The following is a 288,358-nucleotide window of genomic DNA, read 5'->3' as shown; positions in this document are numbered from 1 at the left end:
GTGGTTTCCAACAAATAACATAGCTCCCACAATCTCTCGTAAATAGACACCTTTTTTTTCCCTGTGCTTCGGTCTGCCCGAGGAGCACGTGTAGTGCAGTAGCTTAAGCATTACATTGATAGCGCAGGTCCACAGTTAGAACCCACCCGCTGCTTGCAGGAGAAGTTTGAGGCATCTGATTCCATGAAAATTACAGCCTTAGGAACCCGATGGGTCCTGCAGAGTTACTATCAGATGGAATTAATGGCAGTGGGTTGGGTTGGGTTGGGTAGTCCTTATCACTGATATCACATCCAATAAAGTTTTGCTGAAGGTAACAGTTGACAGGGAGCTGCCAGAACTTCAGGCTAGATGTGGAAGATGTCATGAAACAAGGGATATAATTGCTGGTGTCTGGAAGCAGAGAATAGCAGAGAGATGGTTGCTTATATTTTATTGACTATTCAAAGGCATTTGATTGTGTAGACCATAACCACCTATGTATAGCCTTAAGAAGAATGGGAATTTCATGATGCTTGTGCAGAAACTGTACATGGATCAAGAGTCAGCGTGCGAACAGAACAAGGGGATACTGAATGATTTTAAATCAGAAAAGGCATTGTGTTGGTTACATAATCTGGTGTCAATTTGAGGATTAAGAGTGTAGGGATGCAGTCTAGTCTGTCAGTCAGGATTCAGCCAATGAGGCCTCAGTGTGGACATAGTCTTCTCCTGAGGATTCTGGGAACTCATGTACTTCCTCCTTGGAGGTGGGAGACACACTCTCTCTCTATGTTAACTCCCTGGGTGATGCTCTGCTGACAAGACACATGTAACTATGCTAGAGCCTTGCAGCCAGAGAAGCCACGTGGATAGTCCTGCCAGCGCTGAGATGCTTACACCACTGAATCCACAGGACTTCCGACCCACTGGCCTGTGACCTTCCTGCATTTGGCATCATTGCATGTGTTTTGTGATTCTGAAGAAGACTTTATAGATTGATATCAAACATATGGGCTAATATTCAACTTATGGATTTGATCTAGACTGGGCTCAGATGTTTTCTCAATATTCAACTGCTCTTGTACATAAAGCTCTTTCTTAGATATACATGGGTGTCTATGAATTTGTTTCTCTAGTCTAACCGTATAAATACAGGTATGTCCCAGGGTTGTATCTTTTCACCATTCTTATTCAAATAATCATAGAAGACAGACTATGTGATGAAGAATGTGGCATCAGGATTGGAAGAAGGCTTATTAACAACCTGTGATCTGCAGCTGGCAGCATCTTGCCTACTGAAAGTGAGGAGGACTTGAAGCACTTGCTGATGAAGATCAAAGATTGCTGTCTTCAGTGTGGATCACAACTCAATGAAAAGAAAACAAACATCCTGACAATTGTCCAGCATTTCACCTTGCTTGGCCCCTCAATCAACTTCCATGGAATCAGTAATCAGGAAACCAAGTGAGGTGTTTCATGGGGCAAATCTGCTGCACAAGATCCATTGAAATGTTTAAAAGTGCGAATGTTGCTTTAAGGACTAAGGAGCACCTGACCCAAGCCATTGTATCTTCAATCACTTCATGTTCATATGAGAGTCACACATTGAATACAGGACAAATAAGAATCAATGTGTTTAAACTGTGGTTGTATTGAATAATATTCAAAGATCCAAGGACTACCAAAGGAACAAACCTTTCTTAGAAGAGGTGCAACCAGAAGGCTCCTTAGAAGCAAGGAGAATGAGACTTCATGTCATGCACTTTGGGCATGTTGTCAGGAGAGGCCAGTCTCTGGAAAGGACATCATGCTTGGTAAAGTAGAGAAGCAGCAAAAAAGAGGAAGACCTTCAAAAAGACAGATTGACCCAGTGGCTGCAAAGATGGGCATGGACTTAGCAAATAGAGGAGGGTGCCCGACCAGGCAATATTTCTCTCTGTTGGACTATGGATCACAAGGACGTGGTACCTGTCCGACTGCACCTAGCACAACACCTCTTGCTATAAAACTACTTATGCCTGCAAGCCAACTGCCATGCATGTTTGAACTGGGTGATCAAGTTCCACCTATGTGTAAGCTATTTTTCATCGTAACCATTATGCTCCTCCAACAAATCCTTGACTGTCACCATCCACCCTTGGTTTCAGTCACCTACATATCCAGGTGAAGAGATAGTGCTGTCCTCCCACATGTTTTTTTCATGGAGTTCAGCTACTGCTGGTTCCTTTCATCCATTTTTCCTCTGGATTCCACAGTTTCTTCAGGGTTGATTTGGGACAGGAGCCAACAGCCTGTCTCATTCTTTAAAATTCATAGTAAGCAGAAATATTGGTTTTTGTTTAGTATTTGTTTAGCATTTGTTGGCATATTTGTTTGGTATGAAGACCTACGCTCGTGGATAAAGCTACAATCTGTACTCCATTCTCAATTCATGGTCAGAGTTTATGTAATTAAATTCCAAGTCAGCTGAGGCCATGTGATGAGAAGGATATCCACCATGAAGCTTTTGATAAGTTTGTGAAACAAACGTGGTTCGTTTCCATAGTGTCCTACCTGGGCGCAGAGTGCAATTGAAAATAACATGAAGAGGAACACACTTAAAATTTCATATCAATTGTTTGAGTCATTCATAGGACATATTTATAATTTCTTTTAAGAATTTCATTTTAAGTTCTGGTCTATAAACTTTTAAAGAAAAGCATCATATAATTAGTGGGTTGAACATCGAGCCTCTACTCAGGAAGTCAGTAGTTCAAAACCACCAGCTACTCAAAGGAAGAAAGCTGAGTGTTTCTACTCCCCTAAAGATTTACAACCATGGAAGCCCACAAAGGTGGCTACTCTGTCCTATAGGATCGCTATGAGTCAAGATTGATTCAATGGCAGTGAGTTTGGTTGATGTGAGAATGTTTTTAAAGTCCTGCATAGACAGAGGTGGGAACCTTTTTTTTTTCTGACAAAGGCATTTGCATATTTATAACATCATTCAAGGGTCATGGTGGCCAAACATTTAATTAACTCACCCGTGTTGTAATGGATAGGACTGCTTCTCTTTGATGAAGTGTGTAATGCTAGCTGGTGCTTGTGATTCCTCGGACTTCTAGGGACCACAGGGAGCCCTGGTGGCACAGTGGTCTCTAACCACAAGGTCGGCTTCTACCCATGAAATCAGCAGTTTGAAACCACCAGCCCTCCGAGAGAAGGACAGATTCTCATAAAGAGTCACAACCTTGGGGCCTCGCCCGAGAGGTTCTATTCTGTCCTAAAGTGGCACTGGGTGGGCATACCACCCGGGCAGGGAGTAGAGATGCAGTTAGACAGCAGTCATCTTCTGAGATCCCATTTAAAAAACATACTGTACAAGATGGCGCCTGCCATGTTCAAGATTAAGTTGTGGCATCAGACATAATGAGACCTGGACGTTCCTGTGGTGAGTTTAACAAGCCCTTCCTGCATCTTACTGAGGTATGCAGTGCTTGTCTCCATAATACTTGTTGAATCCCACTTAGTTCCCCTATAAAGCTTACTGTGAGGGTCTCATCCAGCGAGACCCTCACGCAGTGACCCGGAGGGGCAACGAACCTGGATGGGAAAAAGAAAGAGAGACATGGGGCAAGACAAGTGCTGATTAAGCCCCTTTATTTTGCCAAAACTCTGGGTATATATTCACAACAGAGAAGGAAGTGGGAAGTACATATTCCAATGAAGCACACTGTGTAACAACCAATCAGCCACATGTTCCCAATAAGGCGCAAAGGGTGCGCAACAGTACTCAAAGACGTCTGTGGTGACGTACGGGTGAACTTATCATTATGTAGCTTGGAATGTGGGGGCGAAGTTGGGCAGGAAACAAAGCCTTGCTGTTACAAAGCGGCCAAGTTTCTGCTATGTGTCTGAGGCCAGGGTCTTAATGGCTATCGGCTCCCAACAGCTTACAACTCTCAGTTTTATGAACATCTTGCTTTTGATTAAAGCAGCCAATGACAGAAAAGTTAAAATAAAGCGAAGAAATGATTAAATAAAGAGCTGAACAAAAGGTTCTGAAGGGCAGCTCTAGAAGGCAAGGGAAAGTATGAAAATGAAAGGCACTAAGAACTGGAGCTATTGAACTACAAGGGAAGAGCGTCTTCAGTGTCTCTGAATTGAAAGAACCGAAAAACAACTTCAAACCTTGGCTGCAGTACTAGAAGTTTCTCTGAGTAGAAAATTGAATGGCACCGGACGTATCTAAAAGAAGATGGAAGGAATAACGAGGCCGTAGTACTTCAACCTTTTTAGGAGCTAGGAGCTGATCAAGAGCCAGTGGCACTAAAGAAAGATGTGCGGGCTGCAAAGCAGCAAAGAAAAGAAACAACAAGGCCCCGGAAATTGGCAATCTACCAACAGAAATGCTGCAACCTACCGATGCAGCCCTGAAAGCACCCATTAGTCTGTACTGAGAAATTTAGAAGACATCTGCCTGGCCAAGCAACTTGAAAAGATCCATTCAACATAAAGGTGACCCAAGAAAATACATAAATTGCTTAACAGTATCACTATAATCACATGCACGTAAAATTTTGCTAAATAGAACTCAACAATGGCTGCAGGCATGCATTAACAGGGACCTTCTAGAAATTCAAGACTGATTCAGAGGAGGAGATGACGTGAGAGAATTATAATTTCTAATAGTAGATGTGATTTGGCTGAAATCGGAGAACATCATAAATATGTTTATCTGTGTTTTGTTGACTATACAAAAGCCTTTTGTGTGACATTAAAACAAATTATTCAAAACATTTCAAATTGTAGTAATCGAAGAACACTTCATTGTGTTCATGTGGAACGTGTACATACACCACGGGGCAGTTACTCCGATAGGACCAGGTGATACCAAGTGGCTTAAAATGAGGAAAGCTGGGTGTCGATGCTGTATCCTTTCACTACCTTTCTTTAGCCTGTGTGCAGAGCAAGTAATCCGAGAAGCTGGACTATGTGAGGAATGTGACATCAGGGTTGGAGGAAGACTCATTAATAACCAGCAATATGCAAATAACATGGCCTTGCTTGCTGAAAGCAGAAATTCCTTAAAGCACTTACTGATGAAGGGAAAGACCACAACCTCCATAGGGATTACACCTTTTCATAAAGAGAACAAAAATGCTTATAGCCGGACCAAAATCAACATCATTGTAAAGAGCAAAGACACTAACCTTGTCAAGAATCTTACTCTTCTTGGACCCACATTCGAAGCCCCTGCAAGTAGCAGCCAAGAAGTCATTGTGCCAATCTATTGCAAAAGACACCTTCAAAGTGCTAAAAAGCAAACATTTGCTAACTGGGGTGTGCCTGACCCAAGCATACCTCATTTGCATGTGAGCCATAGACAATGAAAAAGTAAAGCCAACAAAGAATGGACACCTTTGAATTTGGGTGCTAAGGAAACTCATGGCTAGGTGACAGATGGCCTGAAGAGCAAGCAAGCTTGATGTTGAGAAACATTGACTGCTTCTTATGAGTAAGCTGGCTGAGACTGTATCTCCCTTACTTTGGACATGTTATTAGGAGGGACCAGTCCCTGAAGGAGGACAGCATGCTTGGTAAAGTAAAAAGGCAGCAAAAAAGAGAAAAGGCCCAAAGACAGTCTGACACCGTGGCTGCCACAATGGCTCAGGCAGGGGGGCGACTGCGAGAATGGCACAGGCCTGACTGGTCACAGTTTCATTCTAATGTACGCAGGGTCACTAGGAATAAGATCGGCCTGAGGGCACCCAAAAACAACCACCAGGTAAAATGGAGATAGCAGTGTGGGAGGCCGAATAATAACCCCTTCCCTATCCCCCAAAATGATCATGTCCTAATCCCTGGAACCTATAAATAAGTGGCACAGCAAGGCAGAGTTGCAGATAAACTTAAGGCAGCTAATAAGTTGACAGGAAGGCTGTCTTAAATTATTAAGGTAGGCCCTAAGGATTCACAGGGTCCCTAACAGGAGGAGTACTGTAAGGCTCACAGAGAGAGGGAGACTAAGAAAGCTAGATCAGAGGGAGCTTTGTTGCTGACTTTACAGATAGAAGATGTACAAGAAGCCAAGGAGTGGGAGCAGCTTCTAGAAACCGGAAACAGCAAGGCAATCAATGATCTCCTTGAAGCTTCAAGAAGCAACACAGCTCTGTCGATACCTTGATTTCAGCCCTCAGACCTATGTCAGACTTCTGACCTCCAAACAGTAAGAAAAGTAATTTTTGATGTTGTAAACCATTAAGTGGTTTGTGGTCATTTATTACAGTAGCCATGGAAAATGAATACAAGAGAATATGATTCCTGTTTACAAATAAGACAGTAAAGCAGAGCCATCAAGGGTTCTGGCTAGCACCAGCTGGTAACGAAACTCAGACTGAAATAAGTGCCGTTGTTGTTGGTGTTGATCTTAAGACTGAAAATTAATTTTTTTGTCTTAGAAAAGTGTTTTGCAATAAAATGACATAGTAAACGTTTCTTTAAATTTACAAATGCAATCCTATGAAAACTACTGGAAACTATACTTATAGGTATCTATGAAATATAATTTTAAATATTAAAATATATGTGTAGTTATGTTTATCCAGTAGTTTCCTTAATATTGTATTTGTAAATTAAAACATTTACCTCTACCTGGGAACATATTATCAACTTGATTATATTAACAGATATTTTTTAAAATCATTTTATTAGGGGTTCATACAACTCATCACAATCCATACATACATCAATTTTGTAAAACATATTTGTACATTCATTGCCCTCATCATTCACAAAGCATTTGCTCTCCACTTAAGTCCCTGGCATCAGGTCCTCATTTTTTCTTCTCCCTCCCCGCTCCTCACTCCCTCATGAGCCCTTGAGAATTTATCAATTATTATTTTGTCATACCTTGCCCTACCCAAAGTCTCCCTTCACCCACTTTTATGTTGTCCGTCCCCCAGGGAGAAGGTCACATGTAGATCCTTGTAATCGGTTCCCCCTTTCAAACCCACTCTCCCTCTACCTTCCCAGTATCGCCACTCACACCATGGGTCCTGAAGGGATCACCCTCCCTGAATTCTCTGTGTTTCCAGTTCCTATCTGTACCAGTTTATATCCTCTGGTCTAGCCAGATTTGCAAGGTAAAATTTGGATCATGATAGTGGGAGGGGGAGGAAGCGTTTAGGAACTAGAGGAAAGTTGTAATTTTTATCATTGCTACATCGCACCCTGCCTGGCTCATCTGCTCCCTGAGGTCCTTCTATAAGGGGATGTCCACGGCCGACAAATGGACTTTAGGTCTCCACTCTGCACTACCCCCTTATTCACTATGGTTAGATTTTTGGTTCTAATGATGCCTGATACCTGATCCCTTCAGCACCACATGATCACACAGGCTGATGTGCTTCTTCCATGTGGGCTTTGTTGTTTCTTAGCTAGATGACCACTTGTTTACCTTCCAGCCTTTATGATCCCAGACACTATATCTTTTGATAGCCAGGCACCATCAACTTTCTTCGCCACATTTGCTTACATACCCATTTGTCTTCAGCGATCATGTCATGGAGGTGAGCACACAATGATACGATTTTTTGTTCTTTGATGCCTGATAACTGATCCCTTCAGCACCTCGTGATCGCACCTCATGATCACACAGGCTGGTGTGCTTCTTCCCTGTGGGCTTTGTTGCTTCTGAACTAGATGGCTGCTTGTTTACCTTCAAGCTTTTAAGACCCCAGATGCTATCTCTTTTGATAGCCGGCACCATCAGCTTTTTCACCACATTTGCTTATTCACCTGCTTTGTCTTCAGCGGTTGTATCAGGAAGGTTAGCATCATAGAATGCCAGTTTAATAGAACAAAATATTCTTGCATTGAGGGAGTACTTAAGTGGAGGCCCAATGTCCTTCTGCTACCTTAATACTAAACCTATAAATATATGCACATAGATCTATTTCCCCATCCTCATATATAAATATATTTGCAATATGTACATGTCTTTATCTAGACCTCTATAAATGCCCTTTGCCTCACAGCTCTTTCCTCTCTTTCCCTTGACTTTCCTCCTGTCCCACTGTCATGCTCAGTCCCCACCAGGGTTTCAGCAATTCCTCTTGGTTACATTACCATTGATCATGCCCTACCAGGCCTCCTACACCCTCCTCACCACAGATTTGGGTCGCTTGTTGTTCCCTTGTCCCTGGGTTTGTTAACACCACTAACATTCCCCCACCTCCCCAGCTCCCATGCCCCCCAGGAACTGTCGGTCCCATTGTTTTCTCCTCCAGATTGTTCATCCAGCCTATTTTATTTACAGACCTGCAGTGATAATAACATGCACAAAAACAAGACAGAACAAAGCCAAGCAATAATATACAACAACAAACCAATGAAAAAAGCAAAACAAAACACAAGAAAGAAAAGCTTATAGTTAGTTCAAGGATTGTTTGTTGGCCTTTAGGAGTGTTTTCCTGTCCAGTCTGTTGGGGCACCACGCCCTGGCCCCAAAGTACACCTTCAACATTCCCTGGGGACCTTGCCGCTCTATTCCCTTGTTGTTCTGTTGCAACCCCTTAGTGTTTTGCCTTGGTGTGGCGGGATCAGATCAAGTGCAATTCCCACACTGTGTCTCCGTTGTTGTCCCCCGTAGGGTTATGGGTCAGTGAAGGGCATCATGTATCATAGTGCAGCCAGCCATGTGGTCCACTCTGTGGACTCGCTGCTCTAATTGGGAACATCATCCTCACGGTCAGGTGGGCCAGGATGTGCTCCACTCTCCTCCTCCCCCTTCATCTGCTCCTGTGTGCTCCAATCAGAAATGTCCCTCTCCCGGAGCTGCAGATTCAATGCCGTCTTTTGAAATAAATTCTTCTGGGGAGAAGGGCAGGTGTCCACTTAGTAGTTGGGATTGGGGCTGGCTCCCCAGACCTCTCCACTGGTTCCCTACTCCACGCCAGCATGTTGCATTCACATCTTGGAGCACTGGGTTGAAGTCTGGTCTTTCTTTTCCTGTGGAGAGAGAAACAATATCCTCCCCTTGGGTGGGTCAGTGCGTTGTGCACCCACTACCCTTTTCCTTTTTATTGCTTTTTTTCCTTTCCCCACCTCACTTTTAGTTGTCTACCATGTGTATACCTGTATTTGGTCTGGTCCCTGCCACATTACCTGGTCCTCACCCCAGGAATGTTTGTATACAGTAGCTTTTTCCCTATGCCCCTTTTGCATTTTTTTTTTAAAGCTTACCTCAGCGGACTCAGGTTGTACTTGTCCTTTGGGGATATTCTTCCATTTGTTGAGGTCACTCTTCGTTTCTTGTAATAGTGCTCTGTAGTTTTCCCCATATAGATCTTTTCTTCTTTTAGTCAGGTAAATCCTTAGATATTTCAATTTGTGTTTGGCTATTGTGAAGGGTACCACCTTTTTGATCTCCTCCTCCGTGGTCCTGTCCGATGTGTATAACAGTCCAATGGACTTCTGTTTGTTGATCTTGTATCCTGCCATTCTTCCAAGCTCCTCTATTGTTTCCTGTACTCCCCTTATGGAACTTTTAGGATTTTCCATATATAAAATCACATCATCTGCAAATAACAATAGTTTCACTTCTTCCTTCCTGACATGGATACATTTGATGTCATTTCTTTGTTTTATGCTGTCAGCTAAAACCTCCAGCACTATATTAAATAAGGGTGTGGGCAAGGGGTATCGTTGTCTGGTCCCCTTTTTCAGTGGAAATGTTAGTTTTTTTCTCCATTGACTACCATGTTGGCTGTTGGTTTTTCACATATAGCTTGTATTGTCTTGAGGAATTTTCCTTCCATTCTTACCTTCTCAAGTGTCTTAAACAGGAATTGGTGTTGGATGTTACCGAATGCGTTTTCTGCATCTATCAATCTTATCATGTGGTTCTCGTAGTTTTTCATGTCAATGTGATGAATAATATTAATGTTCTTTCATATGTTGAACTACCCCTGCATCCCTGGTATGAATCCCACTTAGTCATAGTGAATTATTTGTTTTATATACTTTTGTATTCTGTTAGCTAGTATTTTGTTAAGGATTTTTTTATCGATCTTCATTAGGGATATTGGTCTATAGTTCCCGATTCTTGTGGGATCCTTGCCCAGTTTTGGTATCAGCGTTATACTAGCTTCGTAGAAGGAGTTCAGGAATTTGCCATCTTTTTCTATGTTCTGGAAGAGTTTGTGTAGAATTGGTGTTAGCTCTTCCCTAAATACTTGGTAGAATACTCCATTGAAGCCATCTGGTCCAGGGGATTTTTTTGTTGGTAATCCTTTGATAGCCTTGTCTATTTCTTCTATTGCTATGGGTCTGTTGAGATGCTTGACATCCATCGAGGATAGTCTAGGGGAGGATTGTTTCTCCAAGAATTTTTCCATGTCTTCCAAGTTGTTGAATTCACTGGAGTACAACCCGTAATAGTACTTATCCTTTTACTTGTAATTATCCTTTTGATTTCATTAGGGTCTGTTATAATGTCCCCTCTTTCATCCCTTATTCTTTCTGTTAAAAATGTATTCCCTTCTTTCTTTGGTTAGGTTTGACAGTGGTCTGTCGATTCTGTTTATCCTTTCAAAGAACCAATTTTTAGCAGCATTAATTTATTCCACAATTTTCTTATTTTCCCTCACCTGAATCTCAGCCCTGATTTTTATAATTTATTTTATTTTGTTTTTAGGAGGATTGCACCTTTGCTTGCCTCTTGGCCTCTGCCATTTCCCTGAGACCATTCCAGGGCTAGTGTACTAGAGGATAAAAGACACATGGTATAGCCAATTTACCCAATGTGACAAAACTATTGTGGCAATTCTAGAACCTCCCGTCAACTTGAGCAAAGGGGTGGAGTCTAGCCTGTCAATCAGGTCATAGCCAACTATGCCTCTGTGTGGGCATGGCCTTCTCCTGAGGATTCTGGGAACTCCTGTCTTCCTCCCTGGAGGTGGGACACACACTATCTCTGCTTTGTCTTCCTGCTGATAAGCCACATGGTGCTATGCTGATGGAGCCAGAGCCTAGGAACTGGAGGAGGAACAAGGAGACTCATGCCAGCACTGAGATGCTTCCACCACCACTGGATCCACAAGTCTTTCCACCAATGGCCTGTAATTTTCCTGCATTCAGCATCATTGCATGTGTTGCATTAGTCCGAAGAGGAAGTTATAGACTGGTTTCGGACATGGAGGCTAATATCAGGCATATAGACTTGATCTGGACTGGGCTGAGATGTTTTCTTAATATATTATTGCTCTCTGATATACAGTTCTCTCTTACACATATATGAGTGTCGATGAATTTGTTCCTGTAGTCTACCCAGATTAACACAACTATCTAGATCAACCAGCAGACTGCTGATTTCCAGTCGCAGAATCCAGCTCAGCTAGAACAATGGAGCTGCCTAGCTAGCCTGTGTAGCTTGCCGTCATAGTTAACTCAAGATTCTTAAACCATATTCTAAGCATATCCTGTTGCCTCCCACACACCGCATCTCTGTTACCCCTGATTTCTATGTTAATATATTTAAGACTGCTCTCTCAACTCCCAACTCATTTCCGTCGAGTCACTGCTGACACATAGCAACCTCATGTGGGTTTCTGAGATTGTAAGCATTTACCGGGGGGCTAGAAAGCCCAGTCGTTCTCCCTTGGACCTCAGTGTGATTGCTTATGAAACTCATACCCGCTGAGATTATACTGACTGCTAATTTGGGGCAATTGTATCTTATTGGCTGAGGGCTTAAAATCAAAGATAGAAGGATAGATATCAGTAATAAATAGTTGGAGGCTTCAAATGCCTTTCTGACATCCTGTACTAGTATAGGCCTGCCAAAGCCAGCATCCTAGGCAAAAAGCCTGCATCAACTGGAGCAGGGAAACTGTATCGCTGCCGAGGCCATGTGGGTATTCATAACATTACCCACAGCCATACTGGTCCATCTGAGGTGTGGAATTGCTTCTCTTTGGTGAGGTGAGTGATATTAATGGTATAGACCGGTGGTTCTCTACCTTCCTAAGGTCGTAACCCTTTAATATAGTTCTTCATGTTGTGGTGACCCCCCCCAACCATAAAATTATTTTCATTGCTACTTCATAACTATAATTTTGCTACTGTTATCTATTGGGTAACCCCTGTGAAGGGGTTGTTTGACCCCCGGTGGGGTCATGACCCACAGGTTGAGAACCGCTGGTCTAGACGACTTTGCTGGTTTTCTATAGTTCAAGGGCCAGACAGTCGCCACCTGGGACTTAGAAGAATCTTAAATTTGGTCTAATGCCCTGCTACTTCCATCTTGATATTTTAAATCAGTTTAACATAAAGAGTACTATATTTTCACTTTCAGCAGCACCCTGCAAATAATGTAACCAGCTCTGGAGACAAAAGGGAGTTCTCCTTATCAGAGATGTCCTGCCTTCTACACAGAAACAAGTTTCAGCCACGGAACTCATTTTGCCTAGGAAGTCTTCTAGGTGCTACTGACTGATGAAGCTGATGGTGTTTTAAATTTAACATACCAACATCTGGCATTTAAATCTCAGGGATTTTGTTTGTTTGGTTTTTTGTTTGTTTGTTTGTTTTTCCTTCTCATAATAATCCACTTACCAATGCATATACCCATTTAGAAAAGAAAATGTTAAAACGGGATTTGGGCAAATATCTGAAAATGATCTGTGGAAGGACTGCTTTGTGGTTTGATTTCCCTGAAAACAACATATTTACCATGAGCACTCCAACACTAGCTTAAAGGAACGGCTGGGACGACCAAATAGACCCTTATCTCTCTTGCCTAGGTTTGCATTTTATTCCATGGCAGGGAAAATGAAGATCTAAAATTCAATTTTCCCCTAGAGGTAACGTTTTATGACTATTTATTAAACTTACATTGTGTGTCAGGTACCTAGAAGAACACATAAAAATGTCCTCTTTCTAAAATAACCTTTTCAATTACCTCTCAGTGTACTACTTTTGTAACGTTTCCAACTGCCATTTTTGCTGCCAGGAAACTCTGAGCCTATTCACTGGGCTTTGCCATAGTCTTTCCTTGCTGTACTGTAGTTTAAGTCATTCTTTTGTGAAGTATCCCCACTGCCCACAATCTATGTGTTAAGTTTCTGGATGGGGGTTCCTAGGCTCTTGCTTCACAAAGCTGAAAGAATTCACACTGCAGAAGCACTTTTGTAATCCAAGTGACTTTTATGAGGGACGGTAGTTACATAATCTGGTGTCAACTTGAGACTATTAAGAGCAAAGGGGTGTCTAGCCTGCCAACCAGGTCACAGCTTGATGACTTCATTTGGAGGCACAAAGGACACAAATAACTCACTGGAGGCCAGACCCACTCTCTCTGCTACACCTTCCTGTTGACAAGTCACATGGAGCTACAATAATGGAACCAAAGCCCTGCAACTGGAGAAGCCACAGACCTATGCCAGCACTGAGAAGCTTCTACTACCACTGAATCCACAAGACTTTCGACTCACTGACCTGTGATCTTCCTGCATTCAGCAGCATTGCATGGCTGCATGAGTCTAAACAGGAATTTACACATTGATATCAGACATATGGGCAAATATCAGACTTATGGACTTGAGCTAGAACGGACTGGGATGTTTTCTTACTTTACAATTGCCCTTTGACATAAAGTTCTATCTTACAAGTCAATCCAGACTAACACATGAGGTAAAGGAAAGTTTCAGGTATTCAAGTTTCAGGTATAAAGTTTCAGGCACATGCTGTCTCTGGAAAGCACACAAGGATGTGTGGGAACCAAACAGGAACTCGTGACTGAATGTAAAAACCACGTGAAAGAATACAGGAACAGAACAAAAACCATGCTTGCGGAACAGGAAATCCTTAGGGCCAAAAGAATGTGCCCACATGCCTACCCTTATACAAGAGTTATCTCCATTTCTGTTTGCAGCGTGCTCCCAAGCAAGAGCAGAGGGGAAAACGTACCAGATGGTCTGCCCACTACATACGTTTATCTCCTCTGGCTGGGGAGGTGCGGTTGAGGGGATAGGAAAACAGTATTGGCTGAGTTTGAGCGCACCTGGGTGATGTCATATTGCTGATGCCTTGTCTGTGCTCCCAGGTGGACATTCCACCTGGGCCTAGGAGACTTGGGTCTGAGCATGCTCAGTTTGGATTTTCCCCTAGGTGTCTAATGGATGCCTGCGTCCCCTGAAGCCCCTTTGTTGTGGCCCCATGCAGGCATTCATGGAGACAACTCCCTGTAGTCCCGATTCTGGCTACCTAGCATTCCCCACTGAAGGAGTATGGACCCAAATCTTTAAGGGGTTCTGGGTGATAACCATCTCTGACTGCTTCCTGTATTAATGGACACAAAGTGGGGCTTTAGGTCCACATCCTTCCTGCTCTATTGGGAGGGGTTGTCATCCACTAGGGGTCCATGGTGGATAAGGTTAGGGTGCTCCAGGCCCTGGTGATCCTAGGGTTGGTGAGCTTAGCTCAGTGGCCTTAGTAATCTGATGACCTCTGGAAGAAACGAAACAGGTGAACAGTTTGGCAAGGCCCATGAAAGTATGGGTTAGTTTTACGGTGGAAGATTCCAAAGGAAATCTCAGGAGGTGTTGTTAACACTAGATTGACAGGCACAGCCTGCAAGCTTACTTTAAACACGGGGATCGTGTCATAGTATTTACTAGCTTAAAAACTGTTGTGGGTTTGCCGTAAGGTTTTCTGTAGAGCATTTATGAGTCTCAGGGTGCCGGTGATGGTTCACAGGTTTCCTTACCTTGCTCCATTTAATCTGTGTCTGAGGGAGTTGACTCCTTCTAGGCTGGCTGGAGCTGAGAACTAGGGGACCCATACTTCCAAGTTTTTATTATAACTGGGTTTCTAGAAAGGCACAAGGGGGTTACTTTTTCCTCCCCTTGGGCCTGAATAAGCCCATACTGATGGAATGCCTCCTGGTATTGGGCGACTCTGATGATATATTGCTGTATTAAGGACCCTTCAGAATATTTGGCTAGCTCTGTTACAAGGAAAGGTCAACCATCTAAAATGTCATAGGGGCTTAAACATGAAGGGTGCCATGGGGCAATTCTGAGACATAACAGAGCTATTGGCAGCGCATCCTTCCAGTTCATCTGAGTTGGTTGTGTCAAGTTCCTAAGGGTTAGCGTTAAGTGTTGGTTAATTCTCTCTACCTGTCCTGAGGATCATGGTCTCCAGGCACAGTGGAGATGATAAGCTGTGCTCAAGTGTCAAGCTTCTGCTTCGAGTCTGAGGAAGGAGATTAGGAGAGAGGAGACAGCACCAAGTAGAAAACACAGTACTAGCCTACCTGCCAACATCCATGTACAACCAGGGTTCCAGACAAGTGGCAGAAGCCCTTTGCCACTAGGCTGCACAGCTGGGCTGCTTCAGTCAAGGTAGCAGTTGCAGACTCGCCGGCAGACCACTCTCCTCTTGGGTTTTCCCCATAGGACAGAGCGCTGCCAGTGGCCTGTTTGTTTACAGTGAGAGCAATGCCCTGGGGAGGCCTATTTGTGTTAGGGCAGTCCCTTGTCCAGGGACCACATGCTGAAACACATGGCACTTGATAACTTGCGCAGGGGTCTTTGGAACCTGGGAGGTGGTAGATGGGCTCTGATTACCTCTGATGGCCAATACCTTGCATTCCGAGCATCTTCACTTCTTTCCTCTTGAGTCTGAGCCTGCTTGCTTTCGGTCCCTATTGTAAAAAGATGGGTTGGCACCTAGTGACTATCTCTTCTAGGGCAGCTCCTCCAGGCTCTTGCACTAACTTCTGGAGCTTCACCTTAATGGCTGGTGTAGCCTATGTGAGAAAGTTGTCTTTTAATATGGCTTGTCCTCGTATGAGTCTAACTCTACCATGGTGTGCCTATTCGGGGCTTCTCTCAGCATCTCCACGAAGCTTACAGGACTTTCAATGGGCTCCTGGTTAATGGCTGTCACTTCAGTGTAGTTGATGGCCTTTTGCCGCCCTGACTGTAGTCAATTTTTGATACACACCAGAAAATGTTCCCGTACCCGCCTGTCAGTGGGATCATTACAATCCCAGGTGGGATCAGCTGGAGGCACAGCTGCCTCTCCTATTGAATACCTATCATTCATCACATGTACAGTCTCTGCAAATTTCTTAGCTCCCTTTAGTACTCACTCTTTCTAAAAGTCTGTCATAGTCTGTTCCAGAATTATCATTGCATCCTTCCAAGCCAAGTTATAGGCCAGGGTGAGGTGCTGAAAGGTAGCTATGTATTCTGGTTTATCTGAGTAACTACCTACATAGGTTATTCTTAATCTGTTTGAGTTCAATCAGGGTGAAAGTCTTATGAATTGTCCAAGGACCAAATTCCCCAGCTGCCTCTATCCAGGGTAGAATTTTGATGGAGCCACCTTCCCCGTCAGCTTTTATAAGTTCCGTGGCAGAGGGCGGTGTAACTGGGCTAGGGTCTGAGAGCCCCTCCATCTCAAGGCCCCTGATAGGATCCCTGGAACATTTGGAACAAAGGTCTTTGCTGTATCTCAAGAGGAAAAATGCCTGAACATAAGGGATTTCCACCCACTTTCCCATTCCCTTACAGAATGTCTCTAGCTTAATCAGAGTAGGAAGGGAAGGTGTGCCCTTTCTTGGCCAGGATTCCCCATCACCTAGAATATACTGAGGCCAGATGATGTTGCAGAAGGACAATGGTTTCCATTTTTTAGCATCTGCAGGTCAAATCTGAACCAATAGGCAGGATACAGTACAGAGGCGTTGTCCAAGGGACAGACTCCTGATTTCCCATCTACAAAACACACAGTGAATGATTAGAATCCTGGCACCCTGGGTCTTTAACCAGAGGTTCCAGTCTTCTGGAACCTGAGAGCCTCCGACAGAGGTCCCTGTCCTTGGTGGTGTCAGGACCCAGCCTTCGCCAGCTGGCAAGGCCCTAACTGTTCTTTAGACAGCAAGCCAGACATTGGGGTACCACCGGCTAGGGTAGCATTTCAGGACCTTCTGAAGTGCCTGGGTGATCCATCAGGATCTCTGAATTGGGGGGGGGGGGGAGGGCTCTCTAATGGCTCTATCTGAATGCAGCCAAATCTAGGGAAATTGAAATCCTTGGCTGAGTGTAAATTAAACCAGAGGAATTGTACCAGGGATGTGAATAGCCTGGGCTATGGGCCATCCATTGTGGAGGCAGGAGGCACAGCTGTGTTTGAAAAGTCTCTTGACTGATCATGTAAACAACAAGACTAGCAATTGTTTAGCGACTTGAAGTCCTAAATGCCTTTTGCCAAAGCTTGGCAAAGGGAAAAACAAACAGGCAGGAAAACAAAGCACAAGAAAACAAGGCATTCCCTTTCACCCAGCTGTCTGTAAGCTGGGGGGAAGGTGCCTGGAGGAGCTGAAAGGGTCAGGGGACAAACTGGAAAAGACCAGAGAGCGGGTTTGGAAGGACCCGGGAAAGACAAACTGGAAGGGACCGGAAGGAAACCCAAACTGGGGGCATCAGAGTCCATCCCAGAAAACCAGAAGAGAATGGGGGAAGACACCCTGGGGGACAAGAGAGGCTGGCTAACCAGTAAGTCCCGGCCCCAGTAACACCCATTAGACCAGGGGGTCAGGCGAGACACCATCTGAGACCCCATCTTGGCCAGGCCGGCGGAGGACCCTGTGTTCAGTTCTCCTGCAATAACCTTGCGGGGTTGGGGACTGCGGAGGGACGGGTGGGGGGCGGGTATCCTGCGGAGAGCCTACCAGATGTGCACTGCAGGGACAAACATCCGTTGAGGGTGACAAGAGAACAAGGTGCAGGAAAGCAAAGGAAGGGAGAAGGGCTCACTGGGCCACACCTGCAAGCAGCAGTCGTCCGGCAGCATGATAGGAAAAGGAGGCCTTAGGAAGCATAGACAGTGGGACATGGAAGCAGGAATCGCACGGAAGGCAGACGCGGGGGGCGGGTGGGGGGAGCGCGGAGTAAAAGCTTCCCCTCATCACCCAAGCTCATTGGGAAACAGAAACCTCACTGCAGTTTGATCAGGAAAAGTTTAATAAAGGGAATTATTAACTATAACAGTGGTTGGAGTACAAAAGGAATGACTAGTAAGAAGTAAATGAAATAGAAATCGCAGCTATAAAGAGCAGCCAGTGTATCCCTAAGGCTGAAATGACAAGAGACATTTCCACTCTCTCGCCCTGCAAGAGGGCTAAAATCTTAACCTCTTTGAAAAGGAAATGTTGGTTATCAGAGAAGTCAGGCAGATGCAACATTAAAGAAGTCAAAAATCCACCCACTGGGGAAGCCATGTACAAGAAAGTGTTATACCTCACCACAAAACTGCCCAACAGAGCACCAAGGGAGCTTGTTCCAAAGAAGCCAACACATTCCATTGAGAAGCCACCCAAAAGAAGCCAGCCAGAGAAGCATTTAATGACTGGGTGCTGACCGGGTCCAGCATTTGTTGCAGGAACCAAGCACGGAAGAAATCACGCATTATATGAACTAAACACTGAAAAATACACTGCCGTGTAGGCACTGACTGCTCACGTAGCAGGATCTGAGCACTGGAGAAGCCGGGGACAGCAGGATGCCCACGCTACTGAAGACAGCTACTGGCGAAGCTTCGTGTAACAGAAGCGAGATTCTGGAGAGGCTGACCACACTGCAGGAGCATGGCACTTGAGAGCCTGCCAAGGTTGAATGATAGGTGCTTGAGAACTCCTAGGTGCTGAAGGAGCTGGTGCTGGAGAAGCTGTATGTTTGCAGTTGGTAAAAGCTAGGTGCTGCCAAATCCGTTTGCCCAGTAGAAGCCTGCCAAGAGGAGCGTCCTGGAACCAGGAGGAGGAACAAGCTTCTCTTCCAGTTACGCTCCAGCACCCTCTACTAGCAAAGTCGCCATCAGGATGGTACCCGCTCACCACTGCGACGTACTTACAGGCTTCAGCTCCAGTATCACAAAGGAGGAAATGAACGTGAATGTGGAAAGGAAACAAACTGATGGCAGGCACTGTTTAAAACTAATGAAGAAAGAATCCTTTGAACAGGTAAGGGAAGCGGTCAAGTAATCTATAAGGAAGCACAGCAAGCTTGCCTCGTACTCCTCCAAAGTAAAAGTTAATGCCAAATGACCCTGGGGCAAGATGCAAATTTTGTCTAGAAATAGTAGGTCCTGCAGAGTCATAGGAATCCAGAATTAAGAAGGATTTCATTAGTCAATGAAAAATTTAAGTCATCTAGATGGTCTCACACAAGCACAGATAGAAAAAATTTTATATATACTTAGTACCACAATCATTTTATGGGGTACTGGGGGTTCTTACAGCTCCACACTTGATCTTAGCCAAAATGCCAAGAAGCGGTTCTTCCAGCTCTTATAACCATCCATACATCAATTATATCAAGCACATCCATACATATGTTGTCATCATCCTTTTCCAAACATTTTCTTTCTACTTGAGCCCTTGGTATCAGTTCCTCTTGTTTCCTTCCCTCCCACATCCTCCCACCTTCATAAACACTCAATAAATTATAAATTATTATTGTTATTTTCATATATACCATCTGCTGTCTCCCTTCACCCACACTACTGTTGTTCATCTCCCTGGATTCCCTGTGTTGAGAGCTCTTGTCCATGCCAGTGTATATGCGCCAGTCTAACTAGATTTGTCAGCTAGAACTAGGGTCATAATCGGGGGGGGGGATGCATTAAAGAACTGGAAGAATATTGTGTGCTTTTGTCAGCACTATACTTCACTCTGGCTGTCATCCCATCCTTGTGATCCTTCTGTGAGGGGATGTCCAATTGTCTACAGATGGGCTTTGGGTCTCCACTCTGACCTCCCTCATTTGCATCAATATGATTATGTTGGGTCTTCTGATGCCTGATACCTAATCTCATCAATACCTGTGATCACACCAGCTGGTGTGCTTCTTTCATATGGGCTTTGTTGCTTCCTTGCAAGATGGCCATTTGGTTAACTGCAAGCCTTTAAGACCACAGACCCTATATCTTCTAATAGCTGGACACTATCAGCTTTCTATCAGCTTTCTTTGCCATCTGCTTAAGCACCCATTTTGTCTTCAGTGATTGTGTCAGGAAGTTGAGCATCACAGAGTGCCAGGTTATTAGAAAAAAAGTGTTCTTGTGTTGAGGGAGGGCTTGAGTAGAGGCTCAATGTCCATAAACACATGTACATAGACTTCTATCCCTATCATTATATATTAATATTTACATATATACTTGCCTATATTTATACCTCCATAAATAAACCAAAAATAACAAATATTGAAGATACTGTGGAGAGATTAAAACCTTCTTACACTAAGGGTGGTGTTGCAAACTTTTACAACCACTATGGAAAGTAGTATGGAACTTCCTTAAACTAATACAAAGAGAAATACTATATGACCCAGCAGTCTCTCATTTCAGTATATACCCCCAAAGAAATAAAGAATAAAACATGAACAACATGCACACCTATGTGTATCAAAACGCGATCTATAATAGTAAACAGACGGAAACATGCCTGTCTGTGAGGAGCAGCTAAATACACTTTGATGCATTCATACAGTGGAATATTATGTATTTTTCCTTTAGAACAATGATGAACCTGCCAAACACCTCATGACATGGCTACATTTGGGAGACATTAGCCTCCACAAAGTCAGTCAATACCGTTATTAAGATGACTGCTGTATGATGCTACTATCCTATAAGAATCGAGAGAGACGGTTTTCATACCCAAAGAACCAGAGGCTTTGATGGTGTGGGAAGAGAGTACACACAGAGATATATAGATAATAACATGCACACATAAGTAGCTAGCTAAAACATAGATGGGTAGTAGGCATGCAGAAAAGTGAGATAAGAACCCACACTGGAAAAGAAACTGAAATCTAGGTGGCATTTTAATCCGCTCAGCCTTTGACAGAGATTTGGACATTTGAATTAGGAACTTTGTCAAATAAACTGAAAAGGTTGCCTAACTGAATAGTCGCTTATAATTTCCATTCATGACTAATAATCCCCACATCAATTCTCAGAGCTAAAAATAACAGTTACCGCTACTGAGCTTTAAAATGTGTTAAAAAGACCAACAGCCAACATCATAGTCAATGGAGAAAAGACAAGAACAATACCACTGAAAAAGGGTACAAGACAAGGATGCCCCCTGTCCCCTCTTCTATTCAATATCATTTTGGAGGTCCTGGCTAACAACATAAGACAGCGGAAGGACATCAAAGGGATCCAGTTGGGAGAGGAGGAGGTGAAACTATCGTTATTTGCAGATGACATGATCTTATACATTGAAGACCCCCAAAACTCCACAGTTGGAATACTTACAGCAATAGAGGAATACGGAAGGGTAGCAGGATACAAGATCAATAAACAGAAGTCAGTAGGGTTTCTATACACATCGGACAGGGCCATGGAAGAGGCGATTAAGAGGGAAGTACCCTTCACAGTAGCCAAGAACAAACTGAAATACCTAGGAATATACTTAACAAAAAATACTAAAGACCTATATAAGCATAATTATAAAACCCTATTACAGGAAACCAAAAGTGACCTTCACAAATGGATGAAGCTCCCCTGCTCATGGTTAGGTAGGCTGAACATAGTAAAGATGACAGTTCTTCCTAAAGCACTCTACAAGTTCAATGCTATACCAATCCAATTACCATCAACCTTCTTCAAAGAATTGGAAAAACTGACCACCAACTTCATATGGAGAGGGAAGAAACCCAGAATTAGCAGAGAACTCCTCAAGAAGAAGGACACAATTGGAGGACTCGCCCTGCCTGATTTTAATGCCTACTACACAGCTACAGTGGTCAAAACAGCATGGTACTGGCACAATGATAGACACTCAGACCAGTGGAAAAGAATAGAAAGCCCAAGAGTAAAATCATCAGCATATAGACAACTGATCTTCGACAAGGGTCCCAAAAACGTCAAGTGGGAAGCAGATGCCCTCTTTAATAAGTGGTGCTGGAAACAATGGATATCCACATGTAGAAAGTTGAAACAAGACGCCTACCTCACCCCATGCACAAGAATACACTCAAGGTGGATCACAGATCTAGAAGTCAAACCCCAAACCATCAGGACCATTAAGGAGGGAATCGGGACTAATCTCAGAGCACTGGCCCAGGGAGCACATAGGCTCACTGCAACAGGGAAGGGGACACACACAGGTGATCTGGAAATCGACAAATGGGATCTAATAAGAATAAAACACCTGTGCACCTCGAAAGACTTTGCCAAGAGGGTGACAAGGCAACCCACAGACTGGGAGAAGATTTTTAGTAATGACACGTCAGACAAAGGGCTCATTACTAAAATCTACAACACCATCATGACCTGCAAAAAGAGGAAAACAGTTAACCCCCTAAGGAAGTGGGCAAAAGAAATGAGAAGAACTTTCACTAGAGAGGAGATCAATATGGCCAATAAATATATGAGAAAGTGCTCGAAGTCCCTTGCCATAAGAGAAATGCAAATCAAAACAACCATGAGATACCACCTAACACCCCTGAGGCTAGCCCAGATCAGTAAATCAGAGAGCCACAAGTGTTGGAGGGGCTGTGGTGAAATAGGAACCCTCCTCCACTGCTGGTGGTCGTGCAGATTTGTACAGACACTGTGGAAAGCAATCTGGCGATACCTAAAGAAAATGGAAATTGATCTACCTTACGACCCAGCCATCCCTCTACTGGGCATATACCCGGTTGAAGCAGCAAATAAAACACGACCAGTCATATGCGCTCCAATGTTTATTGCGGCACAATTCACAATAGCAAAGACTTGGAAACAGCCTAAGTTTCCATCGATAGACGAGTGGATTAGCAAACTTTGGCACATACACACAATGGAGTATTATGCAGCACTAAAAAGCACCGATGAGCACATGAAACACGTTATTTCATGGGAAGAGCTGGAAGGAATTATGCTAAGCGAGGTAAGTCAGTCCCAAAGGGACAGGTACAACATGAGTCCTCTGAGGTAAGTACAATCAGCATGACAGAAATGGGGCATTAATCCACCCAAGGGGAGGGTATGGCTTATATCTCCACAGGGAAAGTGGGACCAGACTTCAACCCAGTGTCGCAAGGTGGGAATGCAATATCCCGGCGTGGAGGACGGAACCGGTGGAGAGGTCTGGGAGGCAGGCCCCAGCACCATAAATTAAGTGGATTCCTGCCCCTCCCCCGAAAAGAACTTGTTCCAAAGGACGACATTGACCCTGCAGCTATGGGAGATGGACATATTTGATCAGAGCACACGGGAGCAGATGAAGGGGCAGGAGGAGAGAGTGGAGCACAGCCTGGCCCACCAGGCCGTGATGATGATGTTCCTGAGTAGAGCAGCCAGTCCACAGAGAGAACAACATGGCTGGCCCTACTATGAGACATGATGCCCCTCAGTGACTAAGGGCGATACAGGGGACAGCACCGGAGACACAGTGTGGGAATTGCACCTGACCTGATCCCACCACACCGAGGCAATGCACTGGGGGAATGCAGCGGAACAGCAAGGGAATGGAGTGGCAAGGTCCCCAGGGAATGCTGAAAGTGGACTTTGGGGCCAGGGCGTGGTGCCCCAACAGACTGGACTGGAATACGCTCCTAAGGGCCAGCAAAGATCCCTGAACTAACTACAAGCTTTTCTCTTGTGAACTGTTTTGTTCTGTTCTTTTTCAGTGGTTTGTTTTGGTTGTTTTGTTGTCTGGTTGTATACTGTTGCTTTGTGTTCCTCTGTCTAGTTTTCGTGCATGTTAGTGACTCCACAGGTCTGTCTGAATAGGACAGGCTGGATGAACTATCTGGATGAAAAACAACGGGACCGACAGTTCCGGGGGGACTTGGGGTGGGGGGTAGGGGGGGGGTAAGGAAGTGGTGTTAACAAACCCAGGGACAAGGGAAAAACATGGGACCCCAAAGGGTAGAGAAGGGGGAGTGGCAGGCCTGGTGGGAAATGATCAAGGGTAAGGTTGCTTAGAGAAGAGGTATACTCTAGCCCAGGTGGCAATGAAGCATGGTAGTAGGGCAGGAGGAAGGTCAAGGGAGATGGAGGAAAGAGCTAGGAGTCAAAGGGCATTCATGGAGGTCTAGACAAAGACATGTACATGCAAATATATATAGGAGGTTGGGGAAATAGATCTTTGTGTCTATATTTATAGGTCAAGTATTAAGGTGGCGGAAGGACCTTGGGCCTCTACTCAAACACTCCCTCTATGCATGAATACCTTCTTTTATTAAATTGGAACTCTATGATGCTCACTCTCCCGACACAACAGCTGGAGCCAAAATGGGTGAACAAGTAAATGTGGTGAAGAAAGCTGATGGTGCCCGGCTATCAAAAGAGATAGTGACTGGGGTCTTAAAGGCTTGAAGATAAACAAGCGGCCATCTAGCTCAGAAGCAACAAAGTCCACATGGAAGAACACACCAGCCTGTGGGATCGAGTGGTCCCAAAGGGATCAGTTACCAGGCATCAAAGAACAAAAAATAATATCATTGACTGCACACCTCCATGATAGGATCGCTGAAGACAAATGGGTGCACAAGCAAATGTGGTGAAGAAAGCTGATGGTGCCCGGCTATCAAAAGAGATAGTGTTTGGGGTCTTAAAGGCTTGAAGGTGAACAAGCGGCCATCTCGCTCAGAAACAAATAAGCCCACATGGAAGAAGCACACCGGCCAGTGCGATCACGAGGTGCCCAAGGGACCAGATATAAGGCATCATGCAAAAAAAAAAAAAAAAAAAGATATAAGTGTGTGTATGTATGTGTATATGTATATATGTATGCGTATATATATATTATATTAAATGAAGGGGGAAGTGCAGAGTGGAGACCCAAGGCCCAAGTGTCGGCCAATGGAGATCCCCTCATAGAGGGGCTTAGGAAAGGAGATGGGTTAATTAGGGTGTGAGGTAGTATCGATGAAGAACACAGCTTTCCCCCAGATCCTGGATGCTTCCTCCCCCCAACTACCATGATCCGAATTCTACCTTGCAGGGCTGGATAGGACAGAGGCTGTGCACTGGTACATATGAGGTTTGGAGATACAGGGAATCCAGGGTGGATGATACCTCCAGGACCAAGGGCGTGAGGGACGATGCTGGGAGAGTGGAGGGTGAGTGGGTTGGAAAGGGGGAACTGATTACAAGGAGCCACATGTGACCTCTTCCCTGGGAGAGGGACAGCAGAGAAGGGGGGAAGGGAGACCCCGAATAGGGCAAGGTATGACAAAATAACGAGGTATAAATTACCAAGGGCATATGAGGGAGGGGGGAAAAGGGAGGGAGGGGGGGAAAAAAAAGAGGACCTGATGCAAGGGGCTTAAGTGAAGAGCAAATGCCTTGAGAATGATTGGGACAGGGAATGTATGGGTGTGCTTTATACAACTGATGTATGTATATGTATGGATTGTGGTAAGAGTTGTTGGAGTCCCTAATAAAATGTAAATGAAGAAAAGAGGAGAAAAAAATGATTAGGGCAAAGACTGTACAGATGTGCTTTATACAATTGATGTATGTATATGTATGAACTGTGAAAAGAATTGTATCAGCCCCAATAATTTGTTAAAAAATAAAAAATAATTAAAAAAAAAATGAAAAAAAAAAAAAAGAAAAAAAAATAAATAAAATGTGTTAAAAAGAAATGATAGATGGAGGCACAGGGAATCCAGGGTGGACGATACCTTCAGGACCAGGGGTGTGAGGGGCGATGCTGGGAGAGTGGAGGGCGAGTGGGTTGGAAAGGGGGAACTGATTACAAGGATCCACATGTAGCCTCCTCCCTGGGAGAGGGACGGCGGAGAAGGGGGGGAAGGGAGACTCCGGATAGGGCAAGATATGACAAAATAACAATTTGTGGATTATCAAGGGCTCATGAGGGAGGGGGGAGCGGGGAGGGAGGGGGAAAAAAAAGAGGACCTGATGCAGAGGGCTTAAGTAGAGAGCAAATGCTTTGAGAGTGATTAGGGCAAAGAATGTACGGATGTGCTTTATACAACTGATGTATGTATATGTGTGGATTGAGATAAAAGTTGTATGAGTCCCTAATAAAATGTAAAAAAAGAAAAGGAAAAAAAAGAAAGAAAATGATTAGGGCAAAGAATGTACAGATATGTTTTATACAATTGATGTACGTATATGTATGGATTGTGATAAGAGTTGTATGATCCCCTAATAAAAGGTTTAAAAAGAAAAAGAAAACAAATGGTAGGAGGAGGGACTAGGCGTCCTCTACTGCCATAAAAAGTGGGTGGAAAATGGGCTCACTTTATAGATGTTTCAGGATATGTGGAGGGAAACTTTCAATAGAAATTAAATATTTAGTCTTTCCTCAGCATTACATTCTGCCTGATTCTCAAATTGTCTGTATCCCTGTAATGCCTAAAGTCAAGTAACGAACACTTAAAGTTAAGATAACACAAGACATAGTACAGATGCATTTTACTCTCAGCTGCTTCCCCCGAAGATCCTACTACCACGGAGTCCATTCTAAATCATAGTGACCTAATAAAGAGGACAACCACTCCCTAGAGTTTGTGAGGCTGTAAGTTTTTATGGAAGCAGACAGCCTCATCTTTCACCTACAGAGAGGCTAGTGGGTCCAACCACCCACATTTCCAGTTAGCAGCCCAGGGCTAAAGTCCTGCTCCACCAGGGCTCACCTAGAGAGATGGGCATTATGTACTTATCCACTGCCGTTTAGTCAATTCCAACTTAGGAAACCCTGGGGAGAGAGGATTTCTGAGACTATAAATCTTCTCTGAGCAGATAGCCTCATCTTTCTACATCAAAGCAGCTCCTGGGGTTGTGGCTCGCCCAACGCCGAAGCTACAGCACCACCAGCGCCCCTTACTAGGTACTTCAAGCCCACTGCCATCACGTTGAGTCTAACTCATAGTGACCTTCATGGGGTTTCTGAGGGTGTGATTTTTTTTAACATTTTATTAGGGACTCATAACTCTTATCACAATCCATACATATATCAATTGTGTAAAGCACATCTGTACATTGTTTGCCCTCACCATTTTCAAAGTATTTGCTCCCCACTTAAGCCCTTTGCATCAAGTCCTTTTTCCCCCTTCCTCCCTGCTCCCCCCTCCCTCATGAGCCCTTGATAATTTATAAATTATTATTTTGTCATATCTTGCCCTATCCGGTGTCTCCCTTCAACCCCTTTTCTGTTGTCCATCCCCCAGGGAGGAGGTCACATGTAGATCCTTGTAATCAGTTCCCCCTTTCCAACCCACTCACCCTCTACCCTCCCAGTATCGCCCTCACACCCCTGGTCCTGAAAGTATCATCCACCCTGGATTCCCTGTGCCTCCAGCTCCTATCTGCACCAGTGTACAAACTCCCAGGGAGTACTGGGGGTGGGCTTTGGGGCCAGGGCATGGAAAACACTCCTAAGGGCCAAGGAACGATCCCTTGAACTGACTATAAGCTTTTCTCTCTTGATGTGTTTTGTTTTGTTCTTTGTCAGTGGTTTGTTGTTGTTTTGTTGTATACTGTTGCTTTGTTTTCCTCTGTCTTGTTTTTGTGCATGTTATTATCTCCACAGGCCTGTCTAAATAAGATAGGCTGGATGAACTATCTGGAGGAAAAACAACGGGTGTGAATTTTTATGGTAGTCAATTGTCCCAAAGAACAACTGTGTTAGTCTGGGTAGACTAGAGAAATAAATCTATGGACACACATATGTGTATAAGGAAGAAGTGTATATACAAGAGCAATTGTACATTAAGAAAACATCCCAACCCAGTCCAGTCCACGGCCATAAGTCTGATACCCATATGTCTGACACCAAGCTATAAAGTCCTCTTCAGACTCACGAAACACATACAATGAAGCCAAATGCAGGACAAATACAAGCCCGTGGGTAGAAGTCTTTGGGTCCAGTGGCGTTGTAAGCATCTCAGCGCTGGCAGGGTTCTCTCTGTGGCTTCTCCAGCTTCAGGGGTCTGGTTGCGTCCATAAGGCTTGTCTGGCTCAGGGCACTAGGGTGGTTTCATGTGTCTTGTCAGCTGCAATGTCTCCCAGGGAGTGGCAGAGAGAAAGAAGTGTTTCCCACCTCCAAGGAGGCAGTACCAGATTTCCCAGAATTCTCAGGAGAAGGCCATGCCCACACAGAGGCCTCATTGGCTATGATCTGATTGACAAGCAAGACTCCACCCCTACACTCTTAATCCTCAAATTGACAAATGATTATATATCAACTAGTGGCTTTGACCCTTGAGGCTAGCAGTACACTACTTACTAGGGGTATTAAACAGTAGCATAAGATTAAGTAATAAAGCCCTAGTAAATTCTCCAGAATACATGGGAATCACTTTATTTATGTATTAGTTTTGTTTTGCTCATTGTGAAAAATTACAGATGAGTATAATATATTTGGAAGGTTTTTTTCTGCCTAGGGTCAATTCACTTTAGTATTTGGCTATGTATGCACTTTTGACATTTCTGTTAGATGGTAATTACGGTACTTGCTTTTAAAAAGGCAAAACAAAACAAAAATAATAAAAAGGCAAAATATCCTTTAATCAAAGTTAAAATTAATAGCTACAGCTATAAATCATCCACCCGGTAGAAATACACTTGAAAGGATAGTCAGTAATTACTCAGATTAGTTCAGAAAAGAAACTGATTTGTTCTAGTTTTCCATCTGCAACTCTATAACTACAATCACGATTAAAGAAAGCTCTCTTATATAATACTTAAGCATGCATAATCTCTACTTACCCTTATCTGAGTATCTGAAGTCTACATTAGCAATGTAAGTACAGTGGGAAAGAAAGCACCCACACTCATGTATGTACCCCGTAACTAGGCGAGAGTAAGACCTCTGTGTGTCCCCCCCCCCCCCCCCCGGTGCAGAAGCACAGGTGTTAAAGCTAGAGGTCTTCATCAGGTCGTCATCTCTAAGCCTCAGGGTCACAGTGCTGCATAGAGTTACTACTCAGTGAATGTGAACTCCCAAGCACATCTCACGGTGATAGAGACCATATAAAGACTACAAGCTAAAGGTACAGATAAGTCGTTACATATTGAGAAACATGGAGTAAGTGAACACATTGAAAGCATTTACATATGATATGATACATGTCTTCTCTCCCTTGCTAGAGGAAATGCATGTGGAAAGATCCTAGTTGGCTGAAGGGTCAGAACAGCGTCAAGCTGTTGCCACCGAGCAAAGCAGGACTCAGAGCAAAAGCAGGAAGGGTAAAAAAAAAGTTAGGGTATCTTTTCCTTTTATTAAGATATCAGTTTTAATTTTAAAACTACCTGTCATGAATTGAATTGTGCCCCCTCCCCAGAAAAAAATGTGCATGTGTGTGTGAACTTGGCTAGGCCATGGTTCTCAATGGCTTGGCAGTTACAGAATGATGTAATTTGGCAGTTATGTACTGCTACAATCATCCCCCATGAGCTAGTCTGCTCTGATTAACCAGTAAGTTTTAAGGAAATTAGAGTGGTATGTAACACCCTACTCAGGTTACAGCCCTGGTCCTAAGTCTCACTGAATCACCTTTCACAAGAAACAAACGCTTAAAGAAGCACACAGAGAAAGGGCACCTCAGTACCACCATTCAGAAAATAGAGATGGGGGCAGTGTAGTCTTTGGATCCAGGCTCGCTGCACTAAGAACCTCCTAGACCCAGGATAAGATTCATCCCACGGCCCATGATATCTTCAAGAAATGCCTGGCCCACAGACGTTGGTTTCTATATATGACTCACCAGAGGTGATCCTAGTGTGAAAGAAACTCTTGTGTTTGCTTAGTTTGTCCTTAAGGATGCGCAGGAGACTTGAATCCCACGGAGAAGATCTAATAACTTTGAGAAGGTCCCTCTGAGCTTCCGTGAGGCGGAGCACAAGTTTAGTCTGACAACCAGTTGTTATTTCTGAAACCGGCTCTGGATGATTTTTCAATCAGTAGCTTTAAAGAATAGTCGTGGCCCTTCCTCTTATCACAGGAGATCCTAATAGCTACATTGCTTAAATTGCTTAAAAGGAAACATTTCAGGAAAGAAGCAGTTTAGCATTTAGCAGCAAAACCTGTTTCACTAAGTTTGCTAATTAGAGGCTCATGGTCTCTGGTCCTAGTCAGAATCTATCAGCCAGCTCTGAAACAAAAAGAAATAACTATGACTAATGGAATCAAAGTGCTCACCAAAAAAGAAAGAAAGAAGGAATTCTGGTTTTTACACTAACGATATATGGGGCTGATAATCTGTCCAACTCGTTGACATCCAGAGAGCTGCCAACTGCTCCTTTTTGCTGATTGCTAATCCCAGAGGGGACACCAAGGGACTTTACTCTGATAGGGAGTGTCAGCAACTTGCTTAGTGTTAATCACTTCTGATAGCTAGTTAGAATACTAATACATTGGCATAGTTACAGATATTCATGACAATAATTTATAGTTACCAATTGTCTTGTTGGTAGATAAACTTTTGTTCTGTCCGTCTAAAAAGACAATGTGTTCTATCTGGAGGTAATGCGAAGCCTTCCAAAGTAGACGTGTGACTTTGTGAAGCTGAACGCGTCCTCGCCCTCTTTGACCCCGTGTCAGTCACCTCCTAAGCTTTAACCCTGATTACCTCCTTTTACAAGCTCACCTCTTCCAAACCAAGCTTTTAAACATATCTCGTTGTCCTACAAGTTTGTCTCCTCTCTAGCAGAAATACCGGCTGTTCTTAACCTGCATGTACAAATTTAATAGAGCCTTCGAGTTCCCATGAAGCAAGTCCTCTACAAAAATCTCCCCCTGCAACACTGCGCCAGCTCCCAGTGTGCTCTCTGTCCCGTGAACGCTAGCACGACAGCCGTGCCTTTCGTACTGAATGCACAACCTTTACCTTGTGCACACGTCTTCCTTCCCCTTGGGGGCCAGAAGCAATTTCAGGGCAGGGCTCATCGTTTGGCACCAGGCCCTGCACATATTAGCCACTCAACCCTGATTTGTTGAATCGAAAATGAATCCTCCTAAGGAATCTTTAGGTAACGAACAGTTTCTTGCCTTGAAGAATACAGAGGTCAATCTCCCATATGAATCCTGTAGGAAGGAAAATAAAGGCACAATTCAAAAGGCTGAGCCAAGCTACACTGAAGCCGAAGGCAACAGGGAAAATCAGTAATACTGGTCCTACTTTTATTTAATATATTTTATACTTTGTACATTTTTATGTAATTAAATTTTATAAATATTGCTTTAAAGTGTTATTCATCTTTTTTAATCATTTTATTGGAGGCTCTTACATCTCTTATAAAATCCCATACATCAATTGTATCAAGCATATTTGTACATATGTTGCCATCATCATTTTCTAAACCTCTGCTTTCCCTTTGAGTCCTTGGTATCAGCTTTTCTTTTTTCCCTCCCTCTCCCCTCCCACCCTTGTGACCCCTTGATAAATTATAAATTATTATTGTCTTCATATCTTACATCAACTGCTGTCTCCCTTCACCCACGTTTCTGTTTTTTCTCCCCCTGTTGAGGGGGAGGGTATGATTATTGTGAGCATTTCCCCCTTCCTCCCCACTTCCCCACACCTTGCCACTACCCTCCTGGTATCGCTACTCCCATTTCTGTTCCTGAGGGGTTTCTGACCTGGATTCCGTGTGTCACGAGTTCTTACCAGTGTACATGCTCCGGTCTAGCCAGACCGGAAAGGCAGGACTGGCATCATGATAGTGGGCGGTGAGGAAGCTTCAAGGAACCAGAGGAAAATAGTGTGTTTCATCAGTGCTATACTGCACCCTGGTTGACTCATCCCTTCCTTATGACCCTTCTGTGAGGGGATGTCCTGTTGTCTACAGTTGGGTTTTAGGTCTCTGCTCTGCTCTGGCCCCCCCTTATTCTCAATAATATATTGCTGATGTGGTGGTGGTGGTAGTGGTGGTTTGGGGTCTTCTGTTACCTATTGATTCTGGTGATTCCATGGTATTCATCTTGAATTAAATTGTTTCATCTTAAATGAAATTGTTATGCTCATTAAAATTTTATGTCTGGGGTGAATGCCTCACTCACTCCCAGTCAGGTGGATGGTAGCTTGGAATTTCTCAGAAATTTGCCTCTTCTCAGCACAAAATTAGTGTTTAAAACATTTGATGGGAAATAAATCCACAACCAGTAAGATGTTCAGAAGAATAAGACAAACTTCTACACAAGAACCCTGAAAGAAATTAAACAGATATCAAATTTCCAGACAAGGGTTGTACTCAAATGAAGAAATGTAGCTTAAAATAAGGAAGTAGAAATAAGAGCCCAGTCCTACAAGGCCCCCATCAACAGGGAAGAAAGACACAAACGGTTTGGGAATGTCTAACTCCGAGTCTACACAGGTAGCCAGAATCATCCTTCTGGAACCTAAAGCTTGTTCATCACCTCAAAGATTTTCCTACCAGATGGCATCAGATGAAAACTAAGACTAGGCTTACATCTTCTGACCTGGTCAGGACTGGCCCACAAACTGAGACAACTCTAGATCGATACATGGCATTCATCAGTAATCATAACAAAGGGCACAGGAGGAAATACAAGCAGCAACACTGATTTTATGGATGGAATTGTATCCCCCGAAATTACATGTTGAAGTCCTAACCTATTGTAGCTTCAAATGTGGCCTTGTTTGAAAACAGGGTCCCTAAAGGTCCTGTCCATTTACATGAGGTCACAGGAGAATGGGTTGCATTCCAATCCGATATGAGTGGTATTCTTTTACAAAGAGACATAGAGACACAGACAGAGCAAGCACGGCCATGTCAAGACAGGGGCAGAGGTTGAAGGGAGCCACAAGCCAAGGGATGTCAAGGATCTCCGGCCATCACCAGAAGCTGGGAGGAAAGCATGGGCTGGATTGCCCCTCAGAAGTCTCAGGAAGAATCAGTCAATCGGGTTGACATCCTGACTTCAGATTCCTAGTCTCCAGAAGTGCGCGGCAACAAATGTGTTCTTAGAAGCCATGCATTTGTGATACTCTGTGACAACAAACTTACACAGAGAAAATTATCTTTTCTGTGTTTGTTCGTATTTCTTTTTAGTATCTCCAAGGAAGGTAACATTAGCCTTTGTGATGAATGGAGATACACTCACCAAAAAGAAATATTCAAGTCCTAACTAGGGATGCCTATGAATGTGACTGTATGGAGAAATAGCATCGTTGCAACTACAATTAGTTACCCTGAAGTCACGCTGGAGTTCTTGTGAGAGGACACAGAGGAGAGGGGCACGTGAAGACTAAAGCAGAACTGGCATTGTGTTGCCCAAAACCAAGGAATCCATGCTGCTACCAGAATTGGAGCTAAACAAAGAAGGCACCTCCTTAGCACCTTCAGAAAGAGCGTAGTCCTAAAAACACCCTGAATTTGGACTTCTCGCCTCCAGAACTGTGAGTAAATAAATTTATATTGTTTTAAGCCACCCGGTTTGTGGTATTTAATACACAAGTCCTAGGAAATTAATATACCTATTCATATATGGGAAGGACATCCAAGTTCTTGGCAAACTTCCCAATCTGCAATGACCATGTAGTTTACAATAAAACCAAACACCACACTCACTGCCATCAAGTGCATGCTTATTCCTGGTGACCCCCGGGGGTGTCCAAGACTGTAACTGTTTGCGGGAGTAGAAAGCCCAGTCTTTCTCCCGAGAAGCTGCTAGTGGTTTTGAACTGTCAACTATGCAGATCACAGCCCAGCAGGTAACCATTACACCACCAGGGCTCCTTTGTAGTTTATAATATCCCCCAAAAAAATGCAGGTTAGTAAACTGAAGCACTTATGTTATTCCAGACTTCCAGACCTTAGTGATTTTTAAAACCATAATAATAAACAAATTTACAAGGTTATCTTAACTCCCAGTGATCATTGTCTCAGACTTCTTGACCTCTATCACCAGACTTAACAAGTGGTTTTTCATCTCGTGATTTTTCAAAAAATGTTTGCTTGTATTAGTCATGGGCGATGCTCAAATGACAAGAGAGCAACAACGCTTCTTCTGATTTTGATTTGTGGTTTGCTTTTTAGAAATAACAAAATTTTATTCATGAATTCTTCTTAAGTTACCCCTCAGCCTTGATTTCAAACTGGTAAACTGCTGTAGTAAAAGTGCTTCCAGATTCTCCAATCCTCCTGGGTCAGCTTTTCCTTAATGTCCAGGTTGATCTCACACCTCTATGTTTGTTTACATACAAGCCTCCTTGCCAATATTTCTAAGGATGATCAAGTTCATAATTTACTGTCTTTCACTCAAACTTTGGTATGGGAACTTTAGCTTCACCAATCTGCTCGACAACAATGCTGCTGAACTGACATATGGGTCACTGGCAAATGCCTGAGCACGCTGGGTACGGTGACCACATGGAATACAATGCATCTGTGAGAATGAACAGCTGCAGCCTCCCGCAACAGCATAATGTTGATTCTTGAAAATACCAGGTCAGGTAAAAGAAGCTAGATGTTATGGGCACATGTGTGTGATTCATTTATTTTTTTTAATAATATAAAAAGTTGCAAAAATAATCTAAAATCAGGATGAGAGTTACCCATGAGGGAGAGAAAATTGCTGGATGGGGACCAGAGGGGCCTTCTAGGTCATGATAAGGTTCTGTTTCTGCATAAAGGAAAAGTCATCCAATAGCACACTGGCAATTTTATGGGTGTGGATTAGAACCCATCACTGTCAAGCCAATTCTAACATATGGAAACATTCGTTCTCATAAAGGACAGAGCAGAAGCGCCCCACTGGGTTTCCAAACCTGTCATTGTCTACAGAAGCTGATTGTTACCTTTCTGCCTCTGCATGGCTGGTAAGCTGCAACTGTTAGCAGCTAGAGTATGCTTTATGTACAGGAAAGGCTATGTGGAAATAATAGTGTTGCCAATCTGCCCCTTCTCTGAGAGGAGGAGCAAGACAGAAATGTAGGTGAGAGGACTGCACCAGTGTGAGAAACCGGAGGTAACCCTGTCCCCTCACAGAACGGCTGTGGCCTCGATTCAATAATTACTCTCAATCGTTTATAAATGTCGAGGGATTAGAGGTGGTAACAGAGGGAGGTCCAAGGTAGAACAAGAAGCAAGTTTAAATTTTAACAACAACAGTGCTTCCACAGCCCACCAGGGCGGCGTCATCTGCTGCTCCATCCTTTTAACCTCAGCCTGCCTGCCACCTGTGGGGACCTAGTCCTCCGCGGATTCAAGGACCTCTCCCAAGAGGCTTCCTCCCCAGGTTCTAAGCCTTAATACCCTGGTTCCATCTGCGAATGTCCACCCCAAAATGAAACTCAAATACAGATAACATCGCAGCCATCTCTGCGCCCAGATCAAACCACCCTTCTGCTTTATTATGCCAAGTCCCAATCCCTCCTGCCCCACTCGATTCTAACTCTTTACAGCAGCCGACGGCCTCGTCTTCTCCTTCAGAGTGGCCGGGGGTTTGAAACACCGACTTTGCAGTTAGCAGCTCAGGGCAGACGCAATGGTAGAATTCAGCCAGCTCACACTGACCAGGTCAGCGGAACTAAAACCTAACTTTTTGGTTCAGTTCCAAGAATCAGCTGTTAAAATGTCACTTAAAATCAGGGTTCTCTCTAAAGCAGGTGGCTGGGCAGCCGCCCCATGTGGAAATCACAAATGTTCGTTCCTACTCCCCGCCCTCCTTCCCTTCCCCCACCCCAAGGGAACGAAGAGGATAGCTTCTACTCTCCCGAAGAGTTTCAATCTCGGAAAACCACAGGGCCAGTTGTAGGTTCGCCAAGAGTTGGAATCAACTCAATTCAAAATAGTGAGTCTGGAGTTCTCTTTTCAACATGTACCCTTTTATTGTATTTTTTAAGTATTAACTATATGAAATTATAAACTAATAATAAAATAAAATAATAAAAACCCTTCACTATATATATTTTTAAATATTTAAAATGGTCATTGGGGTTGTGACCCAGTTGTTAAATTATCGGAACCCCACCATGACGCCAGGACCACTTTTGCATAATCAAAGGTCAATCGATGACGTTTCCAAAGAAGCTTCTCACTACCAAGATGAATGGCATTGGTTTGCTTCTTAAATATCGACACTTTGCTGTCAGCAGCAGTTATCCAAAGGAGACCTGGTGGTGCAGCGCTCAAGCACTCTGCCGCTAACAGAAAGGCTGGCAGGCAAGCACACCCAGCAGCTTCATGGAGGGAAACCCGGTGACCGGCTCCCAGAAAGGCTTTTAAAACCAAATCCATTGCTCAGTCCTCCTCACAGAGACACTGCCGGGGAGGGGAACTGCCCCACTGGGCTGCCCAGGCTTCAGTCCTCCCCAAAGCCTACTGCTGTGTCTTCTTTGCTTACAGAGAAGCTGTGGGTGAAAACTGCTGAGTCCACGTGGAGCGGCGGAGCACTTCACTCTCCGGGTCATGAGCGCTCCCCAGAGCACAGCCTGGAAAAAGCCTGGGACGGGTCTACTCGGTCTCATGGGGGTCGCTATGAGTCAAAAATCAATTTAGCAGTCAGGAAGCATTGAACTGCTAACCACAAGGTTAAAAATTAAAATCCACCAGGCACTCCGTGGCCATCTATTCCCTCCAGTAAAGACGACAGCGTTAGAAATCCTAGAAAGGATCACTGGGAGTCAGAATCCGGCAGTGGGTGTGGCTGGGTTAGTCACAACATTCTTTATCCAAACACTGTCCACTTATTCAAGATGAACGAACTAGGTAAAACCAAACTCACCGCCATTGAGTCCACTCCGTAGAGAATTTCTCATTGGACTACTAACCAAAAGGTCAGCAATTCAAACCCATCAGTATCTTTTCAGGAGAAAGATGAGGCTTTCCACTCCCCACAATATCATGACTCAAGTTCTCACAAATCCGGCTAGAGCAGAATATAAACATTGGTACATATAGAAGATTTCTACACATGGAATCCAGGACATCTAAACCCCTCAGAAACAGTAGCAGGAGCAGTGATACCATGAGGGTATGGGGAGGGTGGGTGGGGAAGGAGAGGAAGGAGAAATGTACAACAATGATGTATATATAACAACCCCTCCAAGGGGGACGAATAAAAGAAAAGTGGGTGAAGGAACACAGCAGATGAAAAAGTAATAATAAGAATATATAATTTATTAAGGGTTTATGAGGCTGGGACAGTGGGAGATGGAGGGGAAAAAGAGAAGCTGATATCAAAGGGCTCAAGTAGAAAGATCATGACAAGTTTGCTGGATAGAATTGATTTATGGATTGTTATAATATCTGTATGAGTACCCAACAAAATGTTTTTTAAATCTGCTGTGAGCAGCCACAAACTTGTGGGACTCCCTTAATCAGGTCACAACCCTGATGCAGTTGAAAAGACATTTCATCAAGGGTGCATCCTACGCCTATACTCCTAGTTCTCAACTGACTGGTCCAGATCTTGCTTCTGGTTCACGATGCTGGGGGCTGTCAGCAGCCTGCCAGATTGTCTGTCTTGCATTCATTAGACTTGCCATCTACAAGCTTGACTTGTTACCTGCTTTGTCTTCCTCCTTCCGGGTTCATGAGCCCCGGCAGCCATGTTAGTCAGGAAAGCCTCCAGCTTAACATGTGACCCACAGACTTGAACCAGCCTGGACTTATCTGCTTCTTGAACCATGTGATCCTTTTTTATATAAATAAAGATTTTAAATATATAAATTTATATATTTATATGTAGACATCACTGGTTTTGCTAACACAAAACTTTTGCTTCTCTAGAGAAAACAGTCTAACACACACCCTAAAAAGGCCTAGTTTGTGCTGGGTCTGTGTAAAGAGAATGAGACGATTTTTTTCCCCCTAATGTACAAGGGGAAGTCAAAAAGTTTGCTACAAAATTATAGGAACACTTTTTAAACACAAATATAAAAATGTGAGCTATTGTTCCACAATCTATCACCATCTAGGTCTGCACAGTTCTGAAGGCAGTGTGACCGGTTTTCTTACCCTTCCCTGAAGAATTCTTCATTCATTCATTTACATCACATCAAAATGACCCCTTTGGGGCATCCTTACCTGTGTCCTTCAGGGGGACAAAGTGGATTCCTTTGAAATGCACTTTGACTGTGGGGAACAAAGGTCAGGCTGTAGGGTGGAAGGAATAATGTTTCCCGGTGGGATTCTCAAATGCAGCCCTGGCTGGCTTCAAAGAAGGAGCAGGTCCATTGTTGAGATGGAAATTATATCTTCAGTCCAACTATCCTGGCCTTTTTCTCACCAATGCAGTTTTAATTTTCTTAAAACTTCTTAATAATAAGTCCCTGGGATTTTATTGTGCCCTTTGAGAAAATCTATCAAGATTACCCCTTTGGAATCCCAGAACATGGTCACCATAACCTTCTAAGCTGAATTCTCTGCCTTGAATTTAGCTGGGCCAGCAGATTCCCATAGAGAAGAAGCTACTGTGTGGGTTTTACCTTTACTTCTGAAAACACCCTGAGGAGGTTAAGACAAATACATTACTGAGAAAGTTTATACACAACCATCCACTTACTACCACTTACTACCGAGACATGTTTACACATGTTATTTACATAAAGGGAGATTATTTATACAAAGTTCTATATTTGTACATATAAAGGTGATTATAAGATATATATTGCACAGTAAATAAATACTTGGCTGCTAACCAAATTTTCAGTGGTTCAAACCCACCACCCACTCCATGGGAGGAAAACTATGGCAATCTGCTTCTGTAAAGATTAAATTTTAGGTCTCACTGCCTTTGTTTGTATACTGAGCTTGTAGTGAGTCTAGGATCCAAACACAGACTGATTTCACTCAAATTCTTAGTTGCTTTTACTCCAGCAGGTAGGTTGAAACCTTTACATGAGCACAGTGGCCAGATCAAAATAGAAGGTGCCAAGTTAAATTTGAATTTCAGTGACTATTTGTTGTATAGGCATGCCTGTGTGTTCTGTTCTTTTTTAATGCAAAAGACACACCTGACTTCTGACTCCAAGTCCATCCCTCATTTTTTTTTCTTAAGTGACATTCATGTAAATATACAATAAACTGCCTGTAAAAAAAAGATTAAATTTTAGGAGCCTACTTGGCAGTTCTACTTTATGAGTCAGGGTTAATGCAACAACAAAGTAACATAGATATAGTATAGGTATTAGTATTGGTATAGTTATAGCTAAATAAACTCACTACCTACAAATGGGCTTTGGGTCTTGTGGCAGTTTCATAATCTCCTGTCAACTAGCGAAGGGGTGGAGTCTAGCCTGTCAATCAGGTCTCAGCTTGATGACCTCATTTGGAGACACAAAGGACATAAATAGCTCACTGGACGCCAGATACACTCTCTGCTTCTTATTCCTGATGACAAGCCACGTGGAGCTACGCTGAAGGAGTCAGAGTCTCTGCTTCTTATTCCTGATGACAAGCCACGTGGAGCTACGCTGAAGGAGTCAGAGTCCTGGAACTGGAAATGCCATGTGGAGACCCATGCCAGCACTACGAGGCTCCCACCACCACTGAATCCACAAGACTTTCCACCCATTGACCTGTGACCTTCCTGTATTCAGCATCATTGCATGGCTTCATGAATCCAAAGAGGAATTTATGGACTAGTATTGGCAGATGAGGTAATATCAGACTTATGAACTTGATCTGGGCTGGGATGAACTTAAGATTAGAAGGATGTTAACTGCAAGCATGGATGAATCCAAGGTCATTGGGTCAAGTGGCAGGCCACTGACAACACCTAGGATCAGTATGCAACAGGGCAGGCTGTTGGCTACGTTCCAAAAAACTGAAGGTCAATGAGCCAGTAGAATCTAGATCCAGTAAAGAGTAAACAAACTTTCCCACAGTCTCCACTTATATAGGAAGTATATCACAGGCCTGAGAAAATTTCGTTTCAATTGCATCAGGGCTCTGACCTGAGTATAGGAGTTTCAGTGCATTTTATTCAGAAGATCCCATTGTGGGATCCCATTGTGAAATTGATTACATAGGTCACATCATGAGGCATTATTAGGCCTTACTGGCCAAACCACTGAGAATCCTGGCCCAGTCAAGTTGACACAAAATTGAATGATCACAAATAGCTACATTATATTAGGGAAAGTTTCTTTAGGATTATCTCTCCGACATCAGGATTTAGATGTGCAATAGACACTTGTGTGTGCACACACACACACAAACTATGAGGAAAGACGGTACATTGCTAGTTCATGAGCTAACTGTGCATGATCCCATTGATTTAACATTCTCAAAGTGACGCAGATATAAAAATGATTAACAGATTTGTGGTTACCAGGGATTAAAAATTGTGTCAGGAAAGGTAGATGTGGCTGTCCAGAGGTAGTATGAGAAAGATCTCTGTGGTGACGGGTTAGTTCCATATTGTGCTGAATACGGTTCTTCTCTCCATAGTCTTTGTAACTCCCCTAAATGACTGGATGGAAGCATGCAAGTAAAGTATAGAAGACTCTAACTCAGAGATTGGTCAGTTTTGCCATTCCACTGGGCGTAAGAGTGAGCCCTCTCAGAAGCAGGAATAGACATGCTTAGAAATAGAAAATGACAGCAGAGTGCTGTCGCTATCACTGTCTGAAGTGGCAGTCAGCAGAGGCACCAGAGCTGAAGCACTAAGACCATTAGACAGAGCAGAGGTTCAGCACCAAGACCATAAAGCAGGTAGGTGGGCTTCTCAGCCCATGGAAGGAGCAAAGCTGAGTGCCTTTGGCAGGAGGGTGCTTGCAGCATGGGGTGCCCTTTGAACATTTGCCAGCACTAAAGGAACTTTGGAATATTTGCCCAAGCAGAACAGAGGCCAAAGGACCATGGTTGAAAGGCTGAGAACTAGAGAGAGATGCTTGCAAGTAAGGCTGAGAAGAGACACTGGACAAAAGGACTGTACCTTAATGTTTTCTGATCCTGACTTGTAACCTGTTAACTTTCCTAATAAGCTCCCATAATTGTGAATATTGCATGGAAGTTCTGTGTGCCCACTGCAACTAATTATCAAACCCCACAGAGAAGGAGAGTGTGCTGGGAGGGATAGTTGGTGTCAGGATCGGGTAAAGGGAACTGGAAAGTGGGGGCATGTCTGACCTCTGCCTCATAGGAATCATTTGTGGGCAGATGAGAAGTCCAATCAGCCTTCACGTTTTTGTGGCCAGAGGACGTGTCCCCATATACCTTAATTGTAGTGGTAGTTATATGAATCTATACGTGTGAAACATGGGACTCACATTGGATCAATGCCAATTTCCTTGTTTGGATATGAATCTTGTATAAAATCTAACCATTGAGGAGAACCGAGTAAAGGGTACCCAAGCCCCTCTGTGACATTTTGTTTTGGTCTGTCATTTGCCACTTCCTGAGAATCTATAATTACTTTAAAATAGAAAGTTTCTCAAAACTATCATCTTTTTAAAATAAAGAGCACTTAGAAAAAGAAAGCATTCCAAACATTCTTACCTCTCTGTTACCTTTGCATTAAAAGCTATCCTTAGAAATAAGAAACACATATCAGTCTAATGCTGAGTCTCTAATTCTGGTAGGAATGTTTTCCTTAGCTACAAGTTTACCTGTCTTATTTCATCTACCTGAAATTAATGTTCTTCAGGAATCTACAACCAGCAGGTCAACGACTAAGCTTGTGATCTCCCTCAAACTGTATCCCCCCACTCTTGACCTCTTAAGCTAAGCAAATAGCACCGCCGTCCACTTACAAACATGCCACTGGCTTACTTTCAACATCGCTCTCACTCCCCAAACCAATAACACCTCTTTCTCCCATTTTGCCTTCCTGATACACTTATTTCCGTCCCCTCCTCTCCATTGCACATACCTTTGTTTTATTTCAGGTCTCATTTTTGTTACGGGCAGTTGTGGCTCATGCCCTCCTGCCACTCCTCTCACCCCTCCCCAATCTACTGAGTCCCCCGGCTTCAGAACTTTGTCCTAGCCACACAGAGATATCCGTCTTTTAGCTATATAACCACATTTAAACAGGCAATCTTTCCCGCCCCTCCCCAACCTGATCACCCATATTCTAAACAATTGACTTTCATCTACTCTACCTTAAAATTTTTGTAATCTTTTTTCCCAACAGAAGTAAAGATTTTCCAGTTCCAGTGTTATGACAACAATGTATGGCACACAATTTCTCAAAAGTTAAGGTTTCTGTGGAGGCAAATGTGTGGCCATGAAATGCCATATGTATCATAATACTAAGATAATTACCTTCATTTCCTCATGGGCATGTTTCAATCTGCTGCCTGACCCATATTTTTCTCTTAAGAACTTCTTTCCACTCATGGAAATGAATGGATGTTGCAGTCAAATTCATACGAGTTAATTTTTTATGGTAATTTTCTTCAAGGGAACAACAGCCATTGTTTGGAACGGCACTGTTGGTTCAACCTTATTGCTCAAAACCTCAAACTCACTGCTGACTCATAGTGACCCTATAGGACAGGCTAGAACTGCACCTGTGGGTTTCTAAGACTGGTACTCTCATCCCCAAACCTCATCTAGGGCAGGCCAATTAGCTTCTCTCCTGGTAACTAGAACTTGACCCTGGAAGACGGTTGTCAAGCTCTGCTAGATTCTTAAACTAGGATTTATGGAAAGGATAAATAAATAAGATCGATGCACAGAGAAATGCAAAGACCAAGGAAATCATGTCTGAAAAAGCTGAAGGCAAATCTCATTGATCCCCTTCCCAGTGCCTGGATCCCAGTACTTTCTTCCTTTGGACCGAAAACAAAGCTGATTTCTTTAAAGGGGTCCCTAGGTTAAGTACTCAGAGAGTTAATCACTAGACTACCAACCCAAATGTACCTCAGAAGTAAGGCCTGGCAATCTGCTCTGAAAGACCACAGTCGTGAAAATCCTCTAGATTGCGATTGTACTCTGCATACTTGGGGCCATTCTCCGCGAGTCTGAAGGAATCAGTGGCAACTAACAACAACAACAACAACAACCGGAGGCAAATTTCTACCAGCGATGGACAAAAGAGAATAGGGTAAAGTGACGTTAAATTCACCACCCAGCCCCCAATCCATTTAATACTATCCTCTTTTCCGTGAACAATCTGTGTTCTCTTCATTTTCAATAATGTTTCCGGGAAGAATATCTCCTCTATCCTACAAAGAGAGCTGGAGAGTCTAACGTGGCAGCTCCTAAAATGGAAAATGCCGCATTGGTCATGGCAATGCTGCCAACCTTTGCCGTGCCAAACACTATGCACAAAAGAGTGGCTAGGCCTCCAATGGCACACTGCAGTAAAGGGACAGGCTGCTACAGGCTATGGCCTAGCCCCAGCCCAGCTGCCCAGGGGCGGAGAAGACCAATGTTCAGCACATCCTGTTCATTTGCAGCGCACCAATGTTTCTCAGTACCCTGGTTAGGGAGCTCTGACAGACACACCTCGCATAAATGGAAACTGAACTCTGAAGGCTTTAAGATGAAACTGCATACACATATCAAACTATTTAACCATGAAGGAATTTGAAAGTAGAAAAAGAAACTTTCTGGGTAAGGCCACTCAAAAAAGAGGCGATAGCCAACGAATGGCAGCAACTTTGGCTCTAACAAGTGATCATGAAAGGGGGAAACTTCAGAGTCAATTGCTAATTGATCAGGCTAGAGCCACCACGCAGGTTTCTTCCCTGCCTCCTGGGATACTGCCCAAAAGAAGACAAAGGAAGGAAAAGGGCAGCCATCACAAGGACAAGGAGAAGCGCAGCAGATTAATCCATGGGTGAGATTTCAACATAGAGAGTATTCGATGCGGACAGCACATGGACCTAAAAGGGAAGAAGTGGCTACAATCTAAACTCTCTGCAGAAAGGTGGTACAGAGGTAAGGTGAAAGGTGGTCAGTGAGTTTGTCCTCTTTCTCCCACCAGGCTTAGCCAGAAAAGAACCCCAGCACCACTGCCACCTGTAATGACCATGGCAGGAAATCAGAGGTTCACTCTGTGGAAATATGAACCCAAAGACTCCAGATTTGGGAAATAGTCACAGTAGAAAGCCAAGGTGACAGCTTCCTCTTTGTCTTTTCCTGTCTGTCTCCCAGAATGTTGGTGGGCAGGCTATTGTCTCACAAGCATCAGATTAGAAGGTCTTTCTCTGAATAAACTGAACAACTCAAAGCCAAGACCTACAGTACTGACACTTCAGAGATCTGACCATGAAAAAACAACCCAAACCCCCTCCATATCATCCCAATCACCCATCCACACCCACTCGCACGTTATGCCTGCTCTCACCTTTGTGCCAAACTGCAACACAGAGAGCAAAGGATCACTGCCCATACTAGAACAGCCTATGCGATAAAGGAGACATCAAAAAGACAGAAATAAAAAAACCTTATAGGATCACGACTGGTGTTGCTATTGGGTACAATCGAGCTGGTCGACCTTGGCTGTGTAACAGCAGACTGCCTAGTTCCGAGCCAACCCTCACATCCGTTCGTATCCTTCAGTCCATTGTGGCAGCCACCGTTTCTCTCTATTTCATCAAGACTCGCACTCTTTTCCTTGACACTCGACTTTACGAAGCATGATGGCTTCATCCAGCGACTGGTTCCTCTTGATAAGACGTACAAAGTGCATGAAACCGAAGTCTTGCCATCTGCACTTCTAAGGAACTGGCTGGTTGTGCCTCTTCCAAGCAGATTTGTTCATGGCATATTCGATCATCTTTGGCAACACCGTAATTCAATGGCATCTGCCTCCTGTTCTCCCTGTTCATTACCCAGCTTCCACGTGCATATTAGGCAATTGAAAAGACTGTGGTTTGAGTCAGACACACCAGAGTACGTGAAGTGCTATCATGGCTCTTTAGCACTTTAAATAGGTCTTACGTAGCAGATTTGCCCGATTCAATTTGTCCTTTAACTTCCTGAGTGCTGCTTCATGAGCATTGATGTGAACCCAAGTAAAATGAAATCTAATAACCTCGATATTCTTTCCCATTTTTGTAGTGTTGTTTATTAGACCAGTTATGTGGATTTTGGTTTCTTTATGTTGAGGTATAACATATTTTTTATCAACTATAGATCTTCAACAGTAGGATCTTCAAGTTAGCTTTGCTTCCAGCAAGCAAAGTTGTGTCACCTTCATGTCATAGGCTGTTAATGAATCTCCTCCTATTCTGGACACCACCTTCTTAAAGCCCAGCTTCTCAGACTGCTTGCTCACCACACAGATTGAATGAGCATGATGAAAGAACACAACTCAGATGCACATTTTTTCCTTATTTTAAACCACAAAGTACGTCCTTGTTCTATTTGAATGACTGCCTCTTAGTCTATGTATCTAGGTTCCACATGAACACAATTGAGTGTTCTAAATTCTTATTTTTTTCACATTGGCCGCAACTTCTTGTGATTGACACAGTTGAAAGCCTGTGCAGAGTCAAGTAAACATCTTGAAGACACAAGTAAACAGCCTGTTATTCTCCTGTGCTTTCGGCCAGGATCAATCTGACTTCAGCAGTGACGTCTCCAATTCAATGTCCTCTTTTAAATCAAGCTTTAATTTCTGGCTGCAGCCATTTAATTTCTGGTAGCAACTATTCTTTAATTATATTCAGCAAAATTTTACATGCATGTGAGAACGGATCCATACTTGGGGTGGGGGGGTGAGGGGATGGCCTTGGGGATAGAAACCCCACCGCAGATTTCTTTGATGGCATTTTGCAAGACAAATGACTTCTTCATGAAAAATACGATCTTTCAACAACATAAACAGCAACTACACAAGTGGATCTTGCCAGATAGAGCACAGAGGCATCAAACTGATTACATTGGTGGGAGGAGATGATAGGGAAATGAGGATCATCATCCGCCTAAACAAGTCTCAAAGTCAACTACAAAACCCACCATCCATTGCTAACATGCAAGTTCAGTTTGCAGCTGAGGGGAGTGAAGACAAAGCCACAATGGCCAAAGTGTAATCTTGAGTACATGCCACCCGAATATGGGGACTCTTTTTCAAGAACGGATTTGAACACACACAGTGGACATCAAGATGAGTTCCTGAATAACGTCAAGAATACCATACATGAAGACTGTAAAAGATCATTAAAAGGACCTGAAATCAGACTCACCACATGAATGCCGAAAGAGATTCTGAAAGCTTGCTTTTACATCGAGAGTAGCGAAAACAGAGACAAAAAGTAGTCAAGAGCTGAACAGAAAATGTCAAAAGGCACCTTGAGGAGGCAAAGTAAATGTGCAAATGAGATGTGCTAAGACCTGGAGTTAGAAAACCGAAAGGAAAAACCATGCTCAGTATTTTTTAAGCTGAAATAACTGAAGAAAAATTTAAGCCTTGAATTAAAGGGTCCCATAGGCAAAATATTGAATCACTCCGAAACATCAAAAGAAATTGGAAGAAATACACAGAATCACCCTATCAAAAACAATCGGTGACATTCAACCAGGTGAAGAGCTATCCTATCATCCACCCCTCCCCACATCAGGGCTCACAGCAGCGTGGCTCACCGCACCCAGGGCCTGCCGCGCTTTAATGCTTTGGCGCCTGCTTTGCTTGCTCCCAGTGCTGGTGATTTCAAGTATTTGGGGTTGAATTTGTAAAACAGACAGTTGGATGGCGAATTATCAAGAACGTTGAAAGAGAAGCTTCAAATTGGAGAATATTGAGGTTCCACCCTAGTCCAGCCACTGTGTTGCTCTCCTAGGTACAGATGAATGAAGATCCCATGCGGAAGGACACCGGCCAGCGGTCCAGAGCTGATGCAGGATGGACTGGTGGGTCTGAAGCATGATAAACAAAAGTACTTCCCACAAGGGATTGAAATCTCAAAATACGGAGCCCAGCTCTATGGCTGGCTATAGAATTGGGTGATGGCCATTGTACCCAATGTCACAGTCATGGTTGGCGTATCGGTTGGAGCACCACTATTGCTCATGCAGGCTCTCTTCTGAATTTGGCCAAGCATTTGGCTTCTACAGTTCAGATTCTTGGAGCAGAAAAGAAACCCTTCAGGGTCTTCAAGTCTAGAAGAGCTTCACTCATGGGCCAGACAAGTGCCAAACCCAAAGGAAAGCTTCCTGGCATGCTGACAGCCCAAACCGCCTTGGCTCTGGGTGACGATGCTTTTGGTGAAGAGAGCGCTGCAATGGGGGCGGAGCAGAGCTCCCTCTTAGAGGCTGAGGTCCTGAGAAGATGGAGGGATAAGGAAAATAAGCGAAACAGGAAAAGCAGTAGCAAAAGCAGAAAAATGGGAACGTAAAAGTGAAGACATAGGAGCCTTCTGGTTGTATCCTTTCACTATAATTATTCAATCAATATGCTGAGCAGGTAATCTGAGAAAATGGGCTACAGGAAAAATGAGGCATCAAGTAAGACTCAATAACCTTTGATATGTAGATGACACAATATTGTTCAAGGAAAGGAAAGATGGCTTGAAGCGCTTACTGATGACGATTAAGAACTACAGACTTCACTATAGATTACAACTCCATCTAAAGAAAACAAAATTCCCACAACTGTACCTGTAAACAGCGTGGTGATAAATGGGGAAATGATTAAAGTTGTCCAGGATCTCATCTTGCCTGGATCCACAAAGTTCATAGAATCAGCAGTCAATAAACCAAAGTGTTAAACAGCAAAGATGTCACATCAAAGACTAAGGTGCACCTAACCCAAGCCATGATATTTTCAATCACCTTCATACCCAGTGTTTGGTTTTCTCATATATATAGTACAAGGCGATGAGTCTGAACCGACTCAGCAACACCTGACAACAACAACAAGATATGCAAAGATGGCGAATCAGGAAAGTGGAAACTATCCAACTAAAAGTGCCTAGGAGTACTGATGGCCCAGTGGCGAGCATTCAACTCTTAGCCAAAATGTCATTGGTGCAAATACCCCAAGTGCTCAGAGGGAAAGAGGTGTGACCATCTGCTTCCAAAACGATCACTACCTTGGAGACCCTGATGGATCGTTCCACTTTGTCCTTCCTGGTGTCTGAGTTTGAATCAACTCGATGGCAATGACTCTGTTTTGCTTTTACTTAAAGTGAGAGTTCTGGCTCATATTGATTAGACAAGGAAAACTTATAAAACCCATTCAAATTACAGGGACATTATTTTTTATGAAGTATAGTCTTTTCTTTAAGGGTTTAAGTTGTTGCTAAACAACAGAATATTCTGGAAGTTGCTTATTGAAATGTGCAATGGTTCTCTGCAAACAACATTCTTGATTGCTTTTTTTTCCTTTGCAAAGAAAAATCTCATGTATTTCAGTGAGCTAATTTGTAAGCAAAGCACACCATCTCTCTCCCTCTCAATTTTTCAGATAAATCCCCATTGGCCTCCCTGAGTTAAATTAGCAGAAGAATAATATTTCATGGCTCATTAGTGCATAGAATCGAGCTGTGGGTCCTTGCCCAGTAGTGTAAAGAGAGAAGCAATGGGGTGAATCCCATTTTGTTAACTCCACAATGTGCCCATATAGACCTCACCCAAAAGAAGTGAATTAAGGATTGACGTAACCATGAAGCACTGACTGACAAGCAAAGAAAAACAGATTTTAATAGAAGAGCTACTTCAACTTAAAATTTTTCTCCTATTTTAATATGGTAATAATTGTATTCTAATTTGCAGTTCATATTTCTGCTGCAACTCTATGGAGTTTCATGTTTGCAAGCCCTGCTTTGCCTTTCCAAGCCATAGCTGTGTTTTCATAATTGAACCTTTATATTCAGGTGACTTTTCCAACTGCACTTCAGAAATCTCTAACACAAAAGAGGATATGCCCACCTCGGGAAATCCATAAGAGAACTCTTTGGAAATATATTAATGAAAATGTATTAGAATTTCTATTTCTATTTATTTTTGTAATACTAATAATAGACTATATTTAACATGTCTTAAAAGAAGTATAGAGAGACTACTCCTTAGAAGTGAGGGTGGTGAGACTTCATCTCACGTGCTTGGGACATGTGACCAGAAGAGACCCACCTACACACTTTCATGAAGTTAATGCCGACTCATAGTGACTCTGTAGGAAAGAGTAGAACTGCCCCTTTGGGTTTCTGATACTGTCAAGCTTTATGAACGCAGATAACCCCATCTTTCTCCCACCAGCAGGTGCCAGTCCTGACAAAAGGACAAGCTTGGCAAGGAGAGGGGCAGGGGAAAAGAGGAAGGTCCTCAAGCAGATGGGTCAAAATAGTCAGGGACTGGCAACAATGGGAACACACATAGCAGTGGTCGTGAGGATGGCCTAGGACCAAGCAGGGTTTAGCTTTGTTGTTTGTAGAGTCGCTATGAGTTGAAACCAAACTTATTGGCATCTAACAGCATGTTTATATGTGAATTGTGATAGACATCCTTGCTCATTCGTCCATCCAAAAAACCCAACTCACTGCCAAGGCGTAGATGCTGACTCATAGTGATCCCCCTTTAGGTTTCTGAAACTGCAACTCTTTGTGGGAGTAGAACACTCAGTCTTTCTCCCAAGGAGTTGCTGGTGGTCTTGAACTGAGGACCATTTGGATTGCAGCCCAGCGCATAACCAGAACACCACCAGAGCTCCCCACATGGTCCATAGTGGACAAAGTATCCTGAAGGAAGTGAAGAGTTCCACACAGAGGGGGAAGAAGTGAGGCCCACACACATTCTCTGCTGTCAGCAGGCTACGGCCTAGAGCAGTTTACAGGTGCCAGTAAATATACGGTTTCGTGTAAGACCCAGTAACCTTCACAAAAAGAAGAGGCTGCTTTCAAGTTTTCCTGCAAGGACATTGCATGCTGAAGATAATATTATGACACAGCCATAAGTGAGCAGGAAACCAGCAGCCAGGAAATGTCTCCTTCTGGTGTGTTTTTATGGCTCTATTATGAGATTAAAAACAAAGATGTCATAATTATAACAGACAAAAAGTTGGTCAGAATATTCAAAAGTAGCAAGATGACAATTTGAAGTTTTGATTGACATTCACAATCATCAGTTATACATCCCCTGCACATATTCTTCCTTGAGATGCTAGCCATTGATAATGAGAACTCCTTATATTTTATAGCTGTTTTGAAACACTATTCCATTTCACCTTTGTTTTATTTTTAATTTTCACTTTGTGTATATTTTGAAACTTCCAGAATACATTAGAACAATTTGTTTTTTAACTTACTCAGAAGTAGCTTTGTATATTAATTGAGGAGCCCTGGGGTGTCATGGTTACTCATAGGGCTGCAATCCACAAGGTCAGGAGTTTAAAACCACGAACTTCTCTACTTAGCTCTGCTATGAGCCTTCTCAAGTGGTTAAAATTCACAGACGACAGTTCAGACAGCTTACCATTATTAATAGATGGGAAGGGACACCTACCTCTGGAGCTAATCATGATGGGGTGTGCAAATCACTGCAATGCAGAAACATGCAAATGGTATTTTGAGTATGACTGGCTGGAACTGGGAAGCCGAATAAGCATTTCTCAGAGTATCCGATGTTTGAACAGAATCTAGAGGAAAAGTTACTGAGAAAAACCTGTGTAGGCAGTGGAAGTGAAGAGCATGAATAAACATTCAGCCTGAGGAGTCAAAAGCAATGAAAGCGTGTGACCCGGGTCAAGCTGTGCAAGGAGCCCAGGGTGACCGTGAGAGAACACAGTGGTGAGGGGGAAATGAAAGTGAAAAGGCAAATTAGACCAGGATTCCAAGGGAGCCTGTGAGATAGGTGTTAAAGCCGAAATTTGCTACTGAGGGCCATCAAAGACCCTTAAAAGAGGCAGCTCAAGAGCATGACATGACCAGGTTCATGTTTGGGAAGGAAAACTTGGCAGCAATGTGGACGGTGAAGCAGAAGATGAAGAGCCTGGCACCAGGGAGAGCAGTCCAGAAGCTACCTTCATTGTCAGAGAGCTCGCACCTGAGTGGTCACATAATATTTGCACTCTGTGGCATAATTCATATTTCAGCACTTGGAATTTTCCATGGATGGTAATTGCCTCTGTCTCAGCTAGTTTCCTACACTGAGTCAACAAATATTTATTTGATGACTGCCCAGCACCAGATACAGTTCTAAATGCTGGAGACAGAATACTGAACCATCCGAAGCACGCTCCTTCTGCCATGGTGCTTACCTGTAGGAGGACAAACAGAAAAGCATCAACTAGACACAATGGCAGATAGTAATGGCGCTCTGAAGGAGATGGTCAATGAAGGCCTCTCTAAGAAGGTTATGTTGTCCTGAATGATGTGGAAAAGTGAGTCATGTGGCTGTTTGGGGAAAGAACTACCCAGGTACAAGAAAAATAAGTGTTGTGGGTCCCAAAGCGGGAGCTGCAGAGTGAAGCTGAGACCACAGGTCAGACGTCATGGGACCAGGTCAACAGTCTGCCACACAGTTCATAATGCATTCTTACATCAGGAAGAAAACGCATCGCTGGCATTTGGAAACCGTGGAGAATATAAATTAATCATAGCAATCACATTCCACAATCAGAGAACTCCGTGTATGTGTGAGAGAGAGAGAGATACGATTTAATGACACCACTACATGGAGTGTTGAGGTGCACACTACAATACACCAAGAGGTAAGAGGTTAGCAGGGTCATGGACCTTCTGGGGAAAGATGGTATACAGTTGTTTGACTGGAGTAGTTCATTTATAGTTCTATAAGAAAACCTTTTATATCTCAGCTATTTTTATGACTTAAAATCCTTCCATTTCTAACCATGTAATTATGTCTCTGAAGATGAGGGACCTGAGGTATTACCTTTTGGGGATAATACTACTGACTTCTATCAAGAATGAATTATTAAATATTGCATAACCCACTGCCATGAATCTCTTCCACCTGATAGCAACCCTACAGGCAGATAAGAGCTGTTTCTGAGGGTTTTTCAGACTGGAGTCTTTACAGGAGCAGACAGGCTCATCCTGCTCCCACTGAATGACTCGGGGTTTGAAACCACCAACTTCACGGTAAGCAGTCCAATGATTGACCCGCTAGGCTTCTAGGGCTTATTGAGAATTACCTAAGGACTCATGAAAATTCAATAAAGTCATGTGTCACTTTACATCCATTATATAGTCTGTGAAACAGGACATTACATTCTTTGGATAGTGTGTGAATACAGTATTGAATTCTAGGCCTGCTTTTTCTTTAGGCATCTCAAACAAGCTTCATAGCTTAGCAATGATCATCAACATGCTGAGAGGCATTCACTTTTATGTTTTATCTTCAATCACATTGAAACACTTAGGTTCTGTGTCAACTTGGCTAGGCAGGATTCTTAATAGTTTGGCAGTCGAGTCCTTGTAACCCCAAAGATTGGATCTAACATAAAGGAGTCAACTCCATGCTGGGATGAACTGTGAACAGCTAAGCAGTGGTGGGAAGATTATACTGGAGTGCAATCCACTCCTTCAGGTCATAGCTCTGATGTAAGTGAAAGCAAGTTTCCTTGAGGATGTGGCCTACTTCCTATATGAGTAGATGTTGTGGGAGAGCTAGCTCCTTTATTTATTTATTTTTTTTTTTTTTGCTGAGTATGGATTGTGTGTCTGACTCGTTCATTTTGTCTCTTTAGACCAGTGGTTCTCAACCTTCCTAATGCCATGACCCTGTAATACAGTTCCTCATGTTGTGGTGACACCCCCCGCAACCATAAAATTATTTTCTTTGCTACTTCATAACTGTAATTTTGCTTCTGTTATGAATCAGACGACCCCTGTGAAAGGGTCCTTTGACCCCCAAAGGAGACACCACCCACAGGTTGAGAACCGCTGCTTTAGACATAGCCTATGGTATTGCTTGCTGACCCTGGGAGTCATCAGTAACCTGCCATCTGAACTGTCAACTTTGGGTTCAGTCACCTTTTCCATTCCAAGCCTGACCTGCTGACTTGGATTCATCTACTTCTGCAGCCTGTGATGCTCCTGCATATTCTGCGTGTATCAGCACCCAATGTTATACAAATCATTAGAATCCTCCAGTTTAATGATGACCCATGGACTTGAAACCAGACTGGATTTGCTTGCTTCTCCCCTAGTAGCATAGTGGATTATGTGTTGGACTGCTAACTACAAGGCCGGCAGTGCAAAACCACCAGCCACTCTCCAGGAAAAAGAAGAGACTTTCTACCCCCATGCGGAGTTGCAGCTTCTGATAGCCACATAAACAGGACTATCCGTGCTTAATAGGCTCACTATGAATTGCAATCAACTCGATGACAATGAGTTTCACTTTGGGGGGTCTGAGCTTTGATAACACTGAGCCATTTTCTTGATACGTCACTGGTTTTACTTCTCTTGAAAGCACACACAGTCAGCAATTTCTCCATATCTAAAAAGAATCCCTCTCAAGTCTCAAGGAGCCAATCTTTTAACAACTTGGAAAGTGTTTTATTTGTTTTTGAGGATCATTTGTGATGGTTGAGTGTGACGCATCTAAATCACAAACACTACCTTTCACTGATTTTCCACTTTCATGTCGTTTCATTACTTTTGTTTCACTTCTAAATCAATCCTTCTCCTTATCTTCTTGCTAAAATCACTGAATTGGAGAGCTATTATTCACTTCACAGTAATATGTTCAAAAGAATATTAAACAGAGATAATGTTGCGACAGTCAAGTGATGCAAAATACACAAGATCGAACATGGCTGTCTATGAATCAAAGCATATGCTGCTTTGTGGTATATTTTAGCTTAAAAGTACAGCACATACATAAGTCAGTAACAGGTATTTATTATGATAATAAAGACAGTCCTGGTGGCATAATGGGTTATAAGTTGGGTTGATGACTGCAAGGTCAGCAGTTTGAAACCCCCAGCTTTCTACTCCCAAGAAGAGTTTGTTCACTGCCGTGGAGTCACAGTAACCCTAAAGAGAGGGTAGAAATGTCTCCATGAGCTTCTGAGACGATAACTCTTTATTTATTTCATTTTAAAAAGCTAATTTATTGGTTTAAAAAAATTTAAACATGCAAATACAACATGAATATTTCTTACACTTTATCTTAGCCAAAAGACCGAGAAGTGACTTTATATGAATATTTCTTTAACAATAGATTCAAATTAGCAGTTTATGTGAGGTAAGTTGACACACTCCATGAAATGATCTGCCTCCGGGAAGGATGAGGGTATCCAAGGTGCAGAGCCGTTTGACCATATTATTTCATCTCCAATGGCATTTCATAAAAATATATATATGTCATTTTTATAAATTCACTCAAGTGTACAGATTTAAGTAGCAATACAATAAAGTATCATCCTAACGCTTACATAAGTTTTAGTTCTTCATAGAGAACTAGATAAGTTATGTGCCATGTATCTGACCAGGTGAAGGAATGCCCACGAACTGCAATGACCATGAATGTCCCGGCTACATTAGCCGAACAGCCCTCACGCTGAACTGAATGAACTTCTCCAAGCTTTGAAGGCTGAGGTTAATCGTTGTAATCTTCAGCCACTTGGTGTTTAAGTGCCACGTAGGCAGCTCAGTGGCATTTGTGGTTGGGTCAGGGGTGGCTATTTCATTTGCATGGTTTTCCTTCAGGAGCTGGATCAGTGCTCTGATGCTCTTCAGCACACCTGAGAGCTTTCTGTTCTCCTCTTCCAAAGTGCTCCCCACGAATTCCATGTAGCTGTGAAACTTGTTGAATCCATCTTGGAAGCATCTGTCTTCTTCGCTCATCTTTGGAAGGTTCCGGTTGTTTTCTGCCAGTGCTCCCCTGCTGCTTTCACACTTGTCATACTTGTCACACATCTCCTTTCGCAGTTCCTCGACTTGGGAGAGGATGGACATCAGGACTTCCAGTGTTTCTTTTGAAGAGGTGAGCGGTGGTGTGTCTGAGATGGCATCGCCTTTAGAATCTCCTTCCAGGGGTCTCAGAGTGGGAGTGCAGAAGCCATCATCAGGAGCAGCCCCAGGGAGAAGGCTACTGGACTGAAGGTGCTTGTTGAGAGGGACTTCGTAGTTGAGTGTCTGATGGGCAGATGCAGCGCTCTTATGTTCCTGGTCAGTCTGGACGTCAGTCAAGAAGGGCCTCGGATTCTGGAACTTGTGGTCACAGCGCTGGTTCCCAGTATGACTTGACTTGCTGAATCCACAGGTGGCTGGGAAGGACTCCCCTCACGGGAAGGGCTCTAAGCTCTGAATCTGGCTCTCCCTCCAGCGCCTGGACTCTTTTATGGGATCCAGACACCTCCAGGATGGCCATGATCTCAGCAGCCAGGTCTGTGCAGAGAGAGAGAGGAGGAGAGACTCCCTTTATTTCTGAGCAAGGCCGACATGTACTTAGGAAGGGGCTCAAGACGATAACTCTTTAGAGGAGCAAAGCTTCCGACACTCACAGGGCCAGTTCTAAGTTCTCCTGTAGGGTCACTAGGAGTCACAATCAACTAGACAGCAGTGAGTGCGTGGTATGCCGAGCACCAGTATACACCGGGTCGCCCAGTCACTTTGTCTACGAGAGACATCCGCTCCATGTGCTGCATATGGAAAGCTGTCGTATTCAAGATGCCGATTCTATTGTTGGAATAGTTTAATTCTATTATAACCTTATGGGATCATGGCATTTATGTGGCTGGACACTGTCCAAGCGGTTATTACTCAGCACATTACTGTTTTGCTACAAGTGCAACATGTGTGACCATTCTAATTATTAAAAACACCAATAGCAGCTAGTGAGTCTTACTCTGTTCCAGACACTGTGTTGACAGCTTTAATGAATTAGTCCATTTAATTCCCACAACATCCTTTGAGGTCTGGGAAAGCAATCACCTAGGAAGTAATCTCCATGGATTTCCAGTCAGGCATAAAGTACAAAGGTGCTAAAAACAAATCTGCTTATTTCTAATTCAGAGTTGAGCATAATGGTTTAATGTGTAGTGAGAAAGAGAAAGCAGAAGAAAAGCAGTCATTTGAGTTACTAGATAGAACAGGGAATTCAACTGCCACCTCTTGAATAAAAACCTCAAATCAATAAATACTTATTGAATATTAATGCAAAGCTGTGAAGTAGGAAGATAAATTAGGTCCTGCCCTTGGGGAACCTAAATTCTAACTATGAGAGAAGGGAGGGAGAGAGTGAGAGAAAGAAGAGAAAGGAAGGCAAGCATTACAAGGCAGGCTTCGGGGGCATCATTAGCAAGTTTTTACCTAAGTCACTCTAACTAGGACCCTGGGAAAAGCCCAGGGAGAATGTGAACAGAATCTAGTCTTGACAGGGTAGCAAGTCAAGGAGAGAAACTCCATCAGATAGAAACAACCTGAAAGGAGTGGGCAAAACAAGGGCATTAGAAGCCATGCCTGAAGAGACCAGAGTCTAAGGAGCAAATGTAGGATTGGACCAAGAGCGACCCTGGTAAAAGAAAAATGAACAGGAAGATCTGATTAACAGCGGGTAGCAGGTGGGTTCTGGATTGGGCTATTCTCTATAGTTCAGCAGTTCGAACCCACCAGCCGCTCCATGGTTTAAAGATGAGATTTTCTGTTCCTGCAAAAATGCATAGCTGTGGAAACCCAAAAGGGACAGTTCTAACTTATAGGCTCAGTATGAGTTAGCATCAACTCAATGGCAGTGAGTTTGGTTCCAACAGAGCCTGAAGGAGCCCTAGTGATGCAGCATTTAAACACTTGGTTTCCAACCAAAAGGTTAGTAGATTGAATGCCCCCCATCCCTCGTAGCAGCTCTGTTGAAGAAAGACCTGGCAATCTTCTCCCATAAAGGTTAAAAACTCTATGCCATTGAATCCACTCCTATTCACAGTGACCCTTTAGAAAGAGTGGCTCTGCATGGTTTCTGTGGTAGTTACGTAATCTGTTGTCAATTTGAGAGAGAAGAGTGTGGGGTGGAGTTTAGCCTGTCAATCAGGCCACAGCTTGATGGCCTCATTTGAACACGCTAAAGAGCATGTTGGAGGCAGGACACACACTCACTCCCTGAGACACGTTGCTGATGAGCCTGATGGAGCTACGCTCATGCAGCCAGAGCCTGGGGAGCTGAAGGAGCCACGTGGGGACCCACATCAGCGCTGAGACGTTTCCACTGTCACTGGATCACAAGACTTTCCACCTACTGGCCTGTGACCTTCCTGCATTCAGCATATGCATGAGTATGAAGAGGAATTTATAGACTGGTATAATACATATGGGCTAATATCGGACCTATATATTTTATCTGTACAGGGCTGGGATGTTTTCTTAATGTATAATTACTCTTTATGTTAAGCTCTTTTCTATACACATACGAGTGTCTGTGAATTTGTTTCTCTGGCCTACCCATACTAACACAGTTTCCAAGGCTGTAAATCTTTACAGAAGCAAACTGCCCCTTCTCTCCTCTCTGGAAAGGATCATGGATCCTCATCTGTCACCATCCTTTTGTTTAGCAGCCATATACTTGTATCACTGTAGCCCGAGGACTCCCATGAAGATTACAGTCTAGAAAATACCTGCATATTCATCAAGGTCAACTACCTGAATATGATAGTGAATTTAATCCAAGTCTACTGATCACATTGGGTTTTCTTTCAGTGAACCTCAAAATTGGAACCCAAACGGGTAGAAAGTTCAGCATAGCAAAATAATGATAAATTTAATAGAGTCCTCCTATCTCAATTGTTTTAAAAAGGGTTCACATTGTCTGAGTCACATTTGCGTCTCTAACTCCAGTGACTCTCCGAGGGAGATTGAGATTTCTTAAAGCAGCGGCCTCCCCCCCCCCCCCCCCCCTGCCTCACAGCACCGAAGACCAAGGAATTCCCCCCTCTCCCCCCCACCCGCCTGTCAAGATGCAGCTCAGAGACTTAGCATTCAACCCCCAATGGGCCCTGCCTCACAACGCCAGCTCACCCTTGTCCTTTTCACATTGGGCAGCCAAATGCTACTTACTCGCCAAGCAAACTCTGTGGGAATTCTGCATTAATCACTTCACGTCTTTTCAGGAGTGATAACGTGGAAGAAATTTTCGTTTTAGGCCCCCACAAACTGGTCTTTGATTTTTTTTTCTTGCAATTATTTAAGTTGTTTTTTTCCTCAAGACTAAAAAAATGAAAGCCTAAGTGGTTTGCTGAAACTGTCTGATAGCCGTGATTTACCCCTGCTGGGTTCAGCACTGCGAGCATGCCCGGGTCCCAACTGTCTGCATCAACCCGCTGAAGCGATGTCACCTGACAGTGGCCTCGAGGGCCCTAGAGCACCTGCGAGAGTAAGATACTCGCTTTCCATGGACGGGTTTGCTATTTGATACAGGCACGGGCTAGCACACCGCTCGTTTGATTTAGTGTGACACTGGTTTCTCTTTGAAGTGCTGGCATCTGCAACTGCGTGATGCATCCGCGTGCGTGTGTGCGTGCGGAGGGCGAGGGTTGTTGTTTTTTGTTTGTTTGTTTCTCAACTCATGCATTTTAAACTGGATATTTCCATTCTGACTTTGGCCTTCCTTTCACTGTTGAAAATTCAGGGTGTGTCCTAAAAGCTATTTTTCACCTTCCCTCCTGTGAAATGTGACTCTGCATGTACTCCTGTAGCCAGGCCGTTGGGGCTATATTTCTGAATAATATCATCAACAGAGCTAACATTACTTATTCAGGAGTAGGCAGTGAGCCGAGCACTCTTTCTTGTATTACCTCCTCCAGTCCTCCCATTATTTTTAGACTGGAGAGTCGAGCTTTGGCGAGGTTCAGCATTTGCCCAAGGTCAGAGGTGCTGTGTTTCAAACTAGTTTTTGAAATGGAGAGGACTGCTTCTCATGTAAATGTTGGTAATATCTAGAAAGTAGTCATTTTGACTTGGCGAGAGTTGAAAAGAGCTATCACTTTTGTCATTACCCATAAATCACTTACTTGGAGTTTGAGTCCTATCGATCAATCACTAACTTTGAGCCTGGCCCTCCGAAAAGATGGAGGGACCACTCTGCAACGTTTGACTCAGATTTGGATTAGTGACTAACACATGCGAAAGCTTTGCTTCTTAACAAGAAGCAAAATATGCACTGTAAATAATGCACTAAAAGTATTAGGGGTTTTTTTAAGTATTAGTTTTAAATTTATTTCAAAAAGTATTAAGCAGGCAGATGTTTAGAAAGATCAATACGCTCATTTGAATGTGCTATGTGTTCTTAGAAGGAGGGGTGGAAGGAACATATTTTTCAACCAGCAATGGAAATTTTAAAATATCAACTCATTTAGAGCATGATGTTGTCCTTAAATAGTCCCTCAGAACAAAATGACAGAATGTCTCCTGGTATACCAGGAAAGGCACACTCTTGACGGCCTGGCAATCCTGCGTTCACTTTTTATTTCCTCCACCGAGTAGCTGCGTGACTTCGGGTAAGTTACTTAACCTTCTGGATCGGCATTGACTCCTTTGCGAAGTAGAGATACTTTCTGCCGTTCAGGGCAGATTGGGGAATTAGAATAATGAGAATGGCAGCCATGGGTTAGCAGCAACGTACCCTATCATCGTTCAACCTTCTACAGAAGACACCAGAAAACGCCTCAGCTCCTCTTTCCCCGTAGGCAACACGAGGGCTTACACGGAGGACAGTTCTATGAGGTCGCAGACTGCTCTTACTCGGAATCATTTGATTCTTACATTTCTCTGCACAATGATTTTTATAGTGAAAAAAAGCCCTCGTGCCTTATTCCTCTTTTTTTTCTTTCTGAAGAAAATTAGAATTGGTAAGAAGCTCTTCCCCTCGTCTTTCCAAGACCCCTCCTTCAGTAAGAGAGCGCATGCGTCCTTACTGACATGCAGGCGTCCATTCTCTGGCCTTGTGACTTTGTCAGAGTTTCCATCAGATCTCTTGTTTCTCTATTGGTGCTATTGTTGGTGCAGTACTTATTGTTGCTGTTATTTTTTTATATTGTTGTTTTGACCAAATTTATTTGCAAGAAAATGCTCAAAGACTAAAGGGAGGGTTCAAATACCTTCCCTGACACTGGAGTTCATAACCATGATCCTGCTGCAGCCCAAGGCAAAGGTAGCACCGGAGCAGAAGACAAGTCTTTGTGTCACCCCTGAGAATTCTATCAATTGAACTAATAGCAGACGCAACAACTTCCTGGAAAGGCACACACATTACTTCCGCACAACTTCCCAAAGACGGCACTTTAGTGCTCAACTGTCTTCCTTATGACGAGGTCACTTAGCACTGGCCAGAGATTAGCCGATACGTTGAGTCCTGCAGGTAACTTTCTATGTAACAAAGAGTTCATTCAGAATTTTCTGAAACAATTTAAGGCCTTGAAGTAAATGATAGACAACTCTAGTAAGAAAAGATGCCCAGATATATATACCACATCGAATGAAGGGGGAAGTGCAGAGGGGAGACCCAAGGCCCAAGTGTCAGCCAATGGAGATCCCCTCATAGAGGGGTTTAGGAGAGGAGATGGGTCAGTCAGGGTGCAAGGTAGTACCGATGAAGAGCACAGCTTTCCCCCAGATCCTGGATGCTTCCTCCCTCCAACTACCATGATCCGAATTCTACCTTGCAGGGCTGGATAGGGCAGAGGTTGTACACTGGTACATATGAGGGCTGGAGGCACAGGGAATCCAGGGTGGATGATACCTTCAGGACCAAGGGTGTGAGGGGCAATGCTGGGAGAGTGTAGGGTGAGTGGGTTGGAAAGGGGGAACTGATTACAGGGATCCACATGTGACCTCCTCCCTGGGAGAGGGACGGCAGAGAAGGGGGGGAAGGGAGACTCTGGATAGAGCAAGATATGACAAAATAACGATGTATAAATTACAAAGGGCACATGAGGGAGGGGGGAGCGGGGAGGGAGGGGGAAAAAAAGAGGACCTGATGCAAAGGGCTTAAGTGGAGAGCAAATGCTTTGAGAATGATTGGGGCAGAGAATGTATGGATGTGCTTTATACAATTGATGTATATATATGTACGGATTGTGATAAGAGTTGTATGAGTCCCTAATAAAATGTAAAAAAAGAAAAGGGAGAAAAAAAAAAAAGAAAGAAAGAAAGAAAAAATGATTAGGGCAAAGAATGTACAGATGTGCTTTATACAATTGATGTATGTATATGTATGGACTGTGATAAGAGTTGTATGAGCCCCTAATAAAACGTTTAAAACAAAAACAAAAAAAGAAAAGATGCCCAGAAAAGAACTATAAATGCTCTTTTGCTGTGGTCTCTCTCTCTCAATCCTTTCTTTCCCCCTCCCCCCTCTCTCCCCTCTTTCTCCTCTCCTCTCCTCTCCTCTCTTCTCTTTCTCTTCTCTTCTCTATCACCTTCTCTCCTTAATAAAAACCCATTTGGATCACACCAAAAAAAACTATAAATGATACTGAAAAATATTGTGTTAGTCTGGGCACTTTAGAGAAACAAATCCACAGAAACTCATGTATAAGAGAGAGTTTTATGCACAGGTTAAATGCACATCAAGAAAACATCCCAACCCAGTGCTCCCCAAACCCACAAGTCCAGCATTAACTCACTAACCCATATGCCCGACACCAATCTACAAAGTCCTCCTCCATCTCACAAAATACACACTGTGATGCCAACTGCAGGAGGAAAGCCGAATCAGTGAACATGTAAGCATCTCAGTGAACATGTAAGCATCAGTGAATATGTGCTGACAGGGGTCTCCACACGGCTGCTCCAGCACCCAAGGCTGCATCAGGGTAGGTCCATGTGGTTTCTCCTTGGGGATGTCTCAAAGGAGACAACTGAAGCAGGAAACTGGCTAAGGCAGCTGCGCCCTGGTCCATCCATCACAAAGCAAGAGACCCGAGAGCTAGAAAGGCAAGGCTCACTGAGCCATTTATCTCTCCACCCTTCAGTTAACCCCACATGTGTTTATCCACCAGGTTGGCACAATAAACTAACTCAAATATTCATTGTGAAACCCTCCTAGAGAACTAAATATGCAACCATGAGGCTATCTGCTCCCCTCAAAAGAGTTACAGTTTCAGAAGCCCGATACAGGATCAATATGAATCAGAATAGACTTGATAGCTTGGAGTTTGGTTGCTCATAGAGGCTGGATGGCTAATAACCAGTATATCCATACAATGGGTATGCAAAATATCAAAAATAGGGGTCTGTATTGGGATAGGTTCTCCAGAGAGGCAAAACCAGTACAATTGTGGTATAGGTACACAGAAAGAAATGTGTATCAAGAAATGGCTCATACAGTTGTAGAAGTGGTTAATACAGTCCAATTCAAGTCCACGTAAGCTGGAGGCTCCTGCTAACTCATGAAGCTACAGGGGTTGATGAAGCAGGAAATCCCCAGGCTGGTGAATTCAGAGCTGAATGAATCCAAGGTCAGCAGCCCATTGATGGCTCCTGGGGCCAGCAGGGAATATAATAGGAGGTCAAGAGACCAGATGTAGGACCTAGATTTATCAGCAGAAGTGAGCTACCTTCTGCACATTGTCAATCTATACCAAGAGTCATACACACCCTCAATTGTATCAAGACCCTCAATTGTGATCAGGTTGAGGTGGCACTCCACCTTGTTGTTAGCACAACCATTTGGCTGCTTCTCAGAAGATTTCGTCACGGATTTGACCACACCATGCTACATCATATTATGGGAGAATCCTAAGCTCTTCCACCTTGACATAACATCTAACTCTCACCAGGTCTGAATATAAAAACTATGGGGCTAAGATCAACCACAAGTAGACAGAAAGCAGTGTTTTTCAAGAAGTGAACATTTAAACCTCTTATTCTTTTCTAACTCTTCAACACAGTCTGATGATGCATCAATATATTTAACGTAAAAAAAATTTTTGAAGAAAAAATATCGAAAGTATTAACTATGCACTTGGAATAATAATCAACATATATTGGATAATAATAGAAGTAAACTATTATAGTTTAAACTGAGCTATTTGTAAGGTTTAAATGGTCAGAAAACAATAAGCATAAAATGTCATAGGCCAGATTTAAAACAATAGCAATCATGTCCTACAATTTCCTCTTGAAAGGATTTGTAACCCTTGTTAAATGAAATGTTCTAAGATGCACCAATTTTGAGGTACTAAAATTTATAACAACAAATTGTAATGTGCCTATAACTTCAAGTATTTGTTTGCATCTTGGACCAGTACTTTATATTACCTTCATATGCATGATCTAAGATGAGAGCTGTACCCCTTAGTTGAAGAAGAAGAAGAAGAAGAAGAAGAAGAAGAAGGAGGAGGAGGAGGAGGAGGAGGAGGAGGAGGAGGAGGAGGAGGAGGAGGAGGAAGGCCTACAGCTAGAGAACTGGTCCTGCTGATAGTCATTGCACACAGAGTATGACCGGCTCCACAGAGTTTTCAGAAGTACATCACCAGGCTTTTATTTTGTGGTGCTTCTGAGTGGATTAGAACCACCAACTTTTTGCACAGGGATCATGTCCCAAGGAACAAGATTTTTTTTTTTTAACCTCAAATCTTCAGTGTTTATGAGGGAGAATTCCATGACCCATAGTATTCTAGAAAGTTATTTTGGGATAATTAAAATGATGTTCCTCTTTAAATAAGAGAAGCAATATCTGAACAGGATCATACTGAGCATTAATAAAGTGGTTTCTTCTGGACCTCAGTAGTTTTTATGGACCTCAGTCTTCCAGAATAAAAACAAATTCATAGAATCCAAAAAATATGTATGTATAGATTCTGGTTTATTTCCCAATTTAGCTAAAAGTGTATAGAGTTGTCCATATTCAGATGGCCCTCAAGTGCTTATGTACTGATATTAAAGAATTCAGAAGTTATTTCAGAAATTATTCATTCACATTTAACATTTTAAAATCCCTCCCGTTTTTCCTTTCTTTATTGTTTATGGATCATCTCCATTTGTGGGCTTCTTACAATGCAAAGGAATAAAAGAAGCAAAGTGTTCATCCGTTTTAGAGGCAGTAAAGAACATAAGGTTTACTGTCAATCTCTCATACCTAGCTATGTCCTAGAAAATCTGTTTCATCTGAGATTAATTTTCTAAGATATAAAATTATGAATGTATTGAAAGATAATGCAAACAAATATACCTTGGAAAATGAGCATGGAATCGTTAATCTCTGGAAATATACTCCCTTCATGGAATTTATAACAAGCAATAAAATGTTTATCTACTTAAGAGACTATTCTCAGAAGTCTTGGCTCGCTTTATTTAAATAAATGATAGCAATACAAGAATAAGCAAAATGTTAATTTTTAGAGAATAAAACAGAAAATTGAACTGATATGTAACATGGTACATGAGGCCTTTAAATTTTTTTTCGTAAGGTAAAATTTTTCACCTTTCCCTTTAAAAAGAGGGTTGGTAGTAAATGAAACTAATATACAATAAATCTAATGATATAAGATAGCTATTATGTAATCATGTTTATTAGAACTCACTGGCCCATTCTTTGCAACATGTCCCACTGCGAGTGAACATTTGTAATCTCCTGCTGCCATCTTATGTAACATCCTGTCACTGCACTGTACAAAAGGACTGCACTCAGTAAAACTAGGAGTGTTTTCTGAAAGGGAGATATCAAACCACATTTTTCACATAAAAATCAAATACCTATTATTTCATTCCCACTCTAACTACCTTTCAAAATGAAGAAAATCTGGCCATTGAGCAAATTATTTCTCTTTCCTTCCCAAGTAATTTCTAAAGAGTCTTATCAAATTTACAATCAGTTATGTAGATTATTATAATATAAAACTACATGGAAATATATGCTTTTGAGTGGTGCCTGAGTAATGCAATAACTGTAGTTAAATATATAATAATAAAGTAGAATCTAAGTACAGCTCTATTCTTTAAAACTACCAAATGCAACAGACTCTTACAGCAATTGGTCCTGACATCACGCCAAGTTTAGTTTAACATGTCAACGTCTCACATGCTAACATTAAAACCTAAAACTCGCAGTGCAAGTAAGTTGAATTTGCATTGCTGTTTCTATAAATAGTAAAAAGTCTGATTTAAAGCAATTGCTATTCAAAAAATCATATAACTCAATACAATGTGAAAAACTACTGGGTGACTATCTAAATTCAACAAGATCCCAACTACTAGAGAACTATATCAATTGGGACTGTGCTTATCTGCAATAACAACAACAAGAAAATTCACTAATCATGGCTTAAATACCAGCTTATTTGCCATTATAAGCAGAAATGTGTTTCCGTTGGTTCTGTTTCTCAACAGTGTTATCAGTTTTTGAGGTTATTCCCAACGTTCCATCCCACCATCCTTAATACATTGACTTTTGTTCGAACACGTGTCACTTCATAACCAGATAACTGTGTGCTGTAGAACACAGTAGAACAGCAGTAGGACACAGAGACAGACAGTCACGAAACCTCCCCAGAGGGACCCCATCCCAACCCAGGACACAAAGAAATAACTGCTACAAAAGAATAAACTCGCCGGCAAATATGAAAAAGCACACAAACAAGTGCCACTGGTGGCCCAACAAATAGGAGAAATTATTCACAGAAATAATAGGGGTGTTGAAAATGTTAAGAACTACTGTAAAAGGGATAACTTTTAAGCCAAGAAAAAGGACAGGTAGTCTGGGGTCTTAAAGGCTTGAAGGTAAACAAGCCGCCATCTAGCTCAGAAGCAACAAAGTCCACATGGAAGAAGCACACCAGCCTGTGCGATCACGAGGTGTCGAAGGGATCAGGTATCAGGCATCATCAGAACAACAAAAAATCTTACCATAGTGAATGATGGGGGACAGTGTGGAGTGGAGACCCAAAGCCCATTTGTAGGCCACTGGGTATCCCTGGCAGAGGGGTCTTGGAGAGGAGAGGAGCCAGTCAGGGTGCAATGTAGTAACAATGAAAAATACAACTTTCCTCTGGTTCCTAAATGCTTCCTCCCACCCACCCAACCCCAATAGCATGATCCCAATTCTACCTTGAAAGTCTGGCTAGACCAGAGGATGTTCACTGGTACAGATAGGAGCTGGAAACACAGGGATCTAGGGCAGATGATCCCTTCAGGACCAGTGGTGTGAGTGGTGATGCTGGGAGGGTAGAGGGAGGGTAGGTTGGAAAGGAGGAACAGATTGCAAGAATCTACATGTGACCTCCTCTCTGAGGGACATACAACAGAAAAGTGGGTGAAGGCAGGTGTCAGACAGGGCAAGATATGACAAAATAATAATTTATAAACTATCAAGGGTTCATGAGGGAGTGGGAAGCAGGGAGGGAGGGGAAAAATGAGGAGCTGATGCCAGGGACTTAGGTGGAGAGCAAATGTTTTGAGGATGATGAGGGCAATGAATGTACAAATGTGCTTTACACAACTGATGTATGTATGGACTGTGATAAGAGTTGTATGAGCCCCTAATAAAACGATTTTAAAAAGAAAAGAAAAAGGGCAGGTAATATAAAAAGGTCTTAGAAATGAAAAACAGCAAAATATCAATAATTGTTCAATTCTTATCACCTTAAAATGGTAGTTTTTAGATTTGTAGCATATCATTTTGACCATTTTCTACATATATGTTTTGTAAAAAATTTAAATTAATTTTAATATTTTAAATTTTCATTTAAAATTGTTCTTTAATTTACTAATATTTTCTAAATGTGTTATTCTTCATACTCTTTCAACTTCAGTAACTAAGAATCATCTCCAGAACCTAGGCTAGGTCCTGATTCATTAGAGAAGGAAAATAAGAAGGCCTGTGAAAGAGAAGATATCCCCCTTTTTCTCTCATAACCCTAAAATGAGCTTGTCACCCAGGCAAAACAGATGAAAGGGCTTAGAACAAAGAGTCATTTACAAGAACAAATCAATCTAAAGCCAACTGAGCCTTAAAGAGACGAGGGTTATAGGGCAGTGGTCATATAATCAAAATTTCAAAGACAAACTCCTTAGCCCAGAGGGTCTCCAGAAATTCCTCAGAAAGATGGATGCAGCAGAATAGATGAGAGCATGAGCTAGGAAAGGTGACCTACAGGGGATGAATTTTCAGCATCACTTTTTAAAGATCTGCAGAGAGTTGGGGAACACAATTAATTAATGGAAGGTTACTGACTTTTCTTTCTACATCCACAGGCTTATGCCCTTATAATCACACAAACGTAAATGAGATTTAGAGAAACTTTAGCAATCCAAAAGATGTTAAAATTCATCCAGTTTATGCTCACCCTCCTGGCACAATCACTGAAGACAAAATGGGTGCATAAGCAAATGTCAAGATATATCATCTGGGGTCTTAATGGCTTGAAGTTAAACAAGCAGCCATCTAGCAGAAAAGCAACACATGGAAAAAGCAAACTAGCCTGTGTGATTATGAGGTGTCGATGGGATCAGGTAACAGACATCAGAAGACCCCAAACAAACAAACAAAATCCTATTGTTGAGAACCAAGAGGGTTGGAGTAGAGACCTAAAACTGTAGACAATGGGGCATCCCCACCCAGAAGGGTCACAAGATAGGGACGAGTCAACCTGGGCACAGTATAGCTCCAATGTAGCACACAATATTCCTCTGGTTCCTTGAGGCTTCCTCACCCCCAACTATCATGACCACAGTCATGCCTTCCACTGCAGGCTAGACTGGAGCATGTGCACAGGTACAGATAAGAGCTCGCAACACATGGAATCCAGGAAAAGGCATGGGAGTAGCAATACCAGAAGCATAGGGAGAAGGTAGAGAGAGGAAGGAAGAAAGAGGGAACCCATCACAATGATCAACCATAACCACACACACACACACACACACACACACACACACACACACACACACACACACACTAGGGGGATGAACAACAAAACCCATGGGAGAAGGGAGACAGCAGTCAATGCAAGATATCAAAATAATAATACTTTACAAAAAAGAGGAGCTGGGCTCAATAGAAAGTGTTTAGAAAATAATGATGGCAACATATGTACAAATATGCTTGATATAATTCATGTATGGAGCCCCCAATAAAATGATCTTTTAATTTAAAAAGATTCATCCAGTAGATAAAACATCAGCATTATTGAGCAAAAATTCAATGGATTTGCTTCATTTGACATAAAATATATGAGTACTATCTTAAATTCTTATTTCAAAGAATTTAATGTGTTACACATTCTTTAAGTTACTATTCCCAAGGAAGAGAAAAATCAAAACAGGAAAAATTCACAAAAGGACGAGTCTATGATCTTCAAGGTATCGTCCCTCAACTAAGCAATCAGATCAGGAATTCATTTCTATTCCTAGAGATCCATTAAGGAAAACCAACTATGATAAAAGTATTGATGATTCTTTCTTCTTTGTACATTACTGGATTATCTAAGCATGTATTCTTACCATAAAAGAATATAAAACAATAAAATTTGAAAAGCTAGCTAATATGTCAGAAAATCGCCTGAAAGAAAAGAGTGTGGATGATGTCCAACTCCACTTGGTCTATTAATCAATATGGAAAAAGCCCACCCTTAAATTATACTATCATATTGCAATATCTAGGTACATTAATGTATTCAATCATTTCTTCAATATCTGGATCATAATTATTGTGTTATAAACTGTTTACCAGCAATAAAAACAAAGGCTCCCTATCACTTGATCACTACTTTTAACTTTATTAGCAATAATTGGAAACATAAGAAATGGTGGAGAGTAGAAAATTCCCCATTCACCATACTAGATACTCACCTTCATGAAGAGATCACGGAAGAGAAGAGTGCTACAGCAAAGTGCGGTGAAGAAAGTAGATGGTACCTGGCTATCAATTAGAATAGTCTCTGGGATCTTCAAGGATTGTATTCAAACTAGCAGCTATCTAAGTGAAGCGTCAACTAAGCTCACATCAAAGAAGCACACTAGGCTGTTTGAGCCAAAGATGACAATAACAAGATCTAGATGCAAGGAAGGGAAAAGTACCAGAGCTTAAATTGTAAACATCCAATTTGTAGGAGACTATAGAAGACAGTGGGAGGTCAAAATCTATCTGCAGAGCATCCAATCAGATGAAGCCTCTGGCAGGTCCCCCACTAGACACAAATGAGGACCTCAACAGCTTTACTATCAGACAGAGATTATTGAAAACTTAATTATGGTGCATCAAACCCAGGTATAATATGATGCTTGGTTAGTTGACCACCCTCTTGACCCAACCTGAATTTGCTCTAGGCTCAAATATTTCTTGCTTGTTCCATAACAGAAATTTCTTCTCTGGCTTTAAAATGATGATGATAGTCTTTTCTTTTTTACTCTTTATCTTTATCTTTTTATTATTATTATTTTCTTCTTGCCATTTTGTTTTAGTTTCGCTTTTTGTTGTTTCTCTTGCGTTTCCAATTTTGTGAAGCACAGAAGGAGTGGGTGCATAGAGACAATAACTGATGCATGTTGAGGGGATTTGGGGAGCAAGCAATATAAGAGGCACAGAGGAGGGAGCATTAGAATTGATTGTGATGATGTGTGTACAACTCGTTTACAAAGCAATTTAACTATGGAAGTATGTGATATGTGTATACTGTGATATGTGTAAGAAAACTACAAAACAGAACAAAAAAGAAACCAAACTTGACCAATGGTTACCACGGGTGAAGGCAGAAGAGTTGATGTTTAGGAAGCATTGAGTTTATGTAAATAGTGGTGGAGTAATTTGGAAAGGGATATCAATAATGGCTATATAACACAAAGAGTGTAATCACTGTCACTGATGTGATAGTTACATAATCTGGTGTCAATTTGAGGATTAAGAATGAAGGGATGGAGTCTAGCCTGTCAATCAGGTAGTAGCTTGATGACCTCATTTGGAGGCGCTAAGGAGATAAATAGCTCACTGGAGGTGGAACACATACTCACTCCCTGTGAAACATCCCTGTGGAGAAGACACATGGAGAGAGGCTGATGGAGCCAGACCTCTGGTAATAGAGAAACCACATAGAGACCCCTGCCAGCACGAGATGCTTATACCACCACTGGATCCACAAGACTACCCACCCACTGGCCTGTGATCTTCCTGCACTCGGCATCATCGTTGCATGTGTTTCATGAGTCTGAAGAAGACTTTATAGATTGGTATCGGGCATATGGACTAAGATCAGATTTATGGACTTGATCTGGATTGGGCTGGGATGTTTACTCACATTCAATTGCTCTTTTATATAAAACTCGTTCCTATACACATATGCATTTCCATTAATTTGTTTCTCTAGTCTACCCAGACTGACACTACTTGTTTATACAGGTAGAAGTTGTTGAATTGGAGAATGTTTCATTGTGTATATTTTTGCCACAATTTTAAAAATAATTACATTAATAACAAGGAAGTACAAGGAAGAAGAAAATGTTCTAGAATTGATTGTGGTGATAATTTTAAAACTCTCCTTGATGTGGTTGAATCGTTGAATTGTATGACATATGGGTGAAATGCCAATAAAGCTCTTAAAAAGAAAAGAAAATTCCCCTTTCAAAATAAAAATACTCAAAAGGTAAAGTCAGACAACAAATAGTCACATCACACTGATGACTTCTAAGAGCAAGTGGAAAGTGGTAACAATTGCCCTACCTACTCACCTCCAAGTTCTTTGAATTATTTCCTTCATATTGAGAAATAAGTATCATAATGAATATATACAAAATAGTCACGTCATTCTCCATTAAATAATATAATCAAAAATTCAACAGTAAAATTACAAAAGGAAATAAAATATAAATTTCTCCCATAAATAACAATAAAAACACTGAAGAACAAACATCAATCATAGTGACTTATGTGTTTGGGTACATTTGAGGAAAAAAATCTATAGAAACTCATATATATAAGAGAGTTTGATATAAAGGGTAAGTGCACATCAAGAAAACATCCCAATCCAGTGCTTCCCAAGCCCACAAGTCCAATATTAGCCCATATGTCCAACACCAATCCACAAAGTCATCCTCCATCTCACAAATACTACACAATGACACTGACTGCAGGAGGAAAGCCGAATCAGGGAACATGTAAGCATCTCAGTACTGGCAGGGGTCTCCACATGGCTACTCCAGCACCCAGGGCTACATCGTGATAGGTCCATGTGGCTTCTCCTCTGGGATGTCTTGCAGGAAGTGAGCCTTGCCAGCTGAAGCAGGGAACTGACTTAGGCAGCTGCAACCTGATCCGCCCATCACAAAGCAAGATACCCAAGAACTATAAAGGCAAAGCTCACCAGGCCATTTATCTCTCTGCACTTCAATTAACCCCACATGTGTTTATAGGCCAGTTAGCACAATAAACTTTAACTATCTCAACATATAACATGTCTTTCTAAGGTAATAACACACAAGGAACACATACATACATGTAACAGAAAATGGTTTCCCCTGAAAGAAAAGGGGACTGGACTGATGGACTATAACATATCCTTCTCTCTATTTAACAGAGAGATATTCATCTGCTCTGTCAGGACCCCTGGTAGACTTGTTTCTACTTTTATATTCCTTTTGTTTATTTATTTGGTTGGTTTTTGTTTTTATCTATATAAGATGTCAGGATAGGCAATCCTATGGAGGCAGCAAAAGAACCAGCAGTTCCTGAGGGTCATGGGAGTGGAGGAGGCAGGGGAGAAGAATGGTGGTAAGGCAATAAAGATGGGTAAGGGGAATAGTAAGTGTTCTAAAATGGATGTAGAGGAGGTTATAGTTTTCTGGTAATGTCTGCTCAATAGAATTGCATCTGTGAGGAATTACTGAGAGGTGAATGACAGATAAACATGATCATGGAGCAGGAGGGGAAAAAAAGGAAAAAGTATATATATATCCATATATGTAAATAGGTGTGTATATAAGTATCCATATATGTAAATATATAATTATTTAAATACAGGCATATTTCTTTAAATATTAATATAAATGCAAATGCAACAAGGAAGCAGATGGTCTTTGGACCGCTACTTAAATCTTACCTCGGTACAAGAACCATTACTTCTAATAATGTGACATTGTATGATACTTTCTTGACATGATTGTTGAAGACAAAATGGATGCATAAGCAAATGTGATGAAGAAAGCTGATGGTGCCCAGCTATTTAAAGATATAGTGTCTGGAGTCTTAAAGGCTTGTAGTCAAACAAGCAGCCATCTAGCTGAGAAGCAACAAAGCCCACATGGAAGAAACACACCAGCCTGTTGATCATGAGGTATAGACAGGAAAAGGTATCACAAGTTCAAAAACAAGCTACCAAATTGATGTGACAGGGGTGTGGATGTAATGGAGACCCAAAGTCCACCTATAAGTTAATTGGACAGTTCCTCTCATAAGGGCCACATGGAAGGGATGATAAATCTAGGGTGTGATATCAAAGCACATAACTCTCCTCTAGTTCTTTAATATTTCCTCCCGTTATTATTATGGTTTTTATTTGTTTTACCTCATTAATCATGTTAGACTGTGTATGTTCATTTGACACATGAAACCAAGATAGAGAACCCTTCAGAAACAGTAACGAGAGTAATGGTTCCCTGAGGGAATGAGAAGTGGCAGGGACAGCTGGTAGTATTGATGACTGTATAACCCCCCTGGAGGGGAGCAAATAACAGAATTGTACTTAAATGGATAAATAGTATGGTGTATGATACATCAGGGGAAAAAGTGCCTATACAAATCACTGTTAAGTCAACTTTAAATACCAAATCAATTTAAATCAGGTTAGGTCTAAAGCCATCTAAAATTGCCATGGTTTCTTAGAACTAAAGGAATTATTAACTAAATAAGCTTAGTCATTCCTGTATGTTTTGCTTTCTTAGCCTAAGCTTCCTAGATCTAATTTAGAGGACTGTTGTGTAGGTTGTTGTTAGGGTACATTGAGGTGGTTTGAATATATAGGTTACCCTGTTGTTGTTTAAGCTTTCTGTAGTTGACAGTGCTTCAAAGCTCTGCATAAGCGGCTTCTTCCTCAGAAGTGAGGAGCCAAGTCTTTCTTCTTTGTTTATTCTTAGTTTGGAAACTCCACTGAAACCTGTTCACTTTGGGGGACCCTGCTGGCATTTGAAATACCAGTGACATAGCTCCCAGCATCATGTACTGGCCCTATGCACAACCAAATGAAACGCTGCCCAGTCCTAAGGCATGCTCACAATCGTTGCTATGCTTGAACTCATTGTTCCGGCACTGCATCAATTCAAACCGGGACTAGATGAACAGTGAAAAGTGGAAACTAAACAAAATAAATGACGTGTATAAAAACCTATTTCACACAAACAATAATGTGTAGTATAACAATAGAACAATATAACAAATATATTTTTGCCCACTACCTAGTTTAAGCTATAAAACATTAAAAATATAATAGAGGCCTCTGTGTTACCTTCTCTCTCCCAATCCTTTCCCCATTCCTACCAGCCCCATAAATGAGGAAATTACTGTCCTAAATTTGGTGTATCTGATCTCGTGAATATTTTTAAAATTTAACCAAATATGTATAAATCTCCCAAAATATATGGAATGATTTCATTCTAAAATGCTATATAATATATTGCCTTTCTCAGTGTGTACATTTACCATTTGGGGTTCAATATGATATGTGTAGGGTGTACCCATGTTCATGGTGTTGTTAGCTGATGTTGAGTTGGTTCTGAATGAACCACTTGTGAGCCCTCTGTGCAATTGTTGTCACGTTTGAGCCCTTTGTTGGAGCCACTGTATCAGTTCATCTCGTTATGCGTCTTCCACTGACCCTCTGCTTTACCAAGTATGATGTTCCTTTGCAAGGACAGGTTTCTCCTGGTCACACGTCCAATGTACCTGAGATGAAGTCTTGCCCCTCTCCATTCTATGGCATTCTAAGGAGCCTTATAGTGTACTTCTTCCAAACGGCTTAATTTGGTCTTCTGGCAGTCCGTGGTATTTGCAATATTCTTCACCAACACTATAATTTGAATGCCTTACTCTTCTCCAGCTTTCCAAATCATTGTGCACATGAGGTAATTTAAATATACCAAGATTGGAGCAACCACACCTTCATCATCAAAGTGATAAATTCACTCTTCAACATTTTAAAAGAGGTCTTGTGCAGCAGGTATGTCTAGTGCAATATGCTGTTGGTTTTCTTGACGACTGCATTGTCTTCCATGAATATTGGGGATCCAAGAAAAATTAAATCTTTGACAACTTTAATATTTTCTCTGTTTATGATGATGTTGTCTAATGATCCAACTATGATAGTTTTGTGGGTTTTTTTAATAGTTGTAATCCATCCTGAAGGCGGCAATCCTTGATCTTCATCAGCAAGTCCTTCATGTCCTCTTCATTTGAGAAGCAAGGCTATATCATCTGCATATTAAAAGTTGTTGAACCTTCCTCCAACTGGTTGCCACATTCTTCTTCATTTTGTCCAGCTTCTCAGATTATTGCTCAGTATGCAGATTGAATAATTATAGTGAAAGGATACAACCTTAAAACACATTTTTCTTGATTTTAAACCTGATTATATCCTCTTGTTCTATGTACATGATACACATGAACACAAGTAAGTGTTCTGAAACTCACATTCTTCTCAATGTTTTCCACAGTTAGCTATGATCCACACAGTTTCATGCCTCTGGAGAGAGAATAACGCATATATAAATATTTTTCCATTTTTGCTCTGCTTTGAGCCAAAATCCATGTGACAACAGCAGTAATATCCCTTGTTCTAAGTCTGTGAATTCCGCTTGAATTCCCAAGCTCTCTCTAGATGTACTGTTACAACCATTGTTGAATTATCTTCAGCAAAAATTTTACTTGCATGTGATAATGATATTATTTGACAATTTCCACACTCGGTTGGGTCATTTTTCTTGGCATAGATTGTTGAGTGCTTTCAATGATGCATCAATTTGTTGAAACATTTCAACTGGTATTCTGTCAACTATTGGAGACTTCTTTTACATTAATGCCTTCAGTGTAGCTTGGACTTCTACCTTCAATACCAATGATTCTTAGTCATATACTATCCTGAAATGGTTGACTATTAACCAATGTTTTTGGTACAGTGGCTCTGTGTATTTCTTCCATCTTCTTTTGACAGTCAGGATATATATATATATCCTGAGTCTTAAAACATCATTCTTTCACACACATTGGACCCTCAATAAATGTTGAATTAATGAATAAATGGATAACATCTTGTTTTATCTTGCTACTCTGGGAATAAAATTTGGATATATTGCTTGTGTTTTCTGTTTTAGACTTTTCTGAAGACATGATGAATTTGTTCGTTTACTAGGCATTTGAGGGAGTGGGGAACTTGTCAATCAGAATGTAAGAGAATATTTGGAGTAATGTGAATCTTATAGTTTGAAACCTTTTGAAGTGTTCATAGGCTTTTGCTTCAGGAAAGAAAATAAGCACTTGTCAACTTGGATCAGAGCAAGCATCTCAAGACAAGTGGTCACAGAGTGCTTGGTAAGAAAAACGTTAAACCAGAATAAAAATCAGCCGTTTGCATCTAACAGTTGCTCCATAGGAGGAAGATATCCCAGTGCACTTCCCTAAATATTTACATATATGGCCTTGAAAACCTATGGAGCAGTCTATTGTGTCTCTCCTATAGGCTGCTACAAGTAGGATCGAATTACCAACAAATCATTAGCAAATCCAAAGAAGTTTCTTTAGTAACTATGATGGAATAGACATTATTATATTTCCCTGACATGTTCAGTTGATATGGAAGTTCTATTAGAACTCAGTATCAACAGCAAGTGGTACTGGTTTGTTAGGATAATAACACTCAGATAATATGCATTATCATGATTGATTGTTTGTTTGACATGAACGTGTTTGTCACTAAAGATTTCAAGTCAATTTCAGTTTTACTTTCCCTCCTCTTTTTTTTTAAGCCACTCAAACCACTATTTCAATGAGGGAAAAAGAATCTGGAGGGATTTTTGGTCTTGTTTTTAAAGAACCATACTATATATTTTAACACAGCCCATCTCATGAAATAAAATCAACACCAATGTCCTATTAAACTCACCTTATATGTTGTTTTTTCCCTCAACCTCCCTACATTTCTCCCTGCTCCCTGTTTCTGCCATGTCCCTGGCCTGCTCACAGTCTTCAGAATCTTGTCTACTGATGAATAAATCACATTTCTTCTTCTTGGTTTTTCTTTATAACAACGTTGATATGAAATATGTATCTTTGTGCGAATGACTGAGTTTGTGAAGCATAATATTCTCTAGTTTTGTCCATGTCTTGACATGTTTAAGAGAGTTGTCATTTCTTTTTATTGATGCATAAAATTCCATAGTGTGAATAGACAGAGCTTGTTTATCCATCCCTCTGTAGTTGGGCTTTTGGTTTGCTTCCATGTTTTTGCTATCATTGACTTTTAATATAGTATACTAGTCTATACCTTTCTAACAAGCCCTGGAAGTCCAATGGTTGAGTGCTAAACTACTAACCAAAAGGTCAGTGGTTTGAACCCCCTGGTACCTTCATGAAGGAAAACTGATCATCTGCTTCCCAAAGCCTTGGAAATCTTATGTTGCTGTTCTACTCTGCCCTGTAGGAGAACTGTGCATCAGAATCGACTTAATGGCAATAAATTTGGTTTTAGTTTTATGTGCTTTTCCAAAATAAGTACAAAAATCACTCATTTATTTGTTTGTTTATTCTTTTATTGGGGGCTTTTCAAATTTTATAACAATCTATCATTCAATTATATTAAGCACACTTGTACCTATATATCCATCAATGTTTCACAAATTACTCTTTTAGAGAGCCAGCAAATGCTTTAAATACCCCTCACTTTATGATCCAAATTGGTGGTGAAGTAGATGTGGGAGGTCTTGTAGGGCATGATCAAGGGTAATGAAACCAAGAGGAATTGTTGAAACCCTGGTGGGGATTAAGCATGATAGTGGGACAGGAGGAAAGTCAAGGGAAATAGAGGAAAAAGCTGGGAGGCAAAGGGCATTTATAGTGGTCTAGATAAAGACATGTATATATGTAAATATATTTATATATAAGGATGAGGAAATAGATCTATGTGCATATATTTATAGGTTTAGTATTAAGGTAGCAGAAGGACATTGGGCCTCCACTCAAGTACTCCCTCAATGCAAGAATACTTTCTTCTATTAAATTGGCATTTTATGATACTCACCTTCCCGACACACCACTGAAGACAAAGTGGGTGAATAAGCAAATGTGAAGAAAGCTGATGGTTCCCGGCTATCAAAAGATATAGTGTCTGAGGTCTTAAACGCTTGAGGGTAAACAAGCGGCCATCTAGCTCAGAAGCAACAAAGCCCACATGGAAGAACACACCAGGCTGTGTGATCATGAAGTGCCAACGAGATCAGTTATCAGGCATCAAAAAACAAAAAATTATATCATTGGGTGCACACCTCCATGATACGATCGCTGAAGACAAATGGGTGCATAAGCAAATGTGGTGAAGAAAGCTGATGGTGCCCAGCTATCAAAAGGTATAGCATCTTGGATCTTAAAGGTTTGAAGGTAAACAAGCGGCTATCTAGCTCAGAAGCAACAAAGCCCACATGGAAGAAGCACACCAGCCTGTGCGATCATGAGGTGTCGAAGGGATCAGATATAAGGCATCATCAGAACAAAAAATCTTACCATAGTGAATGGGGGGGTGTGCAGAGTAAAGACCCAAAGCCCATTTTTCGGGCAATGGAGATCCCCTTGCAGAGGGGTCTAGGGTAGGAGATAAGCCAGTCAAGGTGCAATGTAGCACTGATGAAAAATACAACTTTCCTCTAGTTCCTAAATGCTTCCTCCCTCCCCCACTATCATGATCCGAATTCTACCATGAAAATCGGCTAGACCAGAGGATGTACACTGGTGCAGATAGGAACTGGAAACACAGGGAATCCAGGGTGAATGATCCCTTCAGGACCAGTGGTGTGAGTGTCCATACTGGGAGGGTAGAGGGAGAGTGGGTTGGAAAGAGGGAACCGATTACAAGGATCTACATGTGACCTCCTCCCTGGGGAACACACAACAGAAAAGTGGGTGAAGGGAGACATCAGACAGGGCAATATATGACAAAATAATAATTTATAACTTATCAAGGGCTCGTGAGGGAGGGAGGAGGGGGAGGGAGGGAGGGGAATAAATGAGGACCTGATGCCAGGGGCTTAAGTGGAGAGCAAATGTTTTGAGAATGATGAGGGCAATGAATGTACAAATGTGCTTTACACAGTTGATGTATGTGTGGACTGTGATGAAAGTTGTATGAGTCCCTAATAAAATGATTTTTTAAATCTACTTCACCATAATAAATAAATAAGTAAAGGTGGACTCGTTGCTAAATAAATACTCCTCACTTTAAGCAAGCAAGGTTGTGTCATCTGCATATCACAGGTTGTTAATAAACCTTCCTCCAATCCTGATGCCCCATTCTTCCCCATACAATCCATCTTCCCTGATAAATTGATTAACATACAGATTTAATATATATGCTGAAAGGATACAACCCTGATGCACACCTTTTTTTATTTTAAACTATCCAATATGCACTTGTTCTGTTCACACAACTACCTCTTGATCGGTGTACAGTTCCATGTGCTGTGCTCCATTCACATCGTGAAAGTAGACTCTTCATTCACGTCATTATAGTGCACTCTGCTGTGCTCCATTGACGTCATTATAGTTGACTCTGCTCCATTCACGTCATTCTAGCAGACTCTGCTGTGCTCCATTGACGTCATTATAGTTGACTCTGCTCCATTCACGTCATTCCAGTAGACTCTGCTTGGGGAAGGCAGCTCTTCCTCTATCACCTTTCTGATGCCTCCCAATCTGAGAGGCTTGTCTTTGGGCACTGTCCCTGACAACGTTCTGCTTCTAATCATGAGGTTTTCAGTATCTGACTATACTTTCATGTTAACCATAAGGTTTTCGGTAGCGAATTTCAGAAGTGGACAGGTACTCCTTTTTCGTAATCTGTTCTTAGCTGGAAGCTCTGCTGAAACCTGTTCGTTTGGGGTGATATGGCCAGTAACTGAAATCCCAGTGAGATTGCTTCCAGCATCACAGCAACATTAAGGCCACCACTGTATGACAAATTCCCACATTTTCTAAATGTAAGAATTTTAAAACAAATGTTTCAAATGGTATGAGCTTTATGCACTTAAACATAATCCATTCCTTCTGCATCATTAAGATGTGAATGAAGAGGAACATTATGCTTAAATTAGCTTCAAATACCATAAAGAGTATCAATATTTAGATGCCAAAAAAAGATAATGTCACATGACCCTGGAGCAGCCTAGGTTGCCTGTAAACAATGCTATCTAATGAAACATCCCTCTTAAATTGAAGATAACACAATAGGCCAGAGTTAGTAGCAAAAAGGCATGATTGAATATTTCATGCTATATTATGGATTACTGAATATCATTATTTAATATTGTTAGATTACTGAATTGAAACCTAAACGTTGAAGAGTTATGACAAATAATGATAAAAGTTAGAGCAACGATAAAAGGTGCTATGTGTTCACCCTAGAAATCAGTCTGCCTTAATGCCCACCCTATACTATCTGTAAAGAGGGGTTATGCCATCTGTTTCTCCCGTGAGAAGGGGTCTACACAGTTCTAACTTCTAGAAGACCTAAAGCAGGGTGTGTAAGGTGCTACCCTGAGCAGCATGTGAAGATTACTAAGGTGGATCCCCTATTTTAAATTAGTATTTGATGAGAGAGATTCCTGAGAAATAAAAAGTGATATTCCTTTGCATTCCACATATCTTTATTCTTCATAAGTTAGAGCAATGACGTAGAATATAAAAACCATGAATTAAAATATAAATATTTTAGTCAGCTTGGTTCTAACAATTAATTTTATTAAATTCCTGTAGGAATTAGTCTTCTTTTTAAACAAGGGATCATGAATGTAACCTAAAAGGCCTTTTAGATCAAGTTAATCTCTCAGACACCATAGCTACAGTGTTTCGAGCCAATGTTTAATTAATGACAACAACAAATCATTTTAAAACTTAAGCACATAACACTTTGTTTATAAAATCCTTTCTCACAGAGTGAGAAAGAGAGAGAGAGCTAACCAACTTTAACAGAAAATGGTCTATAAGGCAAGGATTTAATAAATACAATCAGGAAATGTTTTAATGTTAGAGTTAATAAATATCCAACTTGACCTTAAAAATATCAGTAGCAGAGCACCTAAGTTGTTGTTTCCTTGAGTCAAGTCCAATTCATGGTGTTCCTTCAGTGAGGAATAGAACTTTGCTCCACATGATTTATAAGACTAGGAGGTTTCAAAAGCAGATTAAAAGCCCAAAAGTCTGATGTGTTTCTGGGTGGGTTTGAAGTGCTAACCTTTTTTTATCCCCCTCCTGCACCTCTTCTTTTTTCAAATTGGTAACCTTCTTTTTTTTTCTTTTTTTTTTAGTGGTAACCTTCTTTTTTTTTTTTTTTCAGGGTTTTTCAAACATTTATTCCTTCTTGTTGCTGTGGAGTCCACTCCAGCATGAAGGACCCATGGTGGTAAAGCTGAACTGGGCTCCACTGAGTTTACAAGGATGGATTTTCAGAAGCAGTCAGTGCACTAGACCTTTCTTCCAAGGCACTTCTTTTTTTTTTTTTTAAACAATTTATTAGGGGCTCATAAAACTCTTATCACAATCCATACATATACATACATCAATTGTATAAAGCACATCTGTACATTCTTTGCCCTAATCATTTTCTTTTTTTTTCTCCTCTTTTCTTTTTTTATATTTTATTAGGGACTCATACAACTCTTATCACAATCCATACATATACATACATCAATTGTATAAAGCACATCCATACATTCCCTGCCCCAATCATTCTCAAAGGATTTGCTCTCCACTTAAGCCCTTTGCATTAGGTCCTCTTTTTTTTTTCCCCTCCCTCCCCGCTCCCCCCTCCCTCATGTGCCCTTGGTAATTTATACATCGTTATTTTGTCATATCTTGCTCTATCCAGAGTCTCCCTTCCCCCTCTTCTCTGCCGTCCATCTCCCAGGGAAGAGGTCACATGTGGATCCTTGTAATCAGTTCCCCCTTTCCAACCCACTCACCCTCCACTCTCCCAGCATCGCCCCCTCACACCCTTGGTCCTGAAGGTATCATCCACCCTGGATTCCCTGTGCCTCCAGCCCTCATATGTACCAGTGTACAGCCTCTGCCCTATCCAGCCCTGCAAGGTAGAATTCAGATCATGGTAGTTGGGGAGAGGAAGCATCCAGGATTTGGGGGGAAAACTGTGTTCTTCATCGGTACTACCTTGCACCCTAATTAACCCATCTCCTCTCCTAAACCCCTCTATGAGGGGATCTCCATTGGCCGACACTTGGGCCTTGGGTCTCCACTCTGCACTTCCCCCTTCAGTCAATATGGTATATATATATATACATACATACATACATATACACATACATACACACACATATATACATACACACATATCTTTTTTTTTTTTTGCATGATGCCTTATACCTGGTCCCTTGGCACCTCGTGATCGCACTGGCCGGTGTGCTTCTTCCATGTGGGCTTTTCTGCTTCTGAGCTAGATGGCCGCTTGTTCACCTTCAAGCCTTTAAGACCCCAGACGCTATCTCTTTTGATAGCCGGGCACCATCAGCTTTCTTCAGTGGTAACCTTCTTATAAGCAGTCCAACGCTTGGCCATTTATGCTGCCAGGGAATCCTATAGCAACTATAGTCCATCTAATTTTAAGTATAATTTCCAGAAAAATTTTCCACATATAAAACATTGCAAAATGTATTCTAGGTTATCTAATCTAGGTAGATAGCTTTCTGCAGAAGAAATGTCTTCAAAAAAAACCAGCAGCTTTGCTTTTGAATAGTAAGTACTAAGCTCATCTATCTACTGGCAGAAATAATATAGCAGGGCCAATACTTCCCAAAGCATTCACTCTTGGCTTTGGACTGTAAAGTAATGCCGATTGTATAAAAAGTGTGTGGGCAAGGGGGGGGGGGGTGAAAAATGACCAATAGCTATAGAAAATCCAGAAGAGTCTTGGGTTATTAAAGTGCAAATAAAAATAAGTAAGCAAGCGGCCATATCACTTTCCTAATTTACCTGTACTGGAAATGATCACAGTTTTCTAAGACAGGTATTACATTGGGACAAAAGTCATTTAGGAAACTTATTTAAAGGGCACAGTGTTGGGCTTCACTCCCAAGAAAATGCATTAAGAAGACCTGGGAGGAAGAGGGGAATCCACATTGAAATCAGCCTAGATGATTTTGATGCATAAGAAGTCCAGGCCTGAGAGAAACATGACCTCCTGTGGTACCCAGCAGACTTCCCCCCAAAGTGATAGGAAATGTCCACAGCTAAATGCGTTCTCCTTCAGAAAAAAAAATATAAGGCTTGGAGTCCACCTCAACTAAATATTAAAAGAAAACTAGCAAGATTCTACTCTGGTAAATTAATAGGCTCTGTCGTATTAATATGAGTCAGCATCGACTAGATGGCAGTGAGTTTGAGTTTCAATTTGGTTTCATATGAGAAGCCACATTGTTGTTTATAAAAACGGGATCACTGATTATCTCAGATCAAATAAATTTCATCACCCCTGTGGAACTGACAGAGTAGATAGGGCAAGATCCGGAGCCCACCATTCCGTTTGTTCTGGAGATGAGGAAAATCTTTTAGTCGGGTGGGCTCTATGTAACTTGACTCTCTTAAAACAGATTTTTCTTTTAAATCATCTTATTAGGGGCTCATACAACTCTTATCACAATCCATACATCCATCATTGTGTCTAGCACATTTGCACATTGGTTGCCATCATCATTCTCAAAACATTTGCTTTCTACTGGAGCCCTTGGCATCAGCTCCTCATTTTTACCCCTCCCTACCTATACCCCATGCCTCATGAACCTTTGATAATTTAGAAATTATTATTATTTTGTCATGTCTTACACGATCCAATGTCTCCCTTCACCCACTTTTCTGTTGTTCACCCACCTTGGAGGGGGTTATATGTAGATCCTTGTAATTGGTCCCCCCTTTCTACCTCACCTTCCCTCCACCCTCCTGGTATCGCCACTCTCACCACTGGTCGTGAAGGCTTCATCTGTCCTGGATTCCCTGTGTTTCCAGTTGCTCTCTGTACCAGTGTACATCCTCTGGTCTAGCTGGATTTGTAAGATAGAATTTGGATCATGATAGTGAGGGGGGAAGGAAGCATTTAAGAACTAGAGGAAAGTTGTGTGTTTCATCATTGCTATGCTGCACCCTGACTGGTTAATCTCCTCCCTGTGACCCTTCTGTAAGGGGATGTCCAGTTGCCTACAGATGAGTCTTGGGTCCCTAATCTGCACTCCCCATCATTCACAATGATATGATTTTTTGTTCTTTGATACCTGATAACTGATCCTATAGACACCTCATGATGGCATAGGCTAGTGTGTTTCTTCCATGTGGGCTTTGTTGTTTTCTCAGCTAGATGGCCACTTGTTTATCTTCAAGCCTTTAAGACCCCAGATGCTATATTTTTTTATAGTTGGGCACCATCAGCTTTCTTCGCCACATTTGCTAATGCACACATCTGTCTTCAGCAATCATGTTGGGAAGGTGAGCATCATGGAGTGCGACTTTCCTAGAACAAAGTGTTCTTGCATTGAGGGAGTATGTTAGTGGAGGCCCAATGTCCATCTGCTACCTTAATACTAAACATGTAAATATATGCACATACATCTATTTCCTAATCGACATATATAAATATATTTACATATGTACATATGCCTGTAACTAGACCTCTATTATGCCCTTTGCCTCCTAGTCCTTTCCTGTATCTCCTTTTACTTTCCTCTTGTCTCACACTCATGCGCAGCCTTCATTTGGGTTTCAGAAACTCCTCTTGATTACATAGCCCTTGATCTAGCCCTACCAGGTCTCTTACACCCTCCTTGCCACTGATTTGGGATCACTTGTTGTTCTCTTGTCCCTGGGTTTGTTATAACACTTCCTTTCCCCCACCTCCCCTCTCCCATGTCTTCCTGAACCCTCGGTCCTGTTGTTTTCTCCTCCAGATTGTTTATCCAGCCTATCTAATGTAAGTAGACCTGCAGAGATAATAATATGCACAAAAATAAGACACGTAAAACAAAGCAACAAAAGAAAACAACAACAAACCAATGACCAAATGAAAGCCTGTTAATAGTTCAAGGTCTGTTTGTTGACCGTTAGGGGTGTTTTCCATTGAGTCGGATGGGGTGCCACACCTGGCCCCAAAGTCTATTTTTATTACTCCCTCGGGACTTCCTTGCTCTGTTCCCCTTGCTGTTCTGTTGCACGCCCTTAGTATTTTGCCTCGGTGTGGTGGGATCAGATGAAGCACAATTCCCACGCTGTATCTCCAGTGTTGTCCCCTGTATGGGTCAGTGAGGGATGTCGTGTCTCCTAGTGGGGTTGACCATATGGTCTTCTCTGTGCATTGTCTGCTCTTGAGCTGGGACATTGTCCTCAAGGCTTGGTGGGCCAGGATGTGCTCCACTCTTCCTTCCTCCCCCTTCATTAGCTCCCGTGTGCTCTGATCAGACATGTCCCTCTCCCTGAGCTGTAGCTTCAGTGTTGTCCTCTGAAGTAAATTCTTCTGGGGGAGAGAGACGGCTGTCCACGAAGTTGGGATTGGGGCCAGGCCCCTCAGACCTCTCTACTGGTTCCCTGCTTCGTGCCAGTATGTTTCATTCACATCTTGGAGCACAGAGTGGAGTCTGGTCCCTCTTTCCCTGTGGAGATATAAATATTACCCTCCCCTTGGGTGGGTTAGTGCCCTGGTCCCCCGCTACCCATTTCTTTTTTTCCCCTCTTTTCCCCCCTCCTTTTTAGTTGGCTACCATATGTACCCCTAGATTTGGTGTGGCCCCTCCCATACTACCTGAACCTCACAAAACAGATTTTTTAAGACAGAGAAGACCAGTAAAAGGAAGGAACTTATCTGTAATCTCAGTATTAGCTTATATTAAGCATGACTAAAACTTTTACATTACTATTTAACAAGCTTTTTTTCCCTTATAGTTTCTGAATTGTGTATGCTACTTTGTACCTGAATTCACTCTAATTTGCCTAGTTTTCCAATCTCCTTTCTATGATGGAAGAAGAAAACAAAATAATTTTTGTTACCTTCTTTAAAACATCAAATATATCCGTGGTTTCTCTAGCACAGAGTGCTAAAGTCTCTTTGGGTACTTTAAATATCAAAGATACCATTTCCTTTTCATAAAATTATATCTTGAATAATTCATTTTCTTTCAACCTTGCAACATATCATTTCCTTCCCAGTCATCTGACTGTCACCTTTAAAATAGCCAGACTGCTCAAACATTGTTTACTATGATAAATCCAATGTTTTTGAACCAAACTCTGGTTTTTGTTCTGTATAGCAAAAAGTGACTGACTGATTTCTATGCTTTCACTGAAGCAAAGGTAAACATGTAATTCAGCACAGTGATAGATTTGTAACTGTTTTTTTAACAAAGAAATTAAATTTCCTCTAAAAACTGAGACCAACAACAATTAGTTCTTCCTTAAAGGAAGTTTTTTGAATTGCTTTCTTAGCAGGACTTGGGAGTCACTCTATTTCAGAGAACTGATTCTAGTTAGTATATAAGCTTGGATTGTTAGTTTGCATGCATGGGTTATAAATATTTCTAATAAACTTATCCCTGTTATACACATAATTCAGTGGGCATCCACCATTCCCATCGATGACTCTTAATGAGCATCTACTAAATGCAAAGCACCACAGAAGGTAGAACTGCAAAGACATTTCGGTATTTGACTCTCCACGTAAATAACACCTCATATGCAAAATCTCCATCTTCTGAGTCAGGATGAGTATGTTTGCTCTCTCGTTTATTCGCCCTGGTGGAATAGTGATTACACACGGGGCTGTGCTTTCAAACCACCAGCCACTCGGCAGGAGAGAGGTGGGGCTTTCTCCCTCCATTCCAAGTTACAGTCTTGGAAACTCACAGGAGCAGTCCTCCCCTGTCCTCTAAGGTAACAACAAGTCAGCATCGGCTCAATGACAGTGAGTTCCAGTTTCTAGTTTTCATTTGGAGTTGTTGTTTTTTTCTCCATCTATTCATCTTCCAAGATTGTAATTAACTCAGCATCTGGCAAGATCGCTGTTTGGTGCAAATGGTAAAGATTGGCGGTGCAGACCTGAAGATTGGAGGTTCAGAATCCACACAGAGGGCCCTTAGAAGAAAGGCCTGGCAATCTGATTTGAGAGCCTGACCACTGAAAAACCACATGAAATGTGATGCACGGGCAACCGGTTCACTATCAGTGGCATATGACCAAGAGGACCGATTAGTTTGGCTCTTTTCTCCCCCAGAAGTTATGATAGGTTTTCTGTGACTTGTCTGCTCCTGAGAGAACCATCATATCGGCCAGGGTCCAACGGTGGCTATAGAGTACTTGAGAGAAACTAAACCAGAGTAAGAAAAAAGACACATGGAATTGCAAAGAATCCGTCCAAACACACGTGAATACTACTGATGGCCTGTCTACATAATAATACTTTAGATATGCTACAGTAAGTAATGTGTCATTAAAATTCATTACACCTCTTGCTTTTCAGATTGTTGCTGTTGTTTTCGGGGGGGGGTTGTTTGTTTGGGGGGTTGTGTGGGATTTTTTTTAACCGGCATTGTCAGGTTAAGCATTTGACTACTAATCTCAAGCTCAGTAGTTCTAACCCACCAGCCAGCTGCTCCATAGAAGAGGAGGCTAGCCACTCCTGCAGACCCACAGCCTGAGAAACCCTAGATAGCTAGGATCACCACGAGTGAGAATTGATTTGATGAGACTGCCAGCGCAGGATATGAAGTGTTAAGTGATATCTCGGGCTCCTTTTCTGTTTCAGCTGAACAGTGTCAATCTAATCTCGTGCTGATGGGTTCTGAATGGGACAGGACAATGGACTTAGTAGGATCATAGGTTACAATGTGTTTGTCTGGCTTCTCTAGGGAAGGGACAGCAGTAAAGTGTAGATAAACAGACCCAGAGAGGTTCACTTCAAAGAAACGGCTCCGGCCAGTACAGAGGCAGTTACGTCCCAAATGTGTGGGTCTCGTGGCGGGCCAAGGAGGACCGCTGCCTCGCAGGGGGAGAAATCTAGCAAACGCAAATGCTGCAGGCCAGCCCGCAGCCTGGAGTCTTCTTCCATCTTTATGTCCCTCGAGCTGCGGCTTCGTGGAGAGAAAAGTGTAAATTCAAGCGAGACAGGAAGAGAACCCTTTGCCAGAATATCTAATTAAATGAGGGAGCATTTAGATGTTCACAGAAAATCAGATTTTTTTTTGCCATAATCTTTATGAAGCCTGCTTGTATACTGGAGGCAGGCCAGAGTTCCAGGGACGCTCCCCTTTACACTGATGCATAGTGATTACATTATCTTACATCATGAAGAGCACACCGTCAGGTCCAATCTGTTAAAACATTGGAAGCTGTAACCTCGCCAAATCAACACATAGCATTAACCATCACACAGGCAACAAAAACCATGAATAGATAACCTTAAAATCTAGACCTCGGGGAACTCACCACCATGCCAGCTCGGGTCCTATGAAGTCTGGTCACTGTGGAATCCCTGCAAGCTGACACTTTGTATGGATCAAGGATGATGATGATGACAATTGTCATTTGCTAAACACCCAGTATAGATCAGGCACTTTACAAAGTGTCCTCAGGTGGACTTCATAACTATCCTAGGAGCGGTACCATCAGGGTAGCATAGTTATTGAAACAAACATCCTCCCACATTTCCGTGGAGTGACAAAATAAAAGTCACTTCTTGCTTTCATCGGATGGCTACGAGGCAGTGGGCTCGGCTCTGGCTTGGTCTAGCTTATCCTTCTTATCTCTCATAGGTCTCTGGGTCCTCCCAGTCAGTCAGCAGATGGCAAAAACAAAAGGAAGAAGCACGTGAGAGACTTTAATGAGTCGAACCAGGAAGTGGTGCACATTATTCAAGTAGTCAGAATTATTTAATTATCTGGTGTTTCTGAACAACCAGAATTTAATTCCATTTCAGGGAAAGACAAACATGAAATGAATAAGATTGAAAGCAAAAATCTTCCCTCATTGGCAGATGACGAACAAGCGTAGATAAAATTTTTATGGGGTACACGAAATTCATTTAGCTAATTTGGCTATACATTAAACAAATCAAAACACATTAAAATATGAATTAGGTAAATTTCCAGATGTGAAATTTTTGTTTGATATATGAAGCACATTAGGCTACATATTGCGGTGCCAATGATGAAGATTCTCTCAGTGGTGATTGGTTGAGATGGGAGATTCTGAAACAAACAGGAAGCACAGGTGTCTAGAAAGGTAAGTATGCTTATTAAACAGGGCAGATCCGAGAATGCTAATAATTTGCCCTTTTTTTTCATGGTTTTGGATGCATCTCAGGAGCACTTCATCCACTTTTACATCTTATTATTCAGCATTCATGTCATAACTGAATTTTATGAATGTTGCACAGAGAAATTTTTTTCTCAGAATTTTTTAAATTAAACTTTAAGCCTCTTTAGTAAATTTTTTTACTCTTCTCACAATGTATAACATTGTCATCATTTAAGCATGGATTCTACAATTCTAAAAAGAAAGAGATCACTGTATTTTTATGCAAATAATGTGTCATTTGTTGTTGTTTGTAAAACATGCAGTCACTTTGTGTATTAATTTCCTTTGCGCACGAAGATGTCACATGTGCATGCATGTTATTTATGGGGGTGTGTATGTGGAACGCGTGGTGCCTATCGTAAGTCCCCCCTCAGTGGGACATGCCTGGAGTTAGAAAACCTTTCACTCTCCGCAGGCACTTGCCATTGCTTTCCCCTCTGTTCCCCCGGAAGCCCTTCCCTTGTTTCCCCATGCGCAGTGCAATGCGGCAGGTGGTTACACTGGCAAAATGCCAACAGCGAAATGGAACTTTGACAGCTAAATTTGGCATCTGTGGTCTTTAATGTTCTTAGTCACCATGCCGCCAGGTTTGGTTTGTTTGGTTGGTTTTTCCTATCATTCTCCACAAGAGGGAGATCTTTAATGTCTGGCCCTTCTCTAAAGCCTCCCAGTCGTGTGTCTCTTCCTGGGCGTCCCCCCCACCCCACATTTCTGCTCCTTTCCTTGTGCTGCTTCGTTAGACTGCTCTCTGCATTATAGTCACAGACTATAGGGGACCTAGCGGCCTCACCTTCTACACTCACATGTTATCAGAGTGTTTTCTTAATGGAAACAGCTCACAAAGTAGAACTCTAATTATATTTACAGCAAGAAAGACGGTTCCTGTTTAGTGCAAAGAGTTAGCATGGTTAACTGATAACCAAAGGTTGGAGGTTCCAGTCCACCCCCCACTCCAGGCACAAGACTTAACAGCCTCCTTCTGAAAACCCAGCCATTAAAAGCCCTACGAAGCACCATCCTGCTCTAACACCTATAATTGATTTATTCCTTGCTTAGAGCTTTCACATTCCAATTACCAATCATTATCAAAGCATCTTGATTGTATGTTTGATCAGGTTCACTCTGAAGAAGTTGGTAGAATTTTCCAATTTCATCGTCATTGACTTTGTTGGTTGATGTGTAAAATTGAAAAATAGTTGTATTGATTCGATTTCCTTATATGCATAGAGTATATTATAGTATCAGAGACATTTTAGTTCAAGATAGATCTTGAAATGTTATTTTTAATAATGTATACCACACCATTCCTCTTGAATTTGTCATTCTAAGCATGGTCAACCACATAATTATCTGATTCTAAATTGCCAATATCTATCCTAAGATATTGATCTTAATGTATCCCATTTCATATTTTACTTCTAATTTTCATAGCTTTACACTTTATACATTCTATATTCCAATCACAAAGTGTTGTTTCTCCTCATTTGCTTGCCCCATCAGCAAATGAAATATCTGAAAGCTTTACTGCCTTCATGTCAGGATGGTTGGCTCTACTTTGAGAAGGCAGCCTTTCCCCGGTCCTATTTTGAGTGCCTGCAGACCTGGGGCACATCTTCTAGCACTATCTGTAACAAAGTTCCACTATTGTTCAACAGGTTTCAGTGGATCTACCAATGTTATGCTGCTGTTCTTATAGAGTTCAGTTGTTAGTCCCTCAGACATAGACAGGCTCTTTCTCCTTCATAATCTGTTCCTAGTCTGGAAGCTGCACTGAAATTTGTTCACCTTGGTAACCCTGCTGTAATTTGAGAGACTAGTGACATAGCTCCCAGCATCACAGCAACAGGCTAGGCACTATAGTATGACAAACTGACAGAAAAGGGGTGGGAAAGATGTTCCTTGTGTTTTACTGACTGTGTGAAGGCACTGGACTGTGTGGATCATAATAAAATATGGATCGCCATGAGAAGAATGGGAATTCCAGAACACTTCATTGTGCTTAAGAGGAACCTGCACATGAATCAAGAGGCAGGCATTAGCACAGAACAAAGGCATGCTGCAGTTTATGATCAGGACAGGTGTGCATGAGGATTGAATCCTTTCACCCTACTTGTTCAATCTGTGTGCTGAGCAAATATTCTGAGAATCTGGACTCTATGAAGAACGCAGCAACAGACTGGTGAAAGATTCATTTCACCCCCTGCCGTATGCAGATTACACAGCCTTGCTTACATAGAGCCCTTGAAGTCCTCACTGATGAAGAACAAAGAATACAATTGTAACACAAAACTCATTGTCATCAAGTCAATTCTGACTCGTAGCAACCCATACAGGACAGAGCAGAGCTGCCCGTGTGAGTGTCCGAGACTGCAAATCTTTACAAAAGATTTGCCCCCTCTCTCTCCCTTGAAGTGGCTGGTGGTTTCAAACTACTGACTGACCCTGTGGTTAGCAGACCAATGTACAGCCCACTATGCAACTGGGGCTTGATCAGGCTCAATGTAAAGACAACTGATTCTCACAAGTGGATCAATTAGTAACACAAAGGGAGAAATGATTGACGTTGTCAAGGATTTTATTTATTGGAATCTGCAACCAATGCTCATAGAAATTACCACCACCACCCCAAAAAACTTATTGCATTGGTAAATTTTACTGCACAAGACCTCTTTAAAATGCTGAAGGATAAGGATGTGACTTTGAGCCCTAAGGTGGGCCTGACTCAAACTGTAGTATTTTCATTCACCTCCTATGCAAATGAAAGCTGGACAACAAATACAGGAAGACTGGAGACCATTGAATGCATTTCAAGTATGGTGCTGAAGAATATTGACAGCACCATCAACTGGCAGAAAAACGAATCTGTCGTGGAGGAAGTAGAACTAGAATGTTCCTTAGAAGGGAAGATGCTGAGACTTCTTATGTATCTTGGATAGGTTATCAGAACAGACCCTTCCCTCGAAAAGGACATCACACTTGGCAAAGCAAAGGATCGGTGGAAAAGAACACCCTCAAGGAGATGGACTGACACAGTGTCTGCAACAATAGGCTCAACCCGAACCTTTGTGAAAATGGCAAAAGGCCAAACAGTGTTTCATTCTGTTGCATGCAGGGTCTCTAAGTCAGAACCGACTTGGTAGGACCTAACAATAACATGGGCCGAATAAATGAGTGACCAGGCCTTATAATTTATCTTATTAATGAAAAGACTAAAATGATAGAGAAAATTACAAAAGGATTGTCGATTAACTTTTCAGGTTCCTGTCTGAGAAAATAGTTTGGGGTTTTTTTCTCTTTCTAAAATGTCATCTTAGTTAACTATTGCTTTTAGAACAGAAACACAAGTGGGTTGCTTAATTCTCTTATTAAGAGGCTAGAGGTCTGAGTTCAGGGAGCTAGACTAGACTTCTTTTTCTTCCTTGGTTCTCAAGGGAGGTCCTTCTCTCAGCTTCTGCTCCCTGGTTTTTTTCTCACGTAGTATGGCATCTACCTTCCCTCGTTCTACTTACACTTGGCACATGCCCACACTAATAATGCTTCCCTAATTGAAAAAGGAAACACATTCTCAAATGGGATCGTAATCATAAGGATCAGAGTTAAGATTGATCATATATTTTGTGGGGACACAATTCAATCCGTAAGAATTCATTCAAAGTTCTCACTTTTGTTCTCAATGCTCTTGATAAAACGCTGGTTTTGTGGGAGATTTAAACAAGAGGGCTTTTTAAACAAAGGTCATTATTAAGTGTTGTAGAGAAAATTCATGAATGTGGGAGAAGGAAAGACCAGGGGAACTTTAGGTTTATATGAGGGAGTTATGGAGGAGGTTCTCCCAAGAAAAGGGAATAAAAAAGATCTAAGTTACTGTTAGTTACACCATGTCCACGCCGAATGTGCTACGACCCTACTTTGGTCTGCTATGCTTCAATTCAAGGCCAGACCTTTCCCAGAGATTTTAGAAAAATTTTAAATCTTGCCCACCTTTTAGCTATTATTACTACTAAGTTTTATTAATACTTTTAAATCATTTTATACTCTGGCCAAGCTCCGGATACATAATTGCAAAGAGAAGCAAATGTGAAAGTTGTTATCAATACTGCTTTGTAGGAGAAGAACCTGAAATTCACAGGCATAATGGATTGTCCAAGATCAAAGTGGCAAATAAATAGCTCATGACAACTGGTTCCTCTCTCAAACAATAAAATGTAGCAAAGGAAACTGCTAGGTTTCTCGGGTGGGAAATACCTAGGTTCTTGACTTCGCATGAGAAAGAATTCACCCCAAAACCTAGTTTGTGACCCAAGTGGGTTTTTATAAAGGACAGTGGAAGTGTCAGGCTTTACAGTTACTGAACACCGGAAACCTCATGGGGCTGCACAACCACACGTGGCTGAGGCCGAACAGAAAGTGGAGAAGCAGCCAAGGGAAAGAAACGACCAGGGCTCCCTGCGGCGTGGTCGACCACACTGGTTGACCCTATTGGGTGAATTAAGCCCACCTGGCCAAGTTTGGGCCCACCCAGCTGTACCGCCCACTTAGGTATAATACCGCCCACCTGGCCAAGTTTGGGCCCACCCAGGTGTACCGCCTGACGGGCTCCAGGGCCTGAATTTGGAGCACGCCCAGTTAGTCTGCATTGGCTTCCAGCCTCCTGCGGGGGCCTTTTGGCTTGGAGAGGACCAATCCTGCTGCCCGCCCGTAGCTACCAAACAAAATCATTGGCGCTGCAGGGCCTCAAAATGCTAGTTGGTGCACCCGGAAGGTCCCGGGCATTTTTTCCTCCCCAGTAAGGCAGAGAAGGAAAACCGAATCCCCCGCCATCAGGGAATTCCCACTTTGGGGGACCATATAGGGCCCTTGCGGGCTTCAGAGGCTGTAGGTCTTTACAGGAGCAGGTGGCCTCTTCTTTCTTCCACGGAACGCCTGGCGGGTTAGCGGCCGCCCGGGCGGTAAGGCTGCGGGAAATCGCAGGCGCGCAGTGACGTGCAGATGCCACCTCACGCCCCGCGACCCCGCCTCGCCGGCCCCGAACTTGCGAGAGCGGGGAGGGTGGAGCTCCCAGTAAGGCGACTAGAGAGCCAGCCCGCGGAGATGTTTAAGGGTAAACACAATAAACTCCTTAAAGACGCGCCCCGCACACGCCCTAACGTCCGCCCCGCCTCCTTCCAGTTCGGGGCCCGCCACGGCGATCCCGGCATGCTCCGCGCCGCGCGCCGCTCCGGCCGCCGTCGGCCCGCGGTTGCCATGGGAACGCCGCCGCCGCTATGTCCCAGCAGCAGCCGCCGGCGTCGCGGGTGTTCGTGGAACTGGTTCCCTGGGCCGACCGCGGCCGGGAGAACAGCCTGCTCCCGTGCGGAGAGGCGGGGCCGGGGCTCCGCCGCCCCCTCCCCTCGGCGCAGCCCCTCCCGGCGACCCGCGAGGCGCACGTCCACGGCGCCGCCGAGGTGTCCGCCGGCCCCGACCGCGCGCAGGTCGCCATCCGGGTGAGCAGCACCAAGGAGGTGGCGGCCGAGGCCAAGAAGAGCGTTTGCCGCCGCCTGGACTACATCTCCCAGAGCCTCCAGCAGCAAGGCCTGCAGGTGAGGCGCCGCAGCCGGCGAGGCCGCGGGGACCCCGGGCGCCAGAAGCCTCCAAGGGACCGCGGCACCCGTGCCCCGGGCATGGCCTGCGGACTGCATTGACTGCAGTACGCGTGTGAATAGACAGGGCAAACTGGGTGCGTTTGGGAGGGACGTTCTGCAAGTGGTTTTGTTTTGCACCATGAAATCTTCAACTTGAAGCGTAAGCTGTAAACACTTGCCGTTTGCCCCAGTGTTCTCTGTCATAAAATGAACCAAAGTGAGCCACACCCTATAGAAATCATCGATCTATGAATGGATGGAGGGGGAGTGGGGGTCACACTAGCCCCAAATAAGAACAATTAGCCCTTATGACATGGCCCGACGGGACGGTTTTCTCCATGAAGAGCTCTCTAAGTGTCCGCTATCAATAAGAACATGTCTCTGGACTTAAAGGCTTGTCTTCAAACAAGCAGCCATCCAAGTGAGGTGTCAGCTAAGCCCGCTTGGAGGTCACGCACCAGCCTGTGTGAGTCAAAGATTAAAAATAATATACCCAAATCTGAAGGAGGGAATGGGGTCAGAGCTTCAATGGTAAATACTCAGTTTGCAGAAGGCTACGGATGGTCCGGGAAATCCAAACTCCATTGCAGTGTCCCCCACATGATTAAGTCACTGGTGAGTTCCCTCTGATCCGTGTTGACGGGTGGGGACAGCCGTGTTAGCAGCTCACACAGGACGCCGGCAGAGGACCTCCCGCATGGTGAAGCAGAGGGCCAGCCTGCGGGAGGGACACCCCAGGGACTGGCATAGGCGCTACCACAGCGGACTTGAACATGCTGGTAATTCTGGGTAAGGAGCAGGCCAGGCAGCATTTCAGTATGGTAAATTGACACGAGGTGCCATCAAGTCAATGGCAGCACATCTTTTATTTTTGATAAAAACAGTAACTGTTAAAAACAAAAATAATAAAGGATGCTCTTCGTGTGTCTTTCTTGACATAGTCATCTCATAATTTTAAATCAAAAGTTTTATGAGTTTATCCAAAAAAGGGAGAAAATAAACCAAAAAGACATCTAAAAATGGAAGAAAAATATGTTTGAATGTCATACAAGAATATTGAATGACAACAATTATGTGACCAAATTTTTAAAAGTTGGTGTAATCTACTTTTTGGCAATTAACATATATTGTATTTATTATACAAAAATTTTATTTATCACTGGAGCGATAAGACATTGGAGGAGTTAAAATTAGCACTTGAGTAAAAAAATCTCAAGTTAAAGTATTTAAAATTTGTCTTGATCACAAATTGCTAAAAATTAGTGAATATCTTAAAATACAGGTGCAGATGTGTATTCCATATTTAAATCACTGTTGGGCACAGCTAATAATATTTAAAACATATATTTTTAATTGCATAGAGTTATAAAACAAAAGTTCTTCAAGGGTGAGTAGAACCCATTTCATAAACTTTAAAATTTTTTGAAAAGTGAATAAGAAATGTAACATTTCCACCAGTCATGTACTGCATTTTCCCAGAAAATTTTACGGATCAACGGTACTTTCTAAAAACAAAATGGCCTAATATTGCAAGAAACATTTTATTTATTTGTATAGCATCTACTTTTTCTCAATGTCTTCTTTGTGACAAGTACTTTATATATAATTTATCTCTAAATGCTCAAAACAATTTGATGTGGCATCTGTGGTATTAGTAAGATTATTAAAGAGCTCCCAGTAAAATGGTTAATAATAAAATAAATAATATAATTACTAAAATGTGGAAACTGGCTCCAAAATCCAAAGTTGCAGATGATAGCTACTCATTAAACTTATCTTAAGCATATCTTTTAAATTGTAATATTCCTATAATATCAGAGATACTTAGGTGTGCTGACTCCTCATACATTCATTGTAAAGTAGCATGTATACATATACAACCTTACGTTCTTACTTTCTCTAAGGTACTATAAAAATTACTGTAAGTCGAACAACCATTATGATAGACTTCCAGCAAATAATTTAGGTTTCTGAGTTTACTTGATGTCACTTTTAAAATTTAGAACATCAGGCAAAAGAGATCTTTTTACTAAGTTCTGGTTTCTAATTTATGTTTTAAGAAATTGTGTTTAATAAGTAATTACTTACTAATTGTGCTCCTGTACTTTCTGTTTCAGGCAGAAAACGTGACAGTGACAAAGGATTTCAGAAGAGTAGAAAATGCTTATCATATGGAAGCAGAGGTATGTCATTAATAGTCTAAAATTGTGGGAACAACTTATCGTCTACTTTTATTCTTGAAGGGAGGAGTCCTAATGGTGTAGTGATTCTGCATTGGTTTGCGATCTGCAAGGTTAATAGTTTGAAACTAGATTCTCCGAGGTAGAACTCCTATTAACCATTCAAGTCTTGGAAACTCCTGGGGGAAGTTCTGCTCTGTCCTAGAGGGTCACTATGAGTCAGCCTTGAATTGATGGTAGTGAGATTTAGTTTTGTTTTTTTATTGTTGAAACTAAAATGTATATGATAAATCCTTTTCATGGTATTGATAAATGATTATCTTTCTTAAAATAATTAGTGTCACAACTAAGCTTTCAAAAGAAATTTGACTCTTAAAAGAGATATTGTTATGGAATTCAATAAAAGTAATGGAATTCAATAAAAGTAAGGGATAGCATGATGAACATCAGTGTTGCTGAATTGGCCATGTAAAAAAAATGTTGAATTTGTAAGTTTTTTTCTGTTATATAAATTTTTACCACAGAAAACACTTTTAAAAAGGAGACATGTAGCACTCAATTACCACCTCATTAAAATTTAAGTGAAATTATGTCCTATGGAGAAGGAAACTAAAGTGAGAAATTTCAGATAAAAAATAAATTAATAAAGCAATAACATAAAGAATTTAAACACTTTTCAGCCTTTTGTTTCACAATGTAATTTTACTGTCCTATGATAGATTGAGGGTTATTTAAATATAAATTGCTTGTGAGTGTAGGCTGAGGGTGCTCAATTTCAGACCTCCCAAAGGCCACATACAGAAAGAAAATTCTGTCTTACGTCTTGAAATAGTATGTACCACTATACTCTTGCCCCAGTGCTTAGTTTCATAGTTTTGTGGGGGGTTGCCAGCTAAAATATAACTACCACAAAGAATATATAAATTAGTCAAAATGACTTCAGGAAGCCATTTGTCAAAACTTATAGTAATGGGGACAGAAAAATACCTTCCAAAGAGCAGTCTGGAAAGATTCCAAACTGTAGCCATTAAATGGTGGGAGAATGTTAAGCTACTTTTCCAGTACCCGTTTGGTCTTCTGATTTAAAAGAATAAGGAAATATTCTTAGCGATGCCAGCCAGGCTTCATGGACAGTGGGAAGTTTTGAGGAACTGGCCTCCAAAGAGAAAGAATGTATTAAAGCTGCTTACTCTCACTATGACACATGACTAAAGACTCGATAAGCTCTTTTCCTCTTTCTTCTGCTTTGCTTAATTTTAAAATTACATTCAAATTTCTTAAGAGCGGATCTGACTATATTTTGTAAGGATTTCCTAATAGTCAACACATATCATACACTTTGGTAGCTGAAGTAAAATAGGTCAATGAAAAAAGAAGACTCTCAGAGGGATTGATAGAGCAACTACAACAGTAGACTCAAATATAACAATTGTGAGGATTGTCAGGACGAGGCATTGTTTCTTTCTGTTGTGTGTAAGATCACGATGAGCCCAAACCAACTTGACAGCATCTACAACAGTAATAGATGGATTATCTTTCAGTCAGTAACAACGATCAGTGGAGCCCGAGAGTGGATCACAAGGAACAAGGCATGTCAAATTGTACATACAGAATGGAGTACGGATTTGTGAGCATAGTTGTAACAAGCCCACAAAATGTACGTCTAACATATTTCAATGTTCTCATGGACAATTAAATTGCTGATATAATGTATGGTAGAACATTACCTTTCACATACATAGTACATGGGATTTGCATTGTGAAAGATGCTTTAGAGAATTTTAACCTTCCACCTTATTCTGCTACATCTTTTTGTTTTAATGATACTTATATTGAAGGTTGAGAATTTTATGTGACTTTTGTAACAGCAGATGAGTAGTTCTGTGAGGGTTGAAGGGCACTTGATGAAAACTCTGGCTTGAAGATTCTTATGTCAGTACCATACTGTATTATGTGTTTCCATGACACAACCGTAGTGTCAGAGGGCTTTTTTTAAAGTCTGACTTTTGAGGAGATTGTGCATGAGTTGAGGAGCTACATAAATGTCAGTGTTTACAGGGGGATTTTTACAATAAAACAGTGAGTTTTGAAGATATAAAAATTACCTCCAATTGAATTTTCTTTCCCTAGTAGGAAGCCCAGAGAAGCCCTGTTGGCACATTGGGCTTCTAAGGACAAGCTCAGCAATGTGAACCATTCACTGCGCAGGAGAAAAGAGAGGCTGTCTCCTCCCCTGAGTGGTTACAGTCTTGGAAACTCCAGAGAGCAGTTCTGCTCTTCCCTGCGGTTTCTCAGAGTTGAATTGATTAGACAGAAGTGGGTTTAGTAGACTTTAAAATTGCAGCCCTTTAGGATCGAGCTGAAACGTGTTTCGCCTAGTGCTGCTCTTTAGTTGAGATAATATTAGGAGGATGTCATCCCTAACCCTAACCCTAACCCTTAAAGAATGCAGAAATTGTATGCAAAATATTAAGCACAGGTCTTGTCAGAGGATACCTGAATATAATGCTATTATATATATATAGTAAAAATAACCACTTGACTTGTGGGAACAATCCAAACAAAACCCAAAACGCATTGGCTTAATCAAGATAAAGGAATGTGCCTCGCTTTTAACAGTGAGATAGGCCCGCTAGACGTACATAGGCAATCACAGTTTTCAGTGCTGTGTCCTAAGTGGCTGCCCTAGTACCATCACCATATCATGTTGGCATCTCAAACAGTAGGAAAAGATAGAAGTCAAGGAGAACTGTAAGCCCCAAAGGAGGGAATTAGGAGAAAATAAAAATATTTGAAGAAATAATGGACAGACTTTTTTTAACCTGATGAAAACTATAAACCCTAAGATCCAAAAATTCTAATAAATTCGAAATGCAAGAAATGTGAAAACTGTATCATAATTAGGTTGTTCAAAGCCAGTTGTACATCTTAAAAGAGCCAGAGTAAAAGACACATTATGTCCAGAGGGGAAAAATAAAGTGACAGCAAATTCTCTGCAGAAAGTTTACAAGGAAACCATGGAACAATATGCTAAAATATTCAAAGAAAATACCTTCAACCTGTGGATTTCTGTATCTATAAAGAACATCCTTCAGAAACAAAGGCCGAAAGACATCTTCAGAGATGAAAGCTGAGAAAAATAGATCTCCTACAGACCTCATTACAAAAAGCATTAAAGAAAGATATGTAGGCAGGAAGAAATCAATAACAGGAAGCGGCAGGGGGAGCCAATCTACACAAAGAAATGAAGAGCACCAATAATGGTAACTATAAGGATAAATAAAATATAAAATACTTCTAGATAATTTTTTAGGTATAATTGACAGTTTAATCAAAACAAAATGTGCTGGTAGGTATTGTGGCATACATAAAAATAAAATATAACAGCAATAGCAATCAGCTGAGTAGAGGACAAATAGTAATATAAAGTCCTTAGGCATACATTAAAAGGTAAAATATCTCTTTAAAGTAGATTGATACATTAAATATGTATACAATAAACTAGCTGTTACTAAAATAGTAACAAAAGGAATTATAACCAATTAAGGTAGTGACATATAAAATGGAATAATAGTAGTAATCTCAATCCTAAAGAAGGCAGAAAATGATGAATGAAGTAACAAAGGGCAAAAAATGAGACAAATAGAAAACAAATAGCATGATGGCAGATTTAAACTGAGCCATATTAATAATCACATTAAATATAAATTGTCTAAATACCTCCTCCGTTAAGAGTAATGTGTAGTCTGTACTGAATTGTGATAGCAATTGTACAATCTGCTTGACGTGATCAAACTATGGAATGATATATGTATTAAATACCAATTAGTAATAATTTTTTTAAGGAGTACTGTGTAGAAATATACGCTCTCTGGAAGAAATTCACTTTCAAAAAACAAATTGGTAACAGTGTAAAGTTTTTAAAATATAATCTAGGAGGAAATAAAGACATAAGTTGGTTAAGAGTAAGATGATGGGAAAAGGTGCACCCTGTCAACATGAATCCAAAGATGCTGAAGTGGCTGTGGTAATATCAGACATGGAGGATTTCAGAACAAAATAAAACATGATAGATTAAAAGAAGACCATTTCATAATGATAAAGAGGTTAATTTAAAAAGGACAGAAGAACCGTAAACATTTAGGCACCAAATAAAAGAGCTTAAAGGTACTTGAAGCAAAAATGGAAAAATAGAAATAGCTATACGTTAGTCTTACTTGGAGATTTCATTAATTCTTTTTGAATAACTGATAAAAGCAAGTTGACACAATGAGTAAAATTATAAAAAGGTAAATAAAACTGTCAACAAAATTTAACTGATGCCATTTACAGAACTCCCATCTCACAACAGCAAACTATAAGGGCAAGAAAAAGGAATAAATGATTGAAAAGGAATAAAGTTATAACCGTCTACATAGCAATAGGAATAACCATCTACATAGACAAGCCATTGGAACTTACAAAAGGGCTATCAGAACTAAAAAAGAGAAGGGTAAAACATCAATAAAATGAATTTAACAAGGTGGCAAGATATGAGATCAATATTCCAAAACTATTTATACTATCAATGAACAATTGAACATTAAAAGTAGAAAAGCAATTTCATAAGAAATGCCTAGGAATAAATCTGATAAAAGAAAAATGTATGTTGAAAACTATAAAACATTATGGGAAAAAATTTAAAACCTTAAATAAGCAGATCTCTGTTTCATTCATGGTTCAGAAAGACTCAATTTTATTTACATTGTCACTTCCTCCCCAATTTGATGTATAGACTCTGAAATCCCAATCAACATCATGGCCATGATTTTCTGTAGAAATTGACAAACATAAATTTCATATAAAAATGCAAAAGACCTAGAACAGCCAAAACCTTGAGAAAGAAGCAGCTTTAGTCATAATAGCTTCAAATTGGAACTAACCCTCATGTTTTGTAACTGTCGTATGCCCACATAAAGGAATATTACTAAGTACCACGAAGGACAAATGACATACAACATGGACAAATCTCAAATGCATTATGCTAAGCAATGCTTGGTTCCATTTACAGGGCAGTCTGGAAATGGCAAGTCTGTGAGATGGAGGAACAGTAGTGGTTGCCGAGGCTTTTGAGTAGATGGAGAAGATGACCGTAAAGAGTTATTTGAGGGCTTTGGAAGGGTAGTAGAATGGATTGTATACGTCTATATCATGGTTATTTATAACTGTCCATTCGTCAAAACTCCTAGAACTCTACACCAAACACGGTGGAGTATGTATTTAGTATAAATGAAGTGAAAAGTAGAAATTGCCATGAGGTTAATAGTATGTGGAGGTTCTTTGTTTTAATCATTTTATTGGGGCTCATACAGCTCTTACCACAATCCATTCATCCATCCATTGTGGCAAGCACATTTGTACATTCGTTGCCCTCATCATTCTTGGGGTTCTTTATACTACTAATTCATTTTTTATATATTTGAAAGTTTCAATTACAAGTTTTAAAAACTGAAAAATAAATTATGATGGTAGAAGAGTTCCAGAAATGATCATAGATGTTGAAATATTTTAAACCAACGGATAAGGGACAGGAGAATGAAAAGTGGCACCTATGAAAAATAGAGGGGGTGGGGAGGAAATGGTTTGAAAAATAAACATAAGAATGTGTCTCCTAAGGGGGGGGGGATGCCGAGTGAGTGCACACCTTGAATGAAGATCTGGCAGTGCGGAAAGAACAAATACTAGGAAGCATGAGACAGGTTCAGAACTCATTGATAACTTTCCAGACTTATTTGAGACATTAAATATAAAAGCAAACATGAGATTAAGAAAGGAAGTAATCATGACACAGAGGCAGAGGTTCTTGAAAGGAAGTTAGTGGAATAATAGAAAGTAGAGTATGTTCCCACTAAAGAGAAAATAACATGCTTTTATTGACAAAAGCATGTTGTTTTCTTGTGCAATTTGAACATCACTTTCAGTGTATCCCATTCTTTTGCAGTTTGAAGTGATGAATTGAATAAAAAAGATAAAGCAAAGGGAATTTCTTCAATTTGCATCATAAAATGTCCCTTATTGCCTTAAGGAAAATTTAAAAATACTCAAGTCAAAATTATATAACTTTCGTGTCAGACTGGGTTGTCTAGAGAAACAAAACCAATGACACTTATATGTAAGAAAGAACTTTATATCAAGAAGTAATTTTTTATCAAGAAGGTGTGGGGACTTCTGCATTGGACAGGAGGGATCACTGTTTGCGGAGAGGCCTGGCACGCAGAAACAGCATCAGACTGGCGTCTGAAGATGGGGGTTGAAATCCCTTCTTATGCCTTCTTATGGGGGTTGAAATCCCTCTTAGTGCCTCATTTTCCTCTCTTGTTAAAAAATAATAATAATAATAAGGTGTGCCAGCCCAGTCCAACTCAAGTCCCTGGGTCAGGGCTGCAGCCAAAGGTGCTGAAAGGTGAAGAGGAAGTCGAGCCATCCCAGCCACTGGATGCAGAGTCACATGGGAGCATGGCAAGACGCTGGCAACTCCCAGGGTTAGTGCCCGCATGAGATCAACCCTAGAGGCAAACACCGAGCCCAAACAAGCAGGGAGGCCAAGGGTAAAAAGGCCACACATCCAAGGAGGCATCGTCATTGACAGGTTGGACTCCACCCCTACATTTCATCCAGGTATAAGTTGACATAAAATCTAAGAACCACAACGTTCAAAATAAGTAAAATTCCTAAATCTAGTAACAAAATAGTTTTATTTTCATTAAAAATATAAGATCACCTTTTTTCTTACCTGTTACATACTGTGAAATTTGACTTTACTTTTTTAAATTACATGCATCATCATGCATGAGAATAATTTCAAATGCCTTTTCATTTACAGGTCTGCATTACATTTACTGAATTTGGAAAAATGCAAAATATTTGCAACTTTCTTGTTGAAAAGCTAGATAGCTCTGTTGTCATCAGTCCACCACAATTCTATCATACACCAGGTTCTGTTGAGACACTCCGGTAAGTTAAGCACATCTTTAAGTAAATGACCAATTCCTGAAACTGTTCAGTGCAATGGCTCACCATTCTCTTATTAATAATGCTTGCATTTAATTCCTAAGACGGAAAGCCTGTCTTCTTGCTGTTGAGAACGCATGGCGTAAAGCTCAAGAAGTCTGTACCCTTGTCGGCCAGAGCATAGGAAAACCTTTATTAATCAAAGAAGAGGAAACAAAAGAATGGGAAGGTCAAGTAGATGATCACCAGTCATCAAGTCTCTCAAGTTCATTAACTGTGCAGCAAAAAATCAAAAGTGCAACAATACATGCTGCCTCAAAAGTATTTGTAACTTTTGAGGTAAAGGGAAAAGAAAAGAAAAAAAAGCATCTCTGAAATTCCAACCAAAATATATTGTGTTTGTATCTTTTTTTAATATATTAATTACTTTAATTGGGGGCTCTTACATCTCCCATCACAATCCCTACATTCATCCACTGTGTCAAGCACATTTGTACATATGCTGCCATCACAATTTTCAAAAAGCATTTTCTTTCTACTTGAGCCCTTGATATCTGTGTTTGTATCTTACCTATTTTTGTAAGTTTTATAACATTGGCGTTTGTCCCAAACATTTGTATCATGTATTTGTAAAATGCTTCTTCTAAAAATCTGTCTAATATTTATGTTCACTCTCTGTTTCTATTTTTAAGAACTTACTCTGAGAATTTTTTTTAATTTAGGAAATAAATGTATAATTTGTGGATTTGCATACTGCAATTACATATAGGTGCACGTGTAAATAACATGATTCCTAACAAAGCTTAAGCTAAATTTTCTCAGCCATGTTTTTATAAAGAAAATTCCTAAACTATTCATTATAAAAAAAATAACACTAAAACTAGGCTTCAACAAATTAGCTAACTTTTAAAAATTATAAACTAATATATGAAAGGAAAATATTATGCCAAATAGAACTTAATCATTTTATACAACTTCTTATAAATATAGATACAGCATCTTAAGCATAGCATGTTGGATATGAGACTTGATTTTATCCTACTTGTAAACTAATCTGTTAGCCTGTTACTGTTTCATGAATGCTAGCAGGGCACAGGATGCTCATGGATTAGCGACAAAGACCTCTCTCACTCGTAGCATAGCAGGCAGCCGTGAGTTCAGTATATTTGCATCACTTCTCTTGTTCTGAAGTTCCACTGGGACAGCACAATAGCAGTAGCACCATACCTATGACCACACACGTAGTAGTTTTTCATCATACTTAAGGAATATCGAGTTTGAGAATTCATTGCTTTTATCATAAACAGAAACAAACTGTTATTTGTTCTAGAGGGAGGGTATGACCTCTGCCCTCAAGGACGTTAACTGTAAACACAGTCCTGAGAAGCACCCTGAGTAAAGAATAGTCTCAGAGCTTTGCTGCATTCTAGGCAACCCAGCAAGATGTCTAGGAAGGCAAGACCCTCGTGGTGGACTCTCTCCCAGCACACCTAGCACTTCTCTTCCTAGGTCTAAAACCCATGGAAATACAGACCAAGTACTTCATCCGTAGTAACTCTAAACAGTAAATAGAAAGAAGGTTGAGCATTACGTAGCTTTTGATTATAACAAAGACAAAACAATCTGTTTAGAACAGATAAGATTTTTATGCCAGAATAAGATACAATCTACGGACCAAACTATCTTCAAGGCTCCATAGATTATATAGCATTGACAGATACAAATATAATGTAAGCTATACATATATATATATATATATCATTTGAAAAAGCTATACATATATATATCATTTGAAACTCTGAAAGATGCATTTTTAATGTTTTTTAAAAATTAGTAAAGAAATGGGGAATTATTTTTAATAACATGCTTTGTTTGATATAGTTTATCTAAGATATTACTATTTTAGCAGTAATCAGTACAGTATTGTCATTAATGAGATAATACTACATTAATTTTTGTACAAACCCTCCAAAAGCTAATATATCATTTACAGCACATCTCAATTCAAATGTAAAATTTCACTAGAAATGATTGGTCTATGTTTAAATTTACTAAATTATACAGTTGAAAAACATAGATTGATATACTTAGCATTGTTTCAGACATGCTGGAAAGATTTTCAGTAATTGGACAAAGTATCAGTTTTTTAATTTAAGTAAAATTTAAATTCAGTTCTTCAGTTACTCCATAGCCATATAAGTGGCTAATGACTATTGTTTTGGACAGACAGGGATTAGATGGAGATAATACTGATATTTAAAGATAATTGAAATTTAACAATAAGGACCCAGTGCTATTACATTACATACTATCATAAGCCAAGTCTTTATCCAGTGTAGACTTTCTATCCGTCCATAGAGATTGTTTCTAGGGGTTTTCCTTTGCGGTATATTGATGTTGTTTTTGTCAGGTGTCATTGACTCATTCTGACTCGTAGCGACCCTATGCACAACAAAGCCAAGCACTGCCTGGCCCTTTGCCATCCTCATATTGCTGTATTTGAGCCCATTGCTCCAGCCACTTGTATTAGTCTGTCTCACCAAGTCTTCCCGTTTTCATAGCCCTTCCACTTTTCCAAGTATGATAACCTTTTCCAGGAAATGGTTTCTCCTGACAACATGTCCAAAATAACAAAGAAGTGTTAAAAATACCATGGCCTTGGTTAGGCACATCTTATTCCTTAAAGTGGCATCCTTGCTCTTCAGTCCTTTGTACTGCTACACACCAATATTTCTTCCCTACAGCATACTTTCATATGCACTTGCCTTCCCCAGTGTCTACCCGAGTGGTATTGAAATATCTTTATAGCTCTCTATTGGAATGTCATTGAAGGAAGAGAACATGGAAGAACCGTTTTGGAATATAACACTCCTTTATTTGCTACTAAAAAGAAAACTCCCCAAAACTAGGTATCTTGTCTTTTTCATGCCCAAGTATAATGTCCAGGCCAGCACAGTAGGCTCACGTAATGTTTGCTGAGCAGATTTACCACTTGTGTAAACGTAGCAATGCACTTATTTGTCTTAAGCTTCTGTTTTCTTACTGAGCAAATGAGAATAACTACCTTACAGTGGTGCTAAAAGAATTGAAGTGGGTAAGTATATGGCCATGAGAGCAGCACTGAACACAAGAGTAGTTAGTAAATAGTAGCCATTATATTAACAACATTCTTTCATTATTATCAACCAAATTAAAAAGTGGATTTTCCAAATTTCTGTTAGTTATACTAAAGATTAAAATGTTAGAACCCAAATTAAAGAAATACTGAATTATCTCCCTATTCACCCCACCCAAAGACCAAAAAAAATCAAGACCAATCTCATTACCACCAAGTTCATTCCAACTTACAGCAACTAAAGAATAGACTATAATTGCCCCCCACAGGGCTTCCTATCATTACAGAAGCAGACTGCCACATCTTCCTCATGTGGAACAGCAAGCAGCTTGTGGGTTTGAACCACCAACCTTTCTGTTAGCTTACCCACTGCACAACCAAGTCTTTAACAACAAAAGACCCTGATTGTCACCACACTGATTCTGATTCATAGCAATCTTACAGGAAAGTATAGAACATCCTTTTGAGTTTCCAATGCTGTAAAATCAACGGTGAAGGGTTTTGGAGTTTAATCTGAATCAAGGAGTTCTTGATTGCTGCAGTGGTTTACTGCTGAAAAGCTGGAGATGCGAAGAAGAAAAGTGTCACTACTTCCCAAAAGTGAGCCACAGAAAACGCTGTGGAGCAGAGTTCTACTTCAACACACATAGGGTCATCATGAGTCAGACTTGACAACAAGTGGTTGACTGAATCAAAGATGTCTCTCAGGGAGAGGTAATAGAAATTCTTTAACATGGGTTATTTTGTATTATTTCATTAAAATAACAAAACACCTTATAACTTGATTATCAGGAGGGTATTTCTGTTGTCGCCACTGTTGTGAAGCTCCAGCTTTGGCATCTCAGTCAACACCGATGCTCAGCTCTGTCACTTGTACATGATCACCAGTCCCACATTAGAACAAGTACCTGATGGCTTTGGACTTTCCATGTGAGTTGCTTGTATTAGGAAAAAATAAAGGCTAAACAAAAACATGACTACATAGGGCTTAAGATTTACAGGGTTGTTTGTTGGTTTTTTTTTTGAGGGGTGAACCACATTTTTTTCAACATGTTATTAGCAGCTGTGTTTGGGTACTTTAGAGAAACAAATCCACAGAAACTCATATAAAAAGAGAGTTTTATATAAAGGTTAAGGGCACATCAAGAAAGCATCCCAACTCAGTGCTGTCCAAGCCCACAAGTCCAACATTAATCCATATATCCAACACCAATCCACGAAGTCCTCCTCCATCTCACAAAACACACACTATGATGCCAACTGCAGGAGGAGAGCTGAATCAGTGAACATGTAAGCATCTCAGCACTGGCAGGGGTCTCCACACGGCTGCTCCAGCACCCAGGGCTACATCGGGGAGGTCCATGTGGCTTCTCAGGGATTTCTTCAGGAAGTGAGCCTTGCAAGCTGAAGCAGGGAACTGCTAAGGCAGCTGTACCCTGGTGCGACCATCACAAAGCAAGAGACCCAAGAACTATAGAGGTGAGGATCACTGAGCCATTTATTCCTCTGCCCTTCAATCAACCCCATTTGTGTTTATTTTCCAGGTTGGCACAATAAACTACATCAGGAGCTCTCACATATGTTATTACAATCCTAAATCCCATTAGATCAAGCATAATTGTACAATTGCTGGTATCATTTTCAATACATATTCTTTCTTGAACTCCTTGATAGCAGCTTTCCTTTATCCCCTCCCTCCCCCACCCTACACCTCCCTGAACCCTTAATATATATTATTATCTTGGGGGGGGGCAGTTGCCATAACTTATACCTTCTGATGTATCTATTCAACTAGAATTTGGATGTTTGTTCCCCTCTAATGGGATTATGCAGTCATCGTTGCTATCAGGTCCCCTTTCCCCCACTCCTCACTTCTCTTCCCATATCTTCAGGGAATCATTACTCTCCTTACTGTTTCTGAGAGATTTATCTTTAATTCCATGCATTGAAAGATCTTGATTGTACCAATGTGCACAACACAGATCTAGCAAGATTGGTGAGGTAAAACTAAGGCCATAATAGTGGGAGGAGGAAATTTTTTTTTTTCATGATAGCATGCTCACCTCAGCCCCGCCTGATGGTCCACGTGGAGGGAGAGAGAAACCTTTAATGCTAGCCCAGGTTTTTTAACTTCTCTGGGGACATACAAGCCCCCTAATTACAGGTGAGGGCATACGTCACAGGAAGGTGCTGTGCCATAGGTAATACAGTAATGAGAGGGGGTGGTCTAGGGACATACACACAATAGGAAGAGGAGGGATTGGGGTTATACATGTGACAAGATGGGTAGATCTTGTCTGGTTTAGGCTGGAGGCTTAACTTTGACTTATTCTCTAGATCTCCATAGGAACCATTATCAGTAGGGTGTAAACCCCACCTACTGGGACCAAATAGATGACTGCAGGAGTCCATTGTCTTTAACAGCAGGGAGTGGGGCCTACTGCAGTCTGGCAACTGATCGCCCTCAGGGAGGATGCCTGTGAGTATCTGACTTCCCCCCACAAGTCCCCCTTTTATATATAAAATTCAAAGGCCACATGGGCGACATGGTTATTTTCTATACATTAAAAGCTGTCAAGACAAATCTTCATGATCCAATTAATGTAGCCAAAAATTCAGGCTTAATAGAAATATTTTGAATCCAGACATTGGGGATAAAGACCCCTATGTCCATCTGCTATTGGAGGAAGGTATGAGAGCAGCTGGATGCCTCGGCAGGAAGAAAATAGAGCCAAATAAGAATGTCTGCTTCTAGAGGGAGAATGAATCAACCATGTGCTCACTTTGCAGCACACCTTTAAGGGAGAAACTGTGGAAAACTTAAAACCACAGGAACATGTACCTGGACTATATCCCCAACTACCAGAGTGGTGGTCTTCCAGCCATGGAATTCTAGTCTTCCAGATTCCCTCCATTCAAGTCAGGGAATAAGTCCGTTTTATTTCCCTACAGTGCTAGTATCCCACATTTCCCCTCTCTGCATTACGTTTAAGATTCAATAGTGTAACGAAGGCAACATGATCTCTCTTCATATCTCACGGCTTCCTATAGGAGCAACAAGAAACTGCAAGCATCACAATTATGATGAACAACACAGACTGGAACTTAAGCTATGTGAGATACTTTGCACCCAAGCTCGAGGATCCAACCCTTCCATGCTGCTCACCAATTGCTTAATCACATCAGAGCCAGGAGACGCCTCAAGCTTGTCTTTGAGTGTATAGAAAATATCCTTTTAAGCTGATCAGTATCTAATGGAATGTTTCCCTTAAACTCTTGCAAATGTTTCCTGATCAAATCCCGACCATGCAATGTTACATTATATATGTAAGGAGTCACAGAAATCAGTTACATTCCAATCACATTGTAGCATTAATTAACAAGTCCAAAATCTTGATCTTACAGCAAAACAGCCTATAGTAATAGTCTAGTCACTATTGTATAAAAAGTTCAGTTATGATAGAGTCCCAGAGTTTCTTAGACAGTGTCAGCAATGGAAGAAATATCTCAGCAGTCAGCAATCGCCATTCTCAGGAATCTGCCAGGTCTTCTTGAAGTTTTGGATAACTTCAGTAACAGGACAGTGGGGTCAGGTCACATATCAGCTTCCCTGCTTTTTCCTGGGCCTTTCTGGCTGAAGAGAAATCCACCTATCTCCTTTGCCTGTGAAAATATAAACAAATAGCCCCTCTCTTTGGGGTGTAATTAACCTGAAAAAGGAATTATGATTAATATTGGGTGGCTACTCCATCTCTTCCTTGTTTTTCTCCAAACGTGGTTGCGTCCTTTTAAAGGGAGTCCATCAGTTTTATTCTGTAAAAACATAAATGCATAGCCTTTTCTCCAGGTGAATGGACCTGGATCCCAAACACACAGTTTCCATCATCTTCGGATTTCTTAGGATCAATTTTATCTCAGCCCAGCCTGATGGTCCACGTGGAGGGAGAGAGACGGGAGGAGGACATTTTAAAGAACTAGAAGGTAGTTAATGTGCTTCATTAGTGATCCACTGCACTCTGAACATATTGTCCCTTCTGATGACCCTTCTGCGAGGGACTGTCCAGTTAGCCACTTTGTCTGTATTCCTTCAAGTCTGTTTGGTTGCTTGTTTTTGAACTTCTGATACCTATTCTCGTTGACACCTCGTGATCACACAGGCTGGTGTGCTACTTCCATGTGGACTTTTTTGCATCCCTGCTAAATGGCCACTTGTTTAACTTTAAGCCTTTAAGAACTCAGACACTATGCCTTTATTTTTTTTAGATAATTTTATTGGGGGCTCTTACAACACTTGTTACAATCAATTGTATCCAACATATGAGTACATATATTGCCATCGTTCTTTTCTAGACATTTACTTTCTTTTTTTAAAAAAGCATTTTATTAGGGGCTCATATAACTGTTATCACAATCCATATATACATCAATTGCATACATACATAAATTGTGTTAAGCACAATTGTACATTCATTTCCCTCATCATTCTCAAAACATTTGCTCTCCACTTAAGCCCCTGGCATCAGATCCTCATTGTTTTTCCTCCCTCCTCGCTCCCCCTCCCTCATGAATCTTTGATAATTTATAAATTATTTTGTCATATATCTTACACTGCCCGACCTCTCCCTTCACCCACTTTTCTGTTGTTTGTCCCCCAGGGAGGAGGTTATATGGAGATCCTTATAATCAGTTTCCCCTTTTAACCCCACCCTCCTTCCATCCTCCCAGTATTGCCACTCTCACCACTGGTCCTGAAGGGATCATCCACCCTGGATTCCCTGTGTTTCCAGTTCCTATCTGTACCAGTGTCCATCCTCTGGTCTAGCCAGATTTGTAAGGTAGAATTGGGATTATGATGGGGGAGTGGGGTGGAGGAAGCATTTAGGAACTAGAAGAAAGTTGTATGTTTCATCATTGTTACCCTGCACCCTGACTGACTCGTCTGCTCCCCACGACCCTTCTGTAAAGGGATGTCCAGTTGCCTCCATATGGGCTTTGGGTCCCCAGTCTACACTCCCCCTCATTCACAATGATAGCATTTTTTGTTCTGACGATGCCTGATACCTGATCCCTTTGACACCTTGTGGTCACACAAGCTGGTGTGCTTCCATGTGGGGCTTTGTTGCTTCTGAGCTAGATGGTCACTTGTTTATCTTCAAGCCTTTAAGACCCAGGCACTATATCTTTTTATAGCCAGGCACTATCTGCTTTCTGTGCCACATTTGCTTATGCACCCATTTGTCTTCGGTGATCATATCGGGGAGGTGAGCACACAATAAGATTTTTTGTTCTTTGATGCCTGATAACTGATCCCGTTGGCACCTCGTGAGTACGCAGGCTGGTGTACTTCTTTTATGTGGGCTTTGTTGCTTCTGAGCTGGATAGCCATTGTATACCCTCAAGCTTTTAAGATCCCAGACGCTATATCTTTTGATAGCCAGGCACCATCAGCTTTCTTCACCACATTTGCTTATGCATCCACTATGTCTTTAGCAATTGTGTCAGGAAGGTGAGCATCATGGAATGCCAGTTTAATAGAAGAAAGTATTCTTGCATTGAGGGAGTACTTCAGTGGAGACCCAATGTCCTTCTGCTACCTTAGTACTAAATCTATACATATATACACATAGATCTATTTCCACATCTTCATATATAAATGTATTTACATATGTACATGCCTGTATTTAGTCCTCTATAAATGCCCTTTACCTCCTAACTCTTTCCTCTATTTCCTTTTACTTTCCTCTTGTCCCACTATCATTCTCAGCATTCATTTGGGTTTCAGTAATTCCTCTTGGTTACATTACCCTTGATCACGTCCTACCAGGCCTCCTACACCCTCCTCACCACCGATTTGGATCACTTGTTCCCTTGTCCCTGGGTTTGTTAACACCACTACCTTTCCCTCAACATTTACTTTCTATTGAACCCTCAGGATCGGCTCCTCTCCCCCACCCCCTTTCATGGCCCCTTGATAGATTATAGATTGTAATTATTTTCATATCTGACACTAACCATGTCTCCCCCTCTGGTTTTTGTTGTTCCTCCCCCTGGATGGGGGATGTGTGGTTATGTGCCAATCATTGCGATCGGTACCCTTTCCTCCCCACCTCTCCCCCGCCCCCTTCCCCTTACACTTTTGGTATCGCTATTCCTATTCCTATTCCTGGGTTTCCTTTGTTGTGCCCTTTATCTCTTACCTATACCTATGTGCATGCTCCCATCTAGTCCAGAGTGGGAAGCAGCTCTGGGGTCATGGTAGTGGGGGGTGAGGGGTCCTCAAGCAATCAGAGATACACCAAGGGCTCAAGTAGAAAGTAAATGTTTTGAGAATGATGATGGCAACAAATGTACAAATGTGCTGACACAATGGATGTATATATGGATTGTGATAAGAGTTGTATGAGCCCCCAATAAAATGATTTTAAAATGAAATAAATCCTATAAAGTTTTAGAGTTATAGAAAAAAAGTATCCATTATATAGCATCCATTTGCTCTACTGCACCCTGACTGACTCATCCCCTCCCTGCAACCCCTCTGGGGGGATGTTCCATTGTCCACGGATGGGCTTTGGGTCTGCGCTCCAACCCCCTCATTCTCAAAAATGCATTTTTGTTTGTTTGTTGTTTGTTATGAAACTTCTGATGCCCATTGCCCAGTCCCGGTGGCACCATGTATTCACATCGGCTGGCATGCTTCTTCTATGTGACCTTGTTGCCTCACTGTTGGATGGCTGCTTGTTTAACTTCAAGCCTTCAAGACCCCAGACACTGTATCCTTTAATTGCTGTCACCATCCTGTCTTCATCACCCATTTTGCACCCATTTTGTCTTCACCATCATGCACCCATTTTGTCTTCAATTTTTGCGTCTGGGTGAATGGGGGGTGTGAACATCACAAAATGCCATTGTGTTACAACAAAGTGTTCTTGTATTGAGGGAGGGTATGAGCTGAGGCCCAAGGCCCGTCTGCAGCCTCAGCGTATTGCCTTATCAATCTATGTATGTAGGCCAATACCTCCATTTTGTGGATTAATATACTTACATAAGCATACACCTCCACTAATACCGCTATCTATAACTTTGCTTCCTAGAACTTAACCTCTTTTCTTTTACCTCCTCCTGCCCACTATCACTTTCCCCCTTCTTCCACCTCTTAGTACTTCTTAGTTAGATTGATATTGCTCTAATACTCACAGGATCTCTACACCCTCCTAGATGTTGAATTCAATTACCTAGTTGTTCCCCTGTCCATGGTGCCATCCGCTCACCATACCCTTCTCCCCACCTCCTTCTTCCGCCTAGACCCTCCAGGGCCATTGGCTCCTTGCTTTGCCCCCAAGCTTCCCTCCCATGTCCGTTCCATATAAGTAGGCAAACCAGCCATGTCTAATCCAAACAATAGGAAAATATAAAGTTGAAAAAAGAAAAGGAGAGGGGAAAAAAACCCTACATAGATCTAGGTCTGTCCTCTGGCCTCCCGAAGTCCCTCCCCCTGGTCCTGAGGGAGATCCTAGGGGGATCCTTCTAGCACAAAGTCTTTCTTTGGGGCTCCTCGGGGGCCCTGTGGATCAACTTTACCCCAATGCTGATCTGTTATGCTGTGTTCCTGGTTTATCCCACTGCGTGGGATTCAGTCCACACTATCTCCCTGCCATATGTCCCCATTATTGTCTTCTGTGTCTGTACGCTCGTTAGGGGATAAGAAGTCTTGAGTTGTTAATAGTCCCACAGTCCTCTCTCTGTCTTAGCAGCTCAGTGGAGGGACATTGTCCTCTAGGCCTGGTGTGCCGATAAGGAGTCGTGGCCAACTGTCTCTTTCTCTTTTTCCTTCTTGGTTTGCTTCCATGTGAGCATGGCAAGTTGGTTCCTTCCTCCCACCTGGAAGTCTAGTGTCGTTCTCTGTGGTAACACACTTCCAAGGCAGGTGTCAGGCTTGCTCTGGTTGGGACTTGCCCTGTAGTCCAGATTTTTTCATGCGCTGCTCCACGCATTACATTGCCCTCCTGGTTTGGTGCGCCCTGGTTGGGTCTGTATGCTCTCTCCAATTCTGTGGAAACACAACCAATAGGTGGGTTAGTGCCCTGTTCCCCCAAGTCATCATCTAAGTTTCTCCCATCCCCATTCCCCTCCTCCTTTCCCCTTTCCCCTTCTTTATGTTGGATTCACATATACCTCCCTGGGTTTGGTCTGACCTCCCCCTGACTGCCTATGCTTCCCCTGTGTATTGTAAGGTAAGTGTCTTTTCTTCTAATCCTACTGGGCTGATTATACTTAACTCAGGGGACTCATGTTATACTTGTCCATTTTTGATTGCCTGACCTCACTTAGGAGGTCATTAGGAGGAAATTAGGATTTCCTCCAACTCAACCCTTGAAACTAACTATGTGTTTCATGTGATCGGCCGTGCTTTTTAGCGCTGCTTAGTGCTCCATCGTGTGCATGTGCCAGAGTTTACTAATCTGTCTATCGATGGAAATTTAGGTTGTTTCCAACTCTTGCGATTGTGAATTGCACCGCAATTAACATTTGAGTGCAGTTGACTGGTCGTGTTTTATTTCTTACCTCCTTTGGGTATATGCCCAGTAGAGAGATGACTGGGTCATAAAGTAGATCAATTTCCATTTTCTTTAAGTATCATCAGACAGCTTTCCACAATGACTGTACCTATCTACATGACCACCAGCAGTGGAGGAGGGTTCCTACTTCACCTCAGCCCCTCCAACATTAGTTGCTCTCTGATTTTCTGATTTAGGCTAACTTCAAGGGTGTTAGATGGTATCTTGTGATTGTTTTAATCTGCATTTCTCTTATGGCTAATGACCGGGAACACTTTCTCATGTGTTTATTGGCCATACAGGTCTCCTACCTAGTGAAATTTCTTTTCAGTTCTTTTGCCTACTTCCGCAGTGGGTTAACTGTTTTCAACTTTTTGTAGGCAAGGAAGGTGTTGTAGATTTTAGAAATGAGCCCTTTGTCTGATGTGTCATTACTAAAAATCCTCTCCCAGTCTGTGGATTGCCTTGTTGCCCTCTTGGTGAAGTGTTTCGAGGTGCACAGGTGTTTTGTTCTTATTAAATCCCACTTGTCAATTTCCAGTTCACCTGTGTGTGTACCCTTCCCTATGGCAGTGAGCCTATGTATTCCCTGGGCCAGTGATCTTAGGCTAGTCCTGATTCCTTCCTTAATGGTCCTAATGGTTTGGGGTTTTACTTCTAGGTCTGTGATCTACCTTGTTTGTTCTTGTGTATGGGGCGAGGTAAACATCTTGTTTCATTTTGCTACCCATGGATATCCATTGTTTCCAGCACCACTTGTTAAAAGGGCATCTGCTTCCCACTTGTTTCTTTGGGGGCCCTTTTTGAAGATCAGTTGTCTATATGCTGTTAGTTTTACTTCTGGGCTTTCTGTTCATTTCCACTGGTCTGAGTATCTATCATTGTGCCAGTGCCATGCTTTTTTGATCACTGTGGCTGTGTAGGTGTTAAAATCAGGTTAAGCAAGCCCTCCGACTTTGTCCTTCTTGGGTTCTCTGCTAATTCTGCGCCTCTTCCCTCACCATATGAAATTGGTGGTCAGTTTTTCCAATTCTTTGAAGAAGGTTGTTGGCATTTGAATCAGAATAGCCTTAAACTTAGAAAGAGCTTTGAGTAAGATTAACATATTTACTATATTGAGCCTTCCAATGCATAAGCATGGGATGCTCTTCCATTTGTGGAGGTCTCTTTTGATTGCCTGTAGTAGAGTCTTGTAGTTTTCCTTGTGTAGGTCTTTAGGGTTTTTTTAGATAAATATATTCCTAGGTATTTCAATTTGTGCTTGACTATTGTGAAGGGAACTGCCTTCTTGATCTCCTCTTCCATGGTCTTGTCCAATGTATATAGCAAACCAATTGGCTTCTGTTTGTTGATCATGCCACCCTTCCAAACTCTATCGTTGTAAATACTCCTATTGTGGGGCTTTTGGGATTCTCAATGTACAGACCCATGTCATTTGCAAATAGCAATAGTTTCACCCTCTCCTCTCCCAGGTGGATAACTTTAATGTCCTTCAATTGCCTTATGTTGTTAGCTAGAACCTCAAGTACGATATTAAATAGAAATGGGGACAAGGAACATCCTTGTCTGGTTCCCTTTTTCAGTGGGATTGTTTTCATCTTTTCTCCATTGACTATGATGTTAGCTGTTGGCTTTTCGTAGATTAGCTTGAGGAATTTTCCTTCCATTCCTATCTTCATGAATGCCTTAATTAGGAATGGGTGTTTGATGTTGTCAAATGCGTTTTCTGCATCTATCGATATCATATGGTTCTTATACTTGTTCTTATCAATGTGGTATATAATATTGATGGATTTTCCGATGTTAAACCCTCCCTGTGGAACCGATTACAAGGATCTACATGTGACCTCCTCCCTAGGGGACAGACAACAGAAAAGTGGGTTAAAGGATACATCTGAAAGGGCAAAATATAACAATTTATAAATTATCAAGGGTTCATGAGTGAAGGGGGAGCAGGGAGGGAGGGGAAAAATGAGGAGCTGATGCCAGGGGCTTAAGTGGAGAGCGAATGTTTTGAGAATGATGAGGGCAATGATTGTACAAAGCTGCTTTACACAATTGATGTGTGTAAGGATTGTGATAAGAGTTGTATGAGCCCCCAATAAAACGATTTTTTAAAAACCTCCCTGCATCTCTGGGATAAATCCAACTTGATCATGGTGGATGATACATTTTATGTACTTTTTTGTTCTATTTTGTTCTATTGTTAAGGATTTTTACATCTATGTTCATTAGCGATATCAGTCTATAGTTCTCTATACCTGTGGGGTCTTTACCCTGTTTGGGTATCAAAGTTATACTGGCTTTGTAGAATGACTTTGGGAGTTTGCCATCCTTTTCTATACTCTGGAATACTTTTGTGGAGGATCAGTGTCAACTTTTCCCTGAATGCTTGGTAGAATTTCTATGTGAAGCAGTTTGATCCTGGGACTTTTTGTTGTTGGTGGTAGTAGCTTCTTGATACCCACATCTATTTTTTCTTTCACCCTGTGTTTGTTGAGTTTCTTGACCTCTGTCTTGGATAATATAGGTCGGGACTGTTTTTCTAAGTGTTTATCCATGTCTTCCATGTTTTTCAGTTCCTTGGAATACAGTCCTTCATAATACTTGGTGATTATCCTTTTAATTTCATTGGGGTCTGTTGTGATTTTCCCTGTTTCATCCTTCATCCTGGCTACTGACGTTTGTTCCTTTCCTTGGTTAGTTCACCAGAGATCTGTCAATTCTGTTGATCCTTTTGTAGAACCAAGTTTTTGCTAAATTAATCTTTTGCATCATTCTTTTGTCTTCCAAATGGCTTAACTCTGTCCTGATTTTTATCATTTCTTTCTTTTGCTATTGAAGGGGTTGTTCTGTTGACTCTGTTCTAGTTGCTGGAGGTCTTGTGATAACGTATCAGTCATAAGCCTCTCCTCTTTTTCCCTGAATGTACTTATTGATATCAAGCTACCTCTGATAACTACCTTTGCAGTATCCCATGTTTTGATACATTGTATTCTCATTCTCATTAGTTTCTAGCAACTTATTAACCTCCTTTCTAGTCTGAGCTTGTACCCATTCATGTCCCAGAAGATTGTTGTTCATCCTCCAATTGTTTGCCCTGGATTTTCTAGACGTCCTTTTACTAATATCCAGCTTTATGATGTGGTGATCAAGAAAGACGTCTGAATAATCGTTATGTGTATGAATTTTCTCAGGCTTGACTTGTGTCCCAGAATGTGGCCTATTCTTGAAAACGAGTCATGTGTGATTCACAAGAATGTGAATATTTTTGCATTTGTATGGAAAACTATAAATGCCTTATCAGGTCCAGTTGCCTAATTGTATTATTTAGCTCTGTCACCTCTTTGCTGAGCTTCTTTCCCAGTGATCAGTCTTTGATAGCAGAGTATTAAAGTCACCTACTATGATTGCTGAATCCGTGATTTCTGTTTTCATATTTTTAACAGTTTGATGAAATTCACTGCTCCATTGTTAGACGAGTAAATATTCAATATGCTAACTGGTTCAGGTAAAGGTCCTGTGAGCATTAGATAGTGCCCCGCCTTGTCTCTTTTTATGATTTGAACCTTGAGGTCAATTTTGTCAGAGATTAAGATTGCCACCCCTGCTTTTTTAAAGTTACTGTTTGCCTAGTATACTTTCCGCCAGCCTTTTAGTCTTAGTTTATTTTTGTCTGTGCACTTAAAAGTGTCTCTTGCAGGCAGCAGATTGTTGGGTTATGTTTTCTGAGCCAGTCCTCCAGCCTTTTTCTCTCAATGTATGCATTGAGGCCATTTGAATTCAGAGTTATTCTCACAATCTGTGGATTCATTGCCGTCATATCATGTCTTGCGTTTTGGGTGTTTTCCTCTCTCCCTTCATATCAGTGTGCTTTGTTTGTGTGGGGGGCTTCTTGTGTTCTTTTCCCTCTGAGGCCCTGTTATCTTGGTGATTGTTGTCGGCACATTGGCTTCTGGATGGAATTTGGCTATATGGCAGCCTCCTGCTTGTGCTTGGTGGATGTTGATCCTCTGGCCATAGTGAGTTGGCCAGTTTCTTCCACAGGGTCGGGTGTCTTGCAGCATATTCTTTGAGTATGTCCTTGTCCTAGAAGATTCTTATCTCCCCACATATCTTAATGGATAATTTGGTAGGGTAAAAGATTCTTAGGCAGAAGTTTATCTTTCAGCTTTTGGAAGATGTTGCTCCTCTCTCTCCTCTTCATGGTGTTTATTGATAGATCTGAGCATATTTTTACCTGAGCTTCCTTGTATGTGACTCTCTTCCTTTTTCTTGCTGCTCTTAAAATGTTCTCTTTTTCCTCAGTTTGATATTTTTAATATTATATGTCTTGATGAGTTTTTCTTGGGGTTTAGTCTAGTTGGTGTCCTTTCTACTTCCTGTATGAGTACCTGATTCTCACTCATTAAGGTGGGAAAGTTTGCTTCCAGAAATACCTTCACTATCTTGGCTGTCGACTTGTGTGGTGTGTCCTGCTCTGTTAGACCAACATCATTGCATCCTTATTCTGCATTGCTTCCCTGAACTCCTGTATCATTCCAAGCAGACTTCTGAAGATTTCTTTCTGTGGCAGATCCGTGTCTGATTCTTCTATAAAAGCCCTTAACTCTGCTACTATGTTTTATCTCTCTGGTCTTTTGTTAATAATGATGTGGTCTGTTGATGCTTCCTCGACCCCCTTGTAGGTCCCATGTTTCTGGGAGAACAGGAGGCCCTGAGGTCTTCATATTACTGATAAGGATGCTTTTCAGGGGGGCTACTTGTGATCTATTCTAGTGGTGGGGCAAGCTTCCTCGGTGGTTCAGTGGCAAACAGGGGTGAGGATTTTCATTTACTGGAGTGGGGCTGGGGCCTGTATGTATACCCCTTGGCAGCTTTGACCTGGTCTCTCAGGCCATGCTTACCAGCCTTTATACTTGTTTAATTTTTTTAAATTTTCTTTTCTTTTTTACACTCATAGAGGCAAAGTGGGGGAGGCCTCGCTGCCATGGAAGGTGATGCTTATTGAGGGCTCTGGACCCAGGGTATGTGTGGGAAATGTGTGCTCTTCAGATTAAAGATGCACCCACCCCTGCTACCTGTGCGCCTGGAGTGCTGAGCCAGCTGGCAAATGCATATGGTAGTGGCATGAGCCAATTCTACCAGAAGCAGCAAGGTAGGAGCACTCAGGGCTGCCACAGCTGGAAGCGTACTGTAGCACACTGTAGTTGTGTGGTCCGCCCTGGTGGGGGCAGGCAGAATCCATGCGGGCCCAGTGGGGTTTGGGAGTGACACTGGCTGGAGCACAGGGTGCACACAGGTGCTGTGGAGGTGAACAGGCAGGCGGGGGCACCAGGGGAAGGGTTTCAGGCAACATTGGGGTTTGGTTGCCCCAGTTGCAGGTCACCTAACCTGCTCTAGGTAGACTTCAGGTGAGTTTCCGGGACCCTGGTTAAATGGAAGGAGAGACCCAAGCCTAGCGGCAGATCACTTCCACGTGGGAAGAGGGGAACCGTGGGAGAAGGAAGCCGCTCCAAGTGGAGCATCGTTAGTGGTTCACTGCTTCAGGGTTCCCGCCTCTGTGGGGCAGCCAGGCAACTCCTGGTGTGGAGACCAGGCCTAGGGGTGGGGTGGGTCAATCGCCGACCACAGAAGCGGTTTCAGTGGTGGTGGCCTATGGGGGCAGCTCAGCCTGGTGAACCACGTTGTCCCAAGAATCAGATCCCAGATCTCATGGGTTCCAGCTCTGGACAGATGCGTGAGGGGGCAGTGGTATCCTAGGGGGTCCTCTCACTCACCAGAATCCTTCCACTAGGCCACCTGGACACCAGACCCGCCATGCACAAAAGAGCTCTCAGCATTGCTGCTTACCTGGGCACCATCTTCTTGACCAATCTTCGACTTCTATCTTAATAGATAATCTGGCAGGGTAGAGGTTCTTGGGTAGATGGTTTTTTTCATCCAGCTTTTGGAAGATGTTATTCAATTCTCTGCTCCTGTTTATGGTTTCTGCTGATAGGTCTAAGCATATTCTTACCTGAGAACCGTTGTATGTGACTGTCTTGCTTGCTCTTGCTGCTCTTTTTCCTTGAAATTGGATAGTTTAACTATTGTATGCCTTGGGGAGTTCTTCCTAGAGTTTAGTCTAATTGGAGTCCTCTCTGCTTCCAGAGAGTTTTTGATTCTCATTCATTAAGGTGGGAAAGTTTGCTTCCAGAAATTCCCTTGTTAGTTTAGCTGTTGACTTCTTTGATATATCTTGTTTTGGTAGGCCAATAATTCATATGTTGTTTCTATTCCTAATATCTGTTATTGATCTCAGGTTTTCTTCAACCTCTTATAATCTTGTTTGACTGTCTTTTCTGTTTGCTGAGGTCTGCCTGATTATCTTTGAAATCACTGATAAGATTCTCAGCCTCCTATAGTCTGTTTGTGAGATTCGTGATCTTGTGTGTAGCTTCTGCTACTTCATCCGTTAGCTCCTATATTTCCCTTTGGTGCATGGACTTCATCCCTACTATCATGGACTTCATCTCTATCTCTACATAGCTTCCTTCATCTCCTGTATTACTCCAGTCAGCTGTCTGAACATTTCTTTTAGTGGTAGACCCACGTCTGGTGCAGGGAGCCCCTGCAGCAGCAGGTGATGAAATTTACTGTAGGCCAGACCCTGGGTGGCTGTTGGGAGGGACCAAAGCTTTGCCACAGAATCACAACCTCATGGATTCAGGACCATGAGAGAAGGGAGCTATCCCCCAGTGGGGCACCGCAAGTGGGCTGCTGATATGTGGTGGTGAAGCCGCAGCTCTGGGGAGCTCAACAAGACAGTCATCCAGTTTCTGGGGTTGCAACCAGGCCAGGGGTGGGGGAAGCACTTGCCGGTGGTGACCAAGGCCTGCTGAAGCAGCACAGCCAGTAGGAAGTCCCTGGTGTAAGGACACAGATCTCCAGGGCTTTGGAGCAACGCAGATATGGGGGAGGGCTGCTTCCTGGGGAGGGGGCCCTCAGTCTTCGTGGAGACTTTTCAGCTTACCAGAATCCTCTCACATGACCTCCTGCACACCAGGCACACTAATCTCTGCAGAGCTCCCCATATTGTCTGCTTCTCTGGGCACCATCTTGAAGCTCCTCCCCAGGTACCAATTTTAATAATTTCTAGTTTAATTACAGCTCTTAGCTTTTCTTCACACTTTTGAATAATAAGTCAATATAAATTTGGGTTTTTGCAAGTTTGGTCAGGTCTGGACACCAGCTGGAAGGCTGCGGGTTAGGTCTGATTGGTGTTTAAGGGTTCCTGTGCTGACTTAGGTTTGAGCCACACCTCCAGTGCTCCTCTGAGGGGAACATGGACCAAGTCTGTTCACTATCCCTGCTGGGTAGTGTCTTCTAGTGGAATTCCTTTGTTGCTGAATCTATAGTGGCATTTATTGTATATACTTGAGTATAAGCTGGCCCAAATAAAAGCAGAGACACTTAATTTTGCCACAAAAATCTGGGGAACTTACTGACTCGAGTATAAGCCTACGGGAAATGCAGCAGCTACTGGTAAATTTCAAAATAAAAGATACCAATAAAATTATATTAATTAAGGTATCAGTAAGTTAAATGTTTTTGATTATTTCAAAGAAAAACAGTAAACTAGCTCTGTAAGTGGAAAGGAGGATCAACAAAAACAATATGGTATCAACAATAACTTTAAAAGTACAAAAACCTTAGCTGAATCAGCAACCAAGCTAAAAAACAAGAGTTAAAATCCTTCAAACCTGGATTCCTCATTATCTGTATGACCAAACAGAGCTTCAGTGTTAGCTGGTGTGTGGTTATCAGCACAGACATTGTCATCATCACAGAGTTCCCAGTCATCACCATCATTGCTGTCGTTCTCACACAAAGTGCTGTCTTCACTGCCATCCATAGCATGACTAATGCCACATTTCTTGAAGGCATGTTGCACCATGTCCTCTGGAATCTCTTCCCAGGCATCACGAACCCACTTTGCTATGTCGGGCTTCATCAGATTTCCAACTTCTGTCAGTTGGGCTTGACCAGATGACATCCATTCGTGCACATCTTTTGCACATGGCCTTTGAAAGGTTTATTTAAACACACAGCTAGGGGCTGCAGTACAGCTGTAAATCCACCTGGAAAAACGACCAAAGTAACTTGAGAAGACTTTGCCAATTTTTTATGTCATCAGATGTGTGGGCTCTGAATATATCCTAAACTAGCAATGATGGTTTTTCTTTAGGGCTGCTCTTGGTTGTCTGTTCCAAATTTCTTCCAGCCATTTTTTTTTGGTTCTGTCTTCATCCATTCAGCCTTTAATAAGTGTGCACACCGTAATACGTGGTGGGAATTGGACTTTTTAGGCAGGTCTTCCTGTTAAAAAGAAAGGCCACTGCTTACCATAATTCTTTTAGCCAAACATGATAGAATGACTGTGAAATTGTTTCTTTCACTTCCTGTGGTTCTGAATAAAATAGTTTTGTCTCTGAAACTTGCCACAGTTCTGTTGCTTGGAAGATCATAGGTCATAAGTGTTTATCCATATTCCCAATATCTCCCAGGGCATAGTTATGGATCCTTCTTTGTTTTGATGAATTAATAGAAAGACATCACTTTTTCATCAAGGTTTGTCGGCAACTTCTGTGCAATCTTTGTTCTTTAGCACAAACATAGGGTAAACCTATTCATGAAGCAGAGACACCATCCTACTGGTGCAACAAAATTTTCAGTTGTTAGTGCCTTTAATTTGTCGTCTTTAGCTATTTGAAGGGCATGTAAGGGAATTCCCATGCATGTTATGCAGTAACCATTTTGACAACATTCCATAATCGTTATACCATGTTGAGTTTTTTGTGCTTTTGGAATCTTTTCCAAGTCTGCTTTCATTTTCCACCACTCCCTCACTTGTTTTTCGTCAACACAAAATTCCCTGCTTGCAATACTGTTACTGCTTTCTTCTGCTCTCGACACAACTGTAATTTTAAAACCAGCTTCGTATGAACTGCATTTTTTATTTGGCCCAGAATTTAGGAGTATTGGGTTCCATTTCTAACAGGATAAAAAAAAAAAAGAACTTTGAAAAAGAATGCCATACCACAGCAATTAAATTCTCAAAGCATACCATAAGCCCTACTTCAAAATTAAGCCCTAGTTACAGTTCTTAAAAGAGGTCAATTTACAGTAAAAATGGTGGTGTCCAGGAAACTACAAGTATACATATAAACAAGTAAAAACAATTGGCAATAAAATACAGCAAGATAGACTTCACCATGGAAAACAGATTACGCCCCCTCCCCCAAAGAATTGCACTCAAAGACACCATGAGACCCAAAACAAACTGGATCACCAAGGGAGCTGACAGTAATTCAGGGTTTAGAGAGTCTGGTATGATAATATTCCAGAATGTGGTGATATGACTGTGCATAGAACAGCCTGTGTTAGGGCTCATAGTATACATGCTACATTGTCTACACACTGTTATTACATGTGCTGCATTATTGCATATGCAGCATTACCACAGCACATGCAGTAACACAGTGCATATGCAATGCAGTGTGTCTATGATGAGCCCTAACATAGGCGGCTCTATGCAAGCACAGTCAACACTGGGTCTAGATAGGGGTTAACAAGAAAATAAAAAATAAAATATAGTAGACTAAGTACTGTAAATAAACACACTGTATATCTAAGACCAGAGATAAACCAGTACTTGTATTCAGCAATGCTTGGGCGGAGAACGGGGGTGTGATCAAGTACGGGTAAGACTATAAAGGCTACATCATTATCACAGCCCTCGAGAAGAGCGGGAGAAGAAGGGGGCCCACATCTGACATTCATCTGACAAGGATGCGGTGCGCCCCAGGTACCAGTACACAGAAGTGGGCAGGTTCTTGCCCAGCATGGCATGGACAACATAGAGACTGTGGCGTGCAGGAGAAAAGAAAAGCGGTGATAATCAGCAGTCATTGGACCACCCACAGGCTGTAGGCGCTCACAGATGAGCAGGAGAGACTGGAGAACACCGCACTGCACCAGAGAACAGGTAAGTGGGACCCTCATTCAAGTATAAGCCTAGGGGGGCTTTTTCAGCATAAAAAATGTGCTGAAAAACTTGGCTTATACACAAGTATATATGGTATGTACCCAGTGAGCTCCTTTCCTACAGTGGGGGAAAAGTTCAGGTTATTTTAAACCTGATCTTGGTGGTCCTGGCCCATATTCTGGCATCAGCTGCAGCTCGCTTCTCTAGGTTAGGTGATTGGCCTGCGCTGCTGACAGTCTCTGAAAATGACCCATATTCCCTCAGCTAAAACATTTCCCTTTTGTCTTGGTGTAGCTGGCTAAAGCAGCAACTAGGAGGTTTACCTTATGTGTCTCAGACTCAACTCCTCTCCAGATCTTAAGCAGTCCAAAAGCGTGCCTTGTTCCCTGTGTGGACGCATAGCATTCCTACAGTAGTCATGTACATGTTCATATGAGAGCGTGTGGACCAGATTTTCTGCTGCTTGCCTGTCATGCACACTTTCGTGAGCATTATCCTGTAATCAGGACACAAAGTCTATAGAGGACTCATCATTCTGCTGCTGTGTAGCGATGTAACTGGGCTGTTTCTCACCTGATGGTATTATTTTCTGATGGAGTATCTGGGAGAACACTTGGTTTGTAAACTGCAATTATGCTTCCACTGTGCTGAATTTGCCATTCCCCATGAACTGATCTACCCCTATGGGGTACTCTGCTCTGCCTTCCTGTGAGTCTGTGTCCCAACGCCTTCAGTTTGTGAAGGAGAGAGGCAAGCCTTAGTCACAGCATTCCAATCTGATGTTCTGCTTCAACTAGAGATACAATCATGCTAATTATGAAAGGGGGTCTGGGCATAGTTAGCAACTGCCTGCTTGGTGTCCTCTAGCACTTTAAAAGGGAACACACCATAAATAATGGTGGCCCTGGTATCCCTGCAGGGTGCCTGCATTGGGTGGTCTTTCTGTGACACTAACAGAGAAAGCTAGTCTGATTTCTAAATCTCTTTCTTTGAAAACTCTACCCATGCTTTGTTACGTTGAGTGCTATTCTTGCCTTTATCCTCCTCTTCTGTTGTATTATGGCTGCTTTCCTTGGGTGGAGACATTTGCCATGAGGCTTTCTTTTAAATTAGACATAATTTCTTCAGTTTTTTCTAAAACCTTCTCAACTATCTGATAATGTTCATTTTGGACAACTTTTGCCTGCTTCTGTAAAATCGAATAGCTTAGTTCAGGCTTTTCTTTTAAAAAAACACAACAACAAAGATGTTTCGCTTTTTCCTCCTGCTCTGTCTATAGAGGTTGTAAAAGCATCTTACCTTGAGGCCACAGAGACCAGGTGCCCACAGGGATACGCTGCCCCTTTCTGTGTGCTTTCGTTAAGTTCATACCAACTTCCTCCCGAGTCCATGATCCAAAGTTCCTTCCTCTGGGAACCTGTGTTGTAGATTTTTATTACTTGTAGAAAACCTTGCATCATTTTATTTGTTACTGTGATCTTCTGTTTGGGTTTTTTTTGGGGGGGGGGCGGGGGTTCTCCCAGTAAATGGGTGGATATAATAGCATAAGTTTTAGGTTTACTTCTGTCTTGCCTCATCATCCTCTTTAAAATATTTTTATTACTATTATTATTACTATTTCTCTGCTAATACCCCAACCGGATCCTCATTTCAAATAATTTCCGCAGTTCACTCTAACGTCCGATGGGGTTACACAACCATTACACAGGGTAGTTCTCCTCTCGGGAACCCTTCCTTTAGTCCTGTTTGGGCACCATTTGTGGGGTACCAGCCCCCACAACCGAATGGGTCCAAGGTGTGGTTTTGTAATTGAGGGGTCAATTAAAAGACATCAGGTAAGGATTAAAGTATGCAAGGGCTCCCCTTTGCAGTCATGACTTCAGGATCCAGGTACGTGCAGAGAGAATATATTTCCAACAAAGGTTTACATACTCTCAGATGCTATGTCAGCCCTCCTCCCCTTTTACAGGTAACCACATATGTGACAAAGTGGGCTGCAGCCTAACCCTAAAGGTCCCTGAGTATCCTGGAGGAGCAACCTATCACCAATGCCGGGGCCAGGTAAGTGTGAGTGGCTGTCTTTATTGCCTAGAGAGCAATAGCACATGTCTGCCTCTCATTATGCTGGCTGGATAGCAATCAGTCATGTGCTTGTAAGAGGTAACCTTAAGATAGCAGGTGTGGGAAGATACAGTGGGGAATAATATTGATTATGAGAATGTCATTGGGATCTCCAACTCACAAGGGTGAAGGCCTCCTCTACCCTAGAAACCCAGGCTGCCAGGCTCTTAATATACGACAATAAAGGATCCTTCCATATACACTCTCTTCCCGTCTTCCTTTTCCCACAGTTCTCAGTATGCTTGCTTGTGGATAGAGTTGTGCTATGTGGTGGTCTCCTATCCCGTACTCCTTTTCCCAGTTTTCAGTGCGCTATATGATGGTCTCCTATTTTTACTCAGTAAATGCTGGTGCAAAGTTAGTTGGGAAGAATTTTTTGGTAGTGCTGGGTTTCTATTAATGCATTCTCCGTGTTATTCCTTATCCGGGAAAACTCTTAGCTCGCCATCTATTTTGATGGATAGTTTGGTGGGACAGAGGATTCTTGGGCTGGCATCAATCTCTTTCAACTTTCGGAAGATGCTGCTCCATTCTCCTCTTCTTCGTGGTGTCTGATGATAAGTCTGAGCATTCATGTATGTGATTGCCTTTTTTTCTCTAACTGCTCTTAAGATTTTCTCCTTTTCCTCAAAGTTGGGCAATTTGACTACTTACTATATGCCTAGTTGAATTCTTCCTGAGGTTTATTCTTATTGGTGTCCTCTCTGCTTCTGGGATTACTGTCTGGTTCTCATTCATTAACTTGGGGAATTTTTCTTCCAAGAATTCCCTCACTATTTTGGCTGTGGATTTCTTCTTTGTGTCTTGTTCTGGTTTCCCAATTATTCAAAGGTTGTTCCTCTTCAAATTCCAAACTACTAGGGTGGAGTAAGGAGGTTGGAATGTCTGTTTTTTCAAAATAGAAATGCCTTCCAAAAATAAAAACTCTAAAATTGGAAATTCTGTTACTTATTCCCCAGTTTCTTCTCTTTGACAATTTTGCGTAAAAATAAACACAAATAGTTCAACATGCTATGTATAGAAATCCTTTTTACACCAACCATATTACTTTTAGAAAAATGTTATTAGTATATCAAAGACTATTTTTAAACGTTAAAAATATTTTAATCATTTTATTGAGAGCTCTTACAGATTTTATAACAATCCATAAATCAATTATATCAAGCACACTTGTGAATATGTTACCATCATCATTTTCAAAACAGCTTTTCACACCAGACCTTATTATCGATTCTTCTTTTTTTCCCTCCCTCCCCCACCTTCCCACACTCATGAATCCTTGATAAATTATATGGTCATATTTTACACTGTCCGCTGTATCCCTTCACCCATGTTCCTGTTATTCGCCCCTCCCCCTAGCCTCATAGTATCATTATTCCCATTACTGTTTCTGAGAGTTAATTTTTCCTGGATTCCATGTGTTGAATATTCTTCTCTGTACCAGGATACATGCTCCAGTCTAGTAGGATCTGTGAGGTAAAACTGGGGTCGTGATAGTGGTGGAGAGGAAGCATTAAAGAACCAGATGAATGTATGTTTCATCGGTGCTAAACTGCATGTAGGTTGAATTGCTCCTTCCATGTGACCCTTCATTTGGGCATGTCCAATTGTCTACAAATGGGCTTTGGGTCTCCTCTGTGACCCCCTCCTTCACATCAATATAGCTGTTTGTTTTTTGTCTTATACCTGATCCCGTCGGCACCTCATGGTCGCACAGGCTGGTGTCCTTCTTCCATGTAGGGTTTGTTGCTTCCCTGTTAGATGGCCGCTTGTTTAACTTCAAGCCTTTAAGACCCCAGATGCTATATCTTTTAATAGGGGGACCTCATCAGCTTTCTTCACCACTTTGCTTATGCACCCACTTGTCTCAGCGATCGTATTGGGAGGAGGAGTATCACACAGTGCCAGGTAATTAGAACAGTGTTCTTGTCTTGAGGAAAGACTTAACTAGAGGCCCAAAGTCCATCTGCTACCTTAATACTTTAACATATAAATATATGTATATTGACTGTATTAGACAGGGTTCTCTAGTGAGATAAAACCAGATTGCTAATAATTTTATATGTATTTCTAAAGATAGATATATAACACAAGATATTAACTGTTAAATTAGATAGATAGATAGATAGATAGATAGATAGATAGATAGATAGATAGATAATACAAAAAGTGAACAGTTAAATTACAAAGCAGTACAAATGGCTCACTGCAACTCACTCCCGTGAGAGAGTTGTGAGACACTGGCAGTCCTTCAAGTCTTGAGGGCTGCCAGGTAGTCCTCTGTAGAGAGATTTAGGCTATCCAACACAGGCAGCAAACAGCAAGACAGATCACCAGCAGTCAGTCTGCAACTCCAGAGATGTACATTCCAATTCTGATGAGGCAGGTCTTAAGGGACCTCAGATTACAGCGACATAGTCCATAGGTTAGGTGTCCCACAGGTAGTGTAGCTTGTAAATTGCACAAAACAAGCAAGGCAGCTGCACACTGGTCCAATGATCAAAGAGCGAGAGACAAGAAAGGCAAAGCTCACCAAGCCATTTATCTCTCCACCCTTCAATTAATCCCACATGTGTTTATCGACCAAGCTGACACAGTAAACTAACTCTCATAGACCAATGGGCCTACCATTATAAGTATATATATTTATATCGCTATATATAGATTTTGTTTCCTAGTTATTTCGTCTATTGCCTTTTACTTTCCTCCTGCCCCACTATCATGTTCACCCTTCATTCGACTTTCAAAAATTCCTCTTGGCTACATTACAATTGATCCAACCCTACCAGGCCTTCTATACCCTCTATATGCCATCGATTTTAGTTCCATTGTTGTTCCCTTGTCCCTGAGTTTATTTGCTTTCTGCCCTCTTCCCCCCACCTCCTCCTCTCCCATGTCCCACTGGAAACATCATTCCTATTGCTTTCTCTTCAGGATTGTTTATCCTGCCTATCTTATATAGATAGACATATAAAATAAATAAAGTAAAAAAGAAGTCTTATAAATAGTTCCAGGTCTATCTGCTGACTTTTATGGATCTCTTCCAACCAAATCTGATAATGTGCCAAGTACTACCCCTGAATCAGAAGGATTCCTCGGTGACTTTATGACATTACTCCCCTTGCTGTTGTCTTGTGCTCCTATCTTGTGTGTGTGTGTGGGGGGGGGTCAGACCCGACTCACTTTCTGCACTGCGTCTCCAGTGTTGTCTCCTGTAGCTGTGTGAGGCAGTGAGCAGACTTCGTGTCTTGTGTTGGGGCCAGCCCTACTCCTCTCTGTGCATTGGCTGCTCAGAGCAGGAATTTCATCATTGAAGCCTTTTGAACCAAGATGAAGTGTTATCTGTCTATCTCTATCTCTATCTCTCTTTCTCTTTCCCTTTTAGTTTGCTTCCATTTTGACCACATTAGTTTTAACTATCAAAAGCCTATGGGAAGGAAAAGCTAGCTAGTAGAAATTCTGCTTGATTCTCAAATTAAGAGGATACTTTGTATAACAGAGTTCCATAGAGTTCCTGAACACACACAGACACACACACAAGCAGGAGAAGGGAACTATAGGGCATTGATTGCAGAACAGATACACTATTTTTGCATATTTTTCTCTGATGGGCATTCTTTTATTTTTTTTAGGTTTATGTATCTCAGAAAAAGAGTCTAAGGCTATGTGACAGCATACCATTATTTCATAAACTAGCCTCTTCAATTGATTCAAAACCTACATTCATTTCAAGGTTATTAGGTCAGCTGTAAACGCGTGTCTTTGATAGACACCTTCTTTACCACCCAGTGTCCCGCCACCCAAAGGCCATAACACAACTGCCTCAGGAAAGATGCTTTGAAACACACTGTAATGTTATATCTAATAAATGCAAATGAACTTAGCATAATACACAGATGGTTAAATTGAGTTTTTCCCATCGATATCTATTTTACTTCCAAGAATTATTGTCAAATTCATGTTTATACTTGACAATAATATAGTTGCAGATTATACAAAACATGAGTTTTTTGGTTTGTTTTTTTTTTTCATTTTGTTCAAACAGCCATAATTATTGTCATTCAAGCCCACTAAGTAAATAGCAATAAAAAAGTGGTTTTAGTTTATATTAATGATGGAAAGTTAGTTACTACATTCTCCTATTGAAGTAGGGATAAATTATAATTCAAACTTGAATGTCAACCAAATAAAATACAAATTTATTTTTGATATAGCAAATGCCCCGCTAGCTTGATACCTGCAAAGTACGCATAGATTTGTTCATCTTTATTATTTCCATTCCTGAAATAATACAAAGATGCAGTGATACAGATTGGTGTCATCCTCAAAGACCCTAATGTGAAGCTTTAAGAGAATTTATAAGACACAAACATCAGCATCTACTCGAAGAGTGGCTGTGCTGGCCTCACTCTGTAGGAATGTTGAGAATTCGCAGTACCCCAAAGTGTCACTGCTATTAAAAATTACACTTAAAGTATTGGGTTGTTGAATATAGCAGAAAACAGACACCCCAAAATTAACATATAATTGATCTCATGAATATTAAATTTACCACATTAGAAATAAATGTTTTATCTAAATGACTACATACTTAATTGACTAATATTAACTGATTTTTCACATTATTTGGTGATCACTCTGGAAGCAGCATTGCACCATTTTCATAACCAAATCACCACGAGACTACCCATTTGTCGGATTTGGTCAGATTCCAGCCCTCCAAGCATAAAGAGTAGAAACACCCACCTGACACTTAATTCAGTGGGAAGGAAAGTGGTCAGAAGGGCCAAATACATGTGAATTTAGGGATAAATGACGTTCTTGACAACATGGTGTGATACTGATATGGCATGGTATTTCCAAAAGTATGTATTCGATGCTTGTTTCCAGTCTGCTATGTATGAGAACTGTCACCCATATTTCAGTATACCCACAGATAGATGCAGTGCACATATACCTATCAAGAACCATAAACTAAAACTTTTAAAGTCATTATTATGGAGTGTAGTATAGTTTAGTGTTATATTTTCATGCCATGTCATTTTGAAGAATGGACAAAAGCTAAAATGAACTAAAATACTTTAAAATGCATGAAATATTCTAAAAGACTTTTGTCTTAGGAGAAATAAAAAGGAAATTGAGAATACCATTCCTCCCTTGCTACCCTGTTTCATATACAAAGTTGCTATTTCCCATGAATTACTCTATGTATCTCACTCACTGCCATCTAGTTGATTCTGATTTAGCAACCATGTAGGTCAGGTTAAAACCGTCCCATTGGATTTCCAAGATAGTTAACTTTTGGAGGGAGTAGAAAGCCTCATGTTTCTCCCACAGCGAGGCTAGTGGTTTTGAACTGATGACCTTGCAGTCCAACATGTAGCCATCAGGGAAAGTTACCTCACTTCTACGGTACCCTTAGTTTAATCACCTATACTGCAAACAAGGCAAGACTACCTTGTCATGTTTGTTTCTCTGAAGTTGAGTTATTATGGAGAAGTTTTCATGACTGGTTTTGGGGAAAGTAGTTTACTGTGACATAGTTTGCAAAGCTTGATAGAAACAAATGTGTTACCTATACTTTTAGAATGTTCTTTTGTCAAAATACATCTCTATTTAGAACTAAGACTAAAATAATCTGGGACATGTTGGAGATGTCAGATTACCTAATTATTTCCCATCCTTCAGAAAAGTCTGGCTCAAATCAACAAGAAAATGAGAAAATCAACTATTTTTATTTCTGAGTTTTAAAATGGACTTTGAATAAGCATACGTAATGGAACTTGCCATTCTGTTTGCAATACTGCATGACTGCCAATGATATCCATGTCAGTGATTTTAGACCATATTTTATTCTGAAATAGTCTATTTATAGATTATATACATCTGTAAATTTAAATTCATGACAGACTAATATCTGTATATATATAATGTGCACATATACATACATAGATCTGTGTTACAAAATAAAGGGCTTACTTTGCCTTTTTCCCATATTATCTACATTATTACTAATACTGTAGTCTAAAGAAAATAATCTGCCTCCTCTTAAACTAAGAAATAATTATGTCCACTCTTAGACTTCTGGGCCTTTTTTAATGTAGGAGTAAGATTAGTTTAATATGTATTTAGTAGACTACTGAAGGTTAGTGAATAAATAATTAGATTACAAAAATTTTTTTTAAACAAGCTCACTGCCATTGAGTTGATGCTGACTCACTGCTACCTTCCAGACAGGTGAGAACTTCCCTGGTGAGTTTCTGAGAGTATAACTTTGCAGGTGTCGAGAGCCTCCTTTTTCTCCCGTGGAGCTGGTAGTTTTGAACACAGACCCACAGTTTGCAGCCCAGCATTTAACCCTTACACAAAAGGTATATACATTTCCAGAGTCAGAGTAGTACTCAAAGGTAAATTTGAGTGCAACTTTATATTAAGTAAAATTGTCCTACCTTGTCTCTAATAACCAATGCTTCATGTGTTATAATAGCCCAGGTTTTATGTTTCCACCTTCCTGTAATATCCCTGGATCCCTGGTGATGTGGTAGTTTTGCTTTGGGCTGCAATCTGCAAGCTCAGCAGTTTAAGACCGAGCCACACGACGGGTAAAAGACGAGATTTTCTACTCCCATCAACAGTTACAGTCTTGAAACTCACATGGGCAGTTCTACCCTGTCCTGTAAGATCACTGTAAGTTGACATTGACTCGTGGCAGTGTGTTTGTTAGGTTTGGTCAGTAGTCTTGTAGGGTCTCTCTGAGTTGGCAGTAACTTGATGACTGTGCGTGTAATTTCAGGCACTTGTGCCTTCAGACTCTGTTACAACCATTGAAACTACTACAATAGCACAAAATGGAAATGTCGTTGTTCCACTGATACATAGCAAATAACGTTGCCTGTTACCGTCACGGTCATCTTTAAGAACAATGATATTGCACTGATCTGCTCAAATTAAGAAAAATTAGACCTCTTCGTGAAAGAGAATTGAAAATATCTAGACACTCCATATTATGCTTAGTAAATTTTCAGTTGTCCTTGGAATAAGGTGTCAAAATTTAAGATTTTATCATGAGTATATCATCTTTTAAACAATCTGACTATATAACCTTTTTCTTTCATAATTGTATGATGTAATGATATAATTGTAAGAAATAGCCTATTTTTCCCTCCGCAAAGGGCTTGTCTAATGTGGTGCGTGTGTAGTATAAGGAATGTAAAGCACAGATAATTCAGTGTTTGGAAAGCACGTGAGGAACACACAGGTTTTATAAGGAAACACTGGCTCTGAGAGTGAAGCCAACCATTTGGGGCAATCCCTCACCTCTGGAACACTTAGAAGTGCTTGCTTTTTGTGCTCAACATTGGTCTGAGAGTAAAAAGAATTCTGTAGTTCTGTATACCAGTACTCAACACTGAAATGTGACTTTATTATAACCAGGATTACTTTCGAAGTACATCTTGTTTTCCATATGTATCACCTTTCTATTTTCCCCTGCATAGCCTAGCTGCATTTTAAGATAAAACAAAATCTTTGATGTTTAGAAATTACACTTCATCATCTAATGTTACTGACTTTCTCTCCAATAGTGTCTTATGCTTTCCTCATCGATGCCAAAGAGCATCTTTTTATTTTAAACATTTGTTTTTGTTATTTTATTGGGAACTCTTACAGATAAAACATTCCATTGTTCAGTCGCATCGATCAGTATTGTACATTGCTACCACATCAGTTTCAAAACATTTCTTCCTTCTTGAACTCCTTGATATCAGCTCCCTTTGAGACCCTCCCTCCCCCACAAGCCATTATTTATTTTCCTGTAATCGGTGTTGGTTTCTTTCCCCATATCTTACACAATCCCGTGTCTCCGTTCACAGACCATTCTGTTGTTTGATCCCATCGAGTGGGTTACAGTCACTCATGCTTTCCCACCCGCCTCTTCCTGGACCTTCAGGTACCCATTACTCTGGTTTCTGATGATTATCTGTCTGGATGTTCATGCACCAAACGATCCTAAATATACAAATGAGCATAGGCAAATCTAACATGTTTAATGAGGTAAAAGAAATAAGAACCATAATAGTAAGGGGAGGAAATATTTTAAAAACTAGAGGATAGTTGTGTAGTTCATTAATGTTATACCATCCCCTGGATTTATCACCCCTTCCATGGACTCTTCTGAGAGGGACTATCCAATTATATTACAGGTAGATTTTTGGGTCTCTACTATATCCACGCCCCTTTCCTATTGATTAGGTTGTTTGTTTGTTTTTTTAAGATAAACTATAGTTGCAATGTTCAAGTATTTAAATCACAAGATCATTCTGAAAAATGACATACTGATCTCTTCATTAGTAGAAGTGTTGTTATAATTTGTTGAGGCATCCTCCCAGCCCGCCTCTCCCCAAGAGCAAGATAGGAGTTGTTGTCGATGTCATACACTTAGTCCCAGCTCTTACCCACCCGTGTGCGACAAAGTGAAACATTGCCTGGTCCTGAGCCATCCTCACAATTGTTGCTGCATTTCAGCCCATCAGTTTAGCCTGTCTGTGCATATTGATCTTAGTTTTCCTTTCAGAAATTTACAGTGGGATTATAGCACTTGGGCAATTTCTATTCTTATACTTGATCGTTCAAAATATATGATCTTATATGAACATTTTATTGTATGTGTTTCATTTGCCAAAACCAGTTAACTTGATGAATAATCATGATTGTTCTGTTTTTATAATCCCCAAATATCCCCAATCTAAAAGATTGTAGCTATTTTTTTCAAGGACGAAACAAAATGTTGATAGACTTACAGTACCAACCAAAAACCAAACCCACTGCCAAGGAGTCAATTTCTACTCCCAATTCTGTATAGGAGTGTCCAAGGCTGTCAACTTTTATGGGGCAGACTGCCTCATTCTCCTGCGGAGTGGCTAGTGGTTTGAACTGCTGAACTACATGGTTAAACAGCCCTGCATTCACCCAACAAGGCCACTTGGGCTCCTACAGTAGAATCATTGCCATTGCCATTGCCCAGAGAGAAGAAATTTGAGCTGGCCTAGCTGCTAGCACACAGAGCTGCTGCTGAAATGGCCACATCTCACCTTCTTAAGATATGCCTCTACCTTCCACGCTATTTTACCTTATCCCAGTGGTTCTCAACCTGTGGGTCGCGACCCCTTTGAGAGTCGAAGGACACTTTCACAGGGGTTGCCCAATTCATAACAGTAGCAAAATTAAAATTATAAAGTAGCAATGAATATAACTTTATGGTTGGGGGTCACCACAACACGAGGAACTGTATTAAAGGGTCGCAGCATTAGGAAGGTTGAGAACCACTGCTCTATCCTAATGCCAACAACTATCCCTCCAATGACACTACTTCTGTGACAAGGTTCAGTAATTCATTGCAATGGTCACATAGAACTCACAAACGATGCTTACATAGGGTTTATTAGGGAAGTTAACAGATTATAATTCAGCTGAGAAATGTTTAAGGTAACAGGTGTTCAGTCAGAACAGTCTCTTACCTGCTGTGCCCAAAGGGAAGCCTCTCTGACCCAGAGCCACTTAGCCTGGCCTCTGCCCTGCTTAAACAATGTTACAAAGCTCTTTCAGTTCTGCCCATAAATGCCCACATGGCATACCTCTCCACTATAAGCCTCCACTCAGAGGCAGTCAACTCCAGCTAGGTGGTCAGCATTTCCAGCTCCCCAAGTTAAGGATCCAGAGTTACTACAGAAACCTGTCCTCAGTTCCAGCTCCCCAAGTTAAGGATCCAGAGTTACTACAGAAACCTGCCCTCAGTTCCAAAGCACTCTGCTCTCCTTGCTTGGGGCCTGAAAAGCCCCACTCTCCAGCATGCTCTAGCTGCTGGTTCTGCTTTTGCTGCCTGTCCCCTGCTCCATTGGTGTCAGAGCTGCCTCTTGGGTCAAGGCAGTTCAATATGCAGGACTCTGGTGTCCAAAGGACAGGCTCCACTCCTGCCTCTTCTCCCTCCCTCGTAGTGAGAGCTACTTTCCTTTCTCTGAGATGGCTCATTTATACCCAGCAGGATGGGTATAAATCCTGTTAACAATCACAGCTGAATCTCTCAATCCTATCAGTATGCATCTTTACAGGGATAAGTCTTCCAAAACACTCCTCAATGTCAGGGAAAAAGAGAAAAGTTTATTTACCTTTGTGTGCAAATTCCTTTAAGTGCCATTCATATTTGATACTGGATTATTATTTTTTTACAGTTACTACTGCCTAAGATAGTTACTGTCATCTAAGTTCGTTTCTGACGTGTGTGTGTGTGTGTGTGTGTGTGTGTGTGTGTGTGAGACAGGATATATCCTTGTCATATCCTTCTTGGTATCAGATTGAAATCTAATAGATACATTTCCAGATCGGTAAGTGCCTTCTTAGCTACAACAGGCAGCCCCCTGGTGACAAAGGAAATCTGTGCCCAGGGCATCTTTAAGAAAGTCTTGAAGTTGAATTTGTAGGCAAGTCAGAAGAAATAAGTGCATATGATTCTTGTTTAGGCTTGTTTCAGTGGAGACCTGGGGGCAGACTAGTGGAGAAAAACTGGAGTTGGTTGCTAGTTGGGAGGAGACTGGAAAGTCTATGGGAGGGGTGTAGACATGCTGAGGGTGGTGGTGGTCATGGTCAGGCACCATCCAGTTGGTTCCAACCCATAGTGGCCTGTTCACAACGAGCGAAACACTGGCCCGGCACGCCTCGTCCCCACTGTGCCAATCCATCTCGTTGAGGGCCTTCCTCTTGTTCGCTGCCCCTCAGTTTCTAAGAGGCCACAAGTTTAATGAGAAGGAGATACTACATGCATAAAAATGTGATATGATCTCCAGGAACCCAAGTGGAAGGTGAATTTTGAGAATGACAAGTACAACGAGTGTATAAGGGTGCTTTGCTCAAATTGATGTATGTACGGATTGTGATAAGAGTTGTATGAGCCCCAATAAAAAGATTTATTAATTTAAAAAATGTGATATGATCAAGAACATATCGATAATCTTCCATGTGCCCACCACAGCCCAAGGCATTGTGCAGTTTTCAGAAGAAATACACATATCAAAATTTTAGTTCAGGAATCCACATCAGAATAATTCATTCCAAGGAAACTATGCATAGATTGAAGTTAACTGGGTGATAACACTTGACAGAAAAATAGATGTCCCATAGTCAATGGTTACTGTTTGAAGTTATCATAAATAAACTAACGTAGACCTAGTTTGTGCAATATCTACAGGGTAGAGGAATTCAGTAATAGTTTGTAATCAGGTAGGAAGCAAGGTGTCAACCAGAAGAGAGCCCAAAATTAATCTTTAAAAGGAAAAACATAAGCCTACTCCCAAGTCTAGAGCAACAATGATACCTGCCACCTTTACCTCCACCTCCACCTTCCCCTGCCCTCAAATACTAAACATGACAAAAGGCAAGGGGAAAAGTGCCCTCTTTCTATGAATTCCAACCCACGGACCTGTCACCTGTGAAGCAGCTCTTGTGCAGAGGAACCTGGTACTCCTGGCCCTCTTTCCAGGGCTCTAAATCCACGTGAGGACGGGTCTCTTCTAGAAGGCCAGCTGGGGAGCCCCAGGAAGAGGGGGCATCCCCCTGAGGGGAAACCTCTGCCAGGATAGACCTTGAACTGGCCCAGCCAAAGTGATGTCAGTGAGTGGGGCAGGGGACTGGGAGGTGCAGACTGCACCCAGTGCCCCAGCCAGCCAGAGGGTGATACCAAAATGCTCACAATATTTTCTGCTATATGCCGGCAGAAATTATTTATAAAAATATCTGTGTGTCTATATAGATGTATAAAATATCTGTGTGTGTATGTGTGTATATATATATCCCTGTCGTTCTAACAGTGGGTTGACAAATTGCTTGGAATCACGTGGTTTCCTCTGCAAAGTATAAACACCACTGTTTTCTTGCTGCAGGTGTATTTTAATAGTCGCTAATTTTGTCAAGTTTTACAAAATTGTAGTAATTAGTATATGTGAACCTATATAAATAATTTATGAGAATGAAGTAGCAATTACAGCGGAAAGGAAGAAAAAATACTTCTGCTAATTTATTAAGTAATGTAATTCAATGTAGGAAGCTTGTACAAAGCCTTGTTGCTAGTCTAGTCATATAATTAAGATATATTGCACTTAAGCAATTGGTGTCATGTATTAGCCTATGATTAAAATCGGTAGTACACATTACTGAGAAACCTTCTCTATGGTGTGGTGGGGCGAGGGTGGGCGTGTTTTCGAGGAAGGTGGGGGTTGGGGGCAATGACGCCAATCCAAGTGACTCCACTGCCTAGTCCCCACGGCTGCCACCGGCCAGGTCCTCCCGGCGCGTCCTCCGGTCGCGGGGGGCGTTCAGGCCGCGGCGGCGCGGTGGCCCCAGAGTTGGGTGAGGGGCGGCAGGGAGGGGGGCAAGACGTGCCGGGCGACTTCCCTCCCGCTCCGGGCACGCTCGGCGGCCGCAGCGCGTCGGGTGGGCGGAGCCCGGGGCCGCCGCCGAGCGCCCCCTGCTGGCCGCCAGAGCGCCGCGCATGCGCCGCCGGCCCCAGGGCCCGGCTCTCCTCAGGGCCCTGGCGGAAGGCGCCGCTGGGCTCCCGGACTTAGCTCGTGCCGGCCATCTCCGCCCTCGGTGGGTGCCAGGGGCCGGAGGGCCTTCCCGTGTTCCGAGTCGCTCATCCCTCCACGGCCAAGGACTCTAGCACCGACCACTTTCGTCCCTTTTCTCTCAGGCCACCCATGGCACCTGCGCGCCCCGGGAATCCGGTCACCGCAAATCCTTCCCAAGTGACGCGCAGTGGTCATCGCACTCTCGGCCGAAGCCACCCGCCCCGCTGGTTCCGGATAGCCAGCCCGCCTGCAGAGCTTCCACCCCGGAGCCTCGTGGACGCACCTCTGCTGGAAGCCAGGCCCCCCACGGGCCACCTCGTGCAGACACGCGGCCCCGCCCGGCGCCCGAGCAGCCGTCCCCGCGCCCGTGCTCGGATGCCCCGCAGGGAGCTCCCGCGCTCCCATCCAGGGCGCCCGCGCTGGCCGGCTGACAGTTGACACCGTTAGCTCTGGGGTCGGGGTGCGGTCCAGCCCGGACAGATAGCAGTGCCCTGTAAAATGCAGCCCCGCTGATGCCAGAGTGGGGAGTGGAGAACCAGTGCTTACACTGGGCGCTAGTGCAGGAACCCGCACAGCAACTGTGGCCGCTGAGGCGATTCTAGCCTCATTCGTGTCAATGTAGGACTATGGTCCAGAGTTTTTCAACGGCTGATGGTTTGGAAGGACATCACCAGGCCTCTCTTCTGCACAGCTTCTGGGCAGACCATAACCACCAACTTTTTGACTAACAGCTGAGAACGTTAACCATCTGAACCGCCCAGGGGCTCTGATTGTTTGATACATAACCCCTACTCCCAAATAGTAACCTACTGCCATCCAGTCAATTCCAATTCATAGAGTCTACCCACCCACCATTTCAACGCAATCTTTATGAGAGCAGACAGCCTCACCTTGCTCCCACCAGGCAGGTGGTGGGATTGAACTGCTAACCTTGAGGTTAGAATTCCAAGCCTAATCCACAGGACCATTTATTGATTCTAACTTATAGTGACCATACAGAGCAGGGTAAATTTGATCTCTGGGATTTCTGGGGCTGTAAATCTTTACTTGATATTTCAGCTTCATCTTTCTCCCTCAGAGTGGCTAGTAGGTTTGAACTGTTGACCTTTCACCTTGCCCAATCTGTAACAGGGCCACAAAAAGCTCTAAAACCAAACTCCCCGCCATCCAGTTGAATTGACTAGATGATTGTGGAATAAGCTGAAGGGTGTATTGTTCCTCTCTAGCAGTCTAGAAGGCAGGCTAAATAGAAATCGTTTTTAAGTGTCCCGAGAGACCCTGACAGTCAAGCACGTTGACAGTTCACAAATGGCAATAGCTTGGTGGAAAGTGGAACCATTGTACTCCTTCTGTGCTCTTCACCAGGGTAACACTCTGGTACAAGCTGCAGGGGGTCCTTTTTCCTGGAGTCTGTTGTGATAAGAGGTCTGTAGCCACATCTGACTCGGTTTAAGGCATTTGTCGAGTGTGGGAACAGATGGAGTGGAGCAGGGCTCGGCCTGCTGCCAACAGGAAAGAGGAGTGGCAAGTCCATTCGTGCCATTATCTGGGTGGGGATGGAGATGTCGTTGTCGGGCTGACTCACAGGGACCCTCTGTGCACCACACTGCAGCCCTGCCCGGGCGTCCGGAGCCATCTTCACAGTGTCATGTTTGAACCGTGGTTGGAGGCATTGTGTCAAGCCATCTAATTGGAGGTCTTCCTCTTTATCATTGATCGACTTTTCCAGGGACTGGCCTCTCCTGATCGCATGCCGAGAATGCATGAGGAAGTCTCGCCGTCCTCACTTCTATGGCACATTCTGGCTGTACTTCTTTCCAGACACATTTGCTTGTTTCCTGGCAGTCGACGGTACTTTCCTTTTTCTCGGCACCATAATTCAAATGCATCACTTCTTTCGCAGTCTTTTTCTTCGTTGTCCAACTTTCACCTGTGTATTGAGAGGAAGAGGTGTTCTAAGCTCTGAGCTGATGGAAAACACCATGGCTTCAGTCAGGTGCACTTAAGCCTTCAAAGTGACACCTCTGCTCCTCATTCTTGTGCAGCAAATGGACCCCGTACATTATTTAATTTCTTGACTGCTGCTTCCATGAGCATTGCTTGTAGATGTAAGCAAAATGAAATCCTTGACAACGTCAATATTCTCTCTATTATGACGTTGTCTATCGGTGTCGTGAGGATTTGGGTTTTATATATACATTGAGTTGTAATCCATCCTGAAGGCTGCAGCCCTTGATCTTCATCGGCACGTGCTTCAAGCCTCCTCACTTTCAGTAGGCAAGATGCTGCCAGCTGTGCGTCGCAGGTTGTTAATAAGCCCTCCCCCAATCCTGATGCCACATTCTTCTTATAGTCCAGATGTTCGGACTATTTGCTTAGCATACAAATTAAATACACGCGATGAAAAGATACAACCCTCGGTGTGTGGTGGGGTCAGATCAGGCACAATTCCCGTACTGTGTCTCCAGTGTTGTCCCTTGTAGCGCTATGGGTCAGTGAGGGACATTGTGTCTCGTGTTGGGGCTGGCCCTATGCATTGGCTGCTCTGAGCAGGAATATCATCCTCAGGACTTGGTGGGCCAGGATGTGCTCCACTCTCTCTCCCTCCCCCTTCATTTGTTCCTGTGTGCTCTGATCAGACAAGTTCCTCTCCTTGATCTGTAGCTTCAGTACTGCCCTCTGAAGTGAATTCTTCTAGGGGAAGGGGAGGCTGTCCACATCTTGGAGCATTGGTTTGATGTCTGGTCCCTCTTTCCCTGTGGAGATGTAAACAACACCCTCCCCTCCCCTTGGGTGGGGTAGTGCCCTGTTTCCCCACAACCCAGGTCTTCCCCACCACCCACCTTTTTAGTTGGCTACCATATGTATCCCTGGATTGGGTCTGGTCCCTGCCATACTACCTGGACCTCACTCCAGGAGTGTTTGTATACAGTAGCTTTTTCCCTATGCTCCTTTTGCATGTTTACGCTTACCTCAGCAAACTAATGTCGTACTTGTCCTTTTGTGCTTGGCTTACTTTGCTTCGTATAATTGCCTCCAGTTCTTCCCATGTAGCAATGTGCTTCATGCATTCATCACTGCTGTTTAAGAATGCGTAGTATTCCACTGTATATGTGTACCAGGGTGTTTTAATCCATTCATCTGTTGATGGAAATTTCAGTTGTTTCCAACGCCTTGCAGTTGTGAACTGTATCGTGATGAACATAAGAGCACTGATGTCTGAACGTGGTTTGTTTCTTGCCTCTTCTGGGTATATGCCCAGTAGGGGGATTGCTGGGTCGTATGGTAGCTCAATTTCTATCTGTTTTAGAAATCACCAAATCGATTTCCATGGTGGCTGTACATACCTACAGGTCCACCAGCAGTGGATGAGAGTTCTTATTTCACCACAGCCTCTCCAACATTTGCTACCTTCTGATATTTTGAACTGGGCTATCTTTGAGGGTGTTAGGTGGTATCACGTAATTGTTTTAATCTGCATTTTTCCTATGCCTAATGATTGGTAAATTTTTCTCATGTTTATTGGCCATTCAGATTTATGCCCCTGTGAAACTTCTGTTCAGGTCCTGTGGGCAGTTAGTTTTTTCTTAGTGTAAGTTTGCAAAGTATTGTAGATTGTAGTAATGAGGACTTTGTCTGATGTGTCATTGCTAATGATGTTTTACCACTGTGTTACACAGTGGTTCTCGACCTTCTTAATGCCACAACTCTAATATATTTCCTCATGTTGTGGTGACGCCCCCCCCAACCATAAAATTGTTTTCGTTGCTATTTCATAACTGTTATTTGCTGCTGTTATGAATCAGGAGACCCCTATGAAAGGGTAGTTCGACCCCCAAAGGGGTCACAACTCACAGGTTGAAAACTGCTGGTGTAACACAACAGCAAGGAGAGCAGAATAATGAAGTCCCCAAGGAATACCAAAATAGACTGTGGGGCCAGGGCATGGGCACCCCATCAGACTTGACCAGAAAATACTTGTAAAGGTCAACAAACTATTTATAGGCTTTTTTTGGTCGTTGGTTTTGTTATTGTTGTTTCATTTTCTTTTGTTGCTTTGTTTTGCTCTGTCTTGTTTTTGTGCATATTATTATTTCTGCATGTTTATCTAGATAAGATAGGCAGGATAAACAATTTGGAGGAGAAAGCAACCAATGGAACCGAGACAAGGGAACAACAAGTGATCTAAAATTGATGGTAAGGAAGATGTAGGAGACCTGGTAGAGCTAGATCAAGGGCAATGTAACCGAGAGGAATTACTGAAACCCGAATGATGGCCAAACATGATACTGGGATAGGAGGAAAGTAAAAGGAAATAGAGGAAAGAACTCGGAGGCAAAGGGAATTTATAGAGGCATGTACATAGGTAAATATATTTAGATGGGGGTATAAATCTATGTACATATATTGGTTTAGTATTCAGATAGCAGATGGACAATGGGCCTCTACTCAAGTACTTCTTCAATGCAAGAACACTTTTTTCTATTAACATGGCATTCCATGATACTCACCTTCCTGACACAATCACTGAAGACAAAGTGGGTGCATAAACAAATATGGTGAAGAAAGCTGATGGTGCCTGTCTATCAAAAGATATAGCATCTGGGGTCTTAAAGGCTAGAAGATAAATAAGCGGCAATCTAACTCAGAAGCAACAAAGCCCCCATGGAAGAAGCACACCAACCTGTGTGATCATCAGGTGTTGACAGGACCAGGTATCAAGCACCAAACTCCCAGAACTACAACAACAACACAAATCATATCATTGTGAGGGAGGAAGCATGCAGAGGAGAGACCCAAAGCCCATCTGTAAGCAATTGGACATCCCCTTACAGAATGACCATGGGGAGGAGATGAGGCAGAGTGAAGTATAACATGGGTAAAACATAAGACTTTCCTCTAGTTCTTTAATGGCTCCCCCCCCACACACACACACCAACACACACACACAAACTGTCATGACCCCAATTCTACCTTACAAATCTGGCTAGACCAGAGGATGTACACGGGTACAGATAAGAACTGGGAACACATGGAATCCAGGACAGATAAACCCCTCAGTACCAATATCGACAGTAGCCATACCTTTAAAAGGGTAAGGTAGGGGGGCAAAGGGAAACCAATCACAATGATCTACATATAACCCCCTCCCAGGGGGATAGACAACAGAAAAGTGGGTGAAGAGAAACATCGATCAGTGTAAGACATGATAAAATAATAATTTATAAATTCTCAAAGACTCATGAAGGAGGGAGGGAGGAAAATGAGAAGCTGATACCAGGGCTCAAGTAGAAAGAAAATGTTTTGAATATGATGATGGCAACAAATGTACTAATGTGCTTGACACAATGGATGTATGTCTGAATTGTGATAAGAATTGTGTGAACCTCCAATAAAATGATTTTTTTAAGGAAAAAGAAAGTATACAGCCCTGACACACACCTTTCCTGCTTTTAAACACTACGGTGTTCTCTTGTTCTGTTAGAATGACTGCTCCTTGGTCTGTGTACAGTCCTTGTGAGCAAGTAACATATTCAGGAATTCTTATTCTCTGTGATAGCTATAGTTTGTTATGAGCCACACAAATGTCTTTGTATAAAATACAAGTCAACATATTTCTGGTATTCTCTTTCAGCCAAGCTCCATCAGATGGCAACATTGGTGTCTCATGGTATGTTCTCTTCTGATACCAGGGACGTGTCTGGCACCTCCCTGTGAATGTACTGCTGCCACCATTGTTTAGGTTATCTTCAGCAGAAGTTTACTGTATGTGATTTTAATGGCACTGTTAGATAATTTCCATATTTTTTGGATTCACATGTTGGAATTGGCACAAACATGTATCTCTTCAGTCAGCTGGCCAGGGAGCTATCTTCCATATTCCTTGGCATAAAGGATGTGGCACAGATGAGCCGGATACTGATCCGGAGTAGCTTGAGTTACTGTGGTTATCTTGAAGCACATTCCACACCATCGCAAATATGCCTCCAGATGCGCACTTGTAGTGGTGGCTTCAAAACATTGCAACTTTATTTTGAAATCAGAGAATCCTGTAAACCGAGAACCAGGTTGAACTGACACTGAAAGGAGAATGAGGAGTCCCAAACTGCAGCATCTGCTTTTGTTGCTTTAACTCTAAGTGAGTGTTACCTCGGAGAGGGGACTCATGAGAAGAACGTATCTGCTCTTTAGTTGCTACACGCTGATGTGACCCACCACGTCCTTCTCATGTCCTTACCTACAGGTGTGTATTGAAAGCAGGGATCACTTAGGTCAGCGCTTCTCAACCTGTGGGTCACGACCCCTTTGGAGTCGAAGGACCCTTTCATGGGGGTCACCTAAGACCACACATCTTTCCAATGGTCTTAGGACATAAGACACTACTCCTCTATCCGCCTCAACCTTCCTAATGTCGTGACCCTTTAATCCAATTCAAGTGGTGGTGACCCCCAACCATAAAATGATTTTTGTTGCTACTTCATCACTGTAAATTTGCTACTGCTATGAATCGGGAGGACCCCTGTGAAAGGGTCGTTTGAGAACCACTGCTCTAGGCAAAGCAGCTTCCTTCAGCTGGTGACGGTTACCTAAATGGGACTCGGCTGTAAGCTGTCCACTGTCAATCCCACTGGCAACCACGAGAATGAGTGTGTTGGTCTTGAATCAAAGGATCTGGGCAAGCGCACTCCAGCATTCTCTCTCTAGTCCAGCACCTAGCTACATCTTTCAAGTACACTTTTCCAAGAGTCTTTCAACTGGTCTTATAATCTCTCGTACGTGGCTTGGAATCCTGCACGTGTTGTTTAAGTTAGATAATAAAATGACACTGGGATCAGCCGCTCTCCTGAAGACTAGGTCATCATCACTGTTGTTGTGCCAGTGGCTCTGCCTCAGAACCAACCCTGTCTTTCTCCACCATAAGCGCCACTCTTGATTTTGTATTTGTAAGAATATTTTACAAACAGTTTGTTATCAAAAATAGTATTCTCTTGCATTTTTGGTGAAAGTTTACATGGCAAATTGGTTCCCTTTCAATAGTTTTCATACAATAGTTTTCATAGTTTCAAACAATAGTTCCATACCACTATGCAGCTTCATTTTATCATTTTTTCCTATAATAAAGTGATAGTAATTAAGTATGGCATTTTATGTAAGTTGTTCCAGCAATTATTAAACCTGATAGGAGTAGGGGGAGCTAGCAGGTCAGAAGTGAGTGGTCTATGGAACATTGAGTTTATCGCTGGTATTCTGAGAGGCATAGGATCTCCAACAGGTCAGAAGCGAGAGTGTTCTGGGCACTTCCAAGCTAGTGGTGTACATGTGAGGTCTTGGCAGGCTTCCAGTCTGGAAGAACATGCCCTTTAACTTATCAGAGCCATGGAGCTCTGTGGAGAAGGTGAGAGGAGGAAGGCAGCAGAGGAGATGTGAAACAGAGGGGATGCAGTTGATAAAGAATCAAATTAAATGTCTCCCTAAGTTTGATGTAGTATCGAGCCTCATGAACTATTGGGGCTCATGGTTTCGTGTTGTTTTTCCCTCTGTAATCTAGCTGTGTGGTTTGGGGTTATAGTTTGTGATGAATTTATTTGCCTTCATTCCTTTCTTTTGGAAGCTAGAAACTACGGTACCTTTTATTGAAATAATTTAAGTAAGGGGGATTAAAGACTCATAAGTGAAATAGGTGAAGATGGCTAAGAATGATAAAGATTTTATGATTACAATATAATCTGTTGTAGCTTCTTTAGTAGTAAGAATTGCAACAAATTATTTAATTGTAATTCTAGGCCAGAAAAGTAGAAATGTTTGTTAAAGAGTAACTATACTGAAACTTATTGAGTCCCAGGGAAAAAGCAAGATAAACCATTTTGTTGTACTGTCACCACCCAACTTTGAAGACTACTCACCACTTAGAGCAGAAAGCAGCCTAAGAGAACAAATACTTATTAGCCCATACCCTGTTGTGGGAAACAGAAAGATTTCTCCCAAGTTGTCTCCCCAAAATATATGCCAAACCCAAGACGCTGCTTGCTACACATGGTAAATGACTGTACACTAGGAGGTCACTGAAAGTAGGTCAGAAGTTATTCTCCTTACGGGTATCTAAAGCAACCAGACTGTATAGTCTGACTCACCCTAAATAGGGCCCACCCCCTTCTGATACTGTTCCCTTAAAGGAGAGCCCGAAGGCAGGCCCGGGACCACTCCAAGATGACTAAGCTTAGGCTACTATATTAGTCTAGGGTGCACCCATCTTGCCACACATGTACCCCTATTCCATCCCTGTACCATTGCATGTACACCCCTCGGTCATGCCCCTCCTATTGCTTGTCTTGCCTATATTACACCCCTTCCTATGACGTAGGTCGTTATCTGTAATCAGAGGGCTTGCATGCTCCCAAAGATAGATAAGCTTTGGTTAGAAATAAAACCTCACGAGAGCTCTCTCTCTCCTGCCCTCTCGTCCCCACCTCCATGTGTATCACCAAGAGGAGCTGAGGTGAGCTTGCTTCCATGAAATGTGTCTGACTCCTTTATTGTACTCTCTCTCCTGTCTCTCCCTATTCTCTATGACTTTACTGTAATCTTTATATATCTTAACCTACAATTGTGCTTACAAAACCCATGATTAGTTGTGGGGGGCTGGCTACCCCCACACCCTGTAATTTAGTACAAGATTATTGATGCTCTTTTCCCAGACACCACTCCTTTCCTAATGGATACAAACCCCCTCCTCTCATGGATGTATGTGTGGGTTGAGATAAGAGTTGTAGGAGCCCCCAATAAAATGATTTAATTAAAAAAAACAAAGAAAGCAAAGGACATACTGCATTGGGCAAATCTGCTGCAAAAGACCTCTCTTTAAAGTATTACAAAACAAAGATGTCACTTTAAAGACTAAGGTGTACCTAACTAAAGTCATGTTTTCAACTGCCCCATGCAGAAGCTGCACACTGACGAAGGAAGCTCGCAGAAGAAGAGTTACCTTTGAAGTATGGTGCTGGCGAGAGAATGTCGGAAAGAGCAGGGGAACAAACAAATCTGTTGTGGAAGAAGTACAGCGCGGCTACTTCCTGGACTTGCAGACGTGAGCAGGAAAGCCCAGTCCCTGGAGAAGAACATCGTGTTTGGAGGAGGGTCAGAGAAAACGAGGGACGTCTTCCACAGTGGCTGTGACAGTGAGCTGCAACGCAGCGGTCACTGTGAGGCCGAGGCCGGAAGAGCAGTGCTTCAGTCTGTCGTAGACAGGGTTGCTGTGACCAGGAACTGACTGGATGGTACCTAACAGCAACAGTAAAACCAAGGAACACAGCCACTTAGAAAGCATGGGTTCTGCTCCTAAAGAGCTAGGACACAGCAGATAAGTATTGTTGCACTGTGCCTGCTATTTCAAACCTGCATCTTCTCCACCTTGTTGAGGTGGTTACATCATTTCACGCCAACTGAAAGATATATAAAGATGTAGGGGTGGTATCCAATCTGTCAATCAGGTCACAGGCTGATGGACCCTCCTTGTGGACATGGCCTTCTCAGGAGGCCCCTGGGAACCTCCTTTTCTTTTTGCTGGTGGGTCACTCTGAGACCAGCCAGGGCCAGTAATGTTTCCACAGCCATCGGATCCACATGACTCTGATATTCCTGCCTTCTCCATCATTGCATGTGAAGAGAGGCTTATGGACGAGATTCGGACTTAAGGACTTTGAGTTGGACTGGGCTGAAATGTTTTCTTGATATATAATTACTTATTGATATAAAGCTCTCTCTTATACATAAAAAAATCCCCTCCTTTCTGTTTAGGGAGACAGCGATTGGTTGGACTCTATATCTACAGGTATCAATATTCCATAAAAGTCTGATCCAGTCCCCCTCCCCCGCCACACCCCTGTCTCTTGAATTGACATACTTGCAGCAGGAAGCCCACATTGCGCATGTTTGTGAACAGGTTGCTGTTAAAAAAGTGAAATGTTATGCTTCTCACTAAGAAAAGTTTTAAGTAAAGGAGGCACATGATCAGAATTGGACTTGCTGGATACACACACCCCACACAGGGCACGGAATGGGGTAGAGTGGGGCAAAACAGCAGATCCCAGAAAAAACATCCATACCAATGTCGGCAGTAGTAGACAAAGGTGGAGACCGTCACCGTGTCCACGAGCAATCAGCGCGGTGCATTTACATACTACATAGCAGTGGGCGTAAAGGAATGACACTGTGTAAAAACATGAACAAATCGAGAAAATATTATAAAGCTACTTTCATATGAAGAGGTTTTCAAAAAAGATGTCACGAACAGGAGTCAGGCAGCCAATTGATTAAAAAGTGCGTTTCTGGATGTTGCAATGGTAGTGGCTTCTATCAGATTTTTCTGATAAAAGTGTGTTTCATGCTCCTCTTTCTCGCCTATTCACCTTTGTACTTTATTCCGCTTGGAAATTTTGTGTCTTCTTTAGATATCTCTCTCCTCCCAGATTCGTTGTCTCTTATGTTTACTGTGCCTAACATAACTCAAAAGCAGTTACCTTACAAGAGAAACGAAACCCCAAAACCTTCTCAGGTGCCTTCCATTAGTTGCTAAGTTCCCAAAAAGACCACCAGAAACCCTGCTGACTAATGAAAGCCAGGTGTGTGAAACAGCACAGCCCTGAGACGCTGACGGGATCCCTGGGAGCTCCCGCAGGCGGTCAAAACACAATGGCAAGTTTAAAAATAACAAGATCCAATTTATCCTCTTGCACAAGCAAACCACCCCCACGATGGGAGTTGCCCTCCTCTTGCAGCTGCTGAAGTGGTGAGTGGGGGCAGGGGGTGCAGTGGAAGGGGAGAGATGTCTAAAATATTGCAATGTAAGCTAAAAAACAAAAGCCCCACAACATAAAACACCAGAATACTCTTACTGAAATCTGACAATTTCCTTACCAAGCATTACTATAGAACCTGGTTCTACCAGTTTTTGCCAGCTCATACTTGCTGTATGTAACAGTACTCGAAGCTCATATTCCAACATTTTCAGGGAACACAGCACAGCTGTCTTATCTCTAAATACGAACCAGCCCTTTGGAGGGGTGTTTAATTTATATTAGCATCTTACTGGTACTCTACTTAATTTGCTGAATGAAATCTGTTTTGGTTTTTGGTGGTTTTTTCTCCAGCGGTTATTGGCATGTAATTCACATGTCATACAATTTAATATTCAATCACATCAAGAAAAGTTGTACAAAAATATGTTTGATACAATTGATGTATGAATTACTATAAGAGCTGTAAGAGTCCCCAATAAAATGATTTTTAAAAACAAGAAAGAAGAGTTGTACAATCATCATCACCACAATCAGTTTTAAAACATTTTTTTCAATTTTGTACTCCTTGTTATTAGCTCTCCATTTCCTCCCAAACTCCCTAGCTATGCCCCCAAGGAGGCATTAATCTAGTTACTGTCTCTATAGCGTTACTTATCTGGATTTCATATACAAAAAATATCTTTAAAAACTAACAAGAATAACCAAGTAAAATGGATAAAAGCCCAATCAAAAAAGAAAGCAGAAAACATTCAAAACTAGCACAAATGTACACAGATTATAAGGAAGATCAAATGATAGAGTGCTAAATTGTAACTACCTGCATCTGCATAGATCCACTTTCCAATGCATTCTGCATGTTAGAAAGATTATTCACATCCCTGCTTTATGATCACAGGGGATTCCCTGGGAGCTGAATCCATGTGCATTTTCCCATATATTTTTTTAATCAGCTTTAAAACAGGGTCTACAGGGAGGTCAAATGAGGGTGTTACATTCTAACCTAATTACGTCCGCCATAATTGACTTTACAATGCTTTCCGTCTAATAACAGGGCTAGTCAATATCCCTCAACTCGGTGCAGAGGGGATTCACCAGAGGCTAAATCCATGTGGGGACCCTGCAAATGGACTTGGGGCTTCCACTGTTAACCAAAACCTTCTGCGAATGAACTTAAGCTCGGAGTCCCTCTTATTTTTTAGATTTGGATTTAATTTTCCACAATCCTTGGATCACACCGGCTGGTGTGCCTTCTTGTGTATTTCATTAATGCCTCACTTTGATGGCTCTTAATTTTAAGACAAATCTCTAAGACCCCAAATGCTATTCTTTCTGATAGGCAGGTAGTATATAGTTTCTTCACCACACTTGGCTATCACACTCATCTCTTCAGTGATCTCTTCATGAGGGCCAGCATCAATCAGGGCCATGTCATAAGAATTAATTATTCTTAGATTGGGGCTAGAATGAAGTGCAAGCCCCACATCCATGTATGCATCTATGGTTGATATGTGTCTCTGGTTCACCTCTCCCTGGGGCATCACTTCCACAAGGGACGCCGTAGGGCAGGGGAGAACTCTCCTGTGAGTCTCTGAGCCTGCAAATCTTCAGAAAGCCTTATCTTTCCCCTGCAGAGCTAGCTTTGGAACTGTTGACTTTGCAGTTAGCAGCCCAATATGTAACCTCTATACATTGGGAGTGTCAGTTTAGCTAATGGTATAGAATTGAAAGCACTGCTGGGAGAAGCAAATTATGTGAAGATAGGCCAGCTATGAACCTCAAGGCATGAACTGTTGTACAGATTAAACTCGTGTCTGGACACACTATTTACACAAACAGTGGGAGTTGGTGATAGGGAAAATCTTCCAATAATATTCATTCATAGCAGGAGAGCCACACCAATGGTAAGGACCGTATACACTTGAGTATAAGCCGACCCAGGTATCAGCTGAGACACCTAATTTTACCACAAAAACTGCATTTCAAATGTGCTGACAAACTAGTTTATAGATGAGTAGGTATGGTCTATGGGACTTCTGGGCAACCATTCACTGGGCACCCTCAAGGTAAGAAATGATAACGAAAGGCCAGTCACTAAAGGCCAGTACCTGCCAGGTCTAGGTCCTTGGGCGAGTAGTCATGTGCTTCACACAAATTGGAATTTCAACCATAAGTCAATGAGTAAAGGTGAGTTTGAGGTAAATCCCAGTTCCCATAGTGGGGTTTCCATCCATATCTGGTCCTTCTGGTATGGCCGCTGAAGGATGTTATGTGCGTCCCAAGATCAGAGTCTAAAGTTCTAGTCATCTACAGTGCATGGACTGGTTTGCCAAGGGCTACATAGAAACTAGATCAAAAGTACCTAATTAGGAACCTAGTACCGGATAGATTCTTCTCTGTGGTCCACATAGGCATTGTTTTTCCCCCATTGAGAGGTTGCTCCGCCCTGTTTTCTTACCAACAGAGATGTAATTACCTTCTTTGAGACATATGTGCCCCCTACCCCACATCTTGACTTGAATTTCCAGTAAGATTTGGTTTTGCTTTTGATTTGTTCAGAGTTGATCGCTTTTTCCCTGTGCTGGCAACTGAGGGGGCAGTGGATTGTTTAATGAGACTCTACAAGCCGAAATCTCTAGCTCCCACCAAATGACCTGCACGGATCTGGTCAGAAGGTGGGGGAAGATACCAGTAGAAGTCACCTGTGTGTAATTGCTAGTAGGATTCACTTGAGTACCATCCTGCTGTGTATAAAATGAGAAACAGAAGGCGGGATCTCATTAGCAGCAAGAGCCAGGCATGGAGTAAGTCCTCCAGCCTGAGATCTCTGCACAGCGACACTCCTAGATCCGTCAGAAGAGTCGCTGCAGAACCAGGAGCCAGCGCACAGGACAGAGTGATGGGCTACCCAACACATAGTGAGTAAAGCTGAGTGCTTTTGTGCAGGAGGCTGGCTTGTGGAGGGGGCGTCTCTGGGCGCGTAATTGGGGGGGTTGGTCTTGCTGACCTGTGGAAGTGGAGCTGAGTGTCTTTGAGCCGAGGCTTACTGGAGCGGCATGGATTCAGAGTTTAAAGTTGAATGTCAGCACGTTGAGGTTCATAGCCGAGTGGTATGCCCTTTGGACATTGTTTCGCCGTCTGGACAGAACTTTGTAACATGTCCTGAGCATTTCTCACTGGTATTACAGTAGAACCCCGGACGGACCTCCACACTAATCCGTTCTAGAAGGACCTCCACACTAATCTGTGTCAGAAGATTTCTGAACCAATGCAGTCGAGTTCTGAATCCATTTTTCCCATAAGAAGGAACTGAAAATGGATTAACCCATTCTCGTCCACCAAATTTGTACCCTAACCCTGCCTTTTTATACAAAACATTACACAGAAATTTCAAAGTAAATAAGTTCAGAGATAATTTAAATAACAAACATAATGGTAAAAAGTTTTAAACTACTACACTATGGCCCTACCTTGAGACGGATGAGGATCTGGATCTGTGGACGCGGATGTGGAGAGGAGGGGTGGGGAGACAGTGTTTGGAAGGGGATCCCCTCCATAAAATCAACTGGCAGCTGCTTTTCAGCTGTTTTTTCCTTTCTTATGTTTCACTAGTTCATGACTGGTTTTTTCTTAAAAAAACAAAAAACCAACCATGTGTCGAATGCCCTCTGCTGTTGGTGTTTCCTTAGCTGTTTTCTAAAACGTTTTACTAAATTATCTTCAACAAAATTGTTAACACAATTAACCAGCTCCTTATCATGATGATTCTTTCAAAAAAAACCTGTAAGACCTATGCTTTTTTAATCTAAAGACAGTACGAAAAGCCACAAAAAATAAGAAAATTATAGCAAACCGCTTGGAACACAGCTGCAAAAGGTTTAAACAACATGTACTAACAACGCCAATTAACGCCGAGTGACCTAATTATGAACTGCTTTTGTTTACAAAAATCACGTGCGTTGGGTTGGATTCCAATGTTTTGTTTGAGCTCAGACGCAAAATTTCCTGATATTTCGTGTCGAATTAAGATTATGTTGAGTACTGATGTGGTTGAATACCAGGATGCTACTGAACAACTTATTTACTTCCTTAATAAACCCTTTAATCATGAATTTTGTGAGGTCTATGTAGCTATTACAATGGGTATGACAACTCCGATTGAGTCTAGTAATACATGATAGTAACTCTGATGGAGAATTTCGTTCTATGATGCACTGGCTAGAGGAGCTCTACTTTCTCTTGGGTGAGAAGCCTTGTTTCCCTCCTCGTCTGTCACCTGTGAACTTAAGTCATTTAAGAGAGGAGCTGTTTGCAATTTGGACTGGTGAGAAGTTGTGTTTATATTTAATTTGTCTTGTAGTTGATTGAAACTGTAAGATCTCTGTATCTGTGTTGAGAAAAGTTTATAACTACTTATTGTTTAAGTATATTATTTTCTACCACCACAGGGTATTATACCAAAATATTTCTTCATGAACTTTAAATTCAAGCACTTTTCTGGTTGGTTTGTAGAGATACCAGTTTTTATCAATATATCCCCAATTCAGATAAAATAAGGAAACAAGTATAAATTATTCTAAGAGATGCTAAAAACAATGCTCTTTTTAGAGGAATTTAATTCATAGTTTTTATTAGTATTAAATTCGTAAAGTGAATAGACAAATAAGACTGATCATTTGGGCTTAAAAAGTTGACTATATTTTCTATGTATTACAACCATGCATTTAATTTTAAAAATGAACAATGTTTGTTTTCTCATAAGAGACTAATTAATCTAAATCCCTATACTACTTATACTGTCTTACTGTTATGGTAACATTACTTTTACAAATTTTAAATAGAAAAAAAATAAGTTATGTCTTCAGAGAAATAAAATAGAACATTTTACCCATGTTTTTACTAATAATGTTTTATAGGATGTCAGTTTGAGCATGGTTTCTCAGCTCCATAGTTAACTTAAAAGTTGGGACTGGGAGACCGACAGTGCCACACGGGATGCAGTTTTGCACGTAGTACAGAGTCTATGTGCCAACTAGTAGACGTTTGCTGCGCTCAAGGAGCAAATGAAGGTCTGGAAAGCTTTACCCCTTTCCCATACGAAAGCTGACTCTAGCTAGAGCAGTGGTTCTCAAACTGTGGGTCGCGACCCCTTTGGGAGTCAAATGACCCTTTCACAAGGGTTGCCTAAAACCATCAGAAAACACATATTACTGATAATCTTAGGACCTGAAACACCGCTCCTCTATCATCTCCAGGTGGGTCCACTCACATGCAGATATGCCCGCCTAAGTGCCGGCAGGAAGACTGTCACCCATGCGACATGACAAAATTTCATTTACTTGGCATTCGAAAGAAATATTTCACAATATAGAATTACATACTGCTTTGTGATTAATCATTATGTTTTAATTATATTCGTTACAATGAAAATACATCCTGCATATCTGGTTATTTGTGCTTCATAACAGTAGCAAAATTAGTTATGAAGTAGCAATGAAAATCATTTGATGGTTGGGGGGTCACCAAAACATGAGGAACTGTTGAAAGGGTCGTGGCATGAGGAAGGTGGAGAACCACTGCTGTCGAGTCTGCTCATTAACATGTTGAATCCCTTCCAACCTGCGGGGCTAATCGTCTGGCATAGTGTCTGACAATTTTCCACTGCGATTTGTACGGTTTTCAGAACTGGCCAGCCATTCCGCTGTTCCCAGCTGTTCCCTGACTGCTGGACTCTTACTGAGCCCTGTTCCCCTTGAGGGACCACACTGGAAATGGGACCACCAATAGCACAGCTCCCAGCAGGAAAGAACCTCAACTTAAGAGTGAACAGTGTCTTCTCCTCTGGTTCTTTTCCAACCTCTGTGTGCTTAGCACCAGGAGACATTTACATATCAAACCTTTTGTTGTTAAAACGATCATGTTTCACATTTCAACAATTTACACATTTTGTTTCACCACATCCATTGACATCTCAATTTACCCTCACCTCACTCCTTTACTCCTGTTTTGCCTTCTTTATAACCATCTGAACTCTGCAATAGTTGATTCTTTCGCTCCAAGGCTGTGTCCACTTGCAGACCCAAGTGAGTAAGGGCCATATTCCCGGAGGACTTCATGTTACTGACCACTAAGTCTGTTCCACGTTTTCCTGTGTTTTTTAATCGTTTCATTAGGGGCTCATAAAATTCTTATCAAAATCCATACATCAATTGTGTAATGCACATCTGTACATTCATTGCCCTCATCATTCTCAAAACATCTGCTCTCCACCCAAGCCCCTTGCATCAGGTACCCATCTTTTCCCCTCCCTCGCCACTACACCCCCCCCATGAACCCTTGATAATCTACAAATTATTTTGTCATATCGTACCGTCTGACGTCTCCCTTCACGCATTTCCCCATTGTCCACCCCCCAGGGTGGTCACATTAGATCCTTGTAATCGGTTCCCTTTCCAACCCACCCTCCCAGTATCGCCACTCACACCACTGGACCTGAAAGGACAATCTGCCCCGGGCTCCTGCGCTCCCAACTCCTATCCTATCTGCACCAGTGTACATCCTCTGGTCTAGTCAGACTTGAAGGTAGAATTGGGATCATGATAGTAGGGAGTGTGGGGGTGGGGGGTGGGGAGGCGAAGAGAAAGTATTTAGGAACTAGAGGAAAGTAATATTTTTCATCATTGCTAGATCGCACCCTGACTGGCTCATCTCCTCCCTGAGACCCCTCTGCAAGGGGATCTCCAGTGGCCGACAAATGTGCTTTGGGTCTCCACTCTGTACCCCGCCCCCTTCATTCACTATGTAAGAGTTTTTGTTCTGATGATGCCTGATACCTGATCCTCTCGACACCTCGTGATTGCACAGGCTGGTGTGCTTCTTCCATGTGGGCTTTGTTGCTTCTGAGCTAGATGGCCGCGTGTTTACCTTCAAGGCTTTAAGACCTCAGACGCTATATCATTTGATAGCTGGGCACCATCAGCTATCTTCACCATATTTGCTTATTCACCCACTTTGTCTTCAGCGGTTGTATCAGGAAGGTGAGCATCACAGAATGCCAATTTAATAGAAAAAAGTATTCATGCATTGAGGGAGTACTTGAGTGGAGGCCCAATGTCCTTCTGCTACCTTAATACTAAACCTATAAATATATGCACATAGATCTATTTCCCCATCCTAATATATAAATATATTTACATTTATACATGTCTTTATCTAGACCTCCATAAATGCCCTTTGCCTCCCAGCTCTTTTCTCTATTTCCTTTGACTTTCCTCCTGTCCCACTATCATGCTCAGTTCCCACCAGGGTTTCAGCAATTCCTCTTGGTTACATGTCCCTTGATCATGCCCTACCAGACCTCCCAGACCCTCCTCACCACTGATTTGGGTCACATGTTGGTCCCTTGTCCCTGGGTTTGCTAACACCACTACCTTTCCCCCCACCTCCCTCTCTCCTGTCCCCCCACAGGAGCAGTCGGTCCCCTTGTTTTCTCCTCCAGATTGTTCAGCGATCTTATTTAGAGCTGCAGAGATAATACAAAAACAAGACAGAGCAAAACCAAGCAACAATAAACAACAAACCAATGACAAAAAACAACAAAACAAAACAAGAAAAGTTTGTAGTTAGTTCAAGGATTGTTTGTTGGCCTTTAGGAGTATTTTCCAGTCCAGTCTGTTGGGGCACCACACCCTGGCCCCAAAAGTCCACCTTTTTCAGCATTCACTGGGGGCCTCGCCGCTCCATCCCTTGTTGTTCTGTTTCACCCCCTTAGTTTTTTTTTTTTGCCACAGTGTGGGCAGGATCAGATCGGATGCAATTCCCACATTGTGTCTCTGGTGTTGTCCCCTGTAGGGGTATGGGTCAGTGAGGGGCGTCGTGGTCCTCTCTGTGGACTGGTTGCTCTAATTTGGAACATTGTCCTCACGGCCTGGTGGGCCCCGTTTCTCCTTTTTACTGTATCCTTTTTATTTATATCATGGACTTTTTCTTTTTTTTAACGGTTGAACCACTCAGATGCCTGGAATGAATCCAACTTGGTTAACACCCCCACCCCCCACATTGCACTGGGCGGAGCTGAGCATCAAGTAGCTTGCTGAGTCAGTGCACCCAGTGCCATTGCCTGAGAAGGTTCTTTCCAGTCACAGTGAATTTTTTTGTAAAAGCAGTTTCACTCAAACCTTTATTGTGATTGCTGATTTAAGAGAACCGTGTGAGGCTATGAAATTTTGTTTCTTGCTAGGGGGAAAATGCTGCAGAAACTTGTGATAGTTGTTTACAAGGGCAGCGCTATGAGAGAAACTCAAATGTACGAGTTTTCTCATACAAAAAATGTGAAATATGTAAATTGACCAAGATCTGATTTTTACCTCTAGGTGTGTCCTCCAGTCATGTCCAATGCGGTGCCACAATCTGGCCCCAGACTCTGTCCTTTGTACTCCCTCGGGAGCTCCCTGCTCTGCTCCCCCATTGCTCTGCTGCACGCCCTTAGTGTTTTGCCTTGGTGTCATGGGATCAGACCAGGCCAATCCCGACCCGGAGTCTCCAGTGTTGTCCCTGGAGAGTCATGGGTCAGCAAGGGACGTCGTGTCTCATGGTGGGATCAGCTACTCTGCGTACTGGCTGTTCGGAGCAGGGATATCATCTTCCAGGCCTGGTGGGCCAGGATGTGCTCCACTTTCTCTTCCTCCCAACTTCATTTGCTCCCGTGTGCTCTGCTCAGACATGCCCCTCTCCCCTAGCTGCAGTTTCAATGCTGTCTTCTAAATTATTTTGGAGGGGAGGTGCAGTTTTCCATATAGCTGGTAGGGGGCCCAGCCCTCAGGGCACCCACTGGTTCCCCTCTCCATGCCAGCACACTGCATTCTCATCCCAGAACACTGGATTTAAGTCTGGTCTCTCTTTCCCTGTGGGCAAACAATACCCTCCCCTTGGGGTGGTCAGTGCCCAATTCCCCTGCAACACTTCTCCCCCCCCCTCCCCAACCCTCCTGTTTAGTTGACTACCATATATACCCCTTGATTTGGTCAGGCCCCTGCCATACTACCTGGACCTCACCCCTGGAGTGTTTAGAGTATATAAACACTATAGAGTGTATAGAGTAGCTTTTACTGTGTCCTTTTTGCATTTTTTTTTATAAACTTAGCAGATTCATGTTGTACTGGTCCTTTTGTGCTTGGCTTACTTCACTTATTATAATTTCCTCCAGATCTTCCAATTTGGCGATATGCTTTATGTGTTCACTGCTTTTTAGCGATGCATAGTACTCCAATTTATGTACCAGTTTAAAAAAAAACATTAGGGACTCATAAAACTCTTATCACAATCTATACATACATCAATTGTATAAAGCACATCTGTACATTCTTTGCCCTCATCATTTTCAAAGCATTTGCTCTCCACTTAAGCCCTTTGCATCAGGTCCTCTTTTTTTCCCCTCCCTCATGAGCCCTGGATAATTTATAGATTGTTATTTTGTCAGATCTTTCCCTATCCGGAGTCTCCCTTCACCCCCTTCTCTGCTGTCCCTTTCCCAGGGAGGAGGTCACATGTAGATCCTTGTAAACGGTTCCCTTTCCAACCCACTCACCCTCTACCCTCTCAGTATCATCACTCATCCCTGGTTCCTGAAGGTATCATCCACCCTGGATTTCCTGTTCCTCCAGCTCCTATCTGCACCAGTGTACATCCTCTGCTCTATCCAGATTTGCAAGGTAGAATTTGGATCATGATAATTAGGGGGGAGGAAGCATTTGGGAACTGGAGGAAAGCTGTATTCTTCATTGGTGCTACATCGAACCCTGACTGACCCATCTCCTCCCCTAGACCCCTCTGCAGGGGGGGTCTCCAGTGGCCGACAAATGAGCTTTGGGTATCCACTCTGCACTTCCCCCTTCATTCATTATGGTAAGATTTTTTTTCCTGATGATGCCTTATACCTGATCCCTTCGACACGTCGTGATCGCACAGGCTGGTGTGCTTCTTCCATGTGGGCTTTGTTTCTGAGCTAGATGGCCGCGTGTTTACCTTCAAGCCTTTAAGACCCCAGATGCTATCTCTTTTGATAGCTGGGCACCATCAGCTTTCTTTGCCACATTTGCTTATGCACCTGTTTGTCTTTGGCGATCGTATCATGGAGGTGTGCAGCCAATGATATGATTTTTTTGTTCTTTGATGCCTGATAACTGATCCCTTTTGAACCACGTGATCACACAAGCTGTGTTCTTCCGTATGGGTTTTGTTGCTTCTGAGCTAGATGGCTGCTTGTTTACCTTCAAGCCTTTAAGACCCCAGACGCTATATCTTTTGATAGCCGGGCACCATCAGCTTTCTTCACCACATTTGGTTGTTCACCCACTTTGCCTTCAGCAGTTGTGTCTGGAGGGTGAGCATCATAGAGTTCCAATTTAATGGAAGAAAGTATTCATGCATTGAGGGAGTACTTGAGTAGAGGCCCAAGGTCCTTCCACCACCTTAATACTAAACCTATAAATATACACACATAGATCTATTTCCCCATCCTCGTATATATTTGCATATAAACATGTCTTCATCTAGACCTCTATAAATGCCCTTTGCCTCCCAGCTCTTTCCTCTATTTCCCTTGACTTTCCTCCTGTCCCACTATCATGCTCAGTCCCCACCAGGGTTTCAGCAATTCCTCTTTGTTACATTACCCTTTATCTTGCCCTACCAGGCCTCCCACACCCTCCTCACCACCAATTTGGGTCACTTGTTGTTCCCTGTCCCTGGGTTTGTTAACACCACTTCCTTACCCCACATGTACCCTTATTCCATGTTCCCCCAGAACTGTCGGTCCCCCGCAACTGTCGTTAAAGGTCTTGTTTTGTTTTTCTGAAGGTAGATAGCCATTTCTTCCTCCAGATAGTTCATCCAGCCTATCTTATTTAGACAGACCTTCGGAGATAACAACATGCACAAAAACAAGACAGTGCAAAACCAAGCAACAGTATACAACAAAACAACATACCACTGTATGTACCAGTTTTTTTTAATCCATTCGTCTGTTGTTGGGAATTTGGATTATTTCCAACTCCTTGCGATTTTGAACTGTGCCGTGATGAACTTTGGAGCAGAGATGTCTGCCCATGGTTTCTTTCTTGCCTCTTCTGGGTATATGCCCAGTAGGGGGATTGCTGGGTTGTATGTCAGCTCAATTTCCGTGTTTTAGAAATTGCCAAACCGATTTCCATGGTGGCTGTACATACCTACAGTTACTCCAGCAGTGGAGTTCTAATCTCCCCACAGACCCTCAATACTTGTTGCTTTCTGATTTTTTTAAGTGGGCTATCTTCGAGGGTGTTTGGTGGCACCTCATTGTTGCTTTAATTTGCATTTCTCTTACGGCTAATGATTGGGAACATTTTCTCATGTCTGTTGGCCATTTGGATTTCTGCCCGTGAAACTTCTGTTCCGGTCCTTTGTCCACCTCCTCAGTGGGCAGTTAGTTTTTCTTATTGTAAGTTAGTATTATAGATTTTAGTAATAAGGCCTTTGTCTGATGTGTCATTACTAAAGATGTTTTCCCAGTCGGTGGGTGGGTGGGCTCTCGTTACTCTTGGTGAATTCTTTCAATGTACACAGGTGACTTCAGTATATCCCACTTGTCTATGACTCCTGTTTGTTTTCTTCCTTATTTCTGATAGCCTATGTATTCCTTGTGCCAAGGTTCCCAAGTTTGTCCCAATTCCCTCGTTAATGGCACTAATTGTTTGGAGTTATATCGTAAGATGTGATCTACCTTAAGTTTATTCTTGTGCATGGAGTGAGGTAAAGGTCTTGCTTCGTTTTTCTGCAGGTAGATATCCATTTTTTTCCAGCACCATTTATTGAAGAGGGCATCAACTTACCATTTGATATTTTTGGAGCCCTTATCTAAGATTAGTTGCCTGTATGCTGATGTTTTTATTTCTGGGTTTTCAGCTCTTTTCCATTGGTCTGAATAAATGTCATTATACCAGTACCACACTGTTTTTACTACTGGGGCCATATAATATATGCTAAAGTCAGGTAGAGCAAGCCCTCCCACTTTGTCCTTCTTCTGGAGGAATTCTCTGCTAATTCTGGGCTTCTTCTTCCTCTATATGAATTTGGTAATCAGTTTTTCCAATTCAATGTAACTGAGAGAAATTACTGAAACCCAAATGAAGGCTGAGCATGATAGTGAGACAAGAGGAAAGTAAAAGGAAATAGAGGAAATAACTATGAGGCAAGGGGCACTTAGAGAGGTCTAAATCAGGGCATGTACGTAAATATATTTATATAGGATGGTGGGGAAATAGATCTACATGCATGTATTTACAGGTTTAGTATTAAAGCAGCTGATGGACACTGAACCTCCACTCAAGTACGTAATCAATGCAAGAACATTGTGTTCTACTAAAATGGCATTCCATGATGCTCACCTTCCCAACACGATCACTGAAAACAAATGTGTGCATAAGCAAAGGTGGTGAAGAAAGCTGATGGTGCCCAGCTATCAAAAGATAGAGTTCGGGGTCTTAAAGGTTCGAAGATAAACAAGCAGTCATCTAGCTAAGAAACAACAAAGTCCACATGGAAGAAGCACACAAGCCTGTGTAACCACAAGATGTCAAAGGGATCAGGTATCAAGCATAAAAGAACAAAAAAATCGTGGAGTGCAGAGTGGAGACCCAAAGCCCATCTGTAGGCAACAGGACACCAGCAGCGTTGTGGGGAAGAGACGTGCCAGTCAGGTCTCAGGGTAGCAATGATGAAACATACAACTAACTTTCCTCCAGTTCTTAAATGCTTCTCCCTGACTATAATGATCCCAATTCTATCTTACAAATCTGACTAGACCAGAGACACTGATTCAGATAAGAACTGGAAACACAGGGAATTCAGGACAGGTAATTCCTTCAGGACCAGTGGTGAGTGTAAATACAGGGAGGGTGGAGGGAAGGTGGGATAGAAAGGGGCACCCGATTACAAGAATCTACATATAACCTCCCTGGAGGATGGACAACAGAAAAGTGGGTGAAGGGAGACGTCACAGTGTAAGATATGAGAAAACAATTTATAAATTATCAAGGGTTCATGAGGGAGGGGGTAAAATGAGCTGGTATCAAAGGCTCAAGTAGAAAGCAAATGTTTGAGAATGATGGCAACAAATGTACAAATGTGCTTACCACAATGGTTGTCTGTATGGATTGTGACAAGAGTTGTATGAGTTCCCAGTAAAATGATTTAATAAAAGTGAAATATGATTGAGGACAAACCTCATTATGGACATCCATCAATTTCCCAATGGACAAAAATGTTGACTTGTATTACATATGGAGTTTGTTCTACCAGGTCAGACTGTTAATCAAGCTTTTTATTTAGAGGTATTGAAATGATTGCATAACGTGACAAAAAAGGCCTGATTTGTGGCAGATGGACTGGTTTTGCCCCAACAATGTACCTGCTCGTGAAACTATGTGTGTGCCAATTTTGGGCAAAACAGCATGCCTCTCTTGCCCCATGTACCGTCCTCTTTTGTTTCTGCAAATGAACAGGGACAGGAGGACAGAGATTTGATGACAGGTGAAGGAAAAAAAACTGCCAACCAAACAGTTGAGTTTGCAAAATGTTTCCAAGAATAGAATTGTAGATTTGACAAATTATAACAGAGTATTTTGACAATAAGCTTTGTAAAAAGTTTAAATACATAGATTTGAAAGTATTTTTTTCCAGTTTTGGGTACCTCCTCTCATTTACGTGTGTGTATTATATATACACATATATATAGTTCAATTTTATTTGTTTTGTGAGCTTTTAACAATTCGTAATTCAATTAGATCAACATACTTCACAATTGTTTTCATCAGTTTCTAAATGTTTTCATTCTTCTTGAACTCTTTGCTATCAGTTCCCCTTTACCCCTTCCTTCCCCTCCCCACAAGGACCACTTAAAAAATTATGTATGTCACCTAAAATTCTGTAATTTCTTCCCCTCTTGTGGGGTTATAGTCATCAGCTCCCCCTCTTCTACCATTTCTTCTCAGGGAATCATTACTCCTATTACTGTTTCTGAAGGGTTATCTTTCATGTATCATATGATCTTAATTATTCACACAAGCATACTCATGTTTACCTAGGTTCATGAGGTGTATGACAAGAACCAATAGGGAGGGGAGGAAATAGTAAAGAACTAGAGGGTAGTTGTGGATTCCATCCAGTACTATCCTGCATTCTGGACTTAACACTTCCACGAGGGACTGTCCAATTATCTTCAAGTGGGTTTGAGAGTTCAAGGTTATACTTGCTTCATAAAATGAATTCGGAAGTTTCCTATCTCTTTCTCTCCTCTGCAATCATTTGGGGAGACTTGGTGTCAGCTAATCCTTGAATGTTTAGTAGGGTTCACCCGTGAAGCGGTCTGTCTGTCCCTGGACTTTTTGTGGCATTTAGTACAAGCATCCTTTTAGAAGGAAAAAGCTAAGGGATGTTTTCCTTTCCTCAATTTAGTAATTTCTTTCACACAGATTTACATGATTGCTTCAACCTATTCATATTATTTACACTAAATTGGTATTCTTTGAAGGTATGGTTTGTGATGAGTTGTATGAGCCCCCAATAAAATGATTAAGTGAACACATAAATGCAAATTACTTTACCAGCCAGATTTCCATTCTTGAGGACCCCATGTGCTAAGAACTGCCCTCCACAGGATTTTCAAGGCTGCTACTTTTTTGAAGTCGACGAGGGCTTCACTTGCACAGCATCCTAGGATGATTTTGAACTGCTAGGCCAATAGTTAAGCACTACTTCGTGTTTAGGTTTTTTAGTGTGAAGTGCTTGTTAAAATTATCTAAGGAGCGCTTCCACAAAAACCAAACCCCCAAAAGAAAAGAAATCACGAGGCTCTAACAAAGCAGCTTAGAAAAACAAGTTTTCTATTTATTTAAAAATAAGTTTGTAGTTACTACATTGAGGGGACAGTTCTTACACATACATTCTATTTTGTATAAAAGGATTCAAAGAATTATGCATCAAAAACTAACATAGAAAGTGTCCACATTACAGTAAAGAAAGGTCCGATCAATATGTACAAAAAGAAGGGGCACTGCTACCTTGGTGTGAGACTGCCATTTATAACATGAAACTCCAGGTTTCTGGAAGTGAAAAAAAAAACTTCAATAAAGCTAAATAATTAATTTGCTTTTAAACTCTGTTACTTATTACATACAACAGATTTGCTTGCGTTGTAACATCATTTTCTGTACAAAATAAGCATAATTTTAATTTGAAAATGTGTCAGTTTCAGTATTAACCCTCTAGGTCAGTTACTTTTTAAAAAGTGAACTACATTCTACACATGTCTAAATATTACGTGACAGGACTTAAGTAGTCTAAAAAGATCTTTAGTTATATTCCTGTCTTGTAGTTTTAATATGGTCCAAAAATGTAACTTTTGTATAATTTTAAAGTTTATCATTGTGATAAATCAACACCCACAACCTTAACCAGCATGTATGCATGCCTTTATATGCATGTACATAAATACCATCTTGAACCTTTTCCTCTTAAGTTTCTTAAATGGAGAAACTCAACCATCCACTACTGTGTATTTGGTTTGTGCCATATAAGGTTAATTTCCTGATGATCTTATCTGCATTTACAGAGTATTTCAACACAGAGCTATCAAAACTAAAAACAAGTATTCATAGGTCAAAATATTTTCTATTTGCTGCTTTACAAAGTGTGTACAAGGTTAATCTCTGAAGTGACAATGTGGTTTTTAAAATCTTCTGACTCAATCTGACCTCTTCTTAGAGTCTGATTTTTCACTGGTAGTTTTTGGCTAGGAGTAGTTGAGGGGGGTGGGAGTGTTCTTAGCAAACTTGGTAACTTGAGTTTAAAATGCTTGGAAATGTGACAGGCGGGAGGGGAGTCTAAGGAGGAAAACAGAGAAAATATCTTTTTCCAATCTTAAGAGAAATAAATGCTCACCTAATATAGCCAAATTCACTGCTCACCCTGTTATGTTAGGAATACTTTCTAGGTATAAATTCACTGAATATAAAAGTACATTCCTTATGATTTTCAATAATATAATTTCTGTAACACTTCAGTTACTCAAGTATCTTGGTCCTTTCAACTTAAAGTTCAGATAAAAAAATTAAATTTGTTTTCATCAGATAAGCTGAAAACTTGAAATAGCTTCCTAGTGAGATTGGAGAGGGATTAGGGGTGTGTGTGTGTCAGAATTAAAGTTAAAATGCTGTTAAACCTACAAATAAAATTTTCAAAACATGTAAACACTGCTCCGAACGGCACAGAAGACCGTATACACACTGCAGAGACGACCTCCTTCAATCAGTGATTCTAACGTAACTGGTTTCTAAGTCTGATTGACCTTACCAAGACCCAAATGTTCTACTCTCTAGTTACAGAAAGGAGTCTGTTATAGTGTCACTAAACAGTCGTTAAACCGTGAAGCATGGCAATGAAAACGAGGTGAAAAATCTTTAGTTCACAAATATATGCAAAAATACCCCAACACCACAATGTCTTGGGATAAAAATCTTACTACAAATAGTCCAGGGTTTTTGGACTATAGAGAGACTGAGCAGTCAGATAATTAATTTTTAATATTTATAATCTGTATGGAGAACTTCCAAGAATCATTTGGGACTTGAAACTGGGGGGCTGGAAGGAGGGTAAGGTGGATAATATAAAGGCGGATTTATAGTTTTCTTTCATGTAAGAAGTTCTATTTCTCAAAATTTCAATAAATTGAGATTTTGGTCTGTTTATCTAGGACTACTGCCAACATTTTCTTCCTTTTGGTCTATAGACAATACACACATGGTGTTTCTGTCTTAGAGAAGTGCATTGTTTTTAAGTGGTACAGCAAAACAATGATTATGGTGAAGCCTTCAATTCCTAAGTCAACTTTTGCAATGTATAGGATTTGAGTTATAAAAATATAGACTCAAATATGTCTCGTAAAGCATTAATACATCAAGTATTTCAATTACAAAGAATGTGATCCATGTCATTTTTGCTTTAAGAAACCAGTATCTAATAATATTCAAATAAGGTAAAACTTAGTGTCTTGAGAACAGGAATAATACATTTACTTGTTGCAGGAAGATGTTAAATCTTCTTTTCTTTGCTCAAGAGTTAGAATACATATACCGCATTAGAGGTACATTACTCAACCACTGTATGCTTTTCCTTTCTCTGTGCACAGCTTAAAGTAATAATTTTTAATAAAAATGGATTTAATAGTCTTAATTTCTCTAGTGCAATGCAGATAACATCAGGAAATTTTCTATTTCAAATACGTAGATTGCCCTCAAAAGACTAAGTGACTTAAATTTCAAACATACATACTATTATTTTCAGTGGTGTAATTGACTCATTCTACTATACAACCAGGCCATCCATTTCTGCATTATAAAGAGTTTAGCTACTGAGTTTTAACTGTAGTTAAATAACTTGTTAGAAAAAAATAAATATACAAAAAGGAAAAACAAAACCCCTGAAAACTTTGAATTATATTTTCAACCGTAAAGATCACAGCAATCCATTCAACCCTGGAAAATAATTTACTTAATTTCACAGGAGGATTTCTGTACAAATTTGGTTACAAATGATCTAAAAAGCCCAAATGATCCCTTTCCATTCTTCTTTAAGACAATTAAATGACACCGAATATATTTATCCTTGCCATAATAAGAAATAATTATGTAATGTAGTTTGCCAGGGTTCAATGTTAGTCTTTATTTTTCTATATGGTGGTCATGCTGATACATAATTTCCCATCCTCACTTTTGAAAATGTAGTATCTGAAAATTTTGGTTACATTTTTGTACCATACCAGTCTTCCGAAAATACTACATTCTTTATACCTTTAAAAAATGGAAAATTTTAAACAATAGAAGTGGTATTTATGTTGGTTTTTAAGGTATAAAACAACTAAATGTACCATAAACAAATAAATAACTGCTTTCCTTTTCCAGGGCAGTACATATAGCAATACATTCTCCTAAGTCATATAGTTATCATTTACAATAGACAACTTAATTTTACTAATGATGAAAAAAAAATAGAATACAAGGCACAATCATTAAATGGAATTTTTCTTTAGGGTGTATATTGACATACCAGCGTGATAAGGATACGGTAAAAAGTGCAGAAAAAACACAATGTGCAATGAGACCACTGTATAAAACATGATTGCATAAAAAGTGATTTGGCCTATTTTAACCTTTTATAATGGAAAATAACCAATCTTCCCCTTAAAATTAAACTATAAAGTATGACATTTTAAAATTATTTTTATTCTAGCACTATCTAAAAAATCCTGAAAAAAGAATTTATACCTGGGTAATAGTATATAAGTATGTGTTTGTATATATATTTAATTATACCCATTTATCAATATATACACACAGACATGTTTCTTCGAAATTCATTTTAACTTATAGCTGACAAAAATTTAGAAATGACATTAATCCAAATTGATAGGTAAACATCAAATCCCATACCTTTTTCCTGTATTTTCCTTGAATCCTTTAACCACTTAAACATTTTCTCTATAACATCTCTGTCAAAGGACCCACCAGTGCATTATCTTTCACTATTCGTACCAAAAAAGATACATCTCAGCATAACTCTTTTAATAAGTTGCTCTGTAGAATAATATATAGCCTTTTCCATACTGAAAATTTTATGTTGTCCTGACAGTCAAAAACAGGCTTTCCACTGCACTGATTCTCAGTCTTTGGCACAGTAAACAGAGATTGAGTGATCGATATAAGAATCAAGGTCTGAAAAATTAGACAGTCAAATGATTTCCAATGTGGATATGTTTCCTTTTCATCAGTACATTTTCTTTTAAGTTTGGCAGAAATGGAATAAAGCAAAAGCCTCCTCTAGAGATTCTATAAGTAAAATTACACTTTTTAGGGTATCAAATGTTGGGAATTTAAAATTTTGCTGGGGACACATTTCTTATTTACTGCTACTCTGTAACATCTGTCTTTCTAGGGGCACAACTTCTGTATCAACAGAAATGTACCTTGCTTGCTCAAAAATAAACATTCACTTTTAAGATGAAATGCTTTCATCACTAGGAATATGAGTGTAGCAGAACTGTCTTTTCCATAAATAAATCAGGAATTCATTATAGGTTCTCAATTTTTTTCCCAAACAGTGAACAAAATGTTGAAATGCATAACCTATCTAAGGGCAATAAATAGCAAACATTTAAAATATATATGTATATATTTATATATATATTCATTTAAAGAAGTGAAGTGTCTTGTAAGTTTGTTTTTTTGCAAATCAAACCCTAACATTCCTTAATCCACCATAGCAGCAAGGAAGCAGAAGCCTTACTTCTACTTATTCCTTAACTGTACCTGCTTTATAGATTTGAAATAAAATATTTTGTTACAAACTACCAACCAATTAAATTAGCTTTTGCTTTTTCAGTCAACTTCCGGACTCGTCCTCTACTAGAAGTTCCAAAAGTCAAAGAGGTGTCTTCAAACAGCAGCTGCCTCTGCTCCTCCTCGGAGTCATCCTCATTATAGAAAGCTGTCCTTCGACCTTGGTTTCTAGTTCTCATGTGTGGTTCAGATTCAGAGCCTTTAAGTTCTTCAAATTCTTCCTCCTCTTCCATTGGGTCATCTGTCTTTTTTCGGTTACTTCTCCTTAACATTTTAACACGTGGAGGAACAATGAGATCTGAGTCTAGTTTTTGTGCCTTTATCTTCCGTTTGGGTTTTCTGCCTCCACGACTCCTTTTTTGTAACATATCCTCCTTAATAGTATTAGTTTCAGAAAGGAAATTGCATGTTGAAGAAGGAACTACTTCATCTCTGACGGGATGCACATTATTTTGCTGTGAGTTCTCGGGCTTTGCATACTGAAGCTTTTTGGGCTTCCTACCCCTTTTCTTGTGTATAACTTCACCACCACTGTTGATGGTATTAACTTCTACCTTAGGTTTCCTTCCAGGTCCCCTCTTCACAAGTTTTGAGGGCTGCCCTCCATGACCATTGACTTGAATACTTGCTGGTATGAGAGCATTGTTCTTACAATCTGCTAAAATAGAACACAATAGAACAGTTTAACTTATGGAATTGATTTTAGTTTTCCCCTCAAATCTAATCACTGAAAAGGTTTTAGTAGTGACATAATTTTAATCATTTTACAAAAAATACCTATAAAACACCAACAGTTTAATGGTTTCATTTGCTTCCTAATTAAAACTCAAAGCTAAATAACCTTACTGAAATCATCCAAGAATCATTTACCATGTGGGGGAAATGAGGCCGAGAACAAATAACCTAAGTTAATACTATAAACAGATGACAGCAGTAGAATTAAAGTTTCCTATTCCTACTGCTTTTACTAAACATTCTATGTGTGAGCATTTAAAAAAATTATTCAAAACACGACCCCACTACCTTTCTACAGCTCAAAAAGTATAAGGCACTTTGTTGTTTACCTCATTCAACAGTTTCTCTCTATTTCTACCCCCAATCAACTCAATTATGGGAAGATATATTAATTTAAAACTTACGATCTTTAAATTTGAGTAGGTATTTATCATCTGAATACTTATCTATGACTAAAGAAAAAAAAAAGGGGGGGGGCAAACACCAAAAAATACAAGAATCTCTTGACAAAAAGAATTTATTATCTAAGTATTTTTCTGGAATTCTCAAAATACAAAGGAACTCCACTCCCTCCATCATCCTAAGCAAGAGGTTTGAGAATATTTCTGCCATAATAATTTTTCTTTGTAAAACCTATCACTGGTCTGACAGTTGTCACCTATCCTATCTATAAGAGTAAAGTAAACTTATTTTGGTCAAGCACTACATTTTTGTATCATCCAAAAAATTTTTTAACAGTTTTTTTTTAAAAATAGCCCTATCCCCATGAAAAATGATAATAATAATCAAAAGGTATACTGATTTCAGACAGCAATCAAAATGTGTGTCACCATCATTAACTAAAATTCCACAATAAATGGAAATTGCTGTAAGGAGACTACATAATGGGTCCGGGCTTTAAATTATAAACAATGTTCAAGAAACTCATGAAAATGAAGTATTATCTGAGAAAGCCACACCCTCACCTTATTCTCACAGTACAAAATAGTGGTTTAACCATACGATGTGTGTAAAACAAACATCCCCTCCTCCCAAAACAAAACAAAACCACTGTCATCAAGTCAATGTTAACTCACAGCAATCCTATAGGGCAGTATAGAACCTGGGAGTTTTTTAGAATAACTCTAACATTCCATGGAGCATTTGTTTTCGAACGGCCCAACCTTATGGTTACCAGCCTGATTTGTAACCACTAGTCTACTAGGGCTCTTAAAACAGTTAAGTATTGCCTACAAAATCATCACATTCAAAGTGCCTTAAAATCTTTTTGTTTTACATAGACTGACTTCCAAAACCCAAAACCAACTACCTTCACTGCCAATGAGTTGACCCTATAGAACAGAGTAGAACTGTCCCTGTGGGTTTCCAAGACTGTTTATGGGAGTAGGGTCTAACTATCAAGTAAACGTACCCACTATAGGGGCTTCAAGCACTCAGTGGAACCCTTGATGTTATCTAAAATTTGTGTGGCTTATACATATGTGTACATTTTTCTGGGGAAAAGACTAACATTAACAAAGCAATATATAATGTAAAAAGGTTACAAACTAATGCAGTTAGGTATATGAGAGAGAATATTAAATGAAAATCTAACTAAAACACTAAAGCAGTGCATTTAAAACACTACCATGATAAGATGATAATTTTGGTATATAATTGGTTTAATGAAATATATTAAAATGTTTTTCATTAGGGCTCCTAGGAAACTTGACATTGCATATGTGGCTTGCATTGTATTTCCTTTGGGCAGATCTCTCGTACACCGCACTGTTAATTTAGGTGTAGTACTGTAATTTTTGTTAAGTTAATAGCTGTTTATCATAATTCTGTACTCACACTTAGATGCTTCTAAGTAAAAAATTATGAACAAAATTAGCTACTGAGCTTTCCCTTATAATGCTAGAACCATATGAATAGTTCTAGTGCAACTAAGTGTTTTTAGAGAATTCAGGACAAAAGACCAAAATAATATTTAGGTTTTGTAAAAAGGTTTTGTAAAAAGCAAATGAGAATACCCACTACAACTCCAGCAAAAGTAGCTTGTGAAGAGGGCTCTATTTCAGGAGTCCTGGTGGTGCTCGCACGTAAGCGCTGGGTAGCTAACTGTAAGGTGGTTTAAAACCGCAAGCTGCTCCTCTGGAGAAAGATAAGGCTATCTCATTGGGTACGGATGCATGGGGATCAACTTGATGGCGGTGGTTCTACGGTATTTGAAAGACAGCAGTTACACCTTACCTTGATCATTGACAGCTGATGACTTTGAAAGAGCAGATGCCTTTGAGAGTACAGAAGACTTCATTTTACGCTTGGCTGGCTTCTCCTTTTCCATGTTTTCTTTTGCAGAATTAATCTTAGTGCCATGACAACTGGATGGAGCGGGACTTGAATTTGTATTCAAGATTTTGGAATGTTTCATGGAATTCTCTAGTACTAAAATACACACATATACAACGTTTTAAAAACAACTATTTTTGAACATTAAGTTAGAAGCAATCTTAACTTTCTAAATATTTTTCCTGCTTAAATTAGGTGAGTTGATAACATTCTGGGGGAATGCTTACAGCTACTTTAGGAAATGGACTTTCACAGAAAATGGTATATAAAACTAAAAACTCCTTAAATAGTTCAACCCATTTAGAAGATACCTAGTCACTTAAAGATTAGGAGACAGGTTTTGTCATGCTGCTAGCATGCCTGGCACTAGGATTTAAATTCAGGGATTCTAGATCTGAGCTGTCATATTAAAAACATTATTCAACAACACCGACCTGTGTAAACCTCGACTTAGTTTCTTGTTAAAAGTATTTCAAAAGCAAAAAAAGACTAAACAAATAAAAAGCCCTTAGGAATGCTTCAATTTAAAAGGTGTATCTGAGTCTTACTTGTTTTCCCTGGTGTTGCAGATGTATTTGCTTTTGAAATCAAATTCTTTCCTGCTGAAGAAGTAGATGGTTGCTCGGTGTTAACTGGATCTACAACCACTCGGTTACTTCTGGTTCGAACTACAGAACTGGATTCTGCTTTACCGTTTATCTGAGCAGCATTTTGTCTTGGTGGTATTGACCGTGTAGGGGTAGCGAGCAGAGAGGTAGGAATATCTGACTTTAGCTGAGGTTTCAGGATCCTTTTTTTCCTTTCAGGGCTGTAAATAAGGTAATATAATATGTTTAGTCATTCACATAGGCTATGTGAATGATTTTTTAAGACAATAGTTTCATAAATACTGTTGGATTCAATATTTTTACTATTATGAAATATGTTAAAATATGAGATTTGTAGTGGATTTCATATGATTGTGAGCCTTTGAGAAGTGGATATTTAGTGAAGGATTGCTGTAAATGCTACAGTTATATGACAGAAAGCATGATGCCGTCACTACCCTAAAAATGCTGTTTTACTGTATAGATTTAGCAGTTTGAATTAAGCACTTACACTAGTATAGGTTTAGTTAAAAGATTAAAAATCCTCCACATCATAGGAACTTGCATGTCAAATATATCATTCTGCAATATAGGGAATAGTAAAGGAAGTATTAAAAAACACCAAGTTCTATAATTTAGATGTCAAAGTTACAGATCAGTTCATAATTATCTAAAAGAAATCAAGTACCTTGATGCAACACTACTGGAAACAGAGCTGCTTCTGTTTCTTTTCTTCCTCCTTTTGGTAATTTTATTTCTTTTATGAAATCGAAGAGCTGATTGATAATCGGATAAAACTGAACTAATGTGCTCCTCAAAGAAAGCAGATAGTCGCAAACTCATGCTGTAAATCTGAGGGGGAAAAAAATCAAAATCCTGCTCAAACATTCAACAATGTAAAGATAACAATATACAATATTATTTAGCAATGTTGCAAAAAGCAGAAAGCAATTTTACACTTAAATTGTTTAGATTAGGAATCTTCTAAGCTTTGAGATGCTTCAAGGCAGCCCTACTCTGAATCAGATGCCTAATACAACTACTCCTGAAATTTATCACAGTTTATATTCGCTCTCTGAAGGTTATAAATGTCTTCCATGGCTACTTGTAGCTAGTATTGGTTTTTCATTATGTCACTTCCATTCACTGGTTCTTTAAGATGTTCTGTCTGGCTAAAACAAAATGATATATATGCACACACAGATGAGGAGCCTTCAAAATGTTCTGGAAAATAAGTTTTCCACGAACTTTTTGAAGCTCAGTTTGAGTATATAAAACAACCAACCCATGGTGCTGATACTGACGCACAGTGATTCTATAGAATAGAGTAGAACTGCTCTTCAGGGTTTCCGAGACGGCCAATCATTATGGGAACATATAACCTCGTCTTTCTCCTACAGTGTGAGCATATATATAATTTTTGCTATTACTCATAAATGTTTTTCTATTGTTGAAAATAATGGGAAGACTTAAAGACCAGGTGACCTTATTACATATGCCAAGAAACTTGTAATGTTCATGAAAAGTACACATTCCATAAACAATGAAAACTGACATTGATATTATTGGGGGGGGGGGGAACCAGCATAGAAATGGGGTGAGCAATTTAACATGAAGACAGTATTAAGAATATAATACAAAGTTTGGCTTCTTTTGATCTAAAATTTATAAGTAATTTTAGATAACACACTTTCTACTAATATTATCATTTAACATATAAAGAGAGAATAATGTAATCATATACCCTTGATCTTTTGCTTGGTGTATATGCTTTGGAATTACTAAAAATAAGTCTGACATCTTTACATAACTCCATGGGTGACTCATAATTCCCAGCCTCTAAAGTTTCTCGAACGGTAGCAAAATCCATTGGCGTGTCAATAATGTCTCTGTAGTCCTAAGGAGGGAAACAGATAGTATTATCACCACACAGCATTACAGCTCAGCAAGGGAATCGACAGACAATAGCTATGATCAATTCAAGTTCTAGGATTTTAAAGCTGTTTTTCTCATCAATGTTCCTCTTCTATTTAATCTTTCTGTCCTTTATTGAAATTTATGTAGTATTTTTCCTTCACATGGAAGTTCTTTTTTCCTCCATGGAATGGAGGGTGTGTGGGATAGCGGGGGTTAAAAGCATAGAACTGATTTAGGAAAGGAGAATTAAAAAAGAGTAATGACACAAACTTTATCACTACAAATATATAAGTTGGATGTAAACTTAAAACTCCACGCTACCTATAAATCCTAAAGGTTTTTGATACTCTCTCTGTATTATGAGGAACTGAAGTCTGATAACCTCAATTTCATTACAATCGCGAACTTTGCAATCATTAAGACTTAAGTCAGCAGAAGAAACAGTATAAAATTATCAATATATAATAGTCTTTTGATAGGGGAAATGATAAGTGTTCAATAACCTGAGTATTTAATTATAATTTTCAAAGTTTTAATAACTGAACTTTGCACCAAGTTAACATTATGATAAAATATAACTGGCCATAAGGAAGCGAGACACATGACTTCAGTCTGCTGGGTTTGTTTTTTGAGAAACAAGCATGTCAGATCGTAGATTTTTCAAGGTATTTACCCTTTCAAACAGCAAGTCTAGGAAACTGTATACTGGTTGCAGCCATATTTTACAAACAGTTTCATTTCTTCCTTTCTAACCCTTAAGACTTTTTTTTCCCTCCTTGCTTTACTGCACTGGAGAAAGGACATCCTTGCTTCATTCTCGAGCATAGAGGGAAAGTATTCTGATACACATTTTAGGCATGTTGTTGGGTTTACTATACTTGTCAAGTTGAGGAAATGTCCCTCTATTCCCAGTTTTCAGGTTTAATCGGCAACACTGGGAGTTCTTTTGTTTTCTGTACCAATGGATATGTACCAACGATCAATTTTCAAATAATGAACCAGTCTTATTTGACTGGTATGTAATTTATTTATTACCGAATTGTTGATTTTTGTTAACAAGTGTTACATTTATATCCAGTAGGGATAACATCTAGCTCTCTTCTTTTGTACCCACTTGCTGGCTGGTTTTGATACAAGGATATCACCGACACTTCTCTTAGAGCTCCAATGTCCTTAGGAGAGGTTCATATTCTCTACTTCTTCTGTACTTAACAGATCCGGTCTTTTCTATCCCTTTAATCTCCAAATTCACAAATTCCCTCTTCACCAAGTTCCGTATTTCAGTTACTCTATATTTTTAGTTTTACATTGGCCCCTGGTTCTTTATGTTTATTTGTTGAGACTGACTTTCTTGTTTGTATTATGTAGATTTAAAATTGCTCTTTGGATAGGCAACTTGAAAAAAGCTTTGTCAGACAATTCTAACATCTGTGTTTTCACAATATTGGCATCTGTTGGTTGTCTTACTCAGATATTTTCATAGTTATTAGTATGACAAGTGAGTTTTAATGGAAGCCTAAACAGTTCTGGATGTAATTGTGTTAAAAAAAAAAGTGTTTTAACGAGTCCCTTCACTTGTTTTCATGCAACAATTCTCAACCTGTGGGTCATGACCCCTTTGGGGGTCGAACGACCCTTTCACAGGGGTCGCCCAATTCATAACAGTAGCAAAACTACAGTTATGAATTAGAAATGAAACTAATTTTATGGTTGGGGGTCACCACAACCTGAAGAACTGTATTAGAGGGCCACGGCATTAAGAAGGTTGAGAACTACTGTGCTAATGGGTAAAGGGAGTGCTACCTCATTAATAGTAGGTGACTATGAAAGTCCAGCTTTTGTACTTTGTTTCCAATGACAGTAATTTAAGGGTTGAAAAAGAGGTTCTTGTTACTGCTGAAAAAGAGCAGCTCTTCATTAGACCTCCAAGCTGGTACAGTGGAGAATCTTGTTGCTGTTCCCTCTGTGGCTTCCATTGAAAACCTGGGCAGCAGCCTTAGTACTGAGTGGCGGTGGTTGAGTCCTGACCTATTGAACAGTGTTTGGGAACATCATCACTGTCAAGTGTGGGTGAAAATCTGGGTTATCCCTATGTGGTCTTCACTAACATTTGGGGAGGGGAAGATTCCACTTGACCTTTGCTGGTAGAAAACAGAAGCGGCTAATCTTTCTATGATTTTTTGGATGGAGTAAGAATTCTAAGAGATTTTAAAAAGTTTGTCCCGTCCTGGTCTTTTTTACTAGAGTGAATCAATTTTTTCAGAAGTATTTTTGGTCTATATCTTTGGTATTTCTGGGTTGCCAACTTCTCTAATCTCCAGAGTAGCATAAATAAAACTCACGTCTTGGGAGTTCCACATCTGCCATCTTATATTCACTTTATACTGTCTACAAAGTTCTACTTTGGAAACGGAGGGTTATACTAGCTCCAAAATGGCTTTATGTACATCTTGAGAAAAACACCATTAAACTTTAACATGTACAAACTTTATCAGTACATAGTAACTGTTCAATAAATGCTATTGAATAAATTAATGGAGACTAAGTCAAAGTAAATGATTATTTTGACATAATTGAAACATGAACATAATCTAACTTAATTATCCTTACTTTAGCTGTGTACTTAACTTATAGTTAATTCTTAAAGATGTAGCAAACTTTAATGATTTTTTACTATTTTATAAGTTGTATTTAAAAACAAAAACTTCCTTATGCCTTCTTTCCTTCAAATTAGGTCTTTTACTCTTTTTGATTTTTAGGCCTTCATTTATTTTAGCCAAAATGAAAAAAAAAAAAAAACCAACAAAAACACACCAATTCTCACTCTTAGCATTTTTCCCTTTTCTTGGTGGTACCCAAAGCAAGTCAACCTCCAGTGGATGAAGTCTGAAATTCAATGAAACACAATACATGTATTTCCATTTGTATTTTCTAATGTCTTAAAAAATGATGCCTCAGTCCCTCATGTGGTTTGTAATTTTTTTTATCATTGTTATCTTCACTAAGACTTCTATTTTTCTTCTTATAGATTCCTCTGTGGATTGATTTTTTCCCAAGCTATGCTCTAGAGCTGTGTGTGGTACTCTATATACTTTGATTTTGCTTGCCATCCCAGAGATAGTACCTATGAGGGTTTTCTACACTGCAAAGATAAAGCTGGATCTAAAACCATGCCTAGTGCGCAAAGCTAAGAAAATTTCATTCCTTTGTTCCTAGAGTTTCTGGCAGAGACTTTCTTCCTTATGGAAGGCATTATTATATACATGTCAAGAGGATACAGTTCTTTAACTGTCCTAGTTTGTAACACCATTACTTAGTGTGGCTGAAGGTTTCAGTGATCTCTGTAAAGTGTTAATGCTGGTGTTTCTAGAACTAAGACATTATTTCACTCTTAAGAAAAAACAGGATCCAGAATATAGACATCTATAAGCACTGAAGAAAGTAAAACTTGTTTTTGATAGGAAAAGCAAATTAGACAAGAAACACAGGGAAATCCACCAGTCCCAAATACAGAAAGAACTAGAAACCAGAGCACTATAGCATTAAACGCTCAGTTCTTCTTGGTATTTTTGGGAGGATATGAATTAGCTCAGCATATCAACATTGCTGGAATTAAACCGGGAAGAGAAATCTTTAAGATTCTATAGGTGTTTGAGGAAAAAAGCTATTTTATATTTATCTATTCATTTAAACTTAAGATAAACATACAAGGGGCTGTTTCAAAATCCACCTAGAAAGATGGAATTTGAAGAATATTTCCACAACATTTTTTAAGGACCCTCATGTTAAAACAACAACAACCCAGAGGATACTACTTTTGAATCATGGTGTTTTTTATATAGAACATTTAATTTTTAATTCATTTGAAACCACAAATGCTATCTGAACTATTTAGAAATATGGGAGAAAAATCACCTTTAAATTGAGATTTCTAAGGCAGCAAGCATAAACACTCAAATAAGTGTGTAATTTTGTTATTTCATAAATGCCATAAACTGCCATGAGTGGAATGTGTAATAATATCACCTTACATCAGATATAGTTTCATCTCATCTTATCTCTACAATCCTTGGAGGGAAAGTAGTCATTCTTATTTCCAAGATAATTACCATAACACACTCATGGAATTGATGCAAGGAAGGAAAGAAAGAAAATGTTCAAAGAAAAATAGAGGAATTGCCCAAAGTCACTCAATAGGTAAAAGGAGAGGTTAAAATCATAAACTAACTATTTGGAGTCTTAAAAGGTTCAGGCAAAAGTCTTTTTCAATTTTATCATTGAATTGGGTTTAGTTGCCTTGTATTACCAAATTAGTAAACGAAGACATTATTTTTTTTTTAAAGTACTTACTGGATATTCTAGGAGATCTACTGGCTGGCGGAAAGGCTCAGAATCTTCACATTGAAATATGAGATTTAACAATTGCTGACATTGTTTCTTCCACGCTTGAATATCACAAGACTGAGCTCTATTACGTAATCTTCTTCTGGGTTGATGTTCCTTTAATAAACATTTTCAAATGTATTAACAAAACAGCAACAATACATTTTAGAGTTAGGTGAAATAAAAATTCAATTAAGACACTCACCTTCTCAAAAAGGATCTATTTTGTGATATAAAACAATTTGGAATAATAATTACTTTACTCTGGCTTTAAATGTATTTTAATTCATATAAGTATATTTAGTAAAAAAAAAAAATGTTTTACTTGCCTTTCTTTTGCGAGTAGAAGTTCCTGGCACATCAGCATCTTTCTCTTCTTCCTTCGAAGAAAAAATTTATCAGGTTCATAAAACATTTCCTATTTCATTATACTTTTAAAAATGTTTTTTTGATGAATTTTGTTTAAGTCATAACTAATAAAATTTGAACAAAATTTAATGCTAACTACAGTATTAGAATAAACTAACTTCCATATGGCTTTTATTGGGGAATACATTTGTAGTCCTATAAATTTAATCATTCTAAGGAAACAGTAAATACCTCAGAGTCAGACAGGACTTTTTTCTTCATTGAATTGTAGAGTGGAATTATATTGTAACAAGTTTGATCTCTAAAATATAAGGAAGAAGTTTAAGATTAGAGTAATAGAATTTAAAAAATAGCTTTCTTTAAAAAAAATAGCTTTCTAAGCAGTAACTTAAAGGTGAAGGTTTTTCATTAGTTGACTCTAGTACATTATGTATAGTACCAGGTTTCACTTTAACCAGATTTGTTCACTATTCCACCTCAATTCTCACCTAGTCTGTAAGATTTTGTTTGTTTCATACAGGCCACCAAACCAATTTGGAGTGTTCCACATCTTTTATTCCTTAACTTCTTTTTTAAACATTCATATTGTTATTCCTTTATATTGTTATTTATACTTGTTTTTCTAATTTCTTTAAATTCACTAACTTAGCCCTCCATTTACAACCATTTCAACAACCTCCATATAATCCTTCAGGTTATTTATAAATCGTTTAAAAACGCAGCATGGTATGAAAGACAGTATCAACAATTATATTATCAGCTACATGTACTCAGTGTTATCAGCCCACCAAGTTATGGGTCTTTTGGCTTTAATTTTATTTAGGCATCATAGTAATTACATTTATTTATCAGCAATTTACAAAATAAGTCTCCCTTCCCTTCAGTGTTCTTGTTAGGTGCTATGGAATGGTTTCTGACTCATACGAGCCTGTGTGCAACAAAACACTTCCTGATCCTGGGCCATCCTCACAATTGTTCTTATGTTTGAGCCCAGTGATGCAGCCACTGTGTCCATGCATCTTGTCACAGGTCTTCCTCTTTTATTGGTCCTCTACTAAGAATGTTGTCCTTTCTCGGGGACTGGTTTCACTGGATACCATATCCAAAGTGTGTGAGACAAAGTTGCACCATCCTTGCTCCTAAGGACATTCTGGCTTTGTATTTTCTTTTGGAGTCCATAGTACTTCCAATATTCACCAGCACCAAAATCCACATGCTTCAATTCTTCAGTCTACCTAATTCAGTGTCCATCGTTCACATACACAGGCGACTGAAAATACCATGGACCATCTACATTCTAGTATTCTACACCACTGCCTTTTTGGCAAAGCTCAATTCTAAGAGATCTGTATTATCAGTTTAACCCACATATTTAATCTATTGAAGCTAATTGGTTCTTAACATTTTGCACTGTGAAACAACAGATGTTTTCCTATGATTTCCTAGGTAATTAGTGTCAAGCTTATGTAGCTATAATTCTAAACCTGATCCACCTTTTGGCCTGCTATTCCAAAACCACTGGCACAATGGTCTTAATTCTTCATTTCTGAGAAAATTTAAGACACCAAATTTGAACTGCTTCAATTTTGATTCTTTCCACCTTACTATTTATTCTTTTCCTTCTGTCCTGCGGCCTGCCACCCCCCCACCCCACCCCCTTTCCCTTAATGCAGTAATACACCTATCTGGTATATAGCTGTCCTCTAAAATCTGTAATCCATAGGTTTTCTTCTTATTCTTTATGCCTTGGTTTGTAAACAGATAAGCCTGAAAACTTATCTGCTAGTCAAAAGGTTGGCTGCTTTGTGGGGTAACAAGACCAAGTGATCTACTTCCATAAAAACTGCACCTAGAAAATTCTTCCATTACTTACATAAGGTAGGTTTGAGTGCGAACCAATTTGATAGCACTCAACAACGTATAACCTGGGTAGCCACTTAATTCAGATGCATTATTTCAAGGTACCCTGGTGACACAGCTTAAGTGTTGGGCTGCTAACTGCAATGCCAGGAGTATAAACCTACCAGCTGTTCCATGGGCGATGGAAAAGTTCTTTGCTCCCATAAAGAATAACAGTCCCAGAATCCCTAAGGAGAAGTTCTAGTCTGTCTTGTAGGATGTAGGATACAAGCAAGAATTGGAATAAACTCCATAGCAGTGGGTTTGGGATTTTTTGTTGTTGTTCCTACTTCACACAAAATATGACACTATTCTATTCTGACATTTAAAAAAACTTATTATACTCTAGTGAAATGGAGCTCAAGATCGTTAATGTCCTATTTACCAAACCAGAATGCAATTTTCTTGTTAGCTCCTTGCCTTGTGCTGTATTTGATTATGTTGACTACTATCCATTCAAAACACCCCTCTGTTGTCCAAGTTTATCAGATTTCTAATTCCTTCCTTTCATTCTTGAATGTAGCTATTCTCTTAAACTTGTCTTTAGTCATCTTCTCTTTAACACTTTAGATCCTTTTGCCTTTTAAAGAAACTTTATATGTAGCTTTATCTCTAAGTAAATTACCAAGTCTTATTAAAAACTAATCTAAAAAACCTTAAGCTTATTGCCACTGAGTTAATTCCAACTCAAAACAATCCAGAACAAGGTAAGACTATCCGTTGTTTTTTGAGACTGTATAACTCTGTAAAGCATTAGAAAGCTTCACTTTTATCCTGCGGAGTGGCTGGTGGTTTTGAACTGATGGCTTTGCCATTAGCAGACTAGTAGCCACTTCTATGCCACCAGCACTCCTTTCCAAAGCCCGATTAACATCTCTCAAGTATCCTCCTGATAGTTGTCAAAATCCAATGGTCGTCTGCAGAAAATAACACTCTCCTCTCGCCTGTGTGTGTTTTACCCTTACTGTTCTCATAGTAACTGGAATCTTGGGTTACTCTCATTCCTACTCGCTCCCCATTCTAATGAAACCATCAGTGGCCAAGCTCCTAAAATTCTACTCTGGGTGAAGAAACTCTTGGCATTAGGCCATTTCTAAGGTTCATAACTGAGCCCGTACTACCTTTTCAAGTGAAGTAACCAATATATTTATGCTTTTTGCCTCTTCCTGATATTACGTTACAGTCAAAATGTAATGTACCCAGTATAGCTTACAAATATTTTCAATGTTAAAACTTTCAGTTCTTTGCTCACTTATGAAAAGTTCCTTCGCAGTTACTTAAAACCCTCAATAATGCAGACTGAATCAGTTTATTTATCATATCCCCATTACCTTCCACTCACGAACTCTGTATTTTTCCTTCAATAATGCTTTCCTGATTCATACCAATCCTTATCAAATGCCTTCTTTTTAATCTACATTCTCCTGAATGCTTAAATAGCCTGGCCTCTTAGAGACCATTATACTCACTCCCCACCCTAATCTAGAAATCACCCTAACCCCATCTAAATGTCCTTAAAAACGTCATTATCTATTACCAAACTTACTGGCACTGCATCCATTAATTCCAAATAATAGGAATCCCATAGGACAGAGAAGAACTAACTGCTCCTGAATTTTTAAGGACTATCTCTATGGAAACAAATAGCCAAATCTTTCTCCCATGGAGGGAAGGGGTACAGTGATTTTGAACTGCTGTCTCCAGACTTAGCCCACAGTGCCACCAGGGGGTTCTGTTACTTATCTTTCTTATACTGTCGATTGTTCTTTACCTTATGAAGACAGGAAACAGAATGTGTGGCCTCAATTTACTTCTATCTCCTAGAAGCTTAAAAAGTAAATTAAAGCTTCACACCTTAAACTATTGTCAGTTAAAGCTGTTTTAAAGAAATTATAGACATCTAAAAAATTCTAGGCAGATTTGCTGTTACATAGTGTAAGTACTGTAAGTATTATATCAACCTGCTCCAAAAGGACAATTAAAATCTTACTAAAGTGATTTACTATACTGCATAATTTTATCTCTGAAAATATAAGAGAAGACACACATCACCCTTGTAAAATTAGTTCAAAGATAAGCTATTTAATCAAGTTATATAGTTTCAGAAGGTAGTGCTTGATGTATACTAAAGATGCTTAAAAAAAACAATTTTAGCCCCCAAGTCATTTGAAAAGCAGACCTCTAAGGAATGATAACAGCATGAAGTTTTCTTAATTTTGTTTAGTTTAGTGATTTTCTTATATTAAGCTTAATTTCCTTACCAAAAGACCACCAATTTACACCAGAAACGAGATCAGATGGTAACACTGAGGGATGAGTATGAAACTGGAGGTGTATTTTTTTAATACTCTGAAAAACTCATTACATGTACATTGATTTGTATCAATTAAAGTATTCACGATTAAATTATAAGAGATACTGTTATCTCTTTCTACCCATGAAAGACTATCCATGTAAAAAACATGAACTCAGAGCAGTATTTTACACAAAATATATAAGGTATTTATTGGTTTTAAATTCAGTCTAGCTACATAAAACCCACAAGGTAGGGTTACTGATTTAATAAGTTGTAGTTATCACTCTTCTTACACAACAGTGAAATTGAAATTCCCTTTCTTGCCAGATCATATAAAAACTAGTCCACATGAACCTCGCAGGGGCAATGTAGCGTTACTGAGTAGATTCCCCTTAACTCATATTGACACTAAGGGTTTCTGAGGATGCACATCTTTACAGGAGCAGAAAAATTATCTTTTTTTCCCCATGGAGCAGCTGGTCAGTTTAAACGCCAAACCTTGTGTTTAACAGTACAATGCTTGACTGACAGTACTATTAGAGTACATGGAATATATTGTTGGGATGAAAGACTTTCAAATCAGAAGGAAGAGACAATTTTACCTCTAACTCAACCGCTACTAGATAATAATGCAATTTATAAGAGGTAACTTATGTAAAGCTTAATGTTATATTATCCAATAGCTGAATTTATACAAGGATTCATATTTTTGATAACTATAACATATAACTTTTAAAGAGTAAATTAAAAATTCCTAAGTCTTAATTTCATAGTTAGCTTTAGTCAATAGTCAACGTTTATTGCTCTGAGTGGACAATATATGCTTTGTATTTTAAATGGAACTGTGGTTATATGATAAAATGTTACAGTACATTGATAAAACTTTTATTTACATTTCAAGTTAAAATTTAAAAATATTGCTGACAATTCTTATCAAGCACCCAAAATACTCACTTTATAAAATGTAGAAGAAGATCAGTAACAAATTTAGCAGATTTTACAATAGGGCTTCCAGGCTCATTAAATGTCCGGGTATTATGCTCAATGTATCGCACTTCCCACATTAGGGAAGAAACTCGCCTTTAAAAGAACAAGAACAGAAGTCTTTAATTTCATTATATTCACACACAATTTAAAACTGACACGGACTTTTCACATCTATCTTATTCATTTCCAAAGCGATATAACCTACTTGTGGTAAGGACAACATGAAGAACAGCATTGTGTACTTGCACAGGTAATAAATAGTGTTGCCTATACCAGACTATTAGGAAAACATCTGTAGTATAGTAGTAAGAGAATAGAAATAGAGGGAATTTTGACATTATGTATTTCATACTATCGTTCTTGTTAACAACTCTAAAAATTTACACCAAACAAAACCGTTTCAACCAAGTTATACTTCAAGTACTTAATGATAAGTAAAATTGAACAAGAGCCCTTACTCTTCCTCCATGTCTCTATCCATATCTGAAGCACTTAGTGTGTACCCTTTTAAGGGTATTGGGAGAAAAGGGGTTATTGCTAAGAATTTTTCTTCAGCTACCAACATATGGTGATAAAACATACTTGAATTATGTTCTGGGGCTAGGAAAAATAGAAACATATGGTACGGTAAGTGATTTACTTACACTTTTTAAAATAACTAGCAAAATTAAAATAGCAGAAATACCTAAACATCCTAAAGCCATTATAGTTTGATGTCTAGTATCTAAGCCTCTTTGTGCCAGTGGTTCTCAGCAAGGGCGACTCTGTCACCGCTAAGGGGTTGCTACAGATCTGTCACAATATTCTAGCCCCAAATGTTACAAATGCTGCCACTGAGAATCCGGCTTTAATCACAAAAATATAAACGGAAAATCCCCTTCAATTCTAATGAAGTACTACTCAGAATGTTAACTTTATGAGAAATCGGAAAATTAGTAGTTTCGTTTTGTGTAAACTGATAGACAAAACATTACAAGCAATAACCTAGAAAACTTATCCAAGATGAAAAATTCCATGTTTATCAAAATTCTACACAAGAAAATGCAAAAAACCTCAAAGTTACGTCTACTTTTAAAACTTGTTATATTTGAAGCAAAAATTACAACTATGAAAAATACCGTATGTACTCGTGTATAAGCTGAGTTTTCAGGACGTTTTAAATGCAGTTTTTGTGGTAACATTAGGTGCCGTGGCTAATATACAGGTCGGCTTATACTCGAGTATATATGGCACCTATTATTTTTTATTGCTTTAAATAAAATCAGTTTCACTTTCTCAACATAAATATAATTAAAAACTCTATTTTAAAAGTATTCAATTTAAAATCAACAAACATTTTAAAGGGGTACCTAGAAGAAAAACATCAAATCATAGTAGCAACTGAAGAACTGTACCCAGGAACCATATTTCCCAAATCACTGGAAAATTGTTAGAAATGCAGAATCTCGGGTCCAACAACACACAATCAATTTCTGCATTTTAACAAGATTCTGAGGTAATTCTGAAACATTAAAATTTGAGACACACTGCAAAAGAACATCAGTAAATGGGCACAAGGATTATTTAATTTTCCTTTGGTAGTAGCTACATTAACTGGGTCTAACCTGTAAAACCTGTTTTCCAGTCTCTGTTTAATTGTACTTAGATCCGTTGGATATGCCACTACAGTGCAATACATGGGATAGGCTTGCAGATCCACAGGGGCCACAAATGCAGAAGCAATATCTAAAATAAATGAATGAATGATTTAATGCTTAAGATAATTCAAGGAGAATTTTCTTGAATTCAGATCTAATAAGTTCTAATCCATACAAACATTAGTCGGCCCCTGTCTTTTCACAGGAAATTCCGTTTAGCTGATATGAATATGAACTCTTAATTTTTATTATTTTACACTGCAAAATCCTAGGGATATTTAATAGACTTGTGAGGAGAAAGAGATGACAGTTATCACTATAACACTGGGAATTCACATCTAACTTTTGATTTTCTCAAAATTTACATTACAAGGGGGCTGGGAAAAATTTGTGGCAGATTCTGTTACCTTTTAACTTTTCCACAACCTTGTCAAAGCTCTCTCATATTCTGAGAATTATCAGACAGAGAGGAGGAAGCAAATACCGAGGTTAAAACACTGCGAAATTGATGGTGGTTGCTTCCCTTTTTAAAAATGAAACTAAGCAGTTATACAACCTCTTTCTACAATATTAAAAAGAAACTTAAGTACATGTATAACTCTGTGTAATTCAGTGTTCAACCCCTTCCTCCAATTCCCATTATGTTGGTTCGAAATACACCAAGAGGTGTCAAATTGGGCTTTGAAGGACTAAGATTTTTCAGAAGTGCTGCTACAATTTCCGGTAAACCTCTGACTAAAATTAATTCAGAGTAACGACACTCAAAACTATTTAAGGAATTTGAATACTGGGCAATAACAAGGAAAAATCAAAACAGTCTATGTAAAAAACCAGTAATTTACAGTACCTATCTTTAACTAGTTTGCATAGTGCCTCAAATTACAATTGAGATAACTTAATAACAGTTTCCTATCCAGATTCTTATTGCCAGGAGTTTCTAATGCATGTGTTGTGATTTACCTAGTGTCATCAGCTGGTTTATTCCTGCAACAATTCTTTCACATTCTTCATCCCTGGGATTGGAACCCCACTCTCCATCAAGAGGTTTATAGATTAACGATCTGCATTCAGTATCAGTTAAAGGAACGCTGGTACCTAATTCTTCAGGAAACACAGCTGAAAGACAAAAAAATTGGAAGGAGTGAAAGGCATGAGGCAATTTAAATTTTAGTACCTTTAGAAAATAGAAGGTTGTCACAAAATTAAAGCATAATTTTATAAAGATTTTGTAAGTAAACTCTTAATTTTTCTTAAAGGTAGGCATATTTCAAGGATCAGTAAAATTTAAACTATTTTTAAAAGCTAGTAACTTTTGAAATCTGTAGATGAACATTATTACTTCAAATAACACTGAAAACTTGCTCCCCAATCAACCCAAAGGAGAAAATATTTTTATGTAACACAATTTTTCTGAAACAATTATTTCAACTGCATTTTTTTAATGTAGGAAGGAAGAGAATCAATACTGACAGATGATGCTTAGCCTGCTACTATTAAGTGAAGAAGGTAGTGTGGCAGTGATGTCATTTCCTGTCTTAAAGCAGGGCTCCTCCAACTCCTTAAACAGGGCCCAGTTCACTGTCCCTCAGACCCATTGGAGGACCAGACTATAGTTTTTCAAAAAGAAAAAAAAAACTAAACAAATTCCTATGCACACAGCATATATCCTGTCTTGAAGTAAAAAAAAACAAATGGGCAAAAACACCTGGCAGGCCAGATGTGGCCCGCAGGCCACAGTTTGAGGACGCCTGTCTTAAAGGGTAGGGGTAGGGTTTACCTGTCAGTGATGTCACAGCCGGATGGTGACTTCCTTGTGCTCATGGCTTTCTCACAAAAAGGGTCTTGGGAACCTCCTGTTCTCTCTACTTTTACCTCCCTGCTGGCAAGCCACAAAACTGCACCCATTGGTCTGAGATATTACTGCAATCTGAATCATGGCATGTGGTTAGCTGTGTGAGTCTGAAGAGGGACTATATAGGACTTACGGACTTGAGTTGGAACGGGCTGGGATGTTTTCTTCAACTAAACCTCTTTCTTATACATGAGTGTCACTAATTTTGTTTCTTTGATCAACCCAGCCTAACAAAATAAACTTTGTGTCTCCATTTTTATTACTAGATGATTGTAGTGACATACAAAAACTGTACCATTTTTTCCTCATTGAACTAGAATAAGAAACATTGGAAGAAATTATTTTCGAAATGTTGACAGCAATGTATGTACAAGTGTTATTAATACTATTAAATAGTTTCTAAGATCCCCCTCCAATAAAATGGTTAATTTAAAAAGAAAAAAAATTAGGAAATAGACCATTATTTAAATTCAATCCTAAATAGCTACACAAATGCTATTCATGTATGTGTTTACAAATACAACAAACCCACCATTCATCTTCTCACAAAGATACTTTTAGGTAAGAAATCAAAGACCAAATGAGCTATTACTTCAGGTAAGTCTAGAAATGAATTAGTGATAGCAATGCAGCATCAACATTAATATCCACAAGAATCCATTTAACAGAGATAAGAACTGAAAGTAAACCAGGAAAAGTTAGTCCAAAACAAGTCTCATTTTGTACTATTGAATTTTTAGTCATTTTTGAAAGGTTAAGAACTTGTTAATATTTGCAGAACCATTTAAAGTAACCGTATAACTAATCTTCACTAGTCAGTGTTCCTAAACTTTATCTGATTTTTATATAAAAAATCAAAGATAATGTAAATATACACTGTGCTTTTTATAAATATTAAAATTATGGGAAAAATATAATTTCCTGGCTTCTGTAACACTGTACCTGAAAACTTCATACTTCAAGACTTAAGTTGAACTGCAACACAACTACCTTTGCACTGAGATATGACATGTGTCAGGTTCTATAATAAGCAGCTTACATGTTTCAATCTTCACAGAAAGCCAGTAAAGCAGCGGTTTTCAATCTGTAGGTCGCGACCCCTTTGAGGGTCAACCCTTTCACAGGGGTCACCCGATTCAAAACTGTAGCAAAATTATAGTTAGGAAGTAGCAACAGAAATCATTTTATGGTTGGGGGGGTCACCACCATGTGAGGAACTGAATTAAAGGGTCACAGCATTAAGAAGGTAGAGAACCACTGCAATAAAGAATATCATACCACTTCAAAGACTGAGTCCTAAGAATCTTGGTTTGAAGGACTTTGTGAAGATCACATAGCCAGAAGATAATAAACATATCTTCTTGATCAAGTAATCACAATGTCTATGAAAATAATAAAATAAGTAGGCAATTTTATTTATAAAATTCACTGTGGCACCTCCTTAAATTCTGGGGTAAATAGATGTGCAAAACATATTTGAATATTTTCTAGCAAGTGAGCAACCAGATTTTTTGGTATAAAAGTTTATGCTAGACCAAAGGTTAATGCTGTGTATAATACAGACCAAAAAATTAATACACACTTACCATTATTAGGTATAAGCTCCATATCCCAAGGACTCATCTTTTCTGTATCTCCATTGTCCCAGCTTAGAATGAAACAAATACATTAAAAATTAATATAATGATTTTCATAAAATCCCATTATGAGTTACTCCCTTATAAAATATTTCCATACCAAACATTGTAACACTGAAATAAACTGTCCGGGTACTCAGGCTGAAGAGGTTCTTGGCTTTCAATTGTTCCAAACCACCAGGCATCATCTATTACTGATCTGAAACGGTCCCCTGGACAAGAAGAAACAAATGCTATCTCATTACTCACACAGTGGTTCTCAACCTCCCTTTTAATACAGTCCCTCACATTGTGGTGACCACCCCCCAACCATAAAATTATTTTTGTTGCTACTTCATAACTATAATTTTGCTACTCTTATGAATCGGGCGACCCCTGGAAAAGGGTCATTCACCCTCGAAAGGCATCGGAACCCAAAGTTTGAGAACCGCTGCCCTAAAGTCTATTAAAGTTTTACTTGTTCTTCCCAACCTATACCTTTAGAGTATGTAAACTGCCAGTTTGGTAAACAGGTAACAGATACAACATGAATGACAGATTTTTAAAAATCAGCAAAATTGAAGGGAAAAATATTACAGTTAAAGCAGAAATTGTTCTTTACCTACATTTACATTTTAAAAAAATAGCATTTTAAGTTCACTAACACCTTCAAAGTTTTTAAGTAAAGGAAATTCTATAGAAATTTCTCAATGGGGAAAAAAGCTGATACAAAGAGCTCAAGTACAAAGAAAATGTTTTGAGAATAATGCTGGCAACAAATGTACTTAATATAACGGATGCATGTATGGCTTGTGATAAGAACTATATGAACCCAAATAAAGTGATGAAAACTCAAATATTTTTCATTTCTTATTTTCTGTAGGCATGATCATAAAAGCAAAAAATACTCCAGTATAAAACCAAAAAGTCACATTTGCCTTCAGCTCAATCATTCATTATATACATAGGAGAGGATGCTTCAATAGTTTTATGGAAAAAAATTCCTTAATTTTCAATTATTTTTCCACGAACTTTTTGAAGTCCCTTTGTATACATGTACTCTTCCTTTCCTGTAAAATTAATAATTTGAACTACAGGTGGTCACCAATTTAAAACATATTCAAGTTACAATGAACCACACTTAAGATGTTTACTTTAGTCAGTATATCTTACTGGCAATACAAGAATACTATAAATATTTCTAGAAAACAGAAATTAAGATCCTCGAATTCTAACAATTTGAAGTCTCTTCCGTGTACATATACTAAATCCAGTGAAACAGCACATCATTTGCTAAAAGCATTCTCAAATGTCTAAAGCTCTAATTTACTGTTCAACTGAATCCCATTTGTAAAAGCTACAAAAGCATGGGGGGTGGGGGTAGGGGTGGTAGTGGTGAAGGAAGGGGAAGTCAGCAGAGGTATTCAAATTCCATCAAAACTAATTTATGAGAATGTTCTTACAATATACCAAGTTGGGACTAACTGTAATTAAAGCAAAACACATAATATTTCCTAGTTCCTTATCTAACTGCATTAAGATAGTATTATTGAAACTATTCTCTAACTAAACGCTAATAAGCTACAAAAGCTGTGGCCTTTTCTTTTCTAAACCATTTTCAGTTTCCTGTCCAAGACCACGATAGCCACCTTTCCAGAATGGTTTCTTCTGTTGACTTAGCTTACAGTATTTATTCACAGTGATGTTTTCCGGGCTGGTTGAAGGAGAATCTGAAAGAATGGGTTCTACTAAACTATCTTGCGTGACTTTAAATAAATAATGCGTATTTTAGAGGTTTATGTTGCTTATCAGGGAACTAGAAATGATGCTGTCAACGTCAGGGTAGCATTTGCCAACTTTCCTCTATTAGGATAAGCCCTGGTGATGCTCTCCATTAGGGACTGGGCTGCTAACCACAGGTCTGCTGACTCAAGTCCACTCCTCCCATAGAGATGCAGAGTCTGAGGAAGCCTACACTGGGTCCACAACTTGCCGGCACGGATTCAACAGCAGCAGACTCAAGTCTTCTATTCAGAGTGCTTACAGAAAAATGAGATAGAACCCAGCACCAATCTCCACCAAGTTCTCTGAATAAATTTTATTTCAAACTCACAAGAAACAATTACGATCTACAAGGACTTAAAATAGTTTAAAAAATATATGTAACATAAGGTAAATTGGAGGGGAAAGCAACTATTGCAGTCAGGAGTAAGTTAAAAGAGCAATTGAAAGGTTTTTGAGTTCTATAATCTACACACTCTCTCTCTCATAGGCCAAGTTTTTCAGCACATTTTAAATGCAGTTTTCGCGGTAAAATTAGGTATGTTGGCTGATAATCTGGTATATACGGTACATTTGGTCCAAAAGTGTTTTAACAATGTTAAGAGCAAAACATGATCTAATCAGTCTATCTGTCCGGCTACCAACTCTTAAACTTTGGTGGCCTATGTCTTGCTATGGAACTTGAAGATATGTACGTGGAATTTCAAATGTCAGTAGGATAACCTATTGTAAAGAGATTTTAGCAGAGCTTCCAAACTGTGACCTAGGAAGAAACACGTGAAAATTAGTAAATGAAAACTAACTAAATCACAACAGAATATTGTTGCTTTAAACATATCATCAGGAAAAATTGAGCACAGACATGTTTGATGAAGATGAGGCTGTCAATGAGAAAGACTGATACAGTGGCCACAAAATATAATTTAAATAGTGTCTCCACATCAAGAGAAGAGTACCAAAAAAATCACAACACATGGAAACAATGACTCCAATGGACTACTGGACCACACAAACACCAGTCTCCTAATCCTGAGACCAGAAGAACTAGACAGTGCTTGGATACTAGTACCAAGCACTAAGGGAAAAACAAGTGTACTGTAGGAGAAAAATGTGGAGCAGAGGTCAAATATTCTGAGAAACCAGGCTTGCTGGTCAGACAGAAAAATGGTAGGACATCCAGACCGCGACTTCTCAGGTGTGTAACCAAAAATCACTTCTGCGTTAGAAATGATCAGCTATTTCAGATGAAAAGGGCAGCATTTACCAAAGGAAAAGCGCAAAGGGTTAGAAGAAAACAGGAAGCACAGGATACTTGATGGCATATGCAAGGGGATTGCAATAAAGAAACGAGTAAAAATCTGTAAATTAGTGAACGAAATACTATGTTCTATAAACCTTCATTTAATTTGCAATGAAGAAATAAATTTAAGTCTCCCCAGAATTCACTTCAGAGGACAGTACTGAAGCAAAAGCTCAGGGGGAGGGGCTTGTCTGATCAGAGCACACACAAGCAAACGATGAGGGAAGGAGAGAGAGTGGAACAACACATTCTGGCCGACCAAGCCCTGAAGACGGTATTCCTGCTCAGAGCAGCCAATAGACAGAGAGGACCATAGGGCCAACCCCATCACAAGACGCAACATCCCTCACTGACCCATAGCACTACAAGGGACAATAATGAAGACAGTGCGCGAATTGTGGCCAATCTAACCCCACTACACTGGGCATGCCATACTGGGGCAACCCAAAAAAACTAAGGGCAGGCAACAGTAGGAAGGGGAGCAACACAACAAAGTTCCCAGGGAATACCAAAACGAGACTTTGGGGTCAGGGCATGGCACCCCAGCACTCTCAACCAGAAAACACTCCTAAAGGTCAACAAAGAGACCTGCAACTAATTATAGGCTTTTCTTTGTTTTGCTCTGCCTTCTTTTTGTGCTTATTAGTACCTCTACATGTCTACCTAGATAAAATAGGCGGGATAAACAATGGTACATGGGAGAGGGGGAGGCAGGGGAAAGGAAGTGGGTGATAAACCCAGGGACAAGAGATTAAGTGATCTAATATTGATGGCAAAGAGGCCGAAGGATGGTAGGGCTTGATTAAGGGAAATGTGAGCAAGAGGAAAGAAAACGGAAATAGAGGAAAGAGCTAGGAGGCAAAGGGTCTTTATAGAGGTCTAAATATAGGCATGTAAATTTGCTTAAATATAAGGAAACTGATATACACTTTTATATGTTAAGCATCAAGGTAGCAGATGGACCTTGGGCCTCTACTTAAGCACTCCCTTAAAGCAAGAACACTTTGTTCTAATAGCCTGGCATTCCATCATCCTCACCTTCCTGATGCGATTGCTGAAGACAAAATGGGTGCGTAAGCAAATGTGAAGAAAGCTGAAGGTGACCGGCTATCAAAAGATAGCGTCTGGGGTCTTAAAGGCTTGAAGACAGATAAGCGGCCACCTAGCTGAGAAGCAACAAAGTCCACATGAAAGCAGCACACCAGCTTGTGATCATGTGTTGATGGAATCAGGCATCAAAGACCCAGAACAAAAAGTCCTACCAATGGGAATGATAGCAAGTACAGAATAGAAACCCAAAGCTACCTGTAGACAATTGGACATCACCTTACAGAAGGGTCACATGGAAGAGACGAGCCAGTGAGGGTGCAGTATAGCACCGATGAAACATACAACTTCCTCTAGTTTCTTTATGCTCACTGTCCCCCCTCTCCCCCATGACCCCAATTCTACTCTACATATCCGGCTAGATCAAAGTAAGTATATGGGTACAGATAAGAGCTGGAAACACAAGAAATCCAGGGCACATAAACCCCTCTGGACCAATAATTAGAGTAGTGATACCAGGATGGTAAGGGGAAGGAGGGAGAAAGGGGAAACCAATCGCAATGATCTATGCATAATCTCTCTGGGGGTGGACAATAGAAAAGTGGGTAAAGGGAGACATTGGTCAGTGTTAAGACATGAAAAAATAATGTATATATTATCGAGAGAGGGTGGGAGAAGGTGAAAAAATGAAGAGCTGATACTAAGGGCTCAAGTAGAAAGAAAATGTTTTACAAAGGATTACAGCAATAAATGTACAGATTTTTGACAAACTGCTTGAGACAAAGGATGTGTATTGTGATGAGCTATAGGAATCTGCAAAAGGTTAAAAATATGTAAGTTTAAATAAGCGTATATAGGTGTATCTAAATAATTGTGACAAAGTCAAACTTTTATGGAATTTCTATCAGTTCTCTTGGTTTTCCAAGAAAATTCCGTCTTGGAGTACTATTTTCTGGACTGGTGGTTTCCAAACAGCTATCCTGAAACTGGTGCTGATGGTATCCTGGGAATTCTTCCTGCCCTTTCCTAACTGGATTTTCTGTTCACTGAAGAGTCTGTCTTTTTCTTTATTACTCCATCTTACAATGCTTCCAAAGAAATGGTATGTGGGATGTAAAATATTTTGATAACTCCTATATCCCTCATTTTGATAAGCTTTCATATCCCTAATATTTCTTTTTTAAAGTTCAAACATAAATTTTTGATTTTATCAATGCCAGTGATCTCAATGATACTAGAAGAATGGATTAATAAACCAAATAATGTGCTTCATGAAACTACATGCCACATGCACAACACATACCTGACTCGAAGAAACGTTTTGTTTTGAAATTTTTGAGAAGTCTTTTACTGAACATGAATAGCACATCCATCTACTTTTAATTAACACACCTTATATCTGAAGATTTTAAAAGTCTAATATTAACTTTACATATTTATAATATAGTTAAGTAATATAATATAGACTGTTTAGCTTTAGCTAAACACCTGCATTTGAAGATTAGATATAGTTTTGCTTTAAATTAGAATTGTTAAACATATTTGTCAGCATTAAAAATTATCTCAGCATGTAAGAGCATGTAAGATAGCTAAGAAAAAAGATTTTTAATTATGTTATCAAATGTAATAGAAAATGTTTAGGATTTCAGAATCAATGGATTAAAATACTATTGATTCTTCAAACTTTAAAAATATCTGATATTTTATTTTGTGATTAACACTTCTACAATACAGAATATTTCTCTAGGTGCACTTTTTGAAAATGTGATAAATTTTTCTCAGTAAATAAAGCATCTATCTAGCATCTATGGCATTTAAATAAATTACTCACCTATATTCCACCGCCTGTATTTTGCATCATCAAATTGCTGTCGTAACACTAGGAAATCTATAACGTCAGGCATATCATGGTATCTAATTATAAACACAAACAACCGATTAGGTCAATTATCTAATATTATTTACAAAATGACAATATTTTTTGAATACTGAATAAAATCTGTAACGCTAGTAAGCTATTGTCCCTTCCAAAAATCCTTACTTCATTGTAAATGATCCACCAGTCAGTTTACCAGTATCGGGATCTAGAAAAGCAAGCTTAAGGCAGCAAAGGGTAGGCAATCCCACTTCATATTTTATGCCAACTATTTTCATCAGCTCTTGTTCCTGAAAAAGACATAGAAAATAAAAAAGCGTTTTCATAAAATAAAGTCCTAAACATTATCAAGATAAACTTTTCCACATTTTAATTTTATCTGGGTGGTGATTGCTATATATGTATGTAAAATTGAGCTCTGTACATAAGAGCTATCCACTTTATTGTATACAAGTTATACCTTGATTAAAAAATATATACACTTGAGTTTTCTAATACGATAAAATTTTACATACTTAAAAATATTAATCTAGAAATATTTATCCAAATTTACAAATATGAAGGTTACCTTTGCTAATACTAATTTTTACCATACACGTATCTTCACACATTTAACACTTTCATTTTTGTACGGTTCCAAAAAGCAGGCCATCATGTGAAAATAGAAGGAAGCTATATGACAAAATAATCCTATCTATTTACTAAATTTCACAATCACCTAACTTTGAAACCTGATTCATGGCTCAGACATAAAATCACAATCATCAAAGCTAGTATTATTTACGCCTTACACCTCAGGAATCATTATTAAAAGAAGTCACTGATGTGCAAAATAGCTGAATTATTTTTAGCTATTCTAATTTAGCAATGTCAGATAAAAAGATAATAGGTCAAACACGATTTAATTTTGTTTTATACCCAATTTATAATATAAACTTATAAATTTATCTGAGCACAAGTAGTGCCCATGTCATAAATATCTAACAGTTTGTTTTTGTTAATCATTTTATTGGCAGCTCATTCAACCCTTATTACAATCCGTATATCCATCCATTGTGTCAAGCACATTTGTAGCCATCATTTCTCGAACATTTGCTTTCTACTTGAGCCCTTGGTATCAGCTCATTTTTCCCCTACCTCCCACACCCTTGAAATTTATAAATTATTTTTTCATGTCTTACCCTGTCCGACGTCTCCTTTCACCCACTTTTCTGTTGTCCGTCCCCCAGGGAGGAGGTTATATGTAGATCCTTGTAATCAGGCTTCCACCTCCCTTTCTACTCCACACCTTCCCTCCACCCTCCCGGTATCACCTCTCTCACCACTGGTCCTGAAGGGATCATCTCTCCTGGATTCCATGTGTTCCCAGTTCCTGTTTGTACTAATATACATCCTCTGGTCTAGCTGGATTTGTAAGGTAGAATTTGGATCATGATAGGGCAGAAGGAAACATTTAAGAACTAGAGGAAAGTTGTGTTTCGTCGTTGATACACTGCACCCTGACTGGTTCGTCTTCTCCCCACGGCCCTTCTATAAGAGGATGTCCAGTAACCTACAGATAGGCTTGGAATCGCCACTCCACACTCGCCCTCGTTCCCAATATGTTTTGATCTTTTAGATGCGTTATCTGATCCCATTGATACCTCACGATCACACATGCTAGTGAGTTTCTTCCATCTGGGCTTTGTAGCTTCTCAGCTAGATGGCCACTTGTTTATTGTCAAGCCTTTAAGACCCCAGATGGTATATCTTTTGATAGCCAGGCACTATCGGCTTTCTTCACATTTGCTTAGGCACCCACTTCATTTTCTGTGATTGTGTGGGGAAGGTGAGCATCCTGGAATGCCAGGTTAATAGAACAAAGTATTCTTACATTGAGGGAGTACTTGAGTGAATGCCCAATGCCTATCTGCTACCTTAATACTAAACCTATAAATATATCCACATAAATCTATTTCTCCGTCATAATTCACATAGGTACATGCCTGTATTTAGACCTCTATAAATGCCCTTTGCCTCCTAGTACTTTCCTCTAATTGCTTTTACTTTTCTCTTGTCCCACTGTCATGCTCAGCCTTCATTTGGGTTTCAGTTAATTCCTCTTGGTTACATTGCCCTTGATCAATCCCTACGAGGTCTCTTACACCCTCCTCGCCACCAATTTTGGATCACTTGTTATTCCCTTGTCCCTGGGTTTGTTAACACCACTTCCTTTCTCCCAACCTCCCTTTTCCCATGTTCTTCTGGAATCATCAGTTTTCTCCTCCAGATTGTTTCTCCCACCTATCTTGTCTAGATGGATCTGTAAGAACAGTTTTTACATGACCTTCAATCAAGGGCTCCAGACATTTCTGGTATGGCTTATCAAAACAGACTGGGATATTTACAATTTGAGTGATTCAAACAGTAATCAGAATAGAAAAAAATTACAGGCTGAAATCATGGAATAGGAAAACTCAGTGTCGAGGCCTTTCAGGAGCCTAATGCACAAGACTGGATTATTGGCCAGACTGTGGAAAGGCTTGCACACTTAATGGCATGGGCAATATCTGTGAAATAGTTACAACTATATTTTCTTATAAATTTGCCCTAATGTTGAGCCCATCTCTACACGTCAAAATTATCACACACAGTCTTTTCTACTAATGAAAAGGTATTGACTCTTTTCTTATGCTGACTCTAATACCCACTGATAGCGTCACTCTATTCTGATTAAAGTAGAACTTCACACTTGTTCCAACTGACCAATACATATTTAAAGAAACAGGAATGGATTTCACTGGTAACCTAGACTGCCTATTACATATCTCAGTCTTGTGCTTGACTGAAAATCCTGTATCTTCTTCATTATAATTTCTTATGGTGAAAATAGTAAGGGTGACAATTGACACAAATTTTTCTAAATTGCATCTTTTGAACTACTACAGAATAATAAACACCATACCCGTAGTTCCATTTTATGCCATGGCTGCTTCTTTGGATTGATACTGTAAATTTTATTTTTCCGGGCCATTTCAACATATGCTTCATGTCCTTGTCGAAAATAATACACCTAGAAAGTAAAAAAGTGACAGTTTAACACAAGGTGCAAGGCCAACTGTAATTGTAAAGTAACTATCTAGGGTCCCTTATTATCAATTAGATTTTGATATTTACTTCCTTGTTTCCTTCAGTCGTCTAACTCACTTAATCATAATCAGCATTTTCTAAATAATGTGCTTTTCACTGACACTGTGTTGTATACTCAGCCCCCATATTACAATCTTGGATCAAAATAGGATATTTAATGTTGCACTTTAAAGTGAATTATAACTTGTCAGCTGCGGTTCCATCAACTTACAATTCAAGGGAATCATATGTACAGACAGCTTGACACAATGCCCAGTGATATGCTATTTTCATGATCAATTTGTACGTCTGTACCCACTACACAGCCATTTCATTGAATTTGCCTTGTATTCATTCACAGAATCCTTATACTTCACAAACATGATTAGTTTCCTAATAACAGCACATGCATATAAGGTAAATAAAAATAACAGGGCTTGGGTCAAGTGCTATCTTAGTCAACATAGTGACATTCTTTTTCAAACCTTTAAAAGCTTATTTCCCAGATGTAATATTTCATTTGATTTCTTGATTGGTGTTTTTGGGACAAGTGCATGTTTTTTCCGCTATATTTTTATTGTGAACTAGTAGAAGGTTCATAGAATCACCAGTTACATTCAACAATTCATCCACAGTAGCCCCTCATTATACCATCCATCACTTATCCTGTGATTCCTGTTTCCATTCCTCCTTTCCTACCTCCCCTTTGTCCTGTCACACACAGTGCTCTTTTGATCTTCAGTGTTGATCACTCTAACACAGGGTGAATTCCGTTCAAGACTGAAGGCTGCTAAGGGGAACAGTTTCTACTTGTCTTTCATGATTATGTTTTGTTGCACATTTGTCTCCCACTCTATCCAAGGACCTTTTAATGTGATCCTTTTTCAGAGCACTTGGTAGTGGTAGCTGAGCACCACTCACTTTTTGTAGTTACAGGATTGTGGAAGCATTCTTTTGTGTGGTCTCTTAAGCCCAATGGCCTAAATGTGTCTATATGACTTTTAATGTTCATAATTTTTTTCTTTGCTCTATTCAGAGAAAGAACAATACTTGCAGCTTGGTTGGCTCTTTAACCTTTAAACCAATAGTTAATATTCATCCAAGTAAAATGCAGAACATTATCTTTATGAATTGTTAATGTCAACTGGTCTTGCTATTTCCTGAAAATATAAACCTGAATTCCAGGGGTTATTTTTATTGATACAAATGGAATGAAATCTTTAATAATTTCAACAATTTACCCTTCACACACATTCACTGTTCATTCGTGAGGATTGTTTTCTCATTTCTAGGCATAATGTATATGGAAGATTTCCACCTTCATTATGTGTTTTAAGTTACAATTATTTCAGCAAACTTGTTTCAACTGTTTATTTCACATTGTTAGAGATTATTCCTCTAATTCTGATGCTACATTCTTCAAATAGTTCAGTGTCTCACATATTTGTTTAGTGTACAGACTGAATAAATAGCCCCTTTCCTACTTGGAACTATGCAGCATTTCTTTTGCTAGCATGCAATGTCAATTACTAATTTCACCTACTGTTTGATCACAACTGTCTATGAAATGGACAGGAATATAGATTTCTTTTAGTTGGATGGCCTAGGGAAATCACTCACATGCTTTTAAATTTTTCCTATTTCATTTTCTAGCAAGTGCTTTGTACATTTGCTTTGAAATGGAAACTAAGTTAAAACATTTACATATATTGTATTTTATTTGATGCTTACACAAATGTCAATCGAAAACCAAGTATGCTTATTCTCGTTTAATAAAGTTTAATGTTAAATGTATATTAATAAAAGATAAGAAGCACACTAAGTGTTCTTCCCATTACTAACAATTAGTAATGTTTAGAATATTTGATATTAAATTCTAAAGAAAATGTTGGGATAACCTACATACTGTACATTAATGTCATCGCTCCAGATGTCTGAAATTATAAATGAAAAATTGTCTATATAAACATCAGCAATTAAAAAAAATAAACCCTGATAATGGAAATCAGTAAGAAATTATACAATATCTGGAAACCTTGAAATACCATATTAAACATAATTTAGTATCTTCTCAGTTTGTTAAGCTATTTAATTGTGCTGTGGTGGTGGTCAGCTGTCATCAAGTCAAATGCACTCATGCTCTGCAACATATTGGGTCTCTAAATGAAGTACTGCAATGTTCTTTTATAATCTTAACTGCTAGATTAAATGGATAATTGAACCGCTTAGCTAAACAATTTTAATTCTAAACCATTATAGATTAGTTGGTGGATACTAGTTAACTGCTCCATAATATCTGTACATAAGTTTTTACCTTTACCTTTCAAATTTGCAAGTACATAATCATTTCAGTCATGCCAAGCATTTCCTTATAAATTATTATAACAGATTTTTAAAAAATCCAACAAATTTAGAACATTTGAGCCTTACTATATGATCGTCTTAAAGAAAAATTAATTTTAATTTAAAAAGCTGTCAACAAACCATCTTTTTATATACAGTAGTTTAAGAAATGTCTACAGAATCCCTTTGCACATCAATATTAAGATTTATAGTATATCACAAAAAGATAAAAAGATTAGATCTCCCTCTTACTTTCTTCATACATATCCCAAAGTATCTAAATTTTATTAATCAAGTTCTATTTTAAATAGTTATAACAATGTTTGATGTTATTTGGGAAAAAATTAAATGTTTTAAAATTCAAAAGTACCTCATCACCCATCTGTGGCACAAAGGGACATCTTCGGGGAATAGTATCTGTAATCCACGTTGAAGGCAACCATTCTTCTAATGTCAAGCCATTTTCAGACAATTCTCCCACAGCCAATCTCTAATAAAGTTTAGAACATTGTAAAGTAATATTATTGTCTTGAGAATGATGATGGCAACATATGTATGAATGTGCTGGACACAAATGATGTATACGGATTGTGAAAAGAGTTGTATGATTCCCTAATAAAATGATTAAAAATAATAATAAAGTAATATTAATATAAATTGGTCATTAGAAACAGTCTAAAAGACAGGTTGTTGAACTATTTCTGAAAATGTCATAACTTTAAAACACCTATAAAACTATTCTATTCTAGAGCAGCTAACATCCTAACCCTCGCTCTCCCTTAAAAAAAAGAAAGAAAAAGAAAACCGGACCCATTATCAAGTTCACAGTTCATAGTGATCCCACACAAGATCTTTAACTCTTTAATCTGTGCCGGAGCGCACAGCCTCATCTTTCCCCGAGGGTAAACCACCCAGCCTGAAGTCAGCAGCCCAGCACTTTGCGCACAGCACCATGGGATAGCCACATTGTAAACTGTAAACACGCAAGATTCATTCTTCTGATGTCTAGAGTTCCTAACGGAAGAGAATATATTTAAATTACCATTTAACTATGTATTTCTTCTCTGGGGTATTCCTTTTTAAATAAGTATTTTCAATTATCTCCTTACTATTTCATTTATTAGATTAATTGAAAGAGTCGGCTGTACAGAAAATATTTTCACTTTTTTAAACCAGAAGTAAGTATCAATGATCCCTAAATTCTTTCAACTTCTATATAAAGGATGTTTCATCAAAGGGTCAGTAAAAATGAGGCAAACTCTCAAAGATATGTAAACTAATATAGCAGCCTCAAAAATGAGACATGAGTTGTTTTTGAACGTCTTACCAAATAATAGAGATGATGCAGAGGTTGGCAGCATTTTTACTCAGTTATACTTAAGGTTACCATGAGTCAGGGCTGGCACAATCCCAACTGACACCTATTTTCCATTTCTATAGCTCACACAGGAGCAGGGCAAAAATACTGTTAGTAGAGTGAGGATCTTCAGCAAACCACAAATTTAAAATTAAAAGTAGTTCTCTATATGATAACCTAATATTTCAAGCAGTCATCGGTGAACACCAACATATAAAAGAGCCAATGATATTAACTGACTGACAACAAGATCAGGAGGGTCAAACTGGTGGCCTGTGGGCAACATGCGGCCCCTGAAGTAATTTTTTGTGGCCCACAATACTCTGAAATGAAATGAAAATAATGTAATGAAGAAAATATCACTTATGGGCGATCGAGGCAATATTGTACACAAAATTCCCTCATTATATCTTATTTCAGAGCATCGTGGGCTACAAAAAATTATCTCAGGGGTCATATGGGCCACCAGTTTGACACACCTGAACTAGATCAAACAAACTGCCTCACTATTGGTGGGGTGGTGGTGGTGATTTTAATACTATACTTCATTGTAAACCTAAAAAATTCAACAAACCTGTCTCGACTGAAAAAGCTTCCAAGATCGACAACATGGTTAAATTTGTTTCTTGGCTATCACAAAAATAATGGGTTGGCCTAAATTTTCATCTCTGATGAGGGTAGAGCAAGTCGGTGGGTGGCACTGTCCTGTGGTAAAGCCCTCACAGCAAAAGTAGAAGCAGGCAACAAAAATAATATAGAACCTAAAGTAATTCATAACTATACAGCTGAAGAAATTAAGTCTAAAAGATGCACATGAAGTTCAAATGAGGGTATGAGGTATTTTCTTTTTAAATGTTTATAACAAAGAACCTACAGTCTCCCTAATATTTAAACCCACTAATATACTTATATTTAATTCTAAAAATACAAGTAGTTTTCTTGATTCTCTACACATACCCACCAGCTTTCAAATATAATAATCTAGTCAAAATGACTACTTATCTAAGGACCAACTAATTATGGTAATTGTATCTTAAGACTCATATTTGCTTGGAGGTAAAGTATAAAGATTTTGTCATTCTTATTTCATGTGATGTTCTCCCTAGCCTCTGTTTATTTTCTATAACAACAATTAAGTTTATTAAAAAGTATAGCCAACTAACAGACTAAATGTTTTATAACTTTGATTTTTCTTTTAATTAAAAAAACATTATATGAGTGGCTAAATCCTACTCAGGCTATCAAAAAAATATCAGACTACCTTAAAATTAAGTGCTCAACATTGAGAATATTCTTAATAGTTATTACCCCAAACTAAACATCTAAAACCTTGAGTTAAATTTACTAGACTATATTTCAATTTAGTTAAAATACACTTCTGAGGATCCCCCGATTAACCTCTTTTACTCATTGCTGATACAGCTGCACAATGTTGTATTACCCTTCGGAAATGCATGCTTGAGTTTTTTTCATAGTATCTGTTATATTAATAAGAAAAATAAATCAACCTTTTGCTTTCTTTCTTTGGGCTTCTTTTTCTTTGGTGATGTTGGTTCATCTTTTTCTTCATTTACTTTTTTTCTTTCCCTTTTAATCTGTTTTTGCTTCTGTTTTTCAGATTCTTCATCTTCATCTGAACTGCTTTCTGCTTTCTTGGTTTTATGCTTAGGAACTTTCTTTGGTGGCTGCAGATTAATCCCTGCATCTGCTGTCCAGTCAGAATAATCACTGGAGTAGTCACTGGAAGTGAGCATGTATTTAAAAAAACTCATGTAAAATATAATTGAAAGCCCAGGTTTTATGACACTATAATAAAAAGCAAAATAAAAATGAACTCAAAAAACCTCCCTAAATTACAAGTCATCACCTTCAAGAGAATGTCTAATAAATCGAACTCAAATATCTCCAAAAATAAGGAACAAGTTAAAAATAAAAATGATTTTAAGAATGGATTTGAGTTATACATATATTCAAGATAGTGTGCAGCATATAAAAATAAAAGGCAAGAGATAACATTCTTCAATTCAAGAAAAATAAGCCTGAATAGCACAATAGGTGTCAATGCGGAGATTCCTTTCTTGAGGGGAGGAAGGAACTTTGTGGTGCATCCAAGGGCAAAGGTAGGTGGATATTGAGTAGCAGGATCAGAACTATCTTTACCCACTAGAAGAGTTGTGCTTACAAACTTGTATTCTCTGGGCATCCCTGTTACAGGACGAAAATAGCCCTTGAATGTAGAACTGATAAAAGGAACCCTATAGTCTCCTGAATTCTCATATTTAAGAATCGCTACTAAAAGAGGACTCTAAATATAATTCCCTAAGACTATATTTAGACCCTACAAGTCCAGCCAAGGCCTTTATTTATGTCGACAATAATGGAAATCTCCAATATAAGGATTTGGAATCCTCACTGGAAATGGTCAACTGGAAAGAGTAAAGCTCAGTCCGACTCCTAGAAGATAATTTTAGTTGTATACCACATGTCCTACAACTTACAGTAGTTAATTCCATAAAGAGGATTCTCACTGTTATAAATTGAGGATTAGATGTTTCCCAAGGTCAATAATAAGAATACGGTGAGGTCCAGTAACCGCAAGTATCAACTATAAAAAGAATACGTTAAAAAGGATCAAGTGTAGATCAAGTTGCAAAAAACAACTTTGTTTCTGTAGATTACATTTTAGAAATAAAAAATACTTAGAATCAACTTTAAACCCTTAGAAATTTTCAAATGTGTTGCTGATAAAAAAAACCTGCTTTAAAAAAAATTTTGCATTACATTTTGAAGAAATAACTTATTTGCTTACCTGGAGCTGCCATCACTGTGCCATGCTCGTTCTTCCTCTTCAGAAGTTCCACCACTGACAGCAACCACCTCACCTTCCTGAGAAATAAAAAAATTTTCACCTAATTTTGTAAGACAATACTCAAAGATCATTAAAATGCAAGTCTTATTTTACTCAAGTGGTAGATTAAAAAATCCATGATTTCTACTTAGCAATTATTCACAAGTGAAAAGTAGGTTGTTGTTTTTTTTTAAAGTAGGGTACTAATTGTTAAGACATTATCGTCATGAAAAAGATTTCTGGTCAAAAAACTCTTGTTACGTTGTTTGATCTCTATAAAACACGGTTTTGGAATGCTTTTTTCGTTTCAATGTAAATGGTTGGGAAATTTGTCACAAATGACACAACTTTTAAGTTAAAATGTTTACTTTGTACTCAGGTAACTGTATTCCAAAGCATAGCCTATTTTTATCTGCAATAATGGTATTGTATTTCTACTTGCTGGATATATTGAGATTATTTCTCATAAGGACAATGGGATACAGTACTTTTCTATTTAAATAAAATCAGGTTTTAAGGGAAAGGAGGATCCTCATTATCAAACTCTAGGAATGAAAAATGTACATTATAGGACTGGTTCCACATTTACATGATAAAAGCACGAAAAGGGCAAACCTCAATCGTGTAAAAAAAACCAAAACAACCCAATAGTGTATTTTATCTAAACAAGTGATCTGATTATGCCACCATCTATATATTATTTATTCATAGAGGTAGGAATAGATTTCTAAACATTAAATACAAAATGAAATGTAAAATATTTGATAAAACCACCCAATTATTCCTATTGATTAACATATGCTCAATGTGATCCTTTTATTCTCAAGTAATTTGTCTAGAAGTAATTCAGCTGTTCTAAAAGGATACTAAAATAGAAATAGATCAGTTCTTTAAGAGAAATGATGAACTCAGTTATATGTTCTTTGATATAATAGATTTATTACTGAGAATATGATACACTTCTAGTAAATTAAGCATTAAAATATTAAAATAGTATTTTTAATATATTATAAATCCATGAAAAGGCAAATAGCTAACCTATATGTAATATTTTATGGTTTTTTTCAATATAACCACATTTTTCTGTGTAAGGTGAATTATAACTAGTATTCATTTTTTTACTTAGCAACTCTAGGATTTAAATTATGGTTAAAATACTCTCAAACCAAGTTAATATTATCTCTTCTTATAGAGACTACACTGAGCAAATAACCACATATGCCCAAAGTCTTAAAGTCCAACAATATATAAGAGCCAGTCCATAACATCACTGATTCCACTACCTGGGGATGGGATTAGGCTAAGTAATGCGACCCTTAAATACAGTTACTCATGTTGTGAACCCCAACCACAAAATTATTTTCGTTGCTACTTCATAACTATAATGAACCAGGCGACCCCCTGTCAAAGGGTCATTAGACACCTCCCACCCTCAAAGGGAAAGTGACCCGCAGATTGAGAACCACTGGTTTAAAGTAATGAATACGACTTATTTAAGATTGCAAATTGATTCCCTTTGCTAAAGAACTTATTAAAGAAAACACCTGTAGAAATAATTATGCAAGAAGAAGACTATAAAAATTAGATTGAGGCAAGAGATAAAACTCACACCGCATGGAACGCTGGAACAGGAATGGGAATAGAGGTAATAAAAGGAGAAGGGAGCACCGATCGCAATGAATGGCACATAACCCCTTCCAGGGGGGAGAACAACAGAGACCAGGGGGAAAGGGAGATAGCTGTCAGTGTGTTTTGAAAATAATTAAAAATCTACATTATATCAAGGGGCCACAAGGGTTGTGGTGGGGTCGGGGGTGGGAAAGAGGAGGAACTGATCCCAAGGGTTTAATAGAAAGTAAATGTCTAGAAAAGAACGATGGAATATACGTACAAATAAGTCAGATAAAAATGATGTATGGATTGTAACAAGAATTGTAAGAGCCCACAATAAAATTATTTTTAAAAATTAGATTACAAATGGATATTAATGAATGACTGAACTATTCAATGGTATGATATGCATGTAGTTCCAGTGAAACTGTTGGGAAAAATAAAGAATACTATAAATTAGTTAAAAGGTTAAAAGTTAAGGATACTTTCAAATGCACAGATTATTATTACTCCAGAGTAAACTTTGCAGTATGATTTTTAAAGTTTGGCTTTTATCACCAACAGTCTCTTTCTCCCTAGTTACTGTAACAGATATTTGACAGTAAGTGTATTAATCTTATTTATCTAAACATTAAGTGTATTTGTTTTTATTCCATGTAAATCATAATATACAAATATTAAGAGTTAATGCAAGGTTACTTGAACCAAAAAAAGGCACAAAAGATCATTAACAAGTTTTAGTGGGGGCTAGTCCAAAGTCTTTCTTTAGAGCAGTATTTGTTTATTACAATTCATTTTAAATAACTGTAAGAAATATAATTAGGGAATTTAAGAAAATGATACAAAATTTAAAAGAATGGTTTTAGTGTAAAAGGAACCTGGATCTAGTCTCTCCTATGTTACGTAACATCTTTAAAACCTCAGACCACTAATATCAGTGTATCATGGATGTAAAGAATGAAACCAAACAAAATTCACTTCTGTCAATTCTACTCGTGGCAACCCTATACACAGCAGAATAGAACTGCTCCTGTGTTTCTGAAACTGAACGAAAGCAGTATTTTAAAAAAGAGTAAAATTGGAAAAAGAAAAGGAAGGTATGGCCAGGAAGCTGAGCGCTTACATCGGAGGAGCTAGTGCCATTTTCTATCTCTTCTGAGGGTCTCGGAGGTTCTTCCAATGCAGACCTCGTACGGTAATTGTGTTGATTTGCCTGTTGTTTTTTAGATTCTCCAAGATCTAGGAAATGCTCATGAGCATGATTCTGAAAGCAAGTAAATAAAATTTATTAAAGTGTGCTTAAAGAGCAGGTCTTCTATTTTTAGTTTGAGTTAATTATTGTCATATAAAGTATTCCTAAATAAGGTAATCACCTAGATGGACTTGACTGTAAGCCACCTAAAATATTTTACAAATTACACCTGAGCCTTGTGATATTCTGAAATATACCTGCTGAATGGTAAATTATAAGAAAAAAAATTTTGTTCCATAATTAACTGATAACAGACCAAGCAAAACACTTAAGTTTTCCTGCTGCAATGCCAAGCCTATAGAAATCAGATAGACTATTGGCTGCAAAAGCAAATTAAAAACCAAAGTGTGATAAAAATAAGTACTCTGTTACTATCAGGCATAGTATACCAGGTACTTTGCTGGTTCTCTTTTGCCGAAGATAAATGTTTCCTGCAACAAGTGAGAATAGAACCAACAATCATAAAGAGAAACCGGTATCCTGAAATAGATGATAAACTAATGAAATATAGTAATTTATATCTGAAAAAAACCCTCAAAATCAATAGAAGGAAAACACATTCATCAAATAAAAGCAAATCTTGTCTTAAAATCATATACTTCTAGGAAGATTCAATTAGTAATGCATTAAAAAAACAATAACCATTAAATTTGGAAGAAAAGTAACACTGGACTACCATGCACAAATATAATGTGGTAGCTTGGAGTGAATACAGGTTTAACACTTACTCAAAAATATTTGGAAAATTTGGGGGGCTGAAATGTTTACAGCAAAAGAAATAGCAAAAGTACACAGGAGATAAAGACTGTTCATACAGAAAAAAAAAAGGGGGTGGGGGGAGAAACCCTAAAGATCATCTTCAAAGAAAAATGTAAATTTGACAGCATTTTAAAAATTCAGTCAAGAGAAAATAATTTTGAACCTATAACTAAATCTCCTGAAAATGAAACAAAAACATTTCATATAATGACACAAGATTTACTCTACCAAAGGAACTGAAGGGTTCTGCAATTTTGTAAAAGCCTTGCAAAATATGTAGAGCCATAAAAAAGGAAACAAAATTTCACAAATTTTAGGTAACCCATTGTTAAAGACTTTATTCTATCTCATTTCTTTCACTTAACTTATTTTTACTTACTCAAATCCATAGCATTAAAAAGTGTTACAAATATCTAACATTAATATTTTAGTCCTAAAAAACTTGTCATTTTCAAACACTACATGCAGTTTTCAGGATGAATTCCAAGTCCTGATTCTAATGTTGTCCTTCCTCCCTTTTCCACCAAAAACACCACAGGACACCTACACTTTATTTCTAGATTATGGGCTATCATGAAAATGTTGTTAATTGCCAGGGGGCCACTAAGTAATGCTTTTTCTGACAAGGGGACTATAAAGCAAGCAAGTTTGGGAAACTGTTCTAGACGAGGGGGTTGGTAAACTGCAGCTCAAGAGCCGTATGTGGCTCTTTCAATATGTACACGTGGTTGGTTCTGAAGTAAAATTGAAAATGAAAATAAAACCATCCTAATTTCACCTATGATGTTACTTTAAAATTTACTGATTTTTAACAATGTATTTCTGGCTCTTTCGTATCACAAGTCTGCCAACTCCTGTCCAGTGTTGTAACGTCTAGACAGCAGGTAACCTTGGTGTTTTCCTCTTTGACCTGTCTTCATTCTGCAACCTTAAAATGAGGTCCTGTGACGATCAAGAAAACTGAATGCCTATTTAGGTATTAGCATTTTGGAAAAGTTAAGCTGAAAAGGCAGCTTTCTAGAATTTAACATTTATCATGACAACGAAATAGATTATTAAACAAAGATGATTTACCTTTGAAACAGTGAGTATTTTGTTTTCTTTTGGAATAGTAAAGTGTTTTCTTTTTTCTTCTGACCTGTAAATTCTTACTTCTTCTTCTCCTTTTGCAGTTCTCCACTCTTCTTGCCTACTGGAAGAGAATGAAAGGGCATGTATGTTAATCTAGAATTTTCACAACAGATTTCTCACCAAAAGGAATGTCAGGGTTCAGAGGGGAAATGGCATGCTAATTAATATTTTCTTTCCATATGATGGCACGTAAAAGTTCTGGAGTTAAACATATCAAATAACTACAATACTGGAACCATAAACATTAGAGTATTTTCTCTATCTACTTAAATTTGCACTATTTCTGCTGAGTCTAAAGTTCTGAGAGCATGAAGTTATTTCTTTTTTAAAATCTTTTTACTGGGGCTCATAAGGCTCTTCTCACAATCTGTACATACATCAATTGAGCAAAGCACCCTGATACATTCGTTGCACTCGTCATTCTCATAATTCACCTTGCATGTAGTCATTTCTAAGATAATTTTTGTAGAGTCAGAAACTGGACGATGTTCCCCCCTTTTAATCATGTGACCATACAGACAATATGATCAGTTTGCCATAGAGCACACTAGAATCTCTGAAAAATAAAACATTAACAGCTTTGAGACTTAATATGACTCCTAAAACCCTGAAGTAAGTTTATTCCTTCCAGAAAGAGACAAGTCAGGCTTCTAGTACTGAAAAACTTCCAACTCTAGTTATTAAAGTGATATTGGGGGAAAAAATTGAAAACATTAATTTTGAACTTTAATTTTAAAAACTCGAACTCACTAAGACTTAGGGTTTTTGAATTCTTTATAAATGCAAATCTTTGCAAGGGCACTAAATTGTCATTTAACATAATGAAAAGGGAGTTAATATTCAAATTTCAAACATCTCTGAAATATTGGAACTATATAATTGAAACATAGTATTGCTTTCACTTTACTAAAGTGCACATTCACAAATGTGGCTGGCCACAATTATGAATACAAAGTGGGGTTAACGGCTTTGTTTTTAGACAACATTTTAGTAATTGTACATTTCCATGTAATTTTAAGATGCCTTGTACTTTCAACTAATTCCTCCAATGACAGCATCTTGCAAAACAGCAGTATAATAACCAGTGCACTAATCCAGACTCTTCTGTTTTACTTGTGTATGCATTTGTCTATGTAAATTATCGCACATGTAAGTCAACTGTTATACATTCACAATATTATGTAATTATTGCAAGTTAATAGTTTTGGGTATAATTGTATCTGTTTAAACACTAACCCAATGAATGACACCTAAATGTTTTGTAATAATCTCATTTTAGTTGTAATTTGATTTCTTTAAAAGTTAATGATGTTGAGAATCTTTTAATGTATGACACCTGACGTCTGGTAAGCCCTTTTTTGGTAAAAGTCTGGTTCATATCGTGGGCACGTTTTCTGATGTTATTGCTTGTTTATAAACTAATGAGTTGTGAGAGAGCTCTATACATTCTAAGAAGCCCTGGTAGAGCAATCCAAGTTACCTGACTGCTAACTAACAGGTCAGCGGCTCCACAGGAGAAAGATAAGGTAGTCTACTACTGTAAAGATTTACCATATTTGGAAATCCTCTGCAATAGAGTCAGTAGCAATGGTTTGATTTTGGTTCATCTATTCCAGATACCACTTCCTTGTTGACAAAATGAATTGAATTTAGTTTTAATTAGTGTACTATTCTGCTGCATTTCGAAGTCTTCAGGCTATTTTCTTCCCTGAGGTATGGGTATCAGGAAAGATTCCTAGTCAAAAAGGACTTAAGTGCTGAGAACACAGGCCTAGGGAGGCAGAACAAGCCATCTAACTCTGAAAGAGATGTTTATTGTGTTGCCAACCTAGATTAAGCCAATGATAGAGAGATAAAAAGGTGAAGAATAGACTTGGAAGAAAATAAGTCTTACCCACTTACGTTTCCTTGAAATGCAGGGACATCCATCACTAACTAGCACCTCAATTCTGCCTCGATTACTTACTTCTTTTATAACTATATTTCAAGAGTAGAGTGAGTCAGAAGGAAAAAACCCAGGAATACTTTTTAAATCTAATGTGTACATAATGTTCTCATTGTGTGAAAGCAGACAACTTGTTTCAAATGAAAAGTAACTTGCTGGCCTATGTTTGGGTTTCAGTATTGAATGCACCCTTTCCTGATGATTAAAGTCACATTCTCCACAGATGTGCTAACAAAATCTAATATTTTGATTTCAGATCTTATTTCTTCAAGACTGATACTGAAAAGATGGGCCTTTTAAAATTGTACCCCCTTCAAAGGAACAGTGCTATGAGAAAATATGTAGTCTGAGACTGAATTTAAAAGTTGAGGTATTTATTAATAAATCCTAATGTACATTTTCTAAATACTCTAATCAAAAACAATTTATTATGGACATTATTTCAGAATAGTCCCTTCGATGAGACCGCCCATGCTTTATGAATGAGAGCCATTTCTAATCATGCCTTTTAAGATTATGTAGGTCCGCCAGAGAGCAAGCATATAGTTCTTAGCTCTTGTGGCTGTCCTGGGTTAACACGGAATTAACTGTCAACTGCAAGGTCAGCCACTTTGAACCAACAGCCCAGAAAATGCTATGAGGTAAATTAACCAGGTTCTGCTGGGCTTTTAGGTTTGTTTTTTAACGTCAGAAAAGGAGCCCTAGTGGCACTCACTGTGGGGGTGGTGGGCTTGGTGGGCTTGAAGCAAAGCCACCAGCCTTGTGGGAGAAACCCTGGGAGTCGTGGGGACCTAGGGCTAATGCTCCTCTGTTCCAGAGGTTGTGAGTCAGACTCAACCTATGATAATGGGGCTTCTTGTCTTTGTGTCCTTTCCCTGAGTCGCAGAACGGATGCAGTGGCAGCGGGCTTGCTTTGGCTTAGTTTCTTTCAAAAGGCTGGAGACTTCTCTGTGATTTAAAAGCTGCACATGCACTACAAGTGTTACATCATTTCAAAGCAGGACTTCAAACAAGACGGCTGCCTGGCATTTGTGTGGTCCTCCACAATCCTGCCAATGGTTCAAATCTCATTCATTAGGCTTCTGGAAGAAGAGCTCACTACATTTCTTCTAAGTCTGCCATTGGACAGCTTAGGCGATTGGTTTTTCCCTTTCTGGTTGCCATAACAAATCATTCCATTTTAAAACTTCCTTTGCATTGTTTTCCTGTAATGGTTATGACAGAGACTGTGTGAAGCCTGCATTAAATGGCATCAAGTGGTCAGTAACTCAAGTGCTTGCCATCTGGGGATAGCTTGTATAAGTCAAGTTCTTTCATAGCATGGACGTTGAGAATAAGACTATCAAGTCCTACTGTCTCGAAACGTAAACACAATGGAAAGTAATATTACTATATATGAAAGCAGCAATGTATTTGCCAATAAATAGTTTTGGGGTTTTTATTTTACTTATTATGAGTTAGATGAAGGTATATAGCAGGTAATTAGTTTCTCGTTCAAGAATTCACACACATTATGTGTCATCAATTATAACCCCCTCATTCACGTGAGACCATTTTCTTTGTGTTTCCCATTTCTTCTCCAGTTCCTTTCATCTCAGTTTTGTCCTCGGGTAAATGCTATTCTTTTCCTCGATTTTGTTTTCCCTTTTCCTCTTAAATGATTGATTATTCTACCACAGTGGGGAGTTTAGTTCCAGACTTGAAGGCAAAGGCCCTTGTCTCTAGTATCCCACCTCTTTCCTGACAAGTAAGCCTGGTCTCTCTCTTATAATCCTGAGTTTTTCTTCCCCTTTTTCCCTTTCCAACTTAGGACCTTCTAAAGAGGTCCTGGTACTCAAGAATCATCTAGCTCTGCTGGTCTTAGGGTTGTTGAGACTAACGATTGTATGGTCCATTAGGCCACTGCATTAATTATTTCGGTTGTCTTTCAATTTCTGTCACTTTTCTTTCCTCTAGATGAAGAAAGGATGGATGCTCATGCACGCTTAAGTTATCAGTCAGTCACTATTCACCTAAGTAGGATGAAAATACCGTTTCGGTGAACTATGTTATGACAATAGACCTGATGTCCTCTAAAACTAGGGCTGTGGATCACCTAAAAGTTTTATCTAAAAGTATTCCAAATTTTGCCCCCTATATATATATGGATAACAGTTGCAGCAAAGGTAAATTTAAACCTTTTTAAGTTTCTAAATTGTATTTTGCAAATGACTAGTAAATCTGTTGAAAAATTGTAAAACACACCATAGGAATGTATTTTAGATATAAACAGGGCAGACTAGAATTAAAATGTGCTGGTTAATATAGTACTGTCAGCTATTTAAAAATAGAATTACTATATGCCAAACCCAAGGAGCCCTGGTACCATAATGGGTTATGCGTTGGGAAGACAACCACGAGGTGAACAGGGTCAGCAATTCTAGACCAACAGCTGTTCCATGAGACTTTCTTCTCATGTAAAGAAATGTACAGTCTCTGAAACCATTAAGGGCAATTCTGTCCTGTGTTATGAGGTCCCTTTTACTTGAGTTGACTCAATGGCAGTTGAGTTTGTTGTTTAAGGGGGGGGAAAGGCACTTAGAGTCAAAATATCAAATTGGTTAGTCCAAATTTATAATTTTTCTCTTTCACCTTAACCCATCTTATCTAATAACATTTACATGACTCTTTAAAAAGGACACTGATGAAATATTAATTTTTTAGAATACTAGCTCTTATGATAAAAATGAAAATGAATTACAGAGCTAAAAAGCCATGCTAAAGATTCTGATTAAAAATAAACACAAGAAACTATGGTACATAAAAATTTACAACTTCCCTTACCTGGCTACACCAGCTGATAGCTCAGGTACTACCACCCTTCGACTCCATGCTACAAGATCTCTTTCTGTGGCTATTTCACTTCTTGGTGCATTGCTGTGCATTTGCCGTACACCTTCAATTTGTCCACTACGCCTCAGTCCTACATTTGGAGGTGAATGAACCTCTGAGGTAGAACTTATAGAGCCTAAGCGACAAAATTAACATAGCATGTCCTAGTTAGAAATGTCTCCATTAGTTTCAGCAAAAGATGAAAACAACAACAACAAAACCTATACTACCTCACACATCAGGAACTAAACAAGATGCAAAAATATAATGAAAACTGAACATACAGATGACTAGGTAAGTTAATAGACAATAACTATCAACTGGTAAACCCAAAATAATGTAAAACATACTAGTAAACTTGGTAAGAAGCACAAACTACAGATAGGATTATGACACTTTAAAGGCCATAGATTGGTTTAACATTTTAAAGTTTGAGTATATTCTACATATTGTAAATTAAATATTTTTTGAATGTTTGCATGCTTGCTATAGGAAATTTAAAATATACATATTGAAAATTGTCCTAGAAATGTTATTTAATCATATTAGAAATCTTATGAACATTTTTGTAATTCATTAAATATGCTTTAAATACACGAGCATATCAACAGACTATTTTATGGATATATCATAATTTATTTAATAACTTCTCTACTGGTGAAAGCTTAGGCTGCCTCTCAAACTTGCTAATATTCCACACAAAAGAGAATCAGTCATACCTCTATTAACACGGCTGGTATTATTGATACCTGCTTCTCCAGAACGTCTCAGGTCTTGTTCCTGCTGTAGTCTTTGAATCATGCTGTCCAAGGGACTTATCTCTTGGTTTGCTTGCTGACTTAAAACCTGGTTGAGTCCTGTGGTAGCACACAAGAAAAAATGTAAGCATACTTTTAGTCATGATTCAGATTATTTTAGTTATCAATCTCACGAGAATTAAACAAATTGGTTTGGGCAACAGACAAACTGTTCAACTACAAATAACAGTTAAAAAATAGAAGACATTCTAAAAGTCTTAAAATGTAGTTAAAAAAAAGGATAGCTAATGGTCACTGATCTTACTATCTTATCATGTCATTGTATAAGTGCTACTCTTCATTCTACTCTACAGATATGAAGACCACAGTAGCTGCTCAAAGTTATATAGCTAAGTGACAAAAATACATGTTTAACTCAGATTACATATAAAAAAAACCAAATTCTTATCTAATTATTATCTACCCTCGCAAAAACCCTTACTGATTTATTGTGTAAAGAAATTCTAAAGTGCCCACTATATATGAAAAAATATAACAGGTACTGGGGATATAATGGGGTTGAGGTGGGAAGGGAAAACACCTTAGATATTCTAGAATGAAGAATTAAGGGATGGGAAATTATAAGTATTAATGTTATTTCATTTAATAACAAAAAACTAAAATTCAATGTGAAAAAATAACTTCATAAACAGAGATACAACATGCTACAAAATAGGAAAAGCAAAGAAGATGCTGGTAGCAATATCAGGACCTGCTAAGGGTATCAAAATATATTGCTGGCTCAATTATATGATCACAACTGACTTACAGCCTAATATAGGATTACCCAGAGGCCCCCAGAAATTATAAAGGAATACAGATTATATTATAGCATCGAATATCTTATGTCCCTTACTCATCATGAAACTCTTAATGAGCACTAACCTGAGGAAGTTACTCCCATCTGAGGGATAAGTTGCTCCTCTCTGCAATTTTCACGACCAGGTACTAATCTCTGATATCTTGATGGATGAGGGTTACCATCAACATCAACCAAAAAAGGGGGTGGCATGAGATGAGGTGCTTGTTGAGTCTGTTCATCTAATACAAAATTGTTAGCATCACGGATAAGGGGCCGGTAATCACTATGAAAAAACATCTGATCTGCTATCTGTAAAAAAACAAAAACCATACACACGAAAAATTAAAGCAATAAAAATGTATGGTTATAAATTGTCTACACACTTCTAAGGTATTTAAAATTTTTTCTTTTCTTCAGATCAGCGGTGTGTAAACCATGTATACAGTACTTGATAACTCTATAGGCTGTTATCAGTTATTAAATACTTTCTATTTGGATATTTATAAAACATATGAATAGGTTGAGTCAAGAAATTATACAAGGATGAGAATGCTGTGCATGCAATAAGCTACAGCAAAAATCTGAGGGAGATGTACTGTTACGTTTCTCCCCTGGTGATGAGTTCAAGGAATGGGTTAAAGAATTTTAGATTTCTTAAAATATGTTTAACGGGTTAAAAAACATTCTCGAACGTTATTGTAGAATTAAACTTGTATTTCCGTTTTAATGATTTTCTAGTTTATGTAATCAATATTATCACTTTTATGATCATGAAGTAGCCATTAAATAAAAGCAGCCATTTTTCCCAAAGACAATGTAAATATAAAACAATTAAAGTTAATTTCAAATTAAATAGTAAAATCAAATCTAAGAATGAATTCTTCAGCAGTATTTTGATTGTTTTACGCTATTTTAAATTACTGAATACAGCAATTTCAATGTTTTACAAAGGGAAATCATTAAAAAAATTTATTCCACAAACTCTTAAAATAACTACCGTATATAATCGTGTATAAGCCTAGTTTTTCAGCTGAAAAACGGGGGTTTGGTTTATACACAAGTCATTGGTATGAATGGATGTCATCTAGTCAAGCCTGGCCAACAAAAGGAGGAAATCTCATGAAGCCCGACACAGAGTTAATAGCAAAGTGGGTTTGAGATGCATGGGAAGACATTCCAGAAGACATGGTGCGACGTGCCTTCCAGAAATGAAGTATTAGGAATGCTACGGATGGCAGTGAAGACTGCGCTTTGTATGAAAATGACAGCAGTGATGGTGATGCCGGCGATCTCAGTGAGGACAGCGTCTATGATGACCTCACACCAGCTGAAGCTCTGCATTGGGATACGGATGATGATGAGGAATCCAGTTTTGAAGGATTTCAACTCTTTACATTTTAGCTTGGTTGCTGATTGAGTTCAGGGAATAGTCCTCTTAAGGGATCATTGTTGTGTTGATACCTTATTGTTTTTGTTGAACCTATTTTCCACTTACTGTACTGGTTTACTAATATTAAATGACTTGTTTTATTTAAAATAAATATTTAAATACATTATCCCACTGATGTGTCAATTTTTAGTAATTTTATTTGTTTTTATTATTGAAACTCACCAATAGCTTCTGCATTTTTCACCCGAGGTTTATACTAGAGTCAATCAGTTTTCCTGGTTTCCTAGGTAATAATTAGGTACCTCAGCTTATACTTGGGTCGGTTTATATTCGAGTATATACGGTAAAACTTAGAAAGCATTTAGAATTTTAGAAAAGTATGATAGTCACATGTAAATCAATTAACACTTTAAACTTAACATGACAAGATTCTAAATATTAACAAATGTTTTCTCAGTAAATTTTGAGATGAAATCATTAATATGAATGTATCTGACTCATCTAAGTTAAAAAATATTGATCATTTGAAATTCCTTAAATTATAACATTCTATTTTTAACTTCCATAACCCTTTTTGTGGTTGTACCACTAAAAAAGCAATTTAAGTCTTTTAATTACTGATTTTAAAGACAGGTCTTTTAAAATCTACAAAATTTATAAAATCTACACAATTTAGCTACTAGCTATTAATTTCTAAGCCATATATTTTTTACTCATATGACTTTCCACCCCAGATAAATGCATATTATCTATATAGCACAGAATTTATTGAAATCCCAATGAACACGTCCTATTCCAAGTTTATGTCTCATGTATTCTACTGTAGATGGCTCTAGCAGGCTAAGTTAAAAGTTATTAACTCAAGCTGAAACTGATTTTTAAATAATGTAACAACTGTTGCATTCACCCTTGTGTTAGTTAAAACCAGAAATCTGTAGACTACTTAAAATATCTTTATCCCAACTTTTATGTTGAATGCAAATGTGATTCTCACTCAACCTCTAAAATGCAATCAGTAACATCCATATTCATCATACTCTACCTTATCATATTTGCTACTGGAACCAAATCCAAAAATTAGAAGATGTCCATGAGAGTCTGTACATGCAAAATGCTGACCATCAGGAGAACATTTGCAGTCAAATACTGCACCATGTCCTTGGCCTTCAATCTGAAATATATTTAGTCAAGAATCAAAAATTGCCATGAAAATATTAACAACTGGTCACTAGTTACTAAACTATATGATAAAAGATGCATAAGATTATAATATAATGAAGATAAAAAAATAAATATAACAGTGAAAAAAAATTGTTAACATTCATGAAAAGTGCCAGATCAATTTCCTGGAAAAATAAAGTAATCTGTTTATCCATACACCAGACACAATTCAGAAAATAAAAGAATTCCCCACCCACAAGATTTTGCTTCATCCTTTAAAAACAGATTTAAAATGCAATTGTGCCATCTATCTCCATTTAATCACTACCCTATTTGTGAACACTGTTCAATGCTTAGTAATGGAACTGATTTTTTACCTTTTTAATTTTTGGAAATAGTAACCAGAGATCATTGCTCAGAACACACAAATGTTTTTAAGCAAGAAATTCGCTGGTGGTCTGACTCATCTTTTTAATGATGAATTTCAAACGTTTAAAAAAAAGGTGATTTTTTTTACCTGATAATTGTTTTCTGTTTTCCAGTTCCGTTAATCCAGAACGAATGTGTTTCTCCCTGCAACCTGTCAATCAAACAGAGGTGGCCAATCACCACTCTGAAATTTTTTGCTCTCAGTGCTTCTTCAGACTATGTTCCAGTTGAAAACTTCTTTAGCAGTGTTCTGAAAGAGGTAAAAATTCTACCCTATCTAAAGCACATCTAGGGGCTGAATTTTAGAAAATTAATTAACAGGGAGATGACTCCCTAACAAATACAACTAAGGATGATTTTCAACAAATGGGATTGGATTTCTGGATTAGCAGAATCGGAACACGCACACATTATCAGGTAAGAAATACCTCGTCTCTGTTCCGGTATCCACTGATCTAGAACAAATTATGTTTTATTTGCAAGATCCAAAGAAATGTTTTGTAGTAGTAGCAATTTTCTCCCTTAAATACTAAAATTGTTACATAGGGAAGAAAAACCATCCAGCAAATACAGAAATGAAGTTAAAATTCAGTAGAAAAGCAGATTTCTCAAGGAAGATTTACATTTTAAGTATAAGAGAAACAACACTCTAAAAGTAAAGGCTCTGTTTAAGAAGTAAATATACCAAACACTGGTCTGCCTCAAAAAGAAAACAAGCTTTAATTGTGGCTCATTAAGAAAGAAGAAATAGACATGTTGGTGCTTATTAATGTTGTTTGAGATGTTGTTAATAATGGAAAAGAAGTAGGTTGCCTTTAAATTGCATCCTGTTAAGGAATTCATTCATGTAAGGCCTAGTATACACAAAGACATCATAAGAGCAAGAACATCAAGTGAAACAGAATTATTTCTTGGTGGTGAAAGAATGACAAAATAGAAGAAGGTAACTGATTCCGAGCCTACTTTACAACTATGCAAAAACAAGAAAGAACAGGACTTCAGCCCAGATGAATAGAAGGTACTTAGTAGCCATACAGCTTAGTATTTGCCACATATGAAAAACTACAAGTAAAACTGTCACAATTCAAGTCTCTTATTCCAAAGTTCTCTTAATCATACAGAAAAACATTAAGTACAAGTACTGTAAATAAGCAAATGCACAAAGTTTACCTTAATAAGGCCAAATTAAAAAAACTCAAGATCAAAGAATTATTACTGCTTTGGCAAGGTGTTGTTACAGCTACCCATCAAAGTTCACAGCAGCAAAAGCAAAAAACAATGCTTTTCAGGGTCATAATATTGTTATAATTCCAAATTTACAGTTCTAAGTACGCAGTACAATATAGAAGGTTTAAAAGAAGTTCAACAAAATATTTTTTTAAGTTCAACACGGTAATGTGAGAGTAAATTTAATAGATATTTTTATGTTTAGATAATACTACGCTTTCATTGTGAGAGCAAAGGGGGTAGCCAACACATATATCTACATTAACATTTAATAGAATATAGCTAAAATAATATATGGGAGATATGAAACTTATAACTGTTTTTAAAAAGCATATTAAGATCTTTGTGCATCCCAGTGTTTCCCAAAGTGGATCCAACTAGCTCTGGAAGGGGTAGCTGATGGGTGGAAGCTAAAGAAACAGATACCTACACTTTATCCCAGGTTGTAAGCTATAGTACAGAAGTTTTTATTGCCAGAGGAACACTGAGTAATTTTTTTCTCTAAAGAGGGTAGTGGGTAAAAATAAGTTCAGGAACATATGGTGTGTCTTATATAATGCATTCCACTATTAAAAGCCAGAATAGTAGCAATTTTCTTGATATAAAGTAGTTAACTCCAAGTAACTTTTATATGGAATAAATGAAAGTGTATTTCAATCATCTCATAAAAAGAAAAAGTGTATTCTTGGAATAGTCATTGTTTATATTACAAACATTAAAAGAACCTGTTTTACCTATAAACTCAATAGAAATAAAATACATTTATCTTTAGGACTCTTAATTTATCTTTATTATCTGAAATAATAAAACCAATTATTTAGGTTGGGATGGGAGGGGGTAGAAGAGGAGCTGAAACCAAGTTTCAAATAGAAAGTGAATGTTTAGAAAATGATGATGGCAACAAACAAATGTGCTTGATATAACCAAATGTTATATGAAACATTGTAAGAGCTTTAAGAGTCCCAAATAAAAGGATTAAAACAATAATAAAATAAACCTATAAAATGAAAGTTCAGATTTTCAAACAGTTGATACAAAGCAAGAAAATACTTTATTTTCCCTACTATACTAATGACTCAATGGTAATGTGGTTTTCATCTTTCTGGAGTCTGATAAACAATGGTCTGATAAACCATGTCAACCAAAAATGAAAAATCAAATGTTTCTCTCTGAAAATGTTTTCATTCTGTAAAACTAGACTCCAAATAGTAAGTGTGAGATTAAAAACGGAAGGAATTATACTGGCATATTAAGTCTATGGGACGATCACAAATTAAATATTCTGCTTGAGAAGTCAGCATAAAATTTAATATTGCACATATACCTATGCTAATACTTATTACATATTATAGAAAAATGACAAAATAGAAAAAATATCATGCCAAAAATCTTAAGTAAATTTTAGACATTGTTCCACTATAAAATTCAAGTATGATTCCTACATGTTGCTTATTTTTATGCAAATAACATACACACCTTAAAGAATATTTACTTGTCAACTGCTCCCTCCCCAAGGATATTTCTGTAAATGCACTCTGCCAATTTTATTTTTAACATCAACATATAAAGAAAGTGGCATAATAACTTACAAAAATACCTCTCTAGAGAAAGATAAGGAAAACTGTGATTTGGCAAAAAAGGCACATGCTATCTGCATAAAAATACTGTATCTGGGATGTAAGAATGGGTAATAAAGAACAACACAACACTCAAAGATATTAAATATAAGGAATAAAAATAACAAGGTGATAATCAATGAGATAGTATTTGCTGAGGAATGGTAAAATAGGAAATGTAATAAAAAGAAAAACAAAAATATGTTCAACTATGAAAAACAATGTTGTTTTCGAAGAAAGACATAGAAGTATCAGATCCAAGTTAAAATAAGAACTGACTTGAAACATACAGCCATCAAGTCAATGCTGGCTCCCAGCAAACCTATACAGCAGGTTAGAACTGTCCACAAGTTTCTGAGACTGTGACTCTGCAAGAGCAGGAAGCCTCCTCTTTGTACTGAGGTGCTGCTGGGGCTTTCAAACTGCTGAATGACTTTGCTCATACTTAATAAAGAATGCTATAAATATTATCAAGAAACGAGCAACACACTCTTAATAGGAACTTAAGAAATTTATGCTTAACTTAAAAAACAGGAAATTATTATTTAAGAATTTTTAACTACTTTGATTATGAGATTGGTTACATTCAATAAAGACTAGTACCTTTTTAATACAGGTTTAAAAATTGTTTATAAAGGGCACCAAAAAGTTTGTGGGAAAATATAATTGAAATAAATTGGAATTTTGCCATGAACTTTCTGAATCCCACGTACAACTTCTAATAATAAAGTTTGTAAAATGGAAAGATGAATAACTAAGGGAGAAAGAGGAATGAAAGCCAAGACTCATCTTCCAGTAACGGACAAGCCAGTGACATAGTCTCTGTAGAATGATAGATTATTTAAATAATCAAGCCCTATCTAGTTCTAAAACTCTACCATGTGATGCCAGGAGGCTGGTTGGAAGAACTAGATAAATCTGAAATGAAGTAATATCAAATACTTTGAACACACTTAGTAAATATCCCCCACTACTCTCCAGGCCAATACCCAAACTAACAGGAAAAATCAATTCCTACATTTTCTACTGCTTATTCTCATAGTTCTTCATTATGATATATATCATTGATTCCAAGCTACCAGTTTCATGCCTGATGTACTCTTATTGATAGACACACTATTTTCCTTTTACTTTTAGACTATCCTGTAATTTACCATTTCGACCATGTTCACTATTTTTTATGCTTACACAAGATCATTTGAAGTCATCAACAATTTAACTCAACTTATATGCACATTTATATCATCTATCACCATTTCCAAACTCTATTCTTGACAAACTCTTAATTACTCGGTAAGCCTTCTCTGACCATCTACCCTGAAGTAATCTCTACATCCTTAGATTATAGCAATTGTCTTTCTTCACTTGTCAAATTATCATTCAAGACTATTAATGTTTACCTTTGCAAGTATCTTACACCTCCGCAGCTTAATCCGTATCAAACCCTTTTTGTGGTCTCCCATATTTTGTTCTTAAATGTACAAAGTAAGCACTTAAATATATGTAACCACAGCATTTACAACCTGAATGATCATATTGTCCATAATTTTGCATCCTTTTAACGCCAAATATTTGGTAAGAATGGGTTATAAAATATCAAAGAATTAATACTTCAAAGTAATTCACTAAATACAATATAGTATGACAAGAAACACAGTAGAAACAGAAAACATGGCGAATAATATGTCTTTGGTACCCAAATATAGAGACATATAGTTAAGATCTAAAGGATTCAGAAACGAAAAAGTGTACAAATCTAACCTTCTAATTAGAAGGTTTAAAGTTAGTTTCTTACCCATACATTAAGGGCTGAAAGTCATCTTAACACAGAATGTGAATATATGAAATTATCTTGATAGGGAGTAGGGAGATGGTTAAGAATTAAGTCTTTAAATTTTGATTCAAGAGATAACACAATGAGATATACCTAATTTTTATTTTTCACTATACACATGCAGCTAGAAGGATTTCTATAAGCATCTAAGACTAAATAGAGGTCACACTGAGAACATACTAAAGTCAGAAGAAGTATGCATGTGCAAAAATTCTGAGTGGTGATTGGCGGCCTCTGCTTGTTTGGAACGTTGCAAGGAGAAATATATTGTTCTGGATTAGTGGCCACTGGAACATTTTTTAAAAAATCTTTTAAGTAAAAGAAAGGTTAGAAGAACAATTATAAAAATAAGTAAAATTTAATTAAATAAAAACTATTACTTGGAAATCACTCATAAACAAAAGTGAAGCAAAAATCAATTCAGTAAAACCTTTTTCTACAAAGAAACATGTAAGAAGCACTCAAAATCAAAAGCAAAGACAACATGCTTTGAACAACATGACAGATACATAGATATGGAAACGTAAATAGCAATAGACACAACTGTAACGATAGCAAGAGAAATAGAGAGCGAGTGAGAAAAAGAGCAAGCTGTAGAGCAAAAATGCCAGAAATGTAAAGGAAGCTACTTTTTATAGCACTGTAGCTTCAACAAATCTCTACTTGTAGAGTTCAACAAATCACACTAGAAAAATTTGTTCGTTACAATTAATATTGAAATGCCTAGTACTAGAAATTTGGAAGTCTCTTCATAGTGTTTCAAACTTGTAGTAAACTGTGGTTGTACCATAATTTAATGGGGTTACAAAAATGGGGTTTAAAAGGTTACAAAACAACTCTTGTTATTTATGAACACTTCAAGTTTTTAGTAAACTTCTAAACTTGCCTATTTCAAGAAATGGGATTATTACAGAATGTATTCACCTTCCGTTCAGGGTAGAAAAAGGTTTATCAAACCAAACCATAGTAAAATTATCTCCTGCCATTACAACGTTGAAATGTGAGCCAGCAAAGATACAAGTGACTAGTTTTAATATTCTTCATATATACTATCTGCCTTTATTTAAAAAGTGAAATATACTCTTCCACTTTTATCCTGAATACTTCAGTTCTACAAGGGTGAAAAGCTGAAGCATGAATAAATAACTGACAAAATTTTAGAAGAATGTAGATAAAATGTAAGTAATTTTTTTAAGTTGTGTTTCTGCAATATTTTTTAATCCCTTTTCCATAGTTCATTATAAACAAAACTAACAGGAAGACTCAGTTCCACTTGTTTCTTCAAATACTTTTAAATATTGATTTTAAAAACCTAAGAATATGTATGTGATTAAATGGGGGAGAAGAGGATGACTTCAAGGCTATGTCTACTCCATGTCCCTTTAAAACCTAAACTCACTTTATCCAATTTAATACCCTGCTGCTTTAATCAGTCAGATTCTGCACTAGGAAGTAAGCTATCATTTAAAACGGAAATACTCCATTGCTTTTTGAGGACAATGCCACAGGCAAGTTCAGAATACCATTTAAAATATATTTGTAAAATGAAGTAAATTAGAGAATTATTTAAACATAAAATGGAGCCAATCTCAACCGCTACTAGAAGATCTTTTATAAACTGTTCATAGATGAATGTCGTATGTAAGTGCAATATGAGAAAAATTAAGTGCTTATAACATTATCAGCTATTTAAAGGCAGAATCACTGTACTTCACAAAGAAGCCCTGGTGGGGAAAGTTGCACAGCTAACTGCAAGGGAAGCTGTTGGAAATCACCAGCCATTCTGAGGGAGAAAGATGGAAGCTTTCTACTCCCCTAGAGTTGTAGCACTCTAGGAAACCAACAGGGGCAGCTCTACCCTGTCTTCCAAGGTGGCTGTTAGAATTGACCTGATGGCATGGAATCTTCTTAAGACTTTTGTTTTGATTTGGAGGCCCATTTCCTTGATACTATTTTAGAAGTTTAACTAATTTAATTTTTAAATTTAATTTTTTAAAATGTGATTTTTAAAATTTAATGAAGGGCTTTAATTTCTATAAAGTAGAGTAAAATATTGTTTAATACAAACTATCATATTTCTTATATGATAGCTATTAACTTTTTCAAAGAAATTTTAAGTTTCAAATAAGACATTTTGGTTAAATATCACATGACTTATATATTACTTTATTCTTTTAAAGGTATACCCTTATTTCCTGGTTCTACGTGTAATGTTGAAATTTATTTATTCATGTTATATGTTAACTTAAGATTCACAGAAATTATTATTTGATCTTAATAATATGCCATCAAAATATTTACCACTTCTGAATTAAAAATACTGTTCTACAATAGAATTATACATCCTCAAATGGTTTCAAAAATTGTAATTACTTGTACAATTTAACATCAGGGAATGAATTTATACTTGGATCACTTTTATGGTACTTTTGTCATTCAGAAAACTATTGATTCACTACAAAGAGCCGAATAGCTATAACTACAGTAGAAGTCCAATATTCTTGATAGTGGGCAATGAAAATACAAGCTTCTACTCATCTTCAAATTGAGTTTCTTGATGTTCTTAAACAGCAGTGCTAGATATTTTGTCTTTAATCTATTGATTAAACAAGCAATGAAATGGAAAACAAAAGTAAAAAAGAACAGAGAGGGGAAAGAAGTAGGGCACTTAGAAAATTTGTAACTTAGGAGACAGAAAAAAAAAGTCATCAAGCTGAAGAACATTTCAAAAGATCCTCTGAGAGATCATATTATGAAACATTTCTACCAGGAAGTTATCACTAAACTGTATGGTTAAAAATTAGATGTGCAGAGATATTAATAAAAATCGAAGAAACCCAACCATGACTAGATTTAGTATAATTAGAAACAGATAGTTTAAACATATTTAAACTCCAATTACATATATGGCATAGGCAAACATGCCCAAAGCACTTTATCTCTTCAATGTACAATTTACTCATTCATAAAACCAAAGTTTATTAGTCAGATCCACTCTAATTATATTACAAGGTTTTCCTGAGGTAATGTACATAGAAGAGGTTATATATATATATATATATATATATATATACACACACATGTGTATATATAAGCATTTTAAAAGCCATTAAAAATCATTAAAGGCTAGGTCTCTATTTTAAAATGAAGGATGCTAGTTTTTAGTTATAAATCATAAAATATTTTTTAAATTTTGTTTTACCCAGTCTGAAAACACTACATCAGCATATTATATTTATTCTATAAATATTTTCTTTCCTTCAGAATTTTTAATTTCTTACCCAAAGAAAGAACAAGAAAAATGTCATCTAAAACTCTAATAAACATTTTTTAAGGGCTAACTCTTTAGCTAGAAACAATATATAGTTAATTCTACTACTGGTCCCATCACAAATTAGTGGTCCAAGGGCAAACCACTTATACTCTAGATGTTGCCATTAAAAAAAAAATTTACTCAAAAAGGAGGACTTTAATGTGACCAACTTACCTGATGAAGGAAAGTTCACCTTCATAATTAAAAGGTGAAAGCAGTGTTACACAAAATGTGAGGAAAAAATTTCCCCTACACGATAATAAAGTCCTTCCATAATGAGTCATATATATAGACAGACATATATGTGTACACACCCACATACAGACACTGTTTTTAATTGCCATTTAAAGCTATAAAGACAACATGAGAAATGGCTAATTTCCTACTCAAAATGGTATGCTCCAAAAGGAACAAATTCAGCCATCATGAGGATAATGAGAAAAAAAAATCATCTTTTTACCAGAATATTTAAGGATGTGTTCTTTAAAAAATAGCTGTTTACACACAATCACAAAGGAAATCCATCCATCACTTACAACGGTCTTCCAGATCTATCTCCCTAAGACAGTGAAAGTTTGACTAACTTTATGTACACTAAGGGACATCCATCAGGACAACTAAAGTTAGTTTCTTCATCCATCTTTTTTTGTTTATCTCCCAAATGAAAGTAACTGTACACTGGAGCTTCAAAAGTTCGTGGAAAAAGCTAAGTTCATGGAATATGCAAAACACCTCTTAACATAGATGAACCTGAAGGACATGTTGAGTAAAAAGAGTCACTCACAAAAGAATATTCTATGAGATAATTATAACAAGGCAGGAAGAGGTTTCCATACCAAAAGAAACAATCGTTGATGACTGTTAACCAGGGGTGGGAAAGGAAAAGTTGGGCAAGTGTTATTCTGGGTGAAGGGGAAGGCAATATACATTAATAAGGAAGACTGGCCAAAAATGGCGGCAAGGCACTATGCAATTTTTAAGTGTAAGTGTTAGAGGCAAATAGTATTACTCTACAGTAGCTGCTCAGACAGGCATGGCCTGAACAGGTGTTGGAGCACACTCACAAATACATATAGGTTTGACAGAGGATATTTATTTACTTTTGCTGCAAATAGATCCATGATGGAGCACACAGGGGCAAAGTTATGGAAACTTCTTAGACATAAGCAAACTCCTTGAGGGAATGCGTGCCAGGCTAGGGGAATAAAAAACAAAATTCCAAGGGACACCAAGTAAATTGACAGAACAATTCATCAAGACAAATGCTTTATATCCTACTTTTAAGTTTTCACCTGGAGTCTTACAAGTTTGTGAGCAGAAATCTAAGGTACAATGATCAGTCCTTCCCCATTCAGAGAAAAGAAGAGTAATGAAAATTGAAAGACACATGGAAACAATTAGTCCAATAAACCAATGACCACACAAACATCAGGCTCCACATATTGAGACCTAAAGAGCTAGTTGCTGATAAATAAGCTACCACTACCAACTTCTTAGAAATGGAAGATCCTGGATAAAATGATAAAAAAAAAAAGGTGGAAAGAAGTCAAAATCATGCAAAAGCTCAGGCTTATTGAATGGGCAGAGACTATATGACATTTAGTCACTGTTTAGGCCTGGAATTGAACGCACCCTCATGTTAGAATACTGAATCATATACAATCAAAAGAACAGCATTTACCCAAGGACAAAGTTCAGAGGTTTAAGAACAGAACAACAAAAAGAAGAAAAGATAACAAAGTTTTTCCACTAACTTTATGAAGCACCCTTGTACTATGACTATCAACCAAGCACAATATTAGTCTAAGTAATTTTTCCATGAAATGATTACATGTTTTTTATAATAAAAACCATTATTTTGCAATAACTCACACCTATTTTCAATTACAGTATTATGATTTGTTACTAATTAGTTCTATAGTTGAATTTATTTTAAAACCTTGACATGCCAAAATAATGGAGATAAGTTTTTCTTGGTTCTTTTTTTCCCTTGGGTATTGGGGGTGCTGAAAGATAGATACCCCTGATATTTGGGAAAACTAGATGTACAAACACATGACTATCAAATAGCAGTATATGAAGAGCATTTCTACTTCAAACAGCTGCTAGAGAGAAATGTTTACACAGTACAGTAGTAAAAGTAATTAAGCACAAATAAATATCTAATACACCATAACTTGATAAAAGGCAAAAGCCTCTGTTTTTTGGCTTTAATTTTAAAATGGGTGGACTGATTCAGATTCTTTGCCACTAAAGGAGTGTTAGTAAAATACAGGCAGTCTTCACATTACCAACTTACATACAACCTGTAATCACAAACCAACTCTTGTAAAGCCTAATCCTATTTAAATTTGAGGTACATGCAATGGTATCAAATAGCGAATGGGAGCTACTTTGTAATGGACACCAAAATATTATTACTATATTATCTTATAGATGTTTTAGCATAATGAAGTATTTATTTACTTTTTTATGCACAGAAAGGTACACTATGCTCTATATAGTATGGCAAAAATTTGACTAATGTTGAATGCGGAACTATACTGTTCCAACAATCATACTAATTGAACCTAAAGACAGATTTAGTAACCAAACTAATTCATAATCTGGGGACTGCCTATACAATAGCATAGTAAACTCATTTACTTAGAATTACTTGATATAATTTTTATCATATCTAGAGTATATCATTTTGTTTTTCATCTACTCTTAAAAAATAAGTTTACCTAACATAGATATTATAATGTGTTAATTTAGCACCTTAAAGATATGGATTAATCTAAGTAAAAATTTGAAGTAAAAGATAATATAACGATAATTTCTTAAATGGATTTCCTTTGTGATATATGAGTGCCTATTTCAAGACATCTCTGTATCTTAAGCTATAAAATGAAAAGACTAATAATTACCATATTGAAATAAGATCGTATTTTGACTCCTCTTGCCAGGTCCCACACTATCACGTTTCCATCATGACCAGCAGAGAAGAGAACTCTAGGATCAAATGGATGTGGCTCAAGAACAAATACTTCATCTTCATGGCCCTGGAATATTTGTAAAGTTTCAAATGATAAATACATAAAGGGAGGAGGGGGAAGCAAATTGTGAACATTTATAAAATTGGATTTTTAAGAATTATTAAAGTGGAAAAATATTTCAAATATACTTATATATTTGAGTTGCTAATATCATACAGCTATTTGAACAAATACTTCATCTTCATGGCCCTGGAATATTTGTAGTATCAAATGACAAATACATAAAGGGAGGGAGGGAAGCAAATTGTGAATGTTTATAAAATTGGATTTTTATTAAAGTGGAAAAATATTTCAAATATACTTATATATTTTGAGTTGCTAATATCATACAGCTATTTGGTGAAACATGAGGGCATTACTGATAAACTTAACACACCAATTCTAATAAAGAACTGTCATTTATTTCCAACCCAAACTGCATTTAGTTTAACCAATCTCCTGTAAGTTTAGTCACCCATCTAAGGAAAACTTTTTTGGATAACATGAAATATTTTAATTCTCACTGAGAATTTTCCATTTGACAGGTGTAAGTTATATCAAATAAAGATTAGTCTTTTTCTTCTTACCATCAGGACATGAATAAGTTGACCAGTATAAGAATTCCAAACTTTCAGAGTCATATTATTAACTGCAGTGATAACTGTGTTGTCATGTCGATCCCAAGCTACCATAGTTACTTTCATCTTTGTGATTTTGTCTTCGATTCCCTGAAGGTTTTGGCTGAAAAAGTATTTTATATTGTCACTTTTGATTGAAATACTGATACGGCAAAATTCTACATGTATTTATACTTTACATTTACATTGAATAGCATGAATAATTATCACTTAGCAGTAAATGAGGATACAGTGAAAAATCACCACAGAATGGAGTAAAAAAAATAAAATCACTATACTGAATCAAGAACACCAGGATTCCAATTCTCCCAAGCCACACTGCTTTACAACAGGGGATTCTGTGCCATGGTGCTCACCTTCTACCACTGCAATAATGCCTACTAAATGCACTACTCTCTCATCCATCTGAGAGTACTACCTTTGAATACAAATAGAGAAAAAGGATGACATATTAAACCAAAGTCTCAGTCTGTATAAAGAAGTTCACCAGATATACCACATCTATATCCCTTTATGGTACACATGGAACATTATATATTCTGGTTTATGAAAAATTTACTAAAACTTTGGTCTTAAATTCAGATAATTCCCTTAACAAAATCAGAATTAAAAAACAAGCAAACAAACATTAATGCCACAGGCTTTTCAATTATGCTCTCACAATAAAAAACCAATTCATAAAAATTCCCATTAGGAATACTACCTTATTACAGAAATGCAACAACTTAAACAAAATTATGAGATGTGATTTTATGTGCTGAGTCACTTCAACATATTTATGTATATACACACACACATATGTATGCATATAAATGGTGAGAAAGAAAGTAATGTATAGCATACTTAAAATGATCTTTAGCTACAGATTACTTAATATATGATCTCTTACCCAGCTGGACGAGTTGTCATATCCAACAGAATGCTCTTCCATTCTCTTCGTTTAAATTGCCAAATACGAGCTGTCCCATCACGACTCCCACTTACAAACCTAATTTAATAGAAACACCCACCGGAAACGGGGGGAGGGGGAATCATACAAGCTTTACCGAGTACATTTTTTCCAAAGGTCCATTTAAAGATACAAAACAATCATCAAAACATAACATCATCACTTATCTTTACTTAACAAAGCAATTTATTAGAATAAAGAATATGCTATTAAATATTCAAGACACATCAAAGACTTCTAATTATTTTATTGGCTTTATGGTTAAGTCCTAAAAATAACTCCATAATGAACTTAAACTATTTACTATCCGAAAAACAGGATTAATATTATCTAGTTAAAAAGAATTGTGACTCAAATACTAAACTGTGATACATTTCCAATCTCCATAAAAAGTTCTCCTACACTTTACTACGAGTTGGAAACAACTCAATGACAATAGGGTAAAGTTTTATTTCGCTTTTAAAGACTACATAATCACTGTCTATTATAAAGACGAAGAACTTTATTTTAGGTTGGGTATTTCTATGAAACATTATAACCTGACCACTTATAAAATTACCTTTAGTTCTTAATTTTAAAATTGGGATTGAATTTGACAAATACAAATAATTTTTTTTTACCTGTTACTAGTGTTGGAAAACTGGATACTGTCAACTTTGTCCTAAATATAAATAGATAAAACAAAACAAAACAAATGATACTCAATATAAACTTTCAAACTCATAAAGTCTACTTATCTAATTATTTTCACCAATACTTACAGTATGAAACTCCAATTCTGATATTTTCTCTGGCTGACCCGTTCCAAAAAAATAAACTCTAATAATATGATCTGTGCTTCCTGTGGCCAGAAACATTCCACCTAAGGAATAACAACAAAAATTCACAAGTAAAACACATTTCACAACCTCGGAATATTAAAATGAAATGCAAGCAACATCACCAAAATCAATATTGAACAGTTAAATGTTTCACTGATGACATAACCTTATCATATTAAAATATCGGACTTACTTACTAGACAACATTCTAAAATCCCAGTATAACTCCATTTTCCATTACTAAAATTTTCTCAAACTGGTCTCATTCCCACAGTAATTTTGTCATTACAAAAGTTTCAATTTAAAGGGAAGGCTCTCTGCTTGGACTCTTCATAGATCACTAACTTGGAGCACATATATTCTAGCTTATATTACATTTGCTTGTATATGCAATTTGCTTCCTATAAAGGGCAACTCTCCCATAATGTTGAATAGAATACTTGTGCATAACTAAATATTCAGTATTTTTGTTAATGATCTACCTATTGAACCCTTAAACAAAAGGGCAAACAATTTATATAATTTGAATGCATGTGTAGTACTTATATTTATGTTGTTAATACAAAAAAAATCTGTTCTCAGATCAGTAGCCCCAGGAATCTACTGTTTATACTCATGTATAAGTCAAGGTTTTCCAGCACATTTTTAATGCAGTTTTGTGGTAAAATTAGGTGCCTAGGCTGATATTCGGGTTGGCTTACACTGGAATATGTACGGTAAGTCAGACACTGAGGATGCTAGATTATTAATATAGAGAAAATAGGTACTTTCATCAGTATGCTAGCACTCCCAGGTAAGGCTGCAATTTACATTTACAAAATGAATACAAAAGTGAAAAATGTAAAAAGCTAGAAGGAATAAGTACTAGAAACTAGTACTGAATCTATTTCCTCAAGTTTCCTTTTATTTTCAATTCACTTCAAATTTCTAGATGATACTTGGTTGAGAAAATCAAAAGTCCCCAAATTCAACTAGAAGGTTTAAAAAACTAGACTACCAACTTGAAAAAAACCAAAAACACAATTTGGGGCAACGTAATTAAATAAGATACAGTTAGTTATCAGTTAAATTTTTCTTACTTTGCTATTACCACCCCAAATCCATGAACTCATAAGCGAGATTTAAATGTCCTTCACCAACAAAACTATTAAAAGTTCTACTCATTTCTTTAAAAAAAAATCAATTTCAAAATGATTATTCTATCCTATGAGAATATTATAGATTAAACAATCAGTTATGTAATTATAAGCTAAACTCTAGCACATTTCAAATATTTTACAATATATTTATATGATCCTTCCGGTTTGCTACTGGCCCTGACTATGTATTCAAATATATGAAAACACTAGTAAATATTTTCCAAAATTTAACGTATCCTATTAGAAACTTTCTAAAAGAAAATTTTATGGAATAATTGGGGGAAAATACTCTACCAGCACTAAAAGAAGAACAGATCATTTGAACTCCAGGTCTAGGACGTTCAGTAAATTTTGCAGGTCTTGGACTGTAAAAAAAAAAAAAAAAAAAACATTTAAAATGTTCAATAACATCAGAAATAACTTTCAAAAATAGGTACAAAAGAACAAAAGTAGCAATAAATAGCTCTCTTCCTAAAAATTTAAAATCACTGCCATGATAAGATCATATAGAAATTTTAGATGAAGTTATCTTAGGATTCCTGGATCCACAACAATTAACACATGCATGGAATAATCCCAAAATTACTGTCACACCAAACACCTAATTAAGCAAAATCTGAAGATCTAGTTCTTAGGTCAACTAAGCTGTTCATTCAAAAAAGTATTATGTACCGAAAACAGTTAACATATATTCACAGCATATACTGAGATTACTTTTGCAATAGTATGATACAATTTATATTAATACTATTGACATTAAATGTTAATGTAGAATCAATGATATTAACGAATATAAATTATAGATTTTAGTCATTAGACTAGTTCTAATACACGCAGTGCAGTTAATTGTTTTAGGGGCTTTATTTAATGAATATTTTAATTTCCAACTCTGCGGTTAATGGCCCAATTACCTAACCCACAATGCCACTAGAGCTTGTATGGAACAGCTTTAAATATTAAGACTGCAACTAAAGTGAAATCATCTGTTTTCTTCAAAGCAGTACACCTTTGATCACGATATTTTTCAGAAAAGTATAGCTTGTTTTATGATGTTCCTCAAGCTGCCACAAGTTCCAAATTACCTGCCATTTAAGCATTCTCAAGGAATGTTCATACACATGAAATTTAAGGAACATGTCTTGATTTGGATTACAATGACCAAAACTATTTAAAATAAACAAAATGTACATAAATTAGGAGATAACTCAATTTGAGTTCATAAATAAAAAGCAGTGAAAGTGACTGAAACATACATTTTTATCTAAATGGAAACTTTATATCTCCACAGACCACCTGTGGGGCAAATATAGCACTGCTTCTCGTTTATCCAACGTAAAGGGGTCATACGGAAAAGAAAACAGTCCCTGCGTTACGCAATTGATCAAGCGTTCACTACTAATCGAAAAGTTGATGGTTCAAATGCCCCCAGAGGTGCCTTACATGCAAGGCTTGGCCATTTGTTTTCAAAGGTCACAACCAGGACAACCATATGAAATGCAATTCTACTCTACACACATAGTAATGAGTTGGATTCAGCTGATTACATTTTTGTTTGTTTATGGTATGGAATGTAGGCATGAGACAAAAGGGGGGGGAATAAAAGTTCTAGACCTGCTCTTGTCTTTTTATTAACCAATGAAAAAGTAATTTTCTCTTTCTTGACCTTAGTGCCATTAATTAGAAGATGTTATTGTGCTTGTTTTGATAAGCAATGTTTACATATGTTGAAGTACAAAGAAAATACAGTATTTAGCAGGTAAGGTTTATAGAGAGAAAGTACATTATCTACCCTGATGTAATTTTAGGGAAATTAATTTTTATTTTCCTAAGCTTCTCTAGATCTACAATAAAATCTGTGGATTCCTAACAGAAATAATTAAAAATGTTTTTAAAAACAGACTTGGGAATCCTAAGGTATGCTGTTATTAAGATGAAGTTATGTAGCAGAGGAAGGACTGGGAATAAGGAAAGAGAGCTATGATGGGCAAATACACATATATGAGAAAACATTCGTTGAAGTATTTAAGAAAATTAAGGGGAGATCAGTTAATATTGATCTCTATTCACATAGAGCAATAAGGTATGGAACAGAGAAGAAACGAAATGTGTTAATTTGCTTATTGCTTCCATGAATAACTGTAGTCTTGCCCTTAAGATCTGAACTGGGTGATGCCCAGCTACCAACATACAACGCTTTTGACCACAGAATCTTTAGAATCCTGATTACAGTAGAAGAGGAGCAGGAAAGAATTTCAAAATCTCATGGAATCTACACTTTCTGGACCCATGGAGGCTGGATCAAGGCCGAGAGCTATTGCCCTGAGTTCATCTTTAAACCTGAAGCCTTAAAGCAAAAACACCTCCCGAGATGGTCTTAGAAAAATACAATAAACTGAACTAATAAATGTCTGCTTTGTGCACTGTTTAGAACCATTTATATGGGGTCAAATTGATGCTAACACCTGCAAAGAGTGGGCAGAAAACTTGGGGATGAGTTTATGGTAATAAGGAGCATGAGAATGGTTACACAACTTAAAGATGGAAATCAATGCTATTCACTGTACAGGTACAAACTGTTCAACTGGTGTGGATATTTTCAACATTTAAAAAAATGAAAATGAGAAAGGTTAATAATATTCAGTGAAGAGCTATTTTTTTAAAAATGTTAGTAATACAGTGAAACATTTTTAAAAATTTGTTAATTAAGAAGAAAAAAATAAATCATTCCAAACTTTCACAATCTCGGTCATTAAATGAATTACATGTATGAAGTAATTTAGTGACTTACTTTATTTTAAGGGTTCCAGCATCCCAGAGCCAAAAACAAATAGTGCCATCTGCCCCAGTAGATGACAGATATCTCTTTGAGCCACTGCATAATGGTGAAAACTGAAAAACAATCAGAGAAGGAAAACAGTTATGAGAGACATAGTTCAAACAATAAAATACACTTTTTACCACACATACAGTATCTAGTTAGAAAATTGGCCTGAATCATGTTATTTTGTTAAAAAGTACACATATTTATAAAAGAAGGGCTTTTACTACATTCACGTGAATTGGTTTTATACCATGGGACTACCAAAGAGACTTCTTAAAAATGACTTTAAATTATAACTAAGGAGGATTGGCAGCGGGGACTAAAGCACAATTACCTGTAGTGATGTTATAGATGCACTATGGCCCTGAAGAACAGCCAAAGGTGCACATGTTCGAAGGCACCATACTCGGATCATTTTATCACAACTCCCAGCTGCTATCATGGTATTCTCGTAGTTTACAGCCATGTCCGATATTTCAGCAGCATGTCCTCTTAAAGTAGCTAGCAACCTCCCATCATCTGTTGCCCAGATTTTCACAAGACAGTCATCAGAACCCTTAAGAACATGGATATTAAAAGAATTAACCCCATAATTTTAATACTTCCCCCTCCCCAAAAGGTTATTGTCTACTTCTCAACAAACATATTTTTAGTATTAGAAGTTCTAGGTATTTTTATTACATTAAAAATATACATATATGGAATATCATTAATACATAAATCCTTCAGATTTAAATTATTATAGTTGTGATATATTTCCCAGTTTTGGCATAAGGTTAAAATATAAAACAAAGATGTAGAAAATTTCTGAATAAACATTTTTGCAAGATTGTAGTTTAAGGCTTCCTTACAATTTTTCTCACTTTCCAATCTAATTCCTCAAATAAACATTTTAACTACAAAAACACTTTTAACTGTCATTAGCAAGTACTCAAGCTCTTTTCCCCTGCTGCTGGACCACTGTTTCTCTTTTTCCCCTCCCTTCTCCTCTCTCTCTCTCTCTCTCCCCCCACCCTCTCTCCTTCCCACTCTGAGTGTGCAGAGCCAAGAGGGTGTTTCTGTTCGGTTTACTGTAAAACCTGAAACTTCTTTATAAAAACTCACTTGGATCGCAAAAAAAAAAAGGTACTCAAGATACCTAAGTTTTTGAGGGGCATCAATATACACATCTCACACACGAAAAAGAAGCAATGCTGCCATACTAGATAGGAATACAAAGTCCATCTTACTCCCAAGGCTCAATTACTACCACCTGATAGCAGTGACTCTGGTTTCTTGGTTCCAGTGTGTACCAACCACTATAGATATAAGGATGAGATTCAAACACACAATAAATATCTTAGGAGCTTATATAAGGGGTGTATCCAAAAATGAATGGAATATTTTTCAAATATGCATTAAAAACAATTTTTTAACAAAACCATCTAATAACCTTCAAAAACTATTACACTTAATATGCTTGTCAAATCCGCTATTCCATTCTTGGAAGCATTTTTCTTTTTAAATCATTTTATTGGGGGCTCTTACAACTCTTATAACAATCGATATATCCATTGAGTCAAGCACATTTGTACACATGTACATATCCTCTTAAATCGGCCATCACAAAGAAAATGTGGTTAGAGACAGACTGCTCTGATGAAAAAATTCACTGTGACCAGAGAGCCTTCCCAGGCATCGCCACTGGGTGCACCAACTCAGAGCGAGCAGCTGCTCCATTGCTCACCTAAGTGGTACTAGAAAAGGGAACCCCCAACAGTTTTTTCTCCATTTTTTTGGTGGGGGGAAGGTATCCCTGCATGACTATCTGTAGAGACCAAACAAGGGAACAGTCCATTTTTTCTTGAGCAGTAGAGAAGTGGAGTCTGGGGAGGTGCCAAGAAGTGATGCTCGGCTAGCTCTTAAACCCAAAAAAGCAATGTAGTCCTAGTAGCCACCTAAGGGAGAGACTCCAAAAACAAGAATCTGGGTTCATGACCTAGCCCTAATACTTACCAGTTGTATACCTTGGGCAAGTAACATATGTTTTGTGCCCACTTTCTCATCTATAGTTAGCTCCCAGGGTGGTTGCAAAGGCTAAATGAATTAATCAAGGTAAAAAGAGAAAAATCCTAGCATATAGGAAAAAATATAGATTATGTAATATCATTACTTTTGCTGACAGTAATGTTATTATTTTTAAAAGAGTAAATATCTATGGCAACTAGCCCTGGTATAATCAAAGACATGGAAATGTGAAACAACATGAGAAGATCAGGGAACGGAACTGCAAGTAGTGTGTAATCTAACAGTGCACGCGGGGAAAACTGGAAAATCATGTGAAATGTAATGGGCATCATTAAAAGATTTCAAACGGGTGGGTTATCAGGATCAAATACATATATTCCAAAGATTTCCCTGATATCAGTGTGAATTATACTAAAAACTATGAGACTAGTTGAAAATTGTTAACACAGGCCAAGAGGTTCAGTGGTTGAACTGAAATTATAGATTACCTGAAAAGATGGCTAAAAGCTAGGGAATAAAAGGGATCAGATTACCATATAATGTATGTTAGATGTTTGTTTGTTTGGGGGGTGGGGGGCAAACACATTGTACAACATCCTCGGTTATTAGTTTTCCTATGTGCCCTACGAAGAAAAATGTATCATTGCTTCTATGTGGGGGAAAAAAAAGGCTCTGATAGGCTATGACTTCAAGAAATCAAGTCTACAGTACTGGAAAATATGCTAGATAATTGTTGAATAAAAATAAAATGTGCATTCAACTTTCAGTGTGTCAGTCACCAAATTCCACAGGAGGAACTCTTGTGTACTTGGTTATATATGGGGCTACTAACCACAATATTAGCCGTTTGAAACCACCAGTCAATCCATGAGAGGAAAAAAGAGGCTATCTTCTCCCATGAAGAGAAACCAAGAGGGTTGGAACTGATTACATGACAATGAGTTTGAGTTTTATATTCCACAAAGTAAAGCAATTAAGTGTCATTCATTTGATTAGTTTACCTTTAAAAGCTAAATATTTGGCTCTGAACTGTATTCGATGCAAAAATAAAAGTATGGTATGTTAATAGTTAGAAAGGTACCCTAAGGTGCCCTAGTGGAGTACTGGTCTGGGCTGTTTACCTAAAAAAAAGAAAAATCATCAAAGTAAGCTCATTACCATACATCACTTCTGACTGACACCAATCCAGTAGCACAGGGTGGAAAAGGGTTCTGTCATACATTGCACTGTAGCAAGTGTTTCAAGTTAAGAAAGAGGAAAAAACAAATTCTTAACCAAAATTCCAGTTTTAATGACAGAATGGAAAACCTATAAACCGACATATCTCTTCACCAATTAAAAACAAAAAAATCCCATTATATTCCTTTTAAAGCTTATTATTTAGTAACCTCACCAAGTTAACATTACTTTTTATTGTAATCTGTTTAGAAAAGTATTTTTTAAAGTTATTCATGTTTTTCCTGTATGCATTATCCCAATTTTCCCTCCTTTCATCATATTACGGAGAATTCTTAGATTGTCCTTACTTCCACTATACGCTTCTTTGACTTATGATATTTAGGTACATTGTCTCTATCCTTACCATTTCCTAAAAACTCTTGGCTAATTTTAAATAGAATTCTAAATATCTAGTCATTTCTATCTCATGTGTCAATATTTGCATTAACTTATTTTCATGAAAATTTTATTAAAAGATAATCTGTGTACAGATTCAATTAAGTTCTCATAAAGTGACTGTGAGAAATACAAAATAAAAATATGCAAATATAGTTAATAGAACTACAGAATAGAATAGATATTTATTGGGAAACCATTTTTAAGAACAATAAACATGTTTTAAATGAATGTGAAATGGTGAATTAAAAATTGATAAAATTAATCTTGGAAGTCTAACAAAATTTGAATATACCTTCTTCCCCCAAGCCTCCTTTCAACCCCAAATATTAAACAGTCAATAATAAATCAAAAAGTAGGATAGTATTGTGTTACTAAAAATATATATGAATGTTGAAACAGGCCAGGTACTTCCTTTGCTCTAGGTTGCAAGGGATACATACACCTGTTATTAGATACATGAGTGAGAAGAGAGAAAATAGGGACAGCGTTGTTCTAAAGTAAACAGAAAATAGATCATAAACTTAGAAAATAGATCATAACCTTAGCCAAAACAAAAAAAATCTGATATTATCTTAAGAGAGTCAGGGTATAAAAGGCTGAAGCAAAAAGAAGAAAATATGGAGATGAAGTAGATATAAGGCATTTTTTAAAAGTAGAAAATATACAAATGATTCTGAAAGGGTTTCACATGAGGCAGACTGTGGTGTATTATGGAGTGTTCTAGATGCCCATTAGCTTAGATTTAACCTCATGAGGTTAACTATTGACAATTTTTAAACCAACTTGACCCAATTACTGTATTTGAATAAAAAATATCTGGGTTTTCTCAGCTTGTAGGTAGAAAGCTGAAACCATGTTAGATGATACTGATGATAGAGAACTTTTCAAGTAGATTTTTACTTAAAATAATCTGAATGGGCATTCAAGCATTTTAAAAATATGAATTTTTGAAAATCCTTAACTACTAACAAAACTGAAAACATTGTTCAGAAGTCATTTTTGAATCAAACTATAATTTGAGATTACTGGTTTATCTGAACCAAATTTGAGAGAGCAATGAGTCACCAATTTCTTTTTAGTAATGTACTTATTATGAAATATTGCTCACTAATATGCCACTTTTTGTCAAATTTATATCAAACCTAGCTTAAGCTATACAGGCAGAGGATAATAGAAAAATGTTATCTTTTAGTTCATTTTAATCTTCAAACAGACATGAAATCATTAGGATGGCTATGATCAGAAGAATAGAGAATTTTCAACAAAGATATAGGAAAATTGAAAGCCTTGTCTATGGATTATTGGATTCTAAAATGGTCACTGTGTATAGTACAATGGTATAACATAGTCTAAAGGTTTTTTTTCAAAAAGTTTAACAAAGAATTCCCAAACGACCCAGAAAAGACACGCTAAAGAAAAATTTTCATGAAGCCTCACAGCACACATGCATATATGTATAAAAACCCAATATCTATAAAAAAACAACCCTATGCAGAAACTGTCACAAAATCTAAAGTGTCTATCCCCAAAATTTATTAACTTAACGGGTTTCTGGATAATTTTTCAAAGGCTTGATTTGTCTATCTATTTGAACCACTTGATAAAGTGTTTCCTCTGGTATGGCTTAATCAGCAGATATTATTTTGAGATGAAATATTTTAGCAGTTAATTATGGATAGTGCTGTAAAATGAAGAGACAGATGATTAGAGATGACTGCTGAGGTAGTTAGTTTATTGTGCCAACCTGGCCGATAAACACAGGTGGGTTAATTGAAGGGCAGAGGGATAAATGGCTTGGTGAGCCTTGCCTTTCTAGTTCTGGAGTCTCTTGCTATACCAGGGTGCAGCAGCTACTATAGCCAGTTCCCTGCTTCAGTTGGTAAGGCTCATTCCTGCGAGACAACCCCGAGGAGAAGCCACATGGACCTACCCTGATGCAGCCCTGCAAGCACTGAGATGCTTAAACATTCACTGGCTCGGCTTTCCTCCTACAGTCGGCACCATTGCATCTGTTTTGTGAGATGGAGGAGGACTTTGTGGACTGGTGTTGCACATATGGGTTAATGTTGGACTTGTTGGCTTGGGTAGGACTGGGTTGGGATGCTTTCTTGATGTACACTTAACCTTTATATAAAACTCTCTCTTATACATGAATTTCTGTGGATTTGTTTCTCTAAAGTACCCAGACTAATACAACAGCTATGTGAATCATCCAATTACATACTATTTTATAGGATATTTAAAATACAGAAAGAGATCAATGTAATTAAAACATCATAGGTCTTTTCTTGAAGACATTTATATATTCTTTGAGATGTTTCTTTAAAAAAGTTTTTTAAAAGGTTTTGGCAAATACTTCACATATCACACAATCATATTAAGAGCTGTGCCACCACCACAATAATTTCAGAACATTTTCCCAATCCATATTGTTGCTAGCTCCTCTTTTATCCCCATGTTTCTGTGCCATACCCCAAGGTAATTATTAATCCACTATAGAGTTACCCATCCTGGATTTCATATATAGAAAATTATTAAAAACATAATCAGAAAGCATACAAACAAACCAAAAATATCCAACCAACATCAATGACTAAACGAAACAGAAAACCTCAATTGTGAAGCAGAAAATATGAAAACCCAAAACAATCATAAAATGAGTCAAAAGGACGTTTCTTGCGAACAAGAATTTTACTCCTTTTTGTATCACTGATTGGTTGGCTCATTCATTCATTAGTTGTATCTGTGCTATATAGACTCAAGATAATCGACTCAAGATCTTACAGATGTATAGTTTCTTGGCTGAATGGCTTACAATCATGGTTTTACAGAACAATCCAGTCAAATTGACTATTATTGTCATTTAGTATCTATATTTTAATAGCCATTTTCCCCACAATGAACTATCTCATTTCTATCCCATTACTAGAATAAAGCATTTCCTATAAAGCTCACCTGCCAAACCCAAAAGATTCCCGTCAATCAAATTTAGGTTTAAGATTTTATTAAGACTCTTTCATTTGCTTCTAAGCTAATACTACATTTTGGTTTTTCTCTGGCTTTGAGATAGTTTTCTTGGGTTCAACTACTGTCTCCTCTTCTATTGTCTGTTCTAAAAGTTTAAATGTCAGTCTTGTTACATGGAATGAGGTTTATATTACTAAACCATGTCAATAGTGAACGATTATCAAGTTAAGCTTTCTAGCTAAGACCTCTCTCCTGAGATATAACTATCACTTCTTTTTGGTCACCCCATTAAAAAAAACCCTATACCCACTGACATCAAGTTCATTCCAATTCACACCACCTCTGTATAGGGTTTGAGGCTGTAAATCTCTTAAGTTAGCAGGCTTAACACTTAACCCACTGCAATCACAGAGCTCCTTCTCAAATTCAGCATAGTCCACCCCCTCCTCCACGTAAATGTCCTACCACAATATATGCCAGTACTTTCTAACCCAGTGGTTCTCAACCTGTGGGTCGCGACCCCTTTGGGTGTAGAACGACCCTTTCACAGGGGTTGCCTGATTCATAACATTAGCAAAATTACAGTTATGAAGTAGCAACGAAAATAATCTTATGGTTGGGGGGTGACCACCAACATGAGGAACTATATTAAAGAAAGGGTGGTGACATTAGGAAGGTTAAGAAGCACTGGTTAGAATCTAATCAGTCACACAAATTAAAAATACTCCAGATCATACTGGTGTCTCCCTCCTCCCCCTCCTTACATTCAAATTGTCTTCAGAACCGCAGTCTATTATTTCTAACTAGACTTTCACTGTTAACTCTGTTCACAGTCCTAATTTCTTTCCTGGATCACTGCAATAACCTTTTGTCAATGAACAAGTATATAAACCTTTGCATATAAACAAGTGTTAATTCATACTCCAAAAATAGCAAAGAAATCATTTTTTAAAAAGGGACTTCATTCTGAAGGGGGAAGTGCAGAGTGGAGACCCAAGGCCCAAGTGTCAGCCACTGGAGATCCCCTCATAGAGGGGTTTAGGAGAGGAGACGGGTCAGTCAGGGTGCGTGGTAGTACCGATGAAGAACACAGCTTTCCCCCAGATCCTGGATGCTTCCTCCCCCCAACTACCATGATCTGAATTCTACCTTGCAGGGCTGGATAGGACAGAGGCTGTACACTGGTACATATGAGGGCTGGAGGCACAGGGAATCCAGGGTGGATGATACCTTCAGGACCAAGGGTGTGAGGGGCGATGCTGGGAGAGTGGAGGGTAAGTGGGTTGGAAAGGGGGAACTGATTACAGGGATCCACATGTGACCTCCTCCCTGGGAGAGGGACGGCAGAGAAGGGGGGGAAGGGAGACTCCGGATAGAGCAAGATATGACAGAATATGATGTATAAATTACAAAGGGCACATGAGGTAGGGGGGAGCGGGGAGGAAGGGGAAAAAAAAAGAGGACCTGATGCAAGGGGCTTAAGTGGAGAGCAAATGCTTTGAGAATGATTGGGGCGGGGAATGTATGGATGTGCTTTATACAATTGATGGATGTATATGTATGGATTGTGATAAGAGTTGTGTGAGTCCCTAATAAAATGTAAAAAAAGGAGAAAAAAAAAGAAATCATGGGGGAAAGGAGACTGGTCAGTGTAAGATATGAAAATAATAATAAGTTATCATTATATTATTATAATCGAGGGGTCACAGGGGTGCGAGGGGTAGAGGGAGTGGAAAAAGAGGAGCTGATACCAAGGGCTAAAATAGAAAGTAAATGTTTACAAAATATTGATAACAACATATATACAGATATGCTTGATACAATTGATGTGTGGATTGTTATAACTGTAAGAGCCCCCAATAAAATGATCTTTAAAAACAAAAAAAAAAAAGGGACTTCATTCTCATGGCTAGATCAATCATTAACTCTCATCACCTTGAGGAGAAAACCTACGAGGTTAACCAATCATGAAAGAACATGGAGATTTTGCCCCATCATTTTTAGCTTGATCGTAACACAATTAATTGTACGTTTTTTCCTCCAAATTTTGTAAATGCTTTTCCCTGTGTCTGCAGAATTAGGCTGAATTCAGCAAAGGATCACTTCTAGAATAAAATTTTACCCTACCATCTCCTAAAGGAGCCCTGTGGTGTAATTGGTTCTACATTGAGCTAACTCCAAGACAGCAGTTAGAAGCCACCAGCACCACCAAGGGGCAGATAGGAGACGTTCTGCTCCTGTAAGGGTTGAGTCTCAGAAACCTCCAAGGACAGTTCAACCCCACTGAGTCGGAAGGGGCTTAATGGCAATAAATGGCCATTGTCTACAGATTATGGACTGTGCTTTTATTATACCAACTCTCTCTCATAGACTCTATTAAGGTTCTTATAACATTGTTTCAATATTTTGTTTACTATCAGTGACTCGCCATAGATAGAAACTGCATCCTTCATTTCTATATCATAAGTGTTTAGATTAGAGGTTGGCTTATCACAAAGACTCAAGTTCCTTAAAGGAAGATATAAGTGCTTAGATTAGGGGTTGGCTCATCACAAAAGATGCAAGTTCCTTAAAGGAATATATATACTCCATCTTTATTACAAATATATTTATGGAAAATACTTTAACTTTGCCTTAATTTGAAATGAAGATACATTCCACTCTCCTAACAATGAGTAAAAACCTCATTTTTAATATAATCTTCAATGCAATTTTATATTATGAGCGAATGACTCACCTGTAAGAGAATTAATTAATTCTGTTTACCTTTGGTAAATATTATTTGAGGTTAATGATTCTTAAACCAAATTTAAAAAACTAAAAGGCTAGAGAGAACTATAGAGCACAATCTGACTTGGTAATGATATTATCTTTCCCTGGGTTCTCATTATTATGTTATATACTATTACATCCAAAATATTCAGTACAAAATAATGATAGGCCTTTCTAATATAGAATTTCATTTTAGTTTAATTATTTGTATAACTCATAACAAACCCACCATCATCAATTTGATTCCAACTCAATAGTGATCCTTTGATGGGCTTATAAAACAATAAATCTTACGGGAGCCCAACGGCAGTACGGATCTATTGAGAAGATAGTAAGCAGGGTTGAACCACTGACCTTCTAGTTAACAGTCCAATCCAGAGTCTACCACGGCATCTTAAAACTTGTACAACATTCATAAATAATATTTTCCTCCCGTACTCACTGCTATCAAGTCAATTCCGACTCAATACGTTGCTCTAGAACAGGGTAACACTGCCCCTATGGGATCCCGAGACATAAACTCGTTGCAGGAACAAAAAGTATCCTCTTTCTTCAGTGGAGAGACTCGGAGTTTCAAACTGCTGACCTTGCAGTTAGCTGTCCAACACATAACCTACTATGCCTCCAAACATTGAAAGATAAATTTCACTAAAGCCTTTATAAAATTAGCATCATAGCAGGAAAAATCTGCTAATACTAGTCACATGCATCACACCATACCATACCCTCAAAATTCTGTGGAAATGGCACTATTCTACAGTCCTCAGACTCTTTATAAAAGATAAGAAACAATTAAGTTTAAAGTAGTAAGGTAATCTGCCAAAGTCACACTGCTAGGAAGTAATAAAAACAGCTGAAGTCAGAGTCCTTGACTGCCAAAGCCTATGCTTAACCACAGTGTTATACTTACTGCCTTTAGCCAAGTCTATTCAGAAAGAACTAAAAAGAATTTTTCCCTGGAAAAAATATTTTGAATTTATCTATACTAGAACCTTTGAAAATAGCGCTATTAATAAGCAATACAGTCTGGATGTGACTAATCCCTGATTCAGTCTCCTATACCTAGCATCCTACGAATGGACCCTATCATTCTACTAAACTTATTACATATCAATAAATTTATTTCATTGCATTTTTCAGTCAATTTGTGTCCAACTGAAACTAAAACATATACAACATTTCATAAAATACAGCAAACAAGCAGACTTTAAAGTATAAAACTAGAAATACTGTTCGGTCCATTACCCATTGGTTATTACAATTAATAACAATACTGTGTATTCTTGCAGGAATCTATGGTCAATTATCACGTACTATCAACTTAAACTCTGTACCTAATTTTCAAAGCACTAGTCAATGATTGGTGTGTTCTCAGACCTCACAGCTATACAAGTTTGTGAATTATAAAAAAAAACACCATAGACATTCAAACCAATTCTTCCTGGCATACCCATAACCAATGAAGTGAACTGGAACAGTAACTGGAATGTGGAAATTATAGATAAATAACCTACTAAACTTCACCTCTTTAGAAAAGAAGGGCAGCATAAGCATAGATGCTGCAGAGCACCAAATCTCATGCCAGCTTCAAGTAGTAACAACTGTGTTCTGTTCTAGATGGTTGCCAACCAAAAAGCTTTGAATTGTGCTACTTTTACCACAATCCTGGCAACAATTCAACTATTGGATTATTATGTCTCTTCTTAGTATCCCATTCCAGGGCTTCTACACATAATTTTTTACATTCTGTTTCACCTAAATTTTTAAATTTTGGATCTGTTCCAATTGTGTTCCATAGGCCATCACTGAACTGGTTTGGAGTTCTGAAAATAGAAAAAGTGCTTTCATCTTGTATTCTGTATTCAAACATCACCGGTATATTATAAATGTAACAATGGATGTGGTGGTACAATTAGCAAATTATATCAAATTAAGTAGAGAACAAATGCTTTGAAAATGATGAGGGCAAAGAATGTACAGATGTGCTTTATACAATTGATGTATGTATGGATTGTGATAAGAGTTGTATGAGTCCCTAATAAAATGTTTTATAAAAATTATATCAAATATATAAAACATTGATAATTTTTCAATTTTTGGCTGAGACCAAAAAAATAGTACAACACTACTCTCTTCCACTTTATTATACTTTCAAATACGAGCTGCTTCCTCCTCCTATTACTGTTTCTATGCCCCACATTAAATACTCAGAAAAGTACAAATTATATGTCAAGAAGAACTTGACAAATTTTCTATACAAAGCCATTTTAGGCTTTTAGTGCATGCAGTATTTGTCACAACTACTCAATTATGCATTTTAGTACAAAGACAACCATGGGCAGTGTGTGCATAAATGCACGCGGCTGTTCCAATCAAATTTATTTTCTTTCTTTTTTAATCATTTAATTGTAGCTCATACAGCTCATTACAATCCATACATATATCCATTGTGTCAAGCATATTTGTACACAAAATTAATTTTCAATAACAAGAATTAGAGCCTCTTTCAACCCTGTATCTACCATGCCACTGAACTAATAACCAAAAGATATTGTGTTTCAAAAACTTCCTGGATATCAAGTATCTAATACAAACTGAAATACATATAATGCTTACTGCTGTAAAGCAAATAAATGTTTAGCACCCCTATACACAAAAAATTAAGATAATATATTTTTAGTCTCAGTGCAATGACATCATCTTGAAATCAACAAATTTAAGTATAAACAGATATACAGCTTCTTCCTCATTAATTTTGTTTATTATTGACTTTTAACTAAGTCTTTCAAACATTAGACGTGCCAAGTTTACTTTAGGCGTTGAGAGATAGATACGAGTATTAGTACAATAAATTGGAAATGGCTAAATATAATTTTTTAAAAATATAATTTTAATTAGTATTCCAGAACAAATAACTACTGTAGGTGTGTATATCAAAGCACTTCTGCAAATAAAGAGCTGCCTGTTCACTCTGAAAATAATTTCAGAAACTTTAGGATATTTCATTGTTTCATAGAAAACACGGGTAATAAAAAGAACAGAGAATACAAAGACAGGAAACCACCTGCAAATGACTTAAGTAAATTAAAACTAAGGAAAAATGATCTTTCCCATATTCTGTTGTTTTATAGACAACTACTATATTCTTCCCATACAAATAAAGCACATACACAAAGGAAACTAGACCTGTAAGGAGTGTACTATTTACAAGGAACATCGAATGCTCATGTTATTTACATTAGAATATAGCAGATGTACAGGTGGGGGGGGGGAGATGCATGCACAAATAGTTCTAATCTTACAAACATATTAAAATGGAATGTATGATGGTCACAACTCAAATTCCCAGCTGTGTTCTCCATATATTGAGATGGGAGCTTTAACCTCAAAATAAATGTATACTTTTAGATCAGTAACAAATATAATGATAACATGTGTAAGTTCTGCTTTTAGTGGATGTAATACTTAGTAAGGCAGTTGAAAACAGATATTTACAAAAGTCATTTTTTTCACTTAAATGCTGACCAAGTTGAGCTTTACACCATTTAACAGCTTAAAACACAAACTGCTCCTTTCAACACAACAGACATTTTAAAGAATGAAGTATTAAGAATAAAGGTAAAAAAGAATGGCAAAATTTTACTATCATTATTTCAAGCGTTAACTAGCAGGTGGATTTCTACAGCTAACATAAAAGGCACATTAAGTAATCTATTACAATTTACCTAACAGATTTCTGAAATACCTCTGGGTTTAGAATCAAATTATTATAGAACATTCTGTAAATCATATAGCAGCATATTTGATATCACTCTGGGAACTACAATTATCCATGATGCGTAAAGTCCTGACATAATTGTGATTTGCTAAACCACATGGAGGAACTTTTTAAACTTTGATAAAGTCTAAGTAAAATCTTCCATTACAGCAATTAGGTTACCTGAAATTTCAATATTCCATTAAAAGGGGGAAAAGATTTTTTAAAAATTCAACCTTATGCAATGCATGTTCAATTCCATATATGCATACAATACGTGGAAAATTTACTTACAGTAAATATCCGCCTGCCAGTTCTATCGAAAGTGACACAGTACACAGATGACAAGTGCCCAAGAATTCGTTTATGCATTTTCATGTGCTGATAAACTGCAGTTGGAACAAGTCGCTCAAGTCTGTATTTCCCATTTAGCTTCCGTGAAAACAAAGTATCCGCTACCAAGAAAAAGAGGGTTCAGTAGATGAAATTAGAAATTTTATTTCATTTTAAAGTATCATGTTTCCAATTTCTCATATATTATCAAAGAAAAAGATGTTTTCTAACATACAAGGGTAAATAAAAATATATTGCTGTAAAATCAAAATCCTTTATTAAACAAAATTACCAAAATGTGAAACAATTATTTCTTGGCATCCTCCTAGGTCTATACACTTAGGCAGACAGTGTGTTTCCATCTTTCTTACCCTTCCTTCAAGTAGGGTACATTTCAATTTGCAACCACATCAAACCATTCTAGCATTCTTGGGCTCAAATCATGTTCATTTGAAATGTTCTTTGAGTCCTGAGAAACATAAAGAAGTCTGAAGAGGCAAGATCAGTGCGCTGGGATAGGAGGAGTGTAAGGGTTGCAATGAAATCTTCATAGGACATCCCTTTCTATATGAATGAGCACACGCATTGCCGTGGATTAAAAAAAATTCTTTGGCATAACTAGTCTATTTCTCATCAATGCAATTTTCCCTGTTCTTGAAATTTCAGCTCCTAAGTGAACTCATAAACATTCTTTGTCCTTAAGAAAACCAAGATTACCCCATTGGATTCCCCAAAATCAGTACACTATCTGAGCTGCCTGTCTTGAATTTAACGGACTCAGCAAATCCCTCAGAAGCCATTGTTAAGATTAAACCTTGCTCTTTAGATTCTATTGGTAAATTAGGATTTATGCCATAATATTGCCATTAGCTTCAATCTTGCCTGAAGACTGAAAGATCAGCTCAGAGCTAGCTGGTCTTCATGAAAACACTTTTGGCAGCCATCTAACTGAAAGCTTGCTGAGGTCAAGGACGTTTGCTTAAAATTGAAAATGCTCAAACTCCTGAGCCTCCAATCTCAGGCCAAATAACATCAATGCTAATTCTATGGTCTTTTCCCACCAGTTTCTGAACTTCAGCCTTAGTTTCTTCATTCATCTCTTGGCTCACCTTTGAAGTCTTCTAAATCTTCCTGAACACACTTAAACCATCAATATTACTGTTTTATGTGGGGTAGCACTCCTATAAACTTGCTGCAAAGTTTCAATGATTGAGGGAAAATAAACATTTGAGCTTTGTGAACATGTTCACCTGACCCTAGCATAAAATCATTTTGTCCATGGCGAAAAAAGTTTCCTTTGAAAAAAGCACCCTAATGAGATTACGACAAGGGTAATACTGATAGGACTTGTCTAAAGCAGACTATTAACCATAAAGGCTGTTTGCACACATTTTGGGGTAATAAACCTATGTTGTGTATGAACTGGAACTCTACCAGAAATATTTTTTTACTTACCTGGCTCTTTGTTAAAATTTTTTTAAATACGCATTAATAGTGCTTCAACTAGTAAAATTTGATACATAGTTTCACTTGAAATAGTTAAATACAGAACTATAATCTTTAGTTTACAAGTAAGCGAATACAATTAAATGACTGACGGTCAACAAGTCCAATAATGTATGAAGCTAGGATTAAACCTGTACTTGTTTATGGGGTTGCTACCTGGTGCCATAGAGTCCATTGTCAACTCATATAAACTCCAGGCCAGAAAAGAACTGTCTAATAGGGTTTTCTAGGCGGTAATTAATCATGATAGAAGCGGATCAACAGTTCTATTTCCCAAGAGGCAGCTGGGCGAGTTAAAGCTACCATCCTTACAACTGCTTCACAGTCCAACCCGTAACTGTCAAATTACCACAAGATAAGTTCTGTTGCATAAAGATTACAGGAAATAAAAAACGAGTCATCATAAGTCAGAATTTCTTTGGCTCAAACTCACTTCCATTGAGTTGATTCCATTTAATAGAGACCATTGCAAAGACAGAGTAGAACTGTGCCTATGGGTTTCTGATATTAAATCTTTATAGGAGTAGAAAGCTTCACCTTTCTCCTGCAGAGCTACAGGTAGGTGAGAACCACCAACCTGGGTTAGTTCAATGTGTAACCCACTATACCAGCTCAATGTATAATCCATTATCTTTTTGGCTAGTCCACTAGAAAAAAAAAACAGAATTTTATAGATTTCTCAAAAAAAAATTTTTAAATGTCCATATGAAGTAGTTTTTCTTACAATAACCAAAAGCTAAACTCTCTGCCATCCAGTTGACTACAACAAATAGCAAAGCTGCCTGTGTTTCAAAAAAATCTTATGGGAGTAGAAAGTTTCATCTCTTTCCCGGAGAGCAGCTGGTGGTTTCAAACTACTGACTCTGAGGTTAGGCAGCCCAACATGATATCCACCTGAGCTCCATGCCAAGGCAGATAAAAAAATTTTTTTAAGGGACCTAGTGATTTTTACTTTTTATAAACCAACAACACTTGAACACTGAATTTGACAGATTATATTTGAAACATTTTTTTATAATCAATGAAGACAGATGAATAATTCACTTTTATAAACTATACTGAGAATCTCTGCCAAAAGTCTGCAAGATTCCTTCTCTAGAAACTGTTAACTCTTCAATGCACAGCTGACTTCAAATTCTGACTGAAGTTTATCTCTGACTCGATTGTTAATCTGCTGACTCCAGTCCAGTTTGGGTTCATCTAAATTATTATTGTAACCACTGTTTACCATCTACGCTGATAATTTATGGACAAAGAAGGTACTCAAATACAGACTGGATTGATATGTAGGCACATTATTCAACTTAAGCATTATTTCTTTATATAGGTGTTTTTTCCTCCCTGCTTTTAAACACCATTACCATTGGATAGACAGCACTATAGCTTTGTACATTAATTTAGTACCCAGACCCCAATTAAATTTATCTACTATTTAAGAAGCCCTAGTGGTGTAGGGGTTACTCCATGGGCTACGTTCTGCAAAATTTACAGTTTGAAGTCAACCAGCCACTCCATGGGAAAACAATGGGGCTTTCTACTCCCATAAAGAGTTAGTCTTAGAAATCCACAGGGGCACTTCTACCCTGACCTGTAGGACAACCGTAAGTTGGAATCAACTCAATGGCAGTGAGTTTTGAGTTTAGTATTTATTTAACCAGAGTCTATAGTCCACCCATCATTTCCCAAAGTTGAAGAAATATAAATATCTCAGCTATACTACAAAGAGTATCAGAATTAGTCTGTTATTCATATACAATAAAAATTTTGGATTAGAAATTTAAAAGAATGATCTGCAAATTCTAAGGCAATGTGAAAGAAAAATTAAACTTGTATATTATACTAATCATTTTATATTCTAATGAGTTACTTCTTTTGCTCTTCGCATATAAATTCTGTACAACAATCTATATCAACAAGTGGTAAAATCTAAGAGATGACAGTGTTAATTAACATACTTAGGCTCAAGTTAGTTAGACAATAATTTAACAGTGATTCAATAAATTTCCATCATAGTTTAGTCCCTGACATATTTTTCCTTTATGTATAGAAATGGCCTTATAAAAGAAACTCTTCCAATGATTTGACTCCAAGCTGCTTTAGATCAAGAACCACACAAAGCCACAGGCATCAATTGTTCTGTCAAGCAAGAACTCAAATCATCTTATCCAAATGACAACACTGACATCTCAGATTTACTTGTCTGTTCTATAAGAAAATCAGTGTTCACACATCACAAAAACACGGACAGTACTATCATGTCAAAAATGCACTTTAAATCCCTTCATTCAAAAAATTTTAATTCTCAAAATAATACATTTTATAAAAATATTTAACACTGTTCAGGTTTGTTTGCATAGTTAGAATGGCTGAAAACAATTAAAACATCAAAACTATTATTTCTCAATGACAATGTAATGTGCACACACGAGAGGGAATCAAAGTTTGTAGAACTTGGAATAGAAGACAACAGAATTTTTCAGGAACTTTTTAGAGCACACTCGTATGCCATAATTTTTAAGATGGATTTGTTATGAATACTATTTGTGAACCAGAACTCAACTCCAGAGGTCATTAGTGTTTATGTAACATAAGCTTATACATTTGCTCAGCATGACACATTTTAGTATTTTCTAAGGAAAACAAAAACCTTTTAATGTTTGCTCTCCCAAGCAGAACAGTTACTAAATCTTTGACTTGAATATTCCTTTCATTTTGGAGGTCAATTAAACATTTCAAAATGCCCCTTTCAAAAAGGGGTCCAACTTTAAAATAAAATAATTCAGAAAGATACCTATAACACGAGGTAAAGGATTACTATTACTAGATGCCAAGGAGCAGACTTTGATGTTCCATGGAGCACATCTACTACCTTATGACCCCACAAGGCTTTCTACGCTGTAGTCTTTATGCCAAGTGGGTTCAATTCTTTAACCTTTTGGTTAGGTGTGCCAAGGATTTAACCACTACACCACCAGTATTTCTTATTGTGTTTACAGTTTCTTAACTACCAATTAACTATTGAACATCTATGATACACAGAGAACATTACGAAGAGGCCCAAGTAATAAATTGGTGGTTCAAACTTAGTAACTACAAGACAATGGTGTATATAAAGGGTAGTTCACTCGTGATGTCAAAGTGAGTAGGGTGAGCCGACAAAAAGGCTTGGCCAGATGAAGAGGTAGAAATGTTTCACCAACACGGAGAGAACTGTGAGTTCAATTCAGTGAACTCACTTTTTGCTTTATTATGCCATTTGTTTATCTTTCCCATTAGATTTAAGTGCTTTAAGAACAAAATCATCTCATGCATATTTCCCACAACTGTGTACAGAATCTTTTAAATAAAAAATATACAAATGAGTCTAGTTCGTAAGATACACAAACTAATTTACAGTTTTATGGCCGAAAGGCAATTGGCTATTATTTGTCACTTTAATTTATAATAGACTAATTGGATTTTTTTTAATGAAAGAGAAGCATCCCTTAGATTTTATTAAATTACAACACCAATTTTTAACCAATCACAGTTTAGCAATTACAAGTTATAGTTAACAGGTTACAATGGGGGTCACACAGGATTAAGCTCTTCATACAACATTATGATAATTTAATCTTAAATCAAGTAGCACAAATGGCTTTGCTTTGAAAGTACATTTATTTGCATAAATAGAGTGGTAAAAAAATTCTTAAATTAACTCTGCCAAAAAAATATCTCTTACCTTCAATACTTGGCAAGTTTCTTATCCTTCAGAGCCAACTCAAAGGTAACCTATAGACAGAGTCTAGAGAACTGAGAAAGTGTCCTTAATTGGTTACCCTCTAATATCATTGTTCTGTTCAAAACTTTACCAAGTACGTAATTCTACCAACCTACCAAGATTTTGCATTATCTTGTCTTTGCACTTGCTACTTCTGCTCCAACTATTGTATTGCGCATGCTCCTAATTCTGGCCTTCATTCCTTCCTTGTACCTAGAATATTCTCCTTATATGGACGAATTTTCAATAGCCGTTGCAGTCTTTCCTCTTGTGTCTATCACCTTTCTCAATTCTAACTTGTTCAGCTCATTGACAATTGTAACCCATCCCTTCCTCCCACCGATAATCCTGAATCATCATACAGCTTTATACTTTTTCCAACATAACCCACTGGATATCACATTTACTATGGTCATTGTTTACTTTGTCTTCTCTGACTAGAATATTAAAAACTACCACTAGGGAAGAGAGTTGGACATCAGAATGTTGGAGTTTCTTTCTTTGAATAGCATAAGAACTGACAACCATAATTTGCTACTTAGTAAATTATCATTTCTGCATTTGTTGAATTTATGAACTGTACTACTAAAAATTTAGGTTTAGAAATAAAGCAAATAAAATGTTTTTTTAATCATTTTATTGGGGGCTCATACAACTCTTATCATAATCCATACATATATCCATTGTGTCAAGCACCTTTGTACATTTGTTGCCCTCATCATTTTCAAAACATTTGCTTTCACTAACACACCCAAGGGGAGAGTATTATTTATATTTCCACAGGGAAAGTGGGACCAGACTTCAACCCAGTGCCGCAAGGTGTGAATGCAATATCCGGCGTGGAGTAGGGAACCAGTGGAGAGGTCTGGGAGGCTAGCCACACCACCAAAAATTAAGTGGATTCCTTCCCCTCCCCCAAGAAGAATTTGTTTCAAAGGACATTGATTCTGCAGCTCCAGGAGATGAACACATCTGATCAGAGCACACAGGAGCAGATGAAGGGGGAGGAGGAGAGAGTGAAGCACAGCCTGGCCCACCAGGCCGTGAGGATGATGTTCCTGAGTAGAGCAGCCAGTCCACAGAGAGAACAACATGGCTGGCCCCACTATGAGACATGATGCCCCTCAGTGACCAAGGGCAATACAGGGGACAGCACTGGAGACACAGTGTGGGAATTACACCTGATCTGATCCCACCACACCAAGGCAAAGCACTGGGGGAGTGCAGCGGAACAGCAAGGGAATGGAGTGGCAAGGTCCCCAGGGAATGCTGAAAGTGGACTTTGGGGCCAGGGCGTGGTGCCCCAACAGACTGGAAAACACTCCTAAAGGCCAACAAATGATCCTTGAACTAACTACAAGCTTTTCTTTCTTGATGTGTTTTGTTGTGTTCTTTGTCAGTGGTTTGTTGTTGTTGTCTGGTTGTATACTCTTGCTTTGTTTTCCTCTGTCTTGTTTTCGTGCATGTTGTCTCCACAGGTCTGTCTGAATAGAACAGGCTGAATGAACTATCTGGAGGAAAAACAATGGGATCCAATAGTTCAGGGGGGTAGGGGGGACTTGGGGTAGGGGGTGGTGGGGGGCGTGGTAAGGAAATGGTGTTAACAAACACAGGGACAAGGGAACAACATGGGACCCAAAATGGTAGTGAGGAAGGAATGGCAGGCCTGGTGGGGAATGATCAAGGGTAGGGTTGCGTAGAGAAGAGGTATAGCTGTAGACCAGGTGGGACGGAGCATGGTAGTAAGGCAGGAGGAAAGTCAAGGGAGATGGAGGAAAGAGCTAGGAGTCAAGGGGCATTTATGGAGGTCTAGACAAAGACATGTACATGCAAATATATATATGAGGATGGGGAAATAGATCTATGTGTCTATATTTACAGGTTTAGTATTAAGGTGGCAGAAGGACCTTGGGCCTCTACTCAAGCACTCCCTCAATGCATGAATACTTTCTTTTATTAAATTGGCATTCTACAATGCTCACCCTCCCGACACAACTGCTGAAGCCAAAGCGGGTGAAAAAGTAAATGAGGTGAAGAAAGCTGATGATGCCCGGCTATCAAAAGAGATAGTGTCTGGGGTCTTAAAGGCTTGAAGATAAACAAGCGGCCATCTAGCTCAGAAGCAACAAAGCCCACATGGAAGAACACACCAGCCTGTGTGATTGAGTGGTCCCGAAGGGATCAGTTATCAGACATCAAATAATAAACAACCTTATCATTGGCTGCACACCTCCATGATAGGATTGCAGAAGAAAAACGGGTGCATAAGCAAATGTGGTGAAGAAAGCTGATGGTGCCCGGCTATCAAAAGAGATAATGTCTGTAGTCTTAAAGGCTTAAAGGTAAACAAGCAGCCATCCTGCTTAGAAGCAACAAAGCCCACATGGAAGAAGCCCACCAGCCTGTGTGATCACGAGGTGCCGAAGGGATCAGGTATCAGAACAAAAAATCTTACCACAGTGAATGAGGGGGGGCAGTGTGGAGTGGAGACCCAAAGCCCATTTGTAGGCCACTGGAGATCCCCTTGCAGATGGGTCTTGGGGAGATGAGCCAGACAGGGTGCGATGTAGCAACAATGAAAAATACAACTTTCCTCTAGTTCCTAAATGCTTTCTCCCCGCGTCCCCCACTACCATGATCCCAATTCTACCTCTCAAATCTGGCTACACCAGAGGATGGACACTGGTACAGACTGGTACTGGAAACACAGGGAACCCAGGGCAGATAATCACTTCAGGACCAGTGGTATGAGTGGCGATACTGGGAACGCAGAGGGAGGGTGGGTTGGAAAGAGGGAACCGATTACAAGGATCTACATGTGACCTCCTCCCTGGGGGACGGTCAACAGAAGTGTGTGAAGAGAGACAGACAGGGCAAGATATGACAAAATAATAATTTATACATTACGGGTTCACGAGGGATGGGGGAGCAGGATGGAGGGGAAAATGAGGAGCTGATGTTAGGGGCTTATGTGGAGAGCAAATGTTTTGAGAATGATGAGGGCAATGAATGTACAAATGTGCTTTACACGATTGATGTATGTATGGATTGTGATAAGAAGTGTATGAGTCCCTAAAAAATGATTTTAAAAAATACAGGTAAGACATTTTCCCAATGAAATGTTACATACATTGAGATAAATTTCTATGCAAAGGATATCCAGAGCTCACTGCAAGTCTAAATAGTTGTGTACAAAAGGTGTTGGTGATATAAGAATTTCTTTCAGATTAATGTATTTTGTGATTTAAGTACTTAACAAGCCAAAAATTACATAGCCTCATTTGTTTTAGACAACCATAATAATGCAAAGAATCAACTATTTGGGTCACAAAAGATGGCTAATTACAAAACCCAAAGAAGCTGTTCAAGTAGGCATCAAAGTAGAGGCTGACGTAGGAGGTTCTCTCTAATTTTAAACCTAAAGTAAGAGCTCTCTCTAGTATTAAACCTCCTATATTAGGAAGAATTTTTGACATTTAATTTACTATAAAAACCACAATGGGAAGAAACCTGATAATTTTGGGGGTTGCTAATACAGTCATAATTTGACAACCACAAAGTTTTAGAGGCCAAAGATAATTTGAGATAAAAACTGGTTTATTTCTTTAGCACCATCTCATCTCTGAATCATCTACCTCCTGTCACTGAAAAAAAAAAAAGGTCCAATATTTGCAACTATAATAAATATCCGAATTATAGTTAAAATTGGATGCAAAGTGAAGCTCATGTTAGTGTGCCATTCCAAAATCCCACAAAAATGCAGTAAAAAATAATTTATTTACTTTCTTAGGTTTTGGTATCTATTGTACTGTGCCTATTGTGTTTGAGATGTTTAGGAGTATTTCCACAACCTAGGACTGTTAACTTTGTGTAAAAGTCTTGGAAAAATGAATTAATGAGAGTTTAATTATTGGGCCTCAAAACCAATTATTTGGTGTTCCAGTATTGAAGGGAAAAATAAGTCAGTGCTCAAAGTTCTTGTTGTTTGAACACTAATTTGGAGTTAAGTTTGACAATTGAGGCATAACTGTATTTACTCTTTCGCCTCTTACCTGGAAACTAGTTCAACACCAAGGTAAAAAAAATTATAATACTTCTTTTAATAAAAATATTTTCCCTGTTTTTAAATTTTTTATTCTTATTGTAAAAACCTTAGTATCATTAAAATTTTAATCTAAAAACATTTTTAGGGCTCCTATACAGACCACATCTAGGGGATGTAACAGTCAAAAAGAAGAGACATGGTACTGAGCACCAACAGGATAGTAGTCAAACGGAAAAATACATAAATCAAGGACTTAAAACTGCAAGTGTTATCAAAGTACACACAAATCTCAAAATATACAGCAAAGGGTCTTAAATATACTGGGAGGGGAGGTAAGAATAAGGGCAGATGTTTCTGAAAAAACTAACAATACCTAAAAAATGAATGTTAATGAGAAGGGAAACATATTCTAGACCATAGGTTCCCAAATTTATTTGATCTATTTGCCCCTTTTCAGGGAAAAAACAAACCTAAGTTTCCCCTGGCAATTACAAACTTTTGTACTATAGCTCACACTCTTAAGATAAAAGTATCAGCTTTTGTAACCCTCCTTGGGTTTTTTCCAGAGCTCCTCAAGGGATAGTATCATTCACTTTGAGAAATAATGCTCTAGAGAGGTTTGTGCAATGGCTTGAGGCTAGAAAAGCAATGTATTCAAGCTGGATTTTAAAAGTCCAGTATGGGACATCCTCTTACAGGTTGTAGGGAGGGAAGGAGCCAGTCAGGGTGCAGTATAGCACTGATGAAATATACACCTTTCCTCTAGTTCTTTAATGCGTCCTCTCCCTCCCTAGTATGATCCCAATTCTACCACAGCAATCTGGTTTTAACAGATGATCTACAGTGGTACAGATAAAAACTGGAAACACCGGGAATCCAGGACACATAAACCCCTCAAGATTAATAATGAGAGTAGCAATACGAAGAGAGGAAGGGAAAAGTGGAGTAGAAGGGGGAAACTGATCACAAGGATCTACATATAACGCCTTCCCTGAGGACAGACAACTAAAAAATGAGTGAAAGGAGACATTGGACAGTGTAAGATATGACAAAATAATAATTTATAAATTATCAAGGGTTCGTGGGGGGGGGGTGAGGTGATGCCAAGGGCTGAAGTAGAAAGAAAATGCTTTGAGAATGATGATGGCAACAAATGTACAAATGTGTTAGGCACAATAGATGGATGAATGGATTGTGAGAAGAGTTGTATGAGCCCCCAATAAAATGATTTTTTTAAAAGTCTAGTATGTAAGCACACAGGACACAGGAAGGCAATTGTCTTAAGAAGAAATTAAGAAAATAGGGTGCAGACTGAACTCTACCCACTCTATTGTTAAACATTTTGCACTATATTTAAAGCAACAAATAAAGAGTCTTTAATGTTGAAAGTATAAAAAGATTTACTTTGGGCTAATGTATTACAGTACTGCCTCATTTACATAGAAAATTAAAGGGATATGAATGAAAGCAAAAGTTTATTTTGCAAAAGCAATCAAAGGTTTTAAAGACAAAATTTCCTTTTAAAGAAGTTACATAAAAAAAAGTTACATCAATTCAACACCAAGCGATTTCTAAGTTTTTTGTTTTTTTTAATTGTGTTTTTCTTCTAATTTAAATACTGATATCTGGCTAGATAAAATCTTCAAAGAACATGTTTGTCTGTTACATGTTATGCTAACCTAGAGACATTTTTCAGAAGCTGTTTACAACCAAAATATTTAATGTACACAATACTTTCTCGCTGCCACCAAGTCAATGTTGACTTATAAGGCTGGTGGGTTTTTGAGACTGTAGCTGTTTGAGTAGAAAGCCTAGTCTTCCACCCTTAGAGCTGCTGGTTGTTTCCAACTGCCAACCATGCAGATCACAAGCCAATGTTTAACCACTATACCACCAGGGCTCCATAATTAGTGCATAGATGGAAGAACTGAAAATGCAAAACACCAGGTGCTTTATGTAAATTAGATATAAAGTAAAAACCAAGATTTGAAGGAAAATAATCAAGTATATAACTTGAGTGGGTTTCTACCCCTCTAGGCTTGTTTCTTCATAATAAAGTGAGTAGTATCTTGTAGAATTGCTATGAAAAGCAGGAGACAAAGTATTTTAGTTAGGGTATTATATACTAATATATATATTCTTGAAAAACCAAATCTTGTTATAAAATAAATCTAACTAAAATTAGTTGGATCTTTTTGACTAATATATTTTAATATTCTTTTGTGGAAGAGATCATTTCCCTGTAACTTTCTTAAGGAACTTAAGAAATTGCTTACCAGCTATTCAGTTCATTGCTAAATGGGCTTTCAAGTTTTAAAACAGATTAAGGAAAGCATTCATACCCTTAAAAAGAAAATTACGAATGCTCTTTAGAAGACACAGGAAAAGACAAGTCTCATATAAGAAGAAAACCATGTCAGAAATTATTCAACCTAGTAAAAATCTGACTATAAAATTATGACTAGAAAAAAATTTAAACAGTAGAAAATTGAGTGCTCATATAGTTAAAATTAAATGTAATTAATAAGTGGAACATGGGGATAAAGCACAATAGAAGAGAAACAGGGAAGGTATTAAGATTTAATAGTCTACTAGAAAAGAGAAGGAATCAGATACTAGGATCTAATAGTTTATTGAATTTATGGCAAATAATTAAATCACAAATTGTTAAGTGTATGATTCATAAATATTACACACTAATATTTTAGTGAGCCTTCAACTTCTAAAATAATCTAATAACTAAAGAAAAATATAGTGGTATGCCCCTTTGGGCCTTTATTAGCCAACTTCAAAGAGCTTTGTAACATGCTCTGATAAACAACGAATTATATTGTCTGTGAGTTCTGTGTAGTCCTTGCAATGGATACTAGAACCTAAATATAAAAGTAGAGATTAAGACAAAACACACCAGTTTTCTTTATTCATTGTCCAACTTTCTCATGCTGATGAGGCGATTAAAAATACAACTCTTTGGGTCAGGAGTATTTTAGTCTTCAAAGTAACATAAATGCTTTTCCAACACTTTAAAGAAGTCTTGTGCAACAGACAGGCATGCCCAATGCCTTTTGTAATTTGGCTACGTGGCAGCTGCTTCCACCTGCATTGATTGTGGAGCCACAAAATGAAGTCCTTCAATCTTTTCTCCATTTATGATGGATCTTTTAATTTTTATTTTTTGAGGTACATCCCATACTCAAAGCTATAGTTCTCTATCAATTCACGTCCTCTTTAAGTAAGCAAGATTGTGTCACCTACATATCACAGGTTGTAAATAAATGTTCCTCCAGTCCTGAGGCCATATTCTTCTTCATATCGTCTAGTTTCTCAGCTTATTTGCTCAGCACAAATTAAATACAGTGAAAGGATACCAACCTGATGCACACCTTTATGAAATTTAAACCAGGCAGCATCCCCTTACTCTGTTCAAACAATTGTTTCTTGATATCAATGTTTGGGTAATAAAATGAAGTTCCTGGTAGGGTCATTTCTTTACACATTCACATTTTTAAAGAATAGACATTTTCCCCCAGCCAAGAAGAGTACAGAGATAAACACCAAGCCTACCACAGAAGAAGCAATAAGACAAGACAAAGAAATGGATGGTCTAGAGATACAAAAACTTATTTTGATAGTACAGTAAACATAATGAAGATTGACAGAGTGATCACCAAAACTTTAATACATTACCACCTTTTCCACAAGTCAAATTGTGTTGTCTTAATTAATGTTCTCTATTTTACCTCTCTAGGATCTAGTAGCCATTGCAATGGCTACATAGAACTCAGGACAAAATTCTTAATTGAGGGTTTATTAAGGAAAGTAACAGGTTGTAATACCAGTGAAAAATGCTCAGGATAGAACTGTTTTACTAGGACATGCAACAAAGTTCTTTCAGGCCGGTGAATAAACACCCAAAGGGGCATACCATTCCTCTGTAAGCTTCAACCTAAAGGCATTCAACTCAAGCTCCCACACTCACAAATCCTGTTCCCTGAATTAAGTGTCCAGAGGCAGCCCAATTCAGTAAGCCTCAGATGGAAGGTATTCATCTCCACTTTCCTGGGTCAGCAAGCCCAACTTCCCCATTTAAGTGTCCAAAGGCACCCAACTACACAAGACATCCTTTTGCATAAAAGCAATCATCTTGATTTTCACTATGGTTTGGGAAACCCAGAACTATGTGCCATGCTCTGACTGGGTCCTGCCCTGATGGTACAGATGTCTTCTGGATCGAGAAGGTTCTTGTGCAGGGACCTGGGGTTCAAAGGCTATGTTTCACCCCTGGCTCTTGTTGGTAATGAGACCTCCCTCTCTTACTTTAGAGAGGCCTCATTTTAAACACAGCAGAATGGCACTGCAGGGAATCCTGTTCACAATTACAGACGAATCCTATCAATATCTTCCCAATCTTCAGACTAGACCCATGCAAAAAAAAAGGCATTTGGGGTGAGCGGCAAACTGGCTAAATGAGCCACATGAAATATTTCACTGCCCCTGCAAAAAAATACACTAAATGAATTCCCACTTAATTTTAAAAACTGCTTTAATGTATCTAAGTCTCTTCTGTTCTCCCAGCATGGCCATTTATTTTTTAAAGTAGGGTTGTTTACACAATAGTAAACTAAATATGAAAACCAACACCCACAGGAGCAGTTCTCTGTCCTAACCTTAAGATCTCTAAGTCAAAACGAACTGACTTGAGAGCAATGAGTTTGTTTGGAATATATCTATATCTATGCAATGTGATGAGGAGGTAGGAGAAGAGGCAAGGCTACGAATTCTTTAGTATCTTGAAAAGTAAGTGCTACTAACCCGAGTCCCCACTCACATGTCTCTTCCATAGAACATGAGTTACAAGTTGGTAGTAACAAAATTTGTGGGTTATTTTGTTTTTGTAATACTAAGATTCTATCTAGCGAGCTACTTTGGATTTCCTACCTTAATTTTCAAATTTTCTATCAAAGCATGCATGGTATAGTCAATGGGATTTACAAAGAATCGCCACCACCACAAAACAAAAAACACCTATTGCCCTAAAGTCCATTCTAATGTGAGGCCTGGTGACCCCATGGTCTTAAAAAATAGAATGTGCCAGAGGTTTTTCTGGCAGGTAAACTTTGTGATAATAGTTTGCGAGGTGTTTCTTCCATGAAGTCACTGGGTGGATATGAACTTCTAACCTCTAAGCATCCAATTGCCAACTGCTTGCTCAACTTTGGCTCCTACTAAAGTTTGATAGGCAGATAATGAAACCAAGTAAGTAGCAACAGGGCAAGATTATGGAGTACTTAAAATGTACAGATACAGATTTCAATATTCTAAGTGTAATGAACTGACCAATTCATAAAACTTACTTTCTTTAAAGTCACTTTGAGATTTATTTTTCTCCTTATTGAAGGAACAATAAGTCTAGAATAAAATTATTTCCAGGCTTCAGGCTTGAAATAACAGGTTTCTCATGGTTAGTTTTAGGGATGCTTAAGGCTAAGATAAACGTGAAAAACCTAAATAGGGATGCTTAAGTTTGAAATAAACACGAAAAACCTTTAATAGTTTACATATGCTAAGAAATGTATTTCCAGTGTAGTCATTACTCTGGTCTTACAAAATCCTAAAGTACAGCAGTACATTTGCTCCAAATGGAAAAAGAAAAACCAAACACATTCAAAATACATCTATTATCTTAGATAGAAACTGAAACAAAAAAGCATGGGAAAACTGGGTATAATCTCAATAAAACCTGGTGTTCAAGCAATAGCAATCTACCAGTCAGTATATGTTTCCAGTACCTGAGAAATAGAGCAGATAATACAAGATTATTAGCCCTGGTGGTTACAAACACAAGGCCAATAGTCTAAATCCACCAGTCACACACGCCGTGGGAAAAGATGGGGCCTTAGAATCCCTACAGGGCAGTTCTACTCTGCCCTACACGGTCATTATGAGTTAGCACTGACTCAATAGCAATGAGTTTAGTTTTAACATAAGACTGTTAACAATAGGGAAGACTGGGAGAGCGTATATAGTGACTCTTCAAAATATCTGCAATTTTTCTATAAGTATTTATTAACCCAAAAGAAACAGTTCATAGAAAAACCATCCCAAACGTCATCTATCCCCAAATTAAAATGTTTATTAGCTTTATTACTCATCTATAATTTATGTAAAAACTAAAGCATTTACTTATTTTCATCGCCACTTGGTAGCAACAAAGGGCAAAGAAAACCTTCAAAGGTAACCAGAGAGATGATGGTAAAGATAAAAACAATCAGTACTATAAAAGGTCACATTAAAAGAAAAAATCTGACCTATACTGATAAACGACCTACACTGTGATATACTGTGCTATGTCCGCAAACTATTCTGTCAAGAAATCTGATTAAATAATTTCTTCTCATCACCATCCTATCATTCCTTTTTAAGACAAGACAAGCCTACATTCAAGGTCAACTTTAACAAGACATACTAGTCTATGAAATAAGCTTTGTCACTGCTCAATTCAACATCTCAAGTTGTTTCAACAAATAAAAGCAACTACAAAGAGTTATGCAAACTAAGATTTTCTAATAAAAAAACTCTTGTATTTCAAACTTTAAAACCTTGTAAATATACTTTTCAAAAAGTAATATTTAAATCCTTGGAAATATTACCTGAATATCCCAGTCATATTTTTCTACTTTGACCCAAAACCCAAGACCTTTTGTCATGTTTATAATCCCTGTGCCCATATGTCAGGGAGCGCCGGTGGCATTGTCCAGTAAGCACTAATTGGATGGCTAACCTCAAAGTTAGCCGTTCCAAACTACCAAAGCAGAAAGATGAGGTTGTGTGCTCCCCTAAATTTTACAGCCTTGAAAATTCTAAGGTCAACATGAGTCATAATCAACTTGATGGCAGTGGGTTGTACCCTGTCAGAAACACTAAGGAGTTCTACTATAATGAGCTACAGGGTTGCTATGAGTCAGAATCAGCTTAATGGTAGTGTGTGAGATAAACACTGGCAGTATTATTAAAGATCTATCGATCAATGATTCCCCCAAGGCTGTAAATCTTCATAAAAACAGAAAGCCTTATCTTTTTCCCAGAGTGTCACTAGAGCTTCTGATTTTCTTGACAATCCAAGTGTTATCACAGAAATTTTTCATTTGGTAGGAATAATGCTAAACCTAATGGGGTCAAGTCTGAGGTAAATCCTGTCTTTCCAACTAACTGAATGTCTACTTTTAGTCAAGTTCCTAAACCTTCACTCTCCTTTGTAATAGTTCCCACCTATAGATTATTTGAGGTTCTAGAACAGAAAGTGCTTACAATAGTATCTAGAATGAAATTTTTCACATCACAGGTTAAAAGGATAATTATTTACCATCAACCATTCTTACACTTTTACTGCCTACCACAGGGCTGCCTGACAATGTGTTGAAAGAACAAACTGCATTCCCTTTATAGTACTAATACATAATTTTGTAGTGATAAATTTTTCCTAAAGGGAAACTCTCCCAAGATGTTTCATCTTTCCACCCTTTCAGCAAATGTATCCTTTATATAATTTCTGAGAGCAGACATAACCCGTCTTAAATTGATTGTTCCTAGTAATCAACTGTTCGTTATAGTAAGAAAATTTATAGAAGCCATTACTTAACAAAGACAATGTGTTTTAAAAATAAAGTCTATGCTTGTCCTCCATGCAAATATTACGTAGGCTACTTTATTAACAAGGACTTTGGAAAAATAAGTCAAAGGAAGTCACCCAGAATGTCCCACAGAAAGCAAACGGAAACAAATACCGAAGAGAGATGATAAAATAAAACAAGGAAGTGTAGCATTTGTTTAACATTTGTGTGGCATTTCTGAATCCAGATGAAACAGTAATATTTCAAAATAGCAAAGATTTTTCAGAATCAACAAAAGACATTACAGATTCAAGTACAAAACCTCAAGCAAGGTAATAAAGATATTGACATCAAGAAATAAAATTTAAAAAAAGAAATAGGATAGCCAAACTGAAAACCAAAGAGAAAAAGAAAATCATAAAAGCAATCAAAGAAGTTAATCTTCAAAGTAGTAACAGTTAAATCCGTATCCGTATCTCTCAATAGTTATATATAAAGGACTAAACAGTCCAGAGAAACACCAAAGACTGTCACGCTGTATATTTTAAAAGCCATTTCTATGCTACTTCAAGAAATATCAAAGATAAAATACAAAATAGGGGCAGTAAAAATGGTTAAAAAATGAACAGAGTATACATGAGGTCTTCCAAAGTACATGGAAAGTATTATGAAAAAGCTAAGCATGGATCTCATTTTTAGGGGGGAGCGACACCAAAAAACTCATACAACTATCCTCTTTGAGGCACTACGAAGGAGAGCACATTTGTTTTGGTGGGGGGAAGCCCTTCTCAAAACAACATGAATTCTGCTAAAATTGAAGCAAAAATTTACGGTGAAGCTTGGGTAGAAGAATGGTGAAATCTTCGATGTTTCAGAAGGATTATAATGCTAATTTGTGAGGACAGTGCTACAAGAAGCCAGCAGCTTACAAATCGAAAACTTGATTTAAGTGAAGAGACATGTTGAAGAAGCCTGCAGCAACAGGCCATGCAACAATCTTGTACATGCCCTAACTGAAAAAACACTCAAGCTCACTGCCAGAGAGTCAATTCTGGTTCATGGTGACCCTTAAAGGCCAAAGCATAACTGCCTGTGACGCCTTGCAGAAATAGAAAGCCTCAACTTTCTCCATTGAGCAGCTGGCAGTTTCAATTTGATCTAATTGATCAGAACCCAAAATTAATAGCCAACATCACAGATATCGCAACGGGTTCAGCTTACACAATTCTGACTGAAACACTAAAGCGGAGCGAAGTTTCTGCTCAGTGTGTACTAAAATTGTTGGGCCCAGGTCAACTGCAGGAAAGCACAGATTCCACTGGAAAACTTAAAGGTGTGGTAACAAGATCTTAAGGCATTTCTTTAAGTAACTGTCAACAGATAAAAAATGATTTACTTCCCTAGTACTATCCTGAAGACAATACACAAAGAAATGGCTACCCAAAAATTTAAGTGGTCCAGTCAAAACAAAAGCCAACCAATCAAAATCAAGGTCATAGCAACAGGCTAATGGGATGTTCGAGGTAATTTGCTTGTTGACTTTCTGGAGAGCCAAAGACCAGTAACTTCTGCTATTATGAGATTAATTAGAGAAAAAGTAAAAGCTTTAGCAGAAAAATGCCCAGAAAAACTTTTTCCAGAGTCCTTTTTTACCATGACAATATGCCTTCAGGTGTTTCAAAGAGAAATCATTAGGCATCACAACTGACTTGATAGTTATTTCTGGTTTGTGTCTAAACTTATGGGCACCCATTTGTCTTCAGTTAATAATGCAGTGGCATAAATTCCCAGCAGTCTCAGTTCTTTAGAAGTTGTCTAAATGGCTGGCATCATTGTTTAAAAAAATGTTTTGACCTTGATGAAGCGTATGTTGAGAAACAAAGTTTGTATTTTAATTGAATTCCATTTGGCCACAAAAGTTATGAAAACACAACTATTACTAGAGTCAGCATCCTAAATGAATGAAATAAGGAGGATTTGAACAGATAAAATAAATAACATTCAGCACAGGAAGGCTGCTAGGGTAGGGGTGAGAGGGAGAGATTATAATTAAAATATAAAGGCCTCAGAAAGTCAAGTAGAGGAGTTTAGACTTGGTCAGGTATGTGTACAAGCATTAAAAAGTCTTAACTTTCTATTAAGTGACAAAGCAAAAGTAGAACTGACTACCATATTAGTATAGGAGAATGTGGTATCTATCATCTAGAGGGGTGGGGTAGAAGACAAGAAGCAGGACTAGTAATCCAAGTGAGACAAGAGTTGAGACAGAGAGTGTTTAACAGAGGTAAAGTGATTAACTTGGGTGGCACTTCAACCTATACCAGTTTTTCTTTGAAAATATAAACGCTAGAAAACAAACCACACTGAGAAGAACAATGACTTCTTTGTACTCCCATTATCTTAACAAATCTGAATTTTGGCACTGTTACTCATTAAGTCAATATTAATTAATAATATACATCTTAGCAAATTGTTTTTGGTAAAAATAAGCTATTTAACCTATAAAGTACAGTGTATAAAACATGTAACACATTTTCATGACTTCTTCACTAGTAATATTAAAGTAAAAGAGAATCTTGTTTAACAGTTGACTTTTTGAATAATGTATATACAATTACTATGAAATTCTAGGATCTCAATGAACATTTGTGTTTACTTTTAACAATCTTGTTAACTAGAGTACATCAACTAAGTAATGAATTCAAACAACTCACCAATGCTGGGTGGACTGCCATAGTTAATTGGTGACTCAGGTGGTCTTCCACAATGCATTGCAGCCAGAGCTGAACCTTTCCAAACGACATGCTTGCAGCCTATTAAATACATATATTTTTATCCATATAAAATAGGATATAAACACACGCAAAAAAAGATTAAAAAGAACACGTAAATCCTCTGACAGGTTGTCATACTTTTATTTGTGCGCAGCAAGGACTGTCTTCCAGCTCCTAATAAAGTTTGTACTCCAGGAACACTTTGAGGAATTTCTTGTTCAAGAAGAGGCCCAAGTCGATGACATATTTGCAGCAAGTGATCAGGTGCTAAGTGTCTATAATACTTCACCTATTACATGAAAGACAAATACAAATAGAATTCTTTACATTATCTAAACCTTCAGTGAGTTCTCATCCAACAGTAAATAACACTTAGTTTTCTAATAGAATCCAGACTTACTGGGATCAATAGACCCTGAAGCACTCCAAGGTAATAGCTCAGAATTGGTCTTTAAAGCTTGAATTGAAGCCATTCCCAGATAGCTTTAGTCAACTTTAAATTGCTTACATAAAACAGTAGAGTCTGTCACCCACAAATACATTCCTTTGTAAAAATTATCTTTATAAAACCAAATGGCAAACACCTTGTTTGAAGGCACAGATAAGACTGGGTGTAGGGGATTTAAGTTAATGGAGTGAACTAAAATAGATTTAGCAAGAATGTTTACTCAATGCAACGAATATAACCAATGGCTCTGATCTTTATTAAGTCTAGAAACTCTAGAATAGCAGTATTTTTGCTACATATAGTTTCACCAAAAATATAACAGAATATTACATTTAAAAAATAAGACAAGTTTGTATAGTAATTTAGTCCATTAGTCAGCATTTCCTTTTATTTGGGGGCAAAGTTCTTACTTTTTCTATAAAACCACTTGTCTCAGAATAATAGGTATCCTATCACTTCAGCCAAATGGAAGAGAAAACAGATAAAGAACCAAAGTAACTTAAATGTTTCAAATTACAAATAAAGTAGATGCTGTCAATAGAAATAGAGCCATAAAAATGTATAGTATCATAACCTAAATTGGCATATTTCCATTAAAGTTATAATTTTTTAAATGTCAAAAACATTTATAAAACTATAAAGTGTTCTGTGCCTTAATTATAAAATATATCTTTAGAATTAAGATATTCAAAAACTTAATAGTTGATGTTCTCATCTCATCACAAAACTAAAATGTACTTAACATGCTAAACTAATTACCAGAAAGATCAAATATTGTAAACATCAAAGCAAAATTCCAATTGTTGATTTAAACACGTGGTTTAAAAATTAATTTGTCTGTTATGAAGTTTGTGCGTTATTGGAACAACTTCAAAACTGCTTACTTACATCAGCTTGAAATCATGATATGAAAGACCAGCATGTTCATTATTCCTTACTTTTATTGATAAAAACTAGCACAATCCAATTAGATTAAAGTATACTTAAATACTTGTGTATAAACTGAGTTTTTCAGCACATCTTTATGCAGTTTTGTGGCAAAATTAGGTGTTTCAGGGTTTGGCTTATCCTCAAGTATATACAATATACTATCATTTTATTGAGGCACGTTAAAAATAATTTTCCACTGTAACACTCAAATACTCTAGATCAGTAGTTCTCAAAAATATGATCTAGGACCCTCTCTCTGGGTGTTTCTGAGATCAAAACATGACTCGTTCTCGTTGTTAGGTGCAGTCGAGTCAGAGCTGACTTGTACTAACAATGTTTAACACAATGGAACACCACTCAGTCTTGCAGCATCCTCACATGCCTTTGAGCTCACAAACTGTAAACTTTTCCTTTTTCACCACATGACATCTGGTATCAAAATAGACTGAATACAGAGGAAGGTATGAGAACATAGCTGTCAGACATTAAAAATATTTATATAAATGTTAAGACAATGTTGCCTCCATTTTTTAGGAACAAACGTTATACATTACAAGCAGCAATATAATAGGTTTTTAATCATTTAGAGCAAAATTTTAATCTCATCATAATTTCTAATATTTTAACTTCCAATAGCTTACAATTCCGCATACAGAAAACTTTTTGAGTTCCTTAATAATTTTTATTAGCATAAAGATCTAACCCAAAAGTTTGAGAATTACTAATTCAAGTTCACTCAAAATAGGTTAATTTTAATATGAATTCTTTAAGATATGATTTGAGTAAACATAGAGGGACTAAATCATTTCACATCCCATGCCATCTGACAGAAGCTGTTATTTTAAGACCTGTGAAAGAACATAAATAATAAGTTGGCCTAGTCATGATCCTCTTCTCCAAACAGACATAAAGGTACTACACCTCTTGGCCAAAGATCCATGAAAACTTGTACAATAATCAAATTGCCAGTTTACTTATATATGTCCCATGGAAGAAGGCAAGGAATTAGACCGTATGTACCTTGATATAGCCCAATGAGTCAATTCTGACTCATAGTGACCCTGTAGGAGTAGACCTGCTCCATGGCACTTCGAAACCAACTTCTCCATTGCTCAAAACATAAAAAATCTTATAGCTCCCAGCAAATACAAGAGATGCAGTAAAAATTTGTCTACTCTAATTTATTTGCCCTATTTTTTTTTAAATCATTTTATTGGGGGCTCATAGAACTCATCACAATCCATACACACAATTGTCTAAAGCACATTTGAACATATATTACTCTCAATCATTCTCAAAATATTTGCTCTCCACGTAAACCTCTGGCATCAGCTCATTTCCTCCCTCAAGAACCCTTGATAATTTATAAATTATTTTGTCATATCTTACACTGTTTGACATCACCCTTCACCCAGTTTTCTATTATCCATCTTCCAGGGAGGAGGTTATAATATGTAGATCCCTATAATTGGTCCCACTCCCCCACTTTCTACCCCACCCTCCCTGTATAGCCACTCTCACCACTGGTCCTGAAGGGAATGTCCATCCTAGATTCCTTGTGTTTCCAGTTCCTTGGATGTCCATTTGCCTACAGATGGGCTTTGGGTCCCCAATCCGCACTTCCCGTCACTCACAATTTTTTTGTTCTTTGATGCTTGATACCTCTTCCCTTCCACAGTTTGTGATCACACAGGCTGGTGTGCTTCTTCCATGTGGGTTTTGTTGCTTCTCAGCTAGATGGCCGCTTGTTTATCTTCAAGCCTTTAAGACCCCAGGATGCTTTATTTTGATAGCTGAGCACCATCAGCTTTCTTCACGTTTGCTTATGCACACATTTGTCTTCAGAGATAGTATTGGGAAGGTGAGCACAAAATATGATTTTTTCTTCTTTGAAGTCTATTACCTGGTCCCTTCTACACCTCGTGGTGATACAGGCAGGTGTGCTTCTTCCATGTGGGCTTTGTTGCTTCTCAGCTAGATGGACACTTGTTTACCTTCAATCCTTTAAGACCCCAGACACTGTATCTTTTGATAGCCGGGCACCATCAGCTTTCTTTGTCACATGTGCTTATTCACCCACTTTGTCTTCAGCGATTGGGTCAGGAAGGTGAACACCATGGAATGCCAGTTTAATAGAACAAAGTATTCTTGCATTAGGTCTAATTCTGATTTTAAAACATTTCTCTTAAACAAAATTCCAAACAACACAGATGGTTTGGGCAATCTCTAAGAGGTGCTCAAAGCAAGAAAGAGAGGCCTGAGACCACAGGCTTGAATGGCTGAGAAGAAGCCATTCTGCTCAGAGAATTAACTGTAAAACTTTGAGTTGTTCTTGATCCTTAATTGTAGCCAGTTAATTCTCTTTTTATAAATCCCGTAATTTTTCACTATGGTCTGTGGTTCTGGGTGGTCACTGCATTTATTGTCAAATCCAGATGATAAGCAGAGTACATGAGAGGGACAGTTAGTCTAGTGTAAGATATATTAAAAAGGTTGGTCAGCAGAGATCTACCTGCCCTCCACTGCACAGGAATCAGCCTTGGGCTGTTGTTCTTTATCTTGAATCTCCTCCCAGCTTGTAAAGTTATGAAAAAGAGGTCTAATGCTGTCATCACATTTTTACACATGCTCACAGCAATCCCTAAAGCACTTCCAGGAAAATGTGGTGGAAATAGCATTTTATTAACACTCAATATTAACCTTTTCCCCCTAAAAGATAAGCTTTTGAGTCTTCTCCCATATACAAAGGATGATGACTTAAAGTGTCATCATTTTCACATAAGGAAAATCTGAAGCCATATACCTGCCCATCAAACCTATAAACCCACATACTAACAGCTGTACCTATTCTATCTCATTAAAATAGTTCCTTGTTTACAAGACTATCTATCGTTTGAATACTACTTTCTCCCCAGAAATCTGCATTTCCCTTACAACTAACATTTCTCGTCTAACAACCTACATTTAAACATTTTTGTTTCCACCGTAGGAAAAATATAAAATCTTGTCAAACTCTTCAGCTCCTCCTCCTAAATCCTACAGCTACCACCTTCCCTTTATTTCTCTTCAGAAATAAGTCTCTTAAAGAATAGTCCTTAGGCTCAGTTCATTTACCTTCCTCTCTCCTCAAACTACTGCAATCTAGTCTCCACCTTTCTAAGTCCATGTATTACAGATCTTAGCGAAGTCTTAAATATTAATAAGTCCAGTAAGCATTTTAAAAGTCGATTATCTTCATGTGTCAATTATCTTCAAACCTGGTGAGTACTTTTCTCTCCTTTGCCAACCACCTTCTCTTCTTCTTGACTTCTCAGACACTCCCTGGCTTTTCTCCACAGGAATCTCTACCTTTTTCCTTATAGGATTATCCTCTTCTACCTAGCCCAGTGGTTCTCAACTTTCCTCATGCCGCAACCCTTTAATATAGTTTCTCATGTTATGGTGACCCTCCCCCAACCATAAAATTATTTGCATTGCTACTTCATAACTGTAATTTTGCTACTGTTATGAATCAGGTGAGTCCTATGAAAGGGTCGTTTGACCCCCAAAGGGGTTGCGACCCACAGGTTGAGAACTGCTGACCCAGCCATTAAGGTTCCTAGTCCCAGGGTTCAAATTTATAACCTTTTCTCTTCAAACTCACTCTATACTCTCCTTGGACAATCTTCTCTATATTCATGTTATCAATAACCCACAAATTTTATCTACTCTCTAGACTTGCGTATCAAATGTACTTTAACAGATGTCTCATCAGCATCTGAAAGCCATCTAAAACCCAGTATGTACAAGCCTCAACTCATAATTGTCATGCCACCATCCCCCTAATTTTCCAGGCTCTATTGAGTCTGAAAAGCCAGAAGCCTGGGAGTTTTGTTTTTAACACTGCCAAACTCCAACAAACAAGCAAAGTCCAACTGAACTTTCCTTCCTATCCTCAAATTAATCCATTTCCACAGTAAGAACTCAAGTTCAAATCATCTTCATAATAAAGTCCTACTTGCCCACATCTATACATTTTTTCTCTTTCCCAAAACACTTATCTGACAAAACCTCCTTAACTTAAAACATTTCAGAGGCTCCTCTTTACCTTTGGATATAGCCAAAATTTTAACATGGTCAAAACCCATTTCTGTCAAAGTTATTCCAACTTCTTAGCAGAAGGACATTGGGCCTCCACTCAAGTACTCCCTCGTTGCAAGAATACTTTCTTCTATTAAATTGGCATTCTATGATCCTCACCTTCCCGATACAACCGCTGAAGACAAAGCGGGTTAATAAGCAAATGTGGTGAAGAAAGCTGATGGTGGCCGGCTATCAAAAGATATAGTGTCTGGGGTCTTATAGGCTTGACAATAAACAAGTGGCCATCTAGCTCAGAAGCAACAAAGCCTACATGGAAGAAGCACACCAGCCTGTGTGATCACGAGGTGCCGAAGGGATCAGTTATCAGGCATCAAAGAACAAAAAATCATTATTGTGTGCTCACCTCCATGATACGAATGTGGCGAAGAAAGCTGATGGTGCCCAGCTATCAAAAGAGATAGCATCTGGGGTCTTTAAAGCCTTGAAGGTAAACAAGTGGCCATCTAGCTGAGAAGCAGCAAAGCCCACGTGGAAGAAGCACACCAGCCTGTGTGATCATGAGGTGTTGAAGGGATCAGGTATCAGGCATCATCAGAACAAAAAAAATCTTATCATAGTGAATGAGGGGGGAAGTGCGGAGTGGAGATCCAAAGCCCATTTGCAGACCACTGGACACCCCCTTACAGAAGGGTTTGAGAGAGGAGACAAGCAAGTTAGGAAGCAGTATAGCAACGATGAAACATACAACTTTCCTCTAGTTCCTAAATGCTTCTTCCCCCATCCCCGCCCCCAATATCATGATCCCAATTCTACCTTACAAATCTGGCTAGACCAGAGGATGGAAACTGGTACAGATAGGAACTGGAAACAGGGAATCCAGGGTGGATGATCCCTTCAGGACCAGTAGTATGAGCGGTGACACTGGAAGAGTGGAGGGAGGGTGAGCTGGAAAGGGGGAACCCGATCACAAGGATCTACATGTGACCTTCTCCCTGGGGGACAGACAACAGAAGAGTGGGTAAGGGGAGACGTCAGACAGGGCAAAATATGACAAAATAATAATTTATAAATTATCAAGGTTTCATGAGGGAAGGGGGGAACCGGGAGGGAGGGGAAAAATGAGAAGCTGATGCCAGAGGCTTAGGTGGAGAGCAAATGTTTTGAGAATGATAAAAGCAACACATGTACAAATGTGCTTTACACAATTGATGTATGTATGGATTGTGATGAGAGTTGTATGAGCCCCTAATAAAACAGTTAAAAACAAAATAGTCCAACCTCTAAGGACATGGCAGAGCGATTGGACATGTCCCAGAGTTTCCAAAACTGTAATCTTTAAGGAACAGACTACTACAAATTTCTCCAAAGAACAACTAGTGGGTTCAAATCCCCAATTTTTTGGCTAGTATCCAAGTGTTTGATCATTGCTAACAACCAGGGTTTCTAGATCTATTCCCCACTGTAACTTTCTGGAAGAAGTATTCCTGTTTTCTACAGAAACTTAGTTGTATTCTTTGTAACTTTTCTAAGTTACTCACAAGTTTTGATTTTCATATGGATAATGATTGAATGTATATTTCACCATAAGCTATAGAACAGCGGCTCTCAACCTGTGGGTCGCAACCCCTTTGGGGGTCAAATGACCCTTTCACAGGGGTTGCCAGATTCAAAACAGTAGCAAAAGTACAGTTATGAAGTAGCAATGAAAATAATTGTGTGTGGGGGGGGGGGGTCACCACAACATGAACATAAAGGGTTGCGGCATTAGGAAGGTTGAAAACCACTGCTCTAGAAAAGGGACCATGTTTCTTTCACAGGAGTCACTGTTGCTCTTGTGTGCCATCAGCTAATTCCAACTCGCAGCAACCCAACAGGAGAGGGGTTTCCTAGGCAATAATCTTTGCAAGGGAAGATGAAAGGTTTCTTTTCCTATGGAGCCCCTGCTAAGCTAGGACCACCAACCTTTCAGTTTCCAGACAAGCCCTTACACCACTGAGCAACTAGTGATACTGTACAAACATAGTAAACATCAAATATGTATAAAATAAACTATCTTTCCTACTGCCTTTTTCTAAACATAATTGTTCAAAATATTAAGCCATGTCACTATGGTCAATAGTCAAAATGGGGGGAAATCAAAAACTTTAAAAAATTAAATACTGTATATACTTGAGTATAAGCTGACCCGAATATCAGCCGAGGCACCTATTTTTACCATAAAAACTGCATTAAAATGTGCTGAAAAACTCAGCTAATACAAAAGTATATACGGTAGTTCATTTACGGCCATGAAAACCAAAAAGTAACCAACTCATCAATTCCAAGAGTAGAATTTAAATGTTCTTTTTTACTGTTATAGCTTCCTCACATAGAAATAGACTCACTATGTGCCAACTGTTCACTCAACTTAGCCAATCTTTACAAGCAAACAGACATGCATATTATCCCTATTTCACTGGTAACGAAAATTGTAGAGCAAAGTTTTCAGTTTGTCCCATGTTACACAAGTTAGAATGTCGGAAAAAAGGATGTCCAAACTCAGGTCTCCGGGTCTAAGTTTACTATTGTTTTTATTATATTTGTTTCCTTCTCAGGCTTCAAATTTCCTATTACTGTTACACTGGTTTGATGGCACTTTTCAAATCAAATCTGTGATGACTTTTATGAAGCTTATAAATAGAAATTTTAATCAACTTAATACAGAAGCATATTATCAAAATTAATATTGGTAGTTTACTCTTAGAATTAACTTGAATAAACATGTCTGAAAGATGTCTTAAGAATTACGCCAACCATTAAGAATTCATTCAGATATTTGTATTATCTGACACTATCTACATTATCTGATATCGGTAAATGCGAAATTAAATAAAGTCATTTGAAAAAACTGCAACACTATTCTTCCAAATTTTATTCATCACTATATTTTACTAAAAGAAAATTTAGAAAGAAGGTTACTATGAACAGAAAAGTAGACGCTTTTATATTAATTTTTACTATAAAATTATTTCAAAGTGCACCAAAGATACAAACGTTAACATTTTAATATATTTAAAGTTGTATTTTAAAGCCATATTTGCTAAACAAATTTCCACAAGAGTAATTATTACTCTTTAAAACATTGTTTAAACTTTAATCTATGGATCTATTGTCCTATTAATTTAGAAATATATAAACCTTAAAGTTTATTTTTTAAAGTTAAAATATCTAGAGAAATATTAGTTTCACTTTTATGCTGTTCCAGTTTTAAGCTCAGTGCTTAAAGCGATTAATACCATACATACAACGGCAGCAAAGTCATTTCAGATAAAGCATGTTTCACTAAATTGTCCTTAAATTTAGGATCTCCACCTCTCCAAAAAATTAAACCAGTCAAATGACCCCCAGTTTTTCTAGCATTTATTCCATAAACTCTGCCTACACAGGTTATGTGTCTTTTCTCAAGTCTATGACATAGACCAAGTGGATTATACACCAGACTAACCAGAGGCCAATCTGGATTCTATACACTTCCTCTGCAGCGGATTGCTACCACCCATTCAGCCACCTTTTTCACAGAAAGGTTTTGGAGACTACACCCTAGAACTTATACCACAGATATCGTTCCTCTTATAGTTTAATAAGAGTTGTAACTTAAAGCACTAGTTCCATTAGAATGTGTTGTAACCTAAATTTTCTTAATTCAAAACTTTTCCTTCAATCCTTTGTGTTATCAATCACCCCTTTTCATGAGCCCAAGCTTCTGAGAAAATTAACTAAAGGCAGTCCTGATTCTTGACTGATGACAACCTGCTCTGTAGTGATTGAAGATTCTCCCACTTACACAATTATGGCAATCATAATTGTTTTGTTTTTCCAATACCCTTGGTATGCTCAAATTCCATAAAAAGGGGGGTTTTATCGTTTCTCCAGTCTTTCAAAAAAAGTTACACTCTACAGTCCAATCATCCAGTACATATTCACTTCCCAAGTAATTTACTATTTTCATTTTTACTAACAATGGCTCTAAAAAACTAATGAAAACAAAATCTTTACGTACTTCAAACTGCATTTCTAAAAATTTTAGCTGTACTTTTATTATGTAATAGCCTTGATCACTTTTAGATATAATTACAAAAGCAAATAAAATATGTACTTTTTAAAAATCAGCTGAGAAATTTTTTTCAAATACACTCACACCTAAATTTGCTGCAGTCAATTAAAAAAGTACATTAAAATAATAACTAATGGTTCTACGCAGCACTTTTCCTATTAACTAATTATAGGCCACTTTGCTTACCTAGTATTAAGACATTTTTTCTATTAATTCTGAAATTTATAAGGAAACTACTCATAAGAATGAAACTAAATCTGTTAGTTTTCCAAGTAAGTTTTGAAGATTCAATTGTGTAGTAAAGCGGTAGATAACCACAAAATTCAGGAAAGGGATTAACTACAGTAGACAAGAAAAGGGGGGCATACAGATAAAAATAAACACTAATAAATTCTGAATGGATTAAAAACTTGGCATGCATAGATTAATTTAACCTATCACTAAACAACAAAAGCCCTTTTTTGATCATGTGTCTTTAGACAGACTGAAGACATTAAACAAAACAACTTCCCTGCAAAAAATAATGTTCGAGAAAAAATATTGTAATGGTTCTGAAATGTACAAATCTCTGTACAGGAGTCAGAAACAACAGCTAAACTCCTTGCACTTATTCCAAAATGCCACCTGATCACTACCAAAAGAAAAAAGCTTCATGTACCCTTCTAGTCATTTTAGAGTAGTTCCATACCCACTTAATCAGGTTTTTAAGTCATAGCATCACAATAGCCAGCTATTCCTACAATGTCTTAAAAATGAATTACTTTTGCTACTTATTATTCTTTATTCTTTTTATACTTATTTCATTCTTCAATCTTTAAAGTGATATGCCAAGGAAATTATGCACATACTACTTCTAAAATAAAAATGGGTTCAAAGCATAAAATCCTTAAATATAACTTTACCAGGCTGTAAGAAACAACCTTTATTACCACAACTAAAGTTCTGACAATAGTAAATCCAAACCCTTATGTAATATTTGATATGCGCCACTAGTTGCTACTCACAGAACTTCACCAAGAATGAGCCAATATTAATCCTTTTTACAGATTTGGAAACAGGTTTCCCTGAAAGATGAGTAATTTTCTGTCTTATAGGAATCATATAAAAGACCTCCGGTCTATACATAATTACAGAGACTCCAACTTCCCTCTATATTAATAGCACTTTGTAATTATTCAAGAGTATTAAAAATCTTTCGGGAGATAAATGCTTCAAACTTCAGGAGGTAAATGCTTCAAAGTTTATGAAACAGTAGTTAAGTATCACCAGAAAACTTACCTATCTAATAATTACTTATTATAAATCAAAAAGCAAACTAACTCCATTGAGTCCATTTTGCCTCCTATAAGACAGGGTAGAACTGCCTCCTTGAGTTTCCAAAACTGTTCCTCCAGACAAGCATAGGAAGCCCCATCTTTTTCCCTCGGAGCAGTTGGTGGATTCAAACTGCTGGTCGCTTGGTTAGCAACCCACCTCAGAACCACTACACCAATGGTTGCAGGATTTTAAAATCCTATTTTAGACACTACCAAAGAAAAGCTTACAATTTCAGACTCTATTTTAAAAAGAAATACCAAACATACCACACACATTTACTTCACCATAAAAATAAAACAAAAATGATACAAGTCTTAAAAGTACCAAAAATCTTTTATGTAGAATGGCAATCACTGGTTCAAAAAAATTAAAATTATTTTCCTAAAGTTTATATCCTATTATACCTATTTATAGGTATAAAAACTAATACACGTAATTTATATAAATATATGCCTAAGACACAGATATGAATCTAATTCCTGGACTTAATATTTAACTACATGTCCTGAATTTGATACCATCAATAATGTATGAAAATTTATGGGTAAGCCACATTGAAAACTACACTAATTAGTTACACACAAAAAAAAGCATTGTACAATGTGGATAGTATCTCAAAAAACTACCTTTACAATGGGAATTTTCTTATGTGCAGAAAGATGCCTCTCTAGTTTTAAGTTTATTTTCGAAGTTTAAATGCCAAGAATCAGGTAAAGTTGTGCTCCTGGAGACATTGTATTGCTACTAACTTCAGTTAAAAATAACAAATTTTCAAATTAGGAGAATTCTTATTTTATGAATGACATAAACTGCAGCCCAGAAATATTCTATGACTTGCTCAAGGGCAGGCAAGCTAACTTTCTGCAAGGCTGACTATAACCCACATCTCCTGATACAACTATTTTACTTCAATAGTAAGATTTCTAGTAAGTGGGATAGATTTAAGAATACTACTACTACATATATATTAAAAATTTAAACTATATCATTTTAAGAGGAGCAAAAAATGAATATAACTCCAAAATAAAATGTCTTATAAGAAGTGTAACTGAAATGCCCCACACCTGGTAAAAATGCTAAAATATTTTGCCTACAGCTCGCATAAATACGCACTCACCATCAAGGTTATAACTAGAAAGCCAGGTTTTAGTAAGGTAACTAGTTTCACTATTCAAACTGAGAAAGAACTAAAAAATTGAGATATTTTTCCCCCTGCAAGTTTATAAAGTTTGCCAAGGTTGGCACCACAGAGAAATTAAGAATCTTGATAAAAACCTTTAAAAAAAAAAAAGACCATTGCTTTAAAATAAGCATTCTTAAAACATATAAAATCTGGCAAAAATATGCCCTAGAGCCAAAAATTCACTTCCTACTAAATTCCATTTACTTTGGTAATGATGTCTTACATCTTAAGTTGATGAGTCATGTTTTGACAATGTCTAAGGAAGAAATAGCCCTCAAATTATAAGCATATTTTTTGTCAAATCACATTTAAATATATTAATGTGATTAATCCTTTAAATACGTAAACTTCTAAAACTACTTAAAATTCCACTTTCGTGCTTGGTCAGTCACTGTTATAATATCTGCAATCTGACTACAAAGGCTGCCTGATGCCCACTTTTAAACTCACCAGTACTTTAAGGCTTTCTAAAAATTTTTATCTGCCCTATGAATTTCCATTTTAAAATATTGCTTAATTTATCAGTATATGTAACAAAAGAGAATCCCTTTCAGTTAAATAGACAAGACTGAAATCACACTCCTGCCAAATACTGAACAAAACTTTGAGTCACTGATTAAAGTAGGACATTACAGAATACTCTAGAAGAGGCTTATTGCCTGATTATGTAGACATAGAATTTCAAGACCTATTAAGCAAAACTGTAATTAAACAGCTTATGTTCCAGAATGTTTGAATCTCAATAAAACAACCAAATAGCATTAAACCAAACACTAACAAACAAAATATAGTTTGGACATGAAAGCACATCAAGTGCCTCTATCTAAGCAGACACAGCAAATATGCTGATGGAACAGAAAATGAATCAAAGAATTGTAAAGCCTATTAAGAATTCTTAACTCTCTTGAGTATACCAACTTGACTACTCTGGTAAAAAGGTAAAACATTACAAACAAAAAAAAGCCCAGTTCTAGGAAAGTAGGTAATTTTGATACCTTAATGCAGATAAAGCCATTCTTTACTGCATCTTAAGTCTAATAAAGACAATAAAGGTATAAAATAACTTCATATTTGAGAGAACCAACTCCCCCAAAAAAACAAAAATCAAAGTTGATATCCCTATTTTTTACTGGCAAAAACAAGTATATTCCAACAAGAATTAGGTATTCCCATAATTTGGTCAGGCTTTAAAAAGAAAACAAGAAAACATCAAGAGTCTAGGAGAACAGTTACTCATGTGACCAGGGACTGCAGAGTTTTAAGGCTATGTTTTCTAAGATCAGTTTTTCAGATAGGAAGACTAAAATCTTGTCAAATATTTAGTCCTAAGATCATTTCAGAAATTGCAATTGGCTTCAAATTCCATTCATTCACTTTCGGTTAAGTATTGGATGGACCTATCCTCCCTCACTACATGAATACTAATGAAGTGTGAAAATGAATACAATGGCCCATCTCCATTATAATCTACTAGACCTACGTGTATCCTCGTTTATTGTAACAGTTGTGAGTACTCATCAACAACCTATATGTAATCCTAAGTAGATCCCCCCCACCCCCAAATGCTTACTCAAATCCACCTGAGAGAAGACATTTCAGCTGAAAGTTCTTAAATCATTTCAGAAGCCCTGATGGCCAAAATTACCCTGGTAGTTTTAACTGCCTTAAAACAGCAGTTGCAAATGTGTTACAGAAAATCAATACATGGCAGATTCCAAAAGGCCTGGTTTTCCCCTGGTGTGGCTGCAGTAACTACCCAACACGCAAATTCATACAAACAACTTAAACCAGTTGAGAATTTTTTTGTTGTTGTTGCAAATCTAGCCCCACTATGCATCCTATTTTTTCCATTCCGGAAATCTAGTGACATAGGTCCACTCTTGAAAGCCCGCTTTTAGCGACCACCGAGATACTCACACCGAAAACCCACACAAAAATCAAGAAACCGCTATCTTTCAAGCTACGCATACATACCACCGTATAAAACAGGAAAACTTTTACTGCCTAAGTTCCATCCCCCGGCAAATACTCAAGGATGAAAATCAACTCTTCAATGGGTTCCAATAATGGTTTTCCAAAATCCATCAGACAAGAATTCACATTTCTGTGGCCCGGGGGAAACTCCTGGATTAGGGGACGTTTGAGGCTTTTCCCCTGCGGCAGGCGCTAGACTGGGGCACGATGCGCCGCTACCCCAACCATCACCTAGCACCGGAATCCCTGCAACGAACACCTAGCTCTGAGCTGTGTGAGAGAGGGAATCGTGAAGAAAGGCGAGCGGGGCAAATATGAACGTCCTGCCCCGGAACCGCGGCCCGTGAAATGCTAATGCCCCTTCGGAGCGGTTCGTCCCCAGCTATTGTGTGGGGCGGGAGAAAGCCGAGCCGGCCGCGCGTGCGGGCGAGCGAGCGAGCGAGCGCGTCTCCCTCCGCCCGCCGTCGCCGCGCGCGCGCCCGCCGCTCCTCGAGGGCGCGCGCCGGCCCCTCCTCCTCCGGCCTTGCACTGCACAACACTCATGACGTATCTTTATTTCTAGCACATTAACAAAATATCCGAAATAAATTGTCTGCAGCCCCTGCGGCCCCGGGGTGCGGGCCCCCCCAGCCACTGCCCCCCGGAACCCCCGCGCGGGCCCCCAAGCCCTCCCCGAGGCCTTTGGAGCTCTCACGTTCTAGGGCCAAGTTTTTGTCTCGGTAAAAAATTGCGGGAAATTCAATTTTTATTCGACTCGGGGAAAAGTTTCTTTGCTCCGCGCCGTGAATGCCTCACCAGATTCTGGTAGGTCCGGGGATGCTCCTTCCCGGTCCAGTCGGTGCGCCGGGGCAGCAGCTGCGGGGAGAGGGCGCCCCGTGAGCCCGGCCCCCGGCCCCCGCCCGCCCGCCCGCTCCCCTCCCCCGCCCGCCCCGCGCCCCGCCGGGGACCCCGAGCCCCGCGCCCCGGCGCCGGCGGCGGCGGCGGCGGCGCAGCGGCCCAGAAACGGCCGCGCGGCGCCCGGGCGCGCCGGGCCGCCACCGCCCTTACCTCCTTCTCGGCCACCTCGCGGATCAGCACCTGCAACAACAAAGCGGGGCGAGCTCAGCCCCGCGCCCCGGGCCGCGGCCCCGCGCCGCCGCCGCCGCCCTCCCCCACGCCCGCGAGAGGCGAGCGCCGGCCCAGCCCGCGCCGCGCGCCGCCGTACCTGAGCCGCCTGCTGACAGGGTCCATCTTCCAGGAACCGAGCGATGAGGAAGTAGAGCTCTGCGCGGGAGAGAGGGACGGGGACACACGGGCTGAGCGGCGGGGCGGCCGGCGGGGGCGGGGGGCCCGCGGGCGGAATCACCCGGTGCCAGCGGCCCGGGAGCCCCCCGACTTACCCGATCGCAGCTCCGAGAGGCCTTTCCTCTCACAAGACATGTTTATGGGTCACTTCAGGGCCGCTGGCGGGGCGCCCCGCCGCCGAAGGGGAGCGGGGATGGTGCCGCCGCCGGCCCTATAGCTGTCACTGTGTGTTCACGAGCCGAGCCTCGGCTCCACCATTCAACCAACGGCGGCGGAGGCGGAGGAGGAGGAGGAAACAACAACTCTCAGGCAGCGGCTACAGACGCCGCCGTCGCGTCCGCCGCGGATCCCTCCGCCGCAGAAAAGAGTCCGCCGCCTTCGCGGCCCCGTCCTCAGCCCGCGCCCCCGCCCCCGGCGCAGAAAAAGGAGTGCCTCGGGCCTCTCACCTCCGACGTTCCCACACCCGGCGTGGCGCGACCCCGGCCCCCCTCCTCCCCGGCAGAGGGTCCGATTTATTTATTTATTTCCAGTTAGAGAAGATGTCGGAGCTGGAGCTGCTGGTTGGCTGGAAGGCGCTTTCTCTGTGGAGGCCGATCGCGGGAGGGAGGGGGCAGGGGCCGGCTCCGCGGAGGGATCTGACGCACACGGAGCCGCAGCACAGGCTCTATTCAGCGGCGCTGGCTGGGGCTGGGATGGAAGTTTGTTTCTATGTAGCAGAAATAGGAAACAAATGAAGCAAAACTGCCCAAAGAGGAGAAATGCCCAGAGGATGGGTCTCCCTCTCACGCGCGCATACAGACACACGCAGAGAGCACTCTCACGCTGGGCAAACTCGGGATCGCGCTACTGCCCGAGTTGAATGATAGTGTTTGGTTTCTGTCTCTTGCCATGTGCATGTGTATAAATGCTGCGGATTGGCATCTGTGTAAGTCTTGTCCTGCGTTATTTCTGCAGCTTATGCAAGTGTTGTGTAATTTATTGGAGGGTTGTATATTGCGATAGAGGTTCGAGCTGCTTTTTTGTTAATACGCAAGCCCATTATGTGCTGAAGCCACCTCTGCATATTTCTTTGATGACTTCCATTGCCTTAAGCGTATAATTTTTTTAAATGTTTTTTTAAACTATTATTACTGTTAAACGGGCAAAGCGAACTCCAGAATTGTACTTCAAATACTCTTTACTGATTACAAAAAAATGGCTAATAATGTCTAGGGATTTTGGGATTAAGGAACCTTAAAGCTTTTTTAAAATGTTTACCAAAAAAGGATAATGTAAATCTGAAGCAAGGAAAAGAACACGACGCTAAGATCTATTTCTTACTGAGCTGGAGATAATTTAGTAGCAGATCGATATTCTACCGAAGGATATTGAAAGTATACTACTGTTTAGCAAAGGTGATTAGTGATTAAATAACTGAAATTATCTGTGTATCTTGCAGTTGACTTCGTCATGCTAATTAATGGCTTCTAATGTGAGGTGTAAACCATTCATGTTTACAGTTAATCAAAAGAAGACTTCTTGAAAACTGACAACAAAAAATTTTCGTAAATTAATACAGTATGTAATTACTGGTTTTATATGCTAAATCTGACGTCTCTGTTTTGCTGATTGGATGTGGATAAGGGCCTTGTTTTCTTTTAAAAACGAATAAGGGTGAAATTAATGGAAACAATGGAAAAGGCCATTTGTTAGAAAACAAGGACACCAAGTGATATTTATCTCCAAATGAGTTAAGTACTTGCAAAAAGATTTGGGAGTTCAAACGTGTTTTGTTTCCCCCTCAAGGTCTGCATTTTAAGGAAATAAAGATAGTCGCTCTTTTGTTAACATTTAACAAAAGACTCCCCTTAACATTTTTGGATAATAAACTGTAATTTATGGATCTGGTTTCAAAAGGTTATTTGTAGGGAAAGACTCACAGGCTGTATTGTGGTTTCCTAGTGTTTCCTGAAGCCCTTCTACCTCCAGGCTCCTCACATTCCTAGTGGGAAATGCAACCGCCTTGGGCCGCACGCCGAGGCTGCAAGGTGTGAGAGCTCAAACCCAAACACCCAGAAATCATCGGACAGTCAAGGAAGAAGAAAAGAAGCCTGAGCCGCTTTGGAATAACAGAATACAAAAAAATTTCCTTTGTAAATGCAAGATAAAAATGGAAGGTTATTATGATTTGCCCTAGTCCTGCTAATTATCAGAGTAACTCATTTATTGACATGGGTTATCCTTCAAATATGGAAAAATTTGCATTTTTTGAAGACATGAATTCCTTTCTAACTATTATAGGTAAAGTAACCTGCTGGAAGGGTTTAAAAAGATAGGCATTTTGTATGCTTTATGGCAACTGAATTTATTTCTGTGGCCTATGCTCTCTGTTTCACCCA

At 39.1% G+C, this 288,358-nt stretch overlaps 2 protein-coding genes and 1 pseudogene across 5 annotated transcripts; 1 reads left to right on the top strand and 2 right to left on the bottom strand.

The window, feature by feature from the left end:
* Nucleotides 1–54,256: 54,256 nt before the first annotated feature.
* Nucleotides 54,257–59,367, bottom strand: LOC142452433 (interleukin-6-like; annotated as a pseudogene).
* A 34,143-nt stretch (nucleotides 59,368–93,510) lies between these two features.
* Nucleotides 93,511–103,820, top strand: IRAK1BP1 (interleukin 1 receptor associated kinase 1 binding protein 1). Its single transcript, XM_075554864.1, has 4 exons — nucleotides 93,511–93,857; nucleotides 96,017–96,082; nucleotides 102,942–103,072; nucleotides 103,174–103,820. Exons 1-4 carry the CDS (start codon nucleotides 93,543–93,545, stop codon nucleotides 103,442–103,444), a joined length of 783 nt encoding a protein of 260 aa, XP_075410979.1. The 5' UTR covers nucleotides 93,511–93,542; the 3' UTR covers nucleotides 103,445–103,820.
* A 61,378-nt stretch (nucleotides 103,821–165,198) lies between these two features.
* PHIP (PHIP subunit of CUL4-Ring ligase complex) lies at nucleotides 165,199–286,333 on the bottom strand. 4 transcript variants are annotated; one of them, XM_075554861.1, is made up of 40 exons: nucleotides 286,076–286,333; nucleotides 285,901–285,959; nucleotides 285,744–285,773; nucleotides 285,492–285,551; nucleotides 270,807–270,957; nucleotides 270,609–270,707; nucleotides 250,935–251,095; nucleotides 237,855–238,076; nucleotides 237,488–237,588; nucleotides 234,994–235,064; nucleotides 233,501–233,601; nucleotides 233,360–233,400; nucleotides 232,680–232,778; nucleotides 231,740–231,893; nucleotides 231,045–231,179; nucleotides 219,598–219,726; nucleotides 217,249–217,474; nucleotides 216,286–216,423; nucleotides 215,519–215,702; nucleotides 210,694–210,811; nucleotides 208,732–208,872; nucleotides 205,959–206,035; nucleotides 204,658–204,889; nucleotides 202,163–202,282; nucleotides 199,286–199,393; nucleotides 196,507–196,631; nucleotides 196,297–196,379; nucleotides 190,458–190,569; nucleotides 190,307–190,368; nucleotides 187,829–187,984; nucleotides 186,836–186,956; nucleotides 185,199–185,324; nucleotides 180,281–180,350; nucleotides 180,010–180,060; nucleotides 179,648–179,797; nucleotides 175,125–175,277; nucleotides 174,069–174,232; nucleotides 173,342–173,601; nucleotides 172,695–172,889; nucleotides 165,199–170,379 (listed from the first exon to the last, which is right to left on the bottom strand). In XM_075554861.1, exons 1-40 carry the CDS (start codon nucleotides 286,113–286,115, stop codon nucleotides 169,733–169,735), a joined length of 5,472 nt encoding a protein of 1,823 aa, XP_075410976.1. In that variant the 5' UTR covers nucleotides 286,116–286,333; the 3' UTR covers nucleotides 165,199–169,732. The 4 variants fall into 4 exon arrangements, with proteins under 4 accessions (XP_075410976.1, XP_075410977.1, XP_075410975.1 ...); XM_075554862.1 differs by having other exon boundaries at nucleotides 165,199–170,382; nucleotides 210,694–210,808; XM_075554860.1 differs by having other exon boundaries at nucleotides 165,199–170,382; nucleotides 286,076–286,332.
* Between the last annotated feature and the right edge of the window lie 2,025 nt (nucleotides 286,334–288,358).

Source organism: Tenrec ecaudatus, chromosome 7, assembly GCF_050624435.1.
Source record: "Tenrec ecaudatus isolate mTenEca1 chromosome 7, mTenEca1.hap1, whole genome shotgun sequence".
Lineage (NCBI taxonomy): Eukaryota > Metazoa > Chordata > Mammalia > Afrosoricida > Tenrecidae > Tenrec > Tenrec ecaudatus.
Note: the sequence above shows the minus strand (reverse complement) of the source record. Positions and strands in the feature narration are given on the sequence as shown.

Excerpts from the sequence above, each read along its gene's own strand:
- IRAK1BP1 (XM_075554864.1), top strand. The coding sequence starts at position 93,543 with ATGTCCCAGCAGCAGCCGCCGGCGTCGCGGGTGTTCGTGGAACTGGTT. Across the intron at positions 93,858-96,016 it reads TCCAGCAGCAAGGCCTGCAG|GCAGAAAACGTGACAGTGAC; the intron begins GTGAGGCGCCGC and ends TTTCTGTTTCAG. Across the intron at positions 103,073-103,173 it reads GGTTCTGTTGAGACACTCCG|ACGGAAAGCCTGTCTTCTTG; the intron begins GTAAGTTAAGCA and ends TTAATTCCTAAG.
- PHIP (XM_075554860.1), bottom strand. The coding sequence starts at position 286,115 with ATGTCTTGTGAGAGGAAAGGCCTCTCGGAGCTGCGATCGG. Across the intron at positions 217,475-219,597 it reads CCAGTAGCAAATATGATAAG|ATAGCAGATCAGATGTTTTT; the intron begins GTAGAGTATGAT and ends GTTTTTTTACAG. Across the intron at positions 210,812-215,518 it reads CTATCAGCTGGTGTAGCCAG|TAGGCAAGAAGAGTGGAGAA; the intron begins GTAAGGGAAGTT and ends ATTCTCTTCCAG.